Source organism: Meleagris gallopavo, chromosome 22 (assembly GCF_905368555.1).
Source record: "Meleagris gallopavo chromosome 22, MGAL_WU_HG_1.1, whole genome shotgun sequence".
Lineage (NCBI taxonomy): Eukaryota > Metazoa > Chordata > Aves > Galliformes > Phasianidae > Meleagris > Meleagris gallopavo.
Window position 1 is genome coordinate 11,296,018 of NC_139425.1, and position 268,659 is coordinate 11,564,676.

Below are 268,659 nucleotides of genomic sequence, written 5' to 3' on the forward strand. Positions count from 1 at the left end.
ATACAAGAAATGTGCTAGCAGGGTGTGATGGCCTGCTGTCAGGTCCTTCACTGGAAACCCAGAGGAACGCCAGGGCAGCAGATGGGTCACTGTCATGTAAGTGAAGCAGCACTCAGCTCTCGGACCTCACCTTTTGGCCTCTTCTGCTGGCAAATGAACCCTGTGTAGTACTGCAAAAACACATCCTTTGAGTGCAAGTGATAAGAAAGACAAATGTTTGACTTTAGCCAGAGAATTTAGAACTCAAAGTCCTTTGAAGATTGCTGAGTTCTGCACTGTGTTAGTTGTCCATATCTATCGAAGAAAACACTCATTTCATCACAGCTGATGACATAAATTCGGACTTGTGAGCAAATGGCTAGATTGAGTTAAATCACCTCTCTATCTGCTAATGGCATTTTTTCCTTTACTTGACCATGAAGGTTATCTTACTGTTTGGAAATTATAACCTACAACTGTTGGATGGCATTACGCGGAGGCTTGGGTGAGATAGCTTGTATGAAAAATCCAGGAATCTAAAGCTTATTGGCTTCCATTCACATGAAGCTGAAGTACTTCAGGACTCCAGCCGCCTTCACACACCATGTGCCTCCCGCTATGCAGCAGAGAAAGAATAGCAGCTGGCAGATGATGGATAGCAATGCTGCAGTCCACTGTAGGGTTAGGAGTGACATCACTGATAGGAAGGGGAGCAGCTTGAGCTGTTTATAAAACTGCACTTGGGAAGTTTGCCCCAGACTGCATTAGCCTCACTTCGCTGCCTACCCTGCTTTTCCCCACTCAAATTCCAAGTTCCTTCAAGGGAAACAAACATCTGCAGAGACACAATGTTAATTGTTATACTCAGCACTGCTGTTTACATTTTTGATGCAGGCAAGTTAAAGCCGTCAAGGCCATCCAAATGGCTAAAACAAGCCAGAAATCTTGTTCTGGCTGAAATAACAAGGGGCTGGATTCTGATTTTGTGTATGGAGGCATTCTGCGTTGGCTCCAGAGGATGGGAATCAGGATCTGGAGACCCAAGAGGGTGCAAACAAAGTAGCAGAGAGGCTTGGAATAGCGTCAGCATATGAGAGCCAGGAGGAAAGCGTTACCAAGTTAATGCGGTTTTCCATTATCTGAAGCGGTTGGGGATTACACCGCATTTGTAAGCTTAGAAAGGCAGGTTTCCATGGGTTCTGCTCCCATCGAAATGCAGTCTAATGGCTCCTTATCAGGAATGATGAATAGCTCTTGTGCCTACACTTTGGTCCCTAATTTCCACTTTTCTTGTGTCTGCTTAGAGTCCTTTTACATTTTAATATGCACAGCCCTCTCTGAGCCAAGTGTGACCCTGGTTTTCAGAGACATTCTGGTAATTACTGCACTCACCAGGTCCCTTTAGGATGCAGTTTCAATGGGGTGTGACTTTCACAATATTTTTTTTCTTCTTGTTGCTCCAGCCGCTCCAGGAAGGATCTGTTAAACATGAGTCTCAGCAGGATCCATCATGACCGAGGACAGAACAGAATGTAACGAAACAGGGTGAATACGTGTCTCGCTGTGCAGGATATGTTCTCCTAGTTATATGGTTGATAAAGCTTTGGCTGAGGTTCAAAAAGGTGTTCAGCTTTCATCTCTCTGTCTTCCTTCCTCCACTCCCCTAAATATTAATGGCTGCGCTCATACCTCCCGTGTTCGTGGCCTACTTAAATTGTTTACAGACTTTTTAAATAAAGGATCTGACCTTTTGCCTTTGCAGCTACACAAACCTCTCTCTGTCTTCATGGTGATGCCCCCTCAGTTGCTGCTTGTCCTTGGCTTCCCCGTGCCCTGACAGGCTCTGTCCTGTGCAACGTGAGGGAACAGACACTAAACCATTGAAGGAATACTGCAGTGGTGTTTTCCAGCTGGAAGGAAGTAGGGATGGCGTGACACCAAGCTCTGGTCAGGCTGTGACCCCGATTGCACATAGCCACATGCAGGCAGCAGCGTGTTGGTGTCACTGATGCTCTCATCCAGCAGCTGGGGGCCAGCTCCTTTGATGACCAGTATTCTGGCACCACAGGCTTGCTGTTTGAAATCATGCTTGCTCTCTTTTCTCCTTTCTGTTTGGGTGAATGTTGAAAGGCTGTGTGGGAAGCTACAGTCACACAGGAAGCCTGTGGCAGTGTGGGGAACAGAACTCAGATCTCCTGAGTTCCCACCTGGTCCACTTCCCTCATTAGTTGAATACAAACAGAGCAGTCTTTTTCACGTTATTTACTTTCTGGGAGAGCAGAGGCAGTTCTGTGAGAAAGTAACAAGCAAAGGAAAGCCAGCAGGATCACAACCTGCCAGGTCACACTGGGATGGAGGCTTCGGGGGGGTCAGGGCACACTTATTTAAACCCGAGCACCTTTGCAAGTGCAGCTTAGCAAGTGGGTTACCATATCGTAAGGAAATGGCATGGCATCCAGGGATGCAACATCCACATGTGTACCCATGCCTGGAGGAAAAGAAGGATGCCAATTCTCTTCAGCACTGCCTCCTTCCTGTCCCTTCAAGGGATCCCATTGACTCAAGACAGATTTCACATGAATTGCAGCGGTTGGAAGTGAAGGAGGAGGAAATCAATCACACTGTCTGCTTTGGTTGTGTTGCCATGCTTTGTTCCTGTATCAGCCAACTTCTGATCATGAAATTCTCCCTTATCGCGTTTTTGGCTGTTTTTGCTGTGCAAAACTGAGTTAGGGCCTGTGTTTATTAAAAGACAAGAATGATTAATATTAATGTCAGTGTGAATCAAACCAGTATTTTTTATCTGGCAGCAATTAATTACATCAGAGGAGTGACAAATAAGAGCAAAGATGCTCAATTACAAGCAACTGGAACAAAAAAGAGTCCATCTGATGTAACATGATTTGGATCAGACCCTTAGGAAAGAAGAGCTTTTAAACTCCAAATGGTTATTAATTTGATTGCTAGCAGAACAGGAATTTGCTACAGAGTCTCTGGCCAGCCTGTTCTTTCCTTCTGAAGAGACTTGGGTTCCTATCCTCTCCAGAAATTACTGTGTATATCTGCAATACAATTGAAAAAAGTTTTGAATGGAGAAATGTTAGTTAAGTTCACATCACTAATGGCTGGCAAAGACGTGTTGGGGATTGAGATAAATTATTTTCCTTCTGACTTCAGGGTAGTTAGGGAATGAGCTGGCTGGTGCCCTGCTTTTGCCAGGGACTGAGGAACAGAGCAGCAGAGTTGACTGCAGCAAGCAAGGGCAGCTCCCTCAGCAAGTGGAAAATGAGCCTCTGCTCCTGGTTCCATGTCCTGCTTGGTCCAGAAAAACGTGGGTTATTTCCCTCTCTTTAGTGTTGCTCACTCCACCAGCTCAGCTTCTCTGGATGATACATCTGAAAAGCAGTTCTGGAGGACAGGAAGATGCGGAAACTGGGACAGAAGAGCAGTGAGCAGGGCTGGGGAAGTGAGGGCTGGGCTCCGAGTTGGGATTGCAGTTGTTGATGCCTGGGCAGTCTGCTGGCAGAGAGGGCAGGTGAGCTGCCCCAGAACCTGCAGGCACTGGAATCAGTGCTAACTCTAGCCACAAAGTACACAGGAAACTACAAGGAAATCATGCTTACATCTGTGCTTTCATGGCTGGCTCTTTGTATCCCTCCTTCTTCTTGATCCTGAAGTGATCCTGAAGTGATCCATCGCTGCCTAGCGATTGGGATCTGAATTCTCTAACCTGGAAGGCGTTTTGTGTAACATTCCCCATCCTAAGACCTAGTCAGGCATCAACACATCAGTGATCTACATTTTCCAGGCTGGTTTATAAGAAGGAAGAACAAAGAAAAAGAAATAGGGGAAAAAATACAAGTGGAATGGACATATTGGTTGAAACATCCCATTTCTTGAAAAACTGATTTTGAGGTATCTGTCAAAGCAATTTCTCTGTTTCTTAGGACTATTAAATCATATGGCCTTTGTGTGGTTTTCTGGTATTTCGCGAGGACCACCCAGGAGTGGGCCAGGTTTGGTTATTGGATGTACTAAACAGAGCAAGAGACACCAAGCTCCTGCCTGCTATTCAAAAATAATATCGCAAGGGAAGCAAACCACAGGGAGACCGCACGGAGGTGAAGCCCATTTTCCACTTGCTGAGGGAGCTGCCCTTGCTTGCTGCAGACTGCAGTCTCCATATGCTGGGAATGATTCCCAAAAGCACTCCATCCTTGCCGACTCTGCTTCCTTTCAGAAGCTGCATCCACTGGGATGTAGGGTAAGGATGTGGCTCAGAACAGGATACTCTGGGGTGTTTTCTCTGTGCAGTGAGGTGGAGAGAACAGCCTGTAAGAGAAAATACCAAATGGTGTTGAACTAGAACAGAGAAAGCCTGTTTCTCCCTTTCAGTGAGTCTCAGATTTTGGATCCTGGACCACCCGATGGCTGGAGAGAGCTTCCTGGGGCTTAGCACACTGCAGAAAGCACTGCTCCTATGCCTTAAGGATCTCCGTGCTCACCTTGCTGTCGTCCTGCTGCTCCCTTCCTGCCTCTCCAAGCAGGATGAGGAAGAGGAAGGCAGAGAGAAAGGAGAGAACTTGCCACTCCCTCAGAAACCATTGAAATGGCATGGAGAAAAAACAGAAAGGAAAGGAGATCTGCAGTGATTGGGAATTTAGGAAAGCCAGGCTTCACTACATGATCTTCAATGAGAAAGATAGGCATCTGTGAAGAAAAAGAAATAATTCATCATTTGAGGCCCTGGGGCATTGAAGCTGAAGACATGGGCACCGGCTATATGTGAAACTTTTCCTTGTAACCCAATTAAAAAGGACATCAGAGTTCCCCAGCAATAGTGTCCAAATGAAGGCTTAGCAGACAGCACACGGGCAGCTGTGCTGTGTAGATAGAACAAACCCTAGGGGACTTGGAGGAATGAGCGGGCAGGCCAGGGTCATGAGTGATGCTATGCATGCACTGAGCAGGGTTTTGCCCAGTAGAGCATGTGCTTGCCTTTTGTGGGTTATTTCCATAAGGCCAGTAGACACTAGCTGAATCAAATTGTGCGTGTACTAACAGAGGTGTAACACTGCTACATCCCTGCTGTGTATGATGGCTCAGTGACAGAAATTGATGCTGAAACCCATAGGCAAGAATCTTTCAGATCTTGACCACTGTGGGCAGTGTTTTCTGAGACTCTTGGAAGAAGACATATGACATTTTGCAGTATCAGAAATCCTGGCTTATACTGGTGTTAGATGCTGCTTTGGCTGGAAAGGAAGAAGACAGGGGAAGACCTTTAGCTCTCCATACACTGACAATGTGACTACATTTTTAAGCTTATCAGTACTTAAAGGGTTAATGAAAAAAACACTCCTCCCTGGTGACCTTTCACTTCCCTAACGTGTTTGTTGATTTCTTGTCCTCTAGGCATTATTTTTGTTTGGGAATGATATGTGCTTACTCATTCATATGCATTTATTACATAGACATCATGGTTGGGTACATCATCCATCAGTGGGAATGTCACACTGTGTAAAAGCTCTGTATGCAGAGTGACAGCTGAGTTACTGCTGGTGTTGTGGAGCAGCCTTCTTGCCAAGTTTCAGCAGCTGGACATTTTTAAACAAAACTCATTTACAAATAGATTCAAGCAAATGAATCTGCAATGGCATGTTGTTCTTGTAGATGTTACCAGCGTAGTCACTACCCTGCAGGGACACCAAGATGTGCAGGTGGAACATGGCCAGTGGAAGTTCACAGAAGGGAATGTGATCAAAAGCTGTTCTCAGCTGATCAGCTTTTGACTTCTCCTGCAAAATGACTCATTGCACTCAGCTCTGCTAAATAGATTCAAAAGGCACTGTTGCTAATTCCACTGCTGAGCTCCAAGCTGAGGATTAAATGGCATAGGAACGTGCAACTGCCATTTCTCTTGGATGGAGCTCAGGCTGGAGGAGCAGTCTTTGGTACATAGCAGTGATGGCATGCCTGCTTAGGCATATTCATTTCTCAGTGTGTTATTTGCAGCTCCTGCCTTTATTCTGTTGTACAGATATGTAGATTTTTATGACGATTTGGAGTTTTTGTGGCAACAGCTGTGGAAGCCAATGGCAGTCATACAAGCCAAACTTCAAGAAACACTTTGTAAAATAGACAGCAATCTGTTTTGGTGCACCCTATCATTAATTAGAAGAGACAGCCTGGCAGGTTTGGAAAATGTGATCTCTAGTGTTCAATTTTTAAAGGGATTCTGAAATGGACATTGAAATTCTGTGCATCTTCTAACTGAAGAAAATCAAGCTAGAAAAATTCAGGTCGTATACTGATTCATCTCAGAATTGAAATAAATTATTTATATTAGTTACCAGCTGAGTCTGTTTTAACTTAATTTGGTAATAATGAAAGAAGCAGAGAGGGATTAATACCATAGGAATAATGAAAACCTGAAATTATCTTCAAAATGTATCCCGGTAATTTTGTGCTTACAAGAAATGGATTTGAGGTTAATCCACCAAATTTATAATACACATGGATGTTTGTGATAGCAGTCATTTATGTAACTCATGTGTGCAGGCATTAATGTGTGTGTCACCAGTCAGTGTCAGCAATGATTGCATGCAGTATGACACAGAGGTGGCATTATTTTGGGCCTGTACTTTTAAAGGCTCGGCTGGTGTCTGAAACTTGTGCTTTGATAAGTAGGAGTGAATCCTATTGTCATGAATTTAGAAGCTTCGTTTTTTGCTTACATGTTTTTCACTTGAACTTTTTGCTGGGAGATTTCTAAAGGTAAAAAAACGTAAATGTTAATTCTGCTTCAATTGAAATATATTTAATACAAAAATCGGAACTACGTTTGATATATTTTTTTAATAATTAAAAAATAACTTTTTCCGAATGCTGCATTTGAACCAACTTCCATTTTTACTTTGGAAATTTTTTCAGTGAAAAGATTCTAACCAGCTTGATGTATTTTTAAAGAAGCAGTGATCACTGCAGTAGGGTATAATCATCTTTAGTTCCAAGATCTTTGAACACAGTGTGTTTGCATTGAAATCTGAGTTGGGATCTGGATCTTTCGTATGCCTTAGGCTATAATTTGTGGGATTCATTTGACAAAAGAATTTCTTTTATAAGACACACATGAGAGCAGCACCATGATTTCTCTCAGTATGTGGGAGCGTGCAGCCTCATAAAAATGTGTTGTGTTTCCCTTTGCTGAGAAGACAGAGGAGCTCATGTGCTCCAGTCCAAGGATTTTGCTATCAGAAACAGCATCAGATGAGCACCACACAGGTGAGGTTAAAGAACTCCTTGTGCCACGGCAGTCATTTCTTGTCTTGCAGAATGAATAATACAGCTGTGAAAATGAGAATTTTAAAGAGTGGAATGGGCTAAGAACGGTGCCACAGGGTTGATAGAGTGTTATTCTGTTACAGCACAGCTGGGATAGATGTCTGTCTGTATGTGTTTATCTGTACATCTCATTTGAATTTTCACAACAACTGAGGCTGTATGTGGTATGTCTGGAAATGATGCAGAAATAATTGCAGAAATTGACAAGTTGTTCAGCTGTTGTTTGAACAAGAAATGTCTGTAAGCATAGGAGGATTCTCTGCTGAGCTTTAACACAAGTCCCTAAAATAAAAAGACCGTCTATCTTGCATACGGATGGGCTCCTCCGTGAGGTGACTCAAAGGGATGGAGCTGGCACCTACAGCGTGCCTCTTCCAGTCCTAAAGTACTCCTTCAAGAGTACCCACAGCTGCCATGTTCTCAGGACATTACTAATATGCTTAGTTTGACTGACAGGTCTATAATGTTTACTGTGAAATGGCTCATTCAAATGCAATTGGGGCTGGGAATCCCAGGTCTCAGTAAGGACTCCACCTTTCTCTGAGCTGTACTGACACATTCCAGCTAACAAACAACAAGAAAAACCTCTGATGAACGAGTTCTCAAACTGTATTTAGTACCCGCACAATAAAACTTTTCTGAGCACATTTAATATGTCATTCCAGCATCACCATTATCATTGTATTCCTGAGTTGTTAAGTTTTAAAAAGAAAAGAAGCAGGTTTCAGATGCCTGGTGTATTTCTGTGCTATACCTGTCCCAAGGAACAGCCTTAAAGCTTAGCATCCACTATAATGCAAAGTGATTTCATTTCTCAAATCATTGTCTGTTTATACAGAGATGTCAGATGATAGAAGCAGTGAGAGGTAGGTGGGTGTGTACTGGATGTTATCAATTTTGATGGAGACGACACAATAAATCTATTTCCAGCAAGAAGAAAATTGTACAGTTGGTAAAATGGCATTATCCTGCCTCTTCCAATATGTTTTCACTTGATGGATCGAGGAATAAAATGTCAGTATTAAAGCACAACATGTTTCCCCTCTGAGTCAAAGAGACGCAATGTCAGAAACACATGCTAAAAATGTCATTTGCATTCCTGCTCATTTCTCAGATCCAGCACCAGGCATATGCCCCTTATCTAATCTTGGCTGCTGCACTACTCTAATGTATGCTATTCTACTTTATCCTTTGTATAATTTCAGACGTGGTTTCTATTTTCTTTGCACTTCACCAACATAGCATATAACTGCTTGGAAAATGTTAACATCTGCAAAGGAAAAAAAAAAAAAAGAAGAAAAAGGAAAGGAATTAATCAAAGCCCTGAGATTTATAGGCTAAATCCTTGGACTTTGGTCCAGCTAGTCGGTTTCTTTCTCTGCTGAGGCAGCAGAAACCAACTGAGGCAGAGTCACTGAGGATTGTCCTGTCCTATGCAGGCAGAGTGGAGCAGTGCTGGCCTGGGTGGCTCTGCCTATCCCCACTGACACAAATGGGCACTGCCACAATCAGCAGCCAGGCCAACAGCTGGTTGCAGCAGGGCTCTGCTGTGCCAGCCTCAAGGCAGCCCTAAGTCATGCTGGAAACTCTTTCAGCTCAGCTTCTGTTCAGCTTCAGGGAAACAAGCCAAATGTACAGCATGGTGAAGTTGAGGGCTAAGCTGGGTTCTGTGGAGGTGGTTGTTCTTCATTTGTGAGTGTTGGCTTGCTAGGAACACCATTCTGATGCAAAAGAAATGTGTAAACCCTGATCGCTGGGACATAACCCCTGATCATTTACCTTGGGCACCCTCGTGGCCTTGCAACCACGCCACACGTTGCTGCAATGCCAGCTGAGAACGGCGAGCCCTGCATACCATACTGCCATCTGCCCCAACACAGCTCAGCAGACAATTAAATGTTGGAAACATCAATGCCCAAAGGAAATTGATGGAGGTGGCTCATGGCAGGGGTGTAGCGAAGCCCTGTGGACCTGGTGGCAGCTGTGTGCTGCCAGAAGTGAGGACCTCTGAGATCTTTGAGAGCTATACCCAGAGCTGCCTGTCGATGATATGGCTTAGTCATCAAATTCTTGGATCTTTCCAGACAATGCTGGCACGATGAGTTGTTCTGCCACGTTCAGAAATCCAGTGCAACACTGTATGACTGGAAGACATTTAACAGCTACTCTGACACGGGCTTATTATTATATCGTTAAGATTATTGTTGTTATGGTTATGCCTTTTTAGAGAATAGCAAGAAATTAAGATCTGAAGAGGAAAAGTCAAAGTTCTTGGGAATGTTTTACTGTTCACAGAAGATTACCTGCGTGTTTGTGGTTTCACAAGTACCACTGGTACTTTAACAGTCATACTGTTATAGTCTGCTAGAAACATACATTCAGACTGGATACCCATTACTGGAAATGACAGTGGGTGTCTGGAATGGAACTTGTATGTTCTTCTGAAAGTTTCAGTTGTCACAGTATGTTACTTACAGCGTTAATACAGCAAATTGGAATACAATGTAGAAACATAAAGGGATTTACTACTACAGAGCTGAATGTGTTACGTGATGGAGTGCTGTGATATCAGACAACGTGACATTTCATGAATAAAACAAAAGACCTTACAGCACTCCTTATAAAGGGATAAAAGGGCTCGAAGCTGGTTGCATTCACAGGGTGACTCTCTGAGGACTGTTTCAGAAATTTAATGATGACTTTTTAAAATCTAATTTTATGCTAACTAAAATTAATAAAATCCACAGGAGCAAAGATAGGAATTAATCATATCAGATCCATGCATATATACTGATTAACAATGGTATTAAACATTTAAAAATCATAATGAAACACCATCTAAAGGCATGTGAAATCTCATTAATGGGACTTGAAAGAAAAAAATGCCACAAACTAAAAAAAGACACTTCTCCTTCTTAGATCAAACATTCTCTATCAGTCCAAACGTTTGCTCAGCGCAGTGTAGAGAGGAGGGGAAGCACTAATCAGCTATCCTTGCTTTGCCTTTATCACTGTTTGACCTGTAGGGTGACTGAGCCACTACTCACCAGAAGAAAGACGTGGCCAGTAGAGCCTCCCTCTGACCACCTCTTCTTCTCAGTGTGTCCCAGCAGAGCCTTTTGCCTGAATGACGTGTTTGGGAATAGTGATGTGCAGCCCGTCGTGTCAACTGCTCCCTTCCTTTGTGCTGCTGAATGGCAGAACCTGTCCAGAGTAGAGGCCTGCCCTATAAATCTAGATAGAAGGGGTCCCTCTGGCTACCACAGAATTTAGCTGTTTGTTCTGGGCTAGTCTTGAAGGTTGGGATGTCTCCCAGCTCCCCAAACCTTGCATTCATTTTGTTGCATGCGGATTAAATTCAGCCTGAAACAAAGAGAAATCCCATCTGCCCTGGGATGCAGATGTTGTTGTCACCGTCTAGAAAAGATCTCTGCTAATCTTGTCTGGCCAGCATCAATTGCACAGCACCATCCACAGGCAGATGGGGCAGAAGGAAGCACAGAGTTTCGCAGAGAGAGCTCTGGGCCCCACATTCGCTGTAGGAGTGGTGAAATGTGCAGGGAGCACACCGAGTTCTCCCCTTTGTGATGTGCCAGGTGGCTCACCCCAGAGCTGGCTCAGGCTGCTGCAGTAACAGAAGAACAGCAGAGCTGGCTTTGAGCCTGGCCTGGGGTTTATTTCTACACAGATGCAACCACTGTCCTTATTTGCCACTTCCCTTGCAGGACTGTGTAAGTGCAAGGCATTATTCTTCCCATTATTTTATTACCTGAGAATCATGGCTCTTCACTGAGGGAATATCCTCATGGCTGAACTCAGACTCAAGAGTATTTTGAGCTCTGAAACTTTCACTGGTGTTGACATGGAATAATTTCCCCCTTATTAATCTCTAGATTTTGTGATTCTGCAGCTGCATATGGAAAATATTAAATGTGGTAGCCTGTCTGTGCTTTCTATTTATTTTTTGTTTAGAAAAGCTTTTATCCACGTTTCTCTGAAGCCATCTGTTCAGCCCTGGACTCTGAATTTGCTCACTGCCATTTGCGTGCGCTGCCTGGTGACACACAAGCCAGAGCACACCTCTCTTTGCACAACTCTTCTTTGATTGGTGAGTGCTGTTACTCACATTAACAGATCTTGCTGGGAAAATACTTTCATCATAAGCATTTTCATAAATGTGTTGGAACTCTGTTGGGATCTGGACCTTCAAATATTTTTCATGCTTATATTTCTTGCCTACATATCCCCATGGGAACTGGTGTTATCCTTCCCAGTGGTAAACGCAGCTGGTATTGGCACCAGTGATATGATTCATATCATCAATAGCACTTGTTTTCAAAACTGGGATTACTCTTCTCTCCTCCACCATTAGTGAGCTGCGGGGATGGAATGTGTTCAGAAGTGCTGGAGCAGCAATAGCAAAGTAGAGAAGCCCTCGGGCTTTGACATCAGAAAAATCCGTATGTCCTCAGTCCCACTTCAGAGGCTCACTGCATAGTGAAATATAATTAATGGGATATCTTCTAATTTTTAATCTTGAGGTTCATTTTAACCATGCTCAGCATTTAAAAAAAAAAAAAATGAGATGCTGAACACTTAATGTTGTGGCATGGTGCCAAAAATGTAAGTTTTGAGCATTCCTCTTCCTGATTTGTTTTGACAGATATTTCATTTTCTGAAGCTGCAGTTAGAGCAATAAAAACAAAGCTCACCACAGAAAAACAAACACCAGCTCCCCTTCCAGCAAAACTAAGATTTTTCAAATGCTGGAAAATTGTACAGCTAGAGTCCATTGAATTTCCACAGGAGGTAAAGCTCATTAGCAGACACATGAAAGACAGCAAGCAGATTATTGTGAGAAAGATATTTGCACAGTTACTTCAGCAGCACTTTATTTAAAGTTTCTGGTCGTTGGCACTTAGCATGCGTGCCCTTGGCTGGTGCTGGTTACTGCTACAGAGCTCCTGCAGCCAGCTGAGGGCTGGGGGAAGGTGCCCGGTGAGAAGGGGAAACGCTGACATTTCTGTTTTTATTCCACCAACAGGTCATCCATTAAGGAGGCACACGGAAGAGGAAAAGAATCCCTGGAGTGGGAAAAGGAGGGACTGCAGGGAGCATGCCCGTGGCTGCGTGCATAAGGCAGGTATTTCCCATTTGCCCCCATCTGTGCTGAGCTGATTGCCCAAAGACCTCAGAGGAGCACAGAGGCACTTTGTTACAACTTCCTGCTCTTTGTTTAAGAAAATACATTAACTAGAGGAAGAGCGTTCTCACTACAATCCTGATTACTATTTCCTTCAATTCCATCAAAATGACTTCTTCCCAGCCAGCCACCCCACCAGCCGCTCTCTCCAGCCCAGGGAGCGTTCGAGCTCCCTTCATCTTTTCTGCAGTTAATATTTTGCAGATTTCAGCAAGACTCCTGAGCTTTGTGTATAAAAGTATAGTTTAAGCAGTGACAAATAGAAAGCACATGCTTATTAAAGATACATTATACAACTCAGTGCTGCTTTAATGTCATCTGCTCCTAAAACAACAAACCTATGGGGACTTGTGCCTGTGTGTGTGTGTCTTGGAAAAGGAAGGCAGCTCTGAGGTTATGGTGATTCATGAGAACGAGCTGGTAGATAGATTTGGGTCCATGCAGCATATGCCAAGAGGGCATCCGGGCGTCTTGACAGCCACCTGATGAATGGACCCCACAGCGTGGTTCCTGCTCAGCTCTTCTTGGGGTTGGGTGCTGCAGGCAGGGTGTGAGGATCTGCAGGAGCTCCTGGACACCGTCCTCCTCTTCCTTCCCCCAGCTCTCTCAGTCGGTGCCTGGCAGCCCTATTTTCAGCTCTCTGACTTTGTTTTACTTACAGTCTGAGGCAGGCTTCCCCAGCCAAACTTCTAATCTCTTTCATTTGAATCCCTCCCCGCTCTGCAGCACACAGCACAGAGCTGGTATGCAGCGCTGGTAGCATTTGACTGAGCCAAATGTTCTCCATGTGAACACAGGGGCCGTGTCTTATTTAATTTTGTCATTTTCAATTAAACTTTGCACGTACTTCTGTTACCGCTTTGAGTCCTGTTTAGTGCTAATATTTAATATATACTCACATCAAAAGTGTTTTTCTTATTTCAGCTACATATTTTAAACATTCCTTCAAAGATAATGTTCTATTTTGGCTTCTTGCTTTCTAACTTTTGTTGCTACAGAAATGTTGGTGGTTGAGTCCAATTAGTATCATATCAGTATTTTCATATATTTGGAATGAGAAGGGAGGAGGACAGGAAAACAATCTGTGACGGCACTGAACACTGCTCCATGTAAAACTAATAGAAGAAAAGTGAAATAGCATGGGATATTATCACAATTTTTTTTCAAAAATGCTTTCTGAAGTTATCTGTATATTTTAAATTTCCCACAGTGATACACTTCAAGTTTTTAAAACAACACAAACATTTGCCTTGGCTAACAGCCTAGTGTAAAGAATAAAAATTATCAACACAACTGAATGGCCTTAAAAGACAAGGTATTCTCCCCACGGAGAAGAGGAGAATGTGAAAGTAATCTGTGCAGGCACAATTCTATTCACGTGGAGCCAGCAAAAACAAGTGTGTTGAGCCAGTTATCTCTTTTCAATGGAGAGATTTCTTTTGCTACCTGTCCATCATCTCTCTAGGATGCTTGCATACCACCTGACCAGATTACTTTGAACACAATTAGTATTTGTTCTATATCCTGTAGGTGCCTTTCAGTAATGACATGACATTTATTTATTGCTCTTCTTCATGAAGTAATAAAAAAAACCCAGAGAGGCAATGGAGTCTTATGATCCACTGGCAGAAGGTTGTGAGCAGATTACCTGAACTGTATAATACCATAAAGTTGGGTGGATTTTTTTTTTTTTTAAAGATCTGGGGCCTAATGCACCAGCACAGGTTGTTGAAGTCCATATTTTTTCTTCTCTATTATTTGTTTTTCAGCCTTTCTGTGAAAAGCAGCAATAAAGCTCAAATCTTTGCCACACTGAATTCTTTGGCAGCTTCTTAAAACTGCCTGGAAATCACTGCGAAAGCTTCCATAATCAGAAAATGACTGATACGCAGTGGGTGCCAATAAAAGTGTTTGAAAATAAATTGCAGGTTTGCTATAAAATGGGTTTACTAGATAGTAAACAACATTTCAAATATACAAGGGAATCGCATTCCCTCTCTCTGCTGCCTTCATCCCTTCAGATCTGCTCTCCTTGTGGGAAGTCCAGCACAGACTCGAGCTGTTCTGGCTGTGGGGCGTATTTTCATTGCTGCACATGAGGCATCAGCGCCTTTCTTATTTTGCTGGTCCTCTTGCATGACTGTGCTGCAGTCCCCTTCCAGCTATTCCCCTATTCCAGCACTGGTAGCCCAGAAGAGAAAGTGAATTTACAGCTTGCGCCCACATTTGGTGATCAGCCAGGTTATCCATCAGTGCTTCTTGCCACCACCCAGCTCCATCCACGTGCTATTCCCTCTCCAGCGCCTCAACCCTGAACACTCAGGGGCTGGATGTGTGCTCTCTGTTTGTGCCAGGCCAACCAAACACGCCGCTTCATTATGCACGCCTCCTCACTCTGCAACTTCCAGGTAAGCCCAGAGGTAACCATGGCTTTGAGCAGATTTAACCGAGGCTGGAAGAAGTAAGGGATGCACAAAAGAGCTGTGGGCCAGGGCTGGCACCACGGTACTGCAGGAGTTGGGCTGTGGGTGCTCACTCCACTTCATCTTACATTATCATCCCAGCTGCTGGCTCTGACAAACATTAAGTGATCCAAGGCAGATCAGTCCTAATGAAACATGAGTATGCAGTACTGTCTAAAGCTTTGAGTGAATGTTTTGTTGCCCAAAAGGAGAAACAATATACGCACTGCAAAAGCAATATCTGGTCACAATGAAATGGTGAGAGTGACCTTGCTCTTGCAGGGAACTTGCTTGTATGGAGCTATGGTGAATGAATGACCAGCTAGGGGAAAACATTATTCAAATGTTAAGCTTTCCCAGGCAAATAAAGAAAAAAGACTATTTCTTATCTGTAGCAGATCACCGTGCCCCATTGAAAACAATGCTATGAAATTTTCCCCCTCTTTAAAGCTGGAGTCAGAGTGAAAAAAAAAAAAGTGTAATTACCTCATACATAATGTCTAATCTCAATTTCAGCATAAATGAATCCTTAGCAGAGGAAGATAATTGTTCAGAGCTAATGTTTGGTCCTTCCCAAATGCAGAGGCTGTGGCATACCGTTCATGTGCGCAAAGGATTCTTATGACTTCTGTGTGATAAAACTGATTTTAAGTGTTTGGTTTTTTTTTTAATCCATCGGTGAAAATTTATGGGATCATCTTAGAAATAGGAACATGAGAAAAGGAGCAAATACAGTAGGATTTTTGCACATAGATGCAGGACATGACTGGTAAGTGCTGGCAAAGGTATTAACTTCACTAAAGTACACAGGCTTTTTTTTTTTATTAAGTATAAACCACAAAAAAATCTGTTGAAGTTAATGAGAATACTCTAGTTTTAAGCAGAAGCATGCTTAACTACCTTCCAGAGGCATTAAACAGCTACCCACATGTTGGCTGTGTTTTGGTAAGTCTGAAGACAGCCTACTTGATGCATTTTGCCCTTTCCATGTGAAATCACAAGCAAGAATATTTTGTGAGTGCCTTTGACTGCAAAATCCAGCTTGTAGATGTGTGGATGAAAGGCTCTGTATAAATGTCACCCTTTATTATTGTTACAAATTTCCGGCTTCTGTTATTAAGACATTTTATGTGGATCTTTTTGTGCCTCCCTGTCCGTGAGTTGGATGAAACGCCTTGCCACAAATCTCACTGGCATCCTGTGGGGGGGATTACTCTAACTCAGTGCTCTTCTAACCTTTCCTTCTGTTCAGGGAATAAACCTCCCTTAAAAAAAATGACCTCATAAAAACAGAGTAAACTCTGAGCTCTTTGTTTTTCTCAGGTCTAACCTCCAGGAAGACTATAAATTCATTTATTCTATAAAACACAGAGAAGTAAATCTCCAGCATAATGTGTGGGGAATTAGCCACTTAACTCCCATTAACATTAATGGGAACTGAATATTTATTTACCCCACAGCACATAAATCTTTGCCTTGTAACTTCTACAGTTTCTAACTAAAATGTTTCCATTGTTCCAAGGATCACCATTATCCCGCAGGAGTGTTTACTAGATTGTCAGCCTATGGGAAATATATTGGATGTTTCAGCCCTTTCCCTTCAAGTAAGCTGTAAAATGCATCAGGGCTCTGAAATGTGAACTTTCTGAAACCTTTGTGAGATAAGTTCAGATGATTCAACCCTTCTCTGCTCAGTGCGGGTCCCATAATTCCTGCTGGGAGCTAGAACTGTTTGACATGAATAAACCTTTGTGATGAACTGACTTTTGGTCTGTGCCTGGGGTGATGGATGGATGGGGCTGAGGCCGTCAGTGGTCTACACAAGTATCCACCTCTTCCAGGGTCTGTATTTCTTTCTCTCTTCCTTCAAACTTGTATTTACATTGTGAGAGAATTACACTCTCATCTCTTTCTTCTCTACTTGAAGTCAAGATCAGACAAGCATGACATAACCTTGCTTTGAGATCTTTTCCCCTAAGGGAGGTGAAGAGTCCGCAGCTCAGCAAGATCTGCTGGAGGCTTCACGATTGTTTCATGCACCCATCTGGGAAACACTGAGATGCTCTCAGGATAGATGCTGACAAAGATGAGAAGATGAAAGCTGCCAATCACTGAATGACATCCAGCCTCTGCTGGATGCAATGGCAAAACAACCAGGTTTAACAGGTGTCCTGAAGTCACCACTTCATATTGCATGAAACTGCTTTTCCCTAAAGCACTCTGTAGAAAGTTATTGCTCTTCTGTGTGGTTTATTCAAACCACGCTGAGGAAGCTAATAAATCCTCTAAATTTCTGGCTAAACATAAATATGTAACTATGGAAGCAGAGTGGCTCCATCTTGCCTTCTATCGATTTATGAACTATTTTCATATAAAGCCTTCCTCTGTGCCTGAGAGGATTGGGCAAAAAGCAAAGGCTTAAACTACAGCTAGAGAGTTTGAGGCAAGACAACAGAGAAGGCTTCCCAGAGGTGAGGCACAGCTGCAGGCTGCTGCTTGGGATGGGGGAGGGGGCAGGGCAGGCAAGCAGTGAGGAAGGACCTCAGTGCAGTAATCTGGGCTGGATGGCTGCGGAGGAAAGATGGGAGGTTCCTTTGGACAGCCCATCAGCTCTGTCCTCCTTCTGGAGCCAACAGGAGAGCCAGTGATTTTCAAGGTTGTTGGTTTGAGTCTGTTTGGTTCTGCAGGATTTTTCAGTGAACCAATAAAACGCCCTCCAGTATCCCAGCCTTCAAACAGCAAGGGCTGTGTGTGGGACTGAAGTTACTGTGGAATATGGTGTTAAGAGAACAGAAACCTTGGGTTGCAACTGACCCGTGGCTGAACTTGTCTTGAGAGCCCTAGCAAACTATAAAACCTTTGCAAAGAAGAAAAAGCACAGAAACCCAACCCCCAAGGCCAAGTTTCCTATGTGAACCATTCTCCTCACCCTCTGGTCTGGCTGGCCCAAGTTCTGTGCTGTCATCATCTCAGGGGCTCGCACCTCATGCCCTCCCTTCCTGTCTCTGCATTTCCATGGGAGCTCAGTCCATGCAAGAACCACGCACACAGTGCAGTACCTCACCTTTTATGGCAGTTTCACAGACAGCCCTTAACAGAGCTAAGAGTCTAAGCTGCACATGATGCCTGCTGTAATAGCAGATTGAACCCATGGCTTTTATCATCCCGAGCAGCTCACTAACTGCACCTGTCAGGTTCCTCCTGAGGCTGAAACAAGAGCAGACTCTGCATTTGTTTTCACAGCTCCAGAGCAGAGACAGGGATTTGTCAGGAAACCATTAAGCAATATTACACCATTTGTTGTGGATCCATTTTCTTTCCTGAAACCAAAGTATTTGTTTTCAAGGTTCAGGGATCAGGATTCTGGTGTGAGTTATGCCAGTACAAATGCACAGGACCTCCCCAAGCAACCAGTAGAAAGACTTCTGATTTATGCACTTTGCTGCATGCTGATTCACACATGTGAGACTCACATCTCTCTCTTAAGCTTTCAAGCCACAGATGCATGGTTAGGCTCAGGGATGTGAGACCTATCTGATATTAAAACATAGAATAGTTGCTGCTGATATTAGCACCAAAGGTGATGAAAACACCTGAATCATAGATGAAAGGCAGTCAGGCAATCACAGGTGCAATGCACTAATGACACATTAAGAACAGACCCAGGAAACAGCTTTGATTTCACATTTAGTTCCTCCTCTGCCATCATCTCTGACAGTCTCAGATCTTTACTTAGATATTTTTGGTGTTTTTTCCTCAAATGTGGCACTTATCATTAAAAACTTAGAAATATCATGCTACTGTTAACTGCAAACAGACAATAGATACCTCATTCATTCCTTAATGATCCTTTACCAGTTACTATATTCTGTATCAGTTACTGAAATACACAGTCCTTAATAACTGAAACAGAAGCTGCTAAACAACATTCAAAGCCTTCCTTCAAGAGACAAGGTTAGGAAATTAAAAAAAAAAATTATATCACAGCAAAAAAGAATAGGTAGGAAATGTCTATGGTCCAACTTTAATTCATATGTTTCCTTATAGAAAAGGAAACGTCTTTAATCATTAAAAAAAAAAAGAGATTGCCATGAACTTCTGCATTGGTCCCCCATGTTACAGTGCATTAACCCTGGTCACAAGGTCAGTGTGCACGGGTCCACTTGCTGCTCACATGGAAAGAAGATGCCCTGGATGGATTGAGCATCTCCCTGGTGCAGCACATTTCACCTGGATACACAGCTGTACCCTGGTCTGGCTTATACAAGCTAACAAGTCATGGCTGCTGGTGGCATGGCTGTCAGTTACACGGTAGTGTAGGAGTACGATTATGCTATGGAATAGTATCACTGAACTCATCATACTGATACACATTCAGCAATCACAGGCTTCAGATACAACCGTATTTCCCTTTTTTTCCTTCCTTTTTTTTTTTTTTCTCCCCTCCTAAAGTGCTGGAGGGGTTTCCAGCAATAGATAAAATCATTTTTCTCAAAACTGAAATGCAACATTTGTTCCAGAGCTTGTTAGGTCCTGAAGTCTGTAGGTGGGGTTGGGAAAATGACATTCTCAGCTCTTTGCCAGCAGCAAAGCTATTAGAGCCTTCATAAATGTCATCCAGTTCAGTGCTGCTTGCGCCATATTCCCAACAGCAAATGCAAGCATCATCAGGATCTAACAGGCTCCCAAAAATAAGACCAGCAATTCAACTAAAAATAATGAAACCATAAAAAGAGAAATGTCTGTAAGATTATCATTCTTGCAGCTAGTTGGAATGTGGTGAAGAAATATTTTTGAAACTGGTTGCAGAAGTGTTTTACATGGAGAGAATGTTGCCAAAATATCACAAAATAGATTTATTAGATTTGAAAATGGAAATAAAGAAGAAATAGAAGTCCTTTTTTCACGTTGTCAGATAAGTTGCTTATAAATATCCCCTCCTTCTGTTGGAACCAAGTATCTGTTGTCTAGCCTAAGGTTGTGCTTGGCAACCTGTCAGATTGGGAGCTATGAGAGGGGATAGCAAATTTGAAATGAGTGAGCCAAGAGATTTATCCATTTTTAGTTTGTTAATCCTCCATTCTTACAATACTTCAATAATTCATGACTTCTACCACAACCCCTCCCCTCCTAAAATTTCCACTGCTGAGATACTCATTGTAATGCAATAGAAAGTACAGCAGAGCAGCAGGCCCTAGGCTGCAGCAAGTGAGGATTTGCTCAAATGCAACACCATGAGCACAGAGACAAAGGAAAGAAGATACTTACCTTCAGAAAGCCTCAGACGCACAGAGAACTCCAGATGAGATCCCCTCACCTCCCCTGCTAGCCCTTAAATGAGAGCTGGAAGGGGTGGATCCTGGCTCCAGCCCTTCCATCATTCAGATGCATTGCTTACACCTGAGCTCCCCTGGGTTGGCCCTGCCTTCTCACCAGGTGCTCCATCACTGCTTCAGGCCATGACAGCATTTCTGCTACATTTGTGAATTGTTCAGCTTGACTGTATGATATTTTCACTATATAATCTAAATAATATTAATGTCATTTCTGGTACACATTTAGCTAAGTGAAACTTTTCAAACAGGACAATAACAAGGATCACATAAAGAGTATTTTGTCACCTCCTCTGATTTCTTAACTGGTCTAGGAGAATCATTAGCAAAGAATTTACAACATTTTGGAAAACTGGATAATTTTTCATAAATATATCTGTTAACTTATCTGAACACTGACAAAGGAATAATTTCATATAACATCCAAAATGTGCTCAAACTTAGAAGGACAGTCCTTCTGCCATCAGCCTCTAATCTTGCTAAAGAGTTCTTTCTGATACTGCTGCAGGATAGTGCCTGCACATACTCTCACTGTTATGTGCCCAGCAACAACTCGTGCAAGGACAAATTGGTATCTGTGCCTGCATCCCTCCAGCAAGAGTGAACTGACTCTTGATGTTCAGCAAAGTCGGTGGTTGCACTGAGCATCTCTTATGAACTAACAAACACTTCACAGGCCTGGGCTCACTAGCAACAACTGTAATTGGTGCTCTCGTTGGTGTTAATGGTGCATCTGTGATACCATCTCAACGGTTTCATGTTTGCTTTTCAGATAAATTTGTTAGTGTCCATTATAATGAGTTCTTTGCTTACTAAGTGTGCAGGTATGCAGGAATGTTAACATATTAGGCAAGAGTTAATTGCACAAAACAACAAAAGAAAAGTCCAACTATTGTCAGGCTTGGTGGGCAACTCAATGAGAATCTGACAGGGAATTCATTAGAAATCATGTCACATATGCCCATTGCAGAGCCACTACTGGCAATTGGCTTTGTTGGAAGAAAAAGGCTGAGCCCAAATGGTGCTGGAAAACTCCCTGAGGCCATTTCATTTATAAAAAGACCAGGCTTCTGAGAGCATATAATTATCCTTCATCCCTGCCATCTTATCCTGCATTAAGTTTAATTGCTTGCAAAACTTGGCAACATTCTCACATGCATTTTAAGAAATTAAGTGGTTCTGTCATTTTTTAGCGCTTTTGATATGAAAGTGTTTCAACGTAGACTACTGGTGACTAATTCATCCCGTGACAAGAAGCTCTGCCTCCTCCCCTTCCCCCAAAATATACATTCTTCTTGAGAGAACTGAGCTCAGAGGGAACAGATGGGCTAAAAATAGTTGATTTTGGCCAAGGCTGTCAAAAGTCACCAGTGATTTCCAGTGCCTCTATTTTTAGATGTGAGTGCTGACCACTTTTTGAAAGTCACATTCCTTCATTTGTTTTTCTGATCTAGGCACCCCAAATTTTGCTCTTTCATTTCCAGGGAAATAGATCATGAGCAATGGGCCCCAAGGGCTGAGGTGGGATCACCACTAGGCTCTGCTCCCCCAGCTCAGGGGACGCTTCGCAGAGTTGCTGTGCTGTAGGTCTGACCCACTGAGTCCTTGACCCACCAGAACTGCTTGATTGTGAAAGCATCAGCTGCAATTTGACTTTTCTCCTCACCATCATCTCTGAGTTGATCATAACTGTAGAGCATTGTAGAGTTAAATCTATTACCTAGAAATTAAAGACTCCTAGAATGCGAACCGAAGAATAGTCCAAATGCTGTGAACCATCCCTGTCCAAAATCTGTTGTGGATAGCTGGATTAGCTCATTAAAACCACCTTCCCTGAAAGACTGATTCGATATTTTTCTTTCTAGTAAGTGAGATCTTCTTTTTAGAGAGGACAAGTCATTTAAATACATTTCTATAGATGAAAGATGAACATTTGCTACTCCTTTCAATAGATAAGGCATAGACTATGACAGCGCAATTAGAGTGAAAATTTTGAGTTCTCTGACTGAATGCCTTTTCACATTTGCTTTTCATCTACAAGCCTACTTTTGGACTGTGAAGTGCAGTTAATCCATCATGAAGTCTTGTCATGTGCTTGGTAACTACATGTTTTGTTGTTCTTCAAATGAAAACAAAAGAACTGAGGCATTTGGGCGGATGGTGTTAGGCGGAAATTCCTCAAGATAAAGTAAAAATATACTGTTGGCACTTGTAACAATTAAAAAAAAAAAAAGTAAATAGGCTTGTAAGAGCAGTATTTTCAAAAATACTGAGCACCTACAGCTCCTTCTCTCTCCAGTGTTACATTCTGGGCCTGACACCACACTATATTAAATAAATGTTGAGTTTCATGGCCAGTGTGAAAGCAAAGGTCAGTGATTTCAGATTTTCTGCTGTATTTACTGATGATATAAAGTATCTTGGGAAAAAAATGTGATCATCTTCCATGTTATAATGTTAATATAGCCCCTTATCGCCTTATAAACGATCTGCATCCTGACACGGGAAGTGAGCTCCAGTCCCAGAAGAATTACAAACAAGTGACTCCCTAATATTAATAAAAGCAAAAGGATGGGCCTTGTCGAGCACTTTGAGTGCAAGAGCTGGAAATAGGAGCCAGGAACTTATCTCAAATTTGGAAAGTGATCTGCTTTGGAGTCTGGTCCAAAGCTCAGTTAATTAAGTGGGAGTCTTTCCAACAATTTCAAGAGACTTTATCACCCTTTATTAGGGCTGCCATATGTCCATCTTTTCTTACATTTGTCTTTTTCTGCACTTAAGTCATTTTCCACTAGATTTTTGTTGAGTGTAGCCCCCATCTAGGTTTCCTCAGCTCCCGAAATATGTGTGTGTAGGAGTGGATTTGGTTTGCTTCGGTGGACAGATGCAGGATGCTACAGAATGCAAGTGGCTGATGCAGGTGGGAGGTGATGGAGAGTTGGGGCAAGATGAGAAATGTGGGTGGACAGAAGGACCTGTACTGAGGAGAGAAAGAAGGTGGGACCTGAAGGAGAAATAAATTGGTTAGGGGTGATAGGTGGGAAAAACAGATTGCTAGGGGATAGGAGGCCCTGGGAAGTGAAGAAGGGGATGAAGGGTGGGGGACCTGGGGTTACTGCCACAGCATGCAATCCTTAATCAGGGCTCTGAGAGGGATTCTCATGGACTCAACCAGGTTGCCATTTCTGCTTCTCTGCCTCTGTCCAGTGGCATATCTTCCAGGGCAGATGGAGATGGGAGCTCTGCCTTATGGCCTCAGAAATGTCCCTGGTTTTCCCACATCTCTTGTGCAATGAGGTGAGCACCATGTCCACCTTCACTTCTGGGAAGCCATAAGGTTCAGCTCACATCTACAAAGAAAGCCTGCTTTGAGGGAAGGGAAGGTGGCTTACAACATATTCTGTAGGGTCTTTGTCACTATGTCCCTCTTCTCTCCTGTGCAAGGCATCCAATGACTTCATCTCTCCTAAAGGATTTCCACAGTATCACAATTGAAGTTGAACTCCAAATGCACACATGTCTGGAGCTGGGACTATTCTTTCCTTTGACAAATTGTTCAGACCTCACACCTCTACAGCTAAACAAATGTAATCCAAGCATCAGATCATAAAGTCTTGGAAAAAATTTATTTGAACTTCTGGCATGGCTTCTAGTAGCACACTGGGGGCAGCTCTCCTTTCACATGTCCCCAGAGACATGTAAAACATTTCACTCCTAGTAACTGAGCTATAAATGTAGGTCTTGAGCAGTGCATGCTCCACGTTACAATGTGAGAAACCTGAGGGCTTTTGCTTTTTGTGCAGGAGATTATCAAAGCACCTTTAAAGGGAGCCAGATTTCCTGCCTCACCTCTCCTCGCCCATTGCTCTGACATACACTCTTCAAGAAACCAAAAGGTGTCAAACTTTCTTCATCATGTACAAATGAGCCACACTGCCTGGGCAAACTGAGGGGAAAGACTTGGGTCTCACAAGTCTTTTTGCTGGCTGCTTTGCAGGCAGGTAGCAGCAGCTGTACTCTCTGGCTCTGTGCTTGTATTACCAGTTATAGCAACAAGGAGATGAAGACATGCTGCTAGCCATGGGTAGATACAGGCTTATCTCTCTTTAACTCACTAATGCTCCATTGCTATGAAGCTCCATGTGCTGGAGCAAACATGACTCCTCATGTTTTAGGGGAAAGAACGTGTTTTTGCTACTCGGCATTCTGCTTTTCCCTCTAGTTACCAGTAGTGTACACTTGGACATGAAGGAATAAGAACAGAGGGCAGACAGGATAACATAGGTTCAATCTTCATTCCTCATCCAGGTTTCCCAATTACTCGAAATGTTATTGATTAACTATGAGAAATTAATTGTTGTTAAATGCAGACTTTTGGCTTGTCTTTGTAAATGACCTTGGGAGTTTTAGATGAGCCAGGGCTGACGGCTGGGCAATGCTGGAGCTGGGTCACAGAGAGGCTGGAGGATAAGGCAGCGGGTCAGCAAAGGTTCACCCCCATCACTCCAGGTGGACCAGCTCCAGGGATAAGCAAAACACCAAGTTATGTGTTGTGAAATCTGCAGGTGTCAACATTTTCTTTCTTCCTTAAAAGAACGAAACCAAAACTACTGTTCTTTTTTCCTGAGAAAAAGTATGTGAATGCTTTCTTATTCTGAAAGAATGCCTGAGGCGCTAGTTTATAGCATCCATCTCTCATAGGGTAGAAAGCATTGGCTAAGGCATCATGTGACAGACTGGTTGAGGTGTTGTGTGAAAGGTTTTACACCATTACAAAAAAAAGACTTGAAAATAACTCCTGACAGTGCAGCTGATGGCCCTGAACACCAGATATTGTCCTCCATGAGCAAAGCACAGGAGACAGAAAAGGATATACACCCTCTCTGCCTCCTTTCTCAGCAGCTTCCCACTTTGTCTTGAGTTAAGTTTGGTAAAAACCAATGCATTTGCACAAAACCCTTCATTTTTAATTGCCTGACATTTTTCAGTAACACAAAACCCCAATTCACCGAAGACTTCCCAGTGACCTGGCTCCGGCTCCCACGGGTTTGATGGTGCTCATGACATAAGGCAGGATCAAGCTCAGCAGTGGAAGGATAAATAATCAATTTTCTCATGCTGGCAGAGGAAAATTTCAGGCTTTCATGCAAAAAGGCACCTGAACAACTAGAGGCTGCCATTCATAGCACTGGAAAATTTGACTGAGAAAGGGCACTGAGCTTGAAGGAGCAAAGAGAGGTCACACGGCATTTTTGCCAGAAGACAGTGAGTGCACCTGCCAGCTCATCCTAACGACGGCTGTTGGGCGGGCGGATGGAGCTCAGGATGTGCCAGTTCTTTTCTGTGCAGTGGCTCTCTGCCCACCTCAATTACAGAAATGAGGAAAACAGCAGTTCTGTGAAGAAAGCTGGCAACTGTCCAATACAGCCTGGAGAAATAACCGTACCTTGGAGAATCCTTCCTTTTTCTTTCTGGGTTGGGCCAGGATCTTTAAAGAAGTTTTACAATCACACAGACATCTTCATTTTAAGATGCTCATTACTGATAAAACCTATCTCTGTGCAGTTGCCAGCCTGTGCTGGTCTGAATGCCCCACACAATGGCATAGGAGGTTAACCTGCTCTAGACACTTGTTAAACTGGAGTGGTTGAAGCCTGGTTTCAGCTCTGAAGTATTATTTTAAAAAATGCTTCTAGGACATGACAGTAATCTAACTCTGAACAAGTTTGTTATCCTATATGGTTGCTGAACTTAGCTTAGTTCTTGACCACAAAGGTTTCCTCTGTTGCTCAATTATAACTTTTACTTGGACATCATGTGGAAAAACCATCCTTGGGTCTGCTTTGATCAAACTGCCTTTTTCTGTGGCTGGATGCACAATGACTTTATTTTCTTATTATGAGATATTAAGGACAAAGTTCTGCAGCTCTGTGGATCACTTTGGTTTAAAAGGAACGTGTCTGAATCATTATCCCACTCTGCCTATATCTCAGTCATTATGGTATTTCTGTGGCATCCCCAAGTCTTCCTCTGTTTGCAGAGCTACGCTGAAATGTCTTTACAGCCATCCTAGAGACTGCAGATGAACCCCATAAGCTTTGAGCTCCATCATGTATTTTAGCAAATTTTTCTGCAGAGTGGTGAGGCCATTGGCCATACTGCACACATCTCCTGATGCTGGAGAAGCAAAGTAAAGCACCGTAGGAGAGTAATAATCCCCAGCATGCTCAGGCTGGAGGAGGATGAACAGCCTTGCACTTATTACAGCATATTAGCAGCCTCCTGGCACAAGCAAAGCCTTCTCCAATGGATTTATGAATAAGTCAAATGTGGGAACATATGTACTACTTGTTTCTTTAAAGATCTTTGATAAGGTGACAAACTGTATTAGCAAAGTTTTGCAAGTAAAAAAGACACAAATTCAGTCTTTGAGAACAAGAGTTTGGGCTCAAATTGAGTAAAAACCTATATCTATTTACTCAGAGGTCCTAGAGATTATATCTATTGAAAACCATTAGGAAAAAAATGACTCAAGTGAAACAGATTAATCAGTAAGAAAAGAAGATGAAACGAGAAGGAAAAAGAAAGAATGCAGAAAGTTAGAAAGAGATTGTTTGAAACAAAAGTGACATCAAGGTCAAAGCAAAACTGCAGACAATAAAACTTGCTTTTTTGCTAATCCTTTTATGAAATCGTGGCAGAAGGACTAATGCAAAGAACATTATGCAAAGAAAACAAATACTGTAGAGAAAAGAGGTGAATCAAGGTTAAGACAATGTAAATAGCTTTCTGAGATACAGAGCTTTGCTTGAAAGAACTCACACCCTTCATGTCATTTGTTCTCTCTGAACAAAAGTATTATATTTTAAAGTCAATAGATGTGTTTATCCAAGCTCACTTCATAAGAAAGGCTTTGGGTTTTTTAATTTTTGGTTCCAGGCAAAGTCATTTCTCTTTGTCTTTTTTTTTTTTTTTCCTCCAAAAATGTAATACATTTTTCACATTGAGAAAACAAGAGATTGAAAAATTACTTTTGGCAATTGCCATCCATGACCCCATTTGTTGCTTACGTGAGGAAAAAAACATGGAAGATGGTTCTTGCTCAGCCCATACAATTACCGGATGAGTGCACAGAGAAGAACAGAGACTTGTTAGCTTGCCTAAACCACCTCTGTGCAACAGCTACACTGCATCTGAAGACACCTGCAAGAGCACTGACCCTTGAAGCACAACTGAGGCCAGTGCTCTTGCAGTCTGCACTGTTTACTGCTGAATTTCATCCTCCTGAGGATGTGGCTGCTGCCCAAAGAAGTAAGGGCATTCCTGCCAGCCCACTTCTGCCCTGCCTGCCCTGTGAGTGCTCAGTAGGAGCCACATCTTTTATTCAGAGGAATTTTACGCCTTGTCTGTTTGCAATGCTTTGGCAATATATTTTCTCACAGCTTAGCTGAGTATGTCTTCCCAAAAACAGCATCTGCTATCACAAGGCCTTTTCTTCCTTTTGAATCTCTCCTCCAGTGTAATTTATAAAGCAAATTGCACAACACAAATTACAAAATTCCTGGTGTCTCCAGATGAGGGGAGCATATATGTCCTTTGCTTTGTAACCAGTTCCCCATCCATATATTCTTCGCCCTGTTTGACTTTTTTGCAGCTACAGTTGCCAATAGGTCAGTTTCCTCTCTAGTTTCTTCGGGAACTTTTCCATCCAAAGTATATTTTGCATTTATATTGGTCCTCCTCAGACACGTGGCCTTCCATCTACTGACATTGAATCTGTGTCAGCAGAGCGTGCAGGCTGCAGCACCTTTCCTTGCTGTTCTCCCTCCAAAAGTTCCTGCCTGCTTTCCAGTTTGCATCTGTAACCAGTCAATCTTGCAAAAGCAGCAGCTCTCCCTTGCCTGTGTCACAAGCCTCTCTTCTTTCCCTTTCAAAACTGCCCATCATTTAAGGGGTGGCTGCACCTGCCTGCCACCTGACCATCCAGCCCTTGTGTGGCCTGCAGGCACTCACAGTGGGGACAGTGAATCCTGAGGACCTCCATCACTTAGTCACGGCTCCAAACCCCACCAAAATCATCACAGACTTTGTTCAACTGTGAAGAGAAAGGCAGAACTGAACCCTGTGGTGATGCCTCAGGTTTACCTGCCCATGGCTGTGTCTGGGAATGCCAAGGCCTATTTCTTCCACTAGCACAGCAAAGCAAAATGTCCCTTCTGCTCCCTTTCTTCCTGATATATTTCACAGATCCAGGCACAGTGGGCAGCCTTGGAGCAGACTCACAAAAAGGGGCTTCTGCTTAGTTTGGATCATGAACTAGTTGTCAGACAATGATGTTTTAGTCCTGGGAGATGCAATAAAGCTGTCCACTAGGTTAGGCACTGGCCAGTTGGAGGCGATTCTAAATGCAGATTTCATTCTGTGGGTGTTCCATTTGCTAATTTCCCATGAATAATTCCTGATTGTCAATCAACCTTGGCCTTGAGGTTTGTAAAATTTTGTTCTGCATCAACGTCTTTTGGAAATGTGGAGTTTTGCCCAAAATAAAGTAGGAAAGAGACACCCTGAAAAAACAGTGAGATTTTGCACAGGGTATGGCACTACTGTCCAACAGCACATTTTCTGTTTCTTCTCCTGACTGAGGAGATGTTTCTGGAGGTAAGGTGCCAGATTTTAAGAAATACGGATTCAGGTTGTACCTCTGAAAGCCTTGGATTGGTCCTGTAAATGCTTTGAGATTCAACTTTTCCCCTGTAAGTATACATTTTATGTTTCTCATTGTACCTATTCAGACAGCAATTTTCAAAGGGGCCCATGGGAACAGCTGTACAAGTCCCACAGAACAGTAAGTCTGTTCTAGTCTCATTAAACGCCTCACTGAAGCCTTTTCCTGGGAGAGCAGATCATTCACCCTGCTTTCCTACACACGAACCTGGCTCTATTTTCCCAAGCTGACAGGCTACCTGATGGAGCCATTATTCTCTTTTCATATATAGTCTGAACTATTTCCTCTTGCTGGGCACCGAGCAGCTTTAAATCAAGATTCCTTAGTTCACGGAGGTTGGGAAACAGTCTTATAAAATGCCTTATTTCTTCCTTGCTGCTATGTAAATCTATTTTATTGGACAATCGGAAAACATAACACTTGGCTTGTGTAGATAACCCCCCACGTGTTTCCAAATACAATATGCAGTGTTTTTTGGAATAAGCTTTCCATGCAAGCCTGCTTGTTTCCTGCACCTAGGCTAAGGTCTGCATAGAGTTTGCCCTCAGCCTGAAATCTCACCCAAAAATCTCTCTGCTGGTAGCACCCAGAGCAGGTGGTATCTCAGTGCTGAAGGCTGGGTCACATTCAGAAGGTTTTGTGTGATGTTAGACCTGCAAATACAGGTAAGGCTGGTGCTATAATCAATGGAAAATCCTCCAAGAGGCTTTGAATAATTCCCTGTTGCCTTCTCTGCCCTGCCAAAGGAGGTGTCTGAGCAGAACCAACGTGTGAGGCCTCTCCCGGCTCGCCCCTGCCATCCCTCTCCAGCGCACTCCATCACAGTTTGTTCTGGCGAGGAACTGGGTTTACAGAGATTAAAGAGACATCGTGTGGTGGGAAGCAAAGCCTCAGTGCGTGAGGAGATAAAGGAGCTTTGGACGTGAAGTGAGCACAGTGTGGACTGGGCAAGCCAGGGACACGGGAGGAGGCTGCATGTCCTGAATGCACGCACTGTCAGTAACAAAAGCAGCAGCCTCCACGATTGGAACAAGTTGTGACGGCCTGCTCGAAGCCCCTGTCCTTTCTATTGCTGTGTGTCTCTCTCTGCACCATGGAAGGATCCAGTGCAACCGTTATTCTCTGCAAAACTACTTGTCAACTGCCCAGCAGCTATGTAAACACTGCAGGAAAACACTGCATGAATCCTTAAAATCATCAACAAATTCCTTTAAGCCACTGGCTCCTGTCTCGGGTTGAGATCTCATACTTCGCATTAAAAGAAAACAGCTGAAGCACCACCTCGTTTTTACAGTCAGGAAATATCTTGCACTTATTGTCATTTTCAAAAAATGATTTTAGCTTAAACTGTGCTACTGCAGCATAGGACACAAAAAAAGGAAAGAGTTTACTGCCGAATGCTAAGTCATGCTCTATTTTACTATGTAAGGAGCTAAAACAGTAATGTAATATGGACAGAATATACTCAAATAAAAGTTCACATGTTCCTGCCAACTCCTAGCAATTTGGCTTTGTGACTCAGGCAGCATAATTGTGAAATTGGCTCAGAACTCATTACACTGTTTTATTTTTATCTGTTTGTGCTGTTGTATGCATGCCTCAGGTTCATTCCATTTGCCTTAAGACTCCAGTTGCATACTGAAGATTTTTTGCATGTAAGTTGATGGGCTACAAGGCTACTTTTTATTGCTGAGAGAAGAGATTCTCTCACAACTGTCTGAGAGACTGGGCCTGTAAGTGGAATGTGAAGTGCCCCCAAACTCACAGAATAACATGAGATATTGTAACCCCTAGCAGCCACACAATGGCTCTACCCCATCTAGCTACCACATACCTATGCTGTTCACCCACCAGTGCAGAGGATATAAGATGAAAGTGATGTGCAAAAATGTCTTAAACTTGTTTCCTGATATGACACTGTGTATGGGTTCAGTTTGTCTTCAAAGACAAAAGAATGTGAAACTCAAAAACATTAATTACAGTGAGGAGACAACTTTGGTTTGTGTTAGTGTGCATTTCATAAGACAGTCTGAGGCTGCGTGCCGGTGCTGAGTGTTTTCAAATGTAAATCTGATGGTAGGCTGCAGCCCATGTGGCGTATAAACAAGCCGTATTTTTAAACGCAGTGTGAAATGTGGGGGCCGACGTGACCATTATCAGAATCTCATGCATGAGTTATGAGACATCATAAAATATGTTCATATTGCAACAATGAAAACTGAAGCAGCTCGGTGGTAGGCTTGTTTGATCTGATAGCTGCCCCAGCTGCCTCACTGTGTCTAGCAGGAGGGAGAAATGTTATTTGAGGGCTGTCCTTCTGCATTCTGAGCCATTTTCTTATAAATTTTTTGCAAAGAAAGAATTTTTTAAAAGGTTTCTTCCGGAATGATTGATGAAGAATAGATCATTAAGACAGTGGAAGTAACATTTTCAGGGACTGGGGGACATTCCACCCTGAATGAAGCAACTGAACTTGTCACTTTAATCAGGCTGAAGTGGAGTTGCAGTGTGAGTGCAAAGAATTAGGTCACCTTAGAATCTCCTTTTATTAAACAGTTAATGAATTTTATTCTGAATATAAGCATCCCTTGGGATTCTTCAGACTAATGCTGCCTAGCTGGACAGAGATAACAAACACAGTCACTTCCTATCCTTCAAAATGAAGCTATCTCCATCAGACTTTCAGATTCATTCTGCAAATTCTTACTGCCACAATTTCATTTTCCTTTGATAAATTCAGATGAATGTCTTTAATCTTATTTTATTCTATTGCCTTCATTACATAAGTGATTATTTTTTCCTCTTATTTGCATAGCCAGACTATATTTTACAGAATACCTGTCAGCTGAGTTTCTGTATGTTAGTGCTGGAGTCTGGGTATAAACAGATCTTCTAAAGCCTTACATTTTGTTCCCCCCAGTGATATTAATTTCCTGAGTGATCTTGAACTAACCATCTGATTTTGCTACGTTTTACTACTGCTGTGGCAGGTATTTTGCAAATACAGACTTGGATGCCTATGAACTTCCTCATAGTGGAAGGAAATCTCATTGGAAATCCTAGTCCCTGTGAGAATATGGCTTATTCCTGCTTTTCTAGCAGACGTAAATGCTTCTTTTCATGACATAAGTGATAAGAGGGGAAGGAAAGACAAATACTACACCTGCACTACAAGCAGCAGTGCCGAGATGCCCTGCCCAACAGAGAAGCAGGGCAGTCTGCCCACCCAAGTGTCTCAGGGGCACTTTGCACTCAGGCCAGCAATATCTAGGCACTGGCTTGCAGAGCTGGCTCGGATCCGACCAACTCTGAGACGTGGCAGTGTGTGCCCAGGGCTGGAAGGGCTGCCCATGCAGACATATCCCTTGAAGCAGCGAGTACAGCTCTGTGGTTTCTGGCACTGCAGAGTGGTGTGAGCCCATGGGAAGAGCTGGACTCTGCAGGGCATTACTGAAAGTCTAATTCGTCTTCCTGTCATTGGTATGAGATTAAACTAACTTTTTCCCCTCTATTTATTGAAGAATATGATAAAATGTATGCAAATGGTTAAATATTCTGAACTATTTCAGCTTGGCAGAATATCCTTCTCTTCTTGTCTTTGCAGCATTTTACTTTGGGGACACACGTGCACGTTGAATTCATGTCTTTAGTGCTTTTGCACTGAGTGGATTCCAGTCAGCCTAATCACAAAGCTGGGCAAAGGAAAAACTGAATTTTCAAACTGATGACACATTTATACCAGAATTGTAACTTTATAATATTAATGTATCATTTAACTTACATGTATACTTTGGAATGTTTATAACTCCTGTAAATCATAGGCGAGAGCAGCCAAGAGAGTGCCACACAACATTCCTAGCACAACTTGTAAAATAAATACAACAATCACAGAAGAACAACATTCCCTGATGCAAAAGGGGAAATGCAGCCACTCAGCTGCAGATGGGAAAAGTGCTTAGCAAAAGCTCTGTGATAGCCCAGGCACACACAGAGGCACTGGAGCAGAATTTTCCCCGCACTGCCCCCAGCATTGCAGGTTTCAAAGGACAAAATGCCATCAGGTCAGTGCAAATGAAGTGTCCTGTCTCTGGGAAGTGGCATCAGGTGTTTCCTGGCCGTACCCCTTAGCATCACTGTTCACATCTGTGTGACAGCCCAGATTTTGTGACTTCTTCCTTCCTTCCTTCCTAGTACAGGGTGACTGCTGAAAAGCCATCCGCACATTGCACACCGTGACCTCTATCTTGCAGGTACCTTGAACAGAATAAAGCCCCACTGTTTCCTGACCCATCAAATCCCGTGGCTGATTTCTGACCTATTAACCTTCAGTTTTTCATTGAAGGTTTATGGCACTTTTGTGACTTGATCAATGAACTGTAAAATACACATTTAAATGCATTCAACTCAGATAACAATCTCATCATTAAAACAGCCTGGCTTCTTTGTTTGAAGTTAATCACTCTCAAATTCCTCTGGATTCATCAGCACACTTACCAATACCAGTTCTTCCTCCCTGAAGTTGGCACTGTAACATGACACAATGGACTTAAGCTATTTGAAGGTAGTATAAAAGTTTGCAAATCTTATGGAAAATTCTCTTCAGTTTCAGGGCAAAATCTACAGAAAAATCAAAACCCAAACTTGAATTCAGGACATCTTTAAAAGTGAATCGAGTTCTGAGATCCAGGTGAACGGATGAATGCTAAAAATACAGTTGAGCAGTGAGCATAATGTGGTAACATTGCACAGGCAGCAAAATACCAAAATAACACCAAGGACGGGAGACTGTTTTAATGTACTTTCTGGTAAGTTATTTAACATGCTTTTGTTGGCAGTGCAGCTGGTTTGGGGCTTTGGATCAGGCCTGGATTACTTAGAGCAGGCGGTAGGCACTGCCTCTCACGTAATGGTTGTTCCCAAGTACAGCTGAACGCCAGTGTAACAGGACACTCAGCTCTGTTTCTCTTCTCTAACACTGACAGCATGAGTATCCCGGTGTGTCCCTCAGTTTGGGAGGAAAAACCCCACTGTTTCACTGTGGCTGCAGATGCTGAACTGCAGCCCAAGGCCAGGACCTCGTCTCACCCAGAGGCCCCCATTTCTCCTATTGCCAGCAGAAAGGATGGGATCCAAAGCTCTGTCCTGGACTGTGGGAGCCAAGTGAGTTACGAGGAGAGTAAAGCTGATGTCAGGAATGGGCTGGCAGAGCCCAGGGCCAGCAGGATTTTGGCACAGCTTGGGGCAGGTGAAGAAGAGCTTCCTACAGCAGAATCAGGCTGTGTGATGCTGCTACTCAGTAACTTCACTCTGAAAACCTTTTGCCTGGTTAACAGCCCCAAAACTGTGTTTTCTTTTCTCCCTTGTCTTGTTATGGTCAGCAACAACAAGTTTTATTTTAATATATGGCCTAATTTATTATGGGTTCTGTCTATCATATACAGAAATGCTCTTTTTTTTTTCTTGAGTCAAATATAACTGTGCCTGTGCTCATACTCTTTCTGTGTGCAGTGCTTGGCCTCTCCATTTAAGCAATGCAACCCCAGGAAGTGTTTATAGAAGGCTAAATATAGGTTTATCTGTTCTAGCCTTTCCATGAAAGATCTTTTTCCTTCAACACATGGAGATTAAACACACAGAGCAATATTAGTTAACACTTAAGTTATTGCATGCTCCTAAAAACGCCAGGAAATTCTGTTTTTGAACTTGATGGTCCAGTCCTAACTCCTGTTGACTCTATATTTCTTCTCTCTCACAGGCATGAGCTGAGGATGGTGTGTGGCTGGAAGCAGAGTGATGCTGCCTTGAGCTGACACCTCACATTAATCTCATTAGGTGAGCTATGTGAGTTCACCCAGGCCCTCACCCTCATAGAAAGCAAGAGCAGAAATCTCTGTTCTCAGCAGCCCTGAGCACATCAAATACAGTATCTGCCATTTCACTGTATTGACTCCTATTTACATAAAAGAAAATGAACCAAACTTGAGGGAATTTGCATCAGAGCAGCTGTTTGCATGCATCTTCTGCTGGTCTTAACTCTCACACCTTGGGCTTTCCTGTTAGCGTTTGCAATAACGTCATTGCATCATGGTCCGAGTGTTTAATATTCCCTCTTTCAAAATATGAAGTTGCAGCTGACTCCCTGTATTCTTCTGGGATAGATGCAGAAAAAGCTTTAGTTAACAGCTGCTATATATTATTATTATTACCTATTACATCATATCTTATTACAGCTCTATTACAAGTTTCCCCTAAAATCTAATCACTTTCTGAAATTGTTTACAGCGAAACTAGAAATGGACTTGGGACATAAAGTTCACATCTCAGCATGGGTCTGAACTTTCTTGAAGTTCAGATTTATGTGGAGGCTGCGTTTAACTCTCTTGCTCCTGGAAGATGTGAGCGATGGCTGAGTATTTCTGCATGTGGCAGTACGGGATGAGGGGTTGGGCAGATGTGGAATGGGGACAGCCAAGGCAGGGTTTGGCTCTGTGCTATGTCCAGGCTCCGAGACAAAGGCAGAGGGATGAGGAGTGCAACTCTGGTCCTATGGACGTGAATGGCAAAACTTCCTCTGATTGCAACAGAGCCTGAATCTCCCTGAAGCTGAAGAGGCAGATGACAGATGGACAATCAGACAGACGCTGGTTAATTAAATCATTTGAGCTAGGCTAGGCTTATTTGTTTAAAAGACAAGTGGTTGCTGACAGAAGTGTGTCATCATAGCCATTCTGTGGCGCTTATCATACATGTCTGGGAACCTGAAAACAGAAGGATGGAAGATCTAGATTGAGGCTCCCAAGGAATGTTCTGCACTCAGCTCTGCCCATTGAAATGGGTTTGAGAACCTGCACAAACCTCCAGAGACCTCACCCACCCCTTTGGAACTTCACCAGGATACCCAAACTTCTCTTTCTTCCACAGTCCAGCCCTGTGCTGTGATGCAGACCATCAGAAACAGCAGCAGTGTTGCAGGAAGTGTATGTGGGGCTGTTCTTATGGGAGCAGCAGCTGCTGAGGTGCGTCAGTCTTCATAGGATCGCTCCCTCAGCTGAACTGCGTGCTCAAAAAGGAGGAGTAAAAGCAATCAAGGTCACTAGCCTCATCCACACACTGACATTTCTATAGGTCTTTGCTTTACAGCTACGATATTAAGTAGTTTGGCTAACTTTTTAGAAATGTTACTATTTTCTCGACAAAATGTCAAGTAAGTTTTCAGGGGGGAATACTTCATAACTGAAGTATGTTTTCCTAAGGGCAATAAACCGCTAAGAAATGTACTTTTTTCCCACCCAGCCTTTGAGCCAAAACTTTCACATGTTTTTCAAAGAAATAAAATTATAGGTGTTTCTCTGCAGTAGGGTGAAGTACCACCTGGGTGGCAGTGGTAGAAAGCTGGGCAAACTTTATAAATCTAGAAGGGGGAGATTGTTTTGGCATGACTTAGGGTTACAGCCTGGGTTTCCTATGCATAATTTTAAAAGGAATTGCTCAAAGCATCAGGAAACTCTTGCTGGTACACTATACCCAGTGTATGACTCTTGCTTCTTTAGACTCATGGAAGATTGCCACAGTTGAAAAAAGAGAACTTTCTCAGTGCAGTGAACACTGGAGTCAAGAGGAAGGCTTTTAGTTATTTCTGTAACTGACAAACCTATGGCCATTTCACATACTGGTTCAAAAGACCAGAAAAACGTGAAGTGAATTGGAAATAACGAGTTGGTCAGCACAGTGTAATGTGCTTCCTGTGCTGAGGTTGAGGTGGGTTCCCATAGCCCGCCTGCCAGGGGGAGGGCAGAACTGGGCTGGTGGCTGGGGCTCCTCCACTGCACTCTCAGCTCCTCAAAAGTGGTGGGTCCTCCAAAGAGAGTTGGCTTTTTATAGTTACTGCTAAAAAGCTGAGCAGCTGGAAATGCACTTTGGTTTCGGTCGTTTTGATCTTTGTCATCACAATGTTTGGAGTGTGAGCATATGCTTTTTCTGATTGAAATAATAGAGAAAATGAGTCAATTAAATGTCAGCTCACCCACAAACATTTTGCATTCGATATGAGTAAAAGTGAAGGACAAAGACACTTTTGCTAACATGCCTAAGAGTGGTACAAGACCACAGAGAGTTAAGGAGTGGATTGATGGGTGGCCTGGCACCCTGAAGGAACAATCAAGGCACCAAATATTTTTTAAATATTAAAAAATAGGCCACATAAAATGTCTGGAAGCCAGTCAGAGAGAAAACTAAAGAAAAGCTACAGAGGAAATCTTGTTCCCTGGCCCTCTCTGTGTGCTGGCTTCCTATGTGCAGGGCTGGGGAAACTCTGAATGCTGTGGAAGAAATCCATAGAGAGGAAGCAACAGCAATCACAAATTATAAAAGACGGGGCTGGTTTTAATCAGGGCTGACTCTTCACAAATAACAAATGGGGAGGAGAGGTTAAAGCAGGGCATAAGGCTAAGCCAATAAAGCCTTTTCTGAGACAAAATAAGAAGGGTGTATTTCAATATGCCACAGTGAAACAAAAATCAAATGAACTAACGTGTCTAGGGTGTAAAAACACTGTCTGACTCCAGGCATATGAGCTTGTGCATCTCTGCAGCTCATGGCGAGAAGCAGGCTCCCAATTTAGGAGCTCTGAGTAACCTCATTGGAAGGTTACATAGTCAGGCTAGCCTTAATTGAATTAGACATCTAAATTTAGCCAGAGTGAATGTCCACACTACCTCCATCTCCTCCCCACCCCTTAAGATGCACATACATCATTTGCTCAGGAACATTCTAGCATTTTTTCAAACTTTATTGGGGGAAAACCACCATTTTGGAAATGTCAAATTAGTGCGAAAGGTGTGATTTATGTGTAATATAGCTCCAGCACACAGCTTTTTTTAACAGCCCTGCTGCAGCCAGCATCTAAAGAAGCTCTTAAATTGCCGTGCTCATTTTGCTGAAATCCTGCTGTAACTAGGCTGGAAACGATGGAGGGCTGGGGAAAGAAAGCAGTTTCAGGAGATCTCAGTCTGATGCACATGTGGGGCATTGGCACTAAATTGTTTAGTGCTGCAACAACAAGGCCAATAAATGATCCCAGCAAGCTGTGTAAAAGCCTTGGGTACCAGCAGACGTTAGAGCCAAGGCAGAAAGCAGCTTTCTGGATTTCTGTGACAGATATTGGCAACACCTAGAGCAGAATCTTCCAAGACCACAGCAGAATTTTCAGTGCTTACTGGATTTTTTTTTTTCAGTATAAAGCTGTGGTTTGTGTGGGTTGCTCCATAGTGTCTTTCAAGTAACTAGCCTGCTGCTATGCAAACATTTGGGGTATGCAGCGGCCTGCATGGATGCTGTCTTGATTTATTGTAAACTTTGGGAAGAACTCCTATAGCACCTGAAAGCAATCTTTCAGCAACTCAAGGAAGCAGAGTTGACTTTTAATTCCCCAGTGTTCAGTAAGAAAGCAGGAAACCATACACATATATATACATGGGAGATACAGGAGGGCAAGGGAGTTATGAAATGAGAAATAAGTAAAATGCAAGCTATTAAAATGCACCTATTGCTGAGTATGAAATGGCAGGTGAGATCTTTTCTGGGTGTTGCAGTATATTATTGGAAATTTATTCCACATTTTGCAACACTGGCTGCTCCATTAACTGATCTCACTAGGAAAAAATCATCTCATAAAATAAATATGACCCCATGGCGTGTGCTAGCCTTTCAAGGATTGAAATCAGTTCCTAGAGATCAAATGGTTTTCATAAGCCTGGAATTTTAAGGTCCGCAGAGGGTGAATCCCAATGTCAATAATCTTAAATCAAGGTCAAAATTAGCATAAAATCTGAAAGAATGCTAAAAAGCCCTCACACTTGCTTGATAAATTATCTGAAAGAAGTTAAATTCCCTATATATGATGTGATTTTAATAAAGCAGATCATAGCATTTGCCTGGAAGGAATTATATGCCACAGCAAAGCATAGGTGGTTAAACAACACAGAATTCATGAAGCCAAGCAAAAACTTACTGATTGTGCAAGTTTATGCAATTAATTTAGTAATTTACATTTGCATTAGACCACATACATCAATGACTATGTTTTTCCTAGAGTGACTGAGAATAAAGAGATAAATTTCAAGTAATGCAGTTGCCCTTTGCTGAAGTTGATTGAACAGATCTTCCTAAGTACAAATCATTTATTGAAGAAGAAATCATTAAAAAATGATTAAATGTGAGTGAGAATGCTTGCAGAGAGGAGCACTAGAGATCACCTTGCTCTTTCACTCCCCTTGTCTCTCAAGGTTGCCAGAACCTAAAGATTTGACCTGGTGTGCAACTAATGAGGGATGCAAACAACTACTCATCAGAAAACTCATCGGTGTAACGTTGTTTCCTTTAGAGAAAATAACTTTTCCAAACCTGAGCTTGATTGTTCACTCATGAAGCAAATAATTTTCAGCTGTTAAGGGAGGGACAATCATGTTTGTTTGGAATATAACTTTCATTTCAATGAATGAAGAATGGAATTAGAGAAAGGAAAAAAAGAATAAATCTGTCCTGAACATCGAGTAACACAAGATTGTATCTCACCTGCTTTCCAGCAGTGGTGCTGTGAACCTGCTGTGCTGAAGGAGGTTCCCAGTGCCCTCGAGCCTGCAATTCAGTGCAGCATGAACCAAGCTACATCCTAAGACCAAGAAACTGCACTATACTCATTGCTAGGATTAATCTGTCTCTGCATCCAATGCCTTAACTTTTTTTTTTTTTTTTGATGAGTTCCTCCTGTCCTCCCCAGAATTCAACTTAGCACAGCACTAAGGAAGACATTCATCCAGCAACACCACTAATTGTGGTGGTGCCTCACACAGCTCCGACCCTTCCAGCCTCTACCAGGGGCTACACAGAGGGAAGCAATATTTCCTCGGAGGCAGCGAGTCCATAGCACTACAAGTGCTTGTCTTCACCCTGGCTGGGAAACTTGCAGCATATTAGCTGGGAGCCAGGTATTAAATTAGGTTTTTGCTTTTTTGTGAGTTCAGGTCTGTCTCACATTGGAGCTCCAGTGCTCTATGAGTGAAGAGGCAGCTTGGGGTTTTCAAGAGGGATTACAAGGAAACCAGTTCTGGAGAGCAGACCCCTGGTTTGCATTGCCCTAGTGCTCACCCGGCACCAAGTCCTTTGCACTTGATATTTGTACTTGAAGGACTTACCCAACTAAAACCTTGGAAACTCAGTCAGTCTCTACTTCCTGAAAAAAATGAATTGTTTTGTGCTCCTTCTTTCCCCTGTGAAACATGACATGTGGCCATGTCATTTGGTTTTCCAGAAAGCCTGATCCCAAGTTCTATGTTCTTAAGCAGTCTTACATTTACTTAAAAGGAGACAATCAGCAGTAAAAGTAGCCCTCTTAGATACGCTGCATCCAGCCCCAGGTTCAGCCTGTCCATGTCTTCCCTAAGTACAATTTCCTCCAGGATTTTGTCCTAGACTGAGACCCACTGTGATGCAACACCACTTTCAGCAGAAGATAGGGTAATGCTAGCTTGACAGGTGAAATTAATTACTGCATTCCATTAATTTTGAGTCATGCACCCAGCCCATGGAAGCTAGGAGAATCTTGTGAAAAATAAACTCTCTACATTGTACTGTAATATTGTTCTTGGCCAGAGGCTGCGGCAGCTTGCTGGGGTCCTCAGCAGCCGAGCTCCACAGCGGTTTCAGTATGAACATAGATAGAGCAGCTGCTGCTTTCAGAGTGAAAGGGAGGTTTGGTCTTCATCTGCGACCATAACAAAGACAGCAAGGATCTCCTTAGGATCTTTATGTACAAATATAACTTGGGAGGGCGGTAATATTGGCTCCTTGGGCTTTTGAGTGTTTAACTCCAGTGATAAATTTACTTGCAATTGTGTGTTGTGAGCATTTCCTGTGCAAAACCTAACTACCAGAGCATGCCACAGGAGTGGCTCCAGTGGTAAAGTGTTTTTTGGTACTATTGAGAGCAAAGTGGGCTCTGTAAAAGCTCTGTGATGGCCATGTGGCATCTCACTTCAGTGTCCATCTCAAAGCTCACAGTAGCATCTTTCCACTTGCAAAACGTAGTGTGACTCAGAGCAGAACACTCCTCATCCCAAATGTTGTACTAAAACTTTGAGCATGAGTCAGTCACATTCTCTCTGGGAACACCATGAGTTTCAGCAAGGCCCTGCTCCGCACTTGTATCCATGGGATTCTCCCATGGGAAGCTGTGGTGGAGCCACACAGGCCTGGTGCTGCCCCTGCACCACCTAGGTGAGCCATGGCTCATGGCGGTGGCTCTTGCAATCCTGACTTCATCAAACCATGGGGAGCCAAGGCAGATCTACCAGGTCTGAGGAGAATGGGTTACACCAGAGCTTCCCAGGCCTACAAGGCGACCTCAAGCTAAGATGGAAAGATGATTTGACTCCTCCTTTAATGAGGACAGTAGCTAAGCCCTGAGGAGACAGAACTAACAGGGAAGCTTCTTACAGCATCAGAACAGAGCGCAGAAACTGTTTACAGCTTGCAGGCCAAGGCAGCCTTTCCCATCTCAGTCCCTGTTATTTCTCTTCAGTCTTCCTCCTGGCAGATAGAGCTGGGCTGGGCCCCTCTAAGAACTGACTTCAACTCCTTTGGCAAATAAACCTTCTGCCCCAGCTGCTCAGCAGCCCCCTGGGGCCCTCCCAGATACACTGCCTGGTCTTAGGCACACAAGCCTTGCCCCTCCCTGAGATCCAGGCTTCCCAAGGGCCACCCAGGAACCTCTGCATTGCCATGTCAACAGAGCTCTTCCCACCCCACCTCTTTCACTTATCACCCATTTCCCATCTCTCTCTGACAGATAATGAAGCCTGTAAGTGCTATCTTGTCTAAGGTATCTGTCTGGGGCATCAAAAATCTTCCCTGCAATGAGTGAAGATGCTTTGGCATGGTTCAGGGGTAGACGTTTGCACACCAGGGGCCACTGGAACACACAGCTTCTAACTCTCCTCCTGATTAGCTGTCTGCTGTTAGGCTGCTCACATTGTGTGGGAAGAGAAATGAGGAGACCAGCAACAGAGACAAAATTAACTGCACAGGCAACGCTGAAAGCCTTTCACTGAGTGTAAGGACAAAGCAAGGAGGATTTATCAGCAGGAGCACAGTGGTCATAGAAGACAAAAGAGGGAAAGGAGCTTCTTGATGCTCCAAGCAGCCTCTTGCATGTGCCCTGATTCTGACCTGGTGGATAACAGAGGGATGAGCTCTGACCCCATAACAGTCCTGTAGATGTCTGTTTGTAGTGGACAACCTTTCAGTTGGCAGTATTATTTTCAAAAGACAAAATCTTTTGTCAAGAGAGACTCTTTCTGAGAACTGAAACATCTTAAGCCTCATTTCTTTTTATTGTTTTTTAATATAAAAATTTTCCTCTGTGGAAGCCACAGGTGGTTTGTATGACTACTTTGATTCACATATCTTTGGAGGAGGAAGAAACAGAAACTTCCAGACAGACAGTTTCCTTCTTGGTAAGCACAGGAGCTTCTTTTTGCTTTCAGTGTCCTGGAACAAGTTCTGCTTCTAGAAGACACCACTGTTCCATCTGGTCCAGATCATACTCCTCAGGGATGTTGCAGTAATACTGCAGGAGCAACTTAGTACACACACCTGTTGAGTGCACACCAACAGGATGCTCTTTGTGGGTCTGCAGACTGTTTTTTTTTTTTTTTTTTTGGTAGAAAAGCCTCCAATTGCATCAGGGTAACTGATACAAAAAATCATCCTATCTTCTAGATTTCCCAGCTGAATAACTCAAAGGAAATCTCACATCTGGATGGATCAAGTTGCATGCATTGTCTCCTATTTCACAGCCAAGAATATGAAGCTGGAGATAATGAACCCAAACCACACTGAAGACCAAAGTCTGCCTTCTCCCTCTCCTGTTCTAACCATGGAAATGGCAGCAGCCAACTCAAAAGCACAGCCTTGATAGGAAATTCAAAGTTACAGTGAGCTCAGCAACAGTAGGAAACAACCTAGTCTTCCTAGTATGAAAATATAGATAATAAATGTTGACAAATCAAGGTTGTGAGAGCAGCAAGGGAAAACAATTTAGAAACCTTTTGCAGAATCACATTGGTTGTAGTGAAATTTTATTTACAATAGTCGATAAAAGTTGTTCTTTTCACTGTTTCATTTCAGTCACATCAAAATGTTTCAGTTTGGAAAGAAAAAGCAGCTTTGTTTTAAAAGTCTCAGTTGGATTTGTTCTGATTTATGTTACACGTCAATGTTAGAATAGGTACTTTTTTAGTAAGAACTGCAGTATCCAAAATCCTGAGAAAAATGTTATGTTCTGACCCATGTTCACAAGCTCATACTTAGTCCAGGGGGAGCCAGGACCACACTTACCCTGTAATTACAGCCCCAGGGCTGCCCCTCTGGGGCTGGAGCCAGGTTTTGCAGGATGTGCTGATGGATTTGGTAGCGATTTCCCCACACGCTGTGCAAACCACCACTGAGAACAAACCCTGAGAACAACCATGATGGAGTGACTGCCTGTTCTCTGAGGGCTCCACATAAATCTCCACAGCCTCTCCAACCACTGATGCAGACCATGCCAAATTCTCATTAAGACCCTAGAAGTCTTCTTGGGGTGTGTCTTAGGATGTCAGGATGTCCCTTAATGCTTCCTGCAGCAAAACCCCAGCCTCTGACTTGTAACCTCACAGACGCCACTGTCTGCTGAGGTAAGTAGGAATTTGGCACGCAGGGATCTTGTAAGGTCAAGGCAAAAATGGATTTTGATCCATCGTAGCTTCAGTTTTTGAAATGGAGGAGTCCAGCATCCATGTAAAGGACCTGGTTCCCTGGCTGGACTGTTCAACAACATGTATGAGGCAGCACTTCACCTCAAAACGTTCATAACGGTGACCAGAGCTGTATGCTGCGGACTTTCATGGGATATAAGTGCATTACTCTGTTGTGTGGTTGCAACTGACAGCAATAAAATTTGTTATGTTGGGAGGACAACAACTTAGCAACTACTTGTGAGAAACAAATTTTAGAATGACACACAGACTTTACCAAAAGACTTGCTCTTGCTAAGACTTGCAGAGAAGAACAAATGATTATAAAGACTCTGCAACGGATGGCACGTATTATCTAAATTTCTAAAAGGTAGATGATCATAAACGACATTTTAAAACTTATTACTTTAACAGCATCATTGGTGCAAAATGCCACATTACATTCATTAGCAGGTAGTTTCCTGGGATCACTTATCCAGGGACTGGGCGTTTGGTGCAAATCTTCGACTATAACCGACTGTCTCGTAGACTTCTTCTTCGTGTATATCATGCATGAAAACACAGCTAATAAAGGCCAGATGGCTGCAGGCTCCTTCTCACACCCATAATATTGATGGGAACATTCTGCAGGGAGTGGATTATGCCTGAGCCTTTGCCTTGTGCATGACATGATGATAACCACATTTCAGCCTTTGTGCTGTCTGGTACTAACTTGATTCAAATGTTTCCTGGATGTCCAGCATATGAATGAAGTGCAGCTCAAAAGGAAATATAGCCAGACTTTATTATAAAAGCTAGTACTTATCATATAGTCGCATAAATACCTCATTTCTGACAGGGGGGAAATCCTTTTACTACTGAATTTGTTTGGAAAGATTTTGAATAATTCATTATAAAATTACATTAATCTCTGCCAGAACACAGAGAAAATAGCCAAAGTCCAAAATCTGGCCCCACTCAAGTCTATGGAATGTTTTAGATTTGTTTCAGTGGGATTTGGCATTAAATGCCACAACTACTGGATAGATAATTTTGATCCAGAATAAAGTAGCACATCTTATCTGCCAATATAACCTACTGAAGTATGCTTTCCAACACTGCAAAGGTCTTGCAGTTAGGTTCTGTCTGACTAGTTTATATAAGTCCAATTAATGCCAAAAAATAATTCTCTGGAATGTAGCAGATATCACAGATACTGCATGATTGCACAGGATATTGCACAGGATTAGATGCTGTCTCTGTTGGTAAATTCCTCATGGTTAGTAATCTCATCTTTTAAATTTTGTTTTTAATAAGGAGCTGCCTTCATGTTGAAGCCAGCTCTGTTTAAAGCTGCAAGAAAGAAGTAATTAAATCTGACAGAACTCACTTCCATGCCATATACTGCGGACTATCTCATGACATTGAGACCTGGTCATATTTTGTTATAAGGAGCTGATTTATTTTTGCAAGTATCACCACTAGAATCAGAATATTCCTGAATTCTGAATTTCTTTGGTTAAATAAGACCCAGTGCCTATCTCTGGCTGTATGCTCTGCAGAGCTGCTGGCTGCACACTCTGTGTATGTTGACATATAATGCTGTCAACATTTGACATTTATATGTAGCTGGCATTAGCTTTGTTGCCTTGCAACCATCTGGTTCCAGAAGAAACTCATAAACTGATCTTGAATCATGAAACCACCAGACAGCAAACAGATAGAGCCGTAGGACTCTGACAACACATTTATCACACTTCTGTCATAGCTGACACAAACACTGCACTGCCTTCTCCTGTCTCTGTCATGCAGACCTGTGAGGGCTGCATTTTAAAGAGGATACGATTCTCTTCTGCACAGGGAGCTTACAGCTTGCGCTGACTCTGGCACATCCCTTCAAGGTTTGCTGTTTGCCCAAGAAAGCTCTGCACAAAGTAGCAAGTGCAATGTAAGGCAGTTAAAAATTACATCACTATCTCAAACTGATTCTGCCGGTGTTGGCACACCCAGGGGACTGGCAATGATGCGCTGTTGTTCTCTGGCACCATTGCCAGAAGGAGGGGAGCAAAGCAGCCTGCTCAGGGGTTTCTACAGGACAGATGTTTTGGCTGGAGTATTCTTGCCACAAAAGCTGTACTGTTTATTGCTAGGTGGTTTACTCAGTGGATTAACTGATACGCGAATGGAAAGTTTCTAGGAACAAAGAGTGTTCTTGAAAACAGAGCAGAGTAAGTGCAATTGCATTTTTCTTTCCTGTGGTTTATTTAGGATGACAGTGGCTCCCCTGCCATTCCACATTCTTGTCCTTTCATTTTTATTTCCATTCCCTAACTCGCTGGCACTCTCTGGTCTTACGTCCATGAAGAAAAGAGATCACTTTTCTCAATAACTAGAACTGAAAAATGCAGGAAGACCAAGTTATTAAATTCTAAGAACTTTCACTCACACGCTATTTAATACCATTTTAAACAAGAATCTTGCCCTGTAATTAGATCCCCATAACTCATCATTATAACTGGTACCTCCTCTTTCCAAATTAAACATTGTTTTTTCAATAATTGGATAACATTAGAGTAATATAGCAATTTTGGATAAGATTTCATCTTTGGAATCCACTTTTGTTTTCAGCTTTCATGAATGCATACACAAAGATGCCTCACACACTAATGTGAAAGAATGACTTCTACATTATAAAATTCAGCAAAAAATAATAGCTGTCACTGGAGGAAACCTGCCTGAAGTTCTCACCTGGCTAAACATGTGAGAAAGGAAAAATAAGTGCTGAAGATGACTACAAATGCTTCTTATTTAATTCCTGACTTTTTCTTGCCATCCCTTCCATTTTCTTATTCATCAGTATGTTAGGAGACAGAGAGCTTTTCGTTCCTTCAGCATTCAAGTCTTACCACTTTTATGGCCTGTTAGAGGTTCCTGTGAAATATTCTCACCATCTCTCCTTCTGATGACTGGGTTATCAGCTATGAAGCTGCCCAAGTTCAGCCAGCTCAGCACTGACATCAGTGGCTGCTCTGCTCATCATTCTTAAGATGAAGAATCAAAGGAGAATAGGAGCTCTGCTGTGCAAAGTATTTCACAGATTTAGAATAAGAAGCCATTCCTGTGCCAAGCATCCTTATATGTACATAGACAGGACAGCAAAGGAGAGGATGGATGCATAGGCAGTTATAGATGCAAACCAGGAATGGAGCTTTAGATGCAAACCAGGAATGGAACTTTGTTATCAAGATGGGTCTGAACTTGACAGAGGCAAAATTTTTCAGTGTCCTTTAAAGGCATTTGCTCTTTAAGAAATGCTTAAAATCTTCTCTAAAGCTGCATCTCTGTAAGAGGTGGATAAAAAGGCATTACAAAGAGCCAAGGAGCCACGTCCAAGGCCTTTGCTCTGTTTCCAGCAGCCCACAAAAAAGCTTCTCTGCCTTCTGCACTCCTTCAGGGGCAGCTGCCTCCCGCTCGGGTCAGCAGATTGGACACATGTTGCATTTTTACTATTTTATATCATCAAAACAGTGCAGACACAGTGTCACTTACTGATGCTCTACATTACAAAGGTGTGGAATAATGCTCTGTGTTTAGTTCTGGTAGTCTATGAAAAGTGAACTCCCCTAGATCTAAGTCATGAGAATGACTCGTTCTGTTCTCCGACATACTCCAAGTCACTACAAGCCTGAGTTCACCTTAACAGTCATCTATCCACATGGCTTAATTAATCAGACAAAAGGTGTTAAAGGGTGTACAATCAATAAGTGTACAGAGGTTAGGCTAAGTAGGGTTATCACAGTAGAAAGACAATAAACAAAAAAAGCTCACTAGTATTGTAGGCTCACAACAAACTCCACAAGAAGCAATCTCCAAAAGAGATCCACCCCCCATGGCAGTGAGCACTTAAGTGGGGTCTAGGAGAGGTGCAGCCAGGCTCCATCCCTTCCAGTAGCACAGGAGAATTGCCTTCACCTGTGCTCCTGTGGCTGACTCATTGCTTGCCTCAAGTGGTCAACCAGAGGTTCAGGCCGTGATCAACAGTTCCCATACAAAGGGGTTCTGCAGCAAGTAAAGAATATCCAACAAAATAAAGATTTTCAGCTAAAGGATATTCACAGACTGAGTTCTCTGGATTTTAGTTTTATTTTGAAATATTGATTATTTAAATTCTTCTAATACAGAAAAAAAAAGCAACCAGAAATTTTTCTCTATCCTTCTCTATTACATAAACATAAATAGAAACAGAATGCTTATTGAAAAAACAGTGGATTATTTCAGTAGCCAGGGTCAGACTAAGCTATCTATATGGAAAAATATGTTTACTCCATGAAGGTGAAAAGTTCTACATCAGTGTTTGGGAGTATTCCTTCAGCCTCACTGAGATGTGCAGGGGGCACTACTTGGGTCTCTACACAGCATGAATTGCTATATGCTGTCTGTGTAGTCAGAAGACTATGCTTCACTTCGCTTTATGAAATGCACTAAGAAACAGAGATGGTACGTAATTTAGGACACATTACTGAGTACCTGCTTCTGTGTGAGTGCAGCTGCTTGGTGTCTGTATTGCAGCTGCACTCATCAGCAGGAGATTCAAACCTGGCTTTTCCTAAAACCACAATGCAGCCTGGGCTCCTCCTGCCCTGCAGCCCGGTGCTGGATCACCTAAACTTCCCTCTTTTCTACTTTTTCTACTTTTCTCTTCTTTGGGTGATGTTGAACAATTTATTCAAACTCCCCATGGTTCGGTCGTTCCATGTGAAAGCACACAGCAGAACTTCCCTGGCTGTGGCTTATCAGCTTTGGTTCTTATCCGCTCATACTGTGCTGAGAATATCCTCAGCACCACTATATGGAATTTCTTTCCTGGCCTCTCAATTTACTGCAAACCATAGGTGAAATGCTCTTCACAAAGAAATGCAATGAAATTACTCTCCACAGGGAAATTTTTCCTTTTTATAAAAACAAACTCGAAGGAAGAAGCTGTGTGAAGCCAAGCTCTGGAAACCATTCACACTGCGGGCTGCAGCTGCCCTAAGGTTTGCATGTTAAAATTATCTGCAGGCAATGTGGCAGATAGGAGCAAAAGGGACACAGGAGAACTCTCCTGGCCCATTTTCCTCTGACCGCAGGCACTCAGCTACCAGCCACCAGGAACCCACACGCCTGTATTGTGGGCAGGCTGTATGGGTTTGTGCTGAGCTCTGCTCTTCTCAGGGTGGGCACATCTCAGAGGCCAGGCTGAGCCCACGGAGGCTGTAAGATTTGAGGCCTCACAGCCTGCAGCTCATGGGCACCAAAACACAACTGGAGGGCAATGCCGGCCACGAGGAGAGAAAAAAAGAGTGGGCTATGTATGGTATCAGAGGCATTCTGTGTTATTATTATCTCACTCCCTGACTGACTTCTTTCATCCGTTTTCCTCTTGTGTATTTTCATTCATCTTCCTATTTTTTTCTTGTTTTATATCGAAAGAAAAAGATGGCTGTCTGTTCAGTCTCCAGTAACCCAACAGCACATCTATTGACACAAATAAAGAAGTGAGTTCCAGAATTTTTTTGTGATCTTTAAAAAGGAAAGGCTGCAGAAATTTTTAGGATTTTTTAAAAATAGTTTTCATTCAAACCAATCAACATAAAAGTCATTCTTAGGTAATGTTTAAGAAGATATTTTACTCACGTTCTGAACACTCTTGGAATGTTTTCAAAGGAGAAAATGAAAGAAAGTCCACCATTAACAGGCAGTTAGAGGAATGTTCAGATTACTTTCAGTTTCTTACTTATCTTGGCACTCCACTAAAATCAGTACATTTGCTGCAGTAACAGACAGCTTGATTAGACAGAAAACTTCATTGTTAATGTGTTTAACGTTATATTTACCCCACTTAGCAGCTTCAGAGTGAGACAGTGTGTTGAGTGCATAACCTTAACAATAAAAATGGACAGTCATTTCTATAAGGAGTCTTCAATTTTAGTAGCTGTGGTATAATCATTATAAAGGGAACTCTAGTTTAATTTATTTTTTCTTGAGATTAGAGGGATTTTAATTGTTACTTGGAATCAAGCTTCCTAGTCTAGCATGAAGGACCACATTAAAGCTGGGATTTTAAAAGAGCCTAAGGACTAGAAATATGACTAAAATTCAGTGACAGTGGGAGCTTAGCTCCCTGCCTTCTTTGAAAATCTTGGGCTTTACTTTAGTCCTAAGACTAAGAACTAAGAACTAAGAACTTTTTATCGAAATCCAGTGGTTCCTCAAAATGGGAACCTCTCTGAACCTCTGGGTGAATCCTCTGATCATTTCCAGAGACAGAGAAACTAGCATCAGCTTCAAAGACTGCATGACGGGGTGGCTGCAGAGCATCACTGAACTGTTTGGTCCAGAAGGTTGGCAGAGCAGTAGCACCACATGTATGCAGCTGTGTATGCTGCATCTGTGTGTGTATGAGAGCCCACGAGCTCAGGGAGCCAACGTCTGGATGACCTGTAGTTGTCAGGGCCTGGGACATTACTTTTGTTTGTGCTAGAGACTGAACTGATAAGGGCCATTTCTTTCCTATCTGGTAGAGGTACACAGGATGTCAGCTACCGTCGTACTCTGGCAGACTTTCCCAAATGCAAACCAATGCAGCCCTCTGCCAGGCAATGCTCCTGTTGGTCAGGGACCCGTCCCTAACACTGTGCCCTGCTAGCCCCTATGGAATGTATTTAGACAAAACTCCTGCGCTGAAAGTGGCATTTCTCTTTAATTCTTTCTCCCCCAAAGTTTCCACTGGATTTCCATTACAGACAGAATATTGGCAGCTGTTCAGATTAAACACCACAGTGAATTTGCTTGGCTCCGAGGAAGACATTTCTGTGTCGAAAACTAAATTATGTTGCTGTTTTTCCACCTGTTAATATGTGGATTATATAATAGAGATATTTTTTTCACTATTTTTTTCTTTTTATGATTGCACTGATGTAGAAGGCATCATGATCTTTTTTTTTTTTTTGCTTCACAGATGATGCCAATTCTTTCATCAAAAAATAGAAAAAATTGTATTTGAAACCATGAGCATTTTGCTTGCTGCTTACAGAGCAGTTTTCAGTAGTAAATCTTACTGAAATTTTTAGTCTAAAGCCGTTTTTAAGGTTTTAATCTTTGGCAATATAAGAGCTCAATTCTAAAATCTGAATGGTTGTGGGTAATACTATTGGAAATGCAGATGTTTGAGTCCCAATTTGTGTGTGTTTTGGGTTGTCTTGATTTCAGGGTAGCCAGCTTGCAACATCTTTTGAAACTCCCAGCTTCGTAGGATGGTGTAGTCAGAATGTTTGAAGATCAGCCCCAGTGTATAATGAGAGGGCAAGTACAAGTGGTTAGATACCTAAATTGATGGTCTTGCCATGCAAGTCAATAACAGACCATGCTATATCCACTGTTTGATTATGTCCTTCAATGGACACAAGCTGCACAGATGCTGAGTCCACTAGTGCAGCTGGGATTTATATTTTCAGACTGCTATTGAATTCACAATGGCAATTTCTTCCTACGTTTTAATCTCTCCTTAAGCAAAGTCATAGTTCTTACAAGTCACCTCTGAGACGGGGAGAGAAATATTTTGCTAACAATTACTGCAGTCCGCTCAGCTGGCCATTTGAAAGTAACTGACATTTAAAAATATACAATAACAGTAATCTTTAAAAATACTTTATTTAAAAAAAATATTATTTGGGGAAAAAAGTCCTTATTCTCTTTCTTTGGCAGGAAATGCCCCACAATTATCTTTATTTTCTTACTGTTTGTGGGATGAGTTGAAAATCATTGTTTTAGATGAATTTACCTAGCAGCAATTAATATTTAATTTCCTTTAAAAACATAGAAACATGATTAAAATGCCCAATGGAGGGGTCATTTCTCCATGACTGAAGTTTGAAATGGACAAAAAAAAAGTTGATGTTCAATGCATTAATCAAGAAGTATGAGAATGAAAACTTACCTTTGATATTCCAGAACTAAACTAAGAAGTGACTTAGAAACTGTTTTTGCTTATATTGGTTATTGAGAAACAAGTGTCTCACATATGCACAGGGATGACTGGAGCCCACAGGGGCTGTGGTCTGTAGTGAAAGGCTGAAGCACACTTCCCACCGAACTCAGGGAGCCTTGGCTTTGGAACGGCCAGAAGGTGGGCTAATATTCGTAAACTCAGCATTTCATGATTCCTTCTGTGAAAAAGGAAAGAAGGGACTCAAAGATGACAACCTGAGATATTCAAATTCTAACCATACTTATGATGATATGTATTAATGTATTGTTCATTACTACAATTATCTGACACTAACCTGCCTGTGGCTCTGTGACTTCATATACTGGAGTTGCTTTGAAGGGTAAATAATTTTGCATATGTTTTCTCTCAAAGGCTCAACGGGGAGATTTATGAAGGCTGTTGTATTCAGTTGTCCTGCACTTAGAAGCCTTACAAAGATGAATAATAAGAACCAATTTTTTTTCTGTTTTCCCCACTAGCACCTGGAGATCCAATACACTACCAAAGGCTAAAAGCTGAAGCAACTCCTTTTTTATGGCAGTGATTTCAACAACAGTGACTGTGTATGAACAGCTTTCTTTAAGCCAGTGAAGAAGAGTAAACAGCTAGAAAAACAAAAATGCAAATTGCTTATGCAAAAATCTGTCATGGACATCTGGACCACCCTTATCCTGCTCAGAAGAAGTAACAACAGTCATGCCTGTAACCAAAAAGAATCAATTGCACTTTGTGTTTTTGGAGGATCAAAGATCCCCTGGCAGCTCTGAGTTTTGGGATGGGCAGCTCCTCGCAGCACTGTCTCCTGGGCAGATCTCTGCCATCCACATGCAGCTGCATCACAAGGAGTGTCAGCATTCTTCTATCTGTGATTTCCTAGCATCCGTGCAAGCAGGCAGCTGGAAAGTGTGATGATGCTGCAGTGGTGATACAGTGAAAGAGATATGCTGGCACTGAAAGTCATAGAATTCAGTTTCTTCTGTGAAAGCCTGATTCCTGATCGTGACGATAGCTCTGTTCCAACTCACTCGGATAGCAAGGTAAAGAAATGGAGAGTAATTTATCCCTAAGATTCTAGGCTTTCTAGTGAGGCAGTATGGAGAATAGATTTATAATCATTTTATTTTGGAATACCTAAACTGCCACTGATGCAATAGACTTTATTGGCCGAAAAGAACTGATGCGACTAAACAGACAGCCTGACTTAAGATGAGGTATTTTTGTAAAAACAAAGTTTTACAAAATACAACATGAGAAGAAATTTGCCATCTTTATAGCTCAAACACCAAAGAAATCTCTTTTTCTCCAACAGTACTGGGTCAAGACATTTGTTTTTCATGCTTAAAATACAAAAGCTGTAACAGCAAACCAGTTCACAACTGCAGGATCTGAAGCCTGCTAGAAAGAAGAATAAAACTGGCTTGTTCTCCAAGGCAAGCAAAAAGCAGGAGGAAAAAGCCTCTTGTAATTAATGGTAGAAAATAAAATTAAGTTTTCACAATTATTTTGGCCATATATAAAATGGACTTCCTCACCACTGCAGCCACAGGCAAAACGTAGTCTAGAGTACCCTTCACACAATAGTCCCTACAAAACTGGCAATGCTTTTTGTTCATAAGGCTTTCTGCTATCCCATAAAACTACATCAGAAAATGACAAGGCTTTGTTTTCTTCTGCCCCACACTTCACTCCCCTTGGACAAGGCGGTGCATCTGGTCAAAGAGCAGATGTCCCAAGTCCCTTTTCACCTGTCTGAGGTTACATCCATCTTCCCTCAGGTCTATTCTTTGTATAATGAACTAAGCTGTCTGCAGACTAAATCCCCCTGAGAGTCATTGACTTACAGCTTCAAATGTAACATGGATAACATGAAAAAAAATCATCTGTAAAGAAATACATATGGCCCAATTCACTGGCTACCCTGGACAATGTTCCTTTAAGTTTAAAGCCTCTATTGTGCTAAATACCCAGATGTTAACAATCTCTTCTAAAGGCTATTGAATGCAGGAAGGACATGTTTTTAGCAATTAGAAAAATAATAGTACACTTACACATGGCAATATTTAGCAGAGTTTGTTTGGTTAATAGGTCAGCAGTTTGGGACAGTTGATGGTTATTATGGGGCAGCAAGGAAGGTTTCTGCAATGCGGCATATGGGGAAGCACGCTGAGCTGCCAGATACCATGGAGTGCTCGCAGATGGAAGTGTGCTCTGTAATCCAAGGCACCCAGAAGACATCCCTTTCTCCACCATTGGTTTGATGCACGCAGTGGAATAATGTAATGGCATACAAGGATATGCCAGAAAGGATACTAATAAATAAGGCTTGAACTGAAGTTTGTGTCCTTAAGTGCCTCTTGGGTAGAGCAAGAATTAAGTAAGTGATTAAGTGCTTTCCTGAATGGGGCACCACTCCTGGCTGCTGCTCTCCTGAATAGATGATTCTCATTCTTTGCAGAAGCAGAACATGCACTGAATCTCACTCAGGGAGCAGGTGTATGTTAACATTGCTTCTAGAGGAGACATGTCTGCTGCAACGATTTATGATGCATTCCTCACAGTAGCATGAATTTGGCTGGTGGCCTTTGTAATTTATCTTTACTGATATCGTTATGTGCCTTGAGAACATTTATCTTCCTGAATGAGAAGAGTAAATGATTGTTCTAATGAGGAGAAAACAAGCCTTATTATAACAGCCCTAGACTAAGGACCACAGAAAGGCTTGTATTTTTAACACACTCCAATTTGATTTAACAGCTACCTACTGTTTCTATAGGCACTGAAGAAACAAATGTTTTTTACCTTTCTTTATTGATGGCCCAAGTTTCATCTTCCTCTGTCTTTGCAGAACGGCAGAGGCCACAGACCTTTGCAGTCAGCTAGATCTGTGCAGGTTTCTGCCTGTAGTGGTGCAACTGACACTTCATACACTGAAATCTTATACTGAAAATTGGATTACATATAAACATGAAAAGAAGGGCTGTATCCAATCTAAATAATCCATCCACTAAGGTCAGTGGTCGTTTCCAGGTTTTTAGGATCCATGGACCCTCATGGAGTCCACAACAGATGCCATGACAACAGATCTGCTTCCTTGTTTCTTTATTGCTGAACCCTTACATTTAGTTCAGAGTCACCACCAAGGTCCATGGTAAAGAGACTTTAAATCATATATCTATGGTATTTATAAGATACTAGCACCTACATTTCTACAGTCCTAATGAGTGAACACTAATAAACCTTGAAGATGTTTTTTAACTTGCCTACTAAACAGACTGGATACATGATTATGCTTGCTTTCACCTTCTAAGCCACATGCTGCCATAAAGACACTACAGCCTACACCTGTACGTACACAGTATCCTCTCTTCTAGCAAGGCTCAGAGTTGATGGTGATTTTGCAATTCATAAGAATGAAAGCAATTTCTTTCCAGATTGTTATTCTTCTCCCTTCCTGGGTATGGGCAGAAATGGAAGAGAACGGGACGTCCCACTTATCTGAAAAAGCTAAACCTCACAGTATTTAAATGAAATTTTAATGAGGAATCAGGGCTTCGGAAGTGTCAAGTGTTAGAGCATGACTGTCCCAGCTCTCATGCCACTAGAAGGGAGAACAGAAGTTAATGCTGGGCTGCTGGGAATGTGAAGGAAGCAGCATAACCACAGAAGCAGCACGAATTTTTTTAATACAGGCCCAGGTTTTGCTTTGGAATAAGAGCTTGGACTCACATGAATTATGTGGGGGCTCGGCCTTGAAAAATCAATGGGTGCTCAGTATCTGGCAGGATCAAGTCCATGGTGAACGAGAAACTCGGGCCAGATGTGAAACAACACTTCTTTCCAGCCCCACGGTGTAACCACCAGACCACAAACGTCTTCCCCACTTTTTGCTTTTAAGAAGGAAGCGTCAGCTTTCAAGCTTGGAGAAATGTGGTGGACTGAGGGCAGGAAGGATCTGTCATTCATAAGAAAACCTGGGCTAGAGTTTCAAGATCTATTTTAATTTTAAATTTCCCTAATGCTGATAGAGTCTGGGGGCAGAAGGTTCAGTTGCCTGTGGCTCTCAGTGCAGCACGCAGTGAGAGCTCTCCTCTAGCTGCCTTTTAATAACTAAGGACACATTTAATTTCTTCACGCTTTGGAAAACAGTGGCACCTTGCACAAGATAGAAAGCTGGCTCATTTTTTATGCGTTCCTCTTTCCTCAGCCTCAAAACAGACCTTGAATTAATGTACACTCCCGATTAGCACGATTATATAAATCACAGCAAGCTGCTTTCATGTCGAGATGTAAAGCCAGTTCTCCACAGTGCCCTGCAGTATGTGGACTCTCAATAACTTGCAAACCAAACAAAGTTGCTTCTGGTATAATGTGCTACACAAACTGTTGCAATTATCTCCAAGGATGTGGGAGATTTATCTGCTTCAAACCTTTGCTCTTAGACATCATGAAGTTAATTATAAAATGTGCCAAGGGGGAGGCGAGGAGAAACCTTGTTAACCTTTTCTTTCTGTGGTTTCCCCCCCCCCCTCCCCTATTGCATTTACATTGGCCTTGAAGCACTGGGACATTTTGCAGATGGTTTTGGGTCTATAAATTCTTATTTAAATCTTCATGAGCCAAGTATAACAGGTAGCAGTCCAGACTTCTCCAGAAAAGACAAACCCTAGCTAAGCATGTAAATAATACTTCAGTGCTTTTTAGCATATAAATACATATACTGAGCCAGGTATTCTGGAAAGTTTAAACACATTTTTTCCTATTGTTACTCTTTAAAGTGTATTGGGTATTTGCTAAATGACTCTGCAAGATTTTTTTGAAAGCTCCTTCTCAGTGAACAGATCAAAGCTAAGGCTAAAGGATGGTGACATATCCTTCACCGCTCCACCAGCTGAAGGTGGCTGACAAAGGCAAAGGCAGCCAAAACAGCTGCAGTCAGTGTGTATCCACCACCAGCCTCAAGTGGCAGTGCCCAAACAGCCTGCTGCCAGTCACAAAAAGAGCGAGAGGAAAGAACCTGAATGATAATCAAGCTGGCAGGAGGAATAGAGGCAAGCAATGTTATGTTTTCTTTACTAATGTTGAAGAGAGTGGCAATAATACAGCACATCGCACAGCAGGGGAAGTACTATTCTCTGCTGCATGCTGCAGCTGAGTGATGTCCTGGGGCTGACACTGATGACACCAGCTATGTGTTTGGAAAATTATATCATCTCTGGATTGCAACGTCCCCGTGGGGAAGATAATACCAGTTCCATTTGGCCATGTTGTGGGAGTTAACAAATAAGGGCTCTGTACGTTGTACTTGAGATGAAGAATCTTCTGGTCATATCAATCGTTTTTGTTTAAGAGTGAAAGAAATAGAATTTGCACCTTTATTTATTTTTCTCTGACAAATTCAAGAATCCTTTTCAGGCTTCTTTATTTTTTAAAACTTTTTCTATCTTTTTTTTTTTTTTTCCCCTGTACCCACTTGCCAACATTGCATTACAGTGCATCTGTTGGTGAGTCAAAGAGTGTTAAATGTATATAGCTCCCTCCAGAGTTTCCCAGGGAGATCTGGTGAAGTCCTTGCCATGAGGGATGCGTCGCTTTTCTCCCACAAGCCACCCCTACCCCAAGTTTTACTATTCAATTCCAACTATTCCTGACTGAGACTTGACAAAAGAAGCCGCAATTTGAAAGTCATTCACAAACACTGGGAAAGATGTTGACTGTGCCTTTAAACTCTATCCAGAAGCAGAATAATATTTTATAGGTGAACATCCATAGCAGATTAAACAATATGGTTGAAAACAGAGTCTGGATTTTAAGAAATATCTTTCTTTTTAATATTTTATTTTCCCTCATATTTTTGTAGCAGCCTTGTGCCTAAATATACAGGCTATTCTAGAAAGCAGCTAGGGCATATGAATTCCCATAGTCCCATAAAATGCTCCCCCTGAAAGTGAAATAGAGTGCAAGTGGTTCTACAGGGTAAACATTAGCTGTAAATGCACATACTCAGCACTTTCAGGACACCCAGCATTTTCAGCTCTGCAAACTCTCTATTCCCTGGTACCACCTCTTAGAGAAAGAATTTCAGAAGTGGAGTTGCTATGGCTTATGGCCATGGATTTTTGGGGTCTTGAGTATCTACTGAGAGGATCTCTTTCTTCAGACAAACAGTATTTTCATGGCTGTTAGCCTATTAATCCTTGGTTTCCTGGCCTTCTGCCTTAATGTGTGGTTGCCTATCCCTGCTAGTCTGGCAAGGAGAAGAGAAAATATTTGGCCTTCAGGGGATAGGCAACTCATTGCCCTCTGTTCCTGACAAGAGTGCATGATTCTGAGTTCAAATATTCTGTACCTGTTTTGCACAGAAATGAGTATTACACAAGGTGCCAGGCAAGTGAAGCATAGCTAATGTAAAAACACCTTGGTCTGGTTCCCAGTTACCCCACAGCTGTGTTAGTATTTACAGCATAGTGAGTAAAGTGCTCCTGAAACAGAATAGGAACCATTTATATTCACTTTGGATGCTTAAATCAGGCCACATAGTTCTGTTGGAATTACAGGCTATTTGCAATCATTTGTTTCCCTCCGTGTGCTTTGCCTAGTAGGTAGTCAGTAATTATTTGATAATAAAAATTACAGGCATTTTTACATTGCTGGTCCTCTGCAGGAGCTGAAGATTACCCAGCAATTTTTACACAAGTTGAGAATTTAAGCCTGATGTACTGGCAGGCTTCCAGGCTGGAAGACTTGATTGCCTATCTAAATCCTCCGGCATTTCTAACAGGCTGTGGCACTCATCCTCGTGGGCTGGTGCACAGTAGAGCAGCTGTGTTGTGGTGTGCAGACAGACCTGCAGCACCACAGTGGCAGGAGAAATCCTTCCAAAGGAAAACTGCCTGTAATGGTTGCTTTGACAAAGGCCTTTGGGAGCTGCAGGGATGAAAGGAAGTATATGAATGAAATCTATCACTGTGCCTCATTAGTCTGTTTGTTATGGGATAAAACTTGTCATAGTTCACACCTGTGTAAAAGATGCTTTGAAAATGCTTTGGTTTTACCCGTTCCCTCAAAAAAAGCCCCAAACTCAAACTACTGCAGAAGAAATGAAGCAGATAAGTATTAGAACTCAGAAGACATGAAGAATCATAGGAAAAATACAGAGCCAGAAACTTCTGGTTTACTTCTGGTGGAACCTGTGCCATCTCCCAGCAGTGCTTCAGTGGGCTGGATCCTGCTTTGTAAAGGTACTGATTGTAAAATTACTCACTTCTCCCTGACTTCATTATAAAGGAGAGCTTTTTTTGCCTATGCGTGTGATAATTTATGTATTTGTAAATATAAAAAAACCACAGCAGTTTGGACATTTACCGAGAATGACTGGTCTGGGGAATTTGGGAAACAAGAAGAGATAAAAACATCAGTTAGAGAAAGGAGTGCCTGCATTACAAATGGACTTTGTTATTTTTATCTTGGCAAGTATCATTAAACTCCAATTCTTTAGGCACCCAAGACAGATAAGTCTGTCCCACTTTGCATTAAAGATGTTATGTGTTATTTTTGACAAAGTAATAAAATTGCTGCTCTCACTGAGACTTCACTCCAGGGCTCCAACGCCTCTGCTCAGCAAACATGGGAACCGGGCCTCCGCTTCTTCTCGTCACCATCTGCAGCATTACTGCTGTGAACTTGGAGACCAGCTTTTTTCTTCTTAATGTTTCCGTTTATGGAGTGAAACTGCCACTTTCATTAGGGAAAGCGAGTCTGCAGAGTCAAGGGATTCTGCAGTGGGCATGCATGCATTTTGGTTTGTGCCTCTCTCGTTTGCAAAAACCGAGTCTAGTTTTTCAGTCCGGAAATAAGCGCTAAACCTCAGCCTTTAGTGCAGGCACTGGAATGAGTATTAAACTATCGGAGTCATTACAGTTTGGCCCCTTCCCCTCACTGCTTCCCAAGGCATCCCAGTCCATACGTTACTGCGACACACATTGCTTAGCTTTGTTTGAAGGGCAGCAAATGACTGGTGTCACCTCTAGTCAGCATCTCATTTCCTGTTCATTGCTAATCACCAATGCGGACAAGGAAAGAGTGTTTGTCCCAGACACATTTAAATCCAGATCTGAGCTGCTTATAAGCCTTCCATCCATCACGGCCACCCTGGGGGCCTAGCTCTGTAAGCAGCACCCACAGCCATGAAGGATGTTCAGAGTATCTTACATTTGCTTTGGCTCTTCAGGGCTCATGCTGGCGTCTCTTGAAGACCTCAGGTGAAGAGAACCGAGGCCGGATGTCCCCAAAGGGCCATATGGCATGGCGGCCGCGAGGTTGTGCGGGATGAGCTCCGGAGCGCCGCGCTGAGGAGAGCGACTGTTCCTGCGCCCGGTGCGGCCCTCAGTCAGGTGGGCGCGATGCCCGCCGAGGGGCTGAGACGCGGCCTGGGGGGCTCTCGGCCCCGGAGATCCCGCCCGGAGGCGCCGCGACGGAGCAGCGCTCCTCCGCGTGTGCGATGCGCGGCCGCGTGTGGGGCGCGGGCGGCGGAGTCTCCACCTCTTCTGGCAACTTGAACCTGTGGCTGCCAAACTCCATTAAAGCTATCAGCAGTCGGGGGGGACGCACTTCACAGCGTAGGCGGGATAGGTTGCTTTTTTTTTTTTTTTTTTGAATATCTTTTTTTTTTTTTTTTACCCCTCTTCGAAAGCTTGTGACTGCTCCCGAGCCGGCCCCGAGCTGCAGCCGCGGTCCCGAGCCGCGCCGCGGGCACCGGAACGTCCCATGGCCGCACCGCCGCGCGCTGCGCCCCGCTGAGCTCCGCGGGCACCGGCGACGGTCGCGCTCCTCCCGCCGAGGAAGCAGAGCATCGTCCACCATGGTCCGGTGCTGGTGGCTCGCCGGGCTGCTCGTAGGTAGGTGGCATCCCCCAGAGCGGCGGGGGGTGGGAGAGGGCGGTGGGGAGCTGCCCGCCGCCTCCATCCCCACCGGCGGCAGGGAGCCCGCGAGGCAGCCGCGAGGCGGGACGGGCTGCAGCACGGGGTGCCCCGCCGCACAGCATGAAGGAGCCCGGCGCTGCCCCGCTGCCCGCCCCGCTGCGTCCCGGGGGTGGTTCCGTGCCGGTGGGTTTTCAGATCTCCGGCACCTGCCTGGTAAAGGAGAGCTGCAGAAGCCGTCTCCCCCCCGGCACACGGCTGTGGGACCCTCCGGGAGGCACAGGCTGCGTCTTTGAGGCCGCCTTTCAAAAGGGCTTCACTTAACCCCACAGTTCTTGGAGCTGTTTCAGAAGGAAAGGTTCTGGCTGAAGAGACCGTGTGGGAGAACAAAGACAACAGAGCGGTGAAAAAGGCAAAATGATTTCTGATGGTGACAGAGGGCAGAACCTGGGGAAGGCTTCCCCATCCTCACACGGATGTTGCCCTGGGAAATGCTTGGGAGACCCTTGGTTGGAGCTGTGTGCCCCCAGACAGGTGAAAGGAAGGGGGGAGCGTGCCCCTGTGCCCCTGTGTAGAAGCTGGGTTTCCTTTTCTTCCATTCTTTTCTGCCACTTAGTTTGCTCATCTGAGTCTCTGGACAGCCAAATATCACACTGACTGCCTGTGAAACTCTGGGCTCCATTTAGTGACCATTGCAGAGGAATCGTGTAGTGACAGCTGTTGGAAATTATTTGCACTGAGAGTAATGGACCAGACTACAGAAAGTCTCAAAGCATGGTACTATATGGTACCATAAGGTTACTTGTCTGTTCCCTTATCTGGGATCTTTGTCATACGTGGTTCCCCAGATGTAAGCTTCCACAGGTTGAGAAATACATATTCTGCCTCTAGAGATTTCATTAGCTCCAGTTGCGCTGCTCAGAGATCTGCTATACTGCATTATGTAAGGTTACTCATGTAACTCTAATTAGAATACCGCTTTCTTAGATTGTCCTGCAATTTTAGTCCAATCAAATTAAAATCCAGTGCTTTTCCATCTAATGTCAGTGACAGAATTTCCACCGATTTCAGTAAGAACAGAAGTTGGACCCTAAAAGATGTGTTTAAATAGCTACGTTGGATCCAGAGCTCATTAAAACCAAAGCGGGATTTGCCAGGGATTTCAGTGTGTGTGAGACTGGCATTGGGAATTTTGCATGAAACTGAACATCAGCATGACACCAATGCATAATTAGTTGAAAAAATACTTTAGTTAGGTAACTGGACCTGAATTTGGAGTTTCTTCCAGCAAAGAATCACTCATTCTTAGGAATGTCCCAAGAGACTTGCTAAGTTTGTACCTAAACTTTCATTAAAGTCTTTACATTCCAATAACACGACACTGATATTTTTCATGTGTAGCTTCTCCTACATGGTTTTAACACTTTCAGAGTTTATTTTTAGGTTAGAAAATGACTGTGTTGGGGTAAGTTAAGATCAGCAGTTGCATTCAATTGTAAGAATAGGAAGAGAATCCTCTACACAGTAGCACTGAATTAAATATAGATGTATGCTTACATGTATATATCCACTATTAAATTAACATCATTGTCTTTGGTTCAAGTGTTTGATTTGGGCAATATTTACTTTACTAATGTAATTTTTTCAAGTTGGCATTTTTTTTCTTCTCCAGTTCTCAAGTTGGCCAAAAAATCAACAACTAACATATTATGCTGGGTTGTGTGATTTGACTTTATTTGTTCTTCCATAGTTATAGCTTAGCCATGTTCAAAGTATGTGAATATAGATAAAAACAAGGTTGAGATGTGAAAAAAGCATAAGTGAAAAAAAATATCGTGTGGTTTCTATATTTTCCCCACAAGCACAAATTGTTGAGTAAGGAGATTTTCAAAAGCCAGAAATTGCTATGAAGAAAACCAAAGCTGGAATCCAGTGCTAGGGGAGGCTGCATCTGGCAGAACAAAGTTTGGAAAGAGATTCTGCTTTCAATGGGATCCTGTGTTTCCCCACAACACAGCATATGTCATCTGTAAAAACAACGCTTTCATGGATGAGATACAATCACTGCTAAAATCAACCTCAAAATTAGGAAGCACCTACACAACACTCTCAGCCAGTTCCTTTGGTTTTCTTACCTGTTTCTTGAGGACGATAAAGCCATGAAAACAGAGAATTGCTAATTTCATCATTTTAAGACAATGCATCTCAGATACAATATTACCAAGAAACTGACGGTGAGAAAGTGGGAATTTTAAAGTGTAACCCTTTTTCTGTAGGCTAAGATTGCTGCCAGAAACTGAAAACATGATTCATATGACTGCTCCCCCTCTCTACCCTGCTTAAATTGTGTAACATCTGAGGTATTAGTAATCTGCAATCTGCTGGTTGTTTTTTTTTTTTCCCTTTAGAGAGTTTGACGGTCTCATGCTGTAAAGAGTGAAATTGGGAAAGTTCTATTTCTGTGTATTGAGAAAAAAAAAAATCTGTTTGAAATTCTAAGACTCCAGATTGTTAAGTGATAAAAGGGTTGAAATCCATCATTAATTTTAGCACTGTGATGGTGTGATAATAAGGTCTTTCATGCTGATGTTTTCTCACTTTCATCAAAATCATCATGATTTGAGTTGACCTGAACCTGGGAATGCTGCAATGAAGCTCAACTCCCATGGCCTTGTTAGAGACAGTTGCATCAGTTCAGTAATGTCTCTCGTCTTACAGTTGCTGTGCTGGTACATAAATCAACAGGAGAAACTTCAGCACTGACTGTTCAAAGAAATTTACTTGAGTCTAGCCCATAAATTTAAACTTGAGTGCAACCATTTGATCAATCACTGGAAAACTTCCCCATGGTTTCTTCTGCACTGATATGAAGCACTGTCAAACATACGACATTTTGGTCTTGTCCACATCAAAGAGCTTTTGCCCCTGTACTCTGGGATCTGCTTATACACCCAGCTTCCCACTAAGAGAAATGCATTTACCTGGGTCATGCTCTTACTGAAGCCACAGGTGCTGGACATTGGCAGATTATGGCTTTTAAGTATCTCTTCTAACCTGTTAATACAAAATCATAATTAGACTTTATAAAGCTTTTCAGAGATTTTTCAGAGAGCAGCTCAGTTTTCCTTGTTTGTTTTGCTGTGAAAAAAGTCCTAAGTTTTGTTAATTGTGAGTAGCACAAGTCCTGTTATTGGATTATACAGTGTGTAGGTTGAATGTCAACTTTGATTTCAGCATCTGTCAGCTGTGTTTAGTGGAGCTGGAACACACCAGAACTTGGCTGATGTTGACAGGCAAAACAGTAGACTGAAATTTCAAGCTATCTAGAAACCACACCCAGACCCCAAAACACATGTTAGAAGTAACTGTAATTCTCTGCTTCAGCTGAACAAGTAAGATTTTTCTATGGTCACTTGTGATTCTTTGTTAAACACATGAGTGTTTCTGGGATGGAACGTGTATCAGTTTACCACCTATGTGCAGAACGTTGTTTTTTCTGAGAATACCCTCTGTTATGAGTGCTTTTGAATGCCTTCCTCATCCTTTTGCTTTGCGTGGGCCAAGTAGCCCCAGACTATTAGATCCCATTAGATCCTGTTTTTATTACTATAAACAGTATCTTTGCTGCAGTGCCAAGACTCCTATTGTGTTAGGTGCTACATACGGAGAGAACAAAAGGATCGCTCTTGCTTTAGAGGGTTTATAATCTAATTTCCTGGTCTTAGGTTTCCAACAGTGAGTTGCAGGGACATACTGGGATTCCCAGCTGTGTCCAGCAGTTAGAACCTATTGCAGTTGTTTATATCTTTAAGTGCCTAAATGCCTTGGTGCCTCTGGCACGAATTTCTGAACCCACCGAGGCGATCTTGATGAGGAGGAGGGCGAACAATGAGCTTACACAGGAGAGCAGCTGTCTCCCGTGGGAGCTGAGGACCGGGAGCACTCCATGGCAGTGGGAGACTGAAAGGCCACTCTCAGCATCCCGCCAGCTCCCTGCCAAGAGCGGGTTATTCCCTGCTGTACTAAAGCTTTGTTCAATCCTTCAAAATCCTGCCAAGCAAGTGGACTTGTGCTGCCTACTAGATTGTGCCTCAAGAAGTTCACACTGATATACAAGGCACATTTTTTTCACTCTTCATTCAATCCCAACAGAACCTCTTTATTCGTTGTAAGGAATTCCTTCCCTTCCTTGGTGTTTATGCTTTGTGAATATTTATAGGCTGTTATCATGTCCATCTCTCTCCCCAGTTGTCACTCAGCCAGGCTGCATGTGCTCTGCTCTTTTAATTCTTGCTTCGTAACTCAATCTCTCCCACCCCCTAATCGTTTTCTGTTGTTCTGCTCTCAGCTCCTGCCAGTCCCAGTTGCTCATTTTGCTTGGGGGGAATGCTATATTTATGTTAATGTTATGTGGTGGGTGGTCCTCTCTGTGCTTATGGTCCATGTGAGTGATTTAGATGTTTAAAATGAGGTTGGCATTTTATAGCCAAGCCATTGCCTGGTTGCCAGTTCCACTCTTCAAAGCACTCTGGGAGAAAATATGCTTAGCCATCACTATTAAAAGCAGCCACAATAGCCACTGGTAAAGTGTCTGTGCAGGGCTTGGAGGGTATTGCCAAAACTCCATGGATGTGCCACAGATTCACAATGATGGTCTGCCATTACTTTCAAAACCATGCACTGTATTCTCTATTAAGTTTTCATCTTGCGTAACTTCAGGAAGATAGATGTCCTATTTCCCATTTGGTTAGAACATGAATTCTGGTTAGAATTTAACTGAGTCATGGTTTTACCCCTGGGGTATTGTTCAGCATGGGGCTGAGCTGGTTTGCTTTCCCTTCTCCAGCTCTCACCCATCTCTCACCGTCCAGGTGTCTCACTGGGATCTCACCAAAACCAAACTGAAGTTCTCATCAGTGTTCAAGGAAGAAAAAATTGAAGCATTTCCTTTCATCCTTCAGTGTTCTTTGCCTTTTCCTTCTACATTTCTCTGTGCCAGACACCTGTGGCAGTACTGCTCAGGATTTAACACAGGTCACAATGTGTCCATGCTGTCTGAAATAACAGGATTTTTTGGTGACTTACCAAAAAGAAGGCATGTAGCAGTTATCCCATTAGTTCACAACTCTGCTCATTAACCCTTGGTGCTCTGGCTGTTGGTTCCTGTGGCTCGGGTTGGCACAGTGCTGGCAGCAGGCAGGCTCCTGACTGCATGCAGGCCGCTGCTGCCTGTGGGGGCCATGTGGTGCTGCTCAGCTGTTTTTGACTGAGTCTTTGACACTGGCTGGTCTAGGCGAGGAAGAGCACGAGTCTCCCCTTCCTGAGGCTGCCTGATGCCACCTGAGCGGTGGGAGAAAGGAGGGAGAAGTGGCGTGGGGCGGCAGGACCTGTGTCTGTTAGGGCAGCGAGCGTCAGGAAGGGCTCTGCTGGAACTGAAAAGCATGGCATGGTGATTGACAGTAACTCTCTGGGGAATGTGTACTGGCATCTGCCGCCAGAGCTTTTATTTCTCGTGCCGCCATAGTCCTCTATGCCAGCTGCGGTGTGCCCTGCTTTGTTTGCTCCATCTGGGGAGAGAACGTGCCATACCCCATTTCTCCTTTGTATTCCTGTATTCTTTCACTGCAGTATTCATGCCAGTTTATGGAGAAGGGCACTTTCTGAATAAGGTCCTGATGCTGTGTTGTCACAGTCATGGGATCTTTCCTATTTATGACTCCAATGAAAGCGGGATCGAGCCCTGCAATCCTATTTACAGTGTCAGGTCTGGTTTTCTTCAGTGTAAACAGCCAGAGAGAGCAGTTTTAAGAGCCTTTTTATTTAAATATAGTTTATACTGAAGAAGATCTTTGACATGCAGGAGAGAATATCTTCTCCCTTCTCCCTTTCCCTCCTACAAATTCCATTTGTCTTGTCATCTACCTCTGGACATGACACTTACAGGAGAAATAAATGGTTCCATGATTCCAAGAGCAAAATATTTACTTCTCTAGTGCCTTAAAAACCTCTAGACAGCTCACCACAAGTGCTCCACTATTTTAATTGTGGATGTGAGACAGATCAGACAATGATCACAGCCACAGAAGACAGGGTAAAGTGTCTGAGCTTGTTTTCCAGTATGCTTAAATTTATGTGGTGAAGTTGTTTCAAAAAGTTCTCCGAAACCCTGAGCTGTTTGGGACTTTTGAGTGAGTTGAGTTCCCTCTTAGGATCTGCAGAATGCGGTCATGCTCTGTACTGCACAAGGGGATGCTCTGCAGTGATAGCTAACATATCCAATGTGTTCATTGTGCCACTCTTCAAGGAACACAAAGAAACATCTGGTGAATTCAAAGCTTTTTGCAAGTAGCACAGGCTGAGCATCTGTCTAGTGAAACAGCTCTACATATGCCCATTTTACTGAAAAATAAGGGATGAATAATAGAAATACTTTTCCAGAAGCCATACAGAACTCCAGTGAAAGCACTGGCATCGTCCCTCAACCACTTGACCACATTCTGGCTTCAATTCAGGGAGGCATTACTAATCAGGAAAAATGCTCATGAACTGGCTTAATTTGAAGCTCGTGCTTAAGTTTCACTGAAACCAATTAGACTTAAGCATGTGCTTAAGTCCTGTCCAAAACTGGGTTCAGTTTGAATGCAAACAAAATGCAAAGTTGTACAGTGAAACACTGTTCCACCCCCAGTGGGTTATATTTAAGTTTTATAACTTTATAATATCATAAAATAAAATATATCTCTTCCCACAGAGTTGTTCTCTTGGGAATGCCTTATTCTGAGTGAATAAAAAGCACCGCTGACTTAATCTGCACACAAATGCAAAAGAAATTGATTTGCTTAATACAGACATCTTTGCTTTTGAAAAAATGCTTATTCCTTTAGTGGCTATCCCAAAATCCATTCTGCATGCTCTCAGGAGAGAAAAATGCTAAGGAAACACTGTTTTGCTCTGTTAATGAAGTCTGTGTGGATAAGTACAATTTACTTAAGCAGAATATATTGATAAGTTTCTTATCACCCATTTCATTCCAGTCTGAACATTCCTCAGAAAATATCAAAGGCTTTAGGTCATCTCTAAATGAAGAAATGTGAAATGCTACATGACTTCAGGCACTGATCTTATCCCTGTGAATGGGTGACTAACTGAAACATTAGATTTATAACTGGAAATAATAAATTCTGGCAATAGGAGGCAATAACATAACAGATTAAGCAATCTAGCTCTGGAGAAGAGTTCATCTTCAGTAATTTGGTGCAAACTCTAATGTATGCATTTTCTCCTCCATTTATAAAGGAACAGATGTGTGACTCAACTTTGCTTTTTTCCAAAGTCAATCTGCATGGAGAAACACAAACAAGGTTTGTTTCCAACAGAGCATATTGCAGTATTTATCTCATGGATGGTATTTTTTTTCCTTCAAAATGGAGAAATGGATCTGAATCTGCAGCAAAGAGTACTTCTGTAGCACAGCTCCTGTGGCAGGTTCTCATTTCAGGCTTGGCCATTGCCTAGGAATCTTTCGTCCTAATTTTACCAAGAATTTACTTTGCGTAGGAATTTCCAGTTCTGCCTTTCTATCATTTGATGCTGTGGGTCTGATTTTTTTCTTAAAGTTGCTTATACAAATGAGAGTATGGAATAGTTGATTAGTATTTGCTACTGCAGTTGTCTCAAGACTTGGTCCAGTTTCTGCTGGTTCCAGGGATCAGCCTGGTGTTCCTAATTGCTTGAGTACTTGTGCAGCCCTCTTGCCTGGAGACCTTGGGCCAGTGCTTTGGATGCAGCACGCACCAGAAAGCTGGAAAAAGATCCTGTTTTGTCTAGCTGCTGCACTGAGGAGCTCTCTGGAAACGCTTGTGGTTAATCAATACAGACAGACAGGATAACGAGAGAGTGGAAGAGATCACAGTTGGAGATTTTTTTTAGATTTTCCTATGAATGAGTATTTTTGTCTTGAAGATGAATTGTCATTAATTCCTTCCCCCTCCTTGCCCAAGAACTCTATGAAGCAGTCAGCTTGTGTCTCTCTTAAGATGGAGAGAGAAGCTGCTCTGATGTGTGTCCCCAGGGGCTGAGTAACAGAGTGACACATGAGTGACACATGAGTGACACATGAGTGACAGCCACTTTATGCTGCTCTTGAAATCAAAATGTGCCCTAACTACAGATCTTAGGTCTGGAATTGAACTTTTCCAAGCTGAAACACTGTTTGGATCTGGTGGGGCTGGGCTGGAGTATTTGAGAGAGAAAAGCAGCCACAAAATTTGGATACAATCCAGTAGCTTTTGGTTTGAGGATGCATTCAGCTTGGAGTCTTGTGTACAGTTAAGTAAGATAAAATCCCAAGGAATTCCCATCATGTCAAATATTTACATTCTAGAGGTTTTTTATTTTTACTTTTTCTCTCTCACTTTTTTTTTTTCCCCCCATGGAGTTTGATCCTGATTATAAAAATTCCCTTTCCTATTGAATGTGTCAAAATCTTGTGATCATGTTGCCACAGTGTCTGTGCTCTCAAATAATGCAGACTTTTCGTGTCTCTGCCAAAAGCAGCAATAAGGGTTCAGTCAAACACTGAGGCTTCTGCTGCAATAAACACACACACACAGCAGTTAGCAAGTTCAGCACGGGGCTGTATTCACTGCTGTTATTTCGGTATAACTATAGATTGCACTAACACCTCCAGAGCCCTTCTGTGGTTGTAAGCAGGACCAAATTTGGCCCATATTATCTATTACCTCTAACCCAAATTAGAGCTATTTGTGTAGCTATTTGTGTAGTTTACAGTTTTCTCTAAGATAATTATTTCATATGTTTTAAGTGTAATTCAGTTTGGACTGTCCTTTAACTGAAAAATCTCCAACAGCTTTGCCAGTAGTTAGGCCTGGTGCTAGGTTGGGCAGCTGGAGCTTGGCTATTCTGCAGCTGAGTGAGAAAGCAGCAGGAGTGGGGCTTCTCGGAGCAGAGCTCTGGCAGCAGTGGGTGAGAGAGCAGAACCAAACGGTGCCACCTGGTACCACGGTGGTACCAGGCTGCAATCTTAACCAGTAGCCAGGGCTTTGTCGTTCAGGTTTGTCTTTTCATGTGAGGGCTCGCAGGAACTGATTTTTAGGAAGCACAATGCAGTGCAAGCAATTGAGAAGGAGCAGGCTATCCCTGCTTGCCTTGTCAGGCCCTTTACAGATGATTAAAACAGAACAATTGCGAGTCTGCTCCAGGAAGACCCCTCAGCACCAATAAAGCATCTTTCCAGCCAGTTCCTGCACTGCAGCGCACAGTGAGGTAACAGAACATCCGCAGTGCTTTCAGTGCCTTTGGGTAGGTCGGCTGCTTGTTAATGCTCCCCTGCTCAGCTGGGGCTTTGTGTGCCGTGCGCTTATTCCCTGTGGTCGTTCCAGGGTCTGTGTGTTAACATCTGCACACATTTTGAAGGCGCCGTTCCTGTGATGTGTAAAACCTTCGCTCTGCAGAGAAGTGACTGAATTTGTGCATCAGACAGTCTGAAGTTCCACGGCCAGCCGGGCTGCAGGACGGGCACGAGTAGGGCAGGAACAGCGGTGGGGATGTGGCAGCTTCGCTGGGCCCTGGTTTCAAAGAGGCAAATTCCACCTTCCTTCCTGAGGAAAACTCACCAGGAGGGCAGCAGGAGTTTGCTAAGAGCAAATAACGCACAGGAATATGCATTTATGTGCGTGCAGGCAAAGGTCTGCAGCGTTTAATCGCGTGCTCACACATTCCCATAGCCAATAACATCCGTTGTTATGGGAAATGAGGTAAGTGACAGAAGTGCTGTCCTTATGGCGGGCGACAGGCGGGCCGCCGTTCCCATGCCGTAATTCCCGCATCGGTTAGGCGCTGCCGCAGCGGCTTCGGAGAGAGCGGGAACAAAGGGCGGCAGCTGCGCCGACGGACAGAGCGATGGCTTCAGGTACTGGAGCTGGGAGCCGGCAACAGCGGGGTCTGTGTGCGGGGCCCTGCGGTGCGTGCGTGCGTGCGTATGTATGTATGTCTGTATGTGTGTGTATATGTGTATTGTGTGTATGTGTGTGTGTGTGTACTGACCGTCTCCCCGCCTCTCCCCGCAGTGTACGCGGTCGCGGAGCGCTCGCTGCGCTGGGAGCCGCGGTGCCGGCAGCAGCTCCGCCACCTGCAGGACGGCGCCAGGATCGAGGCGCGGCTCCCGCCCCGCCTGGAGGGCCATTGGATCTCCATCGGGTAAGGAAGGCCCCGCGGGCGGCGGGAACCCCAGCCCACCCCGACCCGACCCCTCAGCCTCCCTCCTCAATGGGCCTCGGGGCAGAGCGGGCTCCAGAGTCCCTCCATCCCATTTTCTCGATGGGCACAAAGCATCACGTCACACCCGTGAACCGCCACTGCACCGTCGCATTTTGGCAGTGGCTCTTAAAGAAGACCTCGAAATCTGCTCCTCCTGCCCCTCTCCCCCCGTGCTCCCCATTCCCCCCACCCCAGCCCCGCTCCCCACAAGGCGCCCATTGCCGTACCAATGACTCTGCACTGCCTCTGTCCTCAGGTGTGAGGTGCGGCCGGGGCCGGAGTTCCTCACCCGCTCCTACCTTTTCTACGCCAATCGCCTCTTCAAGGCCTTCCAGTTCTACTACTGGGACCCGTCCTGCCGCGAGCCCTCCTACTCGCTGGTCATCAAGGGCAAGCTGAGGCTACGCCAAGCCTCCTGGATCACCCGCGGGGCCACTGAGGCCGACTACCACCTGCACAAGGTGGGCATCGTTTTCCACAGCCAGAAGGCCATGCGGGAGGCGGCCTCCCGCATCAACCAAAGCTCGGGTGAGGGCTGCGGCGGTTTCCTGCCCCCAGGCCGTGCCTGGGCCCCCGGAGCCCTCTACGAACTGCTGAGTGCCAAAACCGAGCGTGACTGCACCGCGGCCCTGGGCTTCGCCATGCACGAGCTGAGCCTGGTGCGGGTGGAGACGCACCGCCAACCCCTGCCGGGGCCGCAGCAGAGCGGCAGCAGCCTGGTGGAGGAGCTGTACCTGGGAGACATCCATACTGACTGGCTGGAGCGGCTGCACTACCGCCCGACGGGCTACCAGCGTCCGCTGCAGAGTGCCGTGGTAAGTGCGAGTGCCCAGCCCGTGGGCTTCGCAAAGCGCTCCTTGGTTTTGTGCTATTAAAGTACTGACTGCCTGCACGTTGAGCGCCACAGACCCCAGGAGGAGATGTAGGTTCCCCCATCCCTTCCTGATTGCTGGAGTGGGATGGGCGAGCGCTCAGAAAGCACGAGAAGTAAGGCTGCCTTGGCATGGGGCTGCAGTTAATGGCTTTTCTTTGGCTCTGTGTTCTCCTCGGAAATGCAATTTCCTGGTTTCCTGCCCCACAGGCAGTGAAGGCTTCGGGCTGCACGTTGCTGCCCACTCTGCTGTTTGCCTCCCATCCCTCGCTGTTATGTCCTTCAGTTTCAGAGGAGCAAGGAAGCCAATGTCCGCCATTAAATTGCTACTGCTCTGTGTAATGCCATTAGAGGAGAAATGCTATTACACTGAAACCAAGCGTTCTCTGTGACAGAAATAGAGCTGAACAGGAGCCCTGCTTGCTTCTTGTTTTGTTTCATATGTTGCAGCAGGTTGCTTTATCTCCAGGAAAACACATTTTCATCTGAATCATGTCTGATCCATTCAGAAATGACTGAGCAGTGAGATGGGGGGGAAACCTCTCTGCATTTTGCCAGATGGAACTGAGTTAACTGAGGTAAAAAAGTTCTTTTCGGTGGAGATTGTGGGGGGCAGCATTTCCCCATGCCCCAGATGACAGCAGCTGAGCTTGGAAAAAGAAAACCACAGAGCAGCACCCCCCCTCCTCCAAAGTAACCTTCCCAAATTGGTAAAAACTCTGTTATCTTGGGCCAAACCCATATATATGAGCAAAACCAGATGGTAAATATAAACACTTCTAAAAGTTAATTTAAACCCAAACTTAAAGATACTGAAATCCACTCTCTGAGTATAGCACTGTAATTAATCAGCTCACAGCTCTCCAATGCACCCCGCACATGATGTCACCACTTGGCGGTCATTAGAAACTGCCATACATTAAGAATTCTTCACATGGCAGTGAGAAGGCTGAGGGAGTCCGACAGTTGGCTTTGTGTCCATAGTGATCAGTTCATGGGGCACAGCCTTTTTTTTTTTCTTTTTTTTTGTCAACTGGACTCATATTCCTTTGCCTGTGCTAGTGAGAGCAGCAGAGCTATGCTAGGAATTATTTTTTAACCCTCTTGATGAAAATATCACTCGTTTTCCCTTAAATTTATACCTCTTTTAAAGAAACCCATTCTCCCCAAATTACCTTTCATTATCAAAGAATTTCCTGTCTAAGGAGAGCAGATACATTTGCCAACTTCTGGGATTATTTAGCCATAATGTACTGTGTACTGTCAGCACTCATTAATGTGACAGTAGCAGTAAAACAAACTGAAAATGACTAAATTACAGTAGGCTCCAATCAACTCGCATGTAAATTACCCCCTCTCCAGTTAACTACTGAGTTATTTAACCTTGCTGCATGTAGTGGTTCAGCAAAGATTAGCTCGTGTTCTGGAAAACGATACAACATTCCAACCCTGCTTAATGAAAACTAAAGCAGTTGTGATGCACAGAGTGCCAGAAGGTGTTCCAGGCTGCCCCAAACCCTCTGGCACTTGACAAAGGACGGCAGAGGCGCAGGGCTGCACTCTGCAGCAGCTCTTGGCCTTGTCCAGCTCTACTGCTGCGTGCGAAGCCTCAGCTCAGAATGGCACAGAGCTCTTCATCACTCTTAACCTACTGAGATGTCTTGGATTGAGTTTGTTGCAGTCGAACGTGCCGCTGTGGGAGCGGGGAGTGTGGGATTTTTAAATAGTGTTTTTTTGAGAAGGGTTTTTTTCATCATATCGGTTGACATGAAAATTTTCTGTCTCCTGCAGCACCACACGCATCCCTGCCCGGCCTGCGGGGCTATCTACAGAGCTGACGAGCACCACCCGCCCATCCTGCCTGCCCAGGGCGAGCTGCCGGTGCAGCTGAGCGGCAGCTGGGTGAGCACCCGCTGCGAGGTGCGCCCTGCCGTGCTCTTCCTCACTCGGTACTTCATCTTCCACGGCAGCAACCACACCTGGCAGGGCTACTACTACCACTACTCCGACCCGCTCTGCAAGCAGCCCACTTTCACCATTTACGCATCTGGGCGTTACACCCAGGGCGTCCCCTCCTCCAAGGTGAAAGGGGGCACGGAGCTGGCTTTCAAAGTCACACAAGCACGGGTGACACCCATGGATCAGGTGACGGTGATGATGCTGAACTCCTCCGAACCGGGGAGCTGTGGGCTCGCAAGCTCCTGGAGCGCCGGCGTGGAGCAGGATATAACGCCAACCAACGGCTGCTTGGCTTTGGGCATCAGGCTGCCCCACACGGAGTATGAGCTCTTCAGAACAGAGCACGACCCCAAGGGGCGCAGCCTGCTGTACACCGGTGAGAGGCCCACGGATGGATCCAGCCCTGACCGCCCCGACAAACGGCCCACGTCCTACCAGGCGCCCCTGGTTCAGTGCGCGGGTGCATCAGAGGAGTTCCCTAACTACTATAGTCTGAAATATGTGGGGAAAGAGGGTGCAAACGGCAGTGAAGAACTAAAACCTTTGCCTGTGGCCCTCTTACTGTTGATAGCACTGCAGGTGTTAAGATGGGACTAGCTCTCTATTCAGGTACAGCACAGAACCCAGATAGTCTTGGTGCTAGTATGATTTTTGTAACTTCCAACTGAGCACATCTGGAACCAGTTTTACTTAGACTTGGAAACACTTTAAATGAAAAAAAAGAAGGCAAAAAACAAAGAACAGTGAATGAAGCCAAGAAGATGTGCCTGACCACGTACTGCCTGATGGCTTTGTTGCCTCATCTCCCCTCGTCTTTGCATACCAATGTAATGTAGTGACATGGATGCACTGCACATTGCAATAAGTACTTCAGCAATATGAGGGGAAAAAGAGCAACATCAATTGCAACTGACGCTTTTGGCACTGCTAAGATTTAATCAAGGGCTTAGTTCAGGTGTAATTCAAACATCCAGTGTCAGCTGCTGAGTTTTTTTTGAGGTTAAGCTCCCTCCGCCATAGTCCTTATTGCTGTTTGTGCAAATTTGATCTGCAGTGTCCGTCAGCACCAGATACAGTGTCAGCAAGTGCTCTCACTAAGGACACAGCTAACGATGCCTCTCAGTTTACAGATGTTTTCTGCAGTTTTCACATGTACATACATGTGGAGATGCAGAGCAGCAATCCCAGAGCATCACCTGACAGACTTCTATGCCTGACTCTGGTCATAAGAAAAGCTACAGTAAATAGAAAAAGCTCCTGTGCATAGCAGTGCCAACTCCCAGCATTCTGTAGCTGCAGACACTGCATCCTTGCTGCACTATTTTGGCACTGCCAATCGCAGCTCCCACTCACAGGCAGTGAGCAAAGCAGATCACTCAGGTCTTCTCAGGCCGTATATTTTCACTGTCTCCTCTTCTGAGTGCATTGGCTGTTAATCCAGCTGTCGTATTAGTTGGACTGTCACTGCCATCCCGTTCACTTGAAGATGGTTTATAAATCTGCCTGCAGTGAACAATGCGCTGAGGAGACAACTCTGAGCAGCACTGTCAGACTGTCCAGAGCTCCGCTGGCAAGGAGGAGAAAGTAAGAAATTACATTCCCTTTGCTGCAGCCAAGAAGCATATAACTTACCTGGGGAAGACGTCTTTCCAGTAGCTAAAACCCCTCCAAATAAGCCTATATATCTTACAAAGGATATTTTTGTTAAACCATCTATGCAATAGCTACCTTCTTAATGCTGTTTTTACAAACTTGCAGCTTGTACTTAAATAATTTATGGGTTTTATAGCATCAAAGTACTTTTTTGGGGGAACTTACATTAATAATTCAGATGAGATGCTTATTAAATGCATACAGTTGTGACATACATGTTGTCAGCATGTTCACATGTTCCAGGCCCACGTAAGCAGCCACATCTCTGATGTGCACAGTGGCCAAACTCGGCTCGTCTGCCTTCAGTTCCATCTGTGATCAGTGGAAACTGCTCCAGGGTTTAGCTCAGCAGGCACAACGCCTCCCTTCGTTGCCAAAGCTTGTTGTGCTTTGTTGCTCGCTGCTGCATGGAGATGTGTGGGCAAACATTTGAAGAACTGAAGTGCACCATAAGGAACAGGGCTTTTGTCAACTTGGGACACCCTGGGAAGGTGCAATGTATGACTGAGGCATAGCAGCACTGCCTCTCATTGAAGCTGCATGCAGTTTTTTCCATAGCAGAGCTGTTTGCCATCACCAATTAATGCAATGTAGGAGGTTACAATACTCAAAACTGGAGAAGGACCCCCAGCTCCCTGCAGCAGCCGTGGTGCTCAGCACTGCTCAGCTCTGCAGCAGTGAGCACAGCCCTGCACAGCGCTTCACACTTCGGAAAGGAAAAAAAAGCCATGAAAATGCTATCTGCATAAACATAGCAACTTTTATTGTTCTTTTCACAGTTTTGGGAGAAACATTTCTAAATTATACAGTTATTCTCTCAAGAATTTGTGCCTTTTTTCCAATCTGACAGTGAATCTTGTTTTGCTCATTTTGCTAAGATCAAAGAGAGAGTGGTGTTTGGTATTTTCTGTGCGTGAAGGTAGTCGTGCACTGTCATCAAGATAAACTCAGCCAACCAGTTTTCTCTCTCCCTCTACGGCCTTTCACACTCTGCTAGTAATTTAGTAAGTTTTGAGTCTCTTTTTGCATCTATCCCAACTATCCAGCTTCTCTCTCAACATGTAAATATCCAAATTGCATCAAAAATGCCCGTCTCATAGCTGAGACATACAGAAGTACAATCACTGCCAGGGATAATTCAAAACAACTGACCTTTGTCAGTTTTTCACCCTGGGACTGCACTGGGAGCACAGGTGGAGCTCCCGTTCTCTGACTCTGAGCACAGAGATGTTCATCACGTTACTGTTTCCTCAGTAGCGATTTTAGGTGTATTTTCAGTGGTTTGGAAGCACTGAATTGTATCAGATCCCTGCAGAAGCCTTCTGTGAGCATCCCCACTTCACTGTGGTTCTCTTGCAAGGACCACTTCTGAAATGTGCGATTTTCACAGAACACCAGGCTTTGCTGGGGGTCCAGCTACACTCAATCCACATTAATCCCAAAGAAAAAAGAGAAATAAAGACAGGATGAAATAAGTGATTTACATGATGCTCCTCCATTAGTGTTCATCTCCTTTTTCATCCCTAAGCAAGCACATACCCGGTCACCCCAGGTTGTATGCCACCCTCATCAGCAGAGATGGCCTCAGACATCTCCCTTAGAAGTACTGACAGAAGTTTTATAGACTGAATTTAAAGATGCTAACTTTGAATGTTAAGCACTGCTAATGAATGACATCAGCTCTCCAGTTCTCCTAGCTCATCACTAGCAGTTTCACCACCTGCATCCAGAAACAACCCTTATCTCCTGCCAAGATTTCCTCGGTACCTCAGCTCTTCACCCCCCTCCTTCCCCCCAAGCACTCGAGCCCATACATTTTTCTTTTCCTTTGGCTATTGCTTTCCTTATTAATTTTCTACACTTCATAACTCTTATCCTTCGTGTTGACTGCTGTCAGTTTCCCTTTTTCTTGTTTTATATTACATCTACTTTCCCCCTCATTCATCACAGAAATAGGATGGGCTTTTTGCCAAAGTTGTTCTCTTCCTTAATTGCCAAACTGTTGAGGTTGGGCCATTTCCTACCTTTCTCATAGAAAACTGCCAGTTCGAATTCTGCTTGCCATCTAATTTCTTCTTCACCAGCAGATTTAATGCTGAATTTGCTGAGCTGTGCCCTTTGGAAGCACCACGTAGGTTCCCTGGCAGCTTGCAGGCCTACGCCTGAATGCAGGGGGGATCCCCCAGGGAGCACCAACTCCTGGTGCTCTGATTCCTTTCTCCTCAGCCAGCACAACCAGGACAAAAGCAAATACCTTTATGCCTAACACTGTATTAAAATCAAGGACGTAACAAGCATCAGATCTGACAACTGAACTCTGTCCGGCTCTGAAGTACACACGTGCCTTCTTGCTGTAGCTGCGAAGAAAAAGCAAGCTGAGGGCTGTTTGACCAGCTGGAAGTCAGTGATACAGCCACACGTGTCTCCAAAGCCTTCCTCTGAACTTCTAATATAGTTAAAATGATGAAAAGCACTACCTCCAAAAACAGAAGAAGAAAAAAAGCAGCACAGTTCAAGCATTCTGCATACACTCAGTAGCTTCCTGCACTGCATCTGAGCATCAGTCTCACACGTCCAGCCCCACCTTTACTCAATGCACAGCCTCTGTGATGCTCTGCTCCCGGAGCAGCACACTGATGGACAGCTGCCAACTCAGCCTTGGGTCGGATCTGCTCAACAGCTGCATTAGCAGGGACTTTTTCCAGTGATCCATCCTCATGCCCGTGTTTAAAATGCCTCACGATGTTTTCTAATTTGCCCCCAAACACTGAAACAACGCACAAAGTATTAAAACACTTCTGGAAAACTCATTCGCACTGAGTCAGTGCTTCATCTGATAACCGATCCACACTGAATCTAAAAGCCTCATATTGACTACTGACACTGCACTGAGGCAGCAGAGGACAGAAAGGAGGTGGCTGACTGCACCCGGACACCAGGAGCAAACTGATCAGCACGGCAGTGAAACACACAGCAGCTGCTGCTCCACCTGCAGCCCCACAGCAGTCAGCCCTGACGTACAGGTGGGTTCCGTGTTGTGCCACATTCATTCAGGTGACCTTTCAAAAACCAAATTATACAGATCTTAAGAGGACTTCAGCTGATGCAGTGCCAGGCAGTGCTGTTGCTGGACACCCTCTGGTCAGCCGCAGCTCAGTGCTGCAGTGGACATCAGAGCCACCTCCCACCCCCTCCAAGCAGCCAAACCCGCAGCTCAGCTCTGTCATCTCCCAGCTCCTGACTTTGTATGGCCTTAATAAAGTCCTTCTAAAAGTAGCTGTGTAAGGATAATTACACGTGGGAGTTGTGCCAACCCAAACATGAGGGAGTTCAGAAGGCTCTTCTGGTTTTGCGAGTTTCTCCATGAAGAAAAAAAAAAGATTAAAAAATAGAAAGTACGGCAAAACCGGGGACAGCACTTCCCTGCAGGCTGCTCCTCAGCTCTTTGTAGGCACTTCAAAAGCTTGAAAAAAAGAATTAGGAACTTATTAAATGAGAATGAAGTGTACCAATGGAGAAATATAAACAGAAAAGCCAGATGTATAATGTCAACTTGTAATACGCAAGTTCAATTAATCCCTTAATTCATTTGTTTTCTTATCTTCTTTTGCTTTGCCATCTGGAAAAGGCCCTTCTCCAATGACACATTATAGGAGAAAGATCCAAGGTTCAAAATCTGCTTCAGGGAAACGCAGCCTTGTTTCTTTACTCACAGACTCGAGAGATTCATGCAGATGCTTCAGGACAAACCTGGGCCTGGACCAGGGGGAAAACATCTCCGTGGGAGCTTAGGACAGTTCTCAAACTTGTATACTCTTCCAAGTAAAAACGTGAAAGCAGTTCTGTAAAAGGAAATGAAGCCATGGGAACAGCAGAGCCAATGATAGGTATATTGAAGTAACAATGCATATCAGAATGTTTCATGGAAGAGGCTTCTGAACAGCTCTCACTTGTGTTGTTTCAAAGAAAAGCCTACATTTATCCAGTAAAAAAAAATAAACTAAAAATCACTCAATTGATAAAACAAATTTTACAGTTAAGCAGATTTGAGTAGCAGAAACACAACTACTTTGTCCTTGGAAGCTCATCCAAACAAGAGGCAGCAGTACAATGCTGTGTCCCTTCAGCACTGACACCCATCAGCAAAGTGATTCAGAGCACATGAGGCAGTTGGGGGAACACAGAAATCGCTGGTGGATGTGGGCAAAGGATCTGCACTGCCCTGCTTGAACAACAAACCCCTCTGTTTGTCTAACTGCCTCTGATGGCTTACAGCAGCACTGCAGCCCATTGTCAGCTCTTAATGGAGCAAACCTGCAGAAGAGCCAGATTTCAGCCTGCAGGAGCAGGCAGCCTCGCTCAATAGTCACTTTTCTTTCTGAAATGCCCACAATTGATTTATGTATTTCCTCAACAGTAAATCAGACTTGTAGAAATGCATCCAGTTGCAAAGAAGAGTAACATCCAGGTATGGCATGTATCTAATCCCAGTCCTACACAGTCACCTTTTTTTTTTTTTTTTGTGTATTTGTTTCTGAATAATAACAACACACAAAAAAACCCTAAAAACACAGATGTGCATACTGCAACTCACCACCTGTCCTTTTTCAACCTGCTCACTTGAGGATCTGAGTAATGGGTGCTGACCCATTTGCAAACAGAACTGAAAAGCAACTCTGAGCTGCTTCATGCTGCTCGTGGTACGGCTGCACAGCACACATGAGGTCCAGAGGGCTGCTCCTATGTGCTCATCCATTCCAAACAGAGGGCTCTTTGGTTGTGCTTTTCCTCAGTTGCTTTAGATAGAAAACAGAATGTGAGATATGACATGATGGGACATAACATAAAGCAAAGTAAGGACAGCGTGAAGAGCTCAGAATTCCACAGGTCACTACTGCACCCATGAATGAAGGAGGTGTTCCAATTACACGATGAAAATAACACTTTTTTTTTTTTTTTAAGAGGGATGACACAGAGAGAGCTTCTTGTATTTGGTGAGTGCAGTGTCAAACACCATTGACATTAAAGGTCCCTTTTGTACCACATCACCACGTAAATATACTGACTGCTAAGTTAAGGTTATAATAAGAATTGCAAGTTCACAAGTGCAGCAACTAGAAACCCTTTATGGTTTATTGGTGAGAAGAAAGTCTAGCAATTTGTAAAGTGAATTTCCAGATTTATCCCACTAACAGCATTTCAGCAGAAAAAAAGTAACACGGAATACCATCACCAAGGTCTTACAATCCTATAGTTTTAGAAAATTACATTATGATACATCAATCCCTCTCAGCATTACATACGTAGTATTAACTCCACTCTTTGGGCCCTACGGCTACTTGAACCAGAACCAGAACCAGGTGCCCGGCCTGCACACACAGCTGCTGTTCACGTGCACTCACACTCCACTGCTGCAGTGCACAGGGACACCATCACTCACACATGGAACAGTGCTGTAAGATGGGAACAGCCATGTGAGAAGTGCAGAAATCGTTTTCTCATTCACTTCTCAGCACGCTTCTGCTCTGAGATGTTTTAGAACTGCTTGCAGAGGCGCCCAAATTGCACACAGCAGTGCCAGAGCTCCACAAGGAGAGCACGACCAAAGCAGCCTCTGCTGGCTCTTAGAAAAACTAACAGTAAATGTATCTTAAAAGAGCAGTAAGGACAATGAGTGAGTAATAACTTGTTTTCTACCACCGTGTATCAATTACAGTTTCCTAGCAGCTGGTGCTGTGGGAGGACACCAGATGATAGTGTTATCCATGAGCTCTACACTTCGTGCCTAACTTCCCCAGATACTCAATGCCCTCCAGAATATCCACCTCCTGTGAATGCCAAACAAAAGCTCTCCTAGCAGCAGCATCTAAAGGACGATTTATAAAAGCTGGATTATTTTTGCAGTATCTCCACAGACTGGCCTTTAGGAACTCTTCCTAAAAAATACCTTCACTGTTCTTTCTGTTGCATATGAAAGAAGGGTCTGGCTAAAGGGCAGGTAACAAGGATTCTACTAAGCAGTCATTTTAAGACCAGCAAAAGCAAAGCTACTGTCTAGGCTGTCATCAAAAACTTTTAGGAAAGACCTTGATTATTACTTGTTGAAGCTGCCAAAGATACAAAGTTAATTTAAGAGTCCTGTTTAGGGCTGAAGGTGTGGGTCTGCCCCTCCTGCAGACTGCAGTTGTTCTGTGTACATCCTCAGCTTGCTCAGCCCTGCACATCTCCCACCATGCCTTTGTAAGGCATCGAGCAGCGTACAGAACTCTTCTTTGTGGGACTTCTTTATAAACCTGAGTGCAAACCACAAAGACAAACTTGCTCACAATGACTGGAAGTTCCAAACCATCAGCGTGGGTATGGAACAGTGCAAGGAGGATGGACGATGGACGTTCTGTGGTTCTGTGACTTTCTGCTTCATTCGAAGCTGCTGTGCTAGCAGTGATTGCCAACCATGTGGACCAGCTGCCTGCAGTGCTCTTACAGACACACTCACAAGAAATGATCAGCGTAAAGCTTTGATTCCCCTGCCCTGAAAAGGTTGCTTTTTTTTTTTTTTAATACTTTTTGAGGCTGTTTGTCAGGGCTCTCAAAGCTAATGCTATATACTGTGAAGCAAATTAGGATTTCAGCTCTTCCAACATTTTTAGTGAAATCAAGGTATACACAGCCTCTTAAAAGACACCGGGTAACTCAGCCTCCCTTCAGTGAAGAAATTTCTCAAATACATTCTTTAAAGCCAACAGTTATCTTTTTTCCATTATTTACAACCTCGTGTTTCTGAAAAGGCCCTCTCAACTGCTTCTGTAGAAGTCTGCACTCATCTGTACCTCTGTCTCATCCCTCAGTCTGTAACACTGACCTCCGTGCTTTGCTCTCCTGGCTGCAGCCACACTTTACCCTTTGTCCTTCCATCCTAAGCAGACAAGAAGGCAGTAACATTTTAAAGTATCAAACCTCTCATTTCTGTTGCTACTTCCAGAGCTGTGCTCCGAAGAGGAACCACACCAAACAGTTTTTCATCCCCCCAAACCCATTTTCTTATTAAATCTCACATGAAGTTTCACTTTTTTGCACTTGAGAAACAAATGGAACAAATACCAAAGGCAATGATGGAGAAGAGCACAGCAGACAGCGGCTGCCCAAACACCCTTCTCAAGGAATCCCAGGAGCAAAAAAGGAATGGAAGAAGCCACGTTTTAAAGATGTTTCTTAACCTTGAATGGTGTTACAAAAACTTTGTCAGCAATGGTTTCTGGGCATAAGATCTAAGATTATAGAAGGGCTCACTTGTTCAGAAGCTGGTTCATCTACTGAGGCCCAACATGTTAAAGCACATGGAGTTTATGAATTTTATAAGAAAATAAACAAAATTACCTTCACGTTCGATATGTTAGTAAGCATCTTAACCAATGAATCCAACTAAACTGAGAAATGTGAAGTTATGCAGCACCTCAGCAGCCAGCACGGTTCCTGTGAACAACACACAGCACACCAGTAAAGGATGCTCAGAGTGGAGCTGCTCACATGGATTTTAAAATGAGGCAGGGAAAAGTCTTCCTGAAACACAGCTACTGGTTTCCTTATGCTATGAACAAGCTAAGTTGACAGATAATGCTGTTCCCTCCCCGCCAAAACTATCAGAGCATGACAACAGTAACAAAAGAAACATTAATTTGGGGGCTTTATTTACTTTCTTTTTTTCTTCTTTTTTTTTTTTTTTTTTTTCTTTTTTTTAGATGCTACATCGTCAAACAGGATTGGTCTTTTTACGGCATAGGACTAGTTTACTACTAATATTTTTCCCCTAGATAGACTTATTTACATACAAAAACAGTTTCCTGACCACTGTTTTCCCAATGCTCAGATGATCAAAACTCCCAACAGTTGTGTAGTGCCCAAAACTACAGGAGGCAGAAGAATCTTGCATCACTACAGCAGCAGATTTTTAGTTCTAGTCACTGGCTTTAGAACAGGTGCCTTTTCATACCATAAAGCATTAGTCAATTTTGTGACAGGAAGGAAACATGAGATGAAATACATTAAATAAGTTAAATATGCATTAAACATCTCTGAATAACATTTTAATTCAACTAAATGAACCAATAGCAATGTAGCTTGGTCCCTCCATAAGAACAAGGCATTGACTTTTATCCAAACTAGTCATACCAGTCAATATACGCCTCTTAATGATGCCTAGCACATTCAGCGTTGCCACATACAACTCTTTCCAGCTTCTCACTATTCATTGAAGTGTCAAGAAATTGGTAATTTGCACAGAGTTGAAGACACTGACAGAAAAACTGTTAAATTTATGAGCAGAATGGTGGATTAACATATTTTACAGAAGTTATCAACACCTCCTGCCTAATCCAGCTCCGAACATCCAATAGGGCCAGCTCCAGCAGTGGAGGAATCCTTTTTTTTTTTTTCTATTTTTCCTTTTTTTTTTTTTCCTTTTTTTTTTTTAAAAAGAGGTCATCCAGCAACATGTACCAGGGACTAAGAATGTTTAAAATGACATATACAATATTCCATTGTAGTGTTAAATCATGATTTTCTTCCCCTTTCATCACTGAAGAATATTCTTTCATTCGTTCCCTCATTGTACATTTTAAACTTTCTAGATTATGTTACATAGTATTTGTGCAGGGGTAATTTAAAGGCAAGACCTGTGAGATGTCATACATTAATTTTTTTTTTTTTAAACACTGTTATGAATAAATTTAATCCAATGATATGGCAGAACCATCAAACCAATTTACAATTTCCAGCATGCTGCCTCTACAAGGCTATTTTTCCTATAATTACACCAATGACAAAGAACAAAACCACCAAAGCAAGTAGTCTGGAGCTGTGCCCTTCATCCTTGACAACAGCTGCAGAAGCAGATATTGGGTTGTTTGTCTGAGGTGCCTTTCTCATCCGAAGTCCATCTTCTTCCTGAAGGAAGACAGATTAATTACTTCAACTGAGTAAAGAAGGAGCTGAGAAGTTTAAGACGTTGAAGCAAAAGCCACCAGTATATATATAAAAAAATACTCAAAAATAAAGCTGTAATAAAAGTTACTGCAGCCTTAAAGTCTGACAGATGAGAAACTCAAAGCACCCAGTCAGTGTTTTTCCACTTCTAAATTCAAAGAGGCAACTCATTTTCTTCAGGAACACATTAGAAGTCACAGACTGCCTGATACCTCACTGCTGCTATAAATCTGGATGGGGTATAACTGACTTCTGTAAACAATAATTACTGCTACAAAACAAACTTTTCACTTAAATATTTTACTTCCTTTATCTCGTCTGGCACTGACAGCACCTGGTGGCTGGCAGTAACTTCACACAGTTTTCCGAAGTTTTACAGATGTTTTTAACACTTCACAAAAGGGAACAAGCAGCTGACAGCTTTGGGATGTTACTGTATGATGTCTGCTCAATTCTAGTTGTCTCCTGTACAGCACCTTTATTCTGTCCCAGCTGAAACCAGGGCAACTGACTTGAAAAAAAAACTAAATAAAACACACTCGTAGAGCACTTATTGTACTGGGAGACACAAGAACCAGGACAAAAGAAGTTAAGCTTGTGTCTCTGCTGTTACTTCTGTGAGCAAAACACAAATGTTTTACAGGTGTTTAAAGAATTTCTTCATGCATCAGCCAGCCACACAACATCAGAGCTGACAGAACAGAGTTCCTTTCACTGGGGCCTAGCATTAACAAATTCTACATTTTCCACCAGAGCTGATACCTCTGAAGCTAGATATCGATAATAAATGAAACCAAAACAGGTCTTCGGCTTGGTGATCGTGGTTTCTCATCTGTTTGGTTTCACAGTGATGTGCTGGCTATGACCAGAACTGTATTTCTCGTGTTACTTCCATCACATCAGCTATGTGCTCCAGGTGTCATGGCCAACACGTAGCATTGGCACAATGCTGCCCTCAAACTCCCGTCAGTCAGAGAGCACAGGGCCAAATCCAACACTGAATGCTTAATCCAAACTCAGGAAATTAGGTGGGGGAAAAAGAAATAAAAATGAGCGGGGATTCATTCCTTTGGGTTTCTATCCCATCAGCTTCTCCAGCTGCACGAGTTGTGTGCTCCTTTCAGAGGAACCATTGATTTCCACACTTTTTTTCTGGCTTTATATAGAGAAACATAAACCATCTTTTCGCTGATTAACAACATTAAAATATCGTGCCAAGGATAAGCAACCAAACCTTTCAGTCTGAATCTTTTATGTCAAGAGAGAAGCAAACCTGGAAAAGAAAGAATCTTTACCTTAAACTGTTTATTCTCCTCCCGTAACCTCTGAACTTCTACTTGAAGCCTCTTATATTCTTCCATTACTTTCTTAACTTCAGCGTCATCCAAGGAAGAACTTATTGATTTAGACATTACAGAGGAATCTGTCTTTGTTGCAGTTGTGGATACAATTTTATTTATTTCTATGTCATGCTGTTAAGAAAGGATAGAATGAGTCTGGTTAGTTATTAACACCACATTTGATACTCAGGAGGAGAATCAAGTAAAATCTCCTGTTAGTACTCAAAATGGGCCCGTATATAAAAAAATAAGCAACATTTTTCCTTCTTCAACCTTTATTTCCCCTTTCTGACCTGAACACCAGATCAGCAGCAAAATGCAGACAGAAGGACCCGTACTTTTCAGTCCCTGCATGTATGTGAAAGGAAATACCACCAGACCGTGTCCCACAATAATGGAAATGTGACTTATCTGCTGACATTCTACTTGGAGTCGTGGTGCTCTCTGCACCTTTTCCTCTCCAAGCACCACACAAGCAGCTGCTCCAAGCAGCAGCAAGCTGTCAGGAACCGCCCAGCTGCTCTGCTGCAGTTCTCTCACTCTTCCCACTCTTCCCCCCACTGCTGGCTATCACATCTCCATCCTTCTGTTTTTCTGTGGTGACAGAGGAACTTCCAGCCCAAGTCAGGAAACAAAAGCTGCAGAGCTCCAAAACCCCTTCATTCTCTCGGCTTTGAATCCTCTCTGTTTCGCAAAGGGCCTGGGCTCTATCAAAAACAAAATGCTCTATTCCCAATTTCTACCAATCTCTTGAAATGAAGCTCTTATTTATAAGGTATCAGGAACTTGTTACTATACCTGCTTTGTTTTCTCCTGATAATTTTTACAGATTATAGAAAAAGTTACCCCTAAACAGAATGGCTGTTAATTCCCACTTAATTCAGATTTCTTTCCTCATCACATCTCTCAACATGAAAGCTCTCAGCTTTGTTAACATCAATCAGTGCTTTTTTTTTTTTTAAATAGCATTTTTATCCTATGTGATCATTCACTCAACGAAGAAAGGTCAACTCAAAGATTTCCTTGTGCTTGTGATGCACTCAGGCGGTTCAAATTAGCTGCTAGCAAGGTTAAGCACCACTAAGATTTAAAATGGCTTTATTTTATATTTTAAAAGAAGGATGGGATGGAGGCAGCAAAACTGCCTGGTGCCTACATGGCTGCCTGGACACACGTGCCATTTTACATGATTTACTGAGGCATTAAAGTCACTCGATACGCAGCTAAAAATACTCACAGGCTTATCATTTTCCGTCGGTAGCTCAAACACACACCTAAGTTTCGAGTCCATGAGTTCCTCTGGCTTTGCCTCTTTCCACTGGAATAATTTAATATTAAACAGAATAGTATAGTAAGACACGTTGAAAAGGTACTGCATTATAGAAACAAATCATACCACCTTAGGAAAAACTCCACAAGCATTTATCACATTACCATTAAACACATACAGAACCAAAAATGAAAACCAAGTGCACAGCTGAGTAGTAGCTTAGAAGACCACACACTATCACTCTTAATAGTCTGAAACTCAGGTAACTCATGAGAGAACAGGGAGTTCACATGGCTCTTCCTCACTTTGACCACGCTCCTGGTAGCACAGTATTGCTCAGCATATCTCAAGTAGGTGTCAAATTATGGCTGACCCCTGTGCAACGCGAGGAAGAACTTGACTCATCCTAAGCAGCCGAATCGTACTTCAGTTCTTCTCTGTGGCTGAAGTCAGAGTTCTATTTTAAGCTTGTTGGCTGCCCGAGAAGCGTTGAAAGCTTTATAGTAGCCCAGTAATTTGTCTCACCTGTTTATCCAGAATAGGAAGATATTTGGAGAGTGGTAACAAAACTGAGAAGTGATCGAGTGTTACAGGAAAAGAAATGGTATTGGGCTGGAGAGCTCCGGGAAACTGAAAAGACCATCTAGATCCTTAAAAACATTCTTTGCTAGCAGAATAATATTTTATATGGTATAAAGTAACTCATAAAATTAAAGAGTTAGAAAGAGATGCAGACTGGCTTATTCACCTAATGATGCAGACATTTCATTGCTATTGCTGTTTCTCTTATTGGATCTTATTTTAAGGCCATTAAACAAATACAGTTCCATAAATCTCTTTCAAAAGGGGAAATTCTCAACTCTACCAAAAGGCCTCAGCTCCAAAGAGCTGTTCAGCAGACGTGTAAAGAACTGAAAAAAAAAAAAAAAATACTGAAAAAAAAGTTTTTACAAAAAAACATCAAAAAACCATGCTGCACATTCTGTGGCTGTTTTTGTTGTTGTTTTGTTTTAAATAAAGTAATATTCATACATTCAAATATACATGCAGCCCTGGATATTACAGAGTAATGGACGTTTCTTATTTATTGTGTCCTCGACAGTTATTAAATATTGTCTCAAACTAACAAAAGGTGGACCAGAGTAAGCTTCTTTTTGCTCTCCTTTAGTACTGCAAAACCATATGCTTCTGTTACTCTCACTTGTAATCCACCATACAAGATCTATATAGGCAGCTTATTTATTTAAGCAACAACAAAAGGGATAAAGAAAAATTCAATACTTGTAAGCCATCTTCCTGGCTCCCACTGGGCAAAGGAGCTGCTCAAGGGAAGAGTCAAGACAGAGTACAAAGGTATGCAATATAAAAGATACTACAGACCATATAATTAGATCATATTGTTCAAATCTGCCTTTAAAAAAAATAAAAATCATATATATATAAAAAAAAATTACAACAACTTAACATGTTTCATAGCTTGGTATGCCATTACCAATGGCAGTCTTCTAAAGAAGTAACCACAGCTGCAATGGCAATCTGCTAATGCTCTCAAGGAACATTACAGTCTGGTTTCAAAAGAGCCCTGAAGAAGTGATATAAAAGGTCTTAAAAATTACAGAAACAGAAATAAATCCATTTTATTTACTTTCAATACTTACTACTGCTTCCATATCTGAAGTATCAAGTGGAGCAAACATAGACTGAACCATAAACTTGTGTTTACTTTTCTCATTGGGGTCATAGTCAAAAGGCTGTAGCATCACTGCAAGAAAAACCCCAGAACGTTACGTTAATGCTGTTCTGATGCACAGCCACGCACAGATGATTAGCTACAAGATATGAGAAATACAGACATTAACAGGATTGCAAGTAGTGCATCTCTCTGACAAAGGAGCAGCTGAGCCCTACTTTAAAAAAATATTAAAGAAGTTAAAAGAAACAGAATTCTTCAGTCTGCACGAATTTCTACCTGAGAAGTTTGGAACTGCTGAGCACAGTACAGTATTCGATGCACCAGTATGGCAATATGACAGCAACTTACAGCAAACACAACAACATACACATCTTCTGAGGCAGCAGGAAAACCTCTCACTGAAAGAATCAAGTTTTTTTCTCCATCCTTGAGGTGGAAGTAACAAGCTGGCACTGTGATTAGCTGTACACAGCACTGCTGATGGCTGCTGAGAAAGGCTACAGGGCCAGGAAAAACCAAACACTTTAAACCTCTAGTATGGCTCAAGATTCAGGATGGAAATTTCCTCTACAAAGTTTGAATAACTCATGATTTGAGTTCTATTCCTCCTTCAAAAATAAGTTGCTGAAAGTTTGTTATCAATATGCAGCCAAGAGGTTATGCTTAAATGCTATAAAAAAATTGCTTATGAAAGGTATAAACATTTTATCTCCATCCAAAAACCACAGGAATTGGTTTTTTTTAATGCAGAAAATAACTGTGTTTGGGGGGCAAAGACATAGTACAAAAATCCTCCCCTCCAAAACATTTAAAATGAAACTGGCAAAAACTTCAACAGAAATTCACATTTCATGGTCTGTGAGGCTCTGAATTCAATCGCTATGAATAGAAGCAGTTGAAGACTTGGGATTACTTTCAAGTACCAGTGTTATTAACATGCACTGAAATTCACACACACTAATTGCAGGGATCTGAAGTGTACAAGTGTTATCCAAAGATCCCATTTATTGCAAATGAAGAAGAGCCAAACCAATCTGTCTCCTTCAGTGAGCAGGATACTCTCTGCCTGTGCCATTTTTACTGCACACACAATCTGTGGCCATCAACAACCACATGCCTTTTAAAGCTGCAGGAAAAAGGAGACAGCAAATTGTCTCAAATGTGCAGTAAAATTTATTATACACTTTATCTTGCCTTACAATAATCAACTTCTAGTCCAAAATAAACACTTTCATTTCAGCAGGCTCCATGTAAAACTCTTCTTCCAAACAGAGGTGACTGAACTGTGACAAGACGTGTATTTCAGCATTGCACATCACTGAAAAGCAGCAGAATAATCTTTTTGCCCCCTGTAACAGACACCTAACGTTTATTTCAAGTCTACGTGATGTGGAAGAGCCGACGGGTACTTGAAGCTATCCACTGTTAAGGGAACTTCTCCAGATCTGCAGTTGTATCAGCTTGCTTTGCTCAGTGTAAGCATAAGCACGTTTGAAAATCATTATTTCCCCAGTGCTGAAGCTGCTCCTGAACACTGAGCAACTGCTGCTCTGAATTCCACTCACTGAATCATAACAGCAAGCAGCTAGAGAGGGCTTGACAGTATCAGCGTTGTTAGCACTTGTATTTTTAGATCAATACACGAAAGCCACATCGATACAAATTATTCAGCAAACGTCTTGTAAGCCAGATGGGAAGCTCAAAAATACTCCCTTTGTTGAAGAGGAAGCCAAACCATTCAAAACCATTCAACACACACTCGTACTATTGGGAGTTTCTGTGAAAGAGCAGTTCCATGGAAGCTCCTTAATTGTGACACAATTTACTACTGTGAGTACAGCTCCTTTGCTTTAGCTGGAAATTGCATCTCTTACATGAGAACTACGTGAAAAGGGTACGTTCCTACAGAATATCTTTTCAAATCTTCTCAGCTGGTCCAAAGCTACTGACCAGCTCCCATCAGAACGTGCTGTGAGAAATTTGTTAACAGGAGTTTCAAATAGACTAGAACCAGCATTCATCAGTCAGTGGCCGCAGTGCCCATCTCCTCACCTGCACTGACTGCCCTACAGTGGTGCTCTGCCACAAGATAAGACTGCAAAGCCATTGGGAGACCAGTGGAATAAGGAATAACGTCTGTTGTATTTGCAAGCCACGTTTCCTCTCAAAATTTATCTGAAGGACCAACCCCACGTACATCCTGTTCTGACATGTTTCAAACAAACGGGCACCAGTCTTCTCACACATTCCCACTGTATCTCCCACATTTGATAAGCAAGGATCTGCAGACAGCGAAGCAGTTGGTGATCAGCTAACGGTGAAGTTAATAACAATATCAAGGCAGGGGAAACCTGAGGCAGGGAAGATACTAAGCAAAACTGTGGTAGAAGTTTTGTCAAGATCCCATCTTCCCTTCCAAGAGCAGGAAAGGAAAAGCCTCCCTGCTCAGATCATCAGCAGCCTTCCCCTGGTTTCCATCTAAATTTATTAATGGCCTGTTCACTTGGTCTTGGACCAACACTGAGCTTAAGCTTACATATCAAAGAAGGGGAAGAGTCCTTTACTTGTATCATTCCAAGACATCAATCACAGTAACTCTTGGCCTCTTGGTAAACTAAACAAGCCAGACTTGGGCTATCCTCTCTGAGTCAGGGCCCCCATTCATTCTCTGCACCTGTTCTGGCTTGAATTCCTCTGTATGAGTTACTCTGTATATACAACCATGAAATTTTATTAGTGACAACAACATTTACACTCTCATCTCTTCCATTACCTAGTTTCCTAGTTTCTTTTCACTTACTGCATTGCCCTATTCACAGCCACATGATGTCAGCAACTTGGTCACCTCTGATCAGTTACAGTATCCTAACATCACTCATTTTATTCAGAAAACTTGCAATTATAGAAGAAATCCAAGTGCACAACTCTGCAGTTTTTATGACAAAACTCATCCTGTTTCTCTTACTGAAGCCTTCAAGGACACTCAGTTCTTGCTGCGTATCTTCAGCCACTGAATTTTACATCATCGTAAGGGTTTTTAGCGTGCTCTTTTTGAGCTGCAACTGCTTACAAAAGCATTTAACAAGATTAATACAAAACATCACTAGCAATTTCTATTATCATTTGAAAGCCATGCATCCATGCAGCATTGTTTACTCTTACACAGCCTATTTGGTCTGTGAGAGTCTTACTGCCTTTTCTACCTAAAAGTCTTTTCTACCTTTATTAACGGGTTTCCTATATGCGCTGTATGAAATTCTCTATAGTCTGGCAAGATCAAAACTCACAACTTCCACACATCTCAGCATTACACAGAAATGCCACCAGCAATGTGGACTATCTACATCAGGGCACACTGATCAGCTCTGCAGGAGGTGAACAACTGATCCTCACGTCAACAGAGGCCATGGCACCACGCGGCTTGTTCCTCACTTACACTGTTCTTTCTGTAGCTATTTCAATAACACAACTGCTAACAATTGCTGCACCTTCAAGATAGACTCCTGCAAAGCAGGCGGATCAGACCAAGCCCGAGCTCAGCACTCGCTGTGTTGGCCAATGAGGCCTGGGGGAGCAGCATGCAGCCAGGGGCAGAACGTGGCTGGTGGCTGAGGAGGGGCAGAACTGTTGTGGGCAGCCCTGTCCTGAAGGAAACACAACCCACCTCTTCCTAGTCAGGTAACTGCACAAAAGATTAACCCTCACCCCTGCAAGGTGACTGGCAACACAAGGATAACTTCAGTTCTCCCAAGTCCAGCAGTGTGCATGGGCTGCTCTGTGATGCACACAATGCATCCTTCATCTCTCCCTCTGTACACCTAGCTGCAGACATCAGCACCTGCTTCTCATTTCTCAGTCTTCCTCTGGAATTCACTTATGTCTTTTATTTAGATTTCAACCTCTCGGAAGTCACAAAATCAGCTGCCTTTGTTCAAATAAGACACATTTAACAAAAACAGAATGGGTGCAAATAGCCTTCTTTGCCAAGTGCTTACGACCAAATGCAATCAAACGGTGACAGCACACACACACTTCCTGACAGTTACATAAACTCAGCTGTTAAAATTACACACCATTATATAACAGGTGAAAACATGGGCTACAAGCCTGACATTGCAGCAAGCAGTGCGTGCTGACAGAGACTTAAATGCTGGTACTTAGGAGCAGCTGTGATAGGGCAAAAGAAGCCAGCATCCAACACTTCAGTAGAATAAAGAAAGCTTTGCTTTTCTAGCGTTTTATGTGTGTGAAATGAGCCAACACACTAGCATGAAATAATGTTCCGATAGCAGCCTCTAAGGACAAAATACCTTCTCATGAACTTCGACCAAAATAGGGCAGTCCTGTGGAACTGTATGTAAGGAAGGCACTCAGCTGCTATGTGCAAGGAAGACGCAGGCTGCCCCGAACCCAACCATCAGTAATACTCTAGGAAACAAATAAACCCTCACATCACTGTACTTTGGCACCGATTATTTTTTTGCAGGCAGGAGGTGCACTGCCAATGCAGTGCTGCTGCGTTAAAGTCAGTCAGCAATTCTCAAGAGAGCAGACTACATAGAGTAAACACAGCCCAATTAGTTTAAGAGTTTGGAACTTGTTACTCTATTAACCATATTCTAATCATTTCTCATGAGCAGTACTAAGTTTAGAATAATGCAAACCCTGTTTTGATGCCTTGTTTGAGTCTTGAATTATGTGACTGAAGAATAACTGATCCAAAGAAAAATCTTCTATTTATATTTCAGTTTATTAAATCCCAAGTCATCCCTCTGTTCTTAAGTAGTATTTCTCCAAGGGAGAGGTTAAACAACTCCTTCCTTTCCAAGAATATGAAAATAACTCTGATCTGTAAGTTAATGAAAGCTCCCCCTTCGATTCCTGATATTACTTTTGCTGATCACAATCAGTGATTCTGATACCTTTAGTACACCAAAATTAAACCCCGTGCATGGTTTGAAGAAGCTACCAAGACAGCAATGTATATGACTTTACTAAATAGAAATTCAACCACAAAACAAGACGACAGTAGCTTCTATTTAGAATGAGTTAGCAAATGAAGAATTAACATCCATAACTCCATATCTACATATCTACCTATAAATCTTCCTGAATGTGCCACCTGAAGAACAATGTATGTGAATTGCTTGCATTTAATATGTAGTGTTAATAGAAAGGCTGGTAATTTAGCACAGTTTATTACCATGACTAAGTAAAGAGAAGCATGAAAGTAAGTAAAACAGAAAATGTAAGCTCTGTGATTAAATAAGCCAAAGTAATTTGTAAAACTGAATCATAAATCACAAATCACTACAATGAAAGTTCTACATAAAAAAGGGAAAGTCTTTTCAAAGCTTCGTGAGTGAAAGCAAAGCACAATTTGGGTTAAGCATAGTGATCTTTCAGAATGGGATACTTCAGGTCACATCTTGGACTCGTTCCATATTCTGTTTGGCATGCTGCTGGGAAGAATGGGGCTGGAAAAGCACATAAGATACAGGTTCACACAGCACTTGCCTATCCTATGTTCTGCTCAAGGTAGAGCAAAGGGTCGCTGTAAGCAGAAGTTTAAGAAAAAAGATGTTGAGATCAAGAAGACATTTTAAAAAGCGTGCTATTTGCTAGCAAAGGAAAAGAGCTTTTAATTTTGAAAGTTCATCTGAGAGATGAAAAGAATTCCCATCTTTATAGTATAAAGATAATTTGTAGCTAGAAACCATGCTCATTTTCATTATCGCTTCATTGATTCCATGCATTTAATATGCTTGCCTGTAGCTACTATAGATGACAGACAGCTTTACTTCGGAATCTTCCCCGATTTTTTAAAATTTCAATTCCTCTCTAGGGATCTTTTTCATTTGCATATTAGTCACTTCAGAGCTTACTGCATCCGTGCTAGCCTTCTCCTGAAGCAGAACTGCTCTGTCTTCCCCTTGCTATAGGTACCATGTGGCACTGCTTACCGCCTCACTGTGACACGCTCCAGAAATTAAGTGCAAGTGAGGCAAACTCTGCAATCAGAGGCTCAATGAATTGGACACAACAGAATACCCAAACAGAAAAGGTCAGTGAGCGTGCAAATGCAGGTACAACTTTTCCCCCTTGTCCTGTCACTATTCACCCTTGTAGCTCACCAATAATTTAATCCAGGTCAGAAAAGCTTGGTAAGAGACTAATTGATAGATTACATGTTTTGCTATACGTAACTTCTGTTCTGATCATCTTCCATAGGCCAGTAACTCATCTGCTTCTATTACGCAATATTAAAATTTAATTAAAACAGTAAAAACAAATCTTCAGAAGTCATTCCTGTAACTCAAAAGCCAGACCTCATTTCTGCAGCCTACCACTATGAAATGCTTGAAAGAGTTTTTTAGACTATAAAAATACTCGGTGCTTCATGCTTTCTGTGTAACCCACTCCTTTGTTTTTTCCATTACCAAAGTTTGGCAAGTGAAGAGCTACTGACTCATTAGAGAAAATCATTAACCTTTCATATGAAATAGCAAAGTTTTAGTCACTTGACGTTTCTAGCACCAAAGCATATTATATCTCCAAGGAACACAAAACAAGCATGGATTCAAAATAAATGTTTTCTTTACTGGTTGGTTATATTGGGTAGTCTGGCAACCAACTATCAGCCTACGTTGGCGTGGCTGCAGTCCACCCAGTTTTATTCCTCCCTCGATGTGCCTGTCCAAGCATTCACTTGATCCTGCAGTGAGCCGGTTCAGGAAGTCAAGCTGGCAAAAAGCTAACCGTACAAAAATAATCCCACTGGGAGGGCAGGGCTGCAGCAGCACTGCCTTGGATAGGCTGGCTAAGGCTGCTATGGAACCATATAAATTATTTATATATTCCTCCTCCCTCCCTCAAAACAATACGTCAAAACAAACCCATTACTGCTAGAGCAGGAATAAGGGAAGATATATGAAATGGCTGCTCCTCCATGAAAACCTGCTTTTACAAGCGTTCCACACAATACTTTTGTCTTGCAAAACATTCCAAGAAATAATTCATTTGATGAAGCCATTTTCAGTTACCAAAGAACTGCTTGTATGACTTACCAGAAACATTAATTGATGTTCCTGCATCAATAATTCCACTGTTAGGCCTTACACAGTATCTACGTGGTGCTGTGGTCTTAACTTTGAAGCACACATTTTTGTCTGTAGGGTTGCCGAGTTTCAGGTTCGTAGTGACAACATCTGTGAAAGGACCTGAGGAAGAGCAAAAGCAGACTTTAGATTGAACAGAAAGTACTTGACAAGTAGAGGCTAAGCAGGGTACAAATCTCTGCTCACAAATCTTATAAAGTAATTAGATGTTCAGCTTCCATCTATGGCACGTACAGAAAACCACACGCGAAGTCCAGGATGTAGTGAGGCTGCTGAGCATGACTGTATGCTCACAGTACAACAGCTCATCATTAACAGCAAACAAAAAGGGGGGAATCGTTTATAAATGCTACCAGCACAACAACATGGTATTCAAATGAAGCCAAATTCTCTGCTGTATCACTTACTCCATTCTAACTGCTGAATCACGCAGGCTTGCAGAGAAATGCACACCTATGTACAGACAGTGAGCAGGGGAGACTACTGAACTCTACAAATATCAGTACATAAACTGTACCTTACATTCATAAGCTGCAGGTGTAAGCTGCACCTCCATGAAGCCTTCCACCTGGTGTTTAGAAAGGTTGTGCCAAAACCAGCAAGATGAGCATCCACTGTGCATCACGTGTGCTTGTTTTTAAAAAATCGTTCTGGCTACAACAAATGGTACATCAGAAGAGATCTGCATTAAAAAAATCCAGCCTCACCGAGACAGGAAATAACCATGTGCAAACAAGGGAATTCTTGGATGCTGACAGCACTGGCAGTGATTTTTGCATTAGCAAAGCCAGAATCAGACCACTGTCAAGTTCTGCAACAACACGCAATAACTTCTCCTAGGCTCACTACCTACTTGAAACCATCAAAATCCCCAGGGCTAGGGAAAAAGATCATTACTGGTTCTCCATAAGACACAGATAAATTAGGCAGGTGCTGTGTGACCGCACTCAGATTGCAGAGAAATAAAATTAAAGAAATGTAAACACTCTTTGATCAGCTGCCCTCTGCACAAAGAAAGTTACCTGATAACTGAATAAAATACCTTCACCTAGCCTCAGGAATAAAAGTAAACTTGAAAAAGAAGAAAACAACAAAAGAATCAATTCTTTTCCTTGAAGACATGACAGCCCTGAAGTTTAAAAACTGTGAATGATGATCATTTTTATAATTAATAGTAATAATGAATACACACATGGTCATCCCCCTGCTCTCTTGATAAAACAAAATGGGTTCTCATTTGCAGCAGGGATGGCTTAAAATCACCTGAGACTGTTTTCTTTTCTACAAATTTATCATATAAATTCATCTCTTAAGATGCCACTGAACTCAAACAAGAAAGCATTGCTGTCCTGCAACCTTCACCTAAAAACACAAATCAACCAACCAAAACCAAACCACCATACCACCATGCTGCTCAGCCAGCAGCATGGCATCTATCTGCCTGCTCTCTGAACAAGCCAACTCAGCATTCACAATGCAATCTGGCAGCAAAGAAGCTGAAGCAATAAAACGCTCAGATCCAATGATAAAGACCCAAACCTGTGCCTGGTGGCACACCGAGATGCAAACAAGAATGAAATACAGCTGTTGAAGATTTGTCTGTGTTCTGCATGCAGACTCTTTAGGTCTGATGGAAAATAACTGAGCAGAAGCCAAGAGCTGTTAAAGAAGTTAAACAAGCCCAGCTATCAGAAAAATCCAGCAAAACATTTAGGTATGTAAAGACGGTAGCAGATCTTTAAGGTAGACCTAATTGGGTCTAACATTTCAGAAGAAATTACTTGATGCCTTAACATTATGAACGTCCATTTACAAAGATTACAGTGTGAGCTATTCCAGCAGAGAGGGAGGTTCGTCTGCACACAGCCCTACATGTGCAGCTGCACCTTCAATAGAGCTTTACTAGTCTGCATGCTGGGACAGATTTCCTGTGGGAAATACCGTGTTTTCACTTGGCTGATCCATGAATGCACGTGGGATTTGTGCGCCCCAGCACAGAGCTGCTGTTTTTAATAGTAATATGACAATAATTCTATGTGTAAAATAATTTCCAAATGGATTTACTTATTGCTAACACAGACCATACCAAAATATTTGGCAGCAAAAGCTTCCAACAGACTGAAATAATTTCTTCTTGTCTGCTAGCTTTTCCCTCTGCTAGGCTACAGAATGTTTTTTAGATACGTTTCCCCCAAATTACAGGTCTCACAGGTCAGCCAGCACAACTGCACCGCAGGGCTGACATCTGCTTTCAGCAAACCCACATTCAGTACGGCACCGCTATTCAAATAGCAGAGTGAAGCAAATAGGAACAGACAAGTGCAGAATTAAAGCGTCATTACAGGTGTTTCGAGGTACATAAGAGAAGGAGAAATAGACTATGGAGTATAACTGGGGTAATCAGGGCACGGCAATGAAATCCTATCGGCCTGCTTGGCCTGCCTTCCAGAAGCACCGCAGCCTGCCAGCTCGGGCCGAGGTGAACCCCGAGCACCTGCTGCTCTGGGACTGAGGCCTGGGTCAGCCTTCCAGGGGAGGCTGGCTGTGGGAAACGGGAGATTGGCCTTTGCTTCCTGCAAGATGTATGAACAGCAGATGAGGTCATCTGGCTCAGCCCAGAGGAGGCTGAGGGGAGGCTTCAGAGCAGCTGCAGCTCTGCTCTCTGGTGACAGCGACAGGCCTGAGGAAATGGCACGGGGCTGTCAGGGGAGAGGAATGGGGGTCTGCAGAAAGGCTCTGCCCCAGAGGGCGGTGGGCATGGAGCAGCTCCCCAGGTCAGTGGGCACAGCCCTGAGCTGCTGGAGCTCAAGGAGCGCTGGCACACCACTCTAAGGCATTGGTTTGGATTCTGGGTGGTGCTGTGTGGAGCCAGAGGTTGGACTCAACAGTCCTTGTGAGCCCCTTCCAGCCGAGGGTACCCTGTGACACCGTGTCTGGGTTTGAGCAGGTTTTCTTCAGGTATGGCCACACACCTAACCCACAGCTCTGCTTGTCAATGCAGGCATTGCATCTTCTGGAATCGGCTCAAAACAAAAGAATCTTTTTGTGACTGTTTTCATTATTTCTAGAAAAGTGAAACTTCTATTTCTGTAAAACTAACCCAGTAGGCTTAAAGGTAAGGAGTTTTCCAAACGTCAGTTTGCATTTAGAAGAAACAAACACAATAAATCACTCCTGTTTATGAAGATTGTGAGGAAAACAATGCCACTGGTGCCAATGCAAGGACAAAGTCATGGGAGACACAGGCTGTGTGTGCATCATCTGGCAGGGGGCTGCCATGGGAGCGAGCGGTACAGAAGGAAGAATGCAGCAAACTGAATTTGGCTGTTAAAGTTTGGAATATTTCACAAGGACCCAACTTCATCCTGCAATTAGAATGAAGTCAACTCGTGTTAATGAAATAGCGGGCATCTACTAAATAGCAGGCACTAAAATAAAAACAAAAACACAACAAACCCAAACCCACCACAGATGTCATATTCATGACAAACAACAAGTATAATGGCTTTCCAGGGGGTTACTTTTCATCAGGGCTTGTTTCAAGCTATAGCTGTGGCTTTCCAGCCAGAAGATACATATACAAGCATTCATATTTGAAGATCACAGCATTATCTCAGAATTTGCCATGCTCCATTTCAAATTCAAACACCACAGCTGTATCAATCTCTCCTAAAACTGCCATTCTGCAGTGCACTGTATTATAATACTCCAGATCATTTTGGTAACAATACAAATGCCTGAGAATTAGGTCGAAGGAACATGATGTCAACGCTATTTAAATTTTAAGTAAGTCTCACTGCAATAAAAAGAAGTGCACGTATCTGAAATAGCAAACCCCAGCTGATAACTCTTTGGTCAGCACAGTGCTTGCTTTAAGTCTCTTACCACTCTGCTTGCAGGAACCACGTTACACAGCTACACCCCTTGAGCAGATCCGTATCACAACTATTCTCACCTTAACCAAAATTCCTTACTTTAGTCTGGCAAATAAACCACCCTCATACACGTATATTTCCAGTGCAGTAAGACTACTGCTGTAGCATGACTTGGTGCGTTAGCACAAAAATCAGAGGCAGAGCTTGGATGGCACGTGTTTGCTAGTGTATGCTTAGCAGATTTTAAACTAAACAGATACAGTCCTCTGCAGATTTACATGTGCAAACATTACTACTAATACTTCTTTATCATTAAATGCAAGCATTAGTCGGGCCACAGTCCCATGGTCAGTTTACTCATGCGCCAGCCTGTCTCATTGCTGCAAAGGGAGGTGGCCTGAGCTCTCATTTCTACCAACTGCTTGAACAGTGTTCACCTGCTGCACCAAGAACTGAGCCAGGAGCTGCTTAGGCTGAAAATTACTCCACTTAAAAGACAGGGAGTGAGAGAGGGAGCAGTGAGGAAGGGAAAAAAGAAAATCAGTTTTCAGCAGTGCTCAGACACTGGCATCGGGGACCTGCATCTTCCTGCACAGCAGACTTAAGTCAAATTAAGGTAACAAGGTCTCCCACTTAGTAGGTTAAAACTAGCACATCCAGGCATACACTTTGCAGTCATGCTTCCTCTTGAAGTGCTGGCATAGTTATTTGAAGAATGAAGGCACATGCTTTTGTACTTCAACCTGCAAATTCTTATCTGCTTAACGCTGAGCATCCCCCCGAAAGTATGACATTACTGAACTACCATTTTTCAGAGCAAATGCACTGAAGTATCATTGGATACAACAGCAGGTGAAAATGGCAGTCACTGACTAGGAAGACTGCAAATAAATTCCCATCAGCTGCCCATATTATTCTCAGAACATCTTAGATGCACTTTCATCACCTGGCCCTAAATAAGTTTTCACCACTCCAGCTCAGCACCACACACACGTGTTAGAAGGCATGGTACCCAGATGCAGTTAGAAACAAAACTGGAACCACGATGCAACAACAGGAGAGAAGAACATATTTCACCATGGTTTAATCCCATCAATATGTCAGAGGAAAGTCATTAATCACCAAACAGATTAATTAACCACAGAAGGGTAACCAAGGAATCTTTAGGAAGCAAGATGGTGAAGAGCAATAGGGAGGAAACCGAGATTGTTTCATGCTATTCTCAAGAGCCCAAGCCTTACTCTGTGTGACTTAACTAGGCGATGTCCACACAGAGCTATAATTCATTTACTGACACAGCCACGTGCTCTGCATGCACAGATGGTGGGGGCTGAGCGCCATGCCACAAGCCCCATCCCACAGCCTACTCACAGCATGAAGTGATGCACACCAGCCCCACATCCCAGGGTTCCCACTTTATTCAGGGGGTGCCTATCGGCAACAGGGAGATAGTTAAAATAAACACACCAGTGGCAAAACTAAATTGAGCAAGAGGGCTCAATTCCAGGTGTAGCAATGCCTTACTATGTATTTATTTTAAAAGTTACACATGAAGTTGATGACCTTTAAAGAGAAATACTGAAATGAAAAAAGTTGAAATGTCAAGCAATGCATTTTGAGCTATCAGCCAGGTGTCTGTGAATCAAGAAGACCTAAGATCCAATCAATGTCTCATACCACCTTACTCATCCTTAGACAAATCACTCAAGGGCTTGATCTTTTGCTATTAAAAGCCTTAAGAGTTGACAGCAGTTCCAAAACAGAAGCATGTTTGGACCCTTATAGTTTCCCTCTCTGTGAAGTCAGGAGAATACTTACCTAATTACAGAAAATCTTGTGAAGATTAGTCTTTTAGAAAGCACTGGATGCCAAGTTTTAATCACCACCACCATCTGGCTCTGGAGACATTCATAATTAAGTGAGTATCAGCAACTTTTGAAATCAAAGAAGTTGAAGAAAGAAACAAGAAGTGCCCATGTTGCATAAACATCTTTATTTCACAAGTTGCTCACTGGAGGACAGAGCTAACCCAAATTCGGTCATTACTTTTAAGACAGAACTTAGGCTGCTCTTCACCCTTGTGTAAATTACTCGAACTTTTCAGTCCAGCCCTTGTGGGATCACTTTTGTTCCTTACTATGACCATCCTCACCAAAGAGCCCTTGAAGCAAAGCAAATGTAGTCAAGTGGCCACTTCCACTTTTGCTGTGCTGTGAAAGCCACGATGAAAAGATTATTTTTAGTGCCATCCAAATCACTCTTCGTGCAGTAATTTATGCTGTGAATTTTTTTTTTTTAATAACATGTAATCAATAAAATTATCTAAGAGGAGGAAAAAAGGGCACAAAGGACTCTAGCAAAAATACATGATCAAGGTGGCAAAGTCAGGTCAGAGCTGGCAGTAAATTACTCCATTTGATGGATTAATCAGGGTCCTTCCCTGGCCTATTCTGATACTACCTACTTTTGCCAGAGCATGCTTCACATTCAATAAGAAAAGAATGTCAGAAAACAAATATGAGACTGAAGACTATTTTCAGAATATCTATTACTGTGTACTTTTTGTCACCTCCTATTCCTCAGAGGATTATCAACAGTTTGACTTCTTACTGTCAGGGCCACACACACAAGGTTCCAAGCAAAATGGAAGAATATGCCCTTCCTATAATATTGCTACCAGTGTCATCTGCGGGTTTTCTTTCCCCCTGCTGACCTCTTCAGATTTTTATTAGACTGAAACATTATTTACAGAAATCTTTGGCAACAAAGTCACACACAAAGAAATATTCACTCTATATCCTCACCTTAAAGCAGGTTTCCCCACACAATTAAATAACCAAAAGACTGACAGCAGCTGGCTAGCTTTTAGAGGTATATCTGTCTCAAATGTGCTTTTATATCCCTTTAGAACTGAGTGCCAAGCATATTGTGTTACCTTGTTCATTCCACTCACCAATACCACACATAACAACTCTCTCCGGATATGAAAACAGCTCAGAAAACAGGGCCACACTCGTCTTGATGGAACGGCAGCAACATCTCTTCCAATAAGCATGAAATACTAAGACCTGCGTATAAGATACCTGGTCGTTCTGCATAGCTAGAAGCCTCATTCACACAGTCACAGCTGGTATCAAAAGGACTCTGAAACAAAGCACAGCCCCCTGGGGAGCAGCAGGGATGCAGCACAGAGTGCAGCACGATGGTTTGCTGTGCAACTGCCCCAGAGCTGCACTGGCTGCAGATTGAAAGTGCTGGGAAGCATCTCCTGGCAAGAGGCAGCACCATTTTATCCTCCACGCCTCACCTCAAAGCACCCTTTTTCTTACACTTCTTGTCAAGCAATTTTGCCGAGTCTAATTTAATCACTAATCTCTATTTCAGATGCACATGCAAATGGTAGGGAAGGAGCAACTTAACCGCTCTAATTTTATGCTCATAAATACTCTTCAAACAGACAAATCTGATGTGTAACTTACATAGCAACTATGCAAATATGGTAAGTGCAGAATTATGCCTAAATTGCAAATACCAAAGAAAAGAGCAAAATTAGAGATTTTGGGATGCACAATGAGTAGCAGCTTTTCTAAGTTAAAAAACCCAAACCCACAAAAAATAAATAGGCAGTGAGATACTAATTACAGCTATAAATGAGAAGGAATCCTGAATTTAGCACGATACTATTCTGAAGAACCATCTGAAAACCAGCCCATTAACTGTGCCTTAAAGATCAGAGCAAAAAAAAAAAAAATAAATTGAAGCAGAAGGGAGAACTTAATAAGGCAAAAAAAAAATACCTATGGTTTATACTGTTTGGCACGGTATATATGTGTGAAATTGCATTCTGCAAACCTAAGCTCCGGCAAGCATTATCTGCATCACTGTATGAGTGATATCAAGAAGTACAGTGTAAAAACAGCTATAAAAACATTTAAATTACTGCCCTTAGACCTTTGTTCCTGGTCTGGTGAGCATGTAGGAAGGCCACAGGAGGAGCTACTGCAAACTAGTGAAGATTATACAAGCAAACACTCTGAAAAGATGCAATACGGAAAGTCAGAAATCTCCATATCTGCAAACATAAGCAGGTGAGGGGCAGTTCAAAGAGCTGCAGGGCTGGGCTCCTGTGTAAGAAACAGCAGCAGCACCAGGAGGATGAAATAACTGGTTAGATGAAAAGAACAGTCAGAAAGAAAACAAAAAAATTCTGTGGTTGTTCTGTCTTATTTAATTAAACAATTACACAGTCATTTTACATGCCTTCTAAAGCACAACCAACTTGAATTAAGCCTCTAGAAGTGTTTGTGAAAGCACAAGATCTGGCTGCATAGCGAGTCCCACACAGACACGATTTTACATTCCGCGTTGAAAGTAAATGGATCACCAGGCAAACCTCCCCCTCCTCTGTTCTGCACCCCTCGTGGCAACCAACCAAGAAAACAGGATTAAATTTAGAACGATGAAATCTTTAATCCACAGCACCGTGGTGTGAAGGACTTTGGTTACTGCTCAGAAAACTAGACACTGCAATAGTTTAGCGAAGAGATTATTTCCATAAAGTATTTCTAATGACGAGGGATAAGGTCCTGCAGGCAGCAGAAGTGCCCAGTTTGTAGGAATGCCTTTGAGGCCAGAAGAATTACGGTGAGGTAAGCAACTTCCAGAAGAGCTGTAATGCAGGAAGGACACATCCATCAACTCTCAGTCTGGATTGCCCGGATGGTGTAAACACTCCGTCACTTCCATCCACGTATGCTTCAATCCTGCACTGAATTAAACGTGGAAATGGCAATTTGCTTTGCATGCATGTTCTATGCAAGACTGTGACAGCTGCTCCAGATTGATGGCACAAATCCCCCTTTATGAAAGGTGGCCCAGCAGACCACATCTTCCAATTCAGCAACAGCCCAGAGACATACAAGAAAAATATTCTATTTGCCTTCTGTAGACATCTCAGCCTACAACGCAGGTATAAAAGAATTTATATATTGAATAAATATTGAATCAAAAGCCAGAAGAAGAGATTTGGCATGAGTGTGGTCGTTAATTTAGATAAATTGGTACCTAAATATTGATATACATGAGCAAGATAGGCTCCTTTTCTGCCTCACTTCTCACACAGCAGGAGGCTGGCAGCACTGGGTGCTGTGCCTGGCAGTGCTGCCAGAGTGCCTGCCGTCCTTGGAGGGGAGCAGAGCAGACAGTGCCCTCACTGGGAAGAACTCCTGGCCTAACCAAATCCTCACATAAACCACTGAAAATTTATTTGGAGAGAAAAAAAGGCTCACAGCAGCGTGATGATAATGTGAAGGATCACATCCCCCACAAAAACAAAGATGAGATTTAAGTCTAAAGCAACAGCTGTTACCACAAACAAAACTGTTGCAAACATCATCAATAAAGCTCTCAAAGACAACTAACTACTGGCAAAAAAAAGTAGAAAGGCTGTTACTGTACCAGCTAGGAACTATTCTCAGCAGTTATGAGTCCTTCCAAGCACAAAGACCAATGCAATAACAAGATAATAGAAAATGAATGTGACTGCGAGACGTGGGCAGACTTAGCAAGGGTCATTTGATTCCTGCATTGTCTCCAGCTCAGCAAAAAGCTATGTTTAGAGGCAGGGAAAAGCAAAGAACAAGAGAAACTCTCAGGTCACCTGGTTTTCTTTAAAAACTGCATTATAACATATGTAGAAGTTAAGTTGCTCACTTAATCCAAAGCTGATTGGACACAATACCTTCCAGAGCCAGGTGCGTACAACAAATTATGCTTCTCCTAAAGCAGGCAGTTGTTCACAGATGCATGCTGAGCTGAGCTCATGAAGTTGAATCACTCACTGTAGTGATGATGCCATTTTTCCAGCTGAGTTTCAAAACAGATCCGACTATCTATTTAAAGGTTTACACTCTGATTTTTACAATCCTAACTCCGATTTAAAGTACAATTAAGCAAAATTCAGCTTTGCATTCAAAAGTAGCGAACCCATTTAAAAATAAATACACCATTGCATGACTACTGATAAGTTTTTAATTTATAAAACTCGAAAAGACAGAAGATGCAATAATTCATTTCCAGTGAGAAGAAACGATCAGACAAACCTGTGCAGGTTCTCACTGCCCATTCCTCTTTCCCAGGTGACAAAGCACTGCACGCAGGCAGAGCAGCAGCTGGGAAGCAGACAGTGTGCAGCCATGCACAGTCAACTTGCACCTGCTGTGACACATTACCTGTGCTGTTATTCCAACATGACTGCCACATTCCCAGGGCTCAAGGCAATCACTCTCTGCCTTATGTCTATATATACATATTCAATATTATTACCAAGCATTTTCTGAAGCGATGAACAGGGGACACGTGCCATCATCCTTCTGGACATTCCACCACCCTGAGGAGCCTTCAATAACCAACTGGACAGCCTTGTTCTTCATGTGTCATTGTGATGGTTCCACAGTTGAAACTGTGCAAGAGTTTTCAATACAATCACCTCTTAAAAGAACAGTTACAGGACCTTCCTATTAAAAACTTACCTGAAAATGGGTGCACAATCCGGTTCCCAAGGAATAGAAAACTCTGAATGTATTGCCCCTTACAACAAAGGCAAAGAGCTGATCATATTAAAAATGCAAAACTCCACCAACCTGGGAGAAGTATACTCCAAATAAGAATTGTCCATGCTGACTCTATCGCCACATAAGGATCTTCCTAGAAATAGTAATATTTTGCTCCCATTGCTGCTCATTACCTCACCTGCAGTTCTTAGAATTAGTGCAGTACAAAACAATTCAGAAGACCTCAACCCATACACACACTAGCTGAAACCTTCAAGTTGACTGTGAGAAATGAAAGCAGTCTTAGGAGACCTAAATACATTAATTAAATTTAATGGAAAACATGGCTAAAATTCATCTGCTCCACACATCTCAAGTAATCATTAGTTGGGTCTCTAACCAAAGGCACATCCTATTTTAAGGTTCCAATTTTTGCTAGCCCTCTCTTGTGCAGCTCCTCACCCTGTCCCTGTGGAGCCGACAGTGTCCTGCATCCATGCACAGGGCACCAGCCAGCTAAGGAAGCACAAAGAAGCACTGTCTCCAACTTACTCCACCTTTCCAAAAACGAGATAGGCACCATGAGACAGGCGCCATGAGACAGGCACCATGCATCCCCCTCTTGCCTTTATCCTCAGCTCTTTTCCTCCAAGCACTGCTCTTTTACAGTGAAGAGTCTATGCTAAGTGATGAAGTAATTATAAAATTAATACATGTGAAATTAGAATAATACACTGAGATGCAAGCCTGTCCAACTATAATGAATGCTTAATAGTTGGAATAAGATATTAATTTTGCCAAAGTTGCAGTAATAGTTAGCGTAACATGAACTGCAAATATTTAAACATCACCAGAAAATGAGTAATGAAATATAGATTCACACAGATTTACGAAGACTGTTACTGAAATACTGTGTTCTCTTTTTAAGTGTAAAACTTGGTAATTACATTCAAATATGCAGAAGGATGTGAGGGTTTACTCCTATTTGATCTAACAGTGACTTTATTAGGAATCAGACAGAGAAGAGGGCAGCAGGTTTTCCAGCAGAAGAGCAGACAGCCATCGGCACAGCCTTGGAGAGCAAGGAAACCCAAGCACTGACTGCCATTACGCTGCAAACACCAGAAGGGCTCTAACAGTTAAACGGAAACACCGCATAATTTCTCAGCTTAAAAGATGCATATTAATTACACTGAAGAGGCAACTTCTCACAACACTGTCAGTATTTCACATCCTTAAACAAAGCCTGTTCCAGTGGCAGTGATGAGAAATCCCGATTTATGCAACCCAGGATGAGAACAGAGTCAGACCCCTGCTCACACAGGTCACAGCAGGATGGCAGAGGAGCTGCACAGTTTGACTGCAGCGCCTATGAAGTGTTGAGCCTCTCTTCTGAGACTGCTGATAGCACCTTCACACCAGGCCAACCACACCCCAAGCACTGGGCTGAGCAGCCTCATTCAAGGCCAGGCTGGATGTGGCTCTGGGCAGCCTGGTCTGGTGGTTGGATACCCTGCACATAGCCAGGGGGTTGAAACTAGATGATCATCATGGTCCTTTTCGATCTATTCTATGATTCTATGATGTGATTCTATGATCTGCCTGACAGGAGGTCTGCACACCTGCACTGCCATGCACAGACCTGGCTACAGCGTACAGATGCACAAGAAGGAGCTCAAACTCTCCTGCGGTGCAGCAGCCACCTGTCCGTGTCACGCAGGCCACCCCAGGCTGCAACCAGCACTCCAGGAAGGCCCCAGGGCCCAGCACAGCACTCCCTGTTGGGGAAGCAGCACCGCCAGGCCCGCAGCCAGCGCTGCATGGGGAGCACTGCCCGTCCTGCTCTATTGTTGTGCCCTTTTCCGCACAGTCACACAGGGGCGTATCGCATGCATGCAGGTGGAAAAATCACACACTGGAAACAGGAAACAGCATTTCCAAGAGGCAGCAATTTATGCTAGTGAGGGAGGAATGAATCCTGCACTGGGCAGTACTGCTGCTTGCCACTTGGGGAGCACTGCAACAGCGAGTGCTGAGTCATTAGCCCCGGCTCACCTGGAGCAAAGCCCTGTGTGCGGGGAGCAACCTCTGCCGGCGGCACCTCAGGTGTGAGAGCCCTCTGCCAGCCTCCATCACGGCACTGCGCTGCAAGGAACGCAGCATTCAAGCAGCTAAAGATCCAGGCAAGTTCTAAAAGGAGTTACAATCTAGCAGTATACTACTTGCTGGAATTAAATCTATTCCAGGTGGGCCCACGCTACTGAAGGATGGATGTGCTCCACCAGGAACAAGGCAGCATCCTACAGCAGAAACACAGCACTGGAAGGAGCGATTTTATCTAAATGTGCCTCACAGAAGGCACCAGAGCTGCACAGCCCTAACCAAGTTTGCAGCCAGTGCCTCCTTCAGCCAGGCCCCTGACTACTGCAACCTAACTTACAATCCTTGGCAGGTCGCTGGATACTCTTTAGTCCTAGATTAACAAAAAAGGAAACATATACGCAAACACGGAACAAATACAGCCTTTTTCATCGCTCATTACCAATAAAGCCCAAACAATAGCCCTGTGGTTCTGCGCTTTCTCACCAGGCTGCAGGACTCTGCTGACCAACCAGAGGAAATCAGTGCTACCGGCATCAAAGAGCACAGCGATAGCAGAGACCTGCGGCCAGGAGGGGCACATTCTGCAGCCTGTCACTGTGCTTCAGCACACGGTCGTGCTATTTTGGAGCACACGTGTTATGGTGTAGGAGGCGGAGGTGGGGAGGAAAGACAACCCCTGTTCATGTTCACATGCTATGAAAAAAATGTTCTGGCACAAATATCTTCTTTGGTGTTTCTGCAAAAAGACACAAAGGCAGTGTTTTGAAAGAGAGCTCCAAACACACTTAGAAGAACTGCTGCAAATGAAAGGGTACAGAAGATTCTTAAAAAACACCTTCAAATCCTTTTTTAATTGCAAGCACTGACTGACAGAGACTGCTGCAGTCCTGTATTGGGACACATTATGGAATAAACCCTGACTTTGGTATCTTATTCCTGCATCCTATTGTCAATGTCACACCTTCCTCTTGATCTTATATTTAAGAATCTGTAATAACAGAGCTGATAACAGTCTGCTTCTTCTACCCCCCTGCATTCTGACCAAGGCCTTTCCCCACTGCTGGTGCTGTGGAACCCAGCCTATGGTCTCACCTTACCAGCACTGCTGCCCTGAGTTTTCCATGCACAGCAGCACCGCCGCCATCTGTCAGTGTGCATCGACTCGCTCCATGCAGAGCAATGCTCTGCAAATAAACGCCACTATTTGCAAAGGTGAGAAAATCACAGCTGCCACGCTGCCAGGCAATGTGCCATCATAAACTGCAGGATGGGGATTTCTTAGGGCAGAAGTTACTTGGTGAAAGCTTCAAATGGGTCCTTCCTGAATGAAGGACAGCAGTCAGCACTCCTGTCAGGAAGGACCGTAGGGCAGAATTTATGGCCAAGGCAGATGAAGGCTATCTGCAGCATTAAGCCTGTCTGAACATTAATATTTAAGCACACATTAAAACTAAGCCATTTGCTACTTGCAGCTAGTCAAGCTGCACTTTACTTTACAAGGAATATACGTTGCCGGCTGAAGGTTGGGGACAGAAAACCTCTGTGGTCGGTGGATTTAACATCAGTGGCTCACGATGGTGGAGGCCAGGTGGGCTGACCCAGCAGCACTGCCCCAACAAGCAGCAGCTAGCCTGGTTCTGTACCTGCTGTGCTGAAAGCAAAGCCCTGAACCACAAGCGCAATCTCACTGCTGATCAGCACCAGCTCAGGACACACCTTTTGCCCACCCGAGTTTGGATCTGCCTTCTGGTTGGAAGTAACGTTACTTGTATCCAGAACAAGATGAAAATCAGCCCTTAACATAAACAATATTGGAACAACAGTTTACTTCTTAAGCATGTTTGATTCTGCTGCCATAACAACACGCAAACACTTCAGCTTACCACAAGGACATATTCATTCCAGCCAGCATTTATTACCAGGCTTTTTTGATGAGCCCACTCTGCACTGTTAGTCCTGATGTATTTATTGCTAAAACCGGGTAGAGACGTCCCCTAAGCGTAAAGCATTACACAAAAGCCTTTTAGATTATGAGTAGTTTAACCAGGCGCCAGCAAATAAATCACTATTTTTAAATAAAGGCTATTGGCCAGGTACCATACGAAGCTGTGAGCACCTCTGACTCCGGGAGCATAAATAAACTTGCCGAATGCTTACTGGTAATCCCTGAGCGTTGTATTACAGCAGCACTATCTGTCAGGTTACAACTCTGGCATTTCAAGGCCAGCAGTAACTCAAACCCATTCGAAATCTTTATTTAACAAAAAAAACGGAGTTCTGCGCGGGCAGACCGCACACAGTGAACGCACCTCAGAGGCTCGCGGCGTTATTACGGCGCTCGCCACAAAGAACGTAGCCGGGATCGCCGCCGAGCCCGCGGGTTTCCCCGGACGGAGACGCCACAGCCCCGCGCTCCCTGACAGCTCCCGCGTCCCGCAGCGCCTCGGGGCCGGATCTCACCGGGCAGCGGCCCCGCACTACGTCAGCTGGAAAACCTTCTCCTTCCACCTCCGCGGAGGCCGAGGCCCCTCCCGACGCCCGCGGTTCCCTTCTCCCTCCTCCTTCCCGCTCCTTCGGGCCCGCCCGGGCGGCCGCGGCAGCCCACGCCCTGCGGGGAAGGTCGGCCCGGGGGAAGAGCTGGGCCGCGCCGCCGGGAACCGGGCCCCGCGGCCGGCCGCCCCCCCCCTCCGCGCACTTTCCCCTCGGGCCGCCCTCGGCCCCGCGGCGCCGCCCGCGGCACGGGGTGGGTGCGGGCGGCGGGGGCAGAGGCCCGGGGCGGCAGGGAGCCCGCGGGGCCGCGCGCCGGGAGCCGCCTCTCCGCCCGGCCCCGCCCGGGGATGCGAGGAGGCCGCGGCGCTGAAGGACATTTTCGCGGCGGCGCCCGGCCCCGGCCGACGGAAAATGGCTGCCGCCGGAGCGGGGCCCGCGAGCGGCGGATCCGCGGGGCCGGAGCGGGGCGGCGGCGGAGGGTGGCGGCCGCGTACCTTTGAATTTGAGCTCGTGCTGCGGTTCGAGGCTGAGGACCTGCTCCGCTTTCGCCATGTTCCTCCTCCTCCTCCTCGGCGGTGGCGGCACCAGGCGGAGAGAGGAAGGGCCAGGGAGGGAAGGGAAGGAAAAGGGGAGGAGGAAAGGAGGGCGGGCGGGGCGGTGCGACCGGGCGCTGCTCTTCACCCCCCGCTGAGCGGCCCTGAGGCGGCGAAAGGAGCGGCGCTGCGGGCGGCGGAGCGGAGCGGGGCCAGGCCGGGTGGAGGACGGCGGGCGGCACTCGCGGCGCTGTGGAGGGGACGCGGGCGGAGGGGCGGCGCGGGGCGGGGATGGCGCAGCGCGGAGCGGCGCGGGGCGGGCTGCGGATGGCGCGTGCGGCGCCGCGGGGATGGGGGCGGATCCCGCCGCGCTGGGGAGCTCGGTGTGCCCGAACGGGGCGAGGGCGGGAGAGCGAGAGATAAGCCGCGAGGTTCGGTTATCACCGAAAATGCTTTTTTCCGGGCGGTGCGGGTTACCGGCCGGCTGGTTTAACCCTCGGTTCCGTATGCGCAGCGTGCGCCGTTCGGAGCCCCGGGCGTGGCGGTGCCCGGAGCTCCGCTGCGGGGCCGTCCGTGACTCAGCTGCTCCGGGAGCTCCTCCGCGATGAGGGAAAGGAACGACGACGGGGCGAGCAGCGCCAGAGAGCGGCTGTGCACGCAGCGAGATCCGAATGCAGCGAGGGCACGAGCGCAGGGCCGGGGCGTTACGGGAGCGGGAAACGCTACTGCGAGCCGGGACTGGCATCAAGCGGTGGGAAACGCTAACTTGGTCATCAATAAAAGCATACTTAAAAGTCAGTAGTAGTTTTAAGGCTCTCCAACAATCAACGCTAGAAAACAGCAGTTTTTATTTTTTTAAACTCGCTATAAAATGTACAGTTTGGTTTAAGATGAAGTGCTTCTTTATTGGTGGCCTTATGCCAGGGCAGTACAACAGCAACGCTTGGGTCCATCGTACCCACTGCTCTTAAACATTCCTAAAGTTTGTAAGAATCCATAAACTGTTTCTGTAACACGTTAGGTGGAGCAGGGTGTGCTGATGGAGCAGAGCTCGGGAGGACCAAGGCTTTAAGGTCCTAAAACATATCACTTAGAGACAAGTTAAAAATAGCTTATATACACATCAAAAATGTTTATTAGCTGCTGTACTTGGGATACGTGGGACTGCGGAGGGGATGATACCACATTTGCAGGGACTAAAAGCAATCCTATCCACACAGAAGATGTTTCAAAGGATACCAACCATTACACTACTCATTTATGTTACAGCAAGTCCTAACAGCGAACGGTTTGCCAAAAAAAAAAAAAGACAGAAAATGGCTAAAAAGATCTGGAATAAAAGGGCTGTTGGCACTGCTGGCAATGCAAGCAGTGGCAAATGACTGATGGACATGTTAAAATTAACACCACTAAATGGGACGATGACATTCAACGCTGTAAGGAAGTCTGCACAGTATGCCTGCAGTATTTATACCACATCAACACTTCAGCTGCTCTTGTCCGTGAGAACATGTATTTTTCAGCCAGTGCGATTTACAAACACGTTTTGTCCTTCGTGGTTGTTGCAACTACTTTCATTCCACACCAAAACAATATAATCCCCAGATTTTATATAACTCTTCATTTTACATGATGCAAATGAAACTTGGTATCACTTTCTAGCCAATAAATAGGAATTGTTGTTAGAAGTTTTGGCCATGGGTAGCAAAAAGCTGAAATACAAAAGCTGTTCTTTCTTACCTTCCTTCTCTGCGTTGGAGAAAAGGTGGCCACAACATCATAAATGCAAATTGGTTTTTCTTTCTTGTTGTTTTTGGTTGTTTGTTTGTTTTCCTACAACTGTGCTATTCTACTTAATTAGATTTGGAGCCTAGGATGTCCTTATTAATTTTGCTATTTTGAGGGATCTCATTTATGCTATTAACTACAGATTATGTGTCATGGTTTCATGATTTTTCATTATCGGTATTCCACATCATAACATCATGCAATGTACTGGGGGTTTGACTGCTGATGCTCAAGTTCCGGGTGCCTGTCCAGCGGAGAAGAGCAGCTACGTTTCCCCAGGGGGCTTTGCGGTCAGCGAGGAGATATAACTCCCGGCAAGGTCACCTGATGCTCTCTTCTCTGCCTGCGCTGCTTCGCTTGCGCTTCTCTGCCTGCGCTGCTTCGCTTGCGCTTCTCTGCCTGCGCTTCTCATCTCAGCGTTGTGGTAAGGCCGATCCACTATCAATTTCACATTCTCTCTCCTTATAAAATTCTGTTGATACCATATTTAGTAAATTACTTTGTTTTACCTCAGATTGTTGCCACTGTTTTCAATTATTTCGGGGTCCCTTATTTTCTTTTTTTTCCCGGGGGCGCGGATCCGCGGATCCCTCCGCCCTTCTAGTCACGGAACCGGGCCGAACCAGCCCGTAAACCGTTGACATTATGTTGTAACATTTTATTAGATCTCAAGAAGTAATTCAGTTCACTTATGCTTTGGAGTAGAGCTTTTTCTTGGCTGATATTCTGGAAACATTATCTTCGTCCATATAATCTTAGATTGTTTTATTTTTATAAACAGATTCCCTCACTGAGCTATAAAACATAGCTGTCCATAAACATTCCAAGTAATTGGTAGAAAGAGATAAGCTTTATATACATGTCTGCAAGTTAATTGGAACATAATGAGGAATAAGACAGAAGAAACCTTATACAACGTATAGTCATACATAATAAAATTCCCCAAAGTAAACAACAGCTCAGCATTGCTGCCTGCACCCTTCCACGTTCTGCTTTTTCTGACAGTATAAAGTACAGCCTTAAGTGCTGGATGATAAAGGGTATGCAGAGCTGGATCACCTTACAAAAGCGGACTGCACTGAGCAGCTCTGAACTTACCTGCTTGGATAGTGAGGATTCCCTGTTTTCATTCATGCTTAAACATATATAGAACGCAGCAGTTTCTTTATGCAAAGTTAACAACTTACCAAGTCTAATGAAAGTAGGTTTCTGGTTGTATGTAAATGTGCACACAGTCAGTATTGTTCAGATCAGCGCAACAGAAATGGATATGCATCACAAAACCACCTGCAATGCCCCACCTTCATCAGTTAACAAAACTCATTAACAGTTCAGCCACTCCAAGGCTTGAAGGCACATGTTGCCAACTTGCATTTCTGATTCACAGAAGGAACAAATCGGGACGAACAACACTGGGAAACTGTGAAGGGCATTAAGGAAGCTTTGGACTGTAGCAGTTTTAAAGAATGCTTCTCTTTTTACTTTAAAATCCATGGAAGTCACTATCCACGTTAAAAGAAAACCAGGATGCAGGAATTTCAGGTGAAGGAGCAGTATCAGCAACGGGATCTTTTGGGGCTCATGCTTTTGAAGGCTGCTGTTAACATGTTAAATTGCATCACACTGAAACAATAAAACTACATCTTTTAGTTGTTGCACAAAACAAGAGAGATAACTCTAGCCAATTTTATATTTTTGTGCTGTACATAACCAAAGCATTTCAAAGCAACCACAAAGAAAAAAGGAAGCAAGCAACCAGCTAGCTGTACCAGCAAATCAGAACGGAACCCTTTCCAGCATGACAGCCCCCTAGAACACTGCAGATATTAAAAGCACTTCACATTTCTGATTGACAGGAACCTGGCCTAAGCAGTCAAGAATTCAACTTTTGATGCAGTCTAAGCTAAAAGCAATGTATTAAATAACTTGATCCCATTAGAATTTGTCAGGCCTTGCACAAGCTGACAAGGCTGTGTGTGGCCTGCAGTTCCTCAGACATCATGCTGCAAAGAAAGGAAGCACGAGACAAAAGACAAAAGCTGCATTCTCTCTGCCATTCTTTCTCCATCCCTTTCTGTGCAAGCTTGTCTTTTGTCTGTGTATGCATAAATCATGGAAAAGCTTCAGTTTCTGAATGATCACTAGTGATAGCTTTTGGAAAACAGCTATTTGAACTATTACTTACATTCACTTTGCAGTGCTATTGCTTAACATTCCTCTTCTACAATTCTATTACTACAGACTACTTCTGACAACACTGACAATTTTGGAACCACTCAAACAAGGCCAGCGCTTTTATAAACAAAGCTTTTTATTAATAAAATGTTTACACCTTTTTTGCACAATACATCGGACTGGTAGTGATTTAGCATGTTATTACACTATAAAAGTTTATTATGAATGCGTAAGCTGAAAATGCCGTTTACATTATGCCAAACCAACGTTTCTTAATTTTCATTCTATGCACTACATGGGAGTATAACAATACAAACTAAAAGGAGAAAACTAAAGTCTGGTTTTCCTCATTAGCATCTACAAACCAACAATACAGACAAACCTGTACACGCCCTCGGGACCAGCCCAAGAGAAGACTAGAAAAGTCTCAGAACATTCATTAGCTTGGGAACTCATCACTGTAAGATTTCATCACTCGTGATCTGACTACATTTCATGCAGTGAAGCAATGGTAGTAAATTTGTGCAGTTTACAGTGCTGCAAATGCTCTGTAACTTTGAGCGGCTTTAGTTTGTTTCAGTAAGAGACACTACAATAAGAAGGCACAGATCCTTCCATCTTTTTAACAGGTTAACTCAATACCATAAGGAAAAGGCAGATGGTTCTTAAGAGGGACAAGAACTGCTGATTCCAAAGTTAACCTTCACGCTTAATTTTACAGGCATGCATTTATTACACCGCAAGAGCTAAATGCACATCAGGTTATTCTTGTGCCCCGAATACACAAAAGCAAATGTAGAGTTTTTGTTTAGACACTTCCAGAATGATTCCCTTTTTTCTTCATCATAATTGGGGGATGAGAGAGTGCAAGGGGGAAGATTGCCAAGAAGTCTTAAGTGTCTTACAGCTAAATATCCTCCATTTCTGAGTCTTATGTCAATTCCCTGTGCCACAGTTTCAATGCTGAATGCACTATAATCAGAAATGCCAAGTACAAAAGAAGTTAATCGCTTCTATACTTCACATGATGCTGTTAGGGCTTTACAATAATTTACTTCCTCCAGATGAAAGTGCTTCTTGCCCTCTTATCTAGTATAATGAAGCAGTGCTACAGTGCTACATGTCTCAGCTGCTACGATTTCCTAACGATTTCATAAAGCTGCTCTAAAGATGATCATTTTGTTCACAAATATTTGCTGCTATGACAGATATTTCTTAAACTCTTGAGGAGAAAAAGACACTTGTCACCCTTTCTTGGCTAAATCCCAGAAGGAAACAAAGAATAGTCAAAAAACATAATGGATTTAATAATAGGAAATTCACACTGTGACAAAAGTGAAAATGTGGCAAGAAAGCAGCAGTGAATTTATCAATATTTGAGATGCAGCAAGCCTAAGCACAACTGGATGGTGTCTTCTGTCCATACAAATGAAAAGAACAGCAGAAAAGCTTGTCTGTATCCTTCAGCATTAGAACAGGAACAGCAGCTGGTTTGTTCAGTAATTCGTGTTTAAAAACATTGACAGGAATGAAACAAAGAAAAACCCAATTTTCTTGAATAAAACAGTTAGTGTTTCAGCAAAAACTTAAGACTCACTGCTCCTAACTTGCAGGATGATGCAACGGGAAGAGCAGAAGGATTTCTTCTAGGAATTTTCTGTTTTAGAATAAGGACAGTTTCAGTAAATGCTGTACCAATTTCTAGGGGGCCAAACTCATCTTAGTGCCTTGATTTTCCATGCAAAATAGGAGGCATCAAATAACTCTGAGCTACTAGAACTCCCGTAAGGATTTTGAAATAGCTGTTTACAGCACATACACCTAAAAATGGAGGGGAAAATTGTGAGGAGAAGGGAAGAAGGAAAGGATGACTTTAACATGTCAGAGACGAAGCCCATCAATATGCTCAGGATGCAGGATAGTCTTATATCCCTCAAAAAACTTAGTGATCAGTGACCCTTCATGGACAGTCTGGTAATTTATTCAATTTTTGCAGGTCAAACATTTTTGATCCCAACTGATAAAAAAGAGTTAGCATGCAAATTTTCAAGACTACCAGAAGATCAAAAGGGATTTTTTTAAAAATAAGTTTTGACATCAGAAGGCCTAACAATTACAAAGAAATATGTTTTGGCACTTGAACACTTGCATAAGAAACAAAGATATAGTTTCAAGCTTATTTCTTTTGACGTGCTGGAGTCATAGAACTCTGAAAAGGTCAGCTGACATACTTTTGTTCTAAAACACTGCTAAGAAATGTTAGATTAGCAATTGACAACAGTATCTTATTTTGCCTAACATTATCAGGGATGTGATCTATTAATAGAGATGCGAACACAGAATAGTTCAGTTGGAAAGGACCTATGAAAATCACTGAGTTGAACTGCCTCACCACTTCAGGGCTAACCAAGATTTAAAGCACAGAAAAACATTCAGGCAGGTTTTGAATATCTCCAGAGGGGATATTCCAGCTGTTCCAGTGTTCCCTCACCCTCAAATTAAACAGATGTTTTCTCAATTCCATATGGAACTTCCTGTGTTTGCATTTTGCCCACTGCCCCACGTCCTGTCGCTGGGCACCACTGAAAAGAGCCACTTCATCTGCCCTGAAGATATTTATAAGGGTTGGTAAGATCCCCTCTCAGTCTTTGTGGTTCTCCAATGCCAGTAACAGGTATCAATCACCAGACTAAGGGATTCCTGAGCCAATTCTGATGTATTGATAAGAACCTGCAGAGCCCAGAGCTGCATACAATATCCAAGGTGAGGCTACACCAGCTCTAAATGCGGCAGGAGTCGCACCTCTTGACCAGCTAGCTATGCTGTGTGTAATGCACTCCTTAACACCGTTTGCTCTCTTGGCTGCCAGGACAGACTGCTGGCTCATTGTAAGCCTGCTGTCACCAGCACTCCCAGGTCCCTTTCTGCTGCTCTTTCCAGCTACCTGTCTCCCAGTCTGTACCTTCATATGGCATTGCTCTGTCACAAGTGCAGCACCCAGCGTTCTACTGTTGCTGAAATTCATGCCACTGCTGATCACCCAATGCTCCAGTCTATCTAATCTCTCTGCAAAGTCTCCTGTCCTCCAGGCATGAGCACCTCCCAGTTTATTGTCATCAGCAAACATGCTGAGATTGCATTCCACTCCTGCACCCAGATTGTTGATAAGATGGTTGAACAGAACATAGTAGAAATGAGTTTAAACTGAACACCCCCTCTAAGCTGTTAAATGCCTGATACTGTGGCACTTACAGAAATGGTCTCACTGAAGTCAGGAGGGATTTAAAGTGCAATGATTTGTTTTGTGTCAACATGTATCTAACAATATAAAAAGTCTTTACCTCCCTGTCAACAGCAAAAGTTGTCAGAATTCTCCTATAAGTTTTTAAAGCACCTATTACAAGTTTCAGTAGTGTGGCTACTAAATGCCTCTGTGTTTTGTTAAGCACAAGCTTCCACATTTCACCTATTTAGGCACTTAGCATGCCAGCTTTAAACACACATATAAAATACACTACAAAACTACTCAGCACAGATCAAGAGCATCACAGGTCATTTAAGAGACTGAGAATTCATAGGGAACGATGAAGACCCCCCTCCAAAACTTAGGCAGCACACTGAAGTAGCTCCAAAACTAAATAACAAGCTATTTATCAAATGACGTTTTTGTACAGATCTATACTTTCTTAGGAGAGAGTTGGTATTGTTTAGAAGCAGAAATAGTAACATTCTGTCAGTTAAAAAAAAAGCTCTGGATCAATGATATGACACACAGCTCATTACCTTTTTATGTATCTGATGTTTGCCCCTTCAAAAAAAACTTTGTGCAGCAATCACTTCTATAGCATTTCAAAATCTAGTCTCTGTGACGAGTGCCATTCATTAAAGAGAAAGGCAAACCTCTGAACTTCAATTTTATTCCACTACTTCAGCAACTCCTTAACAAAATTATTAATAAGTTAGCTGAAATGGTTGATCATCAGTATTTCAAACACTCAAAGGCTAATCTGCCTCCAAATAGAGAAGTTACGTTAGGACAAAATATAATTAATTTCAGTGAGCCTAGTACAAAATGGAAGCAGATGGCCTAAAACTAATACAGAAGAAACCATTTTCCTCCAATGAAAATGAGACATTGAACATGTGTGTCTCATCTAGAGAGGACTGCATGTCAGCTTTCAGCTAAAGCCAACTGATCAACACAGTTATCTTGGCTCAAACCAACTTACATCAACAGTCTGTCATTTTACATAGGCATAGTCTTTAAAAGCAGTTTCACTTCAACATTTGGGCAATCTGAAACAATGGCCTTTTCCATGGTTTCACTGACTGGAGTAATTCAAGATCAGAACTGCAAGAAAGGTATGAAGTCTGCTTTTCTGTGTTTCCTTCAGAGAAAATACTTCAGATGATAGAAAGCTAGACTGCAAACAGAATAAACCTCGCTTTCACACCAAAGCTTAATAATATATTAGCATGTACTTGATTACTTGAGACTTTTAAAGAACCTCAATAGTGCCAGTAGGAAACAAAAAAGTGAAAATAAAATAAAAGCACAAAAAAGTATGGTCAACCTATGGTTTAATTGCAAGCATACTAAAACCAACACAATAAGCTAAACATTGAGTTTGCCAAAAAAAAAAAAAAAAAAAAAAAGAGAGAGAGAAAAAAGAAAGAAGAGCCCCACCAAAACAATAAAAGAAACAAAAACCCAACCCTAGCAGATAAAAAAAGCCCAGGAACTTAGAGGTAATGATCTACATCACCACGTGTCTTAAGGTTACTTTTTATTTGTATTTTTGTGCCCAAAGCAAGAATGATTGGGTGCACCACAGATGAAAACCTGTTCAGACAGACCTCACGCTGTACCAACAACAGCCTCTATTGGACCTTTCAAACATGATTTAAAGAGAACAAATTTCAGCCTGTCTCTGGATGAAATTACAGCAACGATATCTAAAAGATGCTGGAGAAAAAAACCTGATGGAGAACCCCAGGAGTGCATCTGTAGGTGTGGAATGGAAGGAGCGAATAAGACTGCAATTTTTTAAAGACTGTTTTTACATAATTTATAATATTTTAAACACTGGTCTCATAAATATAATATGAACACTTTACACATGCTAAGCAGTTAAAGGCTTTCCCCCAAATCTTTTAAATCTTATCAGAACGATTGGAAGCATCTGTTTACAGCATCTGCTTTTAGTCAGTAATCACTTCATTTAGTCAGAACTACACCTAGGCTTTTTCTTTGACCAACAACTTAACATCAAAAACTTGTAACAAGAAGAAGATGCCTATGAGCATATCAGTTTGCCTCAAAATGATTAAGTCAGCACAGAAAAAAAGATTGTCCGTGGTTTAAGGTCTGTTGCATGTGTCCCCACCCCCGCTGCTTATCTTTAAATAAAAAGTGCAAATGGGTCCTGGGGAGTGGACGGACTGATTTGACTGTTATCTGCCTTCATTTGCTTATTCTGTAGCCACCTCAAACACAACTGTCCCGTTGTCCTTTGGATTAGCTACACTTACTTTTCAAATAAGGCTCACTGAAGAAAAGGAAGAAACGACATCTCACTAACCTTCAAAATCCAGACTCCTTCCACCCACCCCCAAGTCCCACAAAAGTGCTCGTTTTCCTTTTTACAAAAACACAATCTCGATTACAAAACTACTAAACATTTCAGTTCAACCATTCATAGTCAGCTTCCTTTTAAGCAAGGCCAAAGAAGTGATGATGGATTCCCTTTGAATGCAAGAGATACTACAACTTTTTGTAAGTAAACAGGCTGACATACGATGGCAGTCTTTTCTGCGAGCATACAGATGTCAGATGAACTGGTCCATTTTTACTGGACCATGGGCGTATGAACACCAGCAGATAGAGATCTAAGACTGATAATATAAATCCAACGTGAACTATTAACTTCCAAGACCACCTACTGTATAAACAAGTCTGATTTTCAAATGGACCAGTCAACAGCAGCTGCGCTTTGTCACCGACGGCTGTCGTCTAAGTTTGAAGCCCTTACCACTGGATGGGGGGTTGGTGTCAGTTGATGGAATTCTACGACCTACAAGGAGGCAGAAAAAGACATTTATGGCAAACATATTTGAAACTTATTCTATTCATTCAGTGTATGTCAGGTCATATGCCATTAATGCATAACAGAAGAATGGCAGTTAACAGTTTATACTGCGTCTGGTAGAAGTATGGATCCACAAATAAAAGCGAAGCAGCATTAAGCTAACTTTACACTTCAGGCTAACCTTGTCTTAGAGATCTAAAACGTAGGAGCATCCAGAGAACATGCTCTGCAGGATGCAGTACTGTCTGGAAGCTTTCTGCTCTTGATCTGCCTTTCCCCAGCAGATCACCTGCATCAGGCTTAACATCAAAATGCTTCTAAGAATAGCTGCTTTAGTCACCCAGTAAGTGTTTGAAGCTGACCATTCCTGGTTGAGCATTCTTCTTGAGAGGGATTTAAGAAATTATTCCATAGCTTACTCAATAGAAATTTTTAGTTTAGAGAACAACTATTAAAGTCAGCAAACCATGAAGCTTATATACAGCACATACTTTTGACATCAGCTTCAATACACTGAACTACTTACAAGAACTAGAGATGTCTGTTTTTATTTGAGAAACAGGATATCTGTATACTGGTGCTGCTGCCTGAAACATATCCTACAAATAATATTGTATTCACTTAGGAATACTGATTTTCATTCATACTTGGAAAAAAGTGTTTCCCATCATCCTCTGCTACGAATGAGACAGAAAAGATTTGCCATTTAATTGAAAAGTGAGGTATCACAAAAATACTGGTGGAAAGTAAGGTGCTCTTTCTTAGGCAGTAATCTATTATTTTCAATTCTTATGTTTTTGAAAATGCATTACTTGGGACTAAGTACAAGCACTAAGAGTGAGAATTCAATTCATTTTATCAGCTGTATGAAGTCTGGATATTCGCCACACCATTTACTGTCCCTTCCATAACCTTGGAAGCATTAACTGAATCACTCAATAACAGACATAGTAAGATGACACTGCTATTTATCCAGCAGCGCGAGAGTACATGTAAAGTCCCTAGATGGAACCTTCAGAAGTCATTAGACAATAAAAAAATGTATGCAGCTCATTTTGCAGTTAGCATTCATATTTGAACGTAACACTTAAATCAGGATACTCTTGCTTAAGTAGCACAAAAAACAAACAGTATCAAATTTCTACTTGAGCTTCTTTCAGAAGAAAAACACATTACCTGTTTAAATACTTACTAATTTCTATAAAGAGTTCATTAATGTTTATTGCATTTTTCGCACTCGTCTCTACAAATATTGCATGAATGGAATCTGCATAGTCTTTAGCATCTTTTTCCATGACTTCCCTGAAAAGAAGCAAAGAAAGAACTGCATGTAGAAAAATACTTAATTCAGTCTTTTAAAGTTCTGATTAAGCTTTTAAGTGTCATGTTTAATGAGTATTTTGTATTACCTGTTTCGCATCACCCTGCTTCCCTCATCCTGAAATTGAGACCCATTTTTCACTCTGTGCTGTCTCCTTGCTTAGGGGAGGAGCATCCTTAAAGCATAATCAAACTAACAAGGCCATCTGACACGACAATGGAGTTTCATTCTTAGCTACTTTAAGTGTGGGTCTGCAATCAATCACTGGGAGTAGTTTATTTTTCCCTCACACATACAAATTTTAGATGCATTGAAAAGACCCTCATGTTCGTTCCCCTAATCCAGTGATTTCCTACAGCTGCTTAGAAAACCAGGCATCTCTCAGTGCTGCACAGATCATTAGCATTGCTTCATGTAAACTAAATGCTATGAAGACATAGCTGGGAGCAGGAACTTACAGAGACTGTGCACACAACTACAGAGCCAAGAAATGAAAGTAAGTATTTTACACCCTTAAGCAGGCAAGTTGCTAATGCAGTATTTCCTTCAACAGAAAAAAACCCAAACCAAACCCCAGCAAATAAAGAGAAGACTATGCTCTACGTGTCTTTACATAACATTTCTAAAACACATAACTACTTTCAGTAACAAGAGACTTAGGACATCAGGACACTAGAATATTGCCTTCAGGACAGTGTCTCAAATACTGCCTCTCATAAGGAGAGGAATCTTACTCATTAGCTTCAATTGCAACGTTTGCATGATTTACAGCTCCACCTAAGTACCAAGAAATAAGTGTAAGACTTAATACTGCATGCCTTACAATTGGCACATAAATAATTTTATTCCATATTGACTCCAGGGGACATGCTATTTCTATCAAGTTATTACAGCATGCTAGGTAACTAAAATATAGGAACAATTTGTAAAACTGTACCAACTTTGCAGTGGTTCTTTAAACACACAACCATCTGTCTCTCATGAGACAGCAGCTGCAGTACCTTTTCCAATGAAAGCTAAAAACAAGGAGTTTGCACACACCTTCGTTCTGAATTCTGGGTTATTTAACCAGGATATGAATAATAAAGGGCTTCTTTTGTTTTTAATACATGCCTGCTTGAAAGTTTGGCTGTTCATAAAGTTTCTCAAAAACTTTTCCCACTCCCCACAACCATTCAACCACAGCCAATTCCACCCTAAATGCTTAAGCAGTGAGGGAAGGCACCTGAACAAGCAAGTCAGAAAAACCTACACAATGCTTTCCAACAGGCTTGATGTTTTTCATAACAAAATGAGGTGTTACAGATTGACAGGAGTACCTCTTATAAAAGCAGGTAAACAGCTTGTATTACACTGTAGTTTCATAGGCAGTTTTAAGCTTGTGTAGCTTGGCACTGCCACCAGAAAGGTAATCCTGTCTCCCTCTAAACTTTTCATTTGCAACCCTGCTACCCCTCCTCTGCCATGCTAGCAAGTTATCATGTTGTGAGCAAGATAAATACATGTGGATAAGTTTTCCTTTTTAAAATTGGTTAGTTTTAATCTAGATCAATTTTACAGCCTGATTTACTGCTAAATCACACATGTACTCACACCAACAAACAGGAGGAAAAACAAAGGCAAATTAACCAAAGTTTCTGGCAGTGGAAATAGCTCAGTCTCCTTGAGAAACTACAATGGCAGTGAAAAAAAAAAAAAAAAAAAAAAAAGCTTAAATTGCTCTAAATCTTTCACCAGCTTTGAAATCTTAAAAATAGCATCTTTAGCACTATTAGCTTGTCTCTGAAACGAAGGCTCCAAACTGTCAACAGTTATTTACCTTACGTCGTTAAGATCACATTTATTTCCTGCAATAGCTACAACAATGTTCGGAGGTCCGTGCTGTCGGAGCTCTTTAACCCAGTTCTTTAATGTTGAGAAAGTTTCCTGATGTGGCAGGAAAAAAACAGAATTAATTAGGAGCCAGAACTGCTTCATAACACGAAAGAAGAATTAGTAATGCTGAGTAAAAAAAAAAAAAGGAATTTATTGAATTTCTTACCTCTTTTGTGATGTCATAAACTATAATGGCAGCTGCTGACCCTCTATAGTACATTGGGGCTAAAGCACGAAACTAGAAAACAAAATAATATGAGTCTGATTTTTCACTGATCTCCAGAATTTGCTTCTTAATATTAAAATGAGAGAAAATTAGTTTTAAATTTAACATTAGCACAAAGCTTTTCTTTGCAGAGAACCAGCACAACAGAATATGTAAGCTTCCATAGAAGTACTATTACATGAAGGCCAATGAATAAATAGTTTAGGGATCAGCAGCACACCTACTATAAAAAGCAAGCAGCCCAACTTGTTTTGACTGAACTAAAATCTCTCTTTAGTAGGCCAATTATAAACAGACAAACCCACAGGATATACACTCAACTTTGAATGGAACAAAGTCAAAATTGAACTTTTTTTATTCTTGCCAGTGCTTTTGGAAAAAAGTAATTCAAGAAAGCTAGCGTATTGATATCTGCTGATCTGAACTGTTCAGAGGATAGTGTCAATCCCCAGCCTTGCTGAAAAGTGATTAAGTCACGCCACTCATTAAATGCTAGATTAAAAAAAGAGCATTTTTAACTTAAGGCTTTAGGGATTTTGCTCAAGTTTTTCCTCAAAGCTCAGAAACTTGAAGCACATTTAGAACTAAAAATGGCAAAAACACAAAGCTGTGTGATCCACTGCAAACAGACATTTAAGGAACATTTTGGATAATAAGAGCCTACAGTAATGTTATTGCAATATTCAAGATTAAATCTATGTAAGATACATTCACCTGGTTGTGAGTTTGCAAGTATAAACCAGGTCTGTACCTCCACATATAGAGAATGTTCTGAATCCATCACGGCAAGAAAAAAAACAAAAAAGAGGGGTACATGATTGAATAGATTTCCTCAATTTCCTAAATACCCAATGTGATATTCTGCTCATTAAAAAACAAACCAGACAACTACTCTAAGAAACAAAACTCTTATGGAAGCAGATCTGATGTAACCATATGCAACTTTGGTCTTCTGTGCATCTTGTTAGCAAGGAAAAAAAATCACGAATAGAACAGATTTTCATGAAGGCCTATTTGGTTCTTATAAAACATCAATTTCCTTTTGCTCAGTACAGTTCAACTGAGAGCAATATTATAAATCATGAAAGTTTTGGTATAAAGGAGAATTCCAGACCATTTATATTTGGCTCTCAAATTCTGTTTTGAAAACTGTATTTTGAACACAAAGTTCAGAATAGAAAAATATTTAAGAGTGGGAAAGGGAAACACAGGCAGACATTCAGTTCACATTGGGGCATAATCCCTCCCCTCCACAAATACTAAAATGTAAAGGGAAACATATTTGGTAAACCACCACTTGGACTGGTTGCAACTTGGCTTTTTGATTATTTGACTATTTACCTTGGGAACAAACCAACTTTCACTCACTGATTTTGTAGTACTCTCATTTCCTCCTGCTAACACTTAGATACATTTTTCCACTTAAGAGCAGTCAGCAGATAAAATACATTAACAAAACAGATGTTAACAGGAACACTAAATTTTCCTTTTGCTGTTTTTTCAAAGACTTCAGCTTGCCATCCTGACTGACTAGCATTTTGACAGAACTAAGATGTAATTTCTACAGTTGTTAGGTATGAAGATAAGAATCCTAACTCCTTTAAATAGCCTTCCTCCAACTTTACTCAGTGCAGAAGAAATGAGAGAACAAATATGGCATATGTGTGTAGCTGTATGTCCAGTGAATGAGTGCACATCTCCAGCACAGAGCAATGCTAGTTTGCCACTCCCTGAAACCACTGAGAAGAAGGGGCTGCCCCATCTAGTCTGCTAATGGGATTTAGAAGTAGAAAATAGCAAGCACTCCTCCAAAAGCCAGGACTAGGAATTATAAGTATCATTTAGAGATTGCAATTCCATGGATGGTTTGGATATTCGTGCTGTTCCAGACCACCACAAAAGATGCACTGTCAGATGTGCTGCACAGCAAGAAAGCCATGCAGGAGGTTTCAGCACAGGGCATGTATTAACATCAGCTGTGACCTGCAGTAAATGACAGTACTGGCCTCCTTGGAAATATGTGGGCCCCACAGAAATTTCTCTGTGGTGTGGAATAGGCTTTAGAGATACCAGAGAACTGAGATCATAAGCCAGGTTAAGTCATCCTTCCTTTTTTGATTAAAACAAAAAACAAAAACAAACAAAACCAACAACAATAACACCACGCAACTTAAATAGAAGAAAATTAAAAAGATGTCACTTGGTCCAAAAACAGAAAGACACAGAATGTACTGGTCATGTACAGAGAGCTTCCTCAGATTGTAGCATGCTGAATCCAAACAGGATGGAATGCTAATACGTAATGGATGCTTCCTGCCAAGTTGTTGCATGCACACTTATAAAACTTTCTTTTTGAGAGTGGTACTCTTAAAAGTTTTACTTCATTGCTTAGAAGGCTCACATTCAAACACTACCATTTCAGAATGAGCTCTGGTGTTCAATAAGGCATATTATTAACAGTAGATGCTGACTGACTGCTGCAACTGGAAAGACTGGGACATTTTTGATAACATGCATACACACCAACACATCCCTGATGATGAAAGTTGGCTTTATATCATGCTGCTGGGAGGAAATCAGTAGTCATTTGGAATCTAGAGTTCTGAAAGCAATACAAATACAGTAGAGTGACTTTCTAGACATCAACTATGTTACCACACTAAAAATCCAGCAAGTCAGTTTCACCAGGACTCCAGAAGTTCAAATGACTGCACAAGAATAACTGAGCCTTTACAAGATTATTTCTTTCCCCCGCTTTGTGGTTTGGGCTCGGGTAGGGTTGAAAAACATCACAAACTCAGAACTGTATTTGCAGACAGGATGAAGGATATTGATGCTACTTACCCGTTCCTGTCCAGCTGTATCCCAAATTAGGAATTTATGCAGCTCATTTTGATACTGTACAGTCTTGGTCATAAATGAGGCTCTGGAAAATATGCCAAAACGTCATCTTAGAACACTGCCTCCATGAACTGTTAAACAGGTTCCTATTTCAATTAAATTGCTTTTCCTCCCTAGATGCAACTGATTAAAATTTTCATATATAAATATTGAAACTGAGGCAAAGGGCCCTGTTCAAAGGACAAAGTTCAACTAACAAACCAGAAGAAACAAGAATGCAGGCTGTGAGCCTTTTGGTAAAAATAAAGGATGTGTGATGACAAAAAAAAAAAAAAGTCAGGAAGGTCAGCTTTCTCAACACTTTTCTTAAAAGAGGAATTGTTACCACGGATTATCTGAGTGTGTACAGGACACTTTTGGAGGGTAAGAGACCAAAGCCTCACCCTCGGCATCAGCTTTTTTTTTTTTTTTTCTTTAACATCTTGGTACTAAAATTCAAATGAATTCATCATTCCACACTTCGGAGGACAGCACAGGAGAGTCTTATTGCCATTTGTAGGTTTTAAGGGGACAGACATCAATAGTAACTCACTCGCTGTCTCCAATCTGTACAGCTCCCCAAACCTGTCTGTCATTATATATTTCAGCCTGCAGAGGCTCTTGCAGATCTAGAAGACAAATGAAAATTCTCTTCTTCATATGCCCCTGCCCCTCAGCTTCCAGTGTATTACAGTAACATTTCAAACTACTTCTGTGTTTGGCTTGATTTGTTTAATGTGAATCAGTGTATATCTCAAGAGCAGGAAACTCTAAGATCTAATATTTTAAAAGAGAAAGTTCTTTGCTGAGTCTGTAACCTGTAGCCAATTTTTATTAGAAAAACACCACACTGAATGCAGATAGCCAAGGATCTCCAGATGCCATGATTACTTTAGGCACATGAGATCATACATTATGATCTTAAACAGTTTTTATATGCTTAATTTTCATCACTCAAGATATTGCAGATTTCCAAACGTGCTACTGACAGTTTTGGACAGTAATGACTCTACTGACAACTTCTCTGGTCCTAGAAACCAAACCATGCCAGTGCATTCAATTTGAATTGAATGGCCGTAATTCACACAATTAAACACGCCCCAAATGGTAGCTGACTACAGAGGCTCAGCTCCACCTGAAATTCTCAGAAGTGTGACAGGAGCAAATGAGAAAGCATGAGCAGGAGAGCGAACTCAAAGACAAACTGCTCTGGGAGCATCCAAACTAGAGTTATCCAAGTTGTTCTAAGAAAAGCAGCAGTATCCCTCCAGATTTCCTGGCTGCTTCTCCCAGCAAACACCATAACTACACAAACACCTGTACTACACTCACTCTGAATGAGTGTCTATGGAAGGATACAAAGAGCGATGCAAGATTCTGCAGCAGCAGTATGAAGTGACAGCACAGAAGTTCCAAAATTCTAACAGGGTTTCTACAGGCTGCCCACATTCAAATTTGAAGCATGAATTAATCATGGTGAAGTATGATTGCTCATATTCTTAGAAGAGTGGAACTAGGACAGGAAACGTAAGATCGTATCTCATGCAGTCAAATACCCCAGAGGAAACATTGCTTTAGTTCTCACCTTTAGCTTTGCAAGATGCTCTAAAACTCCTCTCTAGTCCTCACTTTATTCTTTCTACCTCCTTGTCTCAATTAGGAAATAAAAGCATAGTATAGCAAAAGATCCAGTAAGTAAATTCATTTTTTAACTTCACACGGTCTGGCATATGGAAAGTTTTGATCAGTTGTATTACTACTGCAAAGTACTAAAATACCAAATCCTCAGACCATTTAATTTATGAAGATCACCAAAAGACGCAGATTTTTAGTCTGTCACTTCAAAAAACCACAGGAATCCCGTAACTGTCACTAAATCAATGAAAGCAAACAAAATCCTGCAAAGTATCCTCATTTATCACCATTATCACAATGGTGAGCACTTTCCAGAAGTACCATGAGGTATTCCCAGGCCTTCTCTTCAGAAGAAACAAAATAAATTTAATGATTCAATGAAAAACACTCTCCCAAGTTTTCTCCAGAATGCAGAAAGTTCTGCTGTCACAACAAAAGCATTGCAGATCACACAGATCTTTGCTCTTGCAGACTTGGGGCCTAAGCCAGCACAGTTGTTTTTTAAGAATTAATAATTTGAGAGATAAATGGAGGAGAATGCAAATCCATTCTAGGTTACTCCAAGGTTTAACTCAGGCAACTTAAATGTGTGGTCACACACATCTAACTACAGAACAGAGCATCCCACAAAAATAAATAAGCACTCCCCATCTTCGCAAAGCCTAAGATTCTGTTACCATACCTGCACACCTAATAGTTCAGTAGATTTATTATTATTATTTAAATTAAAAATCAAGAACAATGAAAAAACCACAGCATCCAAACAAACAGGATCTGTGTGCATGAGCACGTCTGACCACTTTAGGCCTCTGTAAATACCATCCATATTAGCCAGCTATTTAGCAGACTAAACGATAACAAAATGTTTTTATTTTTGTTTCTTAAAGTATCTGGAATGAAATCAGGCGCCCAATTTCTCAAAAAACCTCATGTAATACAAAAAATAAACTGATCTTTTAGTAGTGTCTCAACAAGAAGCTTTGCTTGCAGCTGATGTCACTGTGAGCAGTAAGTCTTAACTTTCTGCACACTAAACTTAAATGTTCAGAACAGGTTGGCCCTCGGCTTAAGCAAACAGCACTACAGCTACTATCCCCACTGCAGTTTCACTGTCTTCCAGAAAAAAGAACATTTTTGCAACTACCCTGAGAGCCAAGAATGTTCAATCCTTGAAAGCATAACAAAATAATCTAGCAATCTATCTTAAGGGTTACCTTTGTTAACAGGAAAATTGAAATAAAAACATAATTTCTATAGAACATTTTGCAGTTTGATACCAGTATTTATACTGAAGAAACAGGAAGAGGAGAGCAGCAGGGAAGAGAGCAAAATAGTGAACGATCAAGGAAACCACATTCTTTAGAAGGACAAGATGAGAGGTAGCTGATATTTAATCAGCAGAATCTTTTTGATCAAAGCTGTAGTAGAGTCTATGTGGCACCTGAGACAGGAAGATGCATTGCCCCCCACACTGCTCAGCATCAAGTCATGTCCTCCTGTAAGTAAAGAATTGCTTCTGAGCAAAGCAGCTCATAAGACATTTTGAAAATTAAAAAAAAAAAAAAAAAAAAATCAGCAAAAGAAATCATCAGAAAAACTTTCAACCACTCCAGGAATTCCTGATGTCCTCCCTCTTATCTATTTGAAGATTTGAGCTCAGTATCATTGCTCCTCTGAGGCTTACCTGTAAAAAATCCTTAGCTATTATACCAGCTGCACTAGCAATTTTTTCAGTTACTTAAGAGAATAGGAATAGCACATCAACGTATAACATTAGACTGAATTAATGAGAAGAAGTATAACCTAATTTAATATATTAATATCTGCAAAAGCCTTGGAGACTTGATATTGTAATTGATTCAAAAAAAGAAGGTCACAGTTGCATTATAATCAGACTTCGAAATTTAAGAATAGCATATGAGAAACACATGTTGTTCATCTAGCAGAAGCACCTAAAGCAGAATACTCCTAATACGATTTTATTAGCTGACAGTAGCAACATAATATGGGTCTGGATTTTAAAAATAAAACTTCATCTAGTTTCTTACCCTATTGTTGGGTTGATGTTGGGATCAAAGCTATCTTCCACAAATCTCCACACGATACTTGATTTGCCCACACCAGTGTCCTAAAAAAGAAAAGAAACATGAAAGAGATAAAACTTGCTGTACACAATTCTTTTTGTCCACCCATCTTGCAATATTTTGTAGGAATAACACATTCCTGCAGAGAATCTCAGTGAAGTTAGAGGTTCAGAAATATTTTCTTTTCTTTTCTTTGTAGTATTGAAAGTATTATTTTCTTTGTAAAATAGAAAAATGAGAAGTCTCTCTTAAGTTATAACTTCCTAAATAAAACTGTTATCAAGGAGTATAAAAATCTGTATTCCTTATTATCAGTCACTCAACCTTACCCAGTCCCCTAAAGGTGTACACAAACCACGTATGAACTAGAGCACAGAAAGACCTTCTAACACACCTAGCAGCATATACAGAAACTGAATTTAGTACTCCACCTTTGTAAGCCAATCAAGCATGTGAAATTATACAAATGTGACACACACATTTCAACTTCTGACTAATGCCGTCCCACCCTGCTTAATGAAAGGCCTGAGATGTCTTGTATGACGCACACCTGAGACATGTTTCAAATACAACTTTACAGGGTTGTAAACGGAACAAGAGAAAATATGACATGAAAATTTCACATAACATTTGTATTTGTACCATCAACTTGATTGTAAAAAAAAAAAAAAAGTAATAGTAGGCATATCTAAGAGTGAAATGATACACTATCATCACAAAAGCCATTCCCAATAGCAGCTGGACATCCCAAATGGTCAGTTATCCAGGCAGGTAACAACAAGCATTTTGCTTTACATGTCCAGAATCAAAAAAGCATTAAGGAAACAAAAAAAAAACAAACAAAGACACTTCACTGAAAATGAAGTTCTAAGCTACTCATACATCTTTTTAAATTACCCTCCTACCAGTGACGGTGTTTGACCTTGGTTTTGTACTTTATAGTATTTCCAATCTCAAGAACAACACAAATATTTAAAGAGAAAAGCAGACACAGCTCCTGGCTCTTGGAGTTTGGGAATCAGTTTTCTTAGATACTTCTCTTCTTAGATGAGGAAAGACAGGACAGGGGAAATGTGGAGCAGACAGAAACTCTGCATCGCCCCAGGTTGTTTTACATGACACGGAGCACAGAAACACACAGCTTTCCCTCTGAAGGGCAGTGGGGCCATCTGGGAGCCCTGAGAGCACTGCCTGCGATGTCCCCAGCACACAACCGAGGCTCAGGGCTCTGCCCCGCTTCCCACAGCAGATCCGCTGCCCGGCAGCACTTGGCTTCATCCAGAGATTTTGAAACTTCGACGTCACTTTGCTCCAAGTCTCCTCCTTCCCCACCGTTACGCTTAAAGCACTTTCAAAAGCTAAATATACGTTAAACAAATAAAGTTTTGCTTCCCTCCCTCTCTTTCGAGTTCGATTTTAGATATTTGCTACCTCCAAGCCTGAGGCAGCGCGCTTGGGAAGCGTGAAAGTGCCCACCGGCGGCCCGGGCCTCCCTCCGCTCCTTTTCAGGCGATAACGCTGGAACACAGCAGCGGCATCGTCCCGTCAGGAGCCCCATCCTTCAGCACGGTTCCCCGCCCTCCGCTGCCAGGGCCGGACGGTCGGGACCGGGACCAGCCCCGGCTCCAGCGGGGCCGCGGCCCAGCGCTCAGCAGGGCAGGCCTGGCACTCGGAGCCGCCGGAAGGCCGAGCCCAGCGATCTCCGCAGCGAAGGGCGCGGGGCGGACGGCCACCTCCCTCCCGCCCGCCCGCCCGCCGTGCCCCGCGCGGAGCACTCACCCCCAGCAGACAAACTTTCAGCTCCCTCAGAGCCATGGCCGGGCAGGCTACACCTTCAACGAGCGCCAGAGACGCCGCCCAGAACGCTCATAGCCTTCCTCACCGCACGCGCGAGGCCCGAGGGGCGCGGGCAGCCGAGCGCCCGGAGCTCCGCCGCCGCCTCCCGCTACCAACGCGTCTCCCTCCTCAGGCGCCGCGGACCCGACGCCATCTTGGGCGGCCGCCGGAGTCACCTGACCACACCCCCCAGCGCGGCTGCCACCGCCCGCAGCTTTCCTCCCTCAGAGGAAGGGACGGCGGCCGCCGAGGGGCGATCCGCCGGCGGGGAGCGGCCAGCTGTTAAACGGGTCGCGTTCGGAGGCTGAACCGAGGGCAGGAAGTACGGGCGGCTCCTCCCTGCGCCCTCCCGCTCCCGTCCTCCTCCTCCTCGCCCATGTCCGATCCAAGATGGCCGGTAAGTGGGCGCGGGCGGGGGGCGGCACCGGGCAGCGCCGCCACGGACCGTCCTTACCGCCGCCCCCCGAACCAACCCCTCGGTGTCTCTTTTGTTTTTGTTCGTAGGGATCCCTTTGTATTTTGTGGATTTGCAGGATGACTTAGATGATTGTGAGTAACCGTTTTTTATTTTTCTGCCTCCCTCCTCAGGCCCTCCCCCGCCCCACGGCCCCGCTGTCGCGCTCTTTTCACCTCTCCGTTTTTACTCCCGGACGGCTTTCGGGCGGTCTGACGGCTCGCGGGCCGCCCGTGGGATCGCCGTGCCGGCGGGGCGGCCCGCATGGCTCTCGTCGCTGTGCTGAGGGGCAGCGGGCCGGGACCGCCGAGCTGCGGGGCGGGGGGAACCGGGGGCGGCTTAAAGGATTGACTGTGCTGTTATCGTGGCTGAAAGTTGGCCGGCGCCGTCTGGGGGGATTTTTGCTGTGCTAATTCAACGGGTGAGGCCTCTAAGGGCTTCAGTAAAGGCACTGCGTTTTGCTTTTGGAGCATCGCGTTACTGTGTGCGCTGCTGGAGCAGGGCGTGAAAGAAAATCCGCCTCGGTGCTGCGCTTGGCTGACAGGAGCCCGTGTATTTAGGTTAAATGCCCTTCCTCGGGTGCCAGACGAGGCTGCAGCCCCCAGTCCGGCACGTTAGCCCGGAGTTGTGTCGTGGGGTCAGAGCTGTAGGAGTGTGGGGCAGCCTGGAGACGGCTGTGTCTCAGGAGATAAGGCTTCTGCTGCTGCTGGTTTGAACTAGAAAGGGGCTGGTGCATAGGGCAGTTGGGATACTGGGTTGAGTTTTCCATTAAAAAAAATGAAAACGGATGCAGAATTTGTTTCGTTTGCGCACTGATTTGTTTAGTACGTGAGTGTTATTGTGTAATAGTGCTTGAAAATGTACAACAGAAGGATAATTACAGAATAACTTTTCCTGAATCTTATCATTACTGTTTAAACCTAGGAAGAAGGTGATTTTAAGGAACAGCAAGAGAAATGTTGGGATACAGAACATTAAGTTCTTTACAGAGACAGTGGTGAGGTGTTGGAACAGCTACCCGGAGAGGCTGTGGATGCCCCGTCCCGGAAGGTGTTCAAGGCCAGACTGGATGGGGCCCTGGGCAGTCTGGTCTAGTATTAAGTGTGGAGGTTGGTGGCCCTGCCTGTGGCAGGGGGGTTGGAGCTTCGTGATCCTTGTGGTCCCTTCCAGCCCTGGCCATTGTGTGATTCTGTGGGGTATTAAAGAGCCTAAGTGTCCCCTGGCAAGGTGTGCAGGGATGTGGCCTCTGCAGGCAGGGAGGGGGTCTTCCTATGGAATGTCATTAGCTGGTGCTGCTAACTGGTTTTGCTTTCAGTGCTCGTGGCTTCACCCTTTTGGTAGTAGGACAAAAAGTGTTCATTTGTATTTTGATAATATTTAGAAAATGTTGGGATTCTTTGAGATGAAAATAAATGGATAAATGGTGGGATTAACTGTATGCAGTATAGCTCATTTTGTCTTGTGTTTATATCTGTAAGGGTATTACAGAATGTCTTTGATATTTGTGCAGACTTAAATTGTAACGGTGTGAGTCTTAGTGAATTGTAAACTATAATTAGAAATGAGGAAACCTCGGAGAATAATACTTGTAGTACATGGGTTTTTTAGTACGTAAGGATTTGGAGCCTTGTTAGCGCTATAAGAAGTCGCTTATAAGTAGGTACTGAGGGTTGCTGCTTACTGCAGTCAGTAAATGAAAGAAGGCCACACCAAGACCTTAAGTAACAAAGCATGCGAGTTTTGAGCAGGATTTAGGTGAGAAGGAAATTAGATGATGCGTTTCAGTGTGCTTAAGCTGATCTGAAGACTGTTCTGTAGAGCAGAATCTGTCTTACCTGAGTTTCTCTAACAGCCAGAGAGCTGCAACAGCACCTTATTTAAGACTTAGAAATATTTTATTCTTTTTACTCTAATAAAAAAACAAACAAAAATCCTTTTCATAGTGCTAACAAATGCTCAGCTATGTGAATTGATTACATCTTTCTGAATTGTTCCCAGTTCCCTTTCTCTTTTTTTCTCTCTGCAATAAAACAAAGATACTAGTGTGTCATCTGAGTTCTGTTTGCTGAGCATAAAGCACAAACAGCAGAAATAAGTGCAAATACCTCATAGTGTTCTGTGGATCTTGTCCTGGAGTTAGGTGTTCATTCTCCATTAGCTTCCTTTATATACGTACTATCACAGGTGTTCTTCCAACAGGTGGGATAGGCTTAGATAGTTCAGTTGGACCTGCAAAGACCATCAGATCCATCTGTCTGACCACCTCAGGGCTGACCAGAAGTTCTTGCTTACAGCTGAGCAGATTTCAAGCTTTTTTGTTTGTTATCACTGGAAAGAAAGTGCTGAATACTTCATCCATCTGTGAGCAAATATTAGATACATTAGAAGTACCAGCTTTTTTTTTTTTTTTTTTTTTTTTTATTTACTAGTACCCTGTACTCTAAAACTTGGAGCTATCTATAGCTGCTTCCTTTATGGGGAAAAAAATTGTGAGAGAAGTGGAAGTGGGTTCTGCTGTGACTGTTCCTAACTTCCGTGTATTGAGAGTGCGTGCAAAAATTTCAAGTATTTAACTCTCCTCATCCTTAGTAAAAGTGGTTTACTCTGTTTTCCCTCAGGTCCTAGAAGCACTAATGTGTATTTTGCCAATTTAAATGAATAATAAAACTGCTCAACTAGTAAAGCTAATCCTAGGTGTAGTGTTATGGTCAGGCTATTGAGATTTGTTTCACTATCATTTGACTTGGTAGGAATTCTGCTCAAAATATATGAAGGGGCCAATAGTAAAATGGGCTGCTGAGTGCGTTCATTTTTGAGTTGTTTTGTAGTTCAGTAACAAGTGGGAACTAGATGAAGTTAATGGCAAGTGTGTTGGTTTTTTTTTTAATTGTTTGCGTTGTTTTCAAGCCTCAGTGAATCCCTGCACAGCAAGTGGCTAGCCTCAAAAATCAGCTAGTGCAAGAGTGTTCAGTCTGTGTGTGCTTCAAATATGTAATGCTGTAATTGTAGGCATGGGGATGGGCAGAAATTGGTTTGTGAGATGGGGAAAGAGTTACAGTCTCCAAAAGGAAATGTGCATCCTCACCTACAGCCTGTAGCTTCCTGCCAGCCCTCAGTCATACAGAGGGTTTGCTTTGAAGCAGGAAGTGCTGGGTACCTTCAGACGTGCTTGGAGGGATTTCAACATGTGGATAGATCAATCCCTATTAGCTCTGTGTAGTGCAAACTATCTGCCCTTGTACAAATATGTGATAATTCACAGTTGTTGTTTATGTGCTCTTAGAAATAATAATGGCCCCTTGAATGAAACTGAGGGTGCCATAAGAATGCATCAGAATGAGTAGCACGTGCTTCAGGTCAGGTAGCTGTGGGTTCTCTTTTGTCTGTCTACCTTTTAAGTGGGAACAGTTGGTAAACCCGCAGTTGTCTACTTTTTGAGTTCTGTTGAACTGTTGGTGGGAGCTTGTTTCCAAGAAGTAGAGTTGCTCTGTCTTATAATTTAAGTAGGTTCCTTAGAAATGATGCCGTCAGAAATCCAGTCTGTGTTTGTCTTATTCTTTTGCTCCCCAGAGGACTGTGGCATGATGTTTTGCCCTGAGTATGTCCAAATAATTTCTTTTTTTTTTTTTTTTTTAATGACCTGTATTTCTGTTGAGGATGTTTTGGCTTCAGTTTGCGTCTGATACAAGGAAACCATTTCCTAGTTAAAGTAATGGATGTCTCCTGTGAGTTTGAAAGCAATGTCTTCTTAAGATTCAGTCTATTTAAGCACGTGAAGTGAAACCTGAGTATTAAATAATGGGAAACTAATCATATGTATAAAATTGGACTTTCTCCTTGTAGGAAAAAAGCTGAGGCTTAGTACCTCTGAGTAACAGATTATTATTGGTATACAAACAAATCTGTAGTGGATATTGATGCAGTTTAGAGCCTGAGTTCATCGCACCTGGTCTCAGATTAAGGGGTTCTTTAGAGAAGTGTTGATGACAGAAAACCGGTGGTAAAGGATGGATCGAGTTGAGACTTAATTATCCTGATTAAGGTACAGCCACTTCAGTGCTGAAGAAATTGTTGTGTCTGGGACCTTGTGCATATACATAATCACCATTTAACCTCCTGGCAATTTGAGAGTGTATTATGGAATAATAACGACTTCTCTTTAGGGTGTCAAAAGCTTTATACAGTCTGGGATGATGCATTTGGAAATACTTCAGTTTTTTTATTTCACCAGAATACTGAAGAGGGGGGTTACGTAGGTCTTTACATGCGTATCTGTTAATCTTCTAAGTATGTCCTGTTCGTCCCATTTTTGTAAGCGAGAAATTGATGCTATAAACGAAACTGTATCTGGTTTGTTTATTTGTTTAGCCAATGGTTTGCTGTATTTTTTTGATGGTACTTTGGGGGGGTTGTTTTGTTGTTGTTGTTTTTTTGTTAACTTCCCTCCCTGCAGACAGGAGGTCTCTGCCTATGGAGACAGCCTGGAGTGCCTGGATTTTTATTTTATAGGCAGTTTCAAACACAGACCATTTGGCTTGTTATTGTGCTTACAAATTATTACCAGTTTTGTGTTTTCTTTACCAATCTAAATACCTAATATAATGTCCTGCCAAGTCAGGAACTGGCTTCTGTTTTACAGTGGTTGTCACTCCTAGCACGTGTGCTGTTCTGAGACAGACTATTCCTTGCATCTGAGAAGCAGTACTGGCGTGATTTGTGGTTAAAGAGTATCACATTTGCTGTTATTTGTGTGAACAAAGTCCGAATAATTCTGTGCGTGCTTTGCTGGGAAAGTTTTAAACTGAGAAATATCAGCTACTCCAGTGCAGTATTTTCTGCCACTTTGCTGAATGTGTTGCTATATGAAATGAGAGAAACTCTGTAGTTAATAATGTCTGCAGTAAAAGGCCCCCTTACAAATGAGGTAAAGTTGAGGTGTTTTCCAGGCTATCAGTGTGATTTAGATGAGTGAGACCCATGACTTCAGTGAGAAGAATGAGCCTCGGTAGCTTTGAAGCAGACACGTTTGTGGGTTCAAAGCAATATGGTTTGGGATTTTGTCATTGCTGAAATGACCATTTCTTTTAATGGGACTGATTCTTATTCTGAATTTGTCTGTTAGTTCGTGGCATGCAATTCTTTCACCTGAACCCTCTTTCACATGCATGTAGTTAGCTCACTCAAGTTGCAATGTAAAATATGTTAAAATGGAAGATATTATGACAGCCGAAATAGATTGCACTTCAAGGCTTGACTTGACAGTTCTGTACACGTGTTGCTCTTTACTTCATTAGGCACAACTTAGAGATTTTTGTAAGCAGTTTTCAGTGGTACACAGTTTTGCTTTGAAGAATAGTTCTGAAAAAAGTATTGGTGTAGGATATTTTGTACTTCAGCATCTCTTGCTGACTGTTGTGTGATTTTTAAAATTGTTTTGTTTTGTTGTTCTGTTATACTTGTCTTTCAAGTTGGATTTGAAGATTATGGACCAGACTGTGATAGCATGAGGATAACAGCATTCTTAGACATTCCAGGACAGGATAATTTGACCCCACTGGCTCGCCTAGAAAAATATGCCTTCAGTGAAAATGTATTTAACAGGTAAGGGTTCAACAGTTCCGAGTCTGCTAGTGTTGTGGATGTCAGGGGATCACTACTTCTTTCATTATTTTGCTAAATGGAACATTTGTTTGAAAAACAAGCTCTTACAAAACATTTTCCATAAAAAGTTTAATATGTTGTTCATTTAATAATGTCTTTGGACTCCATCTTCGTTTTGTTGGAGTCTGGCAAAATTGTGTGCCTTGTATGTCTGAATGATCAGAGTAGATCTTGGTCTTGTTTTTTAAGGTGCCCATCTGGTTTTGCTAAGTTCCTCCCATGTCCCACCCATGTTGTTGACAAGATATTAAGGCAATTAATACGTTGTCTCTTCGCAGGCAGATTATTGCCAGAGGTCTTTTGGATGTCTTTCGAGATTTCAGCAATAATGAGGAAGATTTCCTGACTGTAATGGAAATTGTGGTCAGGCTCTCTGAAGATGCAGGTTTGAATATATTCATTTTAATTTTTGTAATTCTGGACCATGGTGATGTGTGTGAGGTTATTCTATTTATTTCCTTTAGAAACCAGCAATCTCAGTGGTAACATTTTTGTATGTTTTGAGTCTTTTCATTTTAGTCCATTTTGTAAATGTTAAACCAAAATAAAGTCCTACCTTTTTCTTAAGGTTATTAATTTTGAATTTACTGATTTATTTTTTTACTTTTTTTTTAATTGGTAGAGCCAACTGTACGTACAGAGCTGATGGAACAAATACCTCCAATTGCCATTTTTCTGCAAGAAAGTCGACCAAAATTCCCAACAGCATTTTTTGAATACCTTATGCCCATAGTAGTGAGATATCTTACAGATGTGAACAACCAGGTACGAAAAACAGGCTGCGTGAGTTAAATATCTGGAGATTTTGTTGTGGTTTGGTAATCATGAAGCATGATTAGAAAAAAGACAAGTAAGAAATTCCCTTGTTAATTGATATCTAGATCTTCTGTAGCACTTTGTATTTATTGACTGTGGCATAATTTACTATAGAAGTCTGAATATACGTATTTTTTCCTACATCCCTTAGTGGGGAACTTGGAGGATTTACCTAATGGCATATTGACATTGTGTTACTGGAGTCATGGCTTTCAAATCCTGACTTACACTTCAGATTTTGGCTTCTCCTTACAAATTGATACAAGGGCATCTAACAATTAGATTAACATTTACTACTTATTACTAATTATCTGTAGTGCTAAACTTGTACTTCTAACTTTTTGTTATTTTTTTCCTCTTTCTTTAACTTGTACCTTTGTATTCAGTGGAAGCATACCTCTTGTAGCTCTCAGTATCATCTGCATCAGTAAATGTTTTTACAGCTATAGACTTCTGTTCATTCACATTAACAGGTTAGAAAGGCAGGTCAAGAAGCGCTGCTCATACTTTTGGAACAAGATCTTGTTTCTCAGAGCGACATTGAAAACAAAGTGTGTCCAATTCTGTTGGACCTTTCTGCTCCTGACAGTGATGATGAGTATAAGGTGGAAGCTGTGAATGTGAGTGAACTTGAAAGAAAGCTTGTATCTTTACCTTGTTAGGCTTTTTTTTAATTGCTTTTTTTTCTATTTTTTTTTTTTTTATCAGTGTTATTATAAAGCTCTTCTGGAATGTATTTGTGACAGCTTTTGTGCTGTCTTAATAAGCCTAAGAGCTCTACAGTAATCATGGAACCTAAACTTTCTATGCCATTGCTATTTTAGTTTGTTGTATTTCTCTGTTTATGAGAACTTGGTCAGTTGCAAATTGCAGAACTGCTGTAGTGATTTAGTTGAAGCTGGAACCACAGCTTGTCTGTTAAGCTGTTAGATCTTGAATCTGTAAGTTTATTAGTTATTTGTAATGTTGAACACTGTTGGAAAAACATAAGTACATAAGTTCTCAAAGAATTTGGGCAAGGTCAGGACTTGATGCCTTATATTGAGAGATTAAAAAAATGTAAGTAATTTTTAGGAGCAGTTTGGGACTTTGCTTATAAGCTTTATAATTTTCTTGTCCTTCCTCATATTCTCTTCTTGATTTCAGATAATCTGTAAAATGGCTTCTATGCTGAGCAGAACAACAGTTGAGCACTTGCTACTTCCTCGTTTTTGTGAACTTTGTAGCGATGGGAAATTGTTTCAAGTCCGAAAGGTTGGTGTATTTTCAACTGAAAGAATTTGTGTATATGTAATTATTTGAATGCCTACTCGAAGAATTAAATTATAACTTCTGCTGACGAAATTCAAAAGATTCTTAGAAGAATACTTTACAGTTTTTGGAATGGCAGTAGTTTCTGAAGTTCAGCAAAGAAATAGGTAACAGTCCTTTGGGAATAGCAAGTCTGGGACCATTTAACAGTTTTTCACAACCAGTACTTAAACCACCATGGTCAGTTCTTCAAAACCAGAAATTCAGAAAGAGTGGCTATTTGAGACATTCATCCTTCTTTAAAACTTGATATTATTGAACAGACAAGTCTCAGAAGTGTGAGATTAATTCTAAGTCATAATCAAGTACAAAGGAAATTCATACTATGAAGTCTTAAAATAGTTAGTAGATTTAAGGGTCACTTAGGACTTCAGTTTGGACCCTAATGTAAGCTGTGGTTGTTGGGATGTGAGCTGTGCTAGAGCATTATAATTCTGACTTAAATTAAATAAATCATGCATTAATGCAGGTCCATGTTAATTGATTGTAGATTTCAGCTACTTTTCTGCATCATGAATGAATGTCCTATCCTGCCTTAGTTATAGAATTTGTAATTTAATGCACTGTTAATGGCACTAACTTGAGACCTTGATTAAACTTTGCTTCAGCAAAAGAGCTTAAGCCAGCAGAGACAGCTCTATCAGTACACCTAAGTCTTGACCCTCATATCATGTTTTAGTCTGCTTTATTTTTGACAGCTGAAGTTCAAAGTCATTAAACTTCCAGTAGGCTTGTTGGGCCCTTTTAATTATTACTGAAGCAGATGAAACTCTTCACAATGCAGCATACTTTTCGCTATTGATTTCAAAGACATGTGGCTTACGGAAGCCTGCTCTATTGAGTCTTTATCTGGGGTGAGTTAATGTTACAGGATGTAGTTACATGGCTGAAATTTGAATAGTCAAATGTGCAGTTGTTACTGGGTGTAAGTGGTGAAGTTCATGATGAAACTAAAGCACTTGAAAAGTCCAGAATGTTGTTATTGACTTTTTTTTTTCCTTCAGATTTGTGCAGCTAATTTTGGTGACATTTGTAATGCAGTTGGGCAAGAAGCCACAGAAAGACTTCTGGTATGTTTGAAAAAATAAAAAATAAAAATCCAAATCCACTTACAACACATATTTATAAGTTCAGAAAGTTTAATAATGAGGTCTTTTCCTGTAATCTATGTTGACGCATTTTTGAAATGGTTTTATATAAGACTTGGTTGCAATTGTATATCAGACCTGGAATTGAGCAGACATAAACAGCTCTTGTTTTTCAGAATGTTTTTAAATATAATTGATGGCTCATATGTATACTTTTGAACTACTGACTCTTTTTCTTTTCCCTGAGCTGGATGAACAATCAAGTTATAATTATAAATGGCTAACTTTTCCTGAAATTGTATTTTCCAGTGCATGTAGTTATACATAAAGCTCTAATAAAAGTAAATGGGAAATACATATTAACTGAAGAAACAGGGAAAAACTACTCTTAACCTGTCCTCATTCACTCATTTGTTCTGTGAGTTTTCATTGTCTCCAGTTCCAAAGAAATATATTGATAGTAAGTTGCTGCAGTCTTTGCTTAGTCTTTAATTTGTCTCGGTTTTGCTTATTTTTGGCAGATTCCCAAGTTCTTTGAGCTTTGTTCTGATAGTGTTTGGGGCATGAGAAAAGCTTGTGCTGAATGCTTTATGGCAGTGTCTTACACCACATCTCCAGAGGTCCGCAGAAGCAAACTGTCCCCACTCTTCATCAGTCTTATCAGTGACACTTGTAGATGGGTAAGTAACTCACTTTGTCACAGTGCGTCCCCCCCAGGCAGATCATACACAAATAATGAGCAAGTCAGAGGCACACTGTAAGTTCTCCACACAGAATTTGCTGGGATTAGACTCTAGTAAAATTTAAGCTTCTCTGAAAAGATTTTTAACTTGCTTTACCACTCTTTTGTTACTATAAAAGAAAATTGATAGAAATTCGAAGTGTAGTCTTCACTGAATAGATTGCTTTTGTTAAATGTATTTATTGAAGTCTGCACTGAGACCCTTACCATGTTTGTAGATGCACATTTAATATTCCAACATTCTTTTTATAGATGCCACTTACTTGTTAATTGGTTATTTTTGGTATAAAATGAAGCTGTTATAGTAAGAAACAACTTCAAACCTAATTTTATTTTAAGCATTAGCTCTACAGGAGTTGCACGAATCCTGAATGTTGTCTTCCTCCTGCACCAGGTTCGTCAGGCAGCTTTTCAGTCTCTTGGCCCTTTTATTTCTACTTTCGCAAATCCGTCAAGTGCTGGACTCTACATCCGAGAAGATGGGACACTGAGTATCCGACCATCAGTACAAGATGTAAATTCCAATTCCTGCCAACCAAGCAACAATGTAACTGTAATTGCCTCTACTGCAAATGCTGCATCATGCAGGTAAAATCATGGGAAAGATGGGCTGTAGGGGAAGGGAGAAATAAGGTAATTCTTTCTGTTGTTGCTTGGGGTAAAAATCTTGAAAACAGTTCCAAGAAAGGTACGAAATACGAAGTCACCCACGTTTGTATGTCTGAGTGTACCCACATTATTAAAGTGTAATTGATTTTTATGGCTTCAAAGGAAGATAAAGGGAAAACTGGTGAAATAAAGCATAGCACTAACATATTTTCTGTATTTCTGCAGAGAAAATAAGCTTCTGTAGTTGAAACTATTTTTCTGTATTTCACTGTATTTCACTGAGGAATTATTATAGATATGTTGTATGGATAACAGTGTGTTTGTTATCAGTTCGGAACAACCAATGGAAATCAAATCGGAGTCATCAACTGAGGAGACTTCAGCTGAAGTTAAGGTGCCACTCTCCGTTGAGAACCTCAATAGAGACACGTGGGAAGCAAGTTCAGATTGCTGTATGAGTTCTGGAGAAGATCTGTCTAGATTGTCTCAGGATGATGGAGTTGTTGCTGGTGTGGAAGTCGCTAAGGACATCAGTTTTCCAGGAGTTACCTCAAGGCTACAGTGTTCTGAGGATGTATTTAATACTTTCCTCTACTGGCGGCCTCCGCTGCCTGATATAAGTCAGGAGCTGGAGTTGCTTCAGTTCAAGGCTGAGAAGCACAAAGACAGCTGCTCAGTGCCGTGTAATAACTGTGTTGCTAGTAGTGAAATAAAAAAAGTTCTGGAAAGCTTACAGGAGCACATAGATGATCCAGATGTTCAAGGTGAGACTAACAAAGAAAATAACATTCTTTCCCAGTAGGTCCTCACCATTACAAAAATCCTTGGCTGCTTTTTAGTGGTGATGACAAGTTGGTCAACCTTAATCAGTCAAGTTCCTCATTCCACTGAATCTCTCGAGTGTTGCAGTGAACTAGCTTGTAAATATGTCTGCTATCAGTTCTACTGTTTCCCTAATTTCCAAAGTATTCTAGTATTCTTCACCTTTAAATTATCCTCTGTTGTGTCTTGAGACTGCTTGCTGTAGGCACATGGAAATATAGCTACTGCAGTTTTTTGCATTATGAACAATTAGTAACTTCCTGTTCATAGAAGCAGTGCACTGTAACAGTACAGTTTGTCCACATTAACTGGTGATACTGGTCAGTGGTAAACCCGACCTTTTACTTTCTATCTATTTCTGCTAACCAGTTGAGAAGTAGTTTGACTAATTTCCTTCCTTAGCTAGAATTTTTTAATGATGTTTTAAATGCATATTCGGCTGCCTAGAAACGACATGAAAAAATTCAAGAATATTAAAAAAGAATTTGTATTAATATGTTTGATATGGTGAGGAATGGGATGTGAGCTGGTATGCTGTGATATTTCATGAGGGATTTTCAGAAATAGCTTTCAATAGTAGAAATTAGTAGATGTTTCTGCTGAAAACATAAATTAAGAGCAACAGTTTGGATGTATTAAAGTGAAGATTTTGTGGAAGAGTAATAGGCCTTTCAAATATCAAGTATTTGCATGTTTATGTGAAACTTAGTTTGGACTTCTTTTTATTCCTTCAGATTAAGTAATTACAAGTTTAATTCTTTTAAGTGCGGAGAAGAGACTAAATGGTTTCTTTTGCTTTATACAGCTCAGGTCCAAGTGTTATCTGCTGCTCTCAGAGCTGCTCAGTTTGATTCTGTTGGGGATTGTGAGACCAGAAAAATGGAAGAGAGCAGTGGTGAACTTCAGAACCAAACCATTTCAGATCAAACAGCTGTTTCAGATGCGACCTGCAACCAGGTGGAGGAAGACACTCTTTCATCCTCTATGTCCCAAGATAGCATCAGTGAGCAGCCCACTACCAGTGTACTGAAAAGCACAGTAAGTATGTGTTGTGCTCTGTGGCTGATAGGAATTCTTACCAGCTGAAGTAGTGATTTTATGTAGACAATGACATCAACCCAATTCTGGCCTATAGGCCCTCAAGTATTGCATCTTACTTTAAAACCAAAATAAAACTATTGAGGGTTATAATTTCTGCGTATTCACAGAGAATTTGGGAGGTAAAATTTGTGGTAGCCCTGAAGGATTTTTCATGTGAAACATATCAAGTACAGTCTCACTTCTTCCTGCAATAAATTTAAAATGAGTCTTTTTATCTTCATACGGAAGGCTGAATTAGGTGTGACATCTACACAGTTCCTGGTTACAATTTCTTGATCATGATGTACACGTTGCAGAATTATTTGTGCCTTAATAGTATTTCTGATAATCATTTTGAATAAGGAAAAAGAAAAAAAAAAAAAAAAGCTTCATTTGTGAACAAAAACTGTACTCAAAACTATACAAACAAAATTGTAGAAACAAACAAAAACTTAAAAAGACCAACACCCAAACCGTGTGATCTTTTAGACTTCCTATGGTTTTGGCCTTTTAAACCTTTTAATTCTCTCAGTTTTCATATTTGGAGAGAGACATGTGATTTTCTTTTTTTTCCAAAAGAAGTTACACACTTATCATATTGATTTAGTTGAAGTAACTGCTCTGCTACCTTGCTTAATATTTAATTTCATTCCAAGAATTAAAAATGTAGTAAAAGTAGCCATTCAAACTCTGAATGAATGTTAGTTTATTGCATTAAAATACCTTTGTTTTTATAAGTAAATCTAACTACCATTCCCCTTTTTGTTACTGTAGTCTTAATAGTGTTTGTCTTTAGTATTCAGCCGTTCTCTTTTTTGCACTCTGTACAAACACTGAGCAAGGCTTTGCCTGTACAAGGTTTTGTTTATAAAAGGCTCTTTTGTATCTGAACTGCATTGTTCTTAGTGTAATGCTTTGAAATATTGCAAATGGTGCGAAGTCTTTCTGATTTCATTAGCTAGTATGTCCTTCTGCAGGACTCAGAACAACACAGGGGAACCAGTGTGTTCTTAAAGAAAGAGCAGGAAAATCACCCACCATTTGAAGATGACAAGTCAAAGTTACAGGTAACTAAAATAACACCTGCTTTAGCTGAGTGCTAAATAGAGTTCATCTTATCCTTAATACAGTGTTAACTTTTGCAGTTGATCAGTTGTAGAATGTGAAGAAATGTTCTGAGCATTTAAGGAGAAATTTATTTTAAATCTGAAAACTAGAAAAATTGTTTCTGATAAACAAGCTTAAGTGGTGCCTACTAGGTAGAGGCAATCTGCAAAGGTAGGAGTTAACTATACTTTTCACTGGATTTATTGTTTGTCTTCAGTGAAGAGTGCATTTTCAGTTTGATTTAATGTAGCATGTTGATAAAATAATATTTACTGTTCATTACTGAATGGTGTATCTTAATGGGAAGACAAATTAGTAATTTACAGTGAAGCTAACCTGCAAAACAGGGTTGCTGTTGTTTTTTTGATTTAGATGCCAAGTAATTGGTGGCAAGAAAATACTGTAGCACCACGGGAATGTTTTCTTACTGATTTTCAAATTAAAGGAAAATGTGTTTTTTCTCATGTGCTCTCTTGCTTTACAGGATATCATACCTCAACCTTTACTTGACCAGTACTTGTCCATGACTGACCCTGCTCGAGCCCAGACGGTCGATACTGAAATAGCCAAGCACTGTGCATACAGTCTTCCTGGAGTGGCCTTAACGCTGGGTAGGCAAAACTGGCACTGCTTGAAAGATACCTATGAGACACTGGCCTCAGATGTACAGGTAAAAAACAAATCGAATACCACAACCAAGCAAAAGCAAACAAATGAAAAAGTCTTCTCCAACCAGAGTTTTGAGTAGCTTTTTTTTTTTGTTTACTTCACTGAAGTTATAATAGACTTTCTTGTAAGTGATTAAACACAGACTAAAAATAAAAAAAATCAGAATTTAAATCAGTCCATAAATGTAATTGACACTTCCTACTGCTGTGTAGCCTGCTTCAATTGTTCTGCTCTCTCAATCCCTCACGTGGGTGTATTTGAAAGCTTTGTTTAGTTTTCTGATGATTGTCCCTAATCCATATCAATTCTTAAACTGTTTGCAGTGGAAAGTACGTCGAACATTGGCTTTCTCTATACATGAACTGGCAGTTATTCTGGGGGATCAGCTAACAGCTGCTGATCTGGTGCCAATTTTCAATGGTTTCCTGAAAGATCTAGATGAAGTGCGCATTGGTGTCCTTAAACATCTCTATGATTTTCTAAAGGTAGGAAAGCATAAAAGCTAATGTAATTTCTCGAGAAACTATAATTGAGTCAAAAAAAAAAAAAAAGTGTTCTAGTTAGATACAGACATCGATATCTAATTGTACAAGCTAAGTTTTGTACTATACTGCCATTTCTCTCTTATAACCCAATAAAATATCAGAACTGAAAACTCTTCTGTAAATGTGGTTGTAAAAGCTCCTGATACAGGGAAGGAATTAGTACTTTGAGAGAAGTGAGCAAATTTTTGTGGTCTGCTGCATAATAAACAAAAATCTGTAGTTTTTGGTTGGTAACTGTTACGCCTAGAGATGGTGCTTTGTCACATACCCTTGCAGAAGGGAAGACTTGCGTGGTGTGGGGTTTTTTTTTGTATTTTTGTTTGTTTGTTTTGGATGTCATTGTCTGGCCTGTCCAGGTAGTTGGCTGGTTATGCACAATTTTCAGTAAATATCTCGTGGATAACCTTGCTTTCAAGTGGGAAAAGACACACAGATGTTAATAGAGAAATTCAGCAGAGTTTTAAACTTGAGTAGTTTCATGGTAGTATTGCTTTTTTCTTTTTTTCAGTTACTTCATGCAGACAAAAGACGAGAATATCTTTACCAACTTCAAGAATTTGTGGTGACTGATAACAGCAGGAACTGGAGGTTTCGTTATGAGTTGGCAGAGTATGGGAACTTTCATGTACATTACTAACTTGGAAGTGGATTATTATGCTAAGGAGTTAGTGGATAGTAATCCTAACTAGCATTTTTTTTCTTACTTTCTTAAATGCAAATTGTGTTGTAATTGAGCACGATAGAAGCTTGAATACCTGTTGTGTATCAAAGTGGAGATCTTTGCAGCTTTTGAAATAAGACAATCTGATAGATGCTACTCAGTGAGGTTTCAGATTTTACTCAGTTCTGGACTGACTGTAAAGTTAAGGAAATGTATTAGAAAAATGATTTTGTATGTTTGCTATCCTGCAGATATATAACCTATTCTTAGAAACATTATTCATTTGGTATTTGGGGATATAGTTGAGCTAGTGACATCTCCCAGTTCTTCAATTCTTTTTCTTGCAAACCTTATTGATAATTGACGTATCCAAAGAATGTTCGTAAACACTGTTTGCAGCTGAAAACTGGTCTTTCTATTTATCTCACTGCTTTGTTTGTGATACTGAGGATGTAATCTCCCTTTGTAGTTTAACTCAAGAAACTAAATTTCGCTGTGGTGCAGTTCTGTTGTACAGCAGTCCTCTGACATCTAGTGGAGACTGCTGTTACTTTGTGGTTGCTTTGTTGATGGCTGCAGTAACGTAGTTGGTGTGACTGAAGCGAGCTCTGTGCAGCTCCCTAGATTTAAGTCATTTTCTGAAACATAGCCTTACACTATTTCTACAGAAAATTGTCATTTTTACTTTGCAGTAAGGTAGTTGATACTGGTCCGAAGTTGCAAAGAAACTTCTCATTCTACTTCCATTTGTAGTTGTTATTTTGATGCATTTGTACAGCTAGTTTGGGTAAAAGTTTCTCTTGCACTGCTTCACTGAATAAAGCATGTGCTTCTTTTGATACGTGTATGTACCTTTCTAAAGAGAAGATTGGTTCAATTGCTTCATAATAACCATGGTGATTTCAAGGCTCCAAGTGATTCTTCCTTACCTCTAACAGTCAGTGTTGAAGCAGGTTAGTGGTGCACTTGTGTGACTCAATTGCTTCTTTGTTTCAGGCAGCTAATCCTGATACTGGAACTCTACAATCCCAATGATGTCTATGACTACTTAAGACATATTGCACTAACTCTCTGCTCTGATAAAGTTTCAGAAGTTCGGTGGATCTCCTTCAAACTGGTTAGTTTTTGTGTATCTTAACTTATGCTTTCTCTGCAGAAGTCTTATCTCCAGAATAAACGTAATAATTTATTAAATTCTGTAAGCAGAGATGATTATGCTGTATATGCTTGTTTTCTCCTTGTAAGATTCAAATAGAACAATCTCCTTTTCCTGAGGGCTACAACATGTTTCATTTCTTTTTTTTCATCTCCTCCCCTTCCTTTGCTTCACAGGTTGTAGCAATACTGCAGAAGTTCTATGCAAACAATGCAAGTGCACTGGGATTAAATTTCATTAATGAACTCGTAGTGAGGTTTCGCCACTGCTCCAAGTGGGTTGGAAGACAAGCTTTTGCCTTCATTTGTCAGGTTGGAATTTTCATTCTGTGTGGTTATATGTAAATTAAATTTGGAGCCAGTTTGAGGCTTTCCAATAATGTAGTCAAAGCTGAAATCTGGAATCCAAAATGTTTTAAAATTCTGTAGATTGGTCTGGCCTTGGCAGTAGTGAATGGCTGTCCAGTTTTGAGACTGTTGCCTCTTTTATGCTATGCCTCCTGCTGGAAAAATTGATCCTCTTCTTCTCTAGCATCCTTGTAGCTAAGATGGGAAATAAGTCCTAGTGCAATAAACATTTTGTAATACCTACTTCCACTTTGCTTGGACAAGAGCTTACATGGACTTTTTTGAATGTTCAGGCAAAATTAAGGACAAGATAGGAAAGAATGACAAAAACAGTGTTTTTAACACAGCTCTTGATCTTATTTTTGCTTTTATCTTGCAGGCTGTAGTAGAAGAAGAATGTATGCCTGTTGATCAGTTTGTTGAACACTTACTGCCCAGTCTTTTAAGTCTTGCTTCAGATCCTGTGCCAAACGTAAGGGTTCTGCTCGCCAAGGCTCTAAGGCAGACATTATTGGAGAAAGGTATGGTCACTAACTTCCTCTGAAAGGACCAAAGTCTCATGAATGTTGTCCTTCATCTGCCAGTGCAGTTACTCATAAATTGGCTAGCTTGACTGGTAAAAACTTGTTTAGTTCTGTTTATACTGAAAGCACGATTATACATTGTAACCTGGGATATTGCACTTAAATCTGTATTCCTAAATCTGAATTTACACATGTATAACATAGTGATTTTTTTGACTTGGAGTGATTGTTCATCATCATCAGCCATGAAGGGCTGTAAATTGGCATGGATAATACATCAAATGCAGTACTTCATCCAGTAGGGGGCAGTTACATACCTGCTTATAGCAGGAAGTCGCTCTATTACTCCCTTATTTCCCTTTATTTCAAAATTTTACACATCATCTTAGGTACTCTTGCTTTATTTCATACATTTATTTTGAATTAAGTATATTTTCATTTGATACTTCAAATGTAGCTTTGTACTTCTTTCTGAAACTTTTTGCTTTGTTTTAGTCTCGAGGTAACAATTGTAGTAGGAAATAATGTCACTTTCTGTGCTGCTCTGATTTCCCCTATTATCATTTCTTAGAAAACAAAAACAGACTGATCTCTGGTTAATCAAAGGAAGGCACGGAAATTTCCTCTGTTTTTTTTCTCAGTTACAGTTATGGAGAGTGTTTTCTGAAACACTGTATAGCTGCAGCTTCCTGAGCCTCTTTCTATTTGCTGATATGCTTCTATTTAGGAACTAGAAATACTTCATGTACCTAATAAGATAAATAAGAAGCTGCATATTTTTATCCGTTTCCTTAGCTTGCTGTAATGTCTCCACAGAGTATACAAATGAAATGAGATACTCCACATATTTTCAACTTCCTCTGTATTTCTGTGCTGTGTATGCCCTACGGTTTAAAAGGTTCTTTTTGGCTTTGATTAAAATTCTTATTTTCTTCCTTATTGTAGCTTATTTTAAGAGTGTTGGCAATCCTCACCTAGAAGCTGCGGAGGAGACTATTCTGGCTTTGCAGTCTGACAGAGATCAAGATGTGGCCTTCTTTGCTACCATAAAACTAAGGCAAAACAACATGGACAGTTCTCCCACTGAAAAACAAAACTAGTATGTTCTTCTCTAGTAAGCTCTGAACATCAAAATTATTATTTGCACAGCATTCATGGTTAATATGAATAAGGTGGACAAACCAAAACTACTTCTTGCCTTCTTGAGTTAAAAAGGGCCTATTGAGAATTGCCGTAATCTTCATTCCATGACCACCTTCCATCTACAACTGTTTTTCTACCTTTGTTTTTGAGCAATTGATTTTTGGGTTTTTTCTTCATAAATGTGACTGGTAACTGCAGGCTAGATCACATTTTGGTGTCAGTTCTTACACGTAGTTTATGTTTTCAGTAATTGGAAATCACATTTCTTTTTTTTAACAAAACAGTTCCAGTAGTTGCTTGCTATAAGCTTGCAATATTTTCTAAATCTTGCAACTTCATTATAGCAAATGTACCTGAAGATGATATTTTCTCAGTTTTATTGTAGCTTTTGTATTGTTTCAAGTATTGCATTTTATTTTAACTGGAGGAATTGTATATATGTGAATAGCTCTTAAATTTTAACAAAAAAGGATGAATTTTTTTCTGTATCAGTGGAAAAAAGCTCAATCATTTCATTTTATAGTTATTCTGCTGGAAGTAAAGCATGGTTCATTTTTACTTAATGTGATATTTTTCAAAGCACAGAGCTCTGACTTTTTTTTGTGACTTTTCTGTTACTTTATTACTAAACTAAACTCTTACAGGTGTTAACACTGCTTCTGTTACTGCTGGTGCTTGTAGCTGTAGAGAGACTGTTAATTTCTCAAACTGAAAATTACTTATTCTATCCTAGTGAAGTTCCCTTCAACTAAAGGATTCAGTTCTTACTACATGTGTAGTATCTTTGGAAGGATATTCCAGAATTTTATAGTCTTAAGCTCTTTTACAGGTCTATTTCATGCCCGCTTCATTTGAAAAGCACTGGTAAGTGGGCCAACATTCAGATCCCCATCAGCCTGTTACTTTTTTCATAAGACGTAGAGGACATTTAAGTTCTGGAGAAACTCCAAATAGTAGGTGTTCAGTTTGCTCTAGAACTTTTGCTTATTATATGGTAAGTGTAGAGGCAGAGAACAGGTGTACTGCTACTGAGATCCTTAAGCTTGAGCAGGACGTGCCTTTTGTTGATTCAGACAGGTGTTTCAGAAGACAATATACAGATGGAACAAAATTCCTTTAATCTGATAGCTTCTGACTAGTTTGCAGAATTATAAAGCTAGTAATTCTGGTGAATGCTGTCTTCTGTTATGCTCCAAACCTACGTTACCCCCATAGAGCCTGAAACAAAAAAGTTCTTTTTTTTTTTTTTTTTGGTTTGGATTGGTAATTTGTCCTGTTCAAGAAGAAAAAGTTCTCAATACTAGAAAAATGGTTTCATGTAATAAGTTACTTTGTGTACCCATTAATTTGTTGTCAGTAGACCTGTGGAGATATTTCTGTCCTCTTATTTTTCTTTAAATTATTTTTTAAGATGTGGCATGTCTGAGATACAGAGTCCAGCTGAGGAACCTACTTGTATTTTTTAAGGGTACAGTTTTGTATAAGTTTGTCTAACTAGTCTTGTATTATAATGTACAGTATTTGTAATAAATTGTTTTCTTGTGAGTTCACAATACTTTTGGAAAATAAAGGCAGAAATGTACCATTGCCATCACTGCTCTTACAGAAACAGCATAAGCTGTAAATTCTGCAACATTCTACGTTTAATTTTTTACAATTTTTTTAAATAATTTTAACTGGTTCTACAGACTTTTTATGATTGCAATTTCTTAACAAAGATTATTCAAGTTAATTTTTTCTAGTTCTAATATCTTTTTCTAATGCTGGCATTATATTGGTGTTTTATAACAGTTCAAATTTTCTAAGGCCTTTCTGACAAGGTTTTACTTCTGTTTTTCTATTACCAGCTCACTAAATTTCTCAGCACTGATCAAAATTTTTGTGTGTATATGTAAGTATGTTTGTAACGTACATGAAGTTGAGCATTGACACAGCCCAGGTTTCTGTTTGTTAGATAATGTTTTGTCACCTTGCAATAATCCACTGAAAAACACACAGGCTTTCGTGTTTTGGCATGTTTATTAGTGTTCATTAAGAATTTTTAGTTTAGTATATATATATATATATAAACAATAAGCCACCATCTGTAGAAGTTCACTAAAAACTAAATACAGATCTTTGTTTTTGACAGTATTTAATACCTCTCTAGCTCTGGAAATTGCATCTGTTCCAAGTGATAAGATTTCATTTGGAGCATTTAAAAACTTGTTTAAACTCTACAGTTGCATGCACTAATGGAGGACACCATAGCTTTTGGGTATGTCTCTTTTTCTTTTTGTATGACAGTGTGCAGGTCTGTTAATGCAGGTTTACCCTTTACAAGGTTTGCCTTTTTGTTGTAATTTTCTACTAGAAATGATTTCAGCATGACTAAAGACCGCACTTTACATCTTGTTCTAGACAAATGTATACAGTGATGAGTAAAGCTGTGTGTTAACATACAATTCTCTGGGTTTAAATTATGCAAAAAAAGTATGTATTTTAAAAGCCAGATGAAACAAAGTTACTTGATCCACTTCCACAAAAACAGTAAGAATATCACTTTAAAGCATTTCTAGCTAAGGAACATGAAAATAATGTTAGTGGGTGCAATATTGCTTGACTGTTACAGGAAATTATCAAGCACTTGTAATCCAAAGCATGTTAGTCATGTTGCTTGGAATTCAAACTCACTGGTATCTTATGTATGATGTACTCTTGGCATCTGTGGGGATGCTGCCCTAGTGGCAGTTGTGACTGTACACAGTGTTGTTTAGAACCCAGTTAAATGGAGACACTCTGGAAGTGTCATTCATTTGTCAGAATAGAGAATCTATGTAACTTTCTATTTGTATTTATCTCAATAAAATCTGTGACTGTTTTATAAATCGGCTTGTAGCTGACTTTTGTCATTAGTGGGATAAGAATGTATTCCTTTGCTTACTGAAACATCTCCCTATCATAAGTACAGTTATCTCTTTAAACCAGTGTCTTTTCGAATTCATCATGATGTGTAATAAAAAATTCATTAGATGTCCAGAGATTTGAAGTAGCTTTCAGCACTTACTCCTCAAAGCAAGCATGCCAGCAGTACTTTGAAACTTAGATTCTGTCAGAACTGAAGCTCTGACAAGATACATTGTAAGTGGAAAAGGCTTGTGGATGTGTTGGGTGAGAGTGACATTCAGATCTTTATATTAAATCCTTCCAAACTTTAGTTAGGAGCAACATTCGGGACTTCTTTTCAGAGTGATGTTGCTCTCAGACATCCTGCATAAATGAATGATTATGAAGCTTTTAGACTTTGAGGGGGGATGAGTAATCAACACCTGGCTGGTTGGATTTGCTTCTCATATCAGGAGACTTCTGTATGTTCTGCTGCTGCAGTCATCCTTTTGTTTGTTTCAGACGCTGGCTGTTCCATCTCTTGCTCTAGAGCTTTTGCCAACTGTTGCAAAAGAATATATGATCTCTCCCCTTCTTTTTTCTCTGCAAGATTTAACATGATGTTAAAATGAAGAGAATGAGCAGCCCCTTGCACCTCCTAGTAGGGTATTTCCTCACTTTGCAAAAAGACAGGAGAAGCCTGTGTAGTAAAAGTGAAAACACAAATGGAACAGCCATGTGCTCTTTTTGGGACACATCAAGTTAATGCGTATATTGTGACCTGAACTTGAACAAAGAAAACAGGAATGTGAAATATGGGTGGCTTAGATGTGTATTTTAGTAATTACTTTGTTTCTTTACTGTTTGTCTTGCAAGTAAGTTTGTCGTCCTAGTGAAAATCAAGAAGAAAAAATCCTTCTGTGACCATCTTGGTGCGTTACTTTCTGTAAAGTTCTCTCGCTTTGTTTGTACAGGCTATTACATCACACAAGCAGCTTGTACTTTTGTGATGTCAGTTTATGCTGCATGGATACTGTAACATGCTAGTGATATACAGGGCTGTCTATCCTTAGTGACAGCTATCCTGATGACGGGGAGTGCCAAGGGAAGGGAGGAATTACGACTGGTGTTAGGCCCCGTCCTTATAATGGTACCAGCCTTTGTTAAGAGGAAAGCCTCAAGCTTTCCCAGTCAGTAACAACTGCATGCTCAGGTCTTCCTCGCCTCTGCAGACCTTTAGCTTTCAGCTCAGGCTAGCTGAAACTAATGAGATATTTTCACTACCTCAGTGCCAGAATGACTTGACTCTGAAGCAGCTTAAGTCTGATTTAGAATTATTGACTGGGATCCCCTTTCATTTCCAGCGGCTTCACTACCTGGATGAAAGTAAGAACCTGTATCCTCTGTTGTTCTTGAAGGTTATTGATAGGTTATTGTTCACTCACCATCTATTTATTATAGTTTACATTTGTTTACAATCTCTGAGGGTATGTTGACTTGCTTTTATTTTATAACTCCCTTCAGTAGATCTGCCAGACGATTCTACGCTTATGGACAATGATATTGTCCCTGGTGGAACAATTACAATGCGTGTCTGGAGACAAGATGGCTGGGGGCATCTTGTGGCAGCTGCTGCAAAAGGAGACACGATGAAGGTTGATTCCATTGCTTCTGTGAATGGGTGGGGTGCTGTCTGTAGAAATGCTGGAAGTGTGTTGCTGAAGACTTTTGAGTGCTTTTATCAAGTAAGAGTTCATAGAGAAAAGAGTAGGGTAGTCCTTAATGGAAGGGACAATTGTTAAGTAGGTTAGTTGTATTTCCTGCAACAGTTAACAGTGAAAACTGTAATTTGGAGGGGGCTGGCAATCCAAAAACAAGAGAAGTCAATCCTTAACGCAGGCTGTTCTGTTTAGAAATGTCTTTTTGCTGTTATTAGTGGACAGCATATACAGTTGAAGCCCAGTTTTTTCTCTGTCTTGGGACTTTTTGTAGGACTGATCTGCATATAATGGTTTACTTTTCTTGTTCCTGCTACCTGAAAAATGTTGGGCTGCCTGCTGTTTTATTCTTCTGATGTGTTCTGTACAAAAGATATTTAATTCCAGTACTTTCCAGACAGGTAAGAGAGACGATGCAGAGTTCGCAGTAAAGGCCTTTTTCTTAGGTCCTTAAACTATCATTAGAGGGCTTTGGATTATTTCTTTTTAGGCATTCAAGGGGTTCTGAGTGACTTGTTTGTATTATGAAATTGAGGCAGAAACTCATTCTTAATCCATCTTTCTCTGGCAATATTGACCACGGAGGAGAATGGGAACTGATGCTCTTTCAAAGCATATAGCATATAGGATCAGAAAACATTTTGCATCCCTTTCACTTTACCTTCTGAAAGCTTACAGATTGTTTTCAGTTTGTAATGCTGTCAAGCTGGATTAGTAAGACAGCTTTAATTTTTTTGCGGAACAAATAGTTTCCGTGGCTCTCTGATAGAGGACATGCTGCTTTTTTGATTTAGGACTGAAGTGTTGTCTCAGCAGAAATGCGAGGTACTCTGATACGTACTGCAAACCTTTAGGCCCAAACAGATGTGATCATGAAATATCCTTTGGTGCCTTTCATAAAGAACCATTATCGCTGTTGTCCTGGCCAAATTCCAACTTGGCTAATTATATTCTGTTCCTCCGTATTTCCCCAACCATTGCCAATTGATACTGCAGGATTCTTCACTTGCTGTCATTAACTGTTGTGTAGTGTTGCACTTCACTGGTAAGCAGCTGTTCTACTTCATGCCACAAACTGTTTCCATTTTGCCATTGGGCAAAGTGTTTTTTTCCTCCATGTTTTAAGTTCCTTGTGTATTAGAATCCTTCCTCTCAGTGTAGAGGCAAAAAGATGTGCCAAAGGCAGTGGTCTCCTTTGAAATTAAAGATACATTAGGAGCCCCACAAGAAAATTATTGACACTTTTGACTCTCGAATATATTTAACAGGAAAAATCCTCAAAGAAATAACTGTGCAGCTGCTCTATTAATGTGCTTCCTCTTACTAGGTGAGAAGGCCATGGTGCAGTGTTAAAGAATTAATCCAGCTTGGAAGTGCAGTCTCAAGAATAACAGCAGTATGAGGCACCTGAAAATTGTTCCTAGAAGGCCTTTTGGCAACACTTGAGATATGTTTTGGCTTTATTGTCAAAAAACTCCACAGACCACCTTATGGAAATAAAATGAGAGAAGACTGTATCCTGAAGCAGCTAATGTTTGAGTTGTCCATAAGAATTAAGGCCTAAAGTCTTAATTAGATCCTAAGGAAGTTGTGCTTACATGGCAAGTGTCTCCTGTCTTTCTTGTCTTTCCCCAAAAAACTTAGAGCCTGGTCAGTCTCTAGTGAACTTCCTTAAGATTTTGTGAAGCTTGGTAACTACACGCAAAAAGAAGACCTAACTTAATGTTCCCTTTATGGGGATGGCTATGAAAAAATGTCATTAGGTAGTGGCAAATCAAAATAGGGCAGCTCAACATAAAACAAGCATGTGCTATTTAGCTTAACGTAGAGTGATTTATGCAGTATGCTCTACATGCAGATAGGAGATGGTTGATATTTTTAAAGAATAAGGCCATCACTATGAAAGAGACTAAAAGGTTTCTGTTTATTCTGCAGCTGGCCCAGTTGGGAGTTACAGAAGAGTATGCTGGCACCTCTCCATATGCAAAGATTCTGGGACCAGAGCAAAAAAAGGAGTGGGTAGCACACCGTGCTTTTGTGGCTCTGTTTGTTGCCAGCCACAGAGGTCGCGTTAACACTGTGAAGTTTCTCCTGAGTAATGGTAACGTTATTAGATAGAATTATTCTCTGGCTGTTTGTGCATAGCATACCACCTTCCTGCTTACCAAGTTACAGAATCTTACCTGAGCTATCTCTCAACTCTTTATTTGTATTTGAGGTGGAGAATGCATTTGGCCCATCAGCTCTGAAAACAAAACTGTTCTTGCTAATTGTAATGAGTTTGATATTAAAGTAAGTAAATTCAGAATGGAAAACAGGAGTTAGAATTCTTTACTTCCTTGCTTTTGAGCCTTGCTTTTGAGTTATTTCTTGCTATTTTCTGGTTCTCTAAAGATGTTCAGTTTTTATTGATCTTGTGCAATGCTCTACAGTCAGTGCAATACAAGCAGAGTTGCAAGTTCTGCTTCCATGGCTCTGACATTTGGGCTCTTTGCCTTTCCTGAGAAATGTGCATTTGAACAAGGGACAGCCTTTTAGGTTCACTCAGATCACTTATCTTGAAGAAAGGAACACGTAGCTATTAATTGCTTTCTATAATTGAAATAGAGCACCGAGGAAGAAATCCCACTTTGTCCAGCAGTGCTCCTTCCAGCCCAGGTTCAGCCTGGCCCTGTTAAATCTTGTTGAGGGATGGTGCTATTTTCTTCCAGTGAGAACTCCCAGTGCAGGAGTAATGGCAGTGCTTAATTGGAATGTGACTTTTTGTGAGTGCCACTGCCCCTTTCTGTGAGTCCTGTCACACTCACACTGTGTGTTTCTTCGCAGGTGCAGATGTGCACTCTAAAACTCCGCTGGGAAGGACTGCGCTGCACGTAGCTGCTGTCATGGGCCGCTGTGAGTGCATTGAGCTGCTGCTGAGCTGTGGGGCACGAGCCCTCGACCCAGATTGTGAGGGGCAAACCTCAGTGAAGTTGGCCCAGCGCTGGGGCCAGAAGCAGAGCGAGCGTGTCCTGATGCGCGTCCCACGGCAGCCAGCTGGAGCCAGGCCTTGATGCCGGGATGAAGCTGTGCCACAGGCCCACGGCCAGCTGCCCTGATATACACAGACTGACCTGGTTCTGGCAGATCTCTGAGGACAGTCAGTAACTTTCCCAATGACGCACACTTTAAATAGAGGTCACCGAGTACCATTTGTAGGGTTTTATTATGAAATAATGTCATATTCCGATGATGCTGCAGCTAAGGTGACAGCTAGCTCAACCACATAACCCTCGAGCGTGTGCTTTATTTGTAATTTAAGCTTTTTGATAGTGCTGCTTTAATTTCTTTGAGTTTAAAGTTGCCTTTTTTTTTTACCTGTGGATGTTGAGCTCAGGAGGTGGCAGTGGGGCCGGCAGGGGGTGTCCCAGCACTGCACTCAGCTGCAGGCAGCGGTGCTGCATCCTCCTCTGACTGTGGTGCTCTGTCTGTCTCCAGCATAAGGTGATAAATATCCCTGACTTCTTCCTGGGAATCGAGTACTAAAGCAAGGTTCAAAACCTTAGCCTATGGAAGCCAGTTACTGTGGGAGAGTGTATAGCAAACCTTATATGTGTTGGCATTGATCTGAACAAACGTGGAATTCCTGCTATAATGATGCCTTTATAGTACTGTTTAAAGAAAGCTCACTCTCTGGTTTCCTGTTGGTTATTAGTTCTGATTCAAACATACAGGTGTTGGGTAAATGCAGTGACAAGATCACGTTCTATCAAAGTGATCAATAGACAAGATACAAAACGGTGTTTGATGTCTTGCTGAGCAGTTGGATATTGTAAGCAGGATTATACAGAGAAATCTTTAGAAATCCGTTATTCTTTCTTTGTATTGTCTGTCTAGACTGTCTGATCTGTGCTTAGGCTTCTAGAAAGGAGGAAAGGATTTGTAGTTGCTTTTAGCCATTATACAGCATAACTTGGGAGAACATAAGAATGTCATACACAGAGAACTGAGTGTCCTCAGGATGAGAATTCCAGAAATGGTAGAAAATTACTTAGTATACAGTTGTGTAGTGTTGCTTGCTGGTAGCTGGAAACTCACCCTCAGAAAAGAAAAGAAAAAAAAAAAAAAAACCCTAAATGCGTTGTGGCTGGGAAATAAGTGTACACTGATCCAAAACTGTGGGCAAATTAGAAGAGAATTAACATCTGGACAAAGCCAGCGCTGGAACAGTGTGTGCTAGTGTTTTTCTTAGTCGAGAAAGAAGAACCCAAGCTAAAGAGAGACCCCCAGATTAACCAGAGGAAAGGAGGGAGTTTGTCCTCAGGAGAGGATCAGGAATATGAGGCATTTTGTGTTGTGGTTGTTACTTCCTCTTCTCTGTGCTACAGTACAGAAAGAGGATCAGTCTTCAGAAGACTTTAGTGAGGACTTATTAATGAGCTTTGGGATTTTCAAATAAAGGAAGAGGCTGATTGTTATGAAGAAGAAAAGGTACTAAAATGCTTTGGTTTAATTTGGCCCAGGGCAGGACAAATGTCACAACTGTCTCCTAATATTTAGGAAATCCAAAGCAACTCTCTTGGAAGGACTGTTGGTGGCCCTGCACGTGGCAGGGGGGTTGGGGATTCAAGATCCTTGAGGTCCCTTCCAACTCTGGCCATTCTGTGATTCTGTGACTGTGACTCCCCTGAATGTAAAAACCAAAGTTAAATAAAGATGACAAGCACAGCAATAATTCATCACACTTTCTTAGTGTTACAGCTCACCCCTTTCCTTGCCTGGGCAGAGACCAGTAGTGTTGCTCAGAGCCATCACAATGACTGCTGCTCCCTCAGAGCCTTGAGAAAGCCAAAGCTCAGCAAGCCTGACACTGGCTGCTGCTACTCAGAGGTACTTCCTGTAGCCAGTGACAGCCTTGGATGTCTATAGACTGTCTCCTTGGATATCTATAGACTGTCACCTTTGATAATTCTGAATAATGATATGTTCCCCAAACATTTCCCCTTCCTCTAGAAACATTTCTAACTTTGAGTTGCATCTCAAATTTTTGCTTTGTTCCCTTGAGCACCTCTGAGATAGCTGTTGCAGAAGGGAAGGTCTTGTGTTGTGCCAAAAGCAGTGTGCTCTCAGGACATGCCCATAGTGAATGAATGCATCGATAAGGGTCTGCAGGGTCTGTTGCAGCAGTAAGTTTCAGGCATTCTGTTGCTTTATATGCCAAGGCTCTGTGTGAATGACAGCTCTTCCTTTGCAGTGGGTGGATCCCACTTACTTGGCTAAGAGCTGTGCCTTTGCTTTTACTTTAGGGAGCAGACAAGCATCTCCCTCTGCTCCCAGTTCATAACCCTGATACCTCTCTGGTATTAGAAGTTCCTTTCAGTGACTGAAAGACAGAGGGGCCATTTCTTTCAAAATGTATTTCTCAGTACTGGAACTTCCATGCTTGTGTGGATATGGGTCCTTTCAGAATCAGGTAACACCTAAGTAGAGTTTGCATGCTGGTGTGTAATATTGACACTCCTGGAAGCCGAATGCCACAGCTGCTCTGGTCTTGTGAAATAGAGCCTATAGCAGGCCTCCCTATGAAGCTTGGAGACTGGAACTTGAGAGCAAAGAACCACAACTACTTTGGCATTGTGCAAATAACTTGTTAGCTCAGTGGTTTTTTTAAACAAAGCTTCTTGTTTCTTGTCAACTTCTTGTTGTTATACCTGTTCCATATTTATCTGTAGTGCAGAATGTCGTGGCAATCATGACATTCATTTTTTCAAAGTGAATCAAATGAATAGAAATTGTTAAATGCTAGAGTACAATATAGCTTATAAAACCCAACATCAGGAAAGTTGCACTGATTGGACTCTTAGATGCTGTTTTCCTTTTGCTTGGGAAACAGAATTGTAGTCAGCTTGCAATCTCCTCGACATTGTTCATGGAGGAAGCAGACAAAAAATACCAATGGCTGCAATTTAGTTAATTTTATGCTAAACACAATCAGCATTCAATCTGGGAGTTACTGTATTGATAGAGAAGCCAAAATATTCTCTGTGAGTAAATGGTGAAATATTAAAACAAAATCTCAAATAGACTCCTGAAAAGCCTGTAACTGTAGGGCAGAGAAGATGCGAAGGTGAAGTTTGGCACTGCTGAAGTCAACAGGAGGCCAGTGAGGTCATGAATTAATCCTCGACATGGGAGGTCATGAATCTGTGTGATAGGAACCAGTGCAGCACTGGTATGACATAAGACCTTGTAACAACAAAGACAGAGATTAAAAAAAAAAAAAAAAAAATTTAGAAGAGTCATTAGAAGAGTGATTGCTTTAAAAATAATAATAATAATAATAAATATTATATAATATAATAATATATAATAAATATTATTATAATAATAAATATTATTATTTATATTCGGATAGATCCTTATATGTATATATATAAGAATATATATGAATGATTGCTAAAGATCTATCCGAATCAGGATGTGTATATGATTGCTTTCTCTGCCATCAGTTTTCACATTTGCAGCGTTCCTTGCATTGTAACCACCAACTGTGTTCAAAGACAACCAGAATTTGGTTGTGAACTTTCTGAGGATCGCATTGACCATTAATGTTTAGAAAGAATAGCGGTTCACGGAAAGAAGCCAAAACCTATACACTTTCTAGCATGCTTCCAACATCTATTATGCTTCCAGCATCCCGTTTAGGTTGGTTTAATGCCTGACCTACACTGCAATTGAGGTTAGTGCTTTGCTTTTCCTTGCAGTTCTCCATATGGTATTCTGTTTGCAAGATTTGCTTGACATAACTGTCTGGTATGGTTTGTTGGTGTTTTGCTAGGATTCCTGTGTATTCAGAAGCTAATAAAGGAATTGTCAACTCAAAGGCCTGTCTTAAAATGTGGCCCTACTGGCTTGGGATAAGAAATGCAGAGATTCCTCATCCAAGCCTCTTATGTGGAATTCGTGATGCTATTTCAATTCCTTTGGTTTCCAGTAACCAAAAAAAAAAACAACTGGGGTTAAGCAGAAGTCAAGGTATAAAAATTAATCACTGTGAGCTTCCTTACTTGTAAGCTGGGCCATATGTTAAAGGAATGAGCAGTTCTTATATCTCTTGATGAATGTTTGTATGCATCATTCAAATGTACATGTGTTTGAATTCCAGCCTGTACTGATTGAATTGGTCTATGATAATAAACAGGATAAATAAATCAGATGAAACTAAAAGCATTGATGTGCTTGTAGAATTGTGTGGGATTAAGTTCAGTACTATGACCTTGAGCAGGATGTAATTTCAAAAGTGCCTTAATTATGACGATGACATAAAATAAGGCTGAGGAAGCTGGAAGGGCAGAAAGATAGGAGGCAGAGGGACAAAACAAACTCATTTGGAATGACTTGGTTTTACCAGGATTACAGGCTGATAAGTGGCTTATGTGGTTCATGGTAGGGAAGTGCAGGGCCAGGGACCATAGGTGGTCAGAGTCCAAGTGGAGTAGAGTAGTGTGCAGTACAGATCAGAGCGTGGCAAAAAGGGCACATGCAGCATTGGGGGAAATCGTTTCTAAGGTGAATTGCTGTCTTGGTGCTGCTTTTCTGATGGAGATCTGCTGTACAGCTGTGCTTGCTGCACAGCTGAGGAACTGCTGGTCCTGTTGAATTCAACCCCCATCCAGCAAAGTACCTCCTCCTGTGATTACTTATACTACTATAATAACAGTGATGAAAGAAAGGTGACTTCTGTGTACCTGTGCTCCATGTTTCTATTATCCATTGGTTCTCCATAGCACTTGGGCAGCATTAGAGTCTGCATCCTTGAAGTTCCTTTGTCAGTTTGAGCTGTTGTCACACGCTTAGCTAATACCCTCTAGTAATTTTCTTATTCACATGCACACTTAATGTCCTTAGTCATTAGACTGAAAAATGTTAACCTTGTCATAGTTAGTGACTGGAAGCAGAAAAGTCCATTTAGTTCTCAGGGGAATGAATTCTAATTTTCTGCTTGTCAGAAAGTGACATTTTACATATTTTTCTTCCCCCCCCCCCCCCCACCATTTTAGTGCTAAGTTTAAACGTGTGTGTCATAGGAATAGACTTTTTGTCTCTGCTAAACACCCCAAAAGGCTTGGCAGGTATCCAATGCATGACCCTCTTGACCAATAGCTACTGCTCGAGCTTGTCTCGTGCTGAGGAGAATGGGAGGTGAGAGTGAGAAGTTAAAAGTAAGGGGTTATTGCAGAGGGCATATTAACGTTGCATGTCAGAATGCATATTTTTTACCCTGGAAAATATATGGGTGAAAAGCAGCTCATCTGGAATAAAATATCCAGTGAAGAAACAAATTATGTTAATCAAGCAGGCTCGTACTAATATTAGTCATTAAGATGTGACACCTTCTATATAATGTCACAGACTGCTGCAACCCTTTGAGAAGTGTGCTGGTTTGAAGGCAGCTTGTCTGCACTTATTGAGTTCACTGTTCTGTGAAAGGGAATAACTTGTGTCTTGAAAAATAGATGGCATTTATGGCAAAGAGAAATAATCCTCCCACAGATTACAGCTGTTCTTTGCATTGTGGTGTTGGTGGTCTTATCTCATCAGTGGATATTTTCTGTGTTGTTTTTTGGTTGTTGTTTTTTGTTTGTTTTTTGTTTTTGTTTTTTGATGCATTTCCATAAAGCTGTTCTGAGGAGAACATTGTGTGCTGGGAGCTGGATGTATTTTGAGAAAGAGACACCACTACAAAGAACTCGGAGTCTAAATTGAAAAGATGGATGAAGTGAAAATGAGGGATGGTTATTTTGCTTCTTACAGATGGGAACTGAAGCAGGAGAGTGTGACTGTTGTGGCCAAAGTCACCCTGGGAGTCCACAGAACTGCATCCTGATCTTTGAAGTCCAATTTCAGTATCTTTATCATGTATTGCCTTTCTGTTCCCTTGCTGCTGAATCTAGATTAAATATGCACGTGTGTAGTGAGATAAACATGTTCTACATATGTTTAGCCAAATTCTGACCTTAGGGACATTAAACAAGCTCTCACTGATATAGATAGGAGTGCTTTCATGAGTGGATTCAACCCAAGGAATACAAAACAGCATTGGCATTTAGTTCATGAAATATCCTTTTGTGGGCTTGAGGTGGAACTGGTGTTTTAACCAACTTTAGCCTATCTGTGAGGTCTGGAGAAGGCATGCGAGGCCAGTGGGTAACAAAACTGTGATTGTCTGACAAAAACTGATTGTCTGACTCCCGTATTGCCTGCACACCAGATATTAATAGCATGTAAGAAATTAATTAATGGATGTCATAGGTTTTTGAGGAAATAGTGTGTACTTATCTAGTTCTTCATATTAAAAAAAAGAAAAAAAAAAAAAAAAAAAAAAGGGAAAATGGCCAGCACAGAGCCCTTCCTCAAAACAGCATAAAACAGCATGAGATTTTGGCTCACTGGATATGATGATCCTTCCTCAAGTTTGGATGCTTTTGTTATATCGTGAGTACTGTCCACGTGTGCATTGTTCAGCTCCAAAACAACTATAGCAATACTGCCAAATGCACAAAGAGAAGAATACAAAACGCATTCTAAATAATTTCAGTATTTATGTAGTTTTGGGTCTTCTGTGTTTCATAAATCTCAACAGATTGTTTGCTGCAGCAGAACCAGAAGGCCGATAGGTGCAGTGCAGAGCAATGCCTGTCCCTACTGACAGGGACTGATTAGCAACGGCTCCGAGGGTATGAATGAAAGGAGAATTAAAAGCATTTAGGGAATCTTCTTTCCTTCTTGCTTCTTAAGTGTATAATACTGCATAAATACATCACGGAAATCTTAACTGTAATTTGCTGAGTATGAAGAAGATTGTTTCTTCTAAAGTTAAATAGCACTGATCCAAGGTGAAGGACTTAGTCCTAAGCTCTCTGTTGCTTATAGCTAGCCCATAAAAATGCTTATTTTCTCAGTGCTGTACCTTAAACAAATAGGAGTACAAACAAATATGGTGAAATATTTTGCTCTGAACCATGGTAAGAGCTGTTGAAATTGGTCTTTTTCCATTTGCATACAAGTAACTCAAATGATTAATGGCTTTGCTTCCAGGAGAACAAACATCAGCAATGTTCCCTGCAAGCCAAGTAGTTGTCTGGTTTGCCCTGCGGTGTGTTGCCTTTCTCCTGACAACATGCCCTGGTCAGAGCCATCCAGAAGTGCAAGCTGAAGAAAATTTTACAATCTTGAAAATTCAAGGGCCAACTCCTGGTGTTCAGTGCTGCAGAGGAAGCAGGAGGTGTTGCAGCTCTCTTCTTCCTCCCAGTCCTGACCCAGCAGCACCGCTGCTGCACAGACCCGTTGTGCCCTGTGACAGAGGCACACAGCCAGCCTGACTTCTCGGGACTTGGGCTTCATCAAGAAGGGCCATTTTGTCACCCCCGAGTACGTGTCACCAGAGAGCTGACTGCAGCCGTGGAAGAAGCAATTACAGACAATGCCCCTCTGCTCAGGTGAATGGATAACCAGTGTCATATAACCATTTTTCTTCAGCCCATGAGGCACTGGCATTACTCGATAACTATACCTTGGCTTCTCCTAAGGGACTGTGAACATACGGGGTTTGTTCCTTCAGCGAGCGTTATGCTGAGATGGAAGCTGCGCTGCACAAAATGGGGAGCACAAGAAATGGCTGGGGATTTTATTTAAACAAAGGATATGACTGTGCTCTGGCAATAAGAGCATAATGTCTGCTTGGTTTTTCCAGACAAGGACAGTGCCTCGTTGCTTGTTTTTTTTTTTTTTTTGTGGGGGGGGAGGGGCTCTTGTTTGTGTTTTTGCTCCAGCTTTTAAGGATGAGAATGTTGTGTCTGACGCATGTCAGCAAGCAGAGGAGATTTACTAGCATGGCTGGGTTTGTCTTGCTCCCCTGTGATGAATAAAAGCATTAACCGTCTCTCACTTCAGGAGGAGAAGGGGGGCTGTTTTCAGCCTGCGAGAAGTGAGAAGGCTTTGTCAGGTTTGGGTCAGGCAGAGCACAGGGCTGCGTGCTGCTCAGAGGGCAGACGAGCCGGGTGTCACACGGCAGCCTGCAGGCACCGCTCTGAGAGGCAGGAGACAGCAGTGTGCGTGTGTGGGGGCAAGGCTGCCATGTCTTGTTTTGGTGCAAGGCTGTTTGCTACAACAGCGATCCCTCTGGAAAGCAGTCTCAGAAAGATGGACTGAATGAAGAGCGGAGAGAGAAATGGCCATTTCTATACTCCCTGTGCAGTTGTCTGAACTGTTAGAAGCACTGCTTAACAAGGTGCCTGCCCGGTTGTGATCCTGGCCTGGTACATGTGAGGCCTGATCCTGTGGTCAAAGGTATCCAGTGGAGCTGGTGTCAGTGGAGCCGTGTAACTACATAACTGAAAAGGATGGGGGGGGAGAAGAAAGGATCCTCTTTGTTCTGTTTATTTCTGTTTCTTCTGCAACATGGTTGCATCTATTTTGATGCTTTGATATTCTCAGGTTTATTTCAATCACAGCTTCTTTAATGAATCACATGAAGCATGGAGGAGGAAAATACGAAGGGAATTGCCAAATTTAAGGCTGGGTCAAGCTTTGGCAACATACACACGTGAAACCAGAAGATGTAGTTTGTATTAATAAAAATGTGTTGTACTGACTCATCACTTCAAAATTTCAGCCATATTTCAATATAGCTGTGTATCTGTGGAGTACATGTCACCAAAAAAGGCTGTAGAACCTTATCACATGATAAAGAAACAATAGAGCTTGGGATAGAGACCTGGTCAGCTGGCTCACAATAAAATCTATAAAATGTATATCTGTTATTATAATTTTCTAGCTTAGTGATACAATCCTTTTGCTCCATTCCAGAACAGTTAAGTGAAACTGGAGAATCCTTGAAGTTGTAGTTTGATTCATTATTGTAATAAGCATGCAATGGCTGTGGGTTTAAAGATCCTTTAAGACAAAATGAACCCTCACAACTTCAGCTGGGTAAACTTTAAACACAGAAACACAGAATGGCCCGGGTTGGAAGGGATCCCAAGGATCACAAATCTCTAACCCCCCTGCCGCAGGCAGGGCCACCAACCTCCTTGTTTAATACTAGACCACCTTGCTCAGGGCAATGGGAGAAATGAAAAACTTGGTTTTTTTTTTTTTCCAGTTTGTTTACAGGAAATGCGAAACTTTTAGATAATTCCTACTGAAAAGGAAGAATTTTTCACTCCTGGGTGAAAAATGATTTTTTCTCAGTTGTGCTCAAAATCCTTAGCTTTTTGTTAACATTGCAAATCAGGAACAATAAACTTAAAAGATATAAAAGGCAGGACAGGTAGTTATCCTCAGAGTTACTCTCTAAAAAAGAAATTCTAATGCACTGTGCTATAACGTACCTGGCATAACATAACATGTAACCTCTCTTAGGTATTTCCGAAGAGGGGGAAGCACGCTTACTTCAAGTTCAGTTTTTTCAGATGCTCTCATTTCTTACAAAAGAAATAATGTGCCAAGAGGTAACAACCAGGCTTTGATCTACAATTTCCTGTGCTGTTGCTAAACACAGTGAATTTTTTGTACTTGTAGAATGTTTACTAAGGCTGTGTTATGTTACTTTTGAGATCAGTGTACTGACTTAAGAATAAAAAAAAGCATCAAAGGCTGGAAAAATCTTACACTGGGGATCAGAAGCGATGATGCTTTTTGCTAACCTGCTTTACAACCTTTGGAAGTGGCAGTGTTCTGAAGAATAGTTTGCCTCATGTGTCCAGTAAGAGTTTTGTGTGTTATAGCAAATAGAGCTGTGTATGCTTAAGCGAATAGGAATTAAAATTAACCTGTTGTGTTTACTTTTATGTCTGATCCCATCTGATCCTTCTCTGAGCATCTGCTGCAGTGCCTCCCCAAGCACTGTGTGCGAGCCGTTGTTACATGGCGGCCAGCTGAAGGCAGCTCATGAGCAGTAGAGGGGAAAAGAAAAGTGCTTCAGAGCACTCTTTGTACAACCCCCAGTTTCTCTGCATGCTTCGTGCTCGGTGTTCAGTGGCTTGGCTGCCTTGGGAGAGTTTTGAATGTTTCTTGCTCTGTAAGGGTATATAAAACATAGTGCTCAGACTGATAAGTGTATCTTACTTTAAAAGTGACAGCATGCTAAGAGTTTTGGCTCTGAGATGAAAAGCTGCCCTGTGGTACTATTCAGGTTATATCAGAGAATTTTCTGTTAGAAACCTTTATGAAAATAAATCCACTACTGAGATGTACAAGAAAAAATGGTCTTCTAATCTCCTTGTTCTTTGTAACATAGCAAGTGTTGAGATGTGTGAGAGTGGCCTGAAACCCTAAGATCAAAAATATCTCCAAGTCATCTGATCAAAACGAGGTCCTTTTCCAGAGTTCTGTTTTGCTGTGCAACATGAATCAGATGTTAGCAATTTCTTTGTTAGTTCTGGAAAGTTTCTGGTTTTGTTTTTGAACACTGCTTTATGGCTTGTCCTTTCCATGTCTGATAGAGCAGATCAAAGGGGTAGCATTTTTTACACTGAACCCAATCAGTGTCACAGCACGATGGTATCATTTTCCAGTACAGTTCAGTTTATTACACTATAGTCCTATGGAATTATTTGATAAGCTTTCAACCAGTTAAATAACAGTTTGATGGGATGTGAAAACCACAGGAGCCAGGAAGGAGGTAATAGTTTGTGAGCAGGCCTTATCTGTCTTGCTGCAATGACACTTAGGGTTTTGCATTTAGAAACCTAATGCAAGGAGTGACCTGGACTGGGCTTTGTGTGGGAGTAGAGGCTTTGGTCTGGTTGATAATGACTAGTGTTTGGTGCTTTGTAGAATGTGGAAGAAACCAGAAGGAATCCTTCACTGAAGGAAATGATACATGTGAGTGGGGAGCCTTATGTCTCCAAAAAGGAAAAAAATATAAAAAATAAAAATCCATATCGTTGGTTTTGTAAGGCAAGTGATCTCAGAATGAAATGCAGGCTGCAGAGTGGCCAGCAGCAGGAGCTGGGATGTTAACTTCTGTACAGACTTAGGACCAGAGTGGTTATCGGTGAGGACGGCTGGGGAATGGGACTTTGTAGAAATGTCCCATGTAAAAGAGCAATTAGTTACTCTCTAAGTGGCCACTCTTTGCAGCAGCAAAATCAATTGGCTGTGACTGCAATTTGATTAGTGCTACTTATACAGAATCACTTTTTCACTATCATCTAATCAAAAATCTTCACTCTGATTCAAAATGCATTTTAAATAAATACGAGTCTTTCAAATTTGAGCTCTCTGTAAAATATCTTATACTAATTAAATTATAAATAGCAAGAGCCAGTTGTATGCCAGTTCTAACAATGCAGAGAAGAATGCACTGTGAAGGAAAAGGTTTTTGGCCACCCAGTGATGTGGCTGATGAAGCAAGCAAGTGCTTATGAGAAGGATAATTCTGATTTCATAGTTCTTCAACTTAAATACAATTGTAACTCAAGTCCCTACTATTATTTCATCACGCATCCGCAGTCACAAAGGATGCGTGGCTGATTTCATGTATTGCTGTTGATTGTGTACAAAATACACAAGTATTTTTGCATATAGAATTCTGAAAGCGTACTCTGTAGTTTCTCTTTAAAAACAGCATGATAGCAAGGAACTAATTTAACTGAAAGTGCAGTCAGAAGACAAGATGGCTTCAGCTCTCTGAAAAATGTGAGTCAGCTAAGGAGGAATCGCTGTTTCACTTTGCTGATGTGAGCCTCAGGCCACCAAAAGCATGATGAATGTCTACATTAAATGAAGCTTACGCTGGAGCATAGAAGACAGATAGCATCTCATTTCCAAATTTTGGTTAAAAATAATCCATGTAACATTTTATGCATGTTTAGAAACATCTCTTTCTGCTCCGACTTGCATAGGAGCACAGGCTTAGACGTTTGTATAGAATTACATTTCTCCCAACTTTTGCATTTTTGAAGTGATTTAATTTTGTTATGAAGCCTTTTCTCCACGATGTGCACTGAATTTACTAACAGCATCCCGACCTTGGAAATAGTGTGATATTTTACAGTATGCAGTGACATTTATGTGTGCAACTTGGCTCCAAAAAAATAGGTTAATTTCCAGAAATGAGATGCCAGGTTTAAACCTTACAAGATGATTTAATAATCCTGTATCAGCAAGTTGGGTTCACAACTGAGGCAGTTGACTGGGCAGTACATTGTAAGTTGCAAATCTAAAACCAGTTCACACATTTTTTTAGGTATAAAAGGTCAAATAAAATGTGCTGGGAAAAGAAAGGTTTCTAGTTTGTGTATTCTTGAATACCAAAATCCTAAATGTATGGATCAGCAGTTCACAGACTTACCCTATAGGAAGTTAAAATTTTAGGCAGTAATGTATACGCATCCCCCAAATTATCAAAGTATTTCTGGAAGTAAAAGTACCATAAATGATAGAAAGTGTAGTAAAAAAAAAAAACAACACACAAACACCACTTAATTGTTCATACAGAGTCAATGCCCAGACATTGGAAATAAGATTCAGAAATGTCCAACGATGGGTGGTGGACAAGGAGCTTATTTGGGTTTCCAAAATCAGTTACTCATATGGAGTTGGTTTTCACTTCATACAAACATCTACTGGATATTAGATGCCAGCTCTGGACCTTTAATGTAACATTTTAAAACTGTGGTTGTGGAGCTCCCCTTTCATTTTGCTGGAATTCATGTAATTTTATTGCTACCAAATTACATATTAATGTTACAATACCTGTTTATCTAAATCAAACAAGAATAAAAGGATCTATACATGACCTTAAAACAAGCTGAGGAACCATGTTACATATATAGACTCACACTTATAGAAACACAGCAGTGACAAGAAAGCACTTAATTATATTTTACATCATTTTTCAATTGTATCTTGCTTTTTCATTGAACAGTTTAACATGTATACTTAGCAGCTAAAGTGCAATTTAGTTTAAATTTCCAGTGTCTGATTCCAAGTAATTCTTTATTCTGTTTTTTAAGTCTGAAGTTAGTTCTGCTGTGTATTCTCATTCTTCAGTAATTTTTCCAAAGGATATGATTCACTTCTCCATTATTTGTAAAGAATATGGAAAAAGTAAAACATAGTTATTTTGTGGGCACTTGGAACTGGATGTCAAAAAAGTAGGTGGGCTGTTGATCATTGTGAGTCATTTCTTGGGAAGAGGGAAAGAACAAACGCTAGCTGCTGACCTACTGCTATGAAAGCCAAGGGCTTAGTGCTGACTCAAGTACAAATTGATTGCTGCAGAAAACAATGGAGATCTAGCAGCAGGATTACAGAGGAAAGACTTTTCTCCCTAAGTAATAAGGAGTGCTAAGAATTGCCCGTATGGATTTCTTGGAGTCTGTTATTTGTTTGGACAGTCGTGTATTTTGAATGTTAAATATTAGTTAACTAGAACTAGAATCTGCAAACAACTGCTGCACCTAAATGAGGCTCCTTCTGAGTTTTCAAATCTGCAGGTGGGTGATGAAGTGCAAGGCTGAGCCCTCCAACACTGAGATAGCTGCACCAGTAGCTCCCAGTGCAATCCCTTACTGTTAATGAATATGTGTTTAATGTAAAATGTAGTTTGCAAGTCTACATACAGAACAAATACTACAGATTTTTGAAACAATCTATTGTATGTAAACAGGTTTGCTGTTAACGCATTCCTCTTATCACCATTTGCTTTGCTAAAATCATAGCAGAAAGTGTTGAACAGCATCCAAGGGAACGATGTGTCCATTCTGAACCAAACATCTTGGATTCCTCATCGCTTCCAGGAGGAACCAATCCATACAGCTTTATCTGAGAGTGCGAGGCAGGAGTGACCCAGCGCTGATTCCGATCCTCGTTCAGATATTTGATTGATTTAATGGCAGGTTACACTATGAAATGTATTTTATTTTCTCTCTCCATGCTGTATCATACTGTGCTATGTGGTTGCTATGCTGCTATGTTTAGTAAACAGGATACAGGTGAGATTCCACAAGCTGCCAAACCTAAGTGCTGTGTGACAAACCTTCCAACCAAAGAGTATTTGATAAACTGAGGAATGCCTGGTGGGTTATTCAAGAAACTGCTGTGTTGTTCGTGTGTTTATTTTTGTTTCTACACAAATATTTCTGAAAATAGGCCTGCCATAAGAAGTGATTTGATAACACATTGTCTTTTTTATACAAAACGTGTTAAATGATGTATGAAGATGGATGTATTTAGAAATTTTCAGTGCAAGAAAATACTTGAAGGCCAATTTAGCTTCTCTCTCTTTTTTTTTTTTTTTTAAATGAAGTTACTTAGACTTCAACAGTCTGTTTCTGAGTTCATACCAGTCCTGGTTGATATAAACATTGGTATAAAAAATCTGCAGCAACATAAATACTTGGTAGCATATTTTTGTTTTGAAACTTATGCTTAGAAACTTATATTCTGAACAACAAAAAACACTTTTGATACCAAAACTGCTTTTAGAAAGTGACTTCATTTTAATGAATGGCCTTTGTAAGCTTTACTTAAACCAGTCAGGCAGCTCCATTGGAAACTAGGCAACTCTGAAGCAGTATTCACAGCATGAATGCTATTGGTTCCAAAAAATCTGCAACAAGCGAAATGCTGCATCGTGATGTTCACACATTGCCACAGTGATTGTGGGTGCTTATATAGGCATTTAACAATCCACTAGTGAATGTTAACTTTGGAACGCTAGTGCTTCTATGTGCCTACTTGTTATTTCCTACTGTCAGTCAGAGGGCTCGCGTGGCCAGCTCAGGTCCTTGAAGAAGGCGCCTTTGCAGCTCTGGATTTGAAAACAACGTTCAAGCTGTAGCTCTGGAACAGCTGATCTCCAGCCAATAAATCCCTGGGAAGTCTTTGGAACTGGAGGAGATGGATTCACCTAGAATAGAAGTAGAACGTAGAATTCAATGATTAAAAGGATTTTGATGGTAATTTCTGTCACGCAACATCCTCCTCTGTGCTCCAGTGTGGATGGAAATGAGAATGTATAAAAATAGTGGGTTTAAATGCATTCTGATTAATTAATATCCTGAACGCACACTGACATTTATGGAAGATTGCCTAGTTGCATGCAAGTTTGATTTATAATACAGGATGGTTCATAATATAAAAAGACATTAGGATAATTTAGGTCCCATTCTGTAGCAAGGCACAGGGGAAGAGAGAAGTTAAATGAACAAATTCCAGTGAAATAACTATCATTTACCATTCTTTCTAAAAATCTTTTAGTGCCTCGACTGATACATATAACAGGAAATCAAAACTCAAAATTATCATTCAGTAGTACATATTATACATTTTCTTCATGTATACAGTTTTGTTCAGTATATTTCTAAGGGCTTTACGTTAGTAGAAGGATTTATTCTTTAGCTTTAACAGTAATCTTTAAGCTATTTGCCTTCTCTAAACAGGAAAAACAGCACTTTATACTTGCTGCAGTGCTTTTGGTAGCAATGCTGCCATGGAATAACAGTTCTGTGGCCAAATGCTAAAGATATTACTGACCAAGCTGGCTTCCATGTCCAGAAGTACTCATCCATTCCACTTTCTACTTTAAAAGATGGGTAAGCATCAAGTTAATCTGCAACTAATCTTGCTAAAAAGGAAACAAAGCAAAAGCCTCTGTTCAGGGACTGCTGTGCTTGCTTTGGCTGAATTATCTCAGTCGGGCACTTACATGGTTTTATCATCTGGGGACTTAGTAGAGATACACACAGTAAGAGAACAATGTTTCAGTTCTCTTGCCAGAGTTACTTCACTTTGTTCTTTGGCCAAGACTAGAAATGCTTATGATATTGAGGTGGAGTAGTTCCTCCGAAAAGACAATTTTTATGGCCAGAAGTGCCACCCACCCAGCAGGATAATAAAAGAAATCATTTCCTACTTATGATCTGGGGACTATGAAGAAGCATGAATCCAACCTAGCATGAATCCAACCTAGAGAGAAGAACAGATATGATGACTGTTACCGTAAAGGTGAGTGTGCAGAAAGACACATCTCGTGGTGTAGGAAAGGCAAACCTGAACGACTGAAATTGGATGCCTGGGACAAAACTGCAGAACAAGTAGCTCTAATGGCAGAAGTGCTGCCATTTGATTTCTGTCACTCTCAGCACTTGCTCTTTTATTCAGTTTAGTTTCAGTAGAAGTACTTGCCCACCTTATCTTACCACCCCAGGAATCCCTTTAAATTTAGGCCAACAATTAAGGAATTTTCAGTCTCTTTTGTTTCCTTAATCTTCTCAGAGCGGACTACCCTTGCTTCTTGTTGGCATGTTCTGCCTCTCTGTTTGAGTGGGTTCCTCTCCCATTGTTGGTGACCTAGCTCTATGGTTATTCTATTTGGTTGTGATTCGGATGCTGTATATTTTTAAATCAAACACGTTGACTCATTAGAACTGACTTCTCCCAGCTGATCTAATTTGTGCCACTAAAAGAACAGAGGCAGTGTCTCTGCCAAAAATAGTACTTGCACAAAGCTAGAAAAAACGTCCACATCTTAACCACTAGTTAAAATTGAGAGATGAGGCTATGCTAAGCCTTGGAATAAGGTGTGTGCATGTATATCTGAGCAATGACTGCTCAGCAGTTGTAAGTGGGTCTGGGCGTTCTTCTATAATAAACCATACAGCTGACTGCTCTGTTACTCGATGTCACAGAGAACGGGGACATGCTTTAGGGAAAGATGATTTCATACATAAAGCTCTGTGAACTAACAACCACATCCAAAGGGCAATTCTTTGTTTTAAATGAGTGCTTTTAAAGCATTGCTTGGGCTGCTAATACACTTTACTCTGACCTTTAGCTAAAGGCCCACCTCTACAAGTCAACTGATTTTAGGGCTTGGGTGGTCACTTCAGATAGGCATTGCTGTACTGCAATCTCAGAATCTAATTTCTAACCTTAATATATTTTTCCACAGGTGTCACAGGTCGAATCCGCAGGTGCTCTGGAAGCTGTATCTTGGGCTTTGTTTTTTCTTTCTTTTCATCTTCGATCAACTGAAATAAAAACGTCAGCATTAAAAAATGGGTTCTGATATCTATCCCATTAACCTGACTGTTGCATCTGTTCTCTCTGTTCTTTCCACTTAAAACACGAGCACATATTGTAGTGTTTTGGAAATTGTTGTTGTGTACTTTTTTTTTTTTTCCCCAGAAAGTGATATAAATTTGAATTTCAGGCGAAAGCAAAATGCTGCTGAGTGATTCAACTCTCTTAATTGCACCAGTTGTCCAGAAAGGGCTAGAAATATACCTTATGTACCTTCTGTGACCACAAGGCAAAGACTAAGTTCACCAATAAGAACACATTGAGTTTGTCAGCTTTTCAGCTACCCATCTATCTATCAGCACTGTGCAAAGGTGGTGTGAGTGGCAGACAGTGGTTATCACAGATGGATGCTGAAGCTCAGAGGACAAAATGTTTGAGAGGTGCTGACATAGGTGCCTACAGCAATGTTCCAACATCCTGCAATGGATGCAGTGCTTCCAGCTGATGTAGGGTAAATGTATGGCTGCATTCAGGGCCTGCACTGATCCTGCTCTTTAGCAACGAAAGATCATGATTCCAACCTAACATTATGTGATGCTATATTCTCATATCTAAACTTTGGTGAGAATAGACACCTCTCCAAATATTTTAGTTCACTGTAAATTTCTCCACTGAAATTTTAATTAGCTAGAACCTTTCCCCCTTGGTTTTTAATGTACCATATGGATAGACAAAGGGGAAATGTTTTCCTGTCAGTGTGCATCTCGTACTTGTTAGCACTGCTGGGAGCCGTGTTTCTCAGGAGAAATACATCAGGATGTGCGTGGCATATCAATTACCACTTGCTGCATTCTGTTCAGAGGAAAGCCGGAACCCTGAGCCCACCTTTAGAGGTACTGCATTTGCAAACTGTGAACCTGGCTTAGCAAAGCGTGCGCAGCACTTCTCTGTGTGCTCAGTGCTGTGTCCATACAGCCTCAAGTGCCATCGTGCTCCACACCTCACCCAGCACCGTCCTGTTTTACCTCCTCAAGAGCTGTTTTCAAAAATCCCCATTTGTGAGACCATCTTCTTGCAGTTTCAAGCTCACTTTCAACGTATCGTTTCCTGAAATGGAGAAACGTGTGAGAAGACTCTAAAAGCATAAACCAACGAGCCCAATGACGAGTGATAAAAAGCACAGCACAGAGCGCGAGCCTTCAGCCCTCCGCCTCCGAGCAGCACGTCTGCGGCTGTGCTGACAGCTCTGACTGGAGGTAACGGGAACTACTTCCCACGGCTTGGAAAGGAGATAACGCTCATGAACGCAGCTCCTCGCAGGTGTTTGTGGTGACACCTGAAACGGGCACCGAGCTGTCTGCCTTCCCCTGCCCGCCCAACGCTCTGTACCCTCGTGCCCGTGAAACGAAAGTACGAGCGAGCTCCTCCCGCCCCTGCTGAGCGAAGGGGGCACAAAGAGAAGGGCTCTGCGGGCCGCTACCAGCAGCTGTCCTCAGCCACGGCGCTGCGCGGCTCTGCCATTTCCCTGCCGGGCGGGGCCGCGCGCTGCGGCCGTTGCGGGGCAATGAGCGCGCGGCCGGGGCGCGGAGCGGCGTTCGTGTGGCACGCGGCGCTGCTCCTTCTGTGCTCTCCAGAGAGAGCGGTCACCTCCTGCGGTTGCAGGTGAAGGGCTGCTAACGCCCGCCGCTTCCTATGGAGAGCAGGGAACGTGGGCTGTCGTAGTTCGTTCTCCATCATTTTCATTTATTTTTTGGACGCTGTTCGCTAGGAATACACGTCAGCGCGGAGCAGGTGACAAGTGTTTCAGGGCAGGAGGTGTGTGCTGAGCTCCTGGTACGGGGGTGCAGCCCGGCGGAGCTCAGCGCTGCCGCCCCGCATTGCCGCCCCAGGGCAGAGCTCCGGCGCTTTATGGCCCTCCACTGAAAACCTCAACTGTGTGCAGTTTGTAACAAGTTCACATTGTTTTGGCCCTTTTTTTTTTTTTCTTTTTTCTTTTTTTACTCCTTCAGCTCCTTTAGAAATCTAAATTTAGGAATTCGGAATTTGCACAGTGAAAGCGGCCCCTCTTGGCGTGAGGGACTGAAGTAATTCCCCACCCCTTGATGGAAGCTGGTTTGTACTGACGCTGCAAATCACTTTTCCCGCTGTCGGACACTTATTGTCATTATAATATAAACGCAGACGCATTCTGACCTCAGCCAGGTGGGTTATAGGTAGTGTGTTTGAATGCTTATTTGCTGTTTATTGTCGAGCAAAGTATCTAAAAGTCATAAATATTTGCACATGAGAGCTGTAAATGTTTTCGGCTGTCACGTAGGTACGCTGAGAAGCTCTATTTGAATTAGAGGGAAGGAAGGCACTCTGCAGCCCTGAAACAGCAGTTTGATACAGGTCTCTAAAAATCAAACTGTCAGCAAATGCAGTATTTCACTTATGTGCTGTTTCTTGGTTCTCTGTTTGATAATTAGCCCAGCAATTAGATCAGCTGGGTCTGCTATCACATCCATAACTGCTTACTCATTGTCCTATGTAATTAACCCCTGCTGCTTAGTCACAGTTCTCTCAGGAGCCTTCTTATTACAGACTAGATGTTTTCTGGGAGAGAAGTAACTTGTTAATGAAAGCAATCAAATTCATATATATATATATGTGTGTGTATATATATATATGAATATATATGTATATATATATATATGTGTGTGTGTGTGTGTATGTATGTATATATATATATATATATATAAAATTATGTATCAGGGTTTAACCTGCAGTAGCATTTGTCAGGAGGGAATGAAACTTCATACTAATTTAGTGAAAATAGAACCTAATAATGTTCTTTGTTTCCCTTTTGGTACTTAACTGATAATCTTTTAGAGGAGGGGATGCAAGGAGGTGAGCCATCAGCTTGAGCTATCATTTGGTTCTTCTGAGCATGGGATAATGTTTGAAAACTTGCAGTATGGGGAAGCAAAGTGAGATAGGAGTTAAATGAACTGTCAGCTGTACAAGTTTTAAGGTCATGTATTCATTGAGACTTAAAGGTCATTTATGGAAAGTCTGCATCCTGTAGTTACGTACAACAGCGTTTGTCAGCACATGACAAATGAAGTAAATAATAGGTAGATACATGTTTAAGGTGCGTGTTTGAACAAGGTCAAGTCTAATGAGGAAACAAGATGACTTGACCCACGCTCTTCTGTGTGGTTCTACAAATGCTGCCAGCAGCATGAGACGGGGCAATGATGGAGGGCTTGGTGGATGTGCTGGATGTTACTGCTGGGTCTGTTTACAACACTGTTATTGGTATGGGTAGAGGTGGTATTGCTCTCTGAAGTAGATTAGAGAACCAAAGTGACTTAAATAGCCTCCTCAATAAGGGGAAATGAAACACAGTAGATCAGTGACCTCACAAAACAGCTCCATGAATGGTTGTGTTTCTGCAATCAAAACAACGAACAGAATGGAGACAGCAGAGGGTGATGCATGAGCCAAGATGAGCAACCAAGGGTAGGTGGACCTCTTCATCACACAAGACTTTGTCTAAAGCAGTGGTGGCTTTGCTTATGTCATTATTGGTCTTCAAAAGGAGTTAAGTTTTTCTGGGAATTTTGTATGTCTACACTGATATGAAAATGTGAAGGCTTTTTATATTGGTTGTTCATGGAGAAATGTCCAAATTAGCATAAAATAGCTCTGCTAATCTTTGAAACTGTTTGGAAGGAGCAAACCTGTTCTCTTTCAGGCTCTAAGTGGGATTTTGCAAGTGATGTTTTTGAGCACCTTAACTTCCACTGAATGAACTGAGAGTGATTCTAGACCATACTTATGCTCAGGTTCTATAGGTGCAGGTGTGAAGCTACTTATGAAGTACCTTTGACAGTACTCTAAACCAGCTCTTCTGTAATGTTCAGTTCTGGTTACAAGGCCAGCCCTGAGTCATGGGCCTAATTCCAGCATTATGTTATCAACTACACCGTTTTTATTGTGCCTGCTATTCTTGCCAGTAGAGATAAAAATCCTCTGCTTCTCATCAGACTTGGGGAGGAAAACAAACGAAAGAGGTTGTTTTTGTTGTTGCAGAGGGTATTTTGAGTGTTTTTATATTTTCTACTACATGAACTATAAACATAAATTGCTACTCTCTGGTATTCAGTGCACAGTTGTAATTAGATCTAAATCCTTGATCTCTTTAATAAGAGCTCTGCATTGTTCATATTGGAAAGTTACCAGGAAAAAGTACAGCTGAGAATCTTCTCTGAGAATCACGAGATAAAAACTATTGCTAGTTTACTATTTTACTCCTCTGTGTACATGCAAGGTAAGTGTAGGCAGAGATGGCTTGGGGATCAGCTAGCAGGACAGTTCCTGAAACTAATCTGCTTGTTTCCCCTTGAGGAGGTCTTAGCACCTTAAGGACTGTCTCAACTTTTGGTAGACTCAGGTGTGCAGTAACATGAAAGTGCTCAGAGATTCTTCAAACCCTGTCCTCCTCCTGTGCTATTCTAACAGTGTACTTCATCATAAACTGCAGTAACTGTCACCACGAAAGCAACAATACAAATGATAAAGTAAGACTTTCCTTCCCCTTTGTGAAACTAAGGAAAGTTTATGAGTTGAGGAGTACTTGTCACTAAGCAAGGCTTTGAGCAGGGTGCTTGTTTTCTGAATGCTTTTGAAATAAACTAACAACTGCAAAGATGCAGTATAACAGAAATGTTTCTTAGGAAGAGGTGGTGTTGCTGATGTAATTCTCTCTGCATGGGACAGCTATGGCACAGGGGGCTCTGCAGCTTCTATCTCATTGTGTCCTGCTGGAGTAGAAGTTTACAACTGCTGTTTTCTATCTGAGAAATTCAGACAGTGCAGTATAGTAACGTGTAATGAAAAACACACCTTAGTGATTTGAGGAATTGTCTCAGGGCTGTGCCACTAGCTTGGATGTGACCAGAAAGCCCCATGCACTCCCAGTGTGGTATGGCTGCTGCTGTACATCTGGCGGTTCCGTAGGGCGACTGTCAGTGTTCTGACTGGGCTGCTTGGCTGGAAGGTGCAAATAATCTACACAGATGTGAGATAAAGCAGCAAGGGAAAGAAGAATGCTAATATTCCTAAGGAAACCCACAGTGCTGTTTTCCAGCCTGTGCTCTATGGCTTTATTTGTTAAGGGCTGCACTGCTCACTACAAGCACTGCTGTCTTTGCATCCGTCTAAAAACCTGAAAGGCATTATTTTCCCTCGTGCTAGATGCTACCACTCCCCCTCTAAGGGGAAGCCTCTGAAGATGGATGTTGAGGTGTATTTAAATCCATACATAAATCTATACTACGCACTTGCATTGAAAGTGTTTACCAAAAAATGTTGATTAGTATTGGTAGTTCTGTGCTTGTTACCCCATGTTGCTTTGTACAGCACTGAGTGTGGAAGCCAAATAGAAGAGATCAGTGAAAGACTTCAGCTATTTTTACAGTGTTTCTGGATAATACCTCAGATGTGGCTGCTGTGTGGCAGACTGCTTTGTTAGGATGGCTGATTTCTTTTAAGTAAACTAAGTCCTATTGAGACTATGGACTCTGACTTCATCCAAGAACAAAACTGAACCAACCAAACAAAAAAAGCCCTGAACAGCAATGAAATAATAATTAAAAACACAACGAAAAAGAACCCTGCTGAAGTCTGTCACATCAAGGAATATGTTAATTAGAGCTCCTGGGTTACCATTTATTAGAGGAATCCGTGGTGTGCTTAGAATGATTGTATTTTGTAGCCAAATTTAGAATGGTCATGATCTTACGGTGGCTGTAATTATCCCATGGCTTTTTGAGTGGTGTCTGGCATTTCTATTATCCCAATTTAAAAATGTTTTCTGTCCATAAAATGTCACAGCTACAGCTTATTGCAGGTTTCTGTGCTTGAGAGGTATGAGCAACCTTAACTGAGTTAAGATACTTGTCAATAATTTCTGTTAAATTTGCGAAGATACATTGCTTTTGTTTGTGCTGTAGCTGATGGAGTTTGGTATATGTGCTTCCCAAAGTTATTTCTATGGTGCCGTGGAGGGTTTTTTCACTGTCAAATTGTTGGACTATTCGGCATCAAAATTCTTGGTTTGGTTACCTCTGAGTTCTGCTCCACAGCTCCAGTTGCAGAGGACTTGCAGGATGCTGCCTGGTTACAACTTAAAAGATCACAGAATATGACCACCACTTCTACCCTTCTCTGAGTGAGCAGTTCTTGTAAATGCCTAAGTGCAACACATCTGGAATTCTCCCCAAATATGTGCTGGAGTACCTCCACGTAACGTCTATTACAGTGAGGCAAAGAAGACATAATTTAGAATTTTGTTGCATTATATAAACTGAAATCAAACAGTTCACAGTCTTGGGAAGTATTTTTTCTCTCAATAGAGTGCGTGTTTCAAATCAGAAGAGTTGCCTTTTTTCTTTTTGCATGGAAGGCAGGGGGTCTGGGACATTTTAATAGCTTTCATATTCAACTCTGCAAATATATTATTGCAGCACAATAGTTTCTTTGCATGAGAATTGCTTAAATGATTCAAAATGGATTGAAAAATATATTTCAGGTTTTAATTTTATGCACAGAACATTAATGAGCAGTGCCCCTTAGAGACATACTGTCAGTTTAACATATTCACAATAATCTCAACACAGATGTTATTCCATTTAAATCCTTTTAGAGAGAAGAAACTAGCAATTTTTCCTTGGAGAACATCAGAAAATATATTATTGTTGAAATTACATTTTGATCCCAGAATGCTGTGTAAAATATCACTGCTAGGATGAATAAGTAGCACATTATTTCTGACGATAAGCCTGTAAAACTTTTCTGAGCCTTCTGTAAATTGTACAAACAAGTGAAAATTCTGTTAGTGCCGTGCAGTTCTGTTTCCCTTGAGGACTGTAGGCAATGATGGCTATGAGAGCCTCATTGTGTTCCAATTTAAGAGGATTTTTGTTTTTAGTTCAGAATTCTCTATTTGCAGCTCTAACACGGTGAAGTTGTCTCTACCAGATGTATTTTACTGCTCTTTCTCTGAGCACGTGCATTAGAATACCTGCTTGGAAGAAAGTATGTATTTAGATTAACTTTCTGTTGGTGTTGGAAGCATTTGTAGTGCACTTTGTGTTCTGCAATATGCCAGTGCTTTGTTTTTCTGCTTAGTGTACTCACATTGTACTCCGTTATATTTTGAAATACTATTTTTTGGGGTGGCCCACAGTGATGGTTCTGCTATTTCGCCAGGCTATCAAAGCCCATCTAGGACTGCACAAATACAAGAGTAATTCTTATTTTTGCTAATGGGGTGCAGAATGTGCCGCCAGTTGTTTCTTTTCTGGGGGGGGAGCAGTTAGGATGGTGGGGTGGGAGTGCAGTTGATCTGTTGCAGAATCAGAACTAAATGTAGCAGTTTTGGCCAAGGCAGTGTTCCAACCCTTTCCTTGTGAAGGGACTCCAGCTTCTCCAGCCATTTTGTGGGGCCTGGCAGCAGTGACAAAGATTGCAGTTTAGAACACATTAAGATCAGTGTTTCCAGGCCGAAACCTGTTCTGTGAGCCTTGATGCAGAACATTGCATGGGAGAATGACTTGCTGAAACTTCAAGGCAGAGCAATGGAATATTCTTTATGCAGCAGTACTTATTTTGCATAAGCAGATAACTTGTGAAATAGCTGCTCCTTTCTCCTCTCTGTTGTTAAGAACGTTAGAGGAGAAACAACTGTTAATCTGATGTAAACTAGCTGCAGAACTGTAAGCAAACAAGAACATCTCATAACATTTCTGAGTGCAACCGCTGAGTTTAAATAGAATATCTCTTATTTAAAGTTGAAAATGAACAAGAATCCACTTCAAATTTAAAGATAATTCACATAATGCTCCCACTGAATTTTTTAAACTGCTAATGCATTTTTTATTGATTGAAGTTGTAAATGTAAAATTTTGACATGCATTTTAAATATTAATAGAAACTCCTAGACACAGAAGTTAAAAATTGCTCTGTGATTTCTAAAGACCAAAGAATATGGTGATTTCCCTCTTGTAGCTGGTTGATTGCAAAGTGTATTAATGATATTAAGTATCATTTGCTTTGGGCTCACAAAATTATAGCAGTGGATAAATTTGCTTCTGTTGGTGCTTTAGGTCTTTTGTTTATATAAATTTTTAACTGTATCCCTGGTAAGATTTGTACAGCTTAGTCAGATGTGAAATCTGCTAAGTGTAATTTAGTGACCATCATTGAAAAGATGACAATCTTTTTCAAAAAATATTACTGAGATTAATGCCTGGAATGTTCCATGCTTGGAGAATGAATTCAGTTTCTCCACATAATACAAAGGAAAAGGAATGCACTCTGCAGCAATCTGGGTTGTTTGTTTTTTATAGTAGCTGTGGGAGGTCACGGGATTTAAAATATTTACACTGTCATACTTCTGAAATGCAGAGATCCCAGACATACTTAGTTGCATTCAGAAGACTCAATATTTAGACATATGCTCTATAAGTAATGTTGCCATAGTGAAGAATGATTGTGCAGTGACTGTGGTAGAAAAACTAATGCATAAATCAATTTAGTATCGATAGTGGGGAAAACCAGGGTGGTGGTACTGAATTTAGGGTAGGATTTTGCTGCTTTTTTAGCTCTAAGTAATGTTTTTCTTTATACATTTCTATAAGTCTTTATTGCTACCAATAATTTTATTCAAGGTTTGGCAACTTTCTTTGGTCAGATTTGCAACTCCTTATGTAAACTGTACCTGGAACATAACATGAATGGGTTCTTTTCTATAAGGATAATGACTGCCTGGGTAGGTGCTGTAACAAGATAGAAGCAGCAAAAAGGTAAATGATGAAGCATCTTCATGAAACTATAAGCTTTGGTTTGATAGCTGTTTGAGTAACCCAGGTTATGAAATGTAATTTAACACGTGTACCCCAAATGGAGGAAAGCAGCTTTATTTTCAGTAACAAGTTAAATAGAACCCACTCATGCAGGATTTCACATTCAAGTAATTGTGGAGGAGGGGGAATTACAAGAACAGAAAGAAAGTTTACTCTTCCTCTTCATAATGAAAGCAAATGTGTTTTTCTCCAGAATCTGCCAAGCCTGTGTTTTAATGATTTAACAGATGGAGTTGGCACATGTGAACCTGGAAGATGCATCTGTCTGATTTTTCCAGTCTGAGGATTTTTTAACTGCATTAATAGCACACACAGACGATGGTAAAATATCACCTCCCCAGGCTGCTTTGCTCTCCTAACACATAATGTCTTTTAAGAAAAAAAGTGATAGGAGAGTGGGGTGAGGAAGAGGCCAAAGAAATGAGGTTTTGAAAAGTTTAATATCTTCTGTCTTCACTACGCCAGGCTTTTAAACCTCTCACTTTGATGAATTTTGTGTGTGCATGGTGGGGAAATGGAAATTCCACTCGGGACCCTTATCTGTAGTATCAGTTCAGTTAATTACTTGCTCTAAATAAGGGTCCTAATACAAATTTGTTTATTTTAGGGTATATTTCTTAACACTCATCCAGCCTTTCTGCTGACATGAAAGGTGTGTCTACCTGTGTAAAAAGCCTGGAGAACATGGCTTAAATACTTCCGTTGTGGGTAGGAGCTGACTAAAATTGCAAAATTGTCTTCTGCAGACATCTCAGTGAGAAATCCTCACTTCTAAGAAAAGTCTTGTCCAAGGGCCTGATCAGTCACGGCGCTCAGACAGCACTTAGTAAGCTGTGCAGATGATTGCACTGCTGCTGCACACAAGCTCTTGCCAGGATGTGTCCAAGGAGGACAACAAGGGTGGTGATGTGTCTAGAGAACAAGGATACAGGATGGCTGGGAGGCGGCCTGGTGGCAGAGGCCAGGCACTGGAGCTGAGGGAATGGCACAGGGCTGTGTCAGGGAGGGTCAGGCTGGGGGTTAGGAAGAGGCACCAGAGGGTGCTTGGGCCCTGGAAAGGGCTGCCAGATTTCAAGGAGTGTTTGGACAAGGCTCTCGGACAGAAGGTTGGATTTTGGGTGGTGCTGTGTGGAGTCGAGGATAGGGCACTGTGGTCCTTGTGGATCCCTTTCAATTCCAGATATTCCAGGATTCTATAGGATATGGAAGGGATTCTCATTCTGTTTCTAAGTAAAAATATGGTGGATTTGCTTTTCTATCACAGGAAAGTAATAATCTTTTGAGCTGTCTGTGCCCCTTCTAAATATTCCGGATGTTTAATACTGTGAGCAGTGATGGTGACAAGGTACCTCAAAATGTCAATCATTGTTTTAAGACAAATGTGCAAAACAGGACAAAAGGCTTTTGAATTCAGTTGTGTTTGGTTTGGATGAAAGATGCAATAATATAAAGTTGCATTATCCTACCATATGGTTTATGCATCTGCAAACCACAGTATATCAAACGCAAAGCCAACCTTCTGTGTCTTGTCTAGCCCCAGCTAGAAGAAGGTAGCTTGTTTCTTTCTAAGGCTGAAATTTTAAGCACTGACATTGCACTTCTTGCAGAGACAGTACTTGCTGAAATGACAATGACTTTCACTAACAGCTTTAGATGAAATTGAGAAATGACAGATTCTGGTTTCTAGGGCTGTAAAGTCAGAAGATTTGGCCTTATTGAAACCATTCATCAAGCAGTTCTGGTGAGCAGTAATAAGACTTCTGAATTCTCAGGCAACTTATTGTCAATATGAAAGGTAATAAGGAAAATTTTCCTGTCTAAAGACATATTTGACAATTTTTTAAAAGTTTGGAAAAGTTGAAATTAAGAAAGTGAAGAACTGTCAAAAACAAATATCTGATTTTCCTTTACTGCACATTTTTCACAGCAGATATTTTGGTTGTGGATCTATGAATGTAACATACAAATATTTTTTTTTTTTCCCTAAACTGAGGATAAGTAATAATTAATCTATGATGGATTTAATTGTGTTGCAGTGCTTATGTCATTTATTCTCTGTGTGTATACAGGGATTTGTTTTGACAAAAACTGAATGATTCAGCAATGGTCTTATCTTCATTTGAAGATCTCCAAACTCAGTGGAATTACTGATATCCATAAAAACTGAATGAATTTTTTTTATAGTTAGAAAAATATCTAACAATGAGATACGTAGGTAAAATGAGCTATTAGTTCATTTCATTATCATCTGCCACCCTTTGGGGGTGGCGGTTTCATTTGGCAATGAAAGCTCAGACAACCAGCTTCAAATACATTTGTAACTTCTGACTGAAGTTAGGTTGTGATTAGTCCTGCTTTTGCTGTATATCATAAAATAAAAAATAGGAGAGTTACATGATGCTTTTGCATGGTTGTAAAAAAAAAAAAAAAAAAAAAAAGAAAAAAAAAAAAAGACTTGAGACATTGCAGTATCAAACATGTATTTCAGTAGTCTTAGTCTGATTTTTGCAGACAGGAATAGAATGGGTCTCTTCACTATTTTTTGTGATTCAGAGGAAAGTGCTGAGAAACTGGAAGCACTGGAGTCCCAGGAAGAAGAGAGTGCCAATTTTCGGCAAGCACAGGACATTGAAAATATCACTGCATTAACCATAGCAAATACCACTAGAACTGTTTGTTTTAATACCCTCATGTATTTTAACAAATGGCTTCACAGTTTTAAGGTTTGATTAATCAGTTCACTGTGTTCTTTCTTCAGAAGAAAACGTGTTGCTGATATCCCTTGGCAGGAGAGGCATACTGGTTCTAGCTGAAATGATGAAGCATTCTTTAAATTATCAAAACGAAAATATGCCTTGACACTCTGCTCTTCTCTGCTGCTATTCCAACCAAATTTCATTTGAAAAGAGTGATATGGCTCTTTTTTGTCGTTGGCTCTGTTGACCATACTTCATCTGGATGAGATTCTTCACGTTTGTGAGATGTGGCAGCAATTAGGTACTGTTTCTCTTGCATTGCTCTCTACTTCCAAAGTTTTTAATATTGCAGCTCAAGTCAAACAATAAGTAGAAAATATTGCTGGATATACATAAGCTATCTAAAGGCAAACAAAATCAAACACAGCACTCTCTATTCTCACTGTAAGTTCTTTCCTTCCTGCTTCTGTTTTTCTTTCAAGTTTTCTGGTTATTTTTCTTTTTAAAAAAAGACAACAGGTTTTTTTTTTTTTTTTTTTTTAACGATTTTACAAAACATTCTTTAAGGTAAAGACTTTGAAATGCAGCTATGAAAATCATATGCCCTTTGGGATTCAATCCAGTTGATAAACCAGGTCATTCCAAAGCTCCTACATCACATGTGAGAAGATCCACTCATGCCATCCATCTCAACAACAAAAAACCCACACGTGCCTTTTGGAGGACAAGTGCAATTTACTTCTCCAACTAATTCTGAAAAACAACCATGTTGCACATTCAGGATTTTTTTATGAGCTTTTATTTCCTTCTTCCATTATTTTTCTTCTGGACAGTGATCAATAGCATAATTTGTTTTTTATTGTTGTTTCTTTGATGACAGAGAGAGGAAACTTGTGCCTTTAAAGTAATTCTCATTTGATGTCCATTCCATACCAAGCTAGCTGAAACCTCTCTGGTTGCTCTAACAGTTGCAGAGCTGGTTTCCATTATGATGTTAAGGGTGTTAAGGAGCTAATGTGTGTCATGTTGCTGGGCATCTTTTCTCTCCATGTGAATGTGTAGGTATACCAGAAACAGACAGTTAAAAATTTCATTGAGCACTGCCTAATAATTCTAGCTTAGCATCATGTTTTGAACTTAAAAACACGATAAGTGCAAGATGTTGTGCTCATAGCCTCTAACTTCTAGAAACTAAATGGAAGTTAATATTGAAAGAGTCAGAGATCCAAACAATCCTGAGGCTATTTCAATACTGGTGATTGTAATTATTGTTGGTTTTGACTGCCAGATTTCTTTGCACGTTTCTTCCCTTTCGGTTTCCTGTTTCCACTCATGCAAATAGTAAGAGAATTCTGAGAGACTGGGAACCTGCTTTGGCAGTGCTTGGACTGAATGACCTCCAGAGGTCCCTTCCAACCCTTGTGATCCTGCAGTTCTGTGGTTCTCTATCAGTGTATTTGTGCATGTAGTGGTGGTGGTTGTCGTTGAGAAACTGTTTGTACTCAAGCATGGATTTAGATTTTTTTAGTAATCTGTTTATTATTTTTTTTCCAAGGAATAGAACAGTTTGTGCAGAAAAAGAAAAGGTTAATGTGATTTTTATAAACCATCAGTTATTTAACAAACCAATTAGAATGATGACTTGGCAAAACCTAGCTTAAAGTGAATTAGATTATGCCCCACGTATAGCCCACATGGTTGTTGTTGTTTTTAAATAGCTTAAATCAGCTGTAGTTTTGATCCAAGAATTAAAATGTAAAAAGTAATAAAAATTGTTCAAACAGGAACAATCAGAAAGGAAAAATAGTTCTAGATGAATTTTCTTATTTTCAGTTTCAAATTTATGATAGGGTTAATCTTGGTCTGTCAAACAACGATTTCTTGTTGTAATCTTGAGAGAAAGGGAATGACACCAATGCAAGATATCAGTGTTTGTAAAGGTATTTTAAATCACAGACAGTGTGGCTGGAAAAGCTGCTATGCCTGCTCATGTAAGATGCTAGTGGAGAAATGTGAGGGCCAGACTGACCTAAGCTATGGAGTCTTTCATCAATAATTTGAATAAGATTTGTCTTTTTCTGTAATCAACAAACAAAAGAGAAGCATCAGCTAATAGAAGCTTTAGTAATAAAGTATAATTGAAGTAAGACAAATGAACAACTCATTCACAATGATGGTGTTGGTTGCCATATCTGTAGCACAAAGCTCTCTAACAGAAGACAAATATTCTGCAGCATGAGTGTGACTGAGTGCCTTTAAGGAACAGAGAGTGCTAAATGACCTTTCATCACTTTAATCACTTGACTGGGTAGAAATATTTTTAATGAAGGTCAGACGACTGGAGAAATATCGTAGCTGATGGTGTAAGTAGCAAATTCTTAACTGTTATGTACTCTGTCTGATAAGGTGGTTTTTTTTCCCCCAAAGATGTTCTTTGCAATGAGTGTCTTTTTAAAATTATTATTTTGAAATAGAAGTTGATATTTTAGGGCAGTAATAGTAACAGTACCCTAATAAACTGTGTGATATTAGATGGTGCAGGCTGGTGCATCTTTAAAGCAGTGGTTGGTGTAAAAAAGATAAAATAACCAAATAATTTTACGACATTCTCAGTATTGTTTTCATAATTCTGCTTGAATGCTTTTAATCCTGTTCCTGCTGTTTAAAATAAGTAACTGGTGATTCTAAAGACTAGTTATGGCCTTCATAATCTGAGTAAGAGAAAATAGAGTCAAATTTGGCTGTATGCTACCTTTTTTTTTTTAAACTGTAGCATCTTTCCTAGATTTCCTTGTGAAGTAATGTCAGGAACTGACACCCATTCACATCCAGGTCCTTGGTTACTTATCTCTCCATGATGTGTTTTTTATTATTGACAACAGGGAGCTTCCTGGGTAATTTTTTTCCAGGCACGAATGAGGTGATTCTGTGGTCCCTACTTAAACAAAAAAGCTGTGGAAAAACAAAAGAAATGGCGAGCTGGAGGAGTGAGTTTATAAACTTTATAATCTGTTTATAAACAGATGACCTGTTGAAGACAGACTTGGAAAAAGGAGAAAGGAGAGCAGAGCTTAGAGATTTGGCCTGACTTTGATTTAGATTTGCCTGGTGTAATCCTATAGGCAGTAAGCGATGGCTTACAGGGGTATTCTGAACTGAAGGAAGATGTGATATATTGAAATTATGCTAGTTGTTTTATTTTGCAAGATTATTTGGGCATTGAGGACCTTTGCTCTCTCCCTTTTAACTATAAAATTTGAAAGTCAGTTTATTTAAGTGAGACATCATTGGTTTTGTTTTCTATTTTTGTTGTTGTGTTGTTTCTTTTTAAATACAGAAAAGCAGGAAATTGTCCACTACTGTCAAGAAGATGATAACCAAGAGTAAAAGAGGAATCACAGATTAAATATTCATGAGTAATGGATCCAAAGCAAGATGTCATTCAGCTTTCAGAGATGGTTGACCTGATTTTGTGCAGCTCTGCAACTAGAAATGCTGCTGAGAAGTAGTGCTGTCTGCTGTTACACCCTTTAACTCTGCCTTCTCTGGACATTCTGGCAAAGGTCAGAACTTCTGGATTTTCCAGTTCTTTGATGCAGATGTGGATCCCATAAGCACGGTACAAGCACTATTGGTATTCTGGGGATTCTGTGTACGTTTACATCAGTTCATTTCACAAGGTTACGTTTATACATACTCCTTTTGCTGTAACTTGAGAGTTTTTTATTGCTTCTTTTCTAATTGCTCCAATGAAAGCAGTCTGCAAATGCATTACAAAACTGTCTTCTGATATTTAATATTAAATAGAGCATGCCTGCATCTGGTGAGCCTCGCTGAGAGAGTTGCAGGGAAATAGGTTTATGCTGGCATTAAAAAATAAAACAGCCCGCCTTGTTTTGAACAGAGACAAATGAAACATTTGCATCCTTGGTAATTTGGATGCTGGCAAAGTGGCTTTGTTTCTCAATCCTTTGACTTCAGACACTGTCATATAATTTTCACTCAGAAGAATATGTACAAAAGAAAAAGGAAAGCAAAGTATGTTTATTATTACTTTACGTGTTCAGCAGGAAATCAGTGATTTGTTATTCAGACACATCACATTGTTATGCTACAAGATGCAATGCCATGAAGTGATAGATCTTGAAAAATGAAAACATGTCTCTGTGGGACAGTCACTCTCAGGGTGTTCATCTATCAGTTTGCATTGTGCCTTTCCAAGCCAAACCAGAGCAGCAGAAATTCCAACATCTGTGATGTGTGCTCTTCCTTTTCTCAGATAAAATATAAACAGTGGGAGGCCTGTTCCTAAGATGAAATGTATCAGCTTTGTCATAGCGTCCTTAATATTTTGTGTTTCTCAGCACAGACTATTGCTGTGTGACACTGGGATTTGAGCTTCAGAGGACCTTGTGCAAATGTTGCCCTTCAATTTCTGACGTGTACATTTATTCCCTTTGCCTCACTTCTTATCCAGTAAGTTTTCCTGCCAGTTGGAGATTTCAGTGGATGCAGACATACAACAACATTCAACTGGAGAAGTTGTTTCCATCTGGTTCTGCACCAAGGACATGTGTACAAGTGAATTTTACAGACTCAGCACAAAACCATAAGACCTTGAAGTTCACATACCTGGACCTCCTGTTTGCACAAAGCTCAGCAGGATTTAGAGAAGTCTTTTTGTTCTCATTTGGAAGTTTAATGACACTCATGACACTGCCATGATTATTCTAATTCAGTGCATTTCCTTAGCAGCAGGTGAAGCAAAGGAAGACAGCAAGAAGAATTGTTGTAGGGGAACTTTTAGTTTATATGCCAAGAGATCTTCCTGTGTTCCTCCCGTGACAACTTGCTTGCCAATTTGCATTCCTGAGCCTCAAATCTCACCATAAGTGAGACATCTTTTGAAATCTGACCTATTTATTCCATTTTTCCTCGTAACAGTTTGGTGAGGAGGCTAGGTCCACAACTGACTGTAGTTTACAAGGAAAAAAAAAGCTAGAGGAAAACACGTTTCATGAATTTTCACCGACAGGGAAAAGCTCCCATGCAAACTAAAAGTGTTCTGATCTGGCAGAGCTTGTTCAGATTTTGGGGTGCTGGAAAAGATGAGCATGAAAAGAATACGAGAGAAGACAGTAAGAATGTAATTCTCACTTTTTATGAAATCTGCTTGATGATGATTGATAGAGTGAAGTTGAAAGTCCTTAATGCAAATTAAAATCAAGTCCTTAAACTATGTTGGGTTTTTCAACTCATTTTATGTTTCGTTGGCTTTCCATTTCATTGTTAGCTTTGAGTTTCTCTACACATGCACTCTGCACAAGTAAATGTAAGCTTTTTTTCTACTAAAAATTTTTCACTAGCATTTTTAAACTGGTTTTTACTTGTATTGTTGTAATGTCCAGCAACCTCTTAGCAGTGGATTGGGATTTTATTTTTCTAGATGCCTAATGAACACAAAACATGCCAGCTCATGTTCTAAAGAATTTACAGTGGCTGTAGGCACAACAAACTGACTGTATTTGGATATAGCCTGTGGAACCATTCTATCAGATCAAATATGAAATTATAGAAATGAAACTGTCTGTTCCTAGATTCCTACTTGATTAGAAACTGTGTTATGGATAAGTCTAAACTGCACAACTCCTGTTTAGATACCAAGCTGGTATCAACATACTGTGAAGTCTTTGTGATTTTTTGTATACTTGAGACTTTTCTCAAATTTCAACTTCTCATATGTGACCATACAGTAGTTCCAGCTTCCCTTCTAAGCTAAGTTTCTAGCCATTATGGCTACTGAGAAAAGCTTGAAATTCCCTGTAAACAGAGAAATATTCCTTTGTTTTTAAAGAAAACAACAAAAAGTTATTGCTCATCCTAAATATCATATTTTCAAAAATCTCACTATTTTGTTTATGAAGCTCTGCAGATTCAGAAGTAGTTTATGGACGTTGTGCAGAATTTTTCTGTATTGGTACATCAGCATGAGTGCTCAAACAGGCATGTAAATGGAGTGGAGGCCTTGACCTATCTGCCTGCTCTGCAGTGAATTTTACCTGGTTTGGTCGTTATCCTGGAAGCTAAAAACAGCTGCTGTTGTTATGCCATAAAAAGGAAAGTAACTTCAGAGACTCAGACACACTCCATCTTCTAAATAGAAAAGGACAGATGAAGGAATGGCAGATAGCTACAAATCACAGCCTGTGATTAATGTCTCCTGAGCTGCTTAAATAATTTTACAGTTTTTACTAAATGCAGGCTCCCAGTGCTTCATCGATGGGAACAGCATGTATTTTATTTTTATGCCCAGATCTCACTGAAAGTCAGCACCACCTGGCATAGATGCTGTCTTGAAGCTTTTCTTGTTCAATTCATTCAGGGCTTGATTTTGCAGCTGCTACTGCAGTGACCCTTTCTCAGGGTTCTCTGTCTGCAAACTGATTCTATCAAGACTTATCACAAAATGCAGAAAGTGGTGCTTTCAGAAGGAATGGGATGACTTCTCCTGTGAGGCTCGTCCTCAGTGGGATCTTGGAAGAAGCAGAACCTAAAGGTTTCTTTTTTTTCCCCCCTCCCTCTTCCTTGTTCTGTAGCCTCGAAAACAGCATTTGGGAGAGAATGATTTTACCCTTCTGGGTCTCCAGGGTGGAGTTGGTGTTGTTCTGAAAACAGTTGTGGTTGGCTTTGTGTTAGAGGCTTGGCTTCATCTACAAAAATGATCTTTTCCTGAGGTAGCAGCTGGGACTGAGGGGTAAACACATCATGTGCTTCTTCTAATTGAGCTATTTTGCTTTTTTGGCTTGTTAGATGATTTTTTTCCAATAGCCCTTTTATCATATGATTGCTTCCTAATCTCTGTAGCCAAACGAATGTGTTCAGCTGGGTGTCATCTTCTGTTATCATATGTAACAGCTGTGTCACTGGAATAAGCTGATGGTGTTTTGATAACATATATGCCCTTTCAGATCTCACCTGAAGGCTGAGCAAATAAATGACATGAGCAGTTTTATCTGGTCCAACCTAACAGTTCAACACCGAGCGGACTGTCTACTGAATTATCAGTTTGTGCTGCTGTGTTGCAGCTGTTTTCCAAACAACCATGTGAACAACGGTGGGTCATTAAATTCTGCCTTCAGTCACAGCCCAACTGCCATTAAGGAAAGAGAAATGAATCAAATGTCAAGGCTAAATTGAGAAGAAAGAGGTCTTTGGACAAATGATAATACTGTTCTGAGTACCTGAGGAGGGAAGACAGAAGTGTGCCTACATGCACACATTAACTTGATCTGCTTTTTTGATCTGCGTGGTGTTTCTGAGGGAATCTTCAGTTCTCCTAGGAAACCATTAATAGGCTAATTGAAATGCTGCTTGTATGTTTAAAAGCAGTGAAATGCTATGGTACATGCTTAAAGCCTTTCCAAAAATTATATGAAATTCTTACTGTGAAATCATGTACCATATATGTATTAACGCTTCAACCAGTGTGTGATTTAAATGGTAGATATTTCCACATCCAACAGACCTCCTTTGTGTTTTAAACTGAATATTTTAATGCTTCTGTGATGTTGCCCAGCAAGATGAGGGTATATGTGGGACTCAGTCCCAGAATGGTGACATTTTTGTAGGAAGATTTTAGCAACGGGAGTTCTATTCTCCGTTTTAGAAAGCAAATGGTTTACAGAATAGTTGCTTTCACTGCTAGTATATTCTGGTCAATTGAGATACTGTTTTGTCTTCTCTTTGAATGAGAACATGGAACTAATATCTATTAAATCTCTATGCAGCTCCCTCTCTGAATGTTTTAATCATTCACACCAAGCAGCCAAATTGCCAAATTCTCTAGCGCATGTGTATGCTGTATTGAAAGATAATGAATGCATATGTTGGAACTAAATCTGGCCCACAGACAGGGAACTTGACTGAAGGGGCTGATTCTTCTAAGCAATAATTGAAAAATATTGCTAACAATAGTCTGATGTAAACTTGTCCTCATTGTTGTACTGGACCTTAAAGGCTCAGCTCTGTGTGTTAAGTGCAGAGCCTCTCACTGACTTCAGTGAACACTGGATGAAGCTTGAATTGGTTTCTTTGTCTCTGTATGCTTTTTACACTATCTCTTTTTTTTTTTTTCTCAGTTACTTCAGATGTCCAATAATTCTTATGCAACAATCATAAATTCATTTCTGCTCTTACTCTATCCCACTCCAAATTGTAATTTCTCATACGTAACTCTTTAAAAGAATAATACAATATTTCAAGCATTTGCACAGATTATTGCTGTCCCTCTCTGTGAAAATTAAAAACATTCCTTTTATGTTCCCTTACATTTCCTTTGTGTGTCTCACTTTTACTATGGGAATGCATAGTCTAGTTTGACTCAGTTTTACATACATCTGTATGGATGTCTGTAGCAGCAATGCTGAGTCAGGGCCTGAAGTGATGGAGCACCTGGTGGGAAGGCAGGGCCAACCCAGGGGAACTCAGGTGTAAGCAATGCATCTGAGTGATGGGAGGGCTGGAGCCAGGATCCACTCCTTCCCAGCTCTCATTTAAGGGCTGGCAGGGGAGGTGAGGGGATCTTTTTGGAGGTCCCTGTGTACCTGAGACTTTCTAAAGGTAAGGGGATTTTTTTTCTTTATTTCTTTGCCCATGGTTGTTGTATTTGAGCAAACCCTCACTTGCTGCGGTCTAGGACCTTGCTACTCTGCCATCTTTGCTGTGCTTTCCATTGTGTTACAATGCCCAAAAGAGCTGATGAGTTGTTTGTGTCACATTAAAGTAAGGTTCTTGCTCTGCTGTGTGAGAGAGCCAGAAGCTATATGAAGTAACAGATATGTCTCACCAGTGCCTCTTAACTCCAGCTATGCTCGTACAGTGCTAACAAGCTCATAATCTGTGTAGAATTTGCTGGTATATCCTTGCAAAATATTCTCTAGAACTATTACTGAATAGTTGTTTTGTTGGTCTGTGAGTGTATCTGGCAGTTTAAGAGGTGAAACACACAGGCTTAGCTAGCCCAACCCGTGTTGTTGTCCTTCTGTTCTTATCTCTGTTAGTGACTGAGCAACCTTGCCTCTATTATCTATCCTGCTAATGGCATAAAATTCTCAAGTCCCCAGACCAGGGCCTGGAATAAATAAGAGGAAGGTATGGAATATTTTTTTCCTTTTGGAAATTCAGATGAAATTAAATGACTTACTTGAATTCGTGCACAGTATTTCTGGCAGAGGCAAGATGACTTTTCAAATATAAGAAAGTATTTCTTCATTATGTCCACAAGGACTAGATTTAAAAAATATGCTTGATTTAATATTTAAAGTTGCTTGTATATTCTGATATGCCACAGTAAAATGTTGTGATCATTTGGAAATTGCTTTCACACATTAAAAACTATAGTTATGGTAAAGCAGGTAGCTCCCAAGTATTCTGAGCGTGTTCCAAGGCAGTTCTGTGAGGTGCTGTCAGCTGATATGCCACCATAAGCAAGTATAAATGAATTGATAAGTGATAGCAGCTGAGGACATTACGCGGCATGGTAGATGAGGCTGGCTCCAACCGATTTGGGAACAGTATTTAATTCCTTTTCTTTCTGTTTTTAATGTTCACGACTAATATTTTTATTTTCTAGACTCAAGCAAGTCAGCAAACAGAACTTAATGTGTGGTAAACTGAGATGCTGGACATATTGTCACTTTTAAAATGTATGTACTTAACAATTAAATGTAGAATACTTCCAGTATTTGGGAACTGCTTATTTTGATAAATACTAAGGCACATTCTTGGCTGATGCTAGTCAGTGTAGTTCCTTGGGAACGGGAGTGTTCGCCCAGCAGAGGATCTGGCACAGCAGTGTCTGTCACATAATATCCAAAGTCCTTGGGAAAATGAAGGCTGTTTTTTTTATTCTTGGAGGCCAGTGAATCTGCGGAACTGTGCCTGGACTTAATCATAGCTAACAGTTGTCATCAGTGGAGTGCTGTCAGGACCAGAATGGTCAGGACCCATTGTGAGTTGTGTAAAGGCTCAGCTGCACTGCAGAGAAAGAGCCCGAGGTTTGTTACTGCTCCGATGGGCTGAACCAGAAGTAGCTGAGTAGCAAGATGGAGCGATCTTGAGCCTACTTTGAAAATTAGTGCATTTATTCTCTTGGGAATTAGGGATATCTGCTTGATGGCTTGAAAATAGAAGCATGTTTCAATGAAATTGGGTCTGTTTTCTCCTACAGATGGTGCTGTTTTCACAGAAAAAGTCTTAAAAGTTTAAATGTCAAATAACTTCAGTATGAATTCATTTTCAGCCCACAGGAAAGAAAAACAACAGGGAGTTGCAAGGCCTATTAAGCAAAGTATGAAACAGTACTGCTGTGGAAGTGGTTGAAAATCAATATGCACTTCCCAGTAAACTCCTCAGAACTATTCCTCTTCATTTTGCTCAATCTGAGCTATGGCAAGCTGTCATGTAAATCACAGCAATCTATTCAAGTACTCCTGTGAGTACTTGAGTCTGGTAAGGGTGTGCACGTACGAGCAAGTGAAAAATGCATCTTCCAGAACTTATATCCAAGAACATAGATGGAGATGTATTTTATCCATTCCTTCTTCCTCTGTCTCTCATTTTTTAATTGCATTTGAACATCTTATAGGCAAAGCAGGGGAGTTATAGATGGTTTATGCGTTAAATGTACAGACAGACAGACAGCTTGTGTACTGACAACGTCAGGAGTACTGTGGCTGCTCACTGCTTTTCACTCTTTTAGTCCTCCGTTCCAGGACCTGGGTGATACTCAGCCTGGAAACTTTCTCTGCATTCTTACTTTTTCCTGCTGACTGATCTTTTCAGTATATTCCCCTATAAAATAGGTATCTGCTGCTATTTCTATGTTAGGCACAGTTATACACAAGGATGTTTCTTCTATTAAAAGACTTGTGGCCTATTTATGTTACTCTTAAACCTGTCTTTTCTTGACTATATGGTGGAATCTTCAGTCTGTTAGTGCTGCTCATACAGAGCATCATTATAATATGGAAGAAAAGGGAATTTGATCTCTCTATTAAAAAAGCCAAAAAAAGTGCTTGTAGATTTAAAGTCAAAGTACATTTAAAAAAGGCAGCAACAGCCCATATTGTGTTTTCTGTCACTTTCTGAGAAGCCCCTTCTTGGTGTGTGCTGTGAACAGGCCTTGTTGCTGCTGATTCAGGCTCAGGCTGAATCAGAAAATTTTTCGGGAAAGATTTCTGATACAGAACCCAAAATGTCAGCAAGGCAGCAGTGATAGAGGGAGGAGCTGCCCTTCTCTGACATCACACAGTGGGAGAGCAGAAAGGAAATCGCATTCCTCCTTATTCCAAACCAGCAAGGATTTGGTTTTGTTTTTGAACTAAATGTGTATCACGGGCTGGCAAAGGCTGAACAGTGAGACAGTCACTGCTGGAAGAATGCTGCTGCCAACAGAGTGTGTGACCAAAACAATATCGTTCTCTTTTTTTTCCTTTTAATTCTCCTTACAGAACAACTTATAGATGTTCTGTATGCTGGCATGCAAGAGGAAAAAGACACAGATGGTGTGACAGTGGGAGAACAGTCTATTTTAGCACTAATAAAAATGAGACTTGAGATCTGTGTACGGCAGAGAAATTAGGAACTTGGAGAGCTGGGGAAAAAGCGAGACAAGCACTGACCTTTCAGAGTTACAAAGCCATGCGCTGTTGATTTTTTTCTTTTGCACTTGAAATTTACAGTTTTATTTTCTCTTCCTGCACAATAAGAATAAAACCAATGATGGTACTGATGTGCAGTATAATTCTGTTTTAAACAATATTGAGCAAAATACAACTTGATTTGAAGATGGAAAAATTCTCATGTTCAAAAGACTTTTCTCACCTGCATCATTCTTAGGACTGCCTGTTTTGTGTGGTTTCCTTTTCTCAAACATCAAAAAAATAAAAAACAAACGTGCTCCATTCTGTGAACTCTAACGGACCCGTGCCTTTTCACCTGTCTTGTAGATGTAGAAGCCACTGAGATTGTGCAACTCTGAGGCAGCTGGAAAAGAGCCGTTTGCAATCTCTGTGGACACTCACTGTTTGATTTGAAGTTTTTCTCCTTTGTCATTAGCTCCTGTTTTATTTTGAGGATATGAGTAAGACTGTATTTAGTGTGAGCTCTTAGAAAATAAAACAATAGGATTTCTTGTTTAGTTGACCATGAGGTCTCATCTCTGCCTTTGTATCAAGGTTCCTGTGGACCTGGAGGCTTTATGGCAGTCTGCAAAGCTGGTAGCCATCAGTGCTGAGAGGAGGATAAAGGTTGTCAAAATGAAATTTCCACTTGGAAGTGTTTTTTACAGGTCAGCATGGGTAGACTTCTCTTAACTGGTTTATGTGATGGAACTCACTTTTAACTTTCCTGAAATTAGTGCCTCTGTAAAGAGGGAAGGAGGAAACAGGAAAGACTGGATGAGATGTTAAGTAACCAATTCTGCAGGCTGATACCAGCAGTTTATCTCCTCTGTGGTTGAAAAGAAAAATATTTCTCCTCTTTAGAAGTATAAACACAGCTAATTCCCTGTGAACATCATCTGACATCTTGCAAACTGCTTTAATGTTTAAGCTAACTCTCAAAAGTTATAGCACTTCCAATGTTCAGAAGTGACAGACCTCCAGTTGATAAAACAACGTATTTCCAGAGCTGCTAAAGATAAAATTGCAAAATTATTCCATGTATTCTGTTTGTTTTCCATTCTGACTCAGAAAAGTTTGGGGGGGGGGGAGGGAGAAGCAACATGGAATTTCTATTCTTTCTCAAAAGTGAAATCAGTTGAAAAGAAATCTGACTTTTATGGATGGTCCCATCAGGTTTGGCAAAATTTGAGATGTTGACAGAAACAGAATGAATTTTCCTGTAAGGATCTCTTGCATGCTTCTGCCATTCTTTCTCTGCCTGCAGAGATTCCTAATTCAAAGTTTCCTGCACTTTTAGGAGTTTCCTACACTGCTCTGCTACCTCAGTTGTAAGCACAGATGTGTGGTGTGTTACTGTTCTTAAACTGTCCTTGTTATCCAGGCATGAAAATAAGGATATGAAAGAAACAATGAGGAAGGAAGGAAGCAACGAAAGCCCCGCTGAACTCTCATGAAAGTCTATAGGAACTTTTTCCATCGACTTAATGGGAACTGAATTAAGTTGCTGGTGAGAGGCTGTGTTCAAAAAATCTCTGGGCCTTGTGTTCTATTCCACATCTGTAGTGGATCTGTTAAATTTATTAGGGGTAAAAGTTTAGCTTACAGCCTATGGAAAATAGGAAGGGTGAAGGTTATGAGAAAACCCCAACTTATTGATATGGGTGTGGAGAAGTCCTGCAAAATGAACTGTTTCAAATATACTAAAAACTCACCCCCAAAATCCCACGAAACCTTCCTCATTTGTAGTCACTGAATTCATCAGTTTCACAGCATTACTTTTCAATCAGCAAACAACATAAAAACAGGAAGGCAGATTTATGGCTCTTTATTAGCCAGCACCATTACAGTATTTACTGTAGTGTGAAAAAGAAAATCACGAAGAAGTGCTATAAATCTTAGTGGCTGCACCCAGATGCATTTATTTACTTACTGGATACTTCACTGGTAGCTTAGCAGATGCCTGCTAGTTTACACGTATATTTTGAGCAGATCAGCAGACTGCTTAAGAGGGATGGGTGTTAAATTCTGCTGGGGTCTGTCTTGGACAGTGCTAGGAAGAAGCTAGTGAGAAGTGTTCAGCTTACGTAGTGGAAGTAGTTATTGGAGGCTCACCAACATGTTAATCAGAGCTTCTTTAAATGGAGTGTAATTATAAAGACACAGTCTCGCAATAACAGGAAAATAAAGATTTGGCTATTAAAATAATACAAATGAAAGCAAAATGTTTGTCTCATTGAACAGCTAATATCTCAGTGTTCAAAGAGGAATTGCAATCATCATAAAGTTTATCTGAAGCCCTGGAGCTGTAATACTGCACTCGCTTTATGGTGCGAGTAGTATCAAACACAGAGCTCTGTTTCCTGCAGGCCAGTCCAAAAAGTTGCACCGTATCACTGTAGATGTAATTATAGTTTATGCAAAGCAAGTGCATCTGCTGACCCTGGATGGCCTATTCCTATCTGCAGTTAGAAAAAAATGTTACCTGTGAATATGGCTGTTCTCAGATGTGCAGAAATGCACAAGTGCCTTCCTTGTTTGAGGCAGTTACAGTTGTTTTAAGCAAATGCCTTTTCTTTGAATGTCTGCTTCACAAATGCAAATGTTGCATGGCCTACTCTTTGCAACTTTGTTATCTATAAAAATCTGATCAATGGATGTTAAGGTGAATACTTAAGCACTAAATATCTGAAGGATCTATTTCATTTTCCAACTTTCTCAATAAAAACACGGCTTATTTTCTGTTATTTGATTCAGATTTGTGGTCAAATGCAGAAGGCTGGATCTAGAATTCTGTTCAAAATCCAAATGTATTTTTCCTGAGGGGAAAATCGCAAACCCATTCAAGCCAATTGAAATATTTCTATTGATGTTTAGTGATCCAGGAAATAATTTCATTTCCAAACCCAAATGGTGCAACATCTCTATAAACCACCTTTTGTTTTTGTTTTTGCTATTTTTTTGGTTTTGTTATTGCTATTATTTGTTGTTGTTTTTTTTTCTACTTAATGCTGGCTTCTGTTTCTAATGTTTTTTAGAATGAACAGTAAAATACAGAGTATAAATTATAAATGAACAGTTTCAATGAGGCTGTTGATTGTGATGACTAAAATCTAATTAAGATCTAAGTGATATTATTATTATTAAGGAATTACATTAACAGAGCATTTGATCAACTTCTTAATTTGTTTTATGTGAATTATGAGATAATGTGATTCTGAGTGACAAAAGGACCAATTCTTTTTCTTTATTTTATTTTATTTTTTTTTTTTGAGGGAAAGCTAACATACTATAAATTGAAATAACTTGATAGATAATTCTCAGGGAAACAAAAGCATTACTTTGGATTTGATGTCCTTCCCCTCACTGCCTCTCTCCTATAGGCATACCTGACATTTGGGGATCAGCTCCTGGGACCCTCTCGATAGACTTCTCTGTTCTTGTTGTTGCCTAAGCTCTCCCTTTTTGTGGACATCCAGTGACTATAATTTTATTGAAATATTTTTTTCAAAGCGTTCCTTGCAGCAGATGGTCTCTGACAGGGAAAGCCATCTTTTCCTAATTCACATTTATTTTCAAATTTCCAAGACTGGAGGGGGAGGAGGAAGAGGGGGGGTGGGGAAGAAGTAAGGGGAGCATTGAGAAGATGGAGACGTAGTGCATTTAAAACAGGGAAAGGTTGAGGGTGCCAAACACTGTAGAGGAAAGAGAAAGTCATGAGACAAAAAAAAAATGACCCTAGGAAAAGAAACAACTGGTTGATTCACTCTTGCACTGTGCTGTTACTTTGTGTGCTTTACGACTCTCATAGGCAATAACCAAAGTCTTACGCCACGCTCGCTGTCCTTGCTTTGTTGTGCTTATTCTCATATGATCTGCATCATTCCTTGAAAATGAGCTCTAATGAACCTAAGTGTGCTGTATTGTTTTTGAATACATTCTTGTTTCTTTCTCTTGTTATGTCTAGAAGGATGGAAAATTACTTTTGCTCTCGAATTGGTTCAAAATCTTCCTCCCACGCTGAAGAGCTTGGAAGTGGGGTTGGAATACAGTGTTTTCTGGCTGTGAGCATCAAAGTGAGATCCAAAGGGCAAGCATCTTTAAATATTTAACTACTAATAATCTGGTTCATAAAACTGAAAGAGTGTTTATGGAAGATAGTACTGCTACTTTATGGTACTGATCCAACAGATGCAGTTAATCCTGTATTTTAGAATACAAAAAATATTCAAAAGCCATTCTGGACAGATAAAAAGAAGTATTCAACTCTGCAAAGTGCTCTTAAACACTGATGTCATGGCGGCTCTGCTATGCCACTAACATTTTTTAAAATATTTTAAATTGAGTCAATACTTTTTTTTTTGAGGTTATGATCAAGTACCATAAGACATTTAACAAATCTGTTTGCATGTGATATATTTTCTGTTCCCTGAAAGCTCTGTTTCTAACAGATGACCCAGTAGACAGCATTAGTAACTACTGGCAGAGCATGGCTGAAAATTGAATGACCGCTTTTGATAGTTCAAGTTTTAAGCATTAAACTAAACGTGCTCTTAAAGAGATTTAATTTTCACTGATCAGAACTGAATTATTTCCAGAAAGTAGGCAAAATCTGAGGATCCTAAATCAATGTTTTCATTAGAAGTCACAAAAATCCCATGAGAATCCGAAGGCTTACTGCTTCTGAAACACCCTAGATTCTTGAGTTCAGGAATTGTTTACTTTGTGCGTAAATTGACCTGTTGATAGATAGCTCTCTACTGAATGGTAATTTCAGTTATTAAATGATGATTATTCAGAAGTCCAAGGCACTGATTCTTTGAAAGGGCTTTTAGTTTTGTGAGAGATCAACTGCAGCTGATTATTTCTGAGCTACAAATTCTAATCTGCAGACTTATTTTGTTCTTGAAAGCTACTATAAATTAAATTCTGTAGAAGGCATCCTTAAATTTGAGACCAGTAGAAAACCTAGCAGAGTAGAAACACACTTCACCACGTTCCCTTCCTTTTCTCTATTGGATGTCTACCAACTTCAGAGATGCATCCCACCTCTCTTTCAGTACCCTACAGGAGGCAATTACTGTGTGTGCAGTGTATGTGGACTGCAGGAGACATCCATGTTAGGATGTAATTACGTAAGATGGGCAGTGTGGGAGAAGAAGGAAATAGGCTTACCTTTGTTTATTGTTTATACAGAGGGTGTATGATGCATACACTGTTATGATTAAAAAAAAATAATAATGGAAGGATAAAGAAATGTTTGTGCTTATGAATGGATGATGATATAGCTTCCTCCACCCTTTCTGTACCCAGCACATTGACTAATGCTATATGGAATGATGGGTGAAATAGTGATTTGTGCAAGAAAAAGAACATGCCCCAGTATGTGTCCAGCTTGAAACTTTTAACGTTTGTTTTTACAAAAGTATCAGTCAGCTACACAATTCCTGTCTGTTTTTCTGCCCTCTAAATGTCAGATACCACTTCTTTTTCATTATGTTCTTTGGCTTTTATGCAAGCAGCTTCTGCTTGAGAATTTTCATGTATCACTCATACATCTGTAGGGCGAAACGTTGCTTCTAGGCATTTATCACTCACTTGCTGTTGACGTATAGTCATAAAGGTGACCTATTTCATATTAACAATCAATTTCCTTTCATTGTCACCCACTGGGATATCTTCTACCCTTTCACTTCCCCTGTCAGAAATGTAGACGTAGGGGTCAGATTGAAGACTCTTTGAAGGAAAAAGGATGATTATTTGACTCTGTGCATCACTAAATTCTGTCAAATTTATTTTAATGCTGAAGAAAAATATCCAACCATTGTGTTCTAAGAGAGAATAATAGAGCACAGTAAGACTTAAATATCAAACTTCGTATGTAATCTTGATAAAATTGTTTCCATAATGCAAAGAGTAGTATAAGAATCTCATAAATTTCAAGGCATAGTAGCAGGTTATTGGAGTTTTCTGCAATTTCAGAGCTTTGTATCTTTTATAGTACTTGAATTATGGTGTTGAAAAATTTTTACAATTTTTTTTTTTTAATTGAAAGACATACTTCTGCATGCTACTGAAGTCTGTGTTAAGCAAAAGAAATAGTATGCATAAACTTACCGTGTTCCTGACATCTGTTTGAATTGTTGAGCAAAATGGTCTCTGTTCACATTTAGGAGATGCAGTAATTCAACAAAAGGTGCAATCTGTCTTTGGAGAACCCGCAGGTTTGTCACTGAATTTCATTGTCAGTATGAGGGACTCTTGTGTGAGGAAAATGCTGTGAAGAGGTCTGTCTTCAGGAAAGAACAACATAATGTTTGATATAAGGATGATTTTCTCTTTCATAGAAATTCGTAACAGCTGATCGGCATTAGCTGTAGTGTGTGCTGGATTGGAGCTTATTTCTATTTAGGAGTTTTAGATTCCTCCCCCACTTCTTCCTCTATTAATTCTCCTCAAAGCAGTTGAGAGTGATGTAGAAAATCGATCCACAATAGTGTTTGCCTTATTTATATTTATTTCTCTTCTTTATTCTGTTTCAATAAGCACAAGGTAATTCAGACTCTGCTTTCCGTGCAGGAGAAACTGTGCCAATGTTATGTGCTCATATGGAGATGTGAGAGATCCAGTCACGTCACTCACATCACTGATATAGCATTTTTTTCAAAGAGAAGTGGAAACTGAGATGATTCTGTTGGTGGAACAGCAACAGGTTGCCTGAGAAAACTCTCATACAGAAATTTCAGGGCTTGGGAAATACAGATCCCATTCTTTAGCTCTACTCCTTGTGCAGCACAGATAAACTCAGACATGGTTAGTTGTGCTGTGTGCTGCCTTTGTGATTTATTCCACCAAGATCCACTGGGTTTGGGGGCTTAATGTGTCATTTAGCTGGAGTTGGCACACCAGAAACTGGTTCTGAACAGAAATGCTATGCTTAGGTTTGGCCATCTTTGTTGGAGAATCGGAATGAGAAAACTTTGAAGTAACCTTCATCTGTTGTGAAGTAGAAAAAGTAGCTTTGCTCTCTGCTTCTGACAGAGCTGAGATACATTTAGCTGTATGTGGGTCCTGAAGTTCACACTGAGTTTGTAGATGGTTTTAGCTTTGACCTTGGGAAGAGCTTATGAATCATTTTGTTTTCGGTTCCATGAATTCATGTTAAAATTATGAAACAACAAACAGTGTGAAAGGACAGTACATTTGAGAAGGAGACAAAACAAAAGAAGAAAAAAGCCAGTACTGCTGGAAGCAGCAAGGCAGCCACAGAAGTGTTTCATTAGTAATGAGATGAGGAAGAAAAGCCTAACAATTTCAGCTTTCTGAAACTGAAATAAAGGGAAGCAAGCACTTCTAAATCTACATGACATATTCAAGAGACTTTCTGGTCTACCTGCAGCTATTCTGAGCTTCTTAGCTTTAGTGTAGACAAGTTAGAGGTCATGTGGAGAACTGAGAGATTAAATACCATATGTTTCTACGCTTGCATTTCTGTACGTTCCCTTTCTCACTAACAGTTTCTGGTCTGAAGGTTTCAGAGCAGGCACCACAATATATGAACTAGTAACTGTTATCTATAATTGAAATCAGAATATGTATAGGAGACAATTATTTCTAAAGAATCAAGGTTCCTGTAAAATGATTTGGAATATCTATTCATATTTTGTTAGCACAGAACTGCCATTTTCTTGCACTGTTGGCCTAAGGCGTTACAGAATTATCTTAACTTCAGTCTTGAATTTTAGCAGTGAGAGACTGCTATCACCTGTCTGGGCACAGCATTCTGAAGTGCTCGTCCCTTTGGCTGTGAGGTACCTGGTGTTTTTGTGGGAGAGTTTGTAGAATCTGAAGAGGACTGTGACCTTTGTATGGAAATGGAAAAAACAAATGAAGTTTACACCATAGATGAACTCGGTCTTCAGAAATGCAAGAATGAAATCCTTGATTTTGATACTTAAAATTTGAGATTAGCAGATGCGTTCTGTGGCTAATGGATAAAAACCCAGAGTACCTTCAAAATTTGTTTTATCTGAAATCTTACTGTGGAGGTTTGAAAGCCTTAGTCTGTAGGTAAAACTAAGCAGTAGAAGGTGCCTACAGCTTGCAGTATATTTTACTACATCCAGCTTATACAGTGAATGTTGAAAACAGAAAACAGATTTTTGGCTGCAGGTCAATTTGGAAAATTTATTGTTACCATAATGTTGCAGCCAGAAGCATGGGTGAGACCTGGGTAGAAGCCTGTGCTTTTCTGCTAGTAAATACTTTAGTACAGAGTGGGGAAAGCTCCCCTTGCTTATGGAGACAGCCTGACAGGAGCGTAGCAGGCAGTAATACAACAGAGAGCAAAAAGGTGAGAGGGTGAGTTTGGAAAGAGATTGAACAAAATGTTTGCCCTGGTGTTTGTAAATGATGTGAATGATTACGTACCTGATACATTGGTACCTGCACTTTGGTTAGTGGAAATAGGAATGGTCAACTTCCCCATAATGCATAGGACAGAAGTTTCTTAGCAGCTGGTCAGAGACGTGTAAGTAAGGGAGACCTAGATGAGCAAGTGTATGAATGAATGAGAGTACAAATGTTACAAGTTCTGTGGTTTTGTTTGCAGATACCACATAGGCCACAGAGAACTGCTTGCTACATTGCAGTTCTGATGCTGAAGATTCTTTATGGCATTTCATCTGAGGAAATGTGTGGGATTCATCTTTATGTGTAGCCTTTCTGATGTCTCTGGTAAATTGCAGAACTATATAGTGCTACAAAAGGAGGTATAAACTGTACTGTTAGAGAAAAAATACAGGTTATGTATAAAAGAGTCTATATGACACTGAAAAAAAAAAAACAAAAAAAAACACCACCTTTTTTTATTCTTTCTTAAACCTTCCACTTTATTATCTTAGGCATTACCAGTCAGTGCAAAGACAGTAAATGTCAAGGTATGCAATAGACCAATGCTTTAAAGACTGTTAAAATTTGTAAAATCTTTGAGATCTGTGTTTATCTGTAAGCCATGACTTGAAGGGAAGGCATTCTCAGACCAAATTTGATCAAATCTTGGAAAGTTTTATTTTTGCTCCAACAAACCTTCTGCTGAGGTCAGAAGTTGGTGAGAAGTTGGTGTGTGACTCAGTTTTGTCTCACTGTTTCCAGGTGCATCTAGGATCAAGTTTAAATGCCCAGAGTCATTACAGTCAGAAAGTTTATATAGCTGCAAATGGAGATACTTGCAAGATCTGTGAAGATTTTCTTCTATTTATGTGTTCATATACAAACAGATATCTAATATATTTTTGATGTGGAGAAGCCTAGGGCTATTTAGGTCTTCTAATAGTTCTATTTATGGTATTTGTAGTTCTGTAACTCAAACTGCGTTTCCACGTTCTATTGGTATTGCAGTGAGATGTTATTCATACTAATTTGTACTATGCCAGAATGAGACTAGGCAAGACAGACAAGACTAGATCAGAATCTAACTGCTGGCATAACAGGCACGGTACACTTAAAAACGTGTGTACCACTAAGTTTATGTAATTAGGAATTCAGCTGTTGTGGACAATTGAGATGACTTTCCTGAAAACATACTGCTAGCTTAACTGAATTGAACTCAATGCTTTATTATTAGCATTCAGCCATAAACAGTTGCAGGCTATTTTCATTGTCTTTTTCATTCACTCATGTCTTGTTTTCCTTCAGGAATATCTCTGAAGTTTTGTGGGTGTGAATTTGCCATCTCAGCTGTCTTTACACTTTCCTGATGCATTGTACTCTGAATTGGGTCACATACAGTTTTGCAGTGGTACAACAATCCTTCCATGTGAGAGCCATCCCTTTACAACTTGCTTTCTCTGCATCTTCAGTCTGAAGACTTTAAAAAGTAAATGCCCTGAATTTCCAGATGGAGCACTTGTATTACTTTTGCCAAAGTCTGTACAATTATTGCTAGGTCTCCTGTTTCTGAAGAGGTTAAGCAGAAACTTTAGCTTCAGAGTTCAGATATGATTTGTCAATGATGTGGTGTTTTCTGTGGCAGTAGAATAACTGGTGTGAAATAATGCTTTGTCCTCAGCTGATAACTTTAGGGAGTGAACTTTTCCTGATGAAGCTTTAATGTTCATTATAACATGATAGGACAGCACATCTGATGATGCTACAAATAAACCAATTACAATGCTAAGGCTAAAGTGTGCTGTTACGTTGGGATAACTATGGACTATTTATCCAAAACACTCCTGACAGTGGGCAGACCTATGTTACAACATTGCAAGAATGTAATGCTGGATTTATATGCTCAGAGTGACCATATTTCCTAATTTCATTCGTGTAGTAGCTAGTTTATACCCTCAAGCAAGAAACTTTGTCTATGATTTTATCTCTTTTGAAAGACTAACATGTAAGCTTTTGAACTCCATTGGGTCTCACTCAAGTTTTTTTTTTAAGGTATTGAAGAGGTGTGAACACAGTCTGTGATCTGAAGAGAATGTCAGTGGAAAATGAGAAATTTTGTGAGTTTGAGCGCTGCCTTACTTTCTCAATGAAAGGAGCAGGCTGAAGGGTCAGATGATACATGATTAAAAAAAAAAAAAATAAGACCCTTATCTTAAACTTTGTATCACGATATATTGATGATTTCCCTCTGGATGTTTAAGAAGCTATTGCAACGTATTTCTAGTGTAGACTGCTCCTCTAAAAGTCTGCTCAAAATTTCACTCAGTAAGCCAAACTTGGAAAAACTCTGACAATCTGTCAAAAATTAAGATGTTCAGAGAAGTTGAGTGAGGTTTCAGACAGTTGCTAAATGATGATTGTTCATTTCCAGGCTATTGGAGAGCCATTCCAGATAAAGCTGTGCCTTGTGCTACAATTTTGATCAGTATCATACCTCTCAAACAGATAAGAGAAAATAACAGATATTATGTGAGGGCTAAGAGGCATAACCAAGAAAAACCAAGCTCTAAAACATGAAATGATCATATGGTTGGACTAACAAAGGCTTTGAACAGTCATCTCTACCTTAAATCTTTTACTGACACAAATAAAAGAAATAACAGGCTGTCTTAGAGCAGTCTTTGATTATAGAAATGGAAGGCTGGCTTCTTGGTTTCCACTTTCAGCTTGTGAAAATTTGAACAGCTGATGTTGTAGGCAAGAACTGGTATAGAAAATACCTACAGGCTTTTAGCATTGTCTGCTTTTAAAGTTGGAGCTGCTTTAGTGATATGCAGCCTGCAGTGCTAATGGGTGCAGATGCACTTATAATACCAAATGCATGCATTTATGTTGCCTTTAGGTGTAAAGTGTTCAACTCTTTTTAAATACATTTTTTATAGTATGCTTTGAGTCTCTTCCTTGAACAACAAATGGTTTTTCACCTTCAACAATTAACTTCAAATGACATTTCAGAAATGGACAAACTACCTACCTTCTTGCTTACAGACAGTGAATGTTTTTTTTTTTTTTTGGTAGTTTTTTTTTTTTTTTTTTTTGAGGGATCAGATGTATAGAAGCTTTTACAGCATGCACAAAACAACTTATGACAGAATAACAAGCTGCCCTGTGCCTTCACAGCAGCTGGCAGAGTGAGTCATTGCTTCTGGCCCTGTAATGCAGACCTTGCGTGTCTGGGAAATAATGCCCAGCCAAGTGTGATTGCAAGCTATTATTAAGGGTTTATTTGTGCAATTGGTGTGGTTGAGGTCAAACATCTTTCTCTCTACGTTCATGTAGTGCTTTCAGGCAGCTTTCAATAATGATTCCATTATACCCCTACTGTGAAGATATTTTACCTCTTCTACAAATTGTTTGTTAATTACTGAATTGTTTTTCCCATCCGACTCTACTTTTGAGTAAGACAGTATGACATTGAGCCAGAAGTAACACTACACAAAAACCAGGGATTTCTGTTCTTTGTCTGTAGAAGGACTCTGCTCAGCAGGCATTGGCTTTTAGGTGGAACTAGTTAAGAGGAAAACTTCATTCTTTGGTCTCGGTTTAAATACCATAGTACTTAGTCTAGCAGGGCTGGCCGTCAGATGTATTTCGGTCCCAGAGGCAATTGATGGTAAAATGGGGATTTGGGTCTTAGGTCTTTTAAACACTCAAAATGACAAAGTGTAAAGCACCGTAAGTTGCAGCTTATTGGGACTTACCCATATAAGCACTCTCTTTGAAGCCAATATGATTATTAATGTGAGTAAAATTTGGAGGCTTAAGTCCTGAAATTCTGTTGAGTCTGTATTCCTACAAAACTGCTGATAGGTGTTTTTTCCTTAGAATAACTGGGTAGAGTTGCAGCAAGAATCTGGCAAACGTTTTAGGTAACTATGTTATGGTAGTAACCTGGCACAAGAATGCTGAATTCCAGTGCTTAAAATCAGTGCCTGCCAGTGAAAACTTGGCAGGTCTTCTAATTTGGTCAGAGAATATCGATAAGGAGTAAGTTAATTTGTGAGAAATTGGTAGATCAGCAGAAAGCAATCTTGGTCCTTCAGCTGTGTACTCTGGAAGGCAAACATTCAAGTAAGTAAAATAAACTCAACATCTTGTATTTCCAATAAGGAAGAAGGCTCTGAATGTCTCTTACAGTGCTGGCAATTGCCTCATTCATTTTTTCACATGTAATTTTTTAGGTAACAGTTCTTGTTTAAAAAAAAAAAAAAAAAAAAAAAAAACAAAAAAAAAAAACAACACCAAGAATGATTTAGTATAAGTAGAACTTTATTATATTTAGCTCTGATTTATGCAGTTGTAAATTAAGAAAGAATCAGATTCTCAGCATTTGCTAGGCAAAATTGTCATCAGTGCCAATTCCTTTAGCTTCTGAGTAGCTCTGTGAAGTCAGCTGTCCATTTCATTAGTGAAATTAATGAAGGAAAGAAACCTAGATTCTTACTTCTACACAAATCCATTGGTATTGATACGGATCGCTCCAGCAGAATAGTTCTTAAAATATTAAATTGTTTTTAAATGCTTCTTAGGGAGATCCCAGAGGTCACAGAAGAAGAAAGGGATATGTAATGGCTTCAGCGTGGTGAAGTTAAAGTAACCTAATTGACATAGCCAATGGAGATGCATGAGTCGCAGCTGGTTTTGCAAGGACTGAAGCTTCTGAAATCTTGATCTCTTGTTAACCCTTCAGATTCTTATAACACACTTTGTAATTTTGGAGAAAGTTAAATTTGCCATGAAATCCTGTTTTGCTTCCCCATTAGTGTTCTCTTTTCTGCAGTGGTAGCACTTCTTGGCATTGGATGAGTCGTCTATGTTTTGTTCTGAAAGCGTGTTGTGTTGCTCCTGATTGTGTCTGATGTGCATGAGCTCCCTTCTCCACCTCAGATCTTTTCTGACAGAGATTAATGTACTGCAAAGAGTGCCTCGTGGTGAGGAATACCTATTATGTTACAGTAATTCCTTATTGTGCTTTGTTAGAGAGAAGCTTGCACATGGAAAACGGGTGCTTTTGGTAGGAGTCTAAATGCACACCAATGTGCTAGGCTGTTCTCTGGAATAACTCTACTCTGAGGCAAGATTAAATGAAAATTTGACCCTCCATTACAAGAAGCTTTATTAAGTTAAATAAAGGTTAAATTGTGCAACAACATGAAGACAAGTCTTTGGGGGAAAAAAACCCACAAACGTGTCTCTTCCTTCGCATTGGAATAAATAGCTGTGATACAGACTAAAATTTTGGCAGTGTTTACCATTAAGAACCCTCATGCTGAACATGTTAAATCCTTCTGTGAAAAAATGTCAGATTGCTGCCTAGCAGAGCTCTAGTAAAAAAGCTAAAATCTAATTCACACCAATCTTCTGCGGGGAGGGCTGCTTTGGCTCAAACCAAGGACTCTTGTGGTATCCTAAAACACTGTGACCACTGCAAGGAAATAAAGGAAAGGAAGGCCAAAGAAAGTATCTGTACCCATAGAATTGTATTAATGCAACAACAGTGTTGTTACAAAAATCCTAGGCCCCAAGTCCAGATTCATCATGCAGAATTGAAAAAGCCCACGTGCTTTAGAGTTACAAAAATCATACTGGATTATTTATTTACATAGCAACCATAAATTTGAGGTTGCTTTACGTTCTAAAAATAAAATCAGTAGTGCCATAGTGAATTTTGGACTCTACACCTATCTACGCCTAAACAGGAAAGGAAAGCTATAAAATTCAGAGATTTAAAAAAAAATCTAATTACAATCCCCTGTCTTTAAAATATTTCTGCAGTGTAAGAGTGCATTTTCTATCCTAAATAAAATGCAGTGAGGCATTGCATCAATATCTCCTAAAAACAAACAAAAAACCCTAAACTTACATAATGGAAATATAGAACCCAGCCATGCTGAACTGCTGAATCCGTGTCAAACTCAGCATGTGTAAGAGTGATGTACAGTAGAGACTACAGAATAGGGCAGATATATATTTTTTGTGACATCTGGATGCCTTTTATCTGCTATACAAATAAGAGTTTTGGGGACAACAAACTCTTAATCGTGTGCTTGGAAGAACTATGAAAACAACAACAACAAAAAGGTTGCCTCCCAAGGTTACATATTTCTTTCCCTTTAAAAGGCCCCCTCTCTCAGGATGTGCACACTTTAAGAAGAAATTATAGATCTTATAATTCTTTCTAAACTCTTCTTTTGCTATTGTTGCACATTTTCTTAATGAGTTTATGGATAAGATGACCAATCCCCACCAATCATTTCCTTGAATCACAAATGCAGTTTGGCTAAGCAGCCTGTCTCTGATGTCGACACAGGGCCCTTGCTGATGGCCACGTAAAAGATTTGTGTTTTAGTGTTATAGCTCAAGTATGAGAAAATGCAAAAAGGAGGCACTGCTGACTGAAGTTTGGAGATATAGTAGTGAAGTATTTATCTTCTTGCACATGGCTCCTGCTACAAACTTTTTCCAGAGCAATTGGTCCTAACTTTATTGGTATAACTGACAAAATTCCAATGATTTTATTGCAGACATCTGTAATAAAAGGTTTTCTTTGCTTTAAAGTTTTATTTTGAGATAGCTGAGAGTTGTGTGCTGTTGTGTTTGTTTTTTTTCCTCTGGTGGCACAATTACTAGTCATAGTCCATGTGAGAAAGCCATCCAAACACCTGCAAATGAAGGAAATGCTATTTGTACATTGCACGTGACAGTTCTCAGAATACCTCCTTGACTACCATTCAGCTGTCGCATCAGTAGGGTTTGAATTTACAGAAAAGAAAGAGACATCTGGTTCTTACTTGATTTTTTCCATGGCAAGCACAATAGCAATAATTTCACTGAGATGATCTGCTAGTGATAATGATATGATTATTTTTTATTTCTTTAACTGTAGAGTGGTTTTCTTCTGCTTCAGGTTGTGGCATCTCAGACTTCTGTGTACATTTCTCATCCTATCCAGGATCACTGTACAAAAGAACTTAAATGGAGAATTCCACTATGAAACTGAAAATACGAGGAGTTTTTTATAATCTTCAGTTAGGACACGGATGGGGCTCAGTTAATAAAGCCATACATTGGATAGTTTTCCATTAAAAATTAAGACTCAATTCTAGTTTTATCTTTAAGACCTGCAATTCCACTGGTCTTGATGTAACTGTGCTTCAGCTGCATAGATACTTACTGTGAACTCAGAGAGAAGAACAGATTATTGTTGAAAATTTTTCCTTCCTCATGGGACTCTGGTTTTGCCAAAATAAAAAATGAGTCAGGAACCACAGGAACTGGTCCAGTGGAATTAGTATGACTGACATTTAATGGTCAACCTGACCTTTAACAGTTTTTCATGTAACTAAAATATTGCTTTCCAGGCTCTGAATAGGCCCAGTATAACAGCCCTTGCACCCCTCTACTCTGAATCATAATTTATTCTCTTTTTGAAAATGTTCTTTGTGTTTCTTTGCTGATATCTTATGTTTTGTGCTGGTATGAAAATAATGTTGATAAAAAATTATATGATTCAGGAATGAAACATTGTGTCCATCAAACTGGGTTCTGGATGGTTAGTAGGAAGACTGAGTACTTCTTTGTTATGATGTCCTTGGCAATTAGAATGCTGTGAGACTATGAGTGATTTGTATTGTCTAATTCTGTGTGCATCTGGGCAACAGAAATCTCAAAGAAGAAATTGTTCAGTTTTCAAAATTTGTTTTAAATAGGCATAAACATCAATAGGGGACACTTATCTGTGTGTGCGGTATTTGTACATAAGAACTCACTGAGATCCTATAGTTATTTTAGGAGTGGCAAGGTGCTGGATTATAGATGTGTCAGATTATGTAAAAATCACTATTTGATCAACCTGCTTTTCCAAATGTTAGTACTAGTTGGTATTCTTAAGTGTCAGGTACAAATCTCTGTATGCACATCCTAGAAATGTGTCATTGTATTAAAACACTGATCAGAAATTTACTTTTTACATAGTTATGATTAGTTTTCTTTGCTTGTAACACAAAATCTACCCCTGGCATTGAACATGCTTCAATTTACACACATGAATAACTACGTTGACTTCAATTCACATCAATAAATTTATGTGCATCTGTAATTATTGCCCGATCCACATTGCATGTTGTAAAAGAAAGGAAATTGTTCCCAGAGTAGAGCAAGTATTCAAGATCTAGTAGAGCTAGCTTTATTTCATGTGCCATTCATACAATCTGTTGGGTCAGGAAAATGGAAAACAAAAAAATCTACGCTTCTAAAATAGTAGAAATAAGTCAGTCTCCTCTTGTTCATGTGTGCTTAAAACTGTACTTGCACGTGCAGTATTGGGAGATGTAAAAGAGGCCAAGATCAAGCCCAGAAAGTTCCCAGCTGCAAGAGGGTATTGCTTCTGATCTGTGGGTAGTACATCTCCTTTTCCTATATCACATATAGTTTTCGGCATTTAAACCTTTCTTGTGACCTCCTATCAGACCTTACCTCCTGAGGAAGGTGCATTAAGTCAGGATGCAGAAATAAATTTTCCTCAAAGCTCCTTCCTGCACATAAGTTTGTCTGTTACAGTCTATGTAACATGTGGTGATTCAAATATAGCTTGGCCTCTTCATTTGAATATACTGCAATTCAATCAGCAGTGTTCCTTCTACATTCTTAGCATCATCTGCCCCAAATGTGGTTGGCAGCATGCTTTCTCACTTCAGAGAACTCAATTACAGTGGACCTATCTTCCTCTGCCTACCTTAAAATATCTTGATTAAACTTGGAATTTCACTCCTTGCTTTCCAAACTTCTGACAGGTGATCTTCCTCTTCTGTTCTCTGAATTCCTCCATTTCCTCCTTTGCTTTCTAGATTCCTTCCTTTGCACAGAGGTTTTTGCTATCCATATTGGCTTTGTGAAAGATTTTTTTCTTTTATATTGCTTTACATTTTTGAAACTGCCCCTTCCTGTCCCTGACATTCCTCAGGAAGGACTTCTCTGCAAGGTTCATTTAAGTACTGTACTTGTCTAACCACTGTGTGAAACTTGAAGTGAGGAAGGATTGGCAGATAAAATAAATTGGACTTTGTGGCTTCTGCTTTGCTCTTTCTGTATATTCTGGCTCATACTTTGGGCAATGTGGATAAGGGCTATTTTAGACTAGGGGTTCTGTGATAATTTCTAGTGCTTGATAGCCACATTTCTTCACCTTGCTTACAATTTTCTTCATTTTGTATGTGGGCCCAGGTGGTAACAGTGAAAAATCCATGCATTTGCAAAAGGCAAATTGAACACAGTGGTTGATTATATGTGCCAAAGTGGGTATAAATTGTTGGAGTCTGGTAGAAAAACTGGTTGAAAATCTCTCAATAAAAGATAGTTAACATGTTTCATTAAAAATTGGTGTAGGTTTGAAGCTAAATGCCTACACGAGTGTCATTATGAATTGAAGCTTGTGTCCTCACTTATCAAGTGCACAGTGATTTATTGCAATATAGCAGATATGTATAAACGCAATGAAAAGTATGGACAGTATGTCCAATGCTTCCTTAAAAATCAGGCCTGTTATTCACACTTTCTCTGAGCGTGGGAAGAGTGCATTTGGACTCTGAAGTTCAATTCATCCCTGAAATTGTGCAAAATAAGGATTAATGATTAATGATCTCTTTTGTGGTTTGTCTTGTAGTTCATCACAATCTACCCAAGGCTTCCCTGCTAGTGTGTGAATTCAGTGCTCATGCTCTGCTAGGAGAGTGACCCACACTCATCTTTTATTTCCTTGTTACAGCAGAAGATGAGTCTATCAGTACCAGAAGGTCATATGTACGCAAATAGGAAGGCTGTCTCACATTTTTAAGATAGATAATGTGGTTGCTTCGTATATCCTCTCTGAGCTCATTGAGAACCACAACTTAAAGGTCACATTCCATTTTGTTAAGTCTAATGTTAAGTCTAATTTGCAACACAAAAGAAAGCATTTTATAGGCAGGCATAAATAAGAATCTGGGTATGGTCACTTGCAGAATCTCTTGGTTTCCTTCACTGACCAGACAGAGCCAAGTACATGCTGCAGGATTCATAAGGTGTAGTTTGTACGTTATGTCCCATAACATAAGGTGGTATTTATACATTTTAATTACTTGTGTGGTATGTTTTAAAGTGGTATGGTTTCATTAAGTAATCTATTTATGAAATCCACAAGGCTTCCTAAGGCCTGAAGCAGCAGGATGATAATGATTAATGAAGGCAGGCAGCATGTGGCCATGAGCTCCAACATAGCTCACTGCAAAGCGCAGCTCACGTATTCTTCAGATTGCACGGGGAGCAAGGGGAAATGATCTGCTAAAACACCGTATTTTGATTCTAAGTATCCCACTGTACTTCAGGTAAAAGCTGCATTTGTAAATTATGTATAGGAGGATTGTGTGTAAATTGATTCTCTTACAAGTTATGGTAAAATGAAAAATAGGTCTTTTTGTAAATAGTGAAATCTGTATTGTGTGATCAACGTGTAGATATAAAATGAGACACTTCTAAGTTTTCTTCTGGCTCTGAAGCTTTGTGTAGGAGCTATATCATTACTATTTCTGTTGCAGAAGGTCTGGAGACCCTAAATGGCTCCTGCCATCAGGAACTGTGAAACATACAGTGGAAGTAGGTCCTGAAGAATTCGTGTTCTAAGTAGCGCATGAGGGTGAAGCAATGATCCAAGAATTATGCAGAGGACTGATGGCAGGTGGAGAATTGGAATACAACTGTGTTGACAAGAGTTCTAGCCACATTGCCTTTCTACAGGACTTTGGTCTTCGTTGGTGCTGCAGTTTTGTTGTTCTGAAGAGCAAATGTGTTTTAAGCCCTGTCTCCTTTAGCAGCCTGTCAGTACCCAAGAGTACACTGGCAGTGCAAAGTCTTTGCAAAGCTGAAACACAGCTGTCCTTCATACGCAGATATGCAGTTGTTAGACAGGAATGTTCCACCCAGCGAGGAGATAAGAAGTTTATGCCAGGGAATGACTCAGAATGCACATGTTCTGTGTCTCCAGTGGGCAGGAACTCCTTGAGGAGAGGTGTTCTCTGCTGGCTGTGTGCTGTGATAGATGTGATGGTTTGTCGTGTTGTTATAACATACAGACAGTGCTGTACTTCTTATAATCCTTTCTGCATTCACTGCACTAGGATTTGTGCTGAGCTGAGCTCACTATAAAATTAGAGAAGATGTCTGCTCCTAAACTAGTTGGATAAACACCAGACTCCTTATTATCAGCATACAGAGCGATGGGGAAAAAAACTCACCTCTAAAGCTAGTTTCCAATGCTAACTGGTAGAAAGCTACATCTGATCCTGTATGGCACCACTATTTTACATACTGAGCTGGGGGAGTGGTAGCCAAGATATTTCAACCTAGATTGCTCAGCTAAGAATATGATGAGATTATTGGGCTGCTTATGAAATGAGCTCTGTTAATGACAAAGGTATATGAAGAAAAAGATAGCAAGAAGGGTTTGAGAACCAGAACATACAAGATCGTAAGACTTCATTTCAGCCATGCCAAGTTCTGCTCTGCATACTTGGTTGCTCTCATTTGAGGTAGTCCAGAGCAACATTTTGATTGATGTGTATGTAATTACTTAATATTAATGACGTACTTAGTAGCTCTTCAGTGGAAGGGCTTGTATTGGTACCTTTTTTTCATAAAAGAAAAAAAGACAAAACCCTGCTGGAGATAACGGTAGTTCTGCTAACTTTGTGCAAATACAAGTGAAATCTTCTTTGAGCATGGAGCTGACATCTCTGGATGCCAAAACAATTATTGTTTTGTGTGAGAAATGAAAGAGTGCCAAAAAAATCTTTCTTTTCTCTTTGCTCCTCTATTATTAAAGCTCATTGAAAACTTAAAAAAGTAGAATGTAGTGTCAAGAAGGATAATTGTTAATCTTTGATTAAAAAATTGCAACAAATCAGCGTCACATGACAAGAGTAAAAACTATCCCCTCATCAAAATGATACCTTTTGGGAAAAACACTTTGCTGAGGAACTCCTCGATGTATATGGGATTGAATTTTGTTCCTCGGAACAATTCAGTTTAGTTTGCACATCACATCCACTCATCTGAAGACAGCCACAGGCAGCACAAAATGCCAGGATGCTCAGTTGTAGGTACGATGAAGAAAGCAGTTCTGTCTCACAACATTTACAACCTCAAAAACAATGTGATGTTTTATTACAGAGTGTTTCATCCATCTGTTGCAATGAATTTTTCTCTCCTTTTTTTTTTTTTTTTTTTTTTTTTTGGGTTTGCATTTTGTTTGTTTTCCTGGCTGCTTGCTTGTAATGTCTGCATTCTGATTCCTGTATTTTCATAGCTGAGTGACTTGAGCATCCATTTCTTGGAGATTACAATTCCTTTTTTTGCACATTCGCAACAAAATGCAAGGATAGAGCTTTCTATTGCTCTCCCTCTGACCTCCAAAGAATTGTGCTGCTGCCTTCATACCAGAAAAGTACTCTGGTCATTCTTTGGACCTCCCAAAGAATCCGCTGTAGCCCCAGTGGTGGTGTCCTCGGGTCCATTCCTTGCTTTCCAGTTTATTCTCCAGACAGCCATTGAGAGACAAGAGGATGTGTGCTTTCTCAGCTGACAAGGAAAGGATAACAAAGTACTGGTGATTCAGTACCCAGCTTAATGCAAAGCATTTTGTACATTTTTAAAAGAGATTGCAGTTAGAAAATGAATACTGTTCTGAGCAAAATCTTCCAGGCCACCAGTTCTTTCTCCCCGTGTTTCTTTCCTCATACTCCTACTCTTTATTTTGTTAGAAAAGTAGAAGTTAACTGTTAGACCATTGTGTTCTCCAAAATGAGTCAGTTCTGCCATATCCAACAGAGTTCAGTTTGAGTTTAGCTTCTGAATAAGATGAAGTACAATTAAAATGGGGAAAGTGGCACAGTGCTTAGTACTGCGTCTGCTAATTGCTCCAGTACTTTCATGTATTGTGACAGCTCTCCATGATGAATTATCACTCTGGTGTGCTTCCCCCCACTTTTAGCAGCTTTTTCTTGGATTAATCTCTGTATGTTACTGCACACTGGTGTGCTGAGCACATCCCACAGTATGCAACTATTAAGTCTGGTCCTGATACTGCTACTGTTAGTATTAATAGTTGATCTTCTGCCTCTTGTAATCACGGGAGATGACATGGCTCTGCTGATGGTGTCAATTTCCCAAATTTCCCCTCTTTCCTAATGTATTGCATTCTTAAAGTCTTGTAATGGATTGTTATAGTCTGAGCAAATTTCAAACTGCAGCATGGAGCATGAGAACTAGAGAAATGGAGGTAAAACAAAGGGAGAAAAATAATGTATTATTTATAGGAGAAATGAGTTGGCATTCTTTAAAAGATAAGGTTTACAAATTATGTGAAGTTCATAAAATCTGCTAGGACATAGACATTGCAAGTTACATGGGCTGTGTTTAATGCTTTGTGCCAGGCGCTATGCCATCAACAACTGACTGAGGAATGCAAAACTGCTTGGTGCTGGGAGCAGAGGATAATTTCAGACTGAAAGGAAACCAGAACACTGGGAACTGAAAGGGCAAAACACTTTCACCCCCTACATTCAAGAGAATAGGATTAAATGAAGCTGAGGTGGGAACTGTGTACAGAGGCACAGTTTGTACCATCGTTAGTAAACTGCTGGTTGGTACGTATGATCCCTACCAATGTTGGATTATCAGAGGAAGCATACCTATTTGGCTTCTTTGTACAGCAATTTAGGGTCGTATCTGGATGCTTAAAGAAACAGATAAACAACTAGCTGCATTTTGAAATGTACTTTGAAGTTGGTATGAGTCATGTACATAGAGAGGTATTTGTGATGCCAAGGCAAAGTACTTACCTGAATCTTCAGAAAAACAAGTGTATATCTGCAGATCTGGTTCACATCTCTTTAGCTCAGCAGTAGAAATTCAGAATTCTCGATTTAAAGATTGTGGGCTATGATGATATTTGAGATAAGGGATGCTATGCTTGGCCATGTTTTCCTCTTATATTTCATTTTGCAGAGGGAAATAGCAAAATATTGAAAACATTGGAAAGTGTTCCACACCTCAGTTTTAGTTTGTATGGAAAAAAAACAAAACAAAACAAAATACCCATACTGTTTCCTTATATTTTTACTTTTTCCAGATCCATCCTTTGATTCTGAATATTTCCTTCTGGCGTCTGTTTGTTTGTGGTTTGTTTCCATTCTTATCTTTCTGATCTGCAATTTTCTTCTCTCTTTTTTTATTTTTTTTTTTTTCCATCAGCAGCTTACCTGAACTCCTATTTTTCTCCTCTGTTCTCCATTCTGTGTCTTCTCTTCATGCCATGCATCATCTGTTTCAGCTACTGTTGCATTTCTCTCCTCTGTTCTTGTGGAATGAGAAGTCACCAAACTTCAGTATTTAAAAGCTGGGCAGGAATGGTGAAACATAATTCCAGAAATAAAGCATAGGAGAATTCAGAATATTCAAACACGGGAGGAAAGAGGGATCCAGTTTTACACCTTTACTGCAATCTGTTACCATTTCTTTAGTTGGAATGAGGGCCAGTTGTGCTGTACTCCTATGTAGTAAAAAAAACAATTACTGCCTTTGTGATTTAATTTACTTTTATAAATAAAACAAAGTGTAAAATGGCAAGTTGAGAGATTATGAAAGGGAAAATGATTATCAGATTTCTTAAGATCATCCAGAAATCTGAAACTAGATCTTCTGAATCCCTTTCTGGCATTTTAGTTACTACTTTCCTAGATCTGAAATTTTGTGTCAAACTTTTCTGCTTCCAGTCTTTTATAGGCAAATGATTAGCTGATTCTTTAGCTTATCTTGAAAACATGCCCTTATTCAAATTTATGCTTTAAACTTCCTTTAATTCTCATACGTCACTTGGCATTTCTTGTGGAAAGAGTGGTAACCTTGAATGAAACTATGAGAAGTAGGAGTCCCTTGTCCTATGAGTAAGGCTGCTGTAGAGCCAAAGGATCTATCATGTATTTTAGGAATAAACATTACACCAAACTCTGGTGTATCTCTGCTGACGTTTATGCTTAAAATTTAGTCTCCATTAACGATTCATTGGATAAAACTATCTGCCCACATAAGTTCTTGAATCAAATAATTATTCCCACACAGATTACAGATTTAAAATCAGAGAAGCAGACATTTTGTCAATGGTTAAATGACTTATTTGACAGTAGACCATTCTTTTAAGAATAAAGTGCTCAGAGGAGAAGTGAGTGGGCTCAAAGGGAGGCTGAGGGTGCGCATGATGCCAAGAACAACACATGGTTCTCACATAAGTATGTCCTTCACAGTTACTCTTCATACTTGCTTGATTGATAGGTCATGAACTTCCGATGCTAAAAGAGTAGAGATAATGAAACAAAGGGAGTTTTAGAAATGGAAAGAAAGCCAGGGCATTTTTCCAATTCATTTCTTGAATGTACAGAGCTATATTTCTCTTTGTAGTTCAAATTCTTGAGCTTGCCAGATTTGTGAATAAGAATCTTTTGTCCTTGTCCAATAAATATCTCCATTCTACGTAAGAAAAAGAGGAATGGAAAACATTGATGCAGCTAAATATTCACCATGTCCTTCTATTGGTAACAGAAGAAGGCCTGGGCTGACACAAAGACGTGATATTTGGAGTTTTGGTGACACAATCCACTTCCAAAAGGAAATTTCACAATTCAAAATAGGTACATTAGGTCCATTTAAACACAACTCTAGAGAAACAAGGGCACAATCCCTTTTGGCAAGAATTAGAATGCAGAAGAAATGGATAGCTGTGCTGTATTCCATTTACTAACCACATAAGCGTTGATATTTGTAAGAGAGCACATCAGTAAATGCTGGCTTCATCAGAAGGCATGAAAATTTCATTCTCCTACAGGTGTTTAGAAGAGAAGGGAGAGGAGGCTTATCAAGAAAAACTGTGCATAAATAATCATTACAAAAAGCTTTTTCTGTGCATGACTGATCAGGTATAAGTTTTTCAGACTAATAATACCAGTGTTTATTTTATCCTGCCATAAGACTACTGTGAATTCTCAATTGTAAGCATTGAGAAGGCATCAGCAAACCATGGGATGCCATTTCCCTACAGAAGTTTTCTAGCTTCTGCCTTTCGCTCTGTTGATTATATCTTCCTTGGGTGAAGCCATTGACAACCTCTTTCTTCCCCCCCATCTGTACCCCTTTCCAATCCCAAAAGACTTCTGAAGGATTGAGCTCCTTTTAAGTGCTGGTGGGAGAAGCAATGACTATGTAGTTCCCTCTGCACACTAGGCGAATAACATGTAATGCTAAAATCTGAAGTCTAGACTGAGAAATTCATGCTTTGTTAGTGTTTTCCTTCATTGCACTCAAGTCAGCAGTTTTGGATGGCTCTGTTATTCTTTAGGTGAGACACTTCCTCCTGCATTTCTACTTTTCTTTCTTTTCTTTCTTTCCTGTCAGAGATAAAGAGCCCAACTCCTTTGCAAAAATGGTGAGTGGATACCAGGCTACTTGAATTGCATGTTATTTTCTCTGACTCATACTTTTACTCTTCTTTTGCATTATGAATCTTCATCTCTCTCCATCACTGACATGACCTATATTGAAATAGCATCTGAGAAGCCTTTTATTCTCACATATAAAGGCAGTAGGACAGAGTGTTGCTATCCCCATCTTAGTCTGAACCAGAGAACGTATGTAATTTGCCCAGGGTAGAGGAATGAACTCAGATCTATTTCAGCACATCACTCGTGGCCTGTCTATCCTCTCTGAAGATGATCTCTGCTGAGATAGGAAAGATATTGAATTCAGTCATTGTACATAAAATCCACTTTATATTATTCCACTAATCTGCTGTGAAATTGCAGGCTGCAGTACTGAGAGAGAGTCAAAGGACTGGTCATTAAGGTAATTTCAGTTTCAGTCACCTAAGCTGTAAAATACTGTGCTTAAACTGTGCGTCGCTCAGTTCAACTGGAAACTGCTGTAGCTCAAAACAGCCCCGGCAATCATTCACTGTCCACTTGGTGGCATACTGGGCAGATCTTTGAGACCACTGCCTTCATGGGAGAGTGTCCGCTTGGTGTCTTCCGAAAGCTTTGGTTTTATGGAGGAACTTGAGGTTGTGCAAAGATGCAACCGAAGGAATGATGTTTTGTCTGGGCGCTAAGCTTCCTTATCATGCCAGTGCTGCTGTTCAGTAGCTTTTATCTTTCCCATGCTTCTTCCTATTTTCATATGGTACCATCCCCTCTGAAGAAACTCTTTGTTCTGCTGATGTCAGTGATGTTTATGAGGCCATGGCTTTATCAAAGCAGTAGAGCAAAAGCATGCAGAGAAGCAGAGATGAAGTAAGAAAAAAGTGAGAATTTGGGAGAACACTGCTCTGAACACAGCTTATATTAATACTAGCAGAGAAAGTGGACTATCTGAAACAAATGTCTGGTTTGCCTGGTTTCTAATGGGTAGTCCCTTTGAGGTGAATAACAAAACTCTCAGGCAGCAATAACAGAGAAAATATAGTAATAGGAAACTGTAGGAGGAGGTAACATTCTGGAACAAGCCCTCCTAAATATCATTTGTTCCAGATGTTCTATTCTCTAAATGTTGTCACAGTTATCATGAAAGTTGACTATAAGGAACTGTATTTTTGTTCTCTTGGTCAAGACTGAAAAGATGTTAAGATTTTTTTTTTTATATTTTCATTTTCTATGTGCTAAATTTGAGAGGCCCTGAAAAGACTCGAATTGTAGTCCAGCTCCCCGTGTGTCTTCAGGAGATGAAGGCTTCCCAGTTGCAGATCAGAGATGAAACGTTAAAACGTAAAAAGTTCCCCTCAAATCTTAAGAGGTTTTTTCCCAAAATGCATTGGTAGGCTGAGGCTATATAAAGTTATTGATTTGTTGCTGTGTCTGTACTGAAAGACTTGTTGGAAGTACAGGTAGTGTCACAGAATTTATTGAAATATTTCACACGAAGTTGCAAATATAAAGGCGTGGAAAGCTAGTGAGTGTTAATGCTTAGTGATAATGCTAACAAAATTTGTCTTACATTCTTTGTACATGTACTGCTCAGGTTAAACCACAAATTTTAAATACAGGAAAGCTTCCCAGAACAATGTCTTTGTTAAAAGAGCTCCAAATTCTTCATGTTATGCTGTAGGCTGTTATTTTAAACTTTTTTTTTTCTTTTTTCTTTTCTGTAGAGTCTTTCTTTGCTTATCTTAATTCTTCCTTCACGAAAGCATGAGGTTTGGCTCTTAGTTCCATACACCTTAGAAGGCCACACCATGAGCACAAAATAGCGTTGAAGGTCACTCCTCTGTCTTATTGTTCCAAACACAAACTTTCAAGGTATGTGGGATGTGGATGTTCCTTTGTTCTGCTCAACAGAACTCTGACTGTTGTAATATCCTCTTCTCCACTTCACAAGGATTATGTTCAAGCATGTTAAAATACCGTATAGGAGCTAACTTGATGGATTAAGGGATCCTGATACTACTGCTTACTACTTCATTTCTAATTCAGCATGACAAACTACACCGAATAGATTGAATAACTAGGGCCTATTCCTCAGGAAAGCATCTGAAAATTAAAAGTAAAGGAGTTTGGGCTGTTTTTTGTTATGTTAGGTCCAATGGCTGAATTTTCATACCAGTCAAAACAATATCATCATTTTAGAAGATGTTTTTTTGAAAACATGGGTTTTTTTAATTGTTGTTTTTTTCATTCAATAATAGCAGCCCTTCATTTTTTAAAAATAAATATTTATACAAGCATGCACTGTAAAATGAGATAATTTTGAGTCTCAAGTCTACAGGGAAAAGTCTTTCTTTCTTTGTGATGGTATTTTTCTGAACTGTTTGATAAATATTAACCATTGAGGCAGTTAAGAACATAAAAGTACTTTTGAATACTGAAAGGAGATCAGTTTCCTTTTTATAGATGTGATCTTATTCAATGTGAACTACACCTGGGCATTAAAGAGTAGAATCTACCCATCTAGAAAGCAGAGGTAAAGCAGAGCCCTAAGTCAAAACAAAGTGTGCATTGACAAATATGCTGTAGGACAGCTGCATTTCTGAAATACAGTCAGGATAAATTTTGACTCTAGATTCCTTTCCGGTGTCTCAGAAATTGCTGTGGTGTTGGTGCTACTAAGCCTAAAACATTCACAGTCAAAATATTAAACCAAAGGAGTTGTGTGAATTTGTTTTTCTTTGTTGACTGGCTTTAAATGTGTTCTTTTCTCAGTTTTAATTTGAGCTGTGATTATAATTCCGTTTAGAACTGGGCCAGGGCCACAACTTTGGATCTAAATACCCACAACTCCTGGCCCAGATTGGAATTTTTCATCTTGAGCTCATCTCTGACTCAAAAGAACCCCCAAATTCTGTTAAAACCACTAAGCTGAGGTTGCTGGAATGCCAAGCCACAATTCAGCCCAGATTTGTTTGAATATGGACCTCAATCCACCTAAAACTGGTCATGGGTTCAGTTGAATGTGATCCAAAGTTGAATGGTAATATTTACAAACTTCAGAAAATCTATGCAGAATTCAACATTTGCAAGAAAACTAAATTGAGAGTTTTGTGAGGTCCACAGGAAAAAAATGAAGATATTCATGCAGCTCTATATTGTGACAACTGCACTCATTCAGAGGAACTGGTAGTGTGGAGAACTCTTGTGCTTGAGAGTAATTCCGAAAATAATGATGCAAATGTATCAGTTTCCTCCCATGGTTTTTCCATTTTTAGTGGAATTGTTCTTGTTCTGCTGTGCATTCTATACAGTTAAAATGAAAGCCTTTGAAGTTTGCATATTTTATAATTTTTTTCAGAGACTTTGTCATAGTCTCTTATGCAAGTGATAGCATTAAATCGGTGTAACAAGATGAATTCCAGGAAGGGAGCAATCTTCATCAAGCTTATTTATTTGCAGGAGTTCCATTAAATTAAGAATCCTTATCAGAATACCTCTGTACTGATGAAACCAGCATGGCTGTTTGCCCAAAACATAGTTTTGGACACATTGGGGTCCTAGACTCTACTCATGCCTTTGGCAAACCCAGGAGATCATTCGTTCAAGACTGACATTTAACCTGTTGTACAAGAACAGTCTCTGTAGACTAAGAAATGGAGGTGCAAAGACAGGCTTGGTTTTTAAAACAGGATAAAGGAAACTCACAGTAGAGTTTGAAAAATGGTGTGTATCTGAATCCCCTGACATGAATGTAAGACACTTTTTGTGGCACTGGCTGGTGTCATTTTGGTTTAAACTTGCAATCCAGCATGAGGTAAGAATGCTTGCTATCGTGAGACTCGTCTTATGTACCGCCAAGACCTCTGCACCTCTAACCTCTGTCCGTTTTTAAACGGGACTGCGTGAATGTAAGAACTGTTATATGTGGATACATGTAAGTTTGAAGTGCCACAGGATGAGACCTGCAATTCTTAAACGAGGCACACAGAAGTTTATCTTCGCTCAGGAAGATGTCTTGATTCATTACAGGGCAAAGGTTCATCCTTCAAATGCATCTGAACATTTTACTCAAATCTATTTCAGTTTTGGAGAATTGGATGTAGTAAATGAAATTGCATTCTGTTGAACTCAGTGGCAGAATTCCCAATTAATTTTAGAAAAGACAAGATTTTACTCATGTATTAGTGAATCACTTAATAAACACGTAGGCTATATTATTTAATTTTCATTTTCTATGTATTAATAGCTTAACTGCAAGAATGTGGGACTCCCAGGCAAGATAATTTGTAGTTCAGTTTTCAATTGCACTGACAGCATGCATCAGAAGTTTTCTCCATCCAGCTTCTGCAGCTGAGGTGCCAACTGTCTCCAGGGGCAGCACAGTGCTGCACACACCACACAGTGTTCTGACCTGAGGTTTTCCTCTGCTGTTCATGGGATACTTCCAAACATCAGGACTGAGTGAGAGTGACTTTAAATATCTGGGTATATTTAGGTTTTCTCTGATTTCAGTGTGGCACTTGTAAAGCTTGGTTATCAGATGCCATTTTCACACATTTGATCAAGCACGAAAGCATACTTAATTGTAAGAGAGATCTTTCTCTTCAGCTGTCAAAACCGAAATAAAATTAAATCTAATTTTGACACACAATTTGTATTGAGAGGCTCTCCCTGTGGTCTCCATGGTTTTCAAACAGAAGACTTATTTTGTTCATTAATTTTTATATTGAACATTACCTAGAAAGTTTGTAAATTGTGAAAAGCTCCGTGCATTGATCTGCTGGGGAAATGAGTGCAACCTAATGAAAGTTTTGCAAACAGTAAAAGAGTTTCTCGTTATGAACTCTCAATTAGTAATGATGATGCAGTTCCAGCCATTTCATTATCCCATAATCTGTGTTACTCCTCTCGTGTTTAGGAAATGCTACTAAGGCTATGAAAAAGAGGGAAAAGACTTCAGATGCAGTGAACATCCGTGGTTGGAGAACGAGTATTCTTAAAATTAGAGGAGGAAAAAGAAGTTTAATCAATTCTTAATTAAACAAATGGCAGAACTCCAGTATAATACTTTGAAAAGGAGCTCATAAAACATGAAACCAAATTTATTTTCCCACTAAATGTATTCAATGATGGCTGTAAGTCACTGGAGAGGTTTCTTCTCCGAATGATTTAGAGAGACACTTACACTTTTCTGAAATACCAAAGAAAATTGATTTGACATGTTTAGTTTCTGCTGTGCTGCAACAGATATTCAGAAATATTCACTCCTCTGCAGAGGGTAATTGTTGTGGTCAGTTGGACACATTATCAGCAACAGATAGGAAGCCTTCAAGTAGGGAGCTCCACTTAAAAGATGTTTGTGCTCTCAATTAACCCCGTGGCATCTGATTGCTGCAAAGATGCTCTGCTACATAATAACAAGAAAAATGAGATATTAATGATGATCTGGACATAAATGAATATGCATCTGCTTATATTTGCCCATCATGGTGCTGTTTAGGACTAAAAACAAAAATGCATTGAAATGAAGATTTTAATGAAAAAATCTCATCTTTTTCTGAATTTTACAATTCAAGGGTAATGGAGAGAGCTTTCAAATGTGAACTCTTAAATGCCTGTACTTCTACTGTAGGAGTTGTCTGTGTGTGTGTTTGTACAGATACCAATCGTAAGCATATAAGTGCTTTTACAGTGACAGACCAACTTAAGGTGGCTCAGACAGTGATAGCAAATTGCTTGATAATGAATGTTGGGAAAACTGTGATGACAGATCAAAGGATCAGCTTTGTAGCTTTCCATTCCTGATGTATTTAGTTTAGATTGACTGTAAATAAAGTTCTAGTCAAGTTCTAAATGAGCAAGGCAAGGTCTTTCAGGGGAACAGAAATACTGCTGTAACATCTTCTGAAGGACCTTATTACACGTGTGAATTGTGGAGAGATTTGCAAGCTTTGATTTTTAGCAAAAATTGCCTAAAGCAATATTAATTGAATATGCATCTTTCTGATAAACATACTGTACTTCTGAAACTGTTGTCATCAACATGACAACAAATAAGTATGGAAAAGTAAAATTACTGAGCGAAAGGCAGATTTGCTGATGTGAATTTATACTGAGAAGTATGGAGTTTGCTGTTCCGTTTTGTAAACAGCTGCACCCGTGTGGCTGCATCAGATGGACGCTGTTTACATGCAGTGGTTGTTGGGTTCTGCATTTGTGTTGCAGCGACAGACAGAGGAGGATAAAAAGTGATGGAAACAAAATGAATATGTAAAAAAGGAGGAATTCAGGCCAAAGAAGAGTAGTAAGTCAGGAAATGACACCCGGCCATTCTGCTGCTGGGATCCCTGCGCTACAAGATCAGCATATGTTCTGCACACAGAGCCCCAGACACCACAGACTTGTGTTCTAGAAAGAAATGAATGCTTCACTGTGAAATCAGAACACTTCTCTGAATACTTTGTTTTGTAAAATATACAACAACTTTTGTATAGAAAAACTCAGTGTCAGATTAAACCACAGTACAGACTGAGGTTTAGTAGGGCTCTGTAGCTACAAACTTCAGTCTTACATGTAGCCTTCTAGGAAATATGTAATCATTTGGAAATAAGGGTTGAGAAATCCAAACCTGTACATTACAGCTGAATGATGACTATACCTAGTAACACTATGGCAACTAATGTGAATTGGAAAGATCTATTTCTCCCCGTTCCTTCTGTCTTTGTACAGATGTGTATGCTGTAAATGTTATTTATAGGATTCATTTACATTCCACATACTTTTCTAGCACATATTCCACCTTCCTTTTCAGCACTTGTAAAATCAATATTCTCAAACAGTTTCTTTTTGGACTCCTACCTTTCTTTAAATCTGTCTTAGAGGACTCCATGTGTTTCCATGGAGCCACTTTTTAAGATTTGGAGACAAACTCAGGCGCTAAACTTCATTTTTAAGGAAAACTGGTGCTGCTGCATACTGTAAAGAGCCTCATCATGCTTGGCTTCTGCTGGTGCAATGTTTAAATGAGAATTGTCAATATTCAAAACACCTGGTGTGCTTCCTTCTTCTTTTGATCCATGTATGTTATTTAGATATACAACATAATCTAGCTAAAATATTCTGGGAAAAGAACTTCAGGTTTTTTTTAATATGTATTTCCTTTTATATTTTATATTAGCACTTTGCAGGTGAGACTACCTCAAAATAACTAAGGTCTCTAAAAGTAACCAAAATGATAAAGTAACTAATTTCTCCCTTTCTAGAAATTCTGCTATTGAAATGCATTCCGTACTTGTCAGTAAAAATTTTTCCTTTTACCTGACAACATCTATTCATTAACAAAGAGACCAAATTGTAACAAATGGGTTCATTCTCTGAACGTGCCCCACGCGAGTTTATTTGATGACTTGCTGCCTTCAATCAGGGTTTCTCTTGTCCCTTTTCACAGCGGTTGGAAAAAACCTCATAGTCAAAGGTGCCGCAGCTTTTAGTGATGAGATATCTGGTTGTAGAAGAGGGAATTTTTTCTGGTGTTGTTTAATCAATGGATATACAGATGGTATAGATATATATTCAGGAGCTTGGCTAATAGAATTTATATTGGAGAAATAAGAGAAAGTCACTCACCCTGTTCTGGGCTCACGAGATGAACTCCTGATGGAGCAGATCTCCAGAGAGAGATCCTTCCCCACTGGCAGTCAGCTCTTAAATGGGTCTAGGAGAGGTGCAGCCAGGCTCCACCCCTTCCTGCAGCACAGGTGAATTGCCTTCACCTGTGCTCCCGTGGCTGACTCATTGCTCGCCTCAGGTGATCAATCAGAGGTTCAGGCCGTGATTCAGCAGCCCCGTACAGGTGTTAAGTGTGAACTGAGCTTGTTTAAAATACACATAAAATCTGCACTCAGAAGGACTGCATTCAAGAGGAAGAAATACTTAAAGCTGGAAAGCCAATGAGGAAGCTGGCAGTGTTTGTGGAAATGATATGGATGTTTGTTATGAAGGTTAAATGATATTTGAGGGTTTCTCTGCTGAGAGATTTATCTAAATACAGTGCATCGGATTCTTGACTGATTTTCCTCTGCTGAAGTATTGTGAAATTGAGTCTATGGACGCTTCAGTTTTTGTCTCTTCAGTGAAGATATTGGAGAAACTGTTACAAAACTTTTGTTAATTTGACTCCTAACAGAACCAAGAATTCTCTTTTACAATTTACCAAAATAGTGGCCCGAAAATTGCCTCAGTTAATGATAGAAATCTGAGCTATATTCACAGTTGTTTCCTAAGTGGGTCTCATTCATACAGTTCTGGAATTCTGAGCTTGTCAAGCCCGTTGGTCATTGACTTCATCTTTCACAGAAGGCTCTCATGGATTTACAGTTGAGACTTGATGTTTTTCTTCATTTTAAATATAATTTTAAATTGACACTCCTAGTTTTAAATTCCACATGGTTTCTTCCCTCATCCCCCCACTAAGAGAAGAAAGCAAATAGTGAGATTTTTAAAACTGTTTATAACATAATACTGGGAGAATTTCAAAGGACAAAGAAGTGATTATGCTTGGCTTTATTCTTTTTCATTTCAAATTTATTCACATTTGCCAAAAGTTTTCAGTTGTGGTGCTGGAGATTAAATGGTGAATTTCTGGCAAACATCACCGAGCTGTTTTCATAAAGAATCAAATCTAGCTTCTGATTAACAGGAGAATAGCTCTATCAGCACAATCATTTATGCTTACAGTTCCTGGAATCATTGTCATTTGCACCTGGAAGCATAGCATTTGCATATGCAATTAGTGCATTTGAGTGTATTGTGCTTCCCAAACATACACAAGGTATAACATCTACAGTGGGCTAAAAACTAGACACGCAAAATAAAACTAGAACTGATAAAAAGTATAGGATAACTGTGGCAAAAAAACTCTGATGGAATCAAGGACATTCTTATAAATATCAGAGGAGTTAGCTGTAACTCCCTATGTGCTCTTCCAGTGAAGCCAGTCCATCACTCACACACTTCTGTCTCGAAGATGAAAGAACTGTCACTGAGCTGACAGCCTCGCTGTGCATCCAAATGTTTTACAACAGCCCCTCTGATTGTGTTGATTCAAATAATTAATTGTTTTGCATTTATTGAAATTAAACCAATCATTGCATTAATGAGAACAGGAAAAAGAGGAAAGCAGAGAAAAGTAGGGCCTTGGGCATCAGCACTGATGTTAGTTACTCCACTTCATAGGAAACGTTGCCCCGCGCTCTCTTAAAAGCATACAGGGATTGTATGTGGAATGCCTTTTAAAGGAGGCTCTGTTCTGTTCAGTGAACGAGACCTCCTTGCTGAGTTTAAGCAGGCAATGAAAACACAGGCATGAGGCAGCTGATATTTATGAAATGGACTCTTAAAGCAGAACAACTAGGGTGCACTACAGTGACTTTGAGATTAAGCTTGCTTCAGAGAGGAGAGAGAAGGGAAATTCCTGTAGCAGGCAGTATGAGGCTCAGCGATGGTCTTGGATAAACTGGTCTGTGGGCAGTTTAACTTGAATTATTCTTCTAGGAACTGATCTACTAAGGATCTAAGGATCAAAAGGATAAGACACTAACTAGCCTTTGTTCGTGATAAAGTCCTCCTAACAGCTTCTGGATCTGTACAGTAAATTCCAGGCAGATTTTGATACAGCTTTAGATAGAGCAAAGCAGCAGCCTAGATAGATCTCTTTCAGTCCTTTGCAGTCCCAAGCAGATTGGAGGAGTCCTCAGACTTCCTCTTCTGTACGTACCCACAAAACACTTCCAACACCATGTACCACCCTTAAGATCAACAGGGAAAGAGCAAAAGCCACAACTGTGGTGTGCTTCTGGAAGGAGGAGTGGGGATCGAGAGCACTGCCAATGTGAATGGAATCTACATGAAAGAGCCTCCGTCACTGCACTGCTTTCATGGATAAAAGGAACAATTGAGCAGAAGAATGAGAAGAGGATGCCAAGAGGAAGGGAAAATATGGAGGAGGGAAGCTGGGTTTCTCTGGTTAAACCATTCTAGTCACGTTCTTGGCACACAAGCAGAAAAGCACAGCTGCTTTACATCTGCTACACAGCACTGGAACTGAGCAGGCACTAATATAAGTATTCTCAGCCTGTTCAAATGAGTATTTTGTTTGCTCTGATGTGGGTAGAATACTTTTTGTAATTAGTAGCATGGAAAGCTATTTTCTAATACGACTGCCTGATTTGGCTTATAGATGTCTTTCAAAGGTCAGGGACTTGCAAAGGCTAATTTTGTCACTAGAGTGTCAGACCTGATGCCTGCCCTGGGAGACACAGTAACCACTGAATTACACAGTTTAACTGCTTTATGCTTCTATCAGTGAAACACTGAAACGTTTCTTTTGGGTAGCATCCTTGTTTTATCTCATGTAACACCCCCCCCTCCCCAGCATCTTAAAGCTTTGTGCCTAAAGCGAGGCCTGCTTCCTTGGTTACCAATGCAGTACAAAGATAATGGTACAAATTTCTTTCCTGCTCTGTAGTCTTTGATTTGTATTTTGAATGTGTCATTGAAGTTTTTTTGTTTTTTTTTTTTCTAAGACCCTCCGTTTATCGAATGTGAGGAAAGTGGGTAAAAATGAAAATGGAAAAACCTTTTATTCTACCTCAGTATCTCTATTTGATCCTATTCAGTGCCCAGAGATAAAGGTACTAATAAATATATAAATTGATGCGTTTGGCTTCAAACTAAGCCACGTGCTGTCACTAGTGCTAGGGGAATCATGTATTTCAAACCTAGTCTCATTCTTTGTAAGTGAAGCTCAGCTAGTATTGATAAGTATTTTGATTATGTGAATTATATGAATCAGAACTTTCACAGATGAGGAAAATACCAAAACAGAGAGAGACTTTATATTACAAATTACAGCCCAGGAGAGACTTGGAACACAGCAACCAGGAAGGGGTTAAATTGGAGATTCCTGGCTTACTGCTGTCAGAAAGAACAGCTTTGGGTCTTCTGTCGCCTGCTGCTCCAGTTCTTTAGTAAGAGTTAAGGTTCTTTTAACTTTGTATTACCCGATAATACACCTGTGTGGGTGATGACAAGAACTACAACTGTGATAATTATAGCTGCTGAGAACAGCAGCACATTCTTCAGCTCAGCTCCACACTTGGAATGCGTGTTTGTGAGTGTCATGTGGCTGTCTGCATTGCTCAGATACAACACTGGTGGATGCCTGAGTCTTCCAGACAACCATATGAAAAAAAAAACCTGACGTTTCCCAATGGTTTTATGAATATTTAAAGAAGGAAGGCCATTTTGTTAATATCTTGTCTTTAGTTTTAAGATTTGGATCATGTTTTGGGTTTTTTTCTGTGTGTGTTTGCACATTTCATGTGCAGGTATAACTGTAAAACAGGGAGTGCTGATCTATGGAGCAACGTTCTGTGTGTGTTGGAGTTTTAACCACCTCTAAGCCATATGCCTTGTGCAGCGTGTTGAACAAACACCTTTTTTTATAATTCTTACATCTTGGGAAAAACTGACAGGGTCGTGGTGCATTGCTTGTTCAACTAAATGTTGGTGAAGAGGCTGCTGTGCATCAGGCTTGTGGAAAAGATTCCATACTGCTGTCTAGGCAGAGGCAAGGAACAAGGGCTTCCTTTTCTTCTCATCCCTTTGGAGCCCTATGACAAAGCTGTGTAAGTCTGCTAATTAAACTGGAGTTTTGCACTTCGCCCGTGGGAGTTTCTTACGAAATGTAGGTCGTTTTATTGACATGTGTTTTTCAGCATCCTAATCTCCAGTGAGAGAGTTATGAAAAACATGCTCTGCTACATGCAGACAAAACTGAGTGCTACAAAGAAACTGAATTGTTTGCTATATAAAGGCTTGAGTAAGCTATCAACCACCAACCCCACATTAGGAGAAACAGGAACTAGGAGGAAAAACAAGACACAGTTCTGCTGTCATTGACACACGCTGCTGTTATTTGCTGGGTAACTTCCACTCGATCTGATGGAACATCAGGTTGCAAACAGTGGGTGCTGCAACCAAACACATGTTGTTCACATACCTATGCAGTCCAGAAGATCCTGGCCTGAATTGTATGCAAGCAGCACTAGATCTTCCTTTTACATTTGGAAGCCGTGTTCCAGTGAGCAGAATAATCAGGTCTATTATAGTATTGACTACCCAGTGGCCAACGTGTTCAGAAATTACTGTTGTTTTGATATGCTTCCATTTGTGTGTGCTCATTTTGCCACTCTTTCTCTAGGTGTGATTTTCAGAAAACAAAAGTTGAGCATTTTGTGAAAAGGAGGGACTCTCAAGTCACCCCAAATTGTACACTCAGAGATAAACTGTGAGTCACTTAAAAATTTAATACAGTATTTTTATAGGAAATTTTTTGAAAATCTAACAATATTTATATTATTTAATTTATACCAAATGTATATTTGGATGTATTTCTCACTAAGTGGTACAGAGACATCTTGGGTACTTTCCTACCCTTATGTAGACTGTTCTAATACTTCTGTGCTCTACAGCAGTAATGTTCCTGTTGAAGGTTTAATCAAATAATGTTTTGAAAAGTGCAGGAGATCCTCAAAGAAAGGAGGTGAAACCTAGTGACACAACTCCAAAACTAAAAAAAATAAAAATGAAAAAAGGCATGTCTAGAAATAGAGTCCAAAATTCCTCTTAATTCCCAAGCCACATAAGGATCCACATGTAGACATGTAAGGCAGAATCAGCAAAAAGAGATGAAGTTTTGGTGGATTTAACATGGGAATCATTGCGTTCATATGTTTTCCTTGCGGAGCTAAATTATAATTCTAAAGCTGTCAGTAGGCCTCTCTTTAAATTAGAAAGCAATTCATTACTGTATATGCTCAAGAACAGCTAAAAATGTCAACACAAGCACTCGCTTGGCTGTATCCACTGCACTTTTCCATATCGCTTCTAAGAGGAAAAGAAGTGACAGAGTTTAACAGAGTGAAGCAAAAGTTGTCTATCACGTGCAATTGGAGGACTAATCCCTCTCATCTAGCGCCTTCAGACCTAGCACCAGACTCTGGTTTTGATTAAAATTTCCAGTGACATCACTGGCATCTCCAGACATGAATGACGTGCAGGAAAAATGCACCACTCTTCTGCAGAAATCTTCTTGCTAATAAACTTCTCAACCTAGACCTCATCTACATATAAACACACAAGTGCTCTCTCTCTCTCTCTCACACACACATACAGGCCATTTCACAGTCTAATATTAGTCGTTATGGAAAATGCTGTATGCAGTAACTTGATATCCTCAGTGCCTTTCTGGCAGCACATTCCTAACGAAATACCTGTGTGATATTTTGATGATATGGCTTAGATTTTCAGTTGACAGAGTTGTGAGTGATCTTGACCTGGCAAATCTTGCAGAACTGTGAGGTAGCAAGCCTTGCTAATGTGAAGTGGGATGTTCCCATTGCAGGGTTCTCTAGAGTGTCTTTGGAAGTGTCAAATAGAAAAGGTGCTCAAGTAGAAAAAGTGCCCCCAAGATGCTGTAGAAGAGGGGAACGTCAAGTGAAATATAAGCTCCTCTTCTGTTGGCAAAGAAATAGTGTAGAAATTGATTCAGGAAACCTTCATGAACTTGCAGGTTTTGTTTATCCCTGTTTTGTGCCTGATTTGTATTTAGACTCCAGTCGAAACCACAGCCACATAACCTTTTTTTTTTTTTTTTGCAATTTGTTCTCAAATGCAAATTAAATAAACAAACAAACAAAGAAGACCCCCAACAAAACCCAACTCTATTTCTAGCTTACGTATTTGATCTTCTCCTTTATTGTTTTTTTGTATATTTTGAATAAATTAGTAATAGAACTAGTACAGAGTAGTCTGCTGGGTTCCATGTGTTTTCATGCATTCTCACATTTCCTGTCCGTCTTTTGTGCCATCTCTTCTTTGCTGCTTTAGATTAAGCCACAATGCACAGCCATTTAAGGTTGTCATATGTTGTCTATCAGGCTTAATTGTTCATCCTGCCTTTCATCATCTCATCATATTTCACAGACCATGATTAATTGTGATTCTTTTGAGGCACCCAGCTTGCCTTACCTTGCTACTTAGCCTTACACATCCATATGGTTCAGCTTGGTTTTCAAAGATCTCTGGCGTTTTGCTACTCAGCTTAACGCAACAAACCAATAACTGTTTTGGCTGGTTTCTTTGCTGTGGCATATATACTTACCTGTATGTTAGAATATAATATCGAAGACTAAAATGCAGCTGGTAGATCTAGAGCTTTGTGAAGGGTGTGCTGCAAAAGAGCAGTCTGCAAACTTTGTGTACTATTGACATAATTTCTCTTTATGTTCTTTTTCTTGTTTGTGCAGCCATCCCTGGGGGAATTCCACTGCTCTCTCTCTTTTCTATTAAGAGTATTCTCCTAATTTAGCACCTTGAATTTAAATTGTTGTGTTTTGTGCTGTGTACTGTGTTCCAAGGTGGAGAATGATTCCCAAAGCTTGCATAGCAGATTTTGCATCTCCGTTAAAATCAATGTGAACACGTTAGAGAGACTGAAGACACAATTCCTTTTAATAGGAATTTTTTTCTGAGACATTGTTAGAATACAATATCTCTTTCTCTCTTAACTTTTCTAGACTGCACATATCTTCTGCACGTCTTTAGTCCTTTGATCTGTCCAGAACTTTATTATCCTCTTTCCTCTTTTTCCTCCCTGAAAAATGCGGTAACTAACAATGCATACAGTTGTCCTCATATTTGGCTGGACCTAGATGTGAAGCAACCATTGTAGGCTTAAACTAGAGCTGTCTTTTCACACAGTCTTGAGATCAAGAACAGCTTTTAGATCTGTTTAGTTGACTCTGGGTGGACAAACAACTCGAGCACTTTCAGAAAACACAGTGAGGAGTGGCTAAGAATCGTGGCTGATCCAAAGTGGATCTGGATGCCAGTGGAATCTGAGCCCTGCATTTTCCAGTGTGCACAGCTGAAAATACAGAATGAGGAGAGGAATGTTAAAATAAACTTGTTCAGCTATACTGGCACTTTGAACTTCTGCCTGAAGCTTCTAAACTTCTCTTGTATTGTAATCTCAATTCTCTATATAAGAGAAAGCTTTAAGTTAAAGAAAGGAAGTAGTTACATTTTCCAAGGCAATCTTGTTTGTCTTTCCATTGAGGATGCCAAACAGATGACAAGCATGGTATTATTTGTCTATGTATGTTTATTAAAGATGACTTAATTAATGAAACCCATGGAGTCTTATCCCTAATCTTATTTAAAATGTCAGATGCATAGAAACAAGAGCCTGATTTACATTTAAAGGACACTGAAATGAGGGGATTGCTCTCAAATTTATTTTTAAGTTGGTAGAATTTTTGTGTGCCTATAACATCCATTTAATTTGGAATTTGTGTGCAGAAGGAATGCTAGGAGGGAATGAAAAGCAAATACAGGACAGCATGTTTTATGTTCCATCTGGTAGGTGTTTTTGCCTCCTCTGGTGCTCCTGGGGCTGTTCCTGAGTCAGCTCAGGATGCTTCATCTTCTTTAATAGCGCTTTTATATTTATAGGACCTGGTTTTCCCAAACTGCTGGGAAACATGAGCTTTGTGAAATATTTGTATTTTTTTCAATATGATATAACCAAGGGATGAAAATATCCAGTGACAAAGAGAAAAGGAGAATATATGGTTTTAAATATTTCACTAGTTTGTCATGGAAATCTGGAAAACATCTGCATCCACTGTTCGTTCTTCTGTTCCTTTGCTTTTAATTATCCTCACCTCTTTTTAATGAAACATAAACTATGATTTCACAACATTTTATGATAAACCAATGCATACACAACTGCCATGACATTTGCAGAACCGTGTTCTTGGCCTTCTCTTTTTTCCAGATGTCTTCTGTGCAAACATCTCAAAACTAAATATTGATTAAAAACAGTTTAAAGAATAAATGCAAACAATCTCTGAGAACAGGCACGTTAATGCAATTATAGAGGACCACAAGATTTGTTTGATTTACATTTTCTTCTTTCTGATTCAGGGAAGACAATGGAATCATGTTCCATACTGAGTCTTATAGTCATGTCCACTGCTCTTGTGTGCATAATAGTGAATATGTGGTCTCTGCTGGCTGTGCTTTCATAGGCAGTCAGCAAGTGGACCTGGCAATATTCTCACTTCCCAATATGCAGCAAGACTATGAGAAAACAAATTGGAAGGCAAAGTGTATATCTGCATGGATGGGGAGCTGTTGATCGGTAGCACTCCTGAGTGGCGCTGCAGAAATCTTTCAGCCAGAGATCTCAGCATTTTGGAAGATTCTGTGTCAGTTACTGGAAGAATGAGTTACAGAAGGGATGTATGCAGACATCTGTAACAAGGGATATCTCAGGGCTAGGAATAACTCTGCAAATTGTTTGCAGAACATAGCCAAGACTGATCTATGCCCTGTCTTGCTAATAGAAAGGAATTTATTCAATTCCTTCCATGGTATTTTTGTGCATAAGTAACTTCCTTCAGTTCTTTGCAAAGACCAGAATTTGTCTAATTGGAAAAATTTGCAAGATGTTTTTTCTAGTCCCTGCAGACTTGCATCATTGCATGTATAGGAAAGAATAAAACCTGCTTTCTGAAGCTAATGCAAAAAGATCTTGGGTTATCAGTGACGCTTATTCAACAAAAAGATGAACACAGCTGCCTGCTAACACCAGCAAGCATAGCAGTAGAAATGTCTGAAGGCCAGCATTTGCTGCAGTACAAGATGAGAAGCATAGCTGAGGTAGTGTTGACTCCTCTAAAAGGTGCTATATTTCAAATAATGCAGATGAAGCCCTTTCTTCTTTACCCTTGACAGAAATCACTTTCAGCAGAGACCATGTGGGTATAGCAACAAAGCATTCAGCAAAATAAAACTCACCACACTTTTAGTTTCTCCACTCTTAAGCTAAATGCTCTCCTGCTGTCTTTACTGTAGCTTTTATTCTGTTCCTATGATGCTATAAATCTAGTATTCTGATTTTGAATTTGAGTCTTGCCGACTCATTGCTTAGTACATTTCTGACTGTTACTATGATAAACAAGAAATGAAAATACAAGAAACAAGAAACCTGTTGTGAAATTTTCAAACAAAGTGAATAATGATATGGAACAGTAAGGCATGGTTCAATCATGGTATGTGTCAGCTTACTATTTGAGCACAGCGTATGTCAAAGCCTCTCCCCCCCAAAAAAATGTAAGTGGAGAAGGAAGATGCTGGGAGCAGCAGAGGAGCCATTCCTTTGTATAAATAGCACTTTCCAGAGTCTGACTCCTGTGAATCTCTATTATAAATATTTTTTCACTAAATAAATATGAGGAAATGTTACCAAGAGCGTGTTGAACGGAGACTGAAATGACAGGTTGGGAGGGAATACATGCATTAGAAGCGGCCAATATTTCCAAAGCTTTCAGTGTATAAACATTTGTGCATGTTTGATTTTGGTGTTGAAATAACCAAGTCAAAAAGAAGGGGTATGTGTCAATTTGTATCTCATAGTTCTGGCAGAAGGCAAACCACGGCAGGATACGATTAACTTAAAACATAACTAAGCGCCGTGTGGCACTCCTAGAACTAGAAAAATGGTTTTACTTTCTGCTTTTGGTTTTTGTTGTTGTTGTTGTTTGTTTTTGTTTTTGTTTTTTGCCAAATTAATCAAAGGGTAAGGCAGAATGGGCTTTCAGGAAACTGTTGCCTGATTCCTGATTTCTTGGGGACTAAGCTGTTTATTTACTTGTCTTCTAAATAATGCCTACAGCGTGCATGCCCAGAATAAATATGTGGTTTCAGTGTAAGTGGTTCTGCTATGAACTCTTTCCTTTGGGAAAGAAGTATATTCACATGTGAGTTTCTGGAGCTGGGCTCTGAATTCTGGCTTAAGATAGCTCTGGGTCAATCTCCTTGCCCAGGAACATTCTGCATGTGCAGAGTTAAAATTGTTTCAATCTGCCTCACTCCTACAATGCAAATATCCACCTGTGCATTGCTGTGAAGAACTTTCTCTGAATCATCTCTTTCAATGTGCCTAATATTGATTTAATTGTGGGTTTTGGCATTACTTGAAAGCCTGAAGTGTTTTTAATAGATAAAATATGTTGTGTCCATTATTTGTGTCAGCACTCCCTGGGGAATATTGCTGTTGGGAATGTTTTCTGAGAGGCACATACATACACAAACCCCTGCAGACGTCAGTTCAAGCTCTGCACCCAGGGAATAATAACTAACAGACTTCAGACAATGAAGAATCCAGTTTAAAATCCCAAACTGAATTATATATATATTAAAAAAAACACACCCTTATTATTCTTCATGGATTTCTGTAACAAACGGACTCTCTTTGCTGTTTTCAAATATCTAATTATATCCATATTTATATGAATTACACCCCAAGACCACAAGCAAGGCAGATTGGAAAGGAAGATGCAGAGCTTACATCTCCATCTCTCATCTGAATTTCTGAATACTGATGATTGCATAGCATGACGACAGAAACTTTTATAAATGATATCTCAGCTAATTTGAGTAACATGAAAAGATATTTCAAGTCACCAGAGATGTACTGCTTTTAGGCTAACAACTCTGTGCTGGAGTGCATTAAAGAATTATTTCAGAGCGTGATTCAGACCATTGATTCATGTTAGACTATGATTATTTTTAATTTACTCAGTGAAACTTTGTAAGAAAGGAAAAGTGTTGTGCATGTCTGTTGTTCCTGTCCTTGATCGTTCCGTGTCCCTTTGAGTCCACTTCTCTACCAAATGCAACACATAATACTTACTAGACTTTTAGCTTTAATATCACGTTTTTTCCTTCTATAATGTACCACTCTACCATGTATCAATTATGGGCAATGTCTACAATCAGTCACTTAAAAATCATTACCTCTGTTTGATGATAGATGTTTCTACCTAAGCAGCACAGAGGTGGTGCTCCTGTGCCCTGCCTCTAGCAGCAGGAGTAGGGCATCTTTGGAAAACAGATAGCTTCATTTCTGCAGGAGCTTCAATGAAGTTGTCTAACCAAACTCCACAGGTGCTCCAACTCAGGCAATTCTTCTACATAGAATGGCTAATCAAATTGATGGAGGACCATAATCACTCTTTTCTCACACAGTGAAATGCTTCATTCTCACAGCTCAGCCTCTTGATGTCAGCTTGTTAGATCAGGACTTCCCGCAAGTGGACCTTTATTTACACAGCACATATGCTTGCAGAGAAAGGTGGCAGTAAACCCCTGCAATGCACTGAAGGGCCTCGTGGCTGAAATGGTGTGGGGAAGGAAGCCTGATTACATGCAATTACTCTTAACTTCTCAACCTCTCCCCAGCACTGCTGCACCTCTCAATCCCCTCTACTTTTACAGGGGAAGAGCCTGACGTTCCTGTTCTGCTTCTGTAATGTTAGTTTTCCTTTCTGCTCAGTATGAGGTTCGCTCTTCTCCCTATTGATCCCGAATCCTTTTTCACATACTGTTTATTTTCAGTTGATTCAAATGCAGTTAGAAGAGATTTTGGAGGGATGCGAGAATGACCTGGGCTTCTGAAACAATAATGGCTGACTCAGATGGCTGAAAACAGTTAATGAAAAATAATAGAGATTGTTCCAGCAAAGAATTCTAATCCTCCAAAACAGGAGCGTGAGTGAAAAGGCTAATGGCCCTGAATGAAGGGTCTTTTTTGTCTGCTTGAGCTGTCAGAGTTGTTGAAGTTGAATCTGTTCTTTGGGATGATCTCAGTAATTCCATGTCTGGGATACAGACATGTTGCACATTCCTCCTTATCTCTGTCTCTGTGCCACGTGAAGAGAAATCACTGCCTTTCCTCATGTGTTAACTTTTGGTTTCTTCATGGGTATGTTGCATTTTGGCCTTTTGATACTTTAAACAAATATATTTTAATTTTATGAATCATTATTTGTTTATGCTCTCCTTTTTTTTTTTTTTTTTCCTTCAAAGGTTTTATTGTTTTGTAGTCTGCAAATAAAGTCTGAAACTAAAAAAAAAACCACCAGGAAGTAACAGTTTTGCAATAATGCCCCAGCTGAACTATAGTTTTATGTTAAAAGTAAACAAATTATTCAGATGTTAATGTTAAACTAAACCTCAGCACGATTGCCACCATAGCCGTATAACTGGTATGGTCTAACAGGCTTAGCTTATTAAACTCTTGCTTTATGCTAATAATCTGGGACATGCAGAATCTTTTTCTTTTTCCTTGCTTCTACCTACTGCTTATGTATGGCTTTCTAGAGTGTGAGATGCCTTGCTCCGATCTCAGTGCCTCCTTACCTCATTATACACTCATCATCTGCCCTGGTTGCGGTGTGTCAGAAATTAAAGAAAATAATCTCGTACAGACATACAAAAGTTTTCAGGGCCTGGTCTGGTAGCATGCTGTTAAACGGAGATCTGAGAAGTTCACATGCAGGTCTGACTGTTTAACTCTGCTGGAGCAGGATCACTGCAGTGTGCGATCTGACCCTATCACTTCCCACCTCCTGCAGCAGAAAAAACATCTGAGGGGTTTATTTACTGCAGCTACCCGTGATAGCTGGTTTAAAATCAACATTCGGAGAACAAGCTGTGGGGTTCCAATGCAGTGAAGAATTTACCAGAGAGGAGAATATTGCTCTTGGACAAGAAAAACAACCATTCCATTTTGCAAAAGATTTTGAGGTTTTGAAGCGTATTTATTTTCCAATAGGAAATGACAGCAAGAACTTTCTCAGAGGCAGAGACAGACAGACACATGGCCCAGAGCAGACAACAGACTGCATCTTTTATCGAGGATGGAATGGTGTGAGGCTCAGCCTCCGTGTCCCGTTATTTTAGTTTTTTAATTGCAGTTTCTTCAGCTATCTCCGTGTCACATGAAGAAACGTTTTTGTCCAAACTGGTGTATTTCTTCAAACACTTCCAGTTTTTGTAAAAGGTTTCATGGAGAAGTAACTCTTCCTGATATTCAGCAAGCCAGAGAAGCTGCCATATATACACACCTTGTCAAATAAATTTGGCAATGCAGATGGTTTTGGACATTTAGAGGACTAAAATAAATGGTGAGAAACAGAAATCACTCAGTGCTGAATCAAGGATTTGTGAAAACTCTAACACTATTCTGCTCTTTGGAATGTTTTTCCACTTCTCTTCCAAGGGAACCTTGGACCTCTGAGTGAATTTCTGGCCATATCTGCTTTAGCAGTATTATTTCTGTACTGTTTTTTTTTTCCTTTGTAAGAGACATGTTCCTGTTTTTGCTGCAACTGAGTTGTCTTGCTTTAAGCATCTCACCCTACATTCATTTTTGTTTCTTTGTTGCTATTTTTTGTAATAGATTCCTCCTGTCCTTTTTAATTCATCTGGTTTATTTATAACACATCCTGCTTCTTTTTGCAGCTGCTTGCTTTTAATATGAGTTATCTGATTTTTACTGCCTACTCTTCTGGGGATGCATACAGAACTCTTCCTTTCTTTGCTTTTCCCCCTCCCCTCCACAGCACCTAACGATGCTTTTGTTTGCCAGTGGAACCCAAGAACAGGAAATAAAAAACAGCAAATCCACAAGTCCACAGAAGTTCACAGAATCGTAGAATGGCATGTGTCAGAAGTGGGTACAGCTGATTTGGATAAAGCTCTCTACTAAGTACTTACTTTTGAGCTGCTTTATTTTTGCCATATCTCTCAACCTGTCCCTTTGGGGTTGCATTTGGTAAGAGACTGTTCGCTAAGTTAAAGCATGCTCCAAGAGCTCTTCTGCTTGCACCTGAAAGTTTGTGTTGATTTTTCCACAACTGTGACAGTGATTGCTGTTAAATAAAATCAGTCATTCACCTGCAGTGGAAGCAAGCTGTTGGTTTTGGGTAGTTCTAGAAAAGAACAGGCAGGGTGGTTGTAAGCACTTGGCTATGCTGTGCAGCCCCAGAAGCAAGGCATTGAAATAGGAGTGTGGTTGGCCTTTGGACTCTCGGTCATCTAATCTTGAGTTTAGTACAGTATGTATTCCTAAAAGAGAATTCAAACTGGAGTTAATTCAGGGACCCCCTGTAGTGTGAGTAGGTCTGGATGGCCAGTTCTGGCCTGGTTGCTCACTGTGGTTGCTACCAAAACCAGGTAACTATTTGTTAAAGAAGTTCAGCACATATTTGCCACTGATGATGTAGACAGCATTTCTTGCCTTGGGATAAACAGATGGATGGGTTTAATTTTGAATTCTCTTTTAGTCCTCTTTCTCTGCTGTGTCACTATGAATCTATGGCAAATTTTGGCCTAGAGCTTGACTGAGCAGATGAGAGTCTGAGCAGCTGAAAATGGAAGACTGTAATGTAAGACTGTAGTGAATAGGGGGGAAATCCTGCACTGGAATATCTGGTCAATGTTTAATGTAGGGTATCTCAAAAACATAGCTAAGGGAAGAGATAATCAGTGCTAAGGATGAGCTGGTGACTAGACATATCAAAAATAAATTTCAGTACAAGAAATCTTGCTGTGCACTGCTTTCCCTTATTGAAAAGATGGAGATTTGTCAGCAGAATGTTTTAAGATACTTGGCAGGATTAATATTCTACGCTGAATGGATGAAGGTGCTTGAGAAAATATAGTTTGTCCTAAGCATTTTTTGACAGAATATATCTTATCCATATAAGGGCTTTAGCAGAAATGTCAGTGATGTCAAATGATAGATGGCAATATGAAGAGTTATAAGAGCCAGCCTATTAAAAAAAGACTAGACGACTTAGTGCTATGGCAGCCTATTTGACTCTGAGTGGGTGGTTGGAAAGGGCTGAGGGAAGACTGATCTTCTAATAGAAATTTAATCATATACCTTATAGAAATAATGGGAATCCAGAGATGATGAAGGAAGAGATGAGAAAGAGAAAGCATTCTGGAGAAATTTCCTCACAGAGAGGATGATTCATTTTGGACTGTGCTGTCAAAAGGCAGCTATGGAAACTGCAGCTGTGGATGTATTAAATAGGCGTCAGGCAGGTGCTTACTGGAAAAAATGTTATGGATGGAAACAAGCACCAGGAGGAGTGGGAGGAATCTGCAGCGCCAGCTTCCGGTTTTCAGTTACACCAGAATAATGTGTTATTCTGCATTTGCATTGCAGATGCACAACGGTTTTCAGTCTGAGCAGATGCTTGGCTGCCATGGACTTTCATGAACACGTGTCCAAGGGGCCATTTTCACCCTCCTTTTTGACATTTTTTAAAAGGAAGAGGCATATTAAAATCCCGAGATGAAGGGAACAGTTTCAGGTTGGAAAAGATTGAGCAATGGTGGTGTAACAGAAAGCAAAGTTTGGCCCACATTATTTTCCTCCATCGGGACTGTTTTTCCCATTAGTACAGCTAGGACTAAAGAGCGTCTCTGACGTATGGCAATAAATCAAAAGTTAAGCCCTATGGAGAAAAACATAAAGTGATGGAGAGATATTCTATATTTTGGGGAAGGAAAGAAGGAAATAACAAAGTGAATGGCTTTGAGTATTTTTAGGAAGAGGAGCTGAGAGGGATCAGAAAGTTGCAGCCTCTTATATTGGTGCCATCATCCAGAACAGTTTGAACTGGCTGATATTTTGCACTGCATGGCATGTGAATATGTGAGTCCAGCAGAGAAACGGAGGGAGAAACTGCAAACGTGCAACTTCCCCAAACCTGCGTGTTTCCCTCAGTTCTCACACTTTTCTTTTGGTTCTCTCTGTCCCAGCCTATTGAATTCAGGCATGATGTGGTAGCAGCTGTTGCCACTGGTTTCTGCTCTTGCCAGAATGAAGTCGGACCTGAAAATCTGCAGAGAAGGAAAAGTTTCTGACTATAAGGAGACTCAGCTTATTAGTAACCTCTAGAGATATTCACTGAGGCTGTTATTGCTTTCTTTCCTGCATCTCAAATGTGTTTCCACTGACTCAGGGATCAGGTCTGGATGCCTCTGTGTCATAATCTGAGTGCAGTTTTTTTTCTCAGCAGCTCCTTTATGACCAAAATTCTCTGTGCTGTCCTGCTGCCCTGCCTGACCAATGCAAAGATAGCTACAAAACGCAGTCATAACAGCAAACTCAAGGTTCTTCCATGAGCCAGAGTATCAGCAGTTCAAATCAGAGACCATTTCACTACGCTGGAGAAACCCCAGTTTTGCACTAGCTGAAGATTTGTCCCTGAAGTTTCTTTTTAAAAATGGCACAGGGAGAAGGTTGCTGGAGAGAGCTGAGAAAAACATCCTGTTTTCTTAAGGGAGACTCAAATGTCAACCATCAATATTTTATCTCCTGAATCCTGGGGATACAATTTGGTAGATAAAAAATGCATCTGTTCTTCAGTTCAGTTGCACCTCTTTGAAAGCATGGCCAAGTTACCAACTCAGATGCTTCCATAAAATTAGGTTTCAGATCCATATGTTTCATTGTGTATTGCTTGTTTCCATGGCACAGAGTTGCCACATAAAGCAGACTGCAAACCTTTTGGTTTATCCTAAAGCCTTTTAAATCTGTCTCCTCTAAGCTTGAAATTCTCTCATTCAGGCATTCAGTGCTGTTGAAACCCATATGCCAATAATTCCTAATGATGTGTGCGTCTAGCCAGAGTAATTCTCCTCATTCAATTTGCAATTTTCCAAGTAAATCCTTTCAGCATTTTGACTATAGCAGTTTATTTTGCATTCTGAGACATGTGGCTCTCTTAAAATCATCCTGAATTTACAGGCAAAGTGATGTCTTATAATGAAGGACAGCCAAACTTTTGAAACCAGAGATAGTATTATCTTTGCTTGCTTGCTCTCCTGAGCTGAAGCTAACACACATTAATGCAAAGTCTTCCCTTAGCGTTTGACACAAAGGACAAAAGCTGAACCGTTTCCGATTTGGCAGCATATTTTGTCTCCTTTTGTTGAAAGAGCATATTGGACTGAGGCTTATATCTTATGCTGTTTCCCATGCTCAAAAGCTAGTGTCTGCAGTAACTAGCAGAAACTCTGCTGTTAAAGCTGGACTCTTGCTTTATAGAGGCAGTGTGCTCAGGGCATCGTGAGGGGAAGAAAAAGGCCCTTTCTAGTCCTTACAGGCCAAATTCAGCCATCTATTGAGATCACAGTGTTGGGCTTAGGAAGGAAATTCTGCAACTGGTACAAAGAGGATTGCAACTTGGGTCTTTGGAAGAAGTTGAGGTGAAGAAAACTTGGTGAGAAATGGGAGTACTTATCAGAAAAATGCAGGGTGGGAGCACACAGGTTGTACCTTTAACAAACATTGTGACTTACATGCTCATTTTGTCCTGAAAACAAGAATTTTTTGATCCCTGCGTAACAAAGGTATATGTGAACTCAAGAAGATTTACTTTGGTCACTGTGAAAAAAGAATTTCTAAACCTCCCTTATTTCATTCATTTATTTTTTGTCTGTTCTTCAATACCCTCTGAAGAAGCAGCTACATTTAAGGATGTTTATTTTAAGTTGGTACTCTGGATTGAAAAGCTTTTCCATCTGTTTCTGCCCTGCACTGGATATAACATATTGCAGATGGCAGCATTTATCAGAATCCCACTGCAGACTATTTACTGGCTTTATGCCTTCAGAAATGGGCCACGTTCACCGCCGCTGTAACTTCAATAAAACTGGTGGAATGGCACCACTGGCAAATCTGACCCATCATCACAATTAAAGGAAACTTGTTAAGTGCTTCCTGAAGTATAATCACGCATTCTGGGCACAATGGACGTGGCTCGGTTGACTTGTTTAATGTAAACATATTGAATTATAGTTAGTTTTCATTGTTACTGAAGATTATTGGTTTGTGTTAAAAACCTCTTTGTTCTGATTTTTCCAGTCCATGAACGATTCAGTGAACAGTTTTCTAACATACCATCTCAGATTGCAGCCACAGGCTTGGGTGTACAAACTTTTTCAACAGGCAGCAATTGGAAAGAGCCTCTGTTTTGACTGACAGTGCAAGAGCAGTGACATTGGCCAGATTAAGTTTCTTCTTTCCTGTAGGCATTCTACAAAACATAACACCTCAACCATATTTCTGCTCCACTCTCTCCCATTCCTGATATTCACTCTCCCAAGCTACGTGTTGAATATGTCCCTCAGGATGCTACGTTCTGTCCCCATTTATGAAGCACTTTGCCTCACTGGGTGTTGTCAGTGATTTCCATGTAGCTGCTCATGGAGCACGATACTGACAAGAGCTAGCAGGATCTGGTCTTTTTTTCCTAGGCCTACGAATCACAAATTCATTTCCAGTTTTCAGCATCAGGTCCATTTGGAAAGCCTGTTTGTTGTTTCACTCTCAGGTTATTTTTTTCTGCAGTATTTCATTCACAGATCATGGGACCAAATCTTGGGTTCAGGTAGGGAAGGAACTTTTCATGCTTTTTGACTTTCCGGAAAAAAAATGAGAACAAATGTTTTCACAGTTACCTTCAGAAAAAATATTACTTGCTTTGGAAAGTTTGAAGAAAATTGGTGAAGAACTTGCATGAGTTAAGCAAGGCAGGAAGCAAAAGGAAATTTGACCTTTTGAACACATTTTCTACCTTGCCCTATTTTATGGAAGGAACGGTCAGGAGTAAAAGAGAATTCCACATTAAAAATGTTCGTCATAGCAAACATACAGTACAGTTTATTCGGTGGTGCTGTAGAAAGCCCAGTTCCAGTCCTGATGAAGATTTAAGTGAAATGACAAAGATTTAAATCTCGCTTTTCCGTATCCTTGCTTTTTCTCTTCCTTCATTTTTCTCTGAAAGATATTTGTGAAAGGGTTTGTTTCTTAAAATGCCATTTGGTATGAAGACCCTAGATGTCTAACTGGACTTCCTCTGTGCTATTTCAGTGAATGCTATTAATAATTTGGCAGGCTAGCAGACCCTGGATGCTGTTTTGTGTAAGTTTTGACCACGGACAGCTTCTGTGATTCTGGCTGTGAACCACTGCAGTGGAAAAGATAATTTATTCTAAATAATGACTATCCAGGAATTAGCAGCAAAGAGAGTTCTCAAACAGAGCTGTGGGCTATGGGAGACAGGAGCTTAAATGATGGCAGTGTCACAGTAGTGCCTGAGAGCCTTCTTGGTGCTTAAGCATAGCTGAGGCATCAAGATGGAAAAATACTTCAGAGATTTTGTAAGCTGTAGGAAAACTTCCAACTATTTAGCAAAGTTAATGCTGAGCTTTTCTGACTCATAGCATTGCTCCAGTCTCACTGCTGAATCAATTAGCTCAGTGAGCACCCTTCCCATCAAAGTAACACCTTCCTTTCTTGCTCAGTTTTAAGACTTAATTCAATAATTTCAATAACAGAATTATATAAAGCTATATTCTCTCTGTACTCCTGCCAAAGATTGCTTGCATGCTTTGCATCTCCCTGCTTGCACACTCATATATTTAAATTGCCTTCAATCTGGAGTTTGGTTCCTGCGCTAGCAATCAAAGACCTTACGATTAAACCTTCTCCATTAATATTTGTAGTCCACCAGAGAAAAATTAGCACAGGGATGTTTGGTAGCAGTAGCTCTCAGGATTAGACAGATGCTGCTGTGGAGGGGATCATTTAACACATCCAGAGGAGCTGAAATGGGCACTGCAAGAATTGCCCGACTCTGCAGCCTGAAAGCTGGAGAGGTCAGACTGTTGTACGTGGGGGCCTGTAGCACACAGCCCTGAATCCCCACAGAATGTCCTCTACAACTTATTGTAAAAGCAGCACGGTGACAGTAACTGCACAGCCTCCCTGCCTCTGTAATTTGGTCCCCTGAGTATGTCTTTGATTCCAACAGAATGTTTTCTGTGTGATTGCTCTGTTAGCAATACCTTGGTTTGTAACAATTTTCTCTCTTTTTTTAATTTTATTTTATGATTAATAGGTCAATTATGTAGAATTACCTTTCCCGATTAAAGCATAGTTTAGAAAAAAACATTGACCATATAATGCTCATTTTTCATTTAGTTGCTTGTCACTGAAGCTGCTCTACAGGAAGGTGTTTTTATTGCTAGGTGAAAAACATCGATTAAAAATTCCTTAGAGCTCCGAGAGACTCGGTTTTGTCATTCAGTATTTAGAAGGAAAAGAACTCAGAATTGCAATTTACATTTTTAATAAAGAGCTTTGTGCTTTGGGAGGTGGCTGCAGCTGGGAGCTGAACTTTGGTCATACAGAGTTAAAAGGGCATTGGATATAAACGTTATTTAAACGATCACATAAAAAGGAAACTAAAATACAGTACCTTAAAAGTTGTTTTTTTCATGAAAAGAGAAGGGCAAATCAGTTACTGCCTGTGTAATTGTTTAGTTATCCATCAGATTATTGCAAACTGCATGTGTGTACATTTCAAAGTGCTTTGGTGTAGACAGACACAGACCTTTGCTCCTGAGGAATTCAATGATTTGCCCCATGGGAATTGCTGGGCTTGCCGCAGTTCACTTAATGACACTGATGGGTCAATTCTCTGCCAGAGCCAACAACTCATCTTCATCATCTTCTCAACTTCACATCCACTAATGATCAGTCCTTATAATGAAGGCATTTTTCACCCTGCCAGGAGTCACAAGAAGAAAAATTGATTGACAGAGTTATCTGGATTGTAGTAATTAAATCAGGGCAGACAAATCCCTGCTCTCATTATATTTCAGACATGTCTGAACCATGAAAAACAGAGCTGAAGCATTCTGATTTGCTGTCTGCAGTTTAAAATATAGCATTAAACGCTGTATATGATATATAGAATTACAATAAGTAAATATGGAAGAATTAGAAAAGGATAACTATAAATCAAAAGTGGTCAAAATATGGGTGTTAGGTATAACCATCCTTAGTGAAACATGTATATTAAGTATTTCAAAAAAGTTATTAATTGTTAGACATTAATATCATTCAAGAAATTAATTCAGAAGTACACCAGTGCATTCAGACTCATTCTGCAGTGCCTTGCACCAAAACAACATTTGTTTGTACTGCTGAGGCAAAAGAGATAGCAGGTAGAAATAGAGATACAAAACGGTTTATACAGAACAGAATTGGCACTGCCATAGGGTTGGCACTTGTACAGTGGAACACAACTGTACTGTTTTTGAGCTCTCCTCCAGATGAGGAGACCGATTTGCACTGTTGAAGCCAGAACAGGATTTGAAATAGTGCTGGAATTTTTTTGTTGGTGAACGCCTGTTGTGCAGCACTTCTCTGGAAGGATTTGTGTGCGGATGTTCTTTGGGAAATGCTGCAATCTGCATTCAACAGTTGTCCTTTAATTCTCTTTTTGAAGATATTTTTCTTCCATCAGTTTATTAAGCCATTTTTCAGATACTGTAAAATATTGTACCCATTTAAACAGAAGATTATGCTGCATGAACTTGAATTAATATTAACCACATAATTAAGCTGATTAGATCTAGTTAAAATTGGGTATATAAGATGCATATTTACAGAGAGGCTGATTACAGTTTATATCGCTGAAAAAGGAGTAAAGAAATCTGGATTCACCTGGACAATTACTCAGCTAAAATAAATTGGCTGAAGTTCACTGAGCTCAGTGTAGAGCCTGCATTTACAGGGTGTTTGGCATGTATACAGTACATTTGAAAACAACCTTAATAACTCAAAAATGCAAATGACAGCTAAAGCAGAATTTAGGCAGGAGTGCATTAATGAGGAAATCATTTCAGGGGAGAAGGCTTTGAGGAGACAAAGCCCATTCCCCTCACATGACTGCTTTCCTGTCTCCTTCCAGGTTAGGTTCATGAATGCTACAAATTATTAGTTGGAATTAGATTCCACAGCAGTATGGGAATGCTTTACCTCTGGTGCTGTATACACACCTTTGAGTTTATACTACTGTTTATGGCTTTCTGGTCCTCAGTGGATACTGTCATCATCATGAGCCAGCTCACACCTCAAGGAACATGTGGGTAAATAGAGATAATTATTAAAAAACTCTCTGCTATCAGTATCAAAAGGGCTACAGCAGTGGAAGGTGATGCAGAACGTTCTGGTTAGTTGCAGCTGCTGGTTATCCTTTCTAAAGATATGCTGTAGTGTAGACTTGCAAACTGCCAAAGCTGAGACCAAATTTCATATCAAAGACAGACAAGTTTGTCCATGTAGGAATCACAGACTGCATGGAATTCAGGGACAAAACACAAGAAATACTGTAAGTTAGAAAAAGCTGGTGAATACACAGCAAGTCTGAGCAGTGAAGGCATGCACGATCAATTTTACTGGTTACTAAGACTGATCTTTAAAGGGTTAATAAGGTAATGATAAAGAAAATGAGTCAGATTCTGTTGCCTTTGGGTTGGCCTGCATATCACCACCAACCCAAAGTTCCACTTAGCGTTGCTTTCAGGTCAGCTGTGCAGAAAGGCTGGAGAGATCCTCAGGACATGCTGTGTTTTGCAGTAGTGACCTTGGGTGACTCCAAGGCTTGAGCACAACAGAGAGGGATTCTATGATGGGAACAGGGAAAAGTGCAGTGAGGACGTGGGACTTCGTAAAATGAAGAAGATGCTGAACAAATGTCCTTAAGAGTCAAACATGTTCACAACCCATTCCTTTCTGAGCAGAAAAATAAGGCAGTTCAACTTTAATGACCTGCTGGAACACAGAGAGCTCCCGCAGCCCTGGCAAACCTGACCTCTCTACTTCTGAATCAGAAGAACAGATAAGGGTTTGCTTAGCTTCCAAATCTAGCCTAACCCTTTTCCTGTTCAAAAAGTTTGTAAGCAGGCATTTTATTTTCCACTCTGAAGAGCTGATGTGAACATATGTCATCCTCAATCTGTCACATTTTTATCCAGTCAGGAAATGAAATTCTTAACATGTGGCTTTCATGATCAATTGGCAAAACAGGACAAGAGATCTTGCACTAAAATTAAAGAGTGATCAGAATCTGCAAAATAACTCTTTGTATAGAATTATTCTGCTGTGAGGTGTAGACATCAGGTCAGGCCATGATGGGATGATCCACCACCTCCGTTAGAAATCCAGCTGTTACCAACTGTGACAAAGTGAAAATACTGAGCCAAGGTGTTATTTGAAGAGTGGATAACACTGGTCATGCTCACTAAAGAAAGACCACCACGGTTCATCTCCTGATTTGGACACTACTGTTGGAAATTAAATATCTAAATCTATTTTCCTCTGACTTTATTTCAGTTCCATCTTTGCAACGAAGATGTCAGTCCCAGATACGCATGTGCTGTTAGCCTGGATAGCTTGGTCTTTAGATGGCCCAGCAATCACAACTGCTAAAAGGTGATCTGTTGGTGCCCATTTTGGAATCGGGGTAAGAGGCAATTTGTTCTATACATGATCTGTTACAAATGAGATACATAATTCTAATAGCATGTCATTAGCACACAAAATTTATGAAGTACGACAGGTCGAGAGGGACCCCGGGATGTTTTCCTTTGTTTCAAAGCAGACCCTTTGAATGCCTGAGTTCTGCTGTCTCCTGTTTGGTTTCCACTCAGCTGATGTGCTTAGGATGATGTTCTCTACTCCATAGAACCTAACTAATTCTTTTTTCTTACTGGCTTTCTCTGCTTCTTCCTTGCCCAGTTCAGGAGGTCAGCTGCATGTACTCCTCTGTCAGGACAGAGAACTAGCCAGACAGATGAATAATACAATTATGGGAGGCAATAAAATCAAAAGAGATTTTTTGTTAACATTGGCACTGACTCACCATGTGAAGCGGAGCTCAGAGAGATACCTACTGGAGATTTTGAGAGGAAAATTAGACTTTGAAGCACTTCCCATAAATCCTGCTGTGTATTTTTCAAAACATTACAGCGTAATGGAAGAACAAATGGTGAGGAGCAAAGCTTTCACAACCTTCGTGTAGAAAGGGCGCAAATGAAATCTGGATTGCTCCAAATCCATCCCAAATCCATCCCCATACTTGCAACTTCCCTGTTTCCCTCTCCTCCCCCAGATACACACAGCCTGTTTCACTGTGTTATTTCAATACAAAGAGGAGGAGTAAGGGTACAATGCTGGGAGATGAAAAACAGCGTGTGGCTTACTCACAGCCTTCTACATACCCCCTTTCAGAGAGGGATCTCTCATTTGATGAAGATCCTTTTTTTCTGTTTAGTCATAAACAGATGAATCCTATAATAGCCTCTGTTTCCTCTGCTACAGGAGGTCTGTATGATTAATAAGATCTCCCTGTAGTCAATGCCAAGCCAAACAGATGAATGCAAGGCGCATCTGCTGTAGATTAAACATTTGGAAAAAACATTTTATAAATATTTCTTTCCACAACAACATATCCATATGGCAGTTAACGAGGGTATATATTTAAAACCTTGCATGTACAGTATATAGCCATGCATATGTATTTAATACACTTATTAAATAAGTACTTATGTTGTCACTCAACAGATATCTTTCTGATATGACTTTTCATCTATTTGAAATGTCAAATCAGACTGCTTGAAAGGACCACATTGCTTTCTCAAGCAAAACGTGAGAAGACATTGCTTCTGAGTGGGTGGGTTAGTAGGAAGCAAACCTTTTATTTTATTAGTTCTCAGAAACAAGAGTGTGTAAGATAATTACCTGGTTAGTATGAGGTAAAAAAAAAAAAAAGATACACTGAATATGGTTAGAGAGAGAAGATTGTCCTGGGTACAGTGCAAACAGATCCTGAGAAGAAAGTTAAACTAATTTGAGATTTCTTAGCATTTAAGTTTAACTTTCAAAATATTTCAAAATACTGGAAGTAATTCTGATTATAATTAATATTTTAAATTGTCATTCATTTGGTTAAAAGGATTTACAGAAATAATTTAAAAAAAGAATCAGTTTCTTCTGCCCTTAATTCTATAATGGGGATTTCCTTTTTTTCTCTTTCTGTGTTTCCTGTCCTTTAGGACTGGACCTTAATTTTGGATTCAGGAGAGATGAAATAGGACAAGTTAGCTCAAGCTACAATCAAATTCAGAAAGTAAATACTATCTGGAGAAGATACTGACACTCTCAGATAAATCACTCTTGCATTTTAGTATGTTGTTCTTGTAAGACTTAGTGATATTACCGTAGGCTGATTTTATGATAGGTTGTTGTTTTTTTTTTTTGTTTGCTTGTCATGAAACTTGATATGTGATTCAATTCCTGAATTTTTTTAAAAGATTGTCTCTGCTGGCTTTCCAGACTAGCAGCCAGAAACAGGAAAAAATAGTCTTTTGAGATTCTGTAGATGCTTTGATTTTTGTCTCGTTAAGCATCAAGACTTGGTTTGCGCATGTGTGTGGAAAACTGGGGCACTTATCTGAAGAGAAGGGCTCTCTGAATCTGACATTTGCTCCAGGAATGGCTAGTGCTTGTCAATTCATGTCTGTCTGGGCTCTAAGAATGTAAATTTCCAGACCTTAAAGCATGATACTTGCAACCAGACATGACGTTTACCCACATGCTTTTACACAGATTGCAGAACAGGGGAAAATAATTGCCTAACTTTGCTTTTATCGCACACCATTAGGTACTTAGCTGCCTCAGACAAGAAAGACAAAAGCTCCTCATGTTTGAGAGACTTTTAATATTTATGTTCAATTCACTTTGAGATTTCTCTGCCTAAATGATTTGCTTTCTGATATTCCTGCCATAGTTTCCTGTCCACTCTCTGAGATTCTTGAGGGCAGATGGGAGCCTGGAGATGGGCAGTTCCCTCACAGTTGAGCTACTGGCTTTGGTGATTGATATCTCATTCTGCTTTATTCTCTTTTCTTAATGGCCTACTTGTTCTTACTTTGATCCTGGTATGCAAAGTATAATTTTACTATTTAAGTCAAATTGTTTTGTTGTTGTATATGGAGTCTTGGAACAACTTACTGAGCAAAATTTCCAGAGAACTTGTAGAAATAATGGAAGAGCCATAGATTTGTTCAGAGCAATATTAAAGTGGTCCTTCTTGCACTTGGGTTGAAACCACAATACAGAAGTAAAGCCTATGTGAACACACCTAATTTTCAAAAGTATCTGTCTTTGCAGTCCCACAGTAAGTGCTCCTTAGCTGTCAGTGATATTTAAAGATTATGTTTTTATATGTGCCACAACCATATGCTAAATTAGTTTGCAACCAGTTTTAATTAAATTAGTTTAATGTCATACAATGGTTTAAGAAAGACTTATTTTAGGCTAGCATTGGTTTGTTCCCAGTAAATTCAACTCTAATTTTAGATCTATTTAATGGTGTTCCTACAGCCCTTTGTACTGGTTTAGCAGAACTGATATGTAGCAGCACCTTCATTTAAGCCTTTAAGAATCCTGGGTTCCAAAAATGGTCACTAAGCTTCTGCTGGCATTTACCATCCGGTTGCACTGCCTGTAGGTCTCCGTGCTGGCGGATTTACCAGCCGCCCAAAGTGCACTGTGAGAGCCACAGACAACAAATGATATGAGCTCTAACTGAATGTTCTGCATATGAACCTCCCACGCATGCAGCAGAGAGTCCATCCAAGAAGAAAGCTGGGGCAGTTTCCCAGATGCTTTCACTGTATCCTGTTATGATACTGAAAGGTCATTGTGAAGAGAGAAGGTGCCCAGACAGTCCCTGTGGTAGCATCACTAACAGTCATTGAGGGCACAGTATTCTTAAAAGGCAGACTTGAGCATGCATGGGCCAGTCTGTGTAGGTTATGTGTCATCCAAGGAATTTTGCAAAGGCTCTTTGAAAGATGTTTTTGCTCTGCTCTCCTCTGCCAGACCTTTGCCAGTGCCTCCCACAATCTTATCCAATTGTAGAAGGACACAGAATGAGGAGGCTTCATTATGTCAAGGGAATGTTTCCTTGGGGGGGGCGAAAAGAAAAAAAGTATTTGCTTTATTTTTTACTGAAGAATAGCTAATTAAAGTGAAATAAAAGGTGGATGAGATGGGTAGGCAGAAAAGGTCAGACTAAGTCTTGATATAATCCATTATTTCTGTTGTTTCATCCCAGAGATAAAATGGAGTTAAGGAATTGGCCTTGTCTCTGCCCCTGCCAATGTTCTGCATGAGATTTGTCTGCTTGGATGCAACACCCTGTTCTCTTCCAGTTTCTGGGATTAAGACTGTTACCTTCCTATGAGCCTCTAGATTGTCAGAGGAAAGACTGCAGGGTATGAAGGGACTTCATTTCTTCTATGTTTTGTTAGAACATCAAACCACAGTTACCAGCAGAGATTATAGGAAAACATTTTTAGGAGAAAAAAAAACAAACAAAAAAACACAACCTTTCAATTGAAAAAGATACTTTCTAGGAATTTTTTTTATATTTTGGAAAAAAAAAAGTCTTTGGAAATAGAAACTCTTCTTATTAGAGACAGTGGTTTAAGAAATCTTTTTGTCTAAGAAAGATTTTATTGACAAAAAAAAAAAAAAAAAAAAATCCCCAAGTTTTCCATGATAGAAATTGTTTTCCTGATCATCTACAGCTCAAATACCAGTCTTTGGTGCCTGTGGCAGCACTCTGGTGTCCATGGCCAGGGACTTTTAGCATCTCAACTTTGGCTGTGGACCCAATGCAGTTTGCTGCTGTCTAAGGTGAGGAGTGCACGCAGTGAATACAAAGCTGGTCATGGCTGGGAAAGAGAATGACAAACTTTTATCTGAGAACGTCACTTTAAATTCTCTATAGAATTCTATAGAATTACCCATGGTTCTCAGCCAATATGTTTTTGTGACTTAGCTACATTTCCTGCCAGATTTTTCATTTAGATACAGATCCCTTGCTCCTGCAGTGTGGAAACCTGAATAATAATTTCAGCTGCAGAAAGCCCTGGTGAATTGCTGGCCTACTTTGCTCTCCCAGGGGGAAGGTGCATTTCTCTAATTCAGGAGCCATTGCTTTGGCAGATGGCTCTATTTACTCAATGAGCAGGTCAGGACAAGAGGAAAAATGGAACATAATCCAACAGTATCCATTTAAAAGTAGTTTCGCGCAACTGCACCAAAGTCATTGCAGTCAAAATCTCTAGGGAGTGTGTTCATTTTTAGGCTTGCTTCCCAAGGAAATGAGGCTGTCTTCCCATCTTTCTGTCTGTCAATGTCTTTCCTCTCCCACTGACTTATGAATCTGTTTGCTGTTATGAAGAAAAAATGACTGAACGGGAGAGGGCTTTCAAAAATACGAAATTCCAACAATGTTAACAGAATATGACAACTGGGAGAGGAGGCCCAGAGTGCCTCCATGGAGGAAAATGCAGGTAGAGCAATCTCTTGCCATTCCCAGTCTGAAAGGCACATCAGTCAGGGATGTCAGAGCAGACTGGGGAGCTGCCTGTACAGGACAAGGTGTTAGGTACATAGAAAGAGATAAAGCATGGTATTCGTTGCATCCAGGGAGCTTTGCCATTGCCTCTTTGCAAAGAGCTGACCCCTGATCTGCTTTTATCAGAACTGTAACAAAATCTTTGTCTATGAACCTTTAGCAATGCACTAACACCTAGCACAGGAGCAGTTAGCTATAGAAATGCAGTGTTGACTCAACACCCAAAGAACAGTACTGGCTTAGGTACTGTTCACTGATCCCAACCTAGATAAGCTAGCTCCAAATCCGGGAAAAAGAAGCACTCTTGAAAAAAAAAAAAAAAAAGAAAGAAAAGAAAAGAAAAGAAAAAAAAAAGATTTGAAATCCAACTAAGAAAACATTTGTGTTCCCAAGAAGTTGAACTTTGTGCATTAAATTTCATCTCTGTTTTGACTGACGCTCAAAACTGGTTTTGGAACCAGATGTAAACATTAGTATTATTATGGCTTCTTTAATGCTGAGCAAGAAAAATATTTTTTTCTTCAGTTTTCCTGGAACTGAAAGAACGAACAGTGAGAGATGGCAGAGCAGGTTCAAGTTCCAACTGATTACTGGATTCATTAAAAATGAGCTGTCTGAAGCAAACAATATAAGCAAACCCTGGAGAAAACAGAGAGAGGAAGTGTTGTTTTTTTTCCTTTATATGATTTTCCCATTAGCAGGGTAAGCATTTTGAACTATTTCAAGACGTTTTTATTTTGTTTGTAAATAAGCATGCACTTGTTCTGGGATTTTAGTCCCTAACTGTCTGCTTTGTCCAAGGGAGAAAGGCAAAAACATGAGTGAAGCCCAAACAATAAAACCTCAGCAATGGATCAGGCTGGTTATTATTACATGATTTCAGGCTTTGAAAGGTCATGTATGTTTTTCAAGCTGGATTTATTTTTTATACTTATTTGTAATATTACTTCGCTGTGTTTCATAATGTCAGGAAAAATGTCTGGTTTCAGGCCTAAAATGTCAAAGCAGCATTTTCAAAAGCACTCAGCACTGGGCCAAATGTTTTTCTGTTGGAATCAGCGGTAGCAATCTCTTCCACAGTCCTATTCTTTGTGGCAGCATTTCTAGTAAGAAAGATAAAAGCATGGCAGATATGAATCCTGGATTAACTTCCTATGCTTCCTATGACTACAGGTTAAATCACAGAACTATTTTATGCCTCAGTTTACATCTAAGTGAAGCATAAAATCCCTATCTCAGAGGGTTTGCAGTTCACCAACCACTGGGAATGGCAAAACTGCTGCTGAAACAAGTGCCAAATATATATCATGAAAGAACAGTCCCTATAGTGTGGTGAGGAGTAATATAGATGCAGCTGATGCAATCTAGATATATATCTCCACCTGGCCACCATGTTAGTGAATTATTCTGGATGACACTGTAACAACCAAGAACTCCTCTAGCAAGCAGAATCACAAAGATGAGAATCTATTGCTGATTTTCCCTTTCTAAGTGGTTTTGCTGCTGAATTTGTCATGATGAGGACAAAAAAAAAAAAAAAAAAAAAAAAGGGAGCATAGAATAAATTAATTTGCTTTTCTAACAACTTTGATTCAAAGTTGTTGGGCTTTTTTTCATGACTCTTCTCCCAGTCAGCACGCTGGGGAAACACATCTAGTCCTGTGTGCTGCTGTAGGATGAAAATGCTCAATACCATATTTTTAAGGAACACATTTTTTGCCTACTCCAGACATATGTCTTCAGTTGTAAGTATGCCCAGACAAAAAGAGATTGCTCTCAGATTCTCTAATCCTCTGGGGAAGATAAAAAAAAATCTTCATTCCCCTGTTGTTGTCTGTCCTCTCCTGTACCTTGTGTTACTGTGGCATCAGCTTAGACTAAGCTGATAAGAGAAAAGTACCATCAATGCGTGCTACTTCTGTGCAGCAGGAATATTTCCTTAGACTTGGTTTATGAATGCTATATTTTTTCCTAGTAGCCAGTTTTACTGCAAAGAAACATTACTGTGATATAGGAGTATGATCTGTACATGGTTTTTTTCATGGTGTTTGGTAGCACATTGCCATCAGCAATATTATTCTTCAGCCTGTATGGAGGTGTGATAGTGGCTGAAAGCAGTCCAATCATCTCGTGGTCTTCCAGAGAATCTAATAAATTAGAACACCTTATAAGAAGGTTATTTCTTCCTACTGTAATACTTGTCCCCAGTTTCTCTGTCACACTTACTTCAAGCTGGGAGTGGAGAAATTTTTGGCCCCTCGGTGATAATAAAGAATCATAGAATAAAATTCTGGTCCCAAAAGACCAGTGAGTTTAGTGAGAGCAGTTGTTCAGTTGGTGCATCCCAAATTGTGGTATCTGTTCGTGGAAGGAGGAACTGCTTGATCAAAGTCTCAAGCTGAGGAGAAGAAAGTATCCTCTGATAGAGGGATATACATGCTCTCCATACAGTCATGAACTGCCTTTAGAATGAGAATTAAGAGCACATTTTAATGGAGCACGCCAATGCTAAAATTACTTGTTGGGTAAATTTGTGTCCTGATGAAATTAAGGAAATTTAGTTGCATCCATAATAATTACTAATAGTGAGAACAAATAGGAGTTATTGTCTGAGGGCCCTGCAGCACTGGGACTTCAGCAAGCTGGAGATGCTTTCTGATCTGGGAGGCTGTAAGCACGATGGCCCTTCAGCCAGCTGGAAAAGCTAATGTCTACAGAAGTGAGCTGAGTGTTTTACCATGGCTTAGATAATGCATTTAATTTGTATGTTAGTGAGCCATTGACTTCATGACTTTTATTTTGTTTGTCATTTTAGATTCTTTATTATTTGTGTTTTCATATTTCCTATTTCAATTGCCTGTTGAGCCCATCAGACTTTGGTGGTATACAAAGTGAGAGGACAAATGACTTCGCTCTCGTTTTTCCAATCATTCTTGGATAGAACCTTGAGAGGAAAAGAAATGGTCTTTCAGAGTCAGCTTCTGTTAAAATTCTGCTCCTTTATTTTGATTTTTAAAGAGATTTAATATCACAATCACTCTTCTCTCTTGGTACTTTGGGAGAGATTCTGAAAGGTATAAATGGCAGGTATTCACCTAATTCCCATGGAAAGTGTCTGTAATTCCACTGTAATGTCAGTCAAATTGTGCCGGAGCTGAGATTGCTCGCTGCCTGCACAAAACAATGTTGTAAGGTGGGAGTTTGCACTGTGGGCATGTGAACAACTTCAGAGAGAGTGATGGTCTGGCACAGAGGTGGGAGCTCCTCTTGCCAGTGATGGTACAACTTCCAAGCTCTGACAAAGGTCAGAACTGGCTCAGTGTCCTGTTAAGGCAACTTCTAGAACTGCAGGATGTTAGGATTTTTCCTGAAAGAGAAGAATAAGGCTTTGAACCACATTCCTACCTGCTCACACTGATTAACTGGCATCTAGGCTCTCCCACATCCCATGATGTGATTGCCAGACCACCAACACTAACCTGGAGCTGCCTCCTCCTCTGAACATTGTGCTAACCCAGAGGCTGCTCTGCCATCCCTTACAGCCTCTGTCATCCGCTGCTCTTGGGTAGCACAAAGCTCGTGGGAAGCTGACAGGACACTGGAGTTTATACTTACTCCCATGCTTAAAGGTACTGTGGAATCAGGGCCATCCAAAATTAAAATAAACTGCTCTTATTTAAGAGGACACAATTATCTAGACTTCATAGAAATCAAAGCAATTAGGAAGGAGTAAGTCAGCAACAGCAATAATCCTTCTTTAATTCAAACCCGATTTATTAAAAGCCCAATTAAAATAAAAAAAAAAGCTTGAAGTGCTTGACTGCAGTCCTTAGAAAGCCCCACGCAACTAAGTCAGTACAAATCCCCACTTGAATTGTTTTTAAGCACCCAGAAGCACATGAGTGTCCAGCCCAGTCCCACACATGACGTTAGGATGCAGTGCATATCTGCTACAGCCTTCACCACCTGGCCTATCCATGGCAGTGGGTGAAGTGCTGCTGGCTGCAGACTGGAAGCAATGATGCACTGCTGGGGCTTGTTCCCCAGCCTGCTGAAATGAAACCCAACCAGCCAAGTGCACAATCCTGTGCTATTTCCTCTTCATGCTGCTCACACAGCTATATGCCATAGATGGAACAGTTCTCCACAGAGACCCGGTGGGTTTTTCACTCTGCCCTCTGGTGGCTCCAGCCGCTGCTGAAACATCAGACAGGTATGGCTGGCTGCTGCACAGATGGACAAAGCTGTATTTTCTTGCTGTCCTGTCAAAGCATCGTGCATAATTTAAATGTTATTTATAAGATTTCTTGGAAAAGTCATATTGCTTTAAAAAAAAAAAAAAACAAACACCATGTAGAACGTGACAAATTCAAATGAAAAATAAAGTGAAAAATCCCCTTTAATTGCAGTCTGTACAATCAGATGCAATAGTCTGCGTGCAAATGGATTAATGTGCCAAAAACATAACTTGGGGCTAGAAGTATAACATCACTCAGTAAATTAGCATCAATAATTATAAGCTGTAAACAGTAGCAGATATAATTAAGATTTGAGGCCCAAGGGTTGTAAATGCCTAGCTGCAACTGACATCAGATACTGTGATCTAGATGTTTCAGTCCCCTACAGAGACAGAAAAGTTACAAACATTACCCTACATGGAAATAAAATGTCGCATATTAGGAGCATTTGCAAACTTCTCTGTCTGTTTTAAAGACAAAGAGGGCTCTTTTAAAAAGGCAAAAATCCTCTGTGTGATTCCGTTGTTGTGCATGCTCTCCTTGCAGCTGAAGATGTGTAAGAACATCATCTGAACACATTTTTCAAAGGGTTAAATTAAATTACTCGTTACTGTACCCTGCAGACAGGGTAGCTATTCCCAAAGAGAGACGATATGGCTTTGTTAAATTTGTAAGCAGGGAAATAAAGATGGGAGAGAGGAGGGGGGAAGGGGTGAAGTAACTACACCGTGAGCTTCTGAGCTGCGCATAAAGTGAAAAACAGAAGAGGTGTTTGTATTTGAAACGTCCTTTCAGAGCCCTGAATTACCATCATCATAATATAGAAGAACAGAGCTGGGGTAGGGAGGGGTTTCAGATGAAACTATTTGAGCACTTTTCAGAATATGATTATTAGTGCCTTTAACTTGAATACTCAGAGCTTTGCAGAAAACTGACATTAATGAAAGCAGTTGAGTACTCATCATTGTAGATAAAAACAAGTTTATTGTTTAAGAGTTAGTGCTTTAGCAGAGAAGACAGCATCAACAGAATTAGTTCATGTTTGAGCTAATGTGGATTGTGATAGTTTTTTGGAGGGTAAAAAGTGCCTTTATAGTTGCAATCTTCAATGAAGTATTTGTAACACTGAAACTACTTCAGTGTGAATTCTTATACGTGTTCTAAAGTGTCTTCTGACATGCAGAAATTTCCCTCTCTTGAACAACAACTGTTTGTGGCATTTACAGAAAGTGCCATAAAAGCCAGGAAGCTTTGGTAGGGATGGGCGTCAGAAACTGCTTCTGTTCCAGTCCAGAACAGTTTCTGTGGATAACCCAGGTATGGGACATGGAACAAAGAGAGGAGTTTAAGTGCTCGTTGGACGGAAGATAAACATCTAGGTAGCTGTCTTCTTCAAAATGTAATTAACTCCAAATGGCAGGAGCTACCCTGTTTGTACCACTGCAAAATAGTACTGTATAGAGAAACCCTGAGTTGGCATTTAACCTTAAAGCAGTTCACCTTCACTTAAGGCCATCTGGCAGAGCAGTAAAATGTGATCTAAGTGTACATGGGAAAAAGAGCAGGAATGGAATTCTGTCCTTAAGATAAAGGGATGCAAGTGTGCTAGCACTTCTGGAATCCGCAGTGATGTGAGTTGGTCCCAGGTGAGGGTAGGGTGGTACTTCTGATGAACATGGCCTACCAGTGTTTGTAGGATCCATCTCTCAGCTATCTTTGGAATGGCCCTATCATGGTTCCAGCACAGTTTTCAAGATGCCCAATAAAAGGACAAAAAGAAAATTGTTGTGGAACACCCCAAGCTCAGTGCTAGCACTGCGCCTGCAGCACCTCAGCCATCTCTGAGCCTTCCCACAGCAATCTGCTGCTCGGTGTGAACGTGCTTTCACACACACAGTGCATAGCAGGGTGCAGGCAAGTCTGATCACACACAGAAACGAATATAAATTTCACTCGGCGAAAACAACCTTTGAAGAGTGTTGAAGTTTTCCCGTCAAGCAGAACAGAAGCAAAGCTCTCCGTTCTTGGCCTAACAAAAGAGCAAAAAACAACTGAAGCTTAGCAGCATTGCTTGCCTGTTTGTAGTGATCCTCGTGGTTTGTGGGAAGGCCACATCTTAGGAAGCTACTGCTGGTAACAAGCACATACAAAGAGGAGACTGGAAAAAATGGTGTAACAAGTTTGTCTTGATCCTCCTGAAATATTTTTGTTTCCATTAAAATATAGAGAAATGGTCATTTCACAGTAAGAAGCTGTGCCTGGCCAGGAAATTATTATCGGAGGGATTTTTGCTTCAGTGGCTGATTTAAGAAAAAGCAACCTCAAACCGAAGCTGCAGGCTGGCTGCATTCATCCCTCCCCTCCCCCCCCAACCCAGTGCTCTGCTCTGCAGCTGTGTGCAACTGATGTGCCCACGTTGCCAGGCTGAGGTGCCCTGGGCTGGAAGACCCTTGCAGGAACAGCAGAGCCCATGGAGCTGCTGGCTGTGACCCACCTCCTCCCCTGGGATGCTAATATCCTCATTCTGCCACCTCAGACTATTTATTGCCTACTTTACCCGTATCACCCTCTATCTCTGCCTGAAAGTCAGGAAAGGTGAAGACAGCTGAAGTGTTACTACAACTTGCAGCACCTCTATAAATCTCTTTCTCTTCATAAAGAGCTGGGGTAGTTTTACAAGTGTGATGTCTTTTTATTTTATTACCCAGCCTGCAGTACATGAAACTGTTTTCCCACATTGTGTAAATGTAGGGAGAGAGAGGGAGGAAACACGTTCTTCCCTGTCGCTCTGCCATCAGCTGCCTGTCTGAGATCAAGAAGCACGTGGAAACGTGAACTGCCTGAATTCTGAATGACGAGGAAATAGGTTAAAAGTGCTACTTTGTACTGTAACACTTTACAGCAGAGTGTTTTGTTTGACAGGACTTAATAAAAAAAATCTTTTAATCTCTGTCGTAGTGGGTAGATGGGAAGGCCAAAAAGTCTAAATGTTTTAAAGGAAAATTTTAATTAGTATGCAAATTTGACTTTCTGCATTAAAATGTCATTTACTAAGTAAATGTTGTTGCACTAGAAGTTCAGATATTTGATCATTTTCTGTCAAGGTGCCTTTGCAAATTTCCTGAATGTAATAACAGCATTTCAAAAACAAAATGAAATTCTCCTTTGGTTCCAATGCATTGGGTGTCCTCCA

The 268,659-nt window shown here is 40.8% G+C and overlaps 6 protein-coding genes and 1 long non-coding RNA gene across 16 annotated transcripts; 4 read left to right on the forward strand and 3 right to left on the reverse strand.

Annotated features, from left to right (window-relative positions):
- Nucleotides 1-60,147: 60,147 nt before the first annotated feature.
- APCDD1L (APC down-regulated 1 like) lies at nucleotides 60,148-75,736 on the forward strand. 2 transcript variants are annotated; one of them, XM_085241406.1, is made up of 5 exons: nucleotides 60,148-60,236; nucleotides 60,536-60,740; nucleotides 70,850-70,979; nucleotides 71,296-71,854; nucleotides 73,702-75,736. In XM_085241406.1, the coding sequence occupies exons 2-5, from the start codon at nucleotides 60,704-60,706 to the stop codon at nucleotides 74,464-74,466; spliced, it is 1,491 nt and encodes a 496-aa protein (XP_085097532.1). In that variant the 5' UTR covers nucleotides 60,148-60,236; nucleotides 60,536-60,703; the 3' UTR covers nucleotides 74,467-75,736. The 2 variants fall into 2 exon arrangements, with proteins under 2 accessions (XP_085097532.1, XP_019477860.2); XM_019622315.3 differs by lacking the exons at nucleotides 60,148-60,236; nucleotides 60,536-60,740 and adding an exon at nucleotides 70,196-70,692.
- Nucleotides 75,737-76,262: 526 nt separating this feature from the next.
- On the reverse strand, nucleotides 76,263-111,732 carry VAPB (VAMP associated protein B and C). Of its 4 annotated transcripts, none has more exons than XR_014887723.1 (7): nucleotides 111,439-111,732; nucleotides 95,875-96,027; nucleotides 88,773-88,876; nucleotides 87,082-87,162; nucleotides 85,800-85,976; nucleotides 82,900-84,465; nucleotides 76,263-79,364 (listed from the first exon to the last, which is right to left on the reverse strand). XR_014887723.1 is itself a non-coding variant. In XM_085241408.1 (6 exons), the coding sequence occupies exons 1-6, from the start codon at nucleotides 111,494-111,496 to the stop codon at nucleotides 84,307-84,309; spliced, it is 732 nt and encodes a 243-aa protein (XP_085097534.1). In that variant the 5' UTR covers nucleotides 111,497-111,732; the 3' UTR covers nucleotides 80,629-84,306. The 4 variants fall into 4 exon arrangements, 2 of the variants coding, with proteins under 2 accessions (XP_085097534.1, XP_085097535.1); XR_014887722.1 differs by having other exon boundaries at nucleotides 76,263-80,318; XM_085241408.1 differs by lacking the exon at nucleotides 76,263-79,364 and having other exon boundaries at nucleotides 80,629-84,465.
- Nucleotides 111,733-115,558: 3,826 nt separating this feature from the next.
- RAB22A (RAB22A, member RAS oncogene family) lies at nucleotides 115,559-133,469 on the reverse strand. 3 transcript variants are annotated; one of them, XM_085241413.1, is made up of 8 exons: nucleotides 133,330-133,389; nucleotides 131,515-131,594; nucleotides 130,908-130,962; nucleotides 127,796-127,877; nucleotides 124,892-124,963; nucleotides 124,670-124,776; nucleotides 122,722-122,831; nucleotides 115,559-121,514 (listed from the first exon to the last, which is right to left on the reverse strand). In XM_085241413.1, the coding sequence occupies exons 3-8, from the start codon at nucleotides 130,946-130,948 to the stop codon at nucleotides 121,417-121,419; spliced, it is 510 nt and encodes a 169-aa protein (XP_085097539.1). In that variant the 5' UTR covers nucleotides 130,949-130,962; nucleotides 131,515-131,594; nucleotides 133,330-133,389; the 3' UTR covers nucleotides 115,559-121,416. The 3 variants fall into 3 exon arrangements, with proteins under 3 accessions (XP_085097539.1, XP_085097540.1, XP_085097538.1); XM_085241414.1 differs by lacking the exon at nucleotides 133,330-133,389 and adding an exon at nucleotides 132,982-133,255; XM_085241412.1 differs by lacking the exon at nucleotides 130,908-130,962 and having other exon boundaries at nucleotides 133,330-133,469.
- A 181-nt stretch (nucleotides 133,470-133,650) lies between these two features.
- On the forward strand, nucleotides 133,651-154,988 carry LOC100551278 (serine/threonine-protein phosphatase 4 regulatory subunit 1-like). 2 transcript variants are annotated; one of them, XM_085241404.1, is made up of 20 exons: nucleotides 133,688-133,783; nucleotides 133,891-133,935; nucleotides 139,309-139,441; nucleotides 139,780-139,886; nucleotides 140,124-140,266; nucleotides 140,791-140,937; nucleotides 141,464-141,571; nucleotides 142,633-142,698; nucleotides 143,238-143,396; nucleotides 143,853-144,046; nucleotides 144,398-144,831; nucleotides 145,695-145,927; nucleotides 146,947-147,036; nucleotides 147,561-147,746; nucleotides 148,069-148,230; nucleotides 148,799-148,899; nucleotides 149,948-150,068; nucleotides 150,284-150,418; nucleotides 150,834-150,975; nucleotides 151,924-154,988. In XM_085241404.1, exons 1-20 carry the CDS (start codon nucleotides 133,777-133,779, stop codon nucleotides 152,076-152,078), a joined length of 2,868 nt encoding a protein of 955 aa, XP_085097530.1. In that variant the 5' UTR covers nucleotides 133,688-133,776; the 3' UTR covers nucleotides 152,079-154,988. The 2 variants fall into 2 exon arrangements, with proteins under 2 accessions (XP_085097531.1, XP_085097530.1); XM_085241405.1 differs by lacking the exon at nucleotides 133,891-133,935 and having other exon boundaries at nucleotides 133,651-133,783.
- A 145-nt stretch (nucleotides 154,989-155,133) lies between these two features.
- ANKRD60 (ankyrin repeat domain 60) lies at nucleotides 155,134-163,910 on the forward strand. The gene is made up of 4 exons (XM_019622312.3): nucleotides 155,134-156,372; nucleotides 156,511-156,641; nucleotides 158,640-158,805; nucleotides 159,531-163,910. The coding sequence occupies exons 1-4, from the start codon at nucleotides 156,192-156,194 to the stop codon at nucleotides 159,755-159,757; spliced, it is 705 nt and encodes a 234-aa protein (XP_019477857.1). The 5' UTR covers nucleotides 155,134-156,191; the 3' UTR covers nucleotides 159,758-163,910.
- A 7,905-nt stretch (nucleotides 163,911-171,815) lies between these two features.
- On the reverse strand, nucleotides 171,816-178,460 carry CIMIP1 (ciliary microtubule inner protein 1). Of its 2 annotated transcripts, none has more exons than XM_085241410.1 (4): nucleotides 178,198-178,460; nucleotides 177,743-177,824; nucleotides 176,627-176,725; nucleotides 171,816-174,603 (listed from the first exon to the last, which is right to left on the reverse strand). In XM_085241410.1, exons 1-4 carry the CDS (start codon nucleotides 178,458-178,460, stop codon nucleotides 174,448-174,450), a joined length of 600 nt encoding a protein of 199 aa, XP_085097536.1. In that variant the 3' UTR covers nucleotides 171,816-174,447. The 2 variants fall into 2 exon arrangements, with proteins under 2 accessions (XP_085097536.1, XP_085097537.1); XM_085241411.1 differs by lacking the exon at nucleotides 171,816-174,603 and adding an exon at nucleotides 175,607-175,661.
- A 191-nt stretch (nucleotides 178,461-178,651) lies between these two features.
- Nucleotides 178,652-193,561, forward strand: LOC146542983 (uncharacterized). 2 transcript variants are annotated; one of them, XR_014887731.1, is made up of 2 exons: nucleotides 178,652-178,919; nucleotides 191,663-193,561. It is a non-coding gene; the product is annotated as an uncharacterized LOC146542983 (long non-coding RNA). The 2 variants fall into 2 exon arrangements; XR_014887730.1 differs by lacking the exon at nucleotides 178,652-178,919 and adding an exon at nucleotides 179,759-180,221.
- Nucleotides 193,562-268,659: the final 75,098 nt, after the last annotated feature.

Excerpts from the sequence above, each read along its gene's own strand:
- VAPB (XM_085241408.1), bottom strand. The coding sequence starts at position 111,496 with ATGGCGAAAGCGGAGCAGGTCCTCAGCCTCGAACCGCAGCACGAGCTC. Across the intron at positions 88,877-95,874 it reads AACATCAATTAATGTTTCTG|TGATGCTACAGCCTTTTGAC; the intron begins GTAAGTCATACA and ends TTTTTCTTGCAG. Across the intron at positions 85,977-87,081 it reads CGACGGAAAATGATAAGCCT|CATGACATAGAAATAAATAA; the intron begins GTGAGTATTTTT and ends CTTTCTTAACAG.
- RAB22A (XM_085241412.1), bottom strand. The coding sequence starts at position 133,365 with ATGGCTCTGAGGGAGCTGAAAGTTTGTCTGCTGGGG. Across the intron at positions 131,595-133,329 it reads TGAAAGTTTGTCTGCTGGGG|GACACTGGTGTGGGCAAATC; the intron begins GTGAGTGCTCCG and ends TTTCTTTTTTAG. Across the intron at positions 121,515-122,721 it reads TGAACTCTTTATAGAAATTA|GTCGTAGAATTCCATCAACT; the intron begins GTAAGTATTTAA and ends GCCTCCTTGTAG.
- APCDD1L (XM_085241406.1), top strand. The coding sequence starts at position 60,704 with ATGGTCCGGTGCTGGTGGCTCGCCGGGCTGCTCGTAG. Across the intron at positions 60,741-70,849 it reads GCTCGCCGGGCTGCTCGTAG|TGTACGCGGTCGCGGAGCGC; the intron begins GTAGGTGGCATC and ends CTCTCCCCGCAG. Across the intron at positions 71,855-73,701 it reads GTCCGCTGCAGAGTGCCGTG|CACCACACGCATCCCTGCCC; the intron begins GTAAGTGCGAGT and ends TGTCTCCTGCAG.
- LOC100551278 (XM_085241404.1), top strand. Across the intron at positions 144,047-144,397 it reads GCAAATGCTGCATCATGCAG|TTCGGAACAACCAATGGAAA; the intron begins GTAAAATCATGG and ends GTTTGTTATCAG. Across the intron at positions 150,419-150,833 it reads CTTTTGCCTTCATTTGTCAG|GCTGTAGTAGAAGAAGAATG; the intron begins GTTGGAATTTTC and ends TTTATCTTGCAG.
- CIMIP1 (XM_085241410.1), bottom strand. The coding sequence starts at position 178,460 with ATGAAAATGATGGAGAACGAACTACGACAGCCCACGTTCCCTGCTCTC. Across the intron at positions 176,726-177,742 it reads TGAAAACAGCTCTTGAGGAG|TTGATCGAAGATGAAAAGAA; the intron begins GTAAAACAGGAC and ends TTTTTATTTCAG. Across the intron at positions 174,604-176,626 it reads CTGTGGAAAAATATATTAAG|GTGAATCCATCTCCTCCAGT; the intron begins GTTAGAAATTAG and ends CTTCTATTCTAG.
- ANKRD60 (XM_019622312.3), top strand. The coding sequence starts at position 156,192 with ATGCTCAGGTCTTCCTCGCCTCTGCAGACCTTTAGCTTTCAGCTCAGG. Across the intron at positions 156,373-156,510 it reads GCTTCACTACCTGGATGAAA|TAGATCTGCCAGACGATTCT; the intron begins GTAAGAACCTGT and ends AACTCCCTTCAG. Across the intron at positions 156,642-158,639 it reads CAAAAGGAGACACGATGAAG|CTGGCCCAGTTGGGAGTTAC; the intron begins GTTGATTCCATT and ends TTTATTCTGCAG.